Source organism: Crocuta crocuta, unplaced genomic scaffold (genome assembly GCF_008692635.1).
Source record: "Crocuta crocuta isolate KB4526 unplaced genomic scaffold, BGI_CrCroc_1.0 scaffold158, whole genome shotgun sequence".
In the NCBI taxonomy this organism is placed as follows: Eukaryota; Metazoa; Chordata; class Mammalia; order Carnivora; family Hyaenidae; genus Crocuta; species Crocuta crocuta.
The window spans coordinates 1,050,762-1,329,090 of NW_027532590.1; the positions used below are offsets into that span (position 1 = coordinate 1,050,762).

Below are 278,329 nucleotides of genomic sequence, written 5' to 3' on the forward strand. Positions count from 1 at the left end.
AGAATGAGAAAGAGGAAAAATATAGGAAAAACCTGAATGATTATTTTTAAAAGCTGTAGGTTTGTGGGAAAAGAATTTGGAAAAGGAATTTCATGCATGGTCAATCTGGGTAGGATTGAAATGGATTTATGTAAGTTTTTAAATAATGAGTTAATATTGAAAGTACACTCGTGTAAAATTAGAATTTGTTTTCTCCCTGTTAAAAGGATAATGTTTTCTGAAATACTTTGATGTGCTTTTGATAAGAGATGTAAAAAGTTTTTCTTTACCTTTAGGGTAATCTGCCTGGAAAGCAAGGATTTTAAATTTTATCAAAATAATTTCCTATATTTCATGTTGTCTTTATCCGTTTTTTGATTACTTGGGAAAACTGAATTATCTCAATATTAAAAGAGCTAAGTTTTGTTCACAGTCATGTAACCTTCCATTTGCCTTTAAAATCTTCTATTATCACTTTGGTTAAATAGATAATTAAGTATTATTTCATTCAATTTAGTCAAATGTTCAAACCTTTTGATGTTTTTGACAACTACCCAAAATCACCCAAAATCGATTTCTAAATGGGGTCTCTTTGACCTCAAACTAACATTGAGATTTCCCAGATGACCCCTGGAAAATTACAGAGAATTTGTCTCTCTACCTTGTAGAAGAGAAGTGTTAAAATTAATTAGGTTTATTTAATATATTTAATTACACTAGAAACATTGCCAACAAGAAGTAGTGTTAAGCCTTATATATTACTAACGTAGGTATTGCAGAAGTTATTTGAAGTTCATAGAGATTTACCAATTCTCTTATGGTCCAATTGTTATTAATATGCTACAAAAATAATGAAATTTCCTTATCAAATAAACTACCATCATATCTTTTATCATGGCCATTTGTTTCTTTCCCAGTGTTCTTGTCATTTGCAGATAGTTATTGTTTTTATTAGTTTTACAAAAGTGCTTCATCTTCAGAGATATATATGGGAAGGATTGTGACAAGTACTCTAGAATATAGATTTCTGATAACTATAAGATCATGCCACTGAAATGGGTGAAAATCTCTAGAACAAAAGGAAAACCAGAATTCAGGTGGAATAAGAATTAATAACATGGGACTTAATAAACTGATAAACATGATTATAGATTTTCTTAGAATTTTTCCTTGGAATATTGCTAATTCCTTAATGTGTTGTTTTTCCAGATTTAAGGAAACCTTTTTCTCTTTTCTCTTAAGCCAACTATGACTTGCAGCAATTTGGAAAGCATGCCTTTGTGCTTTGCTTTGTTTTGTTTAATGTTTATTTATTTTGAGAGAGAGCACAAGCAGGAGAGGGGCAGAGAGAGAAGAAAAGAGAGAACCCCAAACAGTCTCTATGTTCACCATGGTCCCAACACAGGGTTTGATTTCAATGACTGTGAGATCATGAACCAAAAATAAGAGTCAGATTCTTAACCAACTGAGCCACCCAGGCATCCTGGTAAGTATACCTTTGGAAATAGTATTGAAACATTTACTTTTTCTCCCTATCTGATCCTTCCAGAATTTGGAAACTTACTGACCTGCCTTATTTTCATGACAATATTATTATTTGCATAAGTTCAATAAGAATTCGTTCTACTTATAACAGGACACAATTGGAAACCAAGGCTTTAACTGGAATGTCATATTTGGAAATGTGCATACAATCAAATATAATCATAGAGTTTTAAAAAGATAAGGATGACTTTACGGAGCCTGGGTCAACACCTCTAGTATTCTAACAAATAAAAGAAATTAACCAAGAAGTCACTTGGCTAAAACAGGTTGGTACTTCTTTGGGTACCTTCTTTATTTATTCAATATCAGCTGGTTTGATTCATGGAGGCTCTGACTGAGGAGTACTCTAAGGTCTCTTAGTATTATCCTCCTAATTGTCATTATTAAGGTTGTTCTGGTATGCTGTGTTCTCTTAAGACTCAAAGATCTTACATGCATGTTTACAGCCATCAGCAAACAGTCTCATTGTGCTTGGGAGAAACAGAAACAAGGTGAACAAAAAGATGGACAGCAAGACCATTTTCTCCAATGAGGAAACAAGAATAACTTAAACCTCATGGTGACTGTGAGTAGTCCTAAGACCACTATTAATTTAGTTATTAAATTAATTGAACAACGAAGTGATTAGACTGAGGTTTCTCAACCACTATGGTGGTCAGTACAGACAAACAAAATCTAAGTCTGTAAATAACTCAAGATTAAACAATCAAAACCTAAGTGCAACCAATCACAAACAACTAACTGGTTTCTATGCTATAGCCGATTGGATAATTCTTTGCTTTTGCCCATTCTCCCCGTATAGGTCATTCCCCTTGCTCTTCTTGGTGGAGCTACCCTAACTATTCCTGGCTTCATGCTGCCCAACTAGAATTTATTTTTACTCAAATAAACTCTTCAAAAATGTTTAAAAAAATAAACTCTTCAAATTTTTATTGTGCTCCAGTTTATGTTTCAATGAAGCTTTATATATAATAGCCATAAACCGGAATCAACCCAGATACCCTTTTATGGCAGAATGGTTTAAAAAAAAACTCTGGTCCATACATTTCAGAGAAACCCACTCAGCAATAAAAAGTGCAAATACAACAATTTGAGTGCTTCTTCTGAGAATTACGCTGAGTGAAAAAAAAAGCCAATCTACAAAATGTACATAATGTATGACACCATTTATATAACATTTTTTCCACATGTTCAGGTCTTTATAAAATAATAAAAAATTGCATTTTGTTTTGTATTTATTAAAGATGCTTGTAGTTTATAAAAAATATTGCCCTGATATACACAAGAATTTCTTGATAATGGTAATTAAAAACAGGTACTCCCACCCCCCCTTGTGTCCACACCAGTATTCAGTCTAGATTGGCTTAATCTTGAAGTGTAATCCAACAAGACTGAAGACCAAACACTTCAGGTCCTGGACAAGATAATAAAATACTTGTAGGCCTTCTGGATCCTTGGATTGATTGACATCAATAAGAGAACAGATTTTTGATGTTGTGAAAGAAATGTGTTCATCTCTAATGACAGTTGCGAGCCCCTGCTGGCCTACTCGGTCAGGAGGAGGCCACAAAGCATCATCCTCTTTGGTAATTTCACTGTCATTAATTATTCTCTTCAGTTCCTCCATTACACTTTTATGTACATATGCCTCTTTTCTGATCATGACATCATCTTTGTAATTGCTGTTGTTGGCATATCTCAATTTCCCGTCCGGTCGGAACTCAAACTCTAGGAACTCGTGGCTGAACTTGCCCTTGTGACGCACGTAGTAACCCAGATAAAAGTCACTCTCCATGGCTCACAAGAAAGCTACCAAACTCTATCAGCAAACCTCACCACCGCTGTTTGCGCCCGACACACATTTTATATAACATTTTGAAATGTTCAGTTGGGGAACAGTGGGAGAGGGTGGAAGAGAAGTGGAGATGCTTATCAAAGGGCAACATGCAAGAGTTTCTGAGGCTGGAGCTGTTAAGTGTCTTGACTGGGTTAACGGAAACATGAGCCTACACATGTGATAAAATGGTAGTAAACTAAATGCCCCCCAACACACATGCACACACACACAAATGGGTACAAGCAAAACTAGAGAAGATTGATAAAATGGGTGGTTGTATCAATGTTAACATCCTGGTTGTGATATAATGCTGCAATTCAGCAAACTTATCATGGGAGGGGGGCAGTGAGAAGGATTAAATAAATAATAGAGAAACATTTGTTTTTAAAGTTTTCAAAAGTGGGGCCTGGATGGTTCAGTCGGTTAAGTGACAGACTGACTCTTTATTTCAGCTCAGGTCATGATGTTATAATTCATGATTTTTTTAAAAAAACATTTATTTATTGAAAGACAGAGAGAGAGAGCGTGATAGGGGGAGGGTCAGAGAGAGAGGGAGACACAGTATCTGAAGCAGACTCCAGGTTCTGAGCTGTCAGCACAGAGCCCGACACGGGCCTTGAACCCACAAACCACAAGATCATGACTTGAGCCAAAGTTGGACGCTTAACCAACTGAACCACCCAGGTGCACCTCATGATTCATGATTTTGTACTCTGTATTGAGCCTGCCTGGGATTCTATCTCTCTTCATCTCTCTATGCCTCTCCCCACAAAATAATAAATAAATAAATAAATATTAAGAAATAACATCTACAAAACTATTTGTTAATAAAAAATAAGTAATCCCCATAATTTTTTTGTAAATTATAACATTCACATTTAAAAAAAATTTAATGTTTATTTATTTTTTTTAGAGAGAAAGAGAGAGTGAGACAGAGCACGAGCAGGGAAGGGCAGAGAGAGAGGGGGACACACAGATTCCAAAACAGGCTCCAGGCTCTGAGCATCAGCATAGAGCCCAATGCAGGGCTCGAACCCACCAACTGTGATATCGTGACCTAAGCCGAAGCTAGATGTTTAACTGATTGACTTAGCCACCCAGGCGCCCTTAGCACTCACATTACTGAAGCTTATTCGGAATTTAAATGAATATTTATTAATGCATAAAGTTACCCTAGGGCTTTTAGCAAACATTGTTTCACTTTCAGTAAATTTTCTGCAAATGGACTTCACTATGAACTTATATAAGAAATCACTCAAATATCAGAGGGCAAAATAGCTTTACCTGTACTTTTATATTATCTATTTTTATTCACATATATATATGTGAGAAATGTATCTTATGCAATGATAAATGATTTTTGGTTACAAGATAACCAATAATGTTAACATAATTCAATGTCTTATTGAACTACTATCTGTTAAATTTGTGGGTGTTTTAGCCTAACATCTCATACCACAAAATATTTTATTCATAAGCCTTGTGATCACTGTTTCAACCGAAATTACTTAAAATAGCCAGATTTAGAAAGATTTATTTCTAAACAAAAACTTTTGAAAGATAATTCCAATCAAACAATTTGACATCAGCAAATTTCCTCACTTTGAAGAAATGTCCAAGTTAACATACTTCCAACTACAATATTTAGTATTGAACAGTGTTTGGTGTTCAATGACATTAATTCTGTGATGACTTTTTGTTTATCTCTCAATTTGTTTTTTTATAGACTTTCACAGGAACAAGGGAAGTGGTTGAATGTGGTTGTTTCAACTCCTCAATGAGGTTTTGTCTCAATAAATGCATTGATATAAAAGTCATGCAACTGAAGGAAAGCACTGAAAGATTACCAAGCAAAATATTTGATAATCTAACCAAAATAAAAAGCAATTTTGGATAGAATAAACTAATGTTTCAATTATGATATTCAATATTGCTTTGTAGAGTTATGTAATAATAGCAACTGCATTGTTTTTTCCAAATTAATGAGTGTGCTTGAATTAAAATTATAGAACATAAAAAATATATCAGATAAAACAGAAATTGCATTTTATAAACAGAATACTAATCAATAACTAGTGTTTTATTATAAATTTATAAATATTTAAAGTATAAAAATATTTAAAATATTTTGCTTTTTGAAAAAGACCCAACTTCAGAATAAAATCCACAAAATTCGCACACAAAAATGGCAAACCAATCAATAAATGAGTTATAATTTTAAAAATTAATTTCTCTGGAGTTCTTAAATTCTAAAGAATAGATGAAACTGTTAAGAAACAAAAATTAAAAACATATCAGATTCCTTTAACCTTTCATCACTATGTGTTAGGCTTGAAGTGAGATGTATATTATGTTCTAATAGGGAAAAAAGTCGTCAGAAATCCACAGAATAAAACACACTATATTTAGCAAGTCTCCAAATACACAGTGAGTGATCATTAAAGGCTGCATAATAATTACCACAACAATGATCATACTATTGAATAATAACTCTGCCTGATACAAGTTTATAGGATACATTTAAATGCTAATTTAAATGCATTTAAATTTGAAAGTAGAACCTTCCTGTTTTGGAATGAAATATTGCCTTAGCAGTTGCTCATTAGTGGAAATTTAATGAAGAGAATAGGCTTAGGCTATGATTAAATCTTTGTTTTGTACTAAGTAGTAGGGTTTAGTGTTACTACCAAAACATTGTTACATAATAGGAACACTTTTTAAGAATTATCTTAACTTCCAAATGCCTGTAAACTTGCAAAGTTCTCAGTGTTTGTCTTTATGGTTTATCAAGAATGTGAGATAACTTTCAAATATAGATCTACACAAAGATATTAACAACATTTGTACTTTTGGTATAAAAATTAAACAACTATGTAAGCATCCTCATTTTTTTATTTGTCTTTCCTACCATTTTGTACCACTTAGACATGGTGATTATAAATTGTTCTGCTAAAGTAACTGAGGTCATTATCTCTATCTATGCATATATGAGGCATTTATGAGAAAGGGTAAAATAATGGTAAACCTCAGTAGCACCGTGAGGTTTGATATAATTGTTTCCTTTATGGTAGCTTAATGAAAATTTGCTATTGCTTATGTAATAATTATGACACATTTCACAAGTTTATTTGGCAAATTTCATGCTGAGTTATATCAAATTCTATGACTTTTACCAAAATGTCATATCATTCACCTTCTGTGAAGTTGATGTGGTGATTGTGCAGTATACTTAACTGTAAAAGGAACACATTTATTTATTTTCATTTAAACATCCTTGTATGTGTTAAATAGCAAAGTTCAACTGAGTAAGTTTGAAAATAAAGTTGGCTTTATTGAATGATTAATGAATCAGGCCCCATTTCATCTAACAAATAGATGAATATGGGTGTGCAAATGTACTAAGATTTACATAAGTAATTGTGTCTAATTGAGGATATACATTATAATCAGAGAAAGTAAAAACAGGGTCCTGGATATTCTGGTTGTATAAGTTAAACTCAGTAAGAAACTTCTCAGGGGGGTCAATTGTACTTTGCAGTGACTTTGGAAATAGAAGAAATATTGATCACAGGGAGGACCAGCCAATCTCTTGCATCATGGATAGATCAGAATTTTTGATGACAAAACCAGCAACTGGAAGGTAGTCCATTTGAGCAATTGCCTAGGAAATAAGGATGAGGGCATTATCTTTCCAAGGAAATGTTAGTGTAAAGGGAAAAATAGAAGAAAGAGTTTTACATTTAATTAAACTATGAATCTAATGTCTTGGGTAGAAGCAGTCTACCTTGATGTAAGCTACTTCTCTTTCTCATCAGTTTGGTTCCGAGGTCTCCAGCTTTTGCAGAGGACTGGGTGTCAGATGGAGATTTCTTTAGCTGTAAGATATGTGCCCAAGGCTCAATGCCATCTAGTTTTACAGCAGTGACACTTGTCAGCAGCACTTAGTAAGGTCCCTTCTACTGGGGCTCAAGGACTGTTTCCAGAGTACCCAATTACTACGCTCCAGTCTGTGACTAACAGGATTCTTTGAATTGGGATCCAGGAAGCTTTATAAGAACATTTTTTTTCCATGTTTATTTAATTTTGAGAGAGGGAGAGAGAAAGAGAGAGAGAGAGAGAGAGAGGGAGAGCAAGTAGGGGAGAGGCAGAGAGAGAGGGAGACAAAATCTGAAGCAGGCTCCAGGCTCTGAGCTGCCAACACAGAGCCCAACATGGAGCTCAAACTCACGAACCACAAGATCATGACCTGAGCTGAAGTTGGGCTCTTAACCAACTTAGCCTCCAGTTGTTTCCAGAAAGGTCATTTAAACTGTTGATGATAGACTTTAGCAGAGGACATTAAAGACTCACAGTAGCTGGTCATACTAGCATGAGACACCAAAGATCAGCAGAAAGTTGTATACCAATAGACATTGTTCTACCAGTGATGATCTCATGTGGAAGGAGTTTATATTTTCCAAAGGATAAATAGTCATAAAAACCAGAGGCAGTACCTTAGGCCAAAGGAGTCCAGTAACTTCATCAAGTTTAGAGATTTTTTAAATGTTTGTTTGTTTATTTTGAGAGAGAGAGAGAGAGAGACAGACAGACAGACAGACACAGAAAGAAAATCCCAAGCAAGCTCCATGTTGTCAGCATGGAGCCCTATACAGGGCTTGAACTCATGAACTGTGAGATCATGACCTGAGTTGAAACCAAGAGTCAGATGCTTAAACGACCGAGCCACCTGGGTGCCCCAGCAAGCTCAGAAACTTTACGTTTGAAGATCCCATTAGTTCTGACCTTGTCTGATGATTGAAGGTGATAGGGACTGTGTTAATTCCAAGAAGTTTCTAAAGGTTTTGTTAAGGCTCATGTGATTTTCCCAGTAAAGTGCATACCGTAATCACTGTAGATTCTGAAAAGTATACCTCAAGTGAAACACACATTTTCTAATAGTTTCTTTGCCACTGTGAAGGCATCAGCCTTATGGCAAAGGAAAACATACACAATAGGAATATGTTGATATCCCATACTAAGTGGCAGTTAATTTAAGTCTAACTGCAGTGCTCAACCACCCTTGAGGGAGGTCTGAGATCTCCATGGACAAAACCAGATTTTGTAGGATTGTGGACCTGACTGGTAAGACATTGATAGTAGACTGTCTTAGCAGTTTTATAGAAATCTCCCCACCATTGTCTATTAATAATTTAAGTAATCTTAAATGCACTGGTAGGCAGAAGAATGCAAAAATGAAAAGATAGGATTTTCCAGAGAGCTGGGAAGAACAATGTGGCCATCTTGGATTTCCCATAATCCCAACTGTTCATCTGACTTACAATCATTCTTTGGCCATCTTAATTTATCTAATTCAGGAGCAGACTGTCACCATGTTGCAAGGACGTCAGGATGGCAAAAGTCTGACAGTAAGGGGTCATTTTTTATAGAAGAAGAATGGACTTTATCCACAACGTTTATAGATTCTATTGTTGCTGCCTCAGAATAAAAGTCACCTAGGGCATTCCCCTGACACTCAGGTCTGATCCTTTTAGTGTGAGCCTCAGTTTTGATGACAGCAATTTCAGAAGGTAAGACATTGGCAGTAAGAAGGTCATTTACCTGTCCATTTTTATTGGGGTCCAAGAGGACATAAGAAAACCCCTTTGTTTCCATAAAATCCCCAAATCATGGATGACTCCAAAGGCATACCAGCTATCAATATAGATATTAACAGTTTGTCCTTTTGACTACTGGTGTGCTCTGGTTAGGGCATGAAGCTCTGCTTGTTAGGCTAACTTAGCTTGTGAAAGTTTCTCTTTTCAAGCAGTTCATATTGGGTAGTAATAGCATAACTAGCTCAGAAATTCTTTCTTGTGTTTCATTATGACTTATCAAAAATCAGGATTAAATTCAAGTTAATTAAAGGAATGTCTTGTAAATCAAAACATGGTGTCACAAAAGGGGATGTTAGCACCTTGCAGTCATGGGGACTGCTCATGTCAGATAGAGGTAGTAACATAGCAGAATTAAGAATTTTGCTACATTTAAGATGCAGATTAGGTGGTGAAAGCAGAAGGATCTCATGGGAGGTGAGTCAGCTTGCAGAGAAATGTTGAGTCAATTCAGAGTTAGAATCTTGAACAGTGTGTGGTTTCTAAATGCCATTTCCTAAGATTAAATCCGCTGAGGCTCTACTAACTTGTAGCTGCAGTTATAGCCCTAAGACAACTGGATAGGCATGAGCAACTGAATCAAGTTTTATGCTGTAACAGGCAACAGGCCTGAGTTATTACTATGTTTGCATGGAGTCTTCCAAGGGATTGGTTATCTCTTTCATGCATAAGTAAGGGGAAAGGTTTTGAATAGTAAGGTAACCCTTGAACAGGCAGTTCTTACAAAGACTGAAGACCTGTTCACGTTCCCCAAAAAAGAGTTCAGGGACTGAAATTTTAGTAAGTTCGCAGAGTGGGGAAGTCAATGAACAAAAGATAGGAACCCATGCACTGCAAAAACTAGCCAAGCATAGAAATTCAGAAAGCTGTCACTTAGTTGTGGGTCTAGGAAAACTTTAATCCTTTTTGGATAGCTGGATTCACTCAGTGCTTAGATTATGACCTAAATAATGAACAGTGTCTAGAGATAATTGTATTTTTCCTTAGAGACTTTATGTGCCCTCTTCAACTAACTATTGCTGCTAAAAGTTGTAATCCTTTATGAATATCTCTTTGGTAACTGAGCACAGCAAGAGGTTGTCTACATATTGCAGAAAGGTCTTTTTCCAGGGAACTGGAGGGTGCTAAAATCTAGGTATGGTACTTGGAAGAAATAAGAATAGTCTTCTGTGAACCCTTGAGGTTTAACTATCCAGGTATATTGTTGATTGTTCTGAGTAAAAACAGATAGATAATGCCTGTGCAGGCTGAAGTGATGGCAAAATGGCTGAACAAAGATCCACAACAACGAACCATTGTGAGTCCAGTGGATTTTGAGACAAAGGGGGTGTTTAGGTTTTGAACAATTGGGAAATGGAGAATAACTATGTTGTTAGTCACTCTCAAGTCTTAGAGATATTGCCTTCCCTTCACTTAGGTTTCTGAACTAAGATAGGTCTATTACAGGAGCTGGTACAGAGAATGATTAGCCCCTGGGTAATTAGGTCTTGTGTTATTGGAGTGCGACCCGTGTGTAGACTCAGGTTTTAATGGATATTGAGACAATTTAGGAAGAGATTTAATCATATTTACCTGAAACTTTATGGACTCTGCAGTTTCTATTCTCCCAATGTCAGTATTAGAAGCAATCTACAGATTTTGGCCCTAACAATGACTCTAAATTCTTCACCTACAATGATTCTAAACATGGAAGATGGGACTGGGGAACAGATTGAACAATCAACTCTAAACAGATGGGGACTGCAGACTGATTCCAAACAAACGGAGAACTGCAGTAAGCAGTTTGCAACGTGGAATCTAGAGATAGAACCAAGGGCTGGGCTATCAGATCAAATGGGGAATTGTGGTCCAAACTACCAGAAATTCCCAGTGTGGAGCTAATGATTCCAGACAAATGGAGAACTAATTAGAAAGCCAAATGGATAAGGAACTCCATGCAAAGGGAGCAGAGCTCAGACCTAAGTAGAACTTTGCTACAGTCCTTGGAAATGGTGAGAGACACAGAACTCAAAAGGGAGTTTGTGGGTACCATGCTTGTGTTTCTCACTGATGCTTAATGTTGCCAGAAGTTCACTTAACATCCCAACGCGGCCACCAAATCCATTAAATAATAAAAATTCAGCCAAGAAAATTGGAAAATCTGATTGGTTTGGCTGAATGATTCGTGAATTGGTCAGCATTCCATCTAGCAAATAGAAAAGATCTCTAAAAAGCTATGAAAAAGGAAAGGTTTTTAAAGCCTGAACAAAGAAGTCATGAACAAACAAAAGGATTATTTCAGATTTAGGTAACCCACTTATGGCAGACAGAAGGGGACTAGTGGCACATTACCTCATTGGTGCTGACTAGAAGTTTCCATTCCTGAGGGTAATGTAACTACATTTCGATTGGATATTAAATCTCAGTAGGCTTAGCACAAGTGACAGCATTTAGGATCTGTTTCTTTTCTTTTCTTTTTTCTTTTTTAATATGGATGTTATTATGCACTCAGCACTATTTTACATGCATTAAAAGTATTATCTCATTTGCCTTATAATAATCTTATGAAGTAGATCTTACAATCTATATTTTATAGATAAGGAATCAGAGGTTAATTAACCTTCCGAGATCAGACATTAATCGGAGTTTAAACTGAATTAGAAACCAGGGAGACTGACTCTAGAGACCATGCCCTCTGTTTGTTGAGCTGCCTTGTAGAGCATAATGTGAAGCCACATACAGTCTGCAAACCCTACTCCCACCATTCGAGATGTGTGCACCTTACGTAGATTTGAGTCATCTCCAAAAAAATAAACAAAATGAAACAAAACAAAAAATGAACTGAAACAGAGACAGGGACCTGGAATAAACAATAAGGGAAACATTTTTGCTTTTGAAAAAATTTTAGGGGGCGCCTGGGTGGCTCATTCGATCAGGTGTCTGATTTCAGCTCAAGTCATGATCTCAAGGGTTCGAGCCCTACGGCGGGCTCTGTGCTGACAGCTAGCTCAGAGCCTGGAGCCTGTTTCAGGTTCTGTGTCTCCCTCTCTTTCTGACCCTCCCCTGTTCATGCTGCCTCTCTCTCTCTCAGAAGTAAATAAAAATTAAAAAAAAAGAAAAATTTTTAGTAACCTTTAAAATTCCCTTCCTACATTACAATTTTCAGCTTTTTGTCTGATAATTAGAGTAATAATCTACATTATATTCATGAGGATTACTTTAAATGGCCTAATTATTCAAAGGCTTTATCAAACACATATTCTAGTATATACTGTTAATTAAACAATTTCATCTCTTGTTAGTCCCAAATTTTTCCTTATTTCTCACAGAAGTTAACAAAGCTGTTTATTTTATTTGAGCTTTATAAACCCATCTATGCTTTCATAAATTATGTGTTTTGTACTGTGAATGTCTTCTCTTTCAATCACTTCCAGTTAAATTCTGCACTGGCTGCCATGGCATATATAAAATCTCATAGGAATTTTTTTCCTGAGGCAAAGCAAAACAAATTTGTATATTGTAAACATTCTTATATCTGTATTTCTGTCTAGTTGTATTCTGGAGAGGGAAAAGCACCAATGCATTCTACTTTATCATTCTCATTAAAGTAAGAAAAGTCAGTATAGAGCAAACATGTAAGACTATGAATTGGAAGTTATAAGGGACACTCCAGGGGCTCCTGGGTGACCCAGATGGTTAAGCAGTCGACTCTTGATTACAGCTCAGGTCAAGGCCTCGTGATTTGTGAAATCAAGGGCCAAACTGGGCTCTGCACTGACAGCATGGAGCCTGCTTGAGATTCTCTCTCCCTCTCTTTCTGTTCCTCCTTCACTCGCACTCACTGTCTCCCTCTTTCAAAATAAATAAGTAGAATTTTTTAAAAAAGATTATTTTAGAAGGTATAAGGGATATTCCATGTAATCCATATTTAACACTTCTGAGTTTCCAAGATACCTCAGGTATTTTACATGATGTCTGATTGATTGACCTTACCTGGAAACTCAAAATCCTTTTTGTTTTGCTATGTTTTGTATCAGCATTGCAATTTCCAAAGGTCGTTTTATTTTATATAGCATACTGACTTTCATGGACAGATAAGTGAATTTTTCTGTCATTTGGTTTATTCCTATAAATATATTAAAAAATAGCCACTTATATGGTCTAAAAGTAATGGATTATGTTTAAGGCCATCTAGTTCTCACATTAACTAGTTGTGTTACCTTGGTAAGTCACTCGAAACAGTTATTACTCCTATAATCACCAGACAAAATTTAGGGGGTAAAGTCAATGAACATAGTGAATGCTTTAAATGTTCCTTTCAGACTAGTTATTGGCTATAGAATTTTTAAAGATAAAAAATAATCTAAAAGTAAGCACAGTAAAGTCCCCACAAAGATGTATGCCCTGATCCCCAGAATGTGTGAATATGCTAGGTTGCAGAGCAAAGGAGAATTAAGGCTATTGATGGAATTAAGGTTACTAAGCAGCAGATCTTAAAATGGGGAGATTATCCTGGATTATTCATGTGGGCCCAAAGGGTCCTTAAAAACACAAGAGTAAAGAGGAAGAGAAGCAGAGAGATGGTAGTGTGAGAAGACTTATTTTAACATTACTGTAAATATGGAAGGAGGAGGCCATGTGCCAAAAAAAGTGGGCAGAATCTAGAGAATGGAAAAGGCAAAGTAAAGGAAACTTCCCAAGTCCTTCCAGAAAGGAATGCCATCACCTGCCATTAATCTTAAACCCAGTGAGATCTGTGCCGGACTTATCATCTACGAAATGTGAGATGCTAAATTTGGGTTATCATAAGCCACTAAATTTGTGGTAATCAGTTATAGCTGCAATAGAAAGCGAATACAATAATTGTTAATTTATTAAACGCATTTTATTCCCAGTCAGGAGAGAAAATCAAAGGCATTCATTTCAATGAACAGTAAATAGTACATGACCTTGCCCAAGACTGTCATCCCTCTGCTGCACTGTGTCACATTAGAGTCTGAAGGGGTCTTGATTGGACATTCGACAGAACATCTCTTTGATTCTTTGTTGAGGACCCAGTAAACAAAAGTAGTAAATACTCCACATGCCTTGTTAAGGACTTGCTAAAACAAAGGGCTTGCCACATTCATGAAACTTCTAAAGGCCCAAAGACCTGTGCATGCAAGGATATTAGAACTTTCTGCTACTAAGAGTCACAGTATTTTCTCTGGTTCAATTATTAGGTGACTTATAAGGCTGCCAGTTCCAAGTGGGGCCCAAGCAGAAAGAGGCTTGGTAGCAGGTGTAGGCTGCAGTACCAGCAGCTCTACCACTTGGGTCATATAATCGAGCAGATCCAATAATGTTGTAGAGTAGGAGTCAGCAAACTGTTTCTGAATGTGGCCAGAGTGTAAATATTTTAGGCTTTGAAAGCCATAGGGTCTCTTTTGAAACTACTAAACTCTGCTGATGCAGTGCAACTGTTCAGACCTCCCATTATAGTATAACTATTCAACTCCATACTCGTAGTGCAAATGGAGCCATAGATGATACATAAGCATATGAGTATGGTGTGTTCCCATAAAGTTTTAATTACAAAAACAAGCCCTGACTCAGATTTGGCCCACATGCTATCATATTCTGAGACTCGTTATAGGGGAAAAACAAAACAAAGCAAAACTCACATTGTGTAGCGTCCTTGGAATACCAGTAAGAGAGTCACAGCACAGAGCACTAGGGTTTTGGCGTGAGACCTTCTCATGTTCAGTAGGGATCTGTATCCCACTTGCCGTACAACTTCTGGATTGGGGCCACACTAGATAGAGACTGAGTACCTGATTGTGAAGCATCAAATGACTATGTGATTAAAACTATCCAGCATGCATTGATTATTGCTAGAGCTATTAAGTCATAAGTTCATGCCACATAGCAACAAACCACCATAAGTTGCAGAAGGTGGCATACCATGCCTTTTTGGCGCAAGAATTATCTTGAGCTGATTAGTTTGGAGGAATAACTCTGAAAAGAAACTCTGAAGAGTAGAAGTTGCCCTTTTATAAGGGAAAATTACATTTATAAAATAAATCTCCATTTTTAAAGGGGTCTCCCTGTCTGTAAGAGAAGGATGAGTCTAAATCACCTAAAGCTCTAGCCATAAGCACTTGACTTAACTGCTAACAAACCTTACCTTGTTTACTGTGCTTTTCCCTGTAACTTCCCATAACTGTTCCAAAACACACACACATCTTTATTTAGTTTAGTTGAAAATGGTATTTAGGTGGTAGCTTGAGCCATCTCAGGGAGTTGCTGTTTCCCTAGGTATCTCTTATGTATGCATGAGGTAGGTATGCATGTTAATAAATTTCTGTGGGTTTTTCCCCCTCTTGTTAACCAATCTTGTATTACAAGAGGGCTCAGCCATGAACTCAGAAGGGTAGAGGGAAAAACTGTTTTTCTTCCCCTATACTAGATATGAACTTTGAACTCTAGAGGACAAAAGAGGAATTGGAGGGGAAAAGAAGGTTAAAACAAGAATGGAATTGATTACTGCTGACTCGTTCCTTCTTTCTTTCCTTCCTTTCTTCCTTTTTTCACTTATATTTTTTATATCACTCTTCAATATTAATTAGCTAATGTCAAATGATAAAAATAAGGGAATTGAGTGATGAATTTGATGTCCTTTATTAAAGAAAAAACAATCCATGTATCGGGGGAATACTGATCCTTCAAAACAGGGGAGTACTCTTCCCAAAAATGTCTGGCCAAGAGTGAGTTTTGTAGAAGCAGCAATGCAGAAAAAGGATGACTGGGTAGAAGGCTGGGGATTTCCTTATAAGGCCGACAGGTCAATCAGAGAATAAGGAAAGAGTGTTTAGCTCAAATTGTTTGCTGGAGGTTGCATATCTGACCGTATTTAGAGCAAGGAAATCATTACAGATATTTGGCAGTTGGGGATTGGCTGGCTATATATACTGAATACCTGGTCAAGTGGAGCATTGACAAGGGCATAAATGTTATCAAAGTTTCAATTTGAAGATATAGCATCCTGGGCAGAAGGAGGACATACATTATCAGTACTATAGAGGTGTGTAAGGCAGGAGTGCAGGTCCTAACAAGAACAGAAGCAGGAAAAAGAGCAGAGAGCAAATCTTCATGGGGTCCCTTCAGTTTCCCTATCTCACTATAGTGAGTGAAACAAACATTAAGTGACATAACAGTCAAATATATATATTTTTTTAACAGTCAAATATATTATCACACATTGTCAAAAGTGCTGTGAAAGAAAATGGGAGTACAGAATTACAATGGTAGAACCACTTTATAATCAGGTTTCTCTGGGAAAGTAGCATGTAAGGAAATGTTAAGAAATGTTTTGAAAAACTAGAGAAAATCAGCAATGCAAAGATTGAAATTAAGTGTGCTCACAGAAAAAAAAAGATAAGCAGAAGAGTTCTTAAGGTTCAGAAGAGCTTGGTATGTTCAAGGAATTGAAACAAGGCTGAGATGATTAGTATGCGGGAATAGGTAAGGAATTCGAATGAGAGGGGTGCATTCTCAACTGGGGTAATAGCACCCCAAAGGAGACAAAAATTGGTTCTTGGTGGGTAGAGAGTGGGTGAATCCCACTCTTTATTTATAAAGCACAGATATACATATAGTGCACAAGCAGATAAGCAGATACAGAATATATCTAAGATGTCAAAATTTAACAGGAGGAGTGACTAGGAAAAAAACAATGTCTAAAAACGCCATTTAGGAGCCAAAAAGAAACATAAATTTGAGAATCACCAACTTAGGGTAACACTGTAAGAAATCTCAGTTTTGGTGGCTTAATGCAATAGAATTCTATTTCTCACTAATGCATCCATGTGGACCTTGCTTTCCTCCACTCAGACTGCTTTCTAAATTTTGGCTCAGACAGTCTCCAAGACCGCAGAGACCTCTCCTCAAATTCCAGGATCTTGCTACCAGATACACTGCTATGGTCTTATGTCCTATTAACTAGAAGCTAGTTAGAAGTTAGAAGAGTAACCTCAAGGCCTGCTCTGGCAGCAGTAGAAGTTACATGACTAGACGCTGATTCTGTTCTCTGAAACTAACAACTCAGAACATTGTTCTTTATGAACCTGGACTGCAGTCTGCATAGTTTTTCCTAGTTCACATTCCTGCATGGACTCAGGTAAGGGGGGTTATTAGTGTTGTACTCTCCGTGATAGCTATAGAGTTTTGGCAATCTGCTTTCTACTTTGGCAAGTTCAAGGAATAACATTTTGATAAATGTCAAAATGTTTTTATGCCATAAATTTGGTTTCTTTGTCAATAAAATCATCTGCAACTTCGGTTGGTTTTCCTTCTTGCCAGTTGGAGATACTAGGAACCATATCAGAGTCTTAGAAATACTTTTCAAATTTGGCTTTTCTTTTGGTTTTTCTCTCCCACATCTTTCACCCTCACTTAATTGAGGCTATCTTGAAGCAATCTAAAATAATAGAATTAAAAGGGGAAGCAAAACCCGTACCTTACCTTTGCTTCAGGATTGAGTCACTTGTATTAACAGAAAAATCTTACTAGGCCTTTGTTGCCTTAAATCTATTTTACTCTTATCTCTTTGTGGCTGTTAGATTTTCCCAGTCCTGCTAAAGTAAAAATTTATTTATTCCCTCTTATTTTAGCTCTCAAAATAGATAATACTTGCATGAATTTATTTCTTAGAAATCTATTATAAAGTCATAATAATAATAATAGTAATAGTAATAATGCCAACTATACTAATGCTTTTAATTTTTGGAGTCAATTTTTCCAAGAGCCACAGATCTAGTGAAATCTTGGTCCACTTTCCATATTATGGCAAGCCGTGATTTTGCTAAGTGTTTGGTATGTAATAACAGTTATCCAACAATTCTGTCCTGAAACATTTTTGTTAGTCTGTTGCTCAACCATTGAAACATTGCAAGATATGTCTATGATTCATTGCAGTAATATACATCCAGTATTATTTGTATGTTAAATAGGGTAATCATAAAGATGTGTGAAATAATAACTCAACAAAGATGAGAGGTGTCTGGATGGCTTAGTTGGTTAAGGGTCTGACTTTAGCTCATGTCATGATCTCACAGTTTGTGAGTTTGAGCCCCATATAGGGATCTGTGCAGCCTGGAGTCTGCTTCAGATTCTGTCTCCCTCTCTCTCTGCCCTTTGCTTGCTCACACTCTGTCTGTCTCAGTGTCTCTCAAAAATAAATAAAGATTAAAAAATTTTAAATACCAAAGATGAATACCTAGACAGCATATAAACTAGACCTTTGGAAATAGCATTTTCTAGGGGAAACTCAGTGATACATAGCCAAGTCCTTCATTGCTCATCAGATTTTAGAATAATGATCAGGGATCTAGCAGGGAGAAGATACCAAACTTTAAGAGAAATTTGGGGGATATGGGAATATCTTAGGCCTTGAAATTTCAGGTATAGAACTTGGCAGATGAGTAAACAGAATCCCCCACCCCCTTTTGCTGCCTACTAAGATGAACTGCCTAAGGCGCTGATTTTACCAAATATTTTCAGAAGTCCTCATGTGTATGCTGTCTGGCCACTCACATTTGTTAATCTGTCATTCTTGATCAAATTAATGCACACTTCCCATCACTATAACAAGTAAACCCCAACATTTCAGTGAGTTAGCATATTAAAAAATGTATTTCTCTCTTACCTAACAGAACAACCAGTTTTTCCTATTATGCAGTGAGCGGTCTTCCATGGAGTAATTCAGAGAAATAGCTCCTTTTGGTGTATGGTTCTGGTCGATAGAAGTGAAAAAAGGAGGGGGCACAAAACATGTATATAATTTTCTCCTTTGTGTTGGTCCCAAAGTGACATATATCACTTTGTCAAGAACTGTGAAAGGTCAGAATTTACCTTACTTGGAAGTTAACAAGTTCAACTGCTGCAAAGTTAACGAGTTCAACTGCCGCAGAAGACATGAGACTCCTCGCTCAGAAACAAAGGACAGTTTATTACTTTCCTCAACAGCAGTAGCCAGAGTATCAACATATGTTTTGTCCTCATTTCCACATGGTGACACCAAGAGGGCCAGATGGTACCTGCAAACATAATGGGTTATATTCCATAGGAGAGGAACCCTAAGTTTAGGGAACGTGAATCATTACTAATGGACAAGAAGCATGCTTGTTGTTTGCTTTGACGGAGACATTATCTTTATTGTACCAGGCAGTAAGTATACATAGTCTGCCCAGAGGGAGATATTATCTCTATGCACATATTCCTGAAGATAGTTAGGACAACATTCAGTGTTTCTGCTTGTAAGACACAGAGACATAAGAGATCCATAGACAATTTTCTCCCCAAAATATCCATCCATCCTTTTGACACCATTTGGCTTTTGATAGAGTTCCCTATTAGATTATGCTACTCCATTAGCTACTCTGAAAAATATGACAAAAGTCCTTCAATTTTCTTGTCTTTTTGAAGTTTCTGCATTAAAATTGACCCATGGCATTAATCCAGTAGGTTATGTTACCATACAGACCACTCTTGCTCTTAAGGATAAAATCTAAGGCAATCCTAGCCTGTGAGTTGATGCTGACTTGAATGCTTCCAAGGCCCAGATGGCACTGTTGCAGGATTTTTTACCTCAGTATCTGGGGTTTGTTGTCTCACCACTTGGAAGAATAAAGAGGTGGACACAAAATGAGCAGCGGGCAAAAGCTTATTAGTGTAGATTAGAAAGTAAGAATAGTAGGAAATCTCTCTTTACAGAGAAGGGACGTTCAAAAGGAATGCCCACCGACAGGCAAGAGTCCTCGTTTTATAAGGTTCTGGTTGCTCCCTTGTTCTCCCCCTCGTTCCTTCTCAGGTTCTTCCCTTATTGGCTGGATAGCTCTAGGATAACTCTGGGTTGTCCATTCCTGATCAGCTCATTTCCATTGCATGAGGGGTGGTCCATGGCCATGTGTTCCTGTGGGTCATAGGTTTTGTGGTTTAGCTAGGTATTTTGATCATCAAATTCCTGAGGGGAACCTGAAGGGGAGTACGTGGTGTCTGTTACATTCGTAAGAGGGACCTTACACCTGAGGGGGGTTTGCTGCAGTCTGACATTTCCAGCATTGTTCCAAAATATGTGTCTTTCCCCACCCAGTTTCCTCAGGTCCTAATCTTTCCTTTTGCCTATTTTATCCTATCTTTTCCTATTATAGCACCATGCCAGAGAAGTAGGCACTTATTTTTTATCACCTTTTCTAAATGGACAATTCTCATTGTAAGGACATTGACCTAATTCAGGAGGCAGTTACACTTCCAGAAAGTTCCCCTACATAAACAAGATTAGCTACATTTGGGACAAATCTCAGTAGTTGTTTTATGACTACCTGATCTAATGGCAATGTTCCCAAAAAACACTGAATTTTCCTAATAATTACCATGAAAGTATAGGTAAACATATATTTGGGTTAAAGGCACATTAATAACTTTATTAGTTATTATAGTCATAGGGCACAAATTATGGCCCTAGAATGAGAGAGTTGTTTGCAACTGTTGGGACCCCTCTCCCAGATGGGTCTACATCTTCCTGGGAGCCTGGCTAGTAGGCCCTCCAACATGGCTTCCTAGCTTGTTAATAAGCCTTAAGATTTACTATTCATTGAATAATTTAGTCTAGTCACTGATTTTGGAAGAAGTACCTGAGAGCAGTCATTCAAACCTGTCTCACTGTTCATGTCAATAGGCACATGCAGCCATCTGTCTCATGGAATGACTGAATTACAGAGCTGACAATGGGGGTTGAAAAGACATTTGTAAGTGATAACAGTTGCTTTCCATGGAAGATAGAGGAGCTAGAGCTAACCTCTGATGTTCCAATAGAATTATCAATTAGATTGATGATCAAATTGTGTTTGAGCCATTTAGTGACAAGTTGTAGACCCAGCAATCAATAAAATTAAAGATGATGGAAACTGTCTGTGAGAGAATATATTAGTCAGAGTTCTCCAAAGACCCAGACCCAGAACAGAAATGGATAAATAGGAAGAGACTTATGAGAAGTTGGCTTCTGTGAGTATGGAGGCTCAGCTGTCTTGTGATGTACCATCCACAAACTGGGAAGACCAGGAAAGCTGGGGTGTAGTTTCACTCCATGCCCCAAAGCCTAAGAACCAGGGAAAGCAATGGTGTAAGTTCCAGTTCTATATGGTGCTGATGAGAATCAGGAGCACTGATGTCTAAGAGAAGGAGACAGTAGATGTTTCAGTTCAGGCAGAGTGAGTGAACTTACTCTTTTCTACCTTTTGTTCTCCTGGCCCTCAGTGGATTGGATGATGCACACTTCCATTGGTGAGGGCAATCTTCTGCACTCAGTCTACTCATTCAAATGATAATTTCTTCCAATGACACCGTGACAGACACAACCAAAAGAATGTTTTACCAGCTATCTTTTCCCAGTCAGGTTGACACATAAAATTAACGAGCATAAAACATACAATAGGTCCTTTTTCTTCCCCATAAGAAAGACTCCTTGGGTAGTCAGAAAGATAAATATATATACACATAGTCCTTTCTTCCTCCTGCATCTGGGGGTCTAAGGTGTTTCTTCCCAAAGTACTGAGGTTTTTCTTTCTCCATCATCCCTGCATTAGGTATCTATACTATGTATCAATTTATTACACACTTAGCAGCTTAAAACAACTACCTTTTGTTATTTCACAATTTCTGTAGGTCAGGAGCCTTGACATGGCTTACTATGAGTTATTGAAAATCCTCAAGTCATTGGCAGAATTTATTTCTTTGGGCTGCCGTACTAAACTTTAGTTTCGTACTGGAGACTACCTCAACAACTAGAATCCATGTCCATTTCTTGAAACCAATGCTCCTTGCCATGTAGTAGTTTGCTTCCTCAGGACCAATTGTACACAGGTATCATAATGTACTTTGGGGAGTGGCATACCATTACCTTAGGCATATAAGGCTGTGAAGTAATCACGGGAGTAGCATCACCTTCGCTGTCATAGGTCATGCCCATAATCAGTGGAAACAGATTATATCAGGCAATGTACACCAGGAGGAAAGAATTATAGAGAGCCACCCTATGGTCTATACCCCATAGTCTCTACTTTGGTTCCCCAGTAATTAATGTTCCTAATATGTACAATATACATTCATCGCCTCCCAAGCTTCTCAAGGATGTCATTCATTCATCATGCCCAATATCCAAAATCTCATCATTTAAATAAGGTTCAGATGCAGATGAGGTTCCTGGTTGCAATGTGTTAATTGGAGTTCCTAGGGTACATTTCTTCTTCATGTGTGCACCTGCAAAACTAAAGGCACCCCATCTATACCCAGAAAACCAACATAAAATAATGAGACTAACATAAGATAAGAATTATAGATCATTATGAGCTAAAATAATTTTTCTTCTTCTCTTCTTAGTCCTTTGCTGAGACCTCATGTAATAGATTAACCAGGAGGAAAAAAAGTTTTATTATATGTATATCTCATGCATACATGAGAGATACCCAGATAAACTGAGTAACTCCCTAAAATGGTCCAACCAACCACCTTGAATATCATCTTCAGCTAAAGACAAAAGAAAAATGTTGAGGGAAGGGGAGGCAATTCAAGGGAAAGTGATTGGAGAAAATGGTAAATAAAAGTTGCTGTTAATAACTCTCTTCCATGTTCAGTTCCCTTTTTTAAAAGGGTAACTTCTACTCTCTGCTTTCAGTTTCTCCTGTGTCTGCAGTTTCTCAAAATAATCAACTCAAACTAAATCATATGTCAAAGAGGCATTTGGTGGGTAGACTACCCTTTAAAAGTCCGAGGCAGAAAGGAGGGCTAGTGAGAGGTGCAGAGGGGTTACTGGCACAGCAGATTTGAAATGCAGCTGGACAAATGTTTGGCATTTCTTGATTAGTTTTCAGGATAACCCTCCATGTCTTGCAGCTCCACTCTTTGGATTCCTCCTTTTTTATGGAAGGTAGCACACTTCTGAAGCTGAATAATTTTATCAGTCTGCTTCTTGCCAGTAGAATTTTGGAGATCCGACAACTGTCTTTTATTTTACACTCTCTCCGTCACTTTCAGTTCAATGAGCAGTGTTTTTTTTTTCTTTTTTTTTTTTTTTTGGAAATAAACTTCTCAAAAACTTTGTAGGTCTCCCTTTGATTTCAATGGGGTTAACTCCATTTGACAAAATTCACCTCTACAGATCTTTCCCAGTTAATCCTTTTCCGGTCTTGGCTTCCTGCTGTGATAGATAAGGGTCAATGCCCTTAAGCCTCCTGGAGGCCTGTGGTTTGATTAAGACGATCAATGAGGCACACCCTTAATCTCTTCAAAAGGCCCTTTGTGTGAACCAATGCTCTAACTTTGTGGTTTTTTTCCTGAAGTTTTAGCAAAAGTTCATACAGCCCGAATCCTTGGCTTTTCTCCTGAGCCACAATTTCAGAAGTGACGTCTGAACTTTTGCATCTTTTGCCCTCTTAATATGGTGAGAATTTCCAAATTCATTAAGTTCTGATTCCTTTTTGTTTAACTATTTTATCCTCAATTTCTCTCTCTCCTGCATTTTCTTATTAGCAAAGGTGACTTCTTCATTACTTTGCTTGGAAATCTTTTTAGCTAAATTAACAAGTTCATCACTTACAATTCTGCTTTCTTCTGACATCAGGACACAGTTCTGCTATGTTTTGTGCCATCATATCCATGAAGAGGTGGGAATTCTGGAGAGCCACCCTATGTCTGCTACAAGCCCCAAGCTCTTTCCAGTTAGCTATAACCACATTTTATTTTTCCTCAATCATCTTCTACTTACACACAACACTATTGTCTAGAAAATTCATATCTAAGAAGTACAAGGGAATTTTTATAAAACTTAATGAAACCCATTACATCACCAAAAAGGTCACACATGAGCATTATAGAGGAACTCAGCAAACACTGTTATCAAAAGAGTACACAATCAGGCCAGACTTGCGTTATTGCTAGGGGAAAGAGAGAAGTATCGTACCTAGAAATGGTCAAGGCATATTCCTGAATTTTCAAAATAAGTCTACCAACCTCCATCATGTTCATTCTGATCATTACCCAAGAAGCACGCAAGAGGAAGTAATGCCTTTTTGGAGATAGCTGCATTCATGAACAAATTTGCCTTTCTAAGGTATGTGGATGAGGAAAAGGTACAGGATGTAGAGTTAGAAAATATTTTGAGTCAAGTTTTGAAAAAGGTTATTCCAGTGTTCAGTAATACCAGATTCTGTGGATAGCAGGTTTCTTACAAACCTTATCTATGAGCCCATTGTTGATTCTAGTTGGTATTATCAGAAAACAGGCCCTTATCATAAATGTTTATATGAGCGAACAAAGGAATTTGAACCTCAACTGCAGTTTGTTTCTATAGTTATAATCCCAAAGAAGGATATCTTTAACCTGCCAGTTTGCAATGTTTAAAATGGCACACCAAACAGTGAGACTACTTGCAATAGTTTAGGATTTAGAAATAATATATATTAAAAAATTTACTAAAGAGTATATTGACCAGAGATATGATAAGAGCCTTTATTTCTACCTACTGAGTGGAATGACCACCAATGCTTTTGTTTCTGCATAATTAGGGCTGAGGTTGAATAGTCTAGTAATCCAGTGGATACCATTAGTGATCTAGGATTAGGCATTTAGGGAAATCTCTGTGAATTGTGGATCCCATTGAGCTAGCAATTTGCTTTAGGCTATAGAATGGGATATTATGTTTTCCCCAAAGGAACAGTTGCCACTTTTTAAATGTAAAATAGATTTCAATAAAAAAAAAAAGGTTGACTGTATTGTAGAAGATGCCATTTCTATTTAACAAGGCTTATTAGGTCCTTCCTGACTTTTTGATCACCAAGTCGGAGTTCCACCTCAAAATGAATATATAAGATAGGAGAGTCACAATGACTCCATAAATCAGGTATTTAGTTGAGTACTTGCAAGTTGGGGAGGGACAGAGAGGGAGAAAGAATCCCAAGCAGGCTCTACACAACACAGAGCACCAGTGCCCAATGCAAGGCTTGATCCCATGACTGAGATCATGACCTCCTGAGCCAAAATCAAGAGTTAGATGCTTAACCAACTGAGCCACTCACGTGCCCCAGTATTGAGTTTTGATAAAAGGACAGTAGGAAACTAATAGCTGCTTGTCAAAGGATTTGTACCTGATAGTCATGTCAGGGATGTGATGAATCTGAAACCACATGCAGCAATTCTAGGACTGTCATAACAAAGTACCAGAAACTATGTGGCTTAGAACAGTAGAAACTTATTCCCTCACAATTCTAGAGGCTAGAAGTTTGAAATCAAGATGGAGGCAGGGTTCTAAAGGCAAGAACATTTGCCTTTAAAAATTTTTTAAATGTTCATTTATTTTTGAGAGAGACAGAGAGAGAGAGAGAGAGAGTATGAGCAGGGGAGGGGCAGAGAGAGGGAGACATGGAATCTGAAGCAGGTTTCCAGGTTCTCAGCTGTCAGGACAGAGCCCGACACAGGGCTTGAACTCACTGACCGTGAGATCATGACCTGATCCAAAGTCAGATGCTCAACGAATGAGCCACCCAGATGCCTCAAGGCACATTGTTTTAATTTTAGCTGTCAGTGATTCATGGCTCAACCAAATAAATTTTAATGCTTTCAGTACACGTAAATCTCCAAATTGCAGAGCAAGGTACTCATTGCCAGCATTATTTCAGATTAGAAACTCTTTGGCTCAGTAGCCACAATTACATTGCCTATCAGGTGGGACTGTGGAGATGCCCACTCCATCTTCCTGTTAATATCTCTTCCTTTGCTCACCCAGATAAGAATAAGAGTGACCAAGGCACCATTTGTACAGTTTGTTTCAAACACATTTCTCACAACCCAGGCTCTAAACTTTCATTAACAAGCTGGGCAAGTGCTGCCATTATTTCCCCCTTCCCCCCCTCCATTCAACACTTGGGTGACAATACTACCTAGGTCGTCTTCTCATATCACTGGTATCAGAACGCTGGGCCTGTGTCCTCCCTCTTCCAAAAATCTAAGTCTCTGTCAGCATCTCATCTTCATCGCCAAAACCATCAAGAACTGTGAAGAGTTTGAGATTTTACCATAGCTTGCCAGCTAACCTGTGAAGGGGACCAGAATATGCAACCCTAAAATATGTCACTTTCACATAAGGCTTATTTTGAGCTGAAGGCAATTGAAGAACAGACACAGGAAAAGCTCTAAAAACAGAGCATATTTTTCGTAAAGGAAATTTACATTTACAAAGTAAATTTAAATTTGTAAATGAGTCTTCTCCTGTACCGAAAGAGAACAAGTCTTGTCCTGGGGTCACTTAATCATCTGAGATGACTAGATTCCTAATAGCCCAGACTCTGCACAACAAACCTTACTGAACAACTCTTGTTTACCATATGTTCTTAGTCACTTTTCATAATTTACTCCCTCCTCATGAGACTTCAACCCTCTTTTCCTTTGTCTAGCTTCTTCCTCACACTTTATTACCCTTTGGGATAGGATATAAACCATCAAATTCAGGCCACCTCCTTGAGTTATATTTCTTTGTGAACTCCCATGTGCACATAAATTATTAAATCTGTTTTTTGCTTTTGTTAATGTGTCTTTTATCATTTTGATCCAAGGGCCTCAGCCATTGAACATAGGAGGGTAGTTAGAGGTGTTTTGTTTTGTTTTGTTTTCCCTTCGCTACACCTACTTACCGCAACTTCATGAATGCTCTCAGAAAACACAAGACTCTGAAATCAGAGACAAAAGAAAATTTATTAGTTACATCAATAGGAGCAGCCAGAGTGTTGGCTTGTTTATTTTTGCCAGTTCCTAAGCCTCAAACCCTACAGGGCAATATAATGAGCTTACAAAACTAGAATTTTTGGTAATAGGCAGTAATCATACCTATCCTCTGCTTCAGAGTAAATATTATTTAAAAGAATTTTTTTAACATTTATATTTTTGAGAGAAAGACAGAGAGAGTGAGAGTAGAGGAGGGGGAGACGGAGGGAGACACAGAATCCGAAGCAGGCTCCAGGCTGTGAGCTGTCAGCACAGAGCCTGACGCAGGACTTGAATTCACTGACTGTGAGATCTTGAATTGAACTGAAGTCAGATACTTAACCAACTGAGCCACCAGACGTCCCTATTATTATTTTAGTACTAGACAGTAAGTATGTGGATCCTATGGCCCTATGCTCCACAGGTAGACACTGTCTTAATCTTCCAAGGCTATACACAAGCCCGTCATTTTCTCCAGAAGGAGACACTATTTCTATTTTCCAGGGCTATTTACTATGCAAGCATCCTTGAAAATATGCCCTAAACAAAATGTAGTCAATGCCTCTGCTCACAAGACTCACAGATATGCAAGAGAACCATGAAGAACTATCTCCTACTACATTTTTATTCACATTTTATTGACAAAAACCGGTTCCCAGGCTTCATAGTTGAGAGTAGACCTGGGAATAATAGTGTCTGGGTGAATAGTTTCCTCCTACTAATAACCTATGGATTAAAATCATAAATTCTCTTGAACAGGTAGCCTTTGCTCCTCAAATCTTATAGTCAAATTATGGATTGTAAAATGTTATATAAAAGAAAATAAAAATCAATAAAATATAGTAAGCAGATTTGGGCTTTCAAATCATTTTTCCAATGTGAAGAAATGTTCTCAAGGAACTTGGCAGGTGAAATGCTACATTCTACTCCTAACCAACTAGCTTTCATATTTTTAAGTTCAAAAAATTGTTTGCAAAATCATGACAATCAATATTCCTACCTTTATATTTCCATTTTATTAAAATATTTCATGATGTCATGTCATACACAGATTAAATTGAGATACTATTATTTAATCTTAAAACCATATGATGATAAAGAAATAACATACTACATATTATTGCAATTCCAGTATTTATTATTCAAAATAAAATTAAAATTGATACATAAAGTCATGTGAACTACCAATCATACTCTAGAACATTAGCTTTTGCTATTTTTTTTCTATTTTTGGTGATGGACTCAAATTAATCCTCAGAGCCCCTTAAAACAAATTGTGTCTGTGAATGGTTAGCCAAGACTAGCAAAACACCTACCTGAAATTGAAACTCATTAGCACCATAGTTCCTATAGCCTGACTAAAAAGCTATAGGTTGTTATAAGCATTGAATATAATTTTAAAACAGAAAGGAAAATTAAATCTTATATGACCTTAAAATATACTCAGAGGTAAGGGAATATACCATGTCTAAAGCAACAAGAAATGAGGCCATCTTTCTCCCCTCACCATTCAAAAGTGTGTAAGACTTAATTAACATTCTATACACAAAAGTCAGTGTGACGTAGGTAAGAATATTGCCTTTGGAGTCGGATAGGCATGGGGCTGAGTCAGATCTGCTCTCTACTTTCTGACCATAAACAAGTTACATAACCTGTCTCTTAAAAAAAAACAAAGCTTAACTGAGTAAATTTCAAAGATCTTATTTACTTTATTCAATGATACATGAATGAGGCAGTCTAGCTCAGAGAAAGAAGCTCCAAGGATCTGCACAAAATGTAAAACTTCTATAGGCAGAAGGGAGCAGGAACAAGGAAGTTACACTAGGGGAAAAAAAGTGGGCATTATTGCGAAGTTACTTTTCCTTAGAAAATGGCAGGCATCTACCAGGCAGATCCTCTGACTAGTGCTGACCAGGCAACTCCTGATTGACTGATCCAGTAGCAGTTTCTGATGTGGACCAGAGAGCATAAGCAACTCCATTTGGGATCTGTCATCTTGCTTTTTAACTTCTCTGAGTTGCGGTTTCCTCTTCTATATTATGAAAATAATATAGGTGACTCCCTTGTGGGTTCGTGACAGGATTACATAAGATATGTGAAATTTTAACTCGGTGCCTGGAACAGTACACACACAGTTCATGTCTGCTCTTATTTTTTACAGCTTCTCCAGTACATGTTAAGATGGTGATGCTTCCCATCATGATGTAAATGTCTTAATTTTATAATAGCTCATTTTATGCATTAAACACATTTCATATGTATTTGAAATAAGCCCTAAAAAGTAGAGCTTTCTTAACCATCTTGGAGAAAACATCTTGGAGAAAAGATTTAGTAAGTCATACAGGACATCAGTGGATTAGAGTCCCAGAATTCAAATGCAACTCTAATCTAGGGATTTCAGATGAGGATTCATGCAAAAACAAGCAAACAAACAAACAAAACCCAAAGTAAATAAACAGGCAAAAAACACTGGAAGAACATGGGAACACACTATGCACACTATATAAGTTAGCTTAGACTGCTTTAACAAAATACCATAGACCAGGTAACCTAAACAACAGACACTTACTTCTCACAATTCTGAAGGCTGGGAAGTCCAAGATCAAGGTGCTGGCAAATTCAGTTCCTGCTGAGTACCCTCTTCCTGGCTTGTAGATGGCTACCTGTTTGCTGTATCTTTACCTGTCAGAAACAGAACTCTGGTCTTCTCTTCACTAATCCTGTGTGGGGGGCCCATCCTCATGTCTTCATCTAAACCTAATTGCCTTCTAAAAACCCCACCTCCAAAACCACCACATTGTGGGTTAGGACTTCAGTATATGAATTTTGGTTGGGGGACAGGGGATGCAAACCATCCAATCCAAACATATCTTCTTGTAACTTACTGTCTCTATTTAACAAATTGTCATGAATGATTTTTCTTGTTGATAAATGTTCTCTGAAAACATGAAAAAAAATTCTGGAAAAAAGACTTGGTTCAGGGAGTAGGATAAAAATCTCAAAGTATATAGTCAAATTTGTTGTAGAGGGAGACATGGGTTGAGGCTGCATTTTAAGTGGTTTGAGGCAATTTAATTGGTTTGAAGTTTATGACCAAGTTGTTTTCACAAGGAACAGCCCTGGGAGCCAAGATCGAGGAGTTCACATAAAAAGTTTATCAAATAGGCAGAAAACCTACTGAGTACTTTAGCTATAGCACATTTTTAGGCTAAATTTATCCCAAACACAGGTTATGGGAATGGCAGACTTTTACCAGCAATGGCCCATCGAGGGACAGGAGACCCTGGCTTGACACAATGCAGTGTCCTAACTAGTTTGGGGACTGGATATGTTGAAATCTCCACTTGAGATAAGTCATCTCCAGCAGATAGCACTCTTAACTGTGAAAATGTGGTTTTTCCAGCATCCAACTCGAGGAGCAAGGCATACAGATTATGTTTTACAGTTTGTGTTTCATATTTCTCTTCAGATCCATCACTTTCTTTTGATTGAAAACAAAAAAAACCCCCATAATACTTCTTTCAGTTTGTTAAGGAAGCAGCGGTTACTGTAAATGACAGTATGTCACAATCCTCAGACTGAAACAGCTCACATATTGTGACTATGCCTATTGTCCTTAAAGATGTAGTGATACACAGTCATTTACTTATTTCTTTTCATATTATATTGCTTTCTCCTCACATTCATAATATTATGCTACTATATTTTCTCGAAAATTTTATATCATTTATATATTAATATCACACTAAAGGAAAAAGGTTTAAAGAGTCATATTTTAGAGGACAGAAAATAAATATTTAAGTATTTATTGCATATACAATTTATGAGATCTTTCTGAATAAGAGATACTACTTTATAGGCCCTCGGTTATAGATGTATAAGTTTCTTATTTTCTAGATCTAGAAGGACCTATTCTTGCAGACAGTTTTACAAGAATAAGAAATACATAATATGAATAATAACAACTGCAATATGTACCCTGTTTTATTACCCAGAGCAATACTGGGAGAGAGAAAATGGCTGAAAAATAAAGGGCATCATCTTTGGCTTTGACCCTCAAATCTCATCCTTAATTTCAGAAATACTCTATAACTACTTCTAAATTGAATTTCCTCTTGGATAGGTGTCAAGATTTAACAATACATTTTATTTCTAATGTTGATTTATAAAGATAAAATATAATTTTATTTGAAATTGGTGTAAGTGTTTGCCAGTCTCTAAGTGTTCTGAGGAGATACACAATTTTAACACAACCTAGGTGCAGGGTATAGAACTTGGATGAAACATATGGTTCAATATGAAGCCTTAAAAGTAATGCATGAACTTCAAAGAATATTGAAGTCATTGTCTATAGAGAGTATTGGTAGATCATACTGACTATATTAAAGTCATTTAAGATGGAATATCTTCTATATGCTACAAATTACAGTCAGACACAAGAAAACTCCTTATATCATTACTCACCACAGGTATTTAAGCAAAGTAAAGAAAAAAACCCAAAAAGTAAAAAGCAAGAGTAATGGCCAATATGAACCTATTCAGTATTTATTTTTGAAAGTCTGTGACCGAGCTGAGATCCCTTTCTCACAAGTATGGAAAACTGGTATACAGAACATGGGTAACCACCAACAATCTGTTGTTTAGAACAAAAGACCACAAGAGCAATGCTAAGGCTGAGTTTGGATTAGGGGCACCTAGGTGGCTAGTCGGTTAAGCGTCCGACTTTGGCTCAGGTCATGATCTCACAGTTCGTGGGTTCCAGCCCCGCGTTGGGCTCTGTGCTGACTCCAGCTCAGAGCCTGGAGACTGCTTCAGATTCTGTCTCTCTCTGACACTCCCCAGCTCACGCGGTCTCTCTCTTTCTCTCTCAGAAATAAATAAAACATTAAAAAAATTTAAAAAGGCTGAGTTTGGATTATTATAAATTTCACTTTATGCTGCAGAAAAGTTAAGAGACTCAAGTGTATCTTCTTTTCATTGGGGGAAAATTATGTAGTGTGATTGGGATATGAATATTGGAAAGGTGGGCAACAAAGATTTTCCATGATTTTTTTCCCACATTGAGCACTGAAGAACTTGTCTTTGAACTCAAATTGCATAGTAAACAATTTAACTATTCTAAACATTTACATTCTTTTTTCTAAATTTATATGATGAGAGAGAGAGAGAGAGAAACAAGTACTGTTTCAGATTATTGTATTTTCTTGAATACAGAAAATCCTTAGATCTAGGTGGTGATTTTTTTTGGTGTCTCCTAATTTCTTTCCTAGAGGAGCAAATAAGATTAGTTACTTGCAAAAGGAAACCTTTGTTTCTTAGGCTCTTTTACTCTAGCAATAAGAGAAGATAAAAAGTCCACAAAGTAAAATTTCTGTAGCACTGCATGTTCCTATTTAGTCTTCAGGAAATCCATTCTCCCGCAATTTCTTCTTGGATCATTTCCAGAGGTTCCTGGAAGTGTCAATGCTCCAAGAAGTTAGTTGTCTCCATGACTACTACATGATTTTTATCATTTTCTCTTTCTTCCTTTGCTCCCTGAATATCCCAGTTATTGCGATCCCTAAAATGTCAGCCACGCTATCAGTACCCACCAGAAACACAACTCCATCTGCTGCTACCACAGATTCAAACATCTGCCCTCATGGTTGACCTTGGTGCTCAGGTCTACATCAATTACTACCGACTGCTAATGTTGAGGACCCTACTGAGTGAGTAGGCCAGGAATACTGCCAAATATGCCATCATTGTCTCCATCAATCAGCACACATGTCGTCTCTGATTTGTGTTCTCAAATTTTTAAGATCTCACATTATAGAAAAACTTCTATCTCCCTTTTCTCTATCTCTCTGTCTGTCTCTCTCTCATCTTCTCTCACTCTCTGTACTTTCCACTGTCTTTTGTTTTTGAACAAAATTTAATGCTTTTGTTTTAGATAATACTTAAATATAAGGAAAGCTAAAATTTTAAAACTCAAAATATGTCAGCTAAGTTTTCTATACATTATCTTTACATAATGGTCCTGATTTTACTTTTCCTGTTGCCCAGGAGAAAGGAAAGACAGCCTAGAATAGGCTATGGGCCTTGTGCTGTCTTCTCAGGCCAGGTGTCAAGTAGCAGAGCAAACAATAGAAGTAAAGAAGTAAGTGTCCCTTCCCTTCCTCTCTCACTTGCTCCCCTCCCCTTTTTTGAAGCATTTCTGAATAACAAATGAAAAATTAGATTTGAATATAAAAAGTGAAATGACTACCCCAATTCAGAACTGGATTTCATTAGAGGAACCCCAGGCACAGACAGGATGTGAATTACACCTTATCTACAGCGACACTGTGACAGAAGTCAAAGTCATGCATAAAAGTCATTTCAATCATTTGCAATCCCTGAGCAAAGTCATAGCTAGCATTAACTCCTGTAAAATGTTTTGACCAGATGGTCTGTCACATGGCATCTAGTTGAGAAGGCTAGCTTCTTAAAACTTTTATTTATTTACTTTAAAATTTTAAATGTTTATTTATTTTTGAGAGAGACAGACAGAGAATGAGTGGGGGTGGAGCAGGGAAAGAGAGGGAGACACAGAATATGAAACAGGCTCCAGGTTCAGAGCTGTCAGCCTGTGTGCAGGGATCAAACTCAGACCGGTGAGATCGTGACCTAGGCAGAAGTCAGATGCTTAACAACCTGAGCCACCCAGGCATCCCAGGAAGGCTAGCTTTTAAGCTCAACTCCTCTCTGCTAAGACGGATGCCAGAAGGAAGGTCTATCGTACTGTGGCACCAATCTTTTGATGTAAAAAAGAACTACATTGAGAATAAAGTAGATCAATAGAGTGAAAAATTTTACCATACTTGTGAGGTAAATTAATATTCAACAACTTAACATTTATGTATGCTATAAAACTGTGGCAAACTATAATCTTAAACAAATAAACCAAACAGAGTTCCATGGGATATTAAATTTGAGTAAGCCCTTGAATTACTAAATCCTGAAAGCCCATAATCTGCTTGTGCATTTTATAGTTTCTTCCAGGTCACCCAGAGAAGGAGAGTTCTTGTTTCCTGGAGGATCTGAAACACCTTATAAAAAAAAAAAAGGCAAAGAAATTATGACTCAAGGGTTTTCAACCGTAATGATTGGGGTATGTTACAGACAAAGCCTCAGTTCTTCAGAATATAAAGCACTCTGTTTCTTCCACTTCTAATAGCTCATGAAGAGAAGTCACTACTAAATCGTGTTCCTACAGCATTTCCTGATAGTGGGACCATAATGTGCTTAATCGTGCTCACTGCTTACTAAACGCTTTACAGTGGTGATGAGCTTCAAGCCTCACACTTCTGGCATTCCAGTTATTGTAGGGATCTGGGTGCTCTGTAATTTGATACCAGGATGATGATACTGCCTTGGTTATTTGGGGTATTGCTGTCAACTTTTTTCTCTCTTTTAGAGAAAGACGGGACTTTTCAGATTCCATCTTCTTGTCGGCTCTTCTATTGTTGTTATATTGGGTTCAGCAACCAAAGAGTCAGAGGTAGTTCCTGTGATTCTGTTTGGGTCTTTCAAAACATGAAGAACAACTTCTTTCTGCTCTCATATCTGTGTTGCCCTGTTTCAAATGGTGTTTTCTTACAGCCCAATAATATCAAAAGTGCTTTTACTTGGCTATCACTTTGCTTTGCAGATTCAGAATTTAGGAAAATTTTCAGCTTCAGGAATACTGGACAATATGGCAAATATTTCATTGGAAAGTACACCTCTTAGGTGAGCTGCAGACACTGCTGGAGTGGGGTTTTTTGTTTGCTTGTTTGTTTGTTTTTTGGTTTTTTTGGAAAGTTAAAACTGTACATTCTTTTCTTCATCATTTTCCATACTCTTCCAGAATGAAATATTCATTTCCTCTATTATTTTTCTCTTTGTTAAAGTTCCACAGGAGGCTGTTTATACATTTTCCCTTTAGATTTCTGCCTTCTTCCAGGTGTTTCCTTTGATTCTCTGCTGTGATCTTCTTCTTTGAATTAGTTTGGGTCCCATTTGGGACTCTTCTTCCATTTATGGCTTTGTTACCAGCTTGCATTTTGGGTGCTGTCTTTTTGTGAAAATGGTACTGGGGAAGAGTCTTTTTCAACTTGGAGTCCAAAGTCTGTGCTTTTTATTGATAGCTACTGCTGCATTTATTCCCACTGATTCCATTTGCTGTTATGTTAGGGGTGCTTAGAATGACTGAATTAAAACTTCCCAAATTAGAACTTTGGCTTATGTCTTTTGATTTTTGCAGTGCACAGGATGTTTGAGGTCTAAAATAAGGTTGAGTGGATTTCTGATCTTTCCTAATGTTTAGATGTTGGTATAGCCTCCCAGAAGCACACTGGGACATGTCCAGGGTTTGGCTTGTTTTACTTTCTGCTCAGTTACTGTGTGTGACTGTAACTTAGCCTCATTTGATTTTTATATTTATCTCTTTTAATCTTTCTTTCCTTCATGTCCTTGACTACTGGTTTCTTTGATGCTTGAATCCTTCAAAGGATCTGAACATAGTGACAGGAAACTGTCTTTGGGAGTTTTTCTCCTGGTCTTGCAAGATTTGTTCCTTTAGAGAGTTGCTGTGACTTTACTGGTAGGATCCTAATTTACATTTCTCCAAAAAAATTGTTTACTAGCCGTCTTTCAGAACAGCACTATTCCCTGAACTTTTGCCCAAGACTTGTTTAGGAGCCAAACTGCTCTTGGTTTGGCTGTAAGAGTTAGTCTTTGGCTTACCTATTGTCCATAATGTAGAATTTGGTTTCCTCTCAGAGTATGGCAAGGTTTGGGGCAAATTCTTTTTGTTGCTCTTTTAGAAAGCTACCCAAGGATTCATTTTCAACATGGTTATTGTCCAAAGAGTCTGCACATTTGGCATTTCCTCGATCTGCTACCTGCTGCTTTGCAGTTTTCTTTTCTTGTATATTAAGTGACCCTATGGTTTTTCTAGAGAGTTCTCCACAAGTGAATGATCCAGCTTCATGCTGTTGTTGACTATTGCTAGAAGGCTTACAGTTTGAGTTAGAAGAAACACATCCAGAAGTCAGCCTTTTGCCCAGAAGTTTTGGTGGCTCCAACTTTGGCTTCTGGGATCCTGTGATATTATCAGGTCTGACTTGGAGTTTAGCGTGGATGGGTCTTGTAGCTTTGATAGGCAAAGAACGATGTTTGGTAACATCCCTTTTGAGTATAATAGATTTAAAAGGTGGAACATTCAGACAATTACTCTTTGCATTTAGATAAGGCTTGGTGTTTGGGCAGTTGAGTTTTCCCTTGGCTGCTTGGTACTCCTGGAGCTTTCTCTGCCTGTCGATGGCCCTGGTAGCACCAGGGCACCTCGGCAGTAGTTTTCTTTCCTGTATTTTTCACTGTCTTGTATGTGTGTCTTAGGACACAGAGATGCAGCCAGGAAGTGAAAGGGGGTATTTACCTTTTGGTAATACCAAAATACCAAAATACCTTGTCTTCAGAAAGGAAAGATAGAAAATAAGTAAGTATGTCTATAATCATTACCTATTAAGTTAAAAAAAAAGATGATGTGATAGAAAATAATAGGTATTGTGGCTGCTTTAAATATGTCAGGGAAACCTTTTGGGGATTATTTAACCTGAAAAGAAAAGTTAACCATGCAGAGCATTTAATATTCCATTTAGAGGCAAGAGCAAATTTATTTTCTTTAGGCAAGAGAGAGCTAAGTATATTAAGGAACTGAAATGAAGCAAATTTATCATTTAATTTATATGACTTGACTCTACTTTTACTCTTAATATTCACTTATACATGTACATAGACCCTATTTACATACCCTGTTTTCTTAAATGCTTTAAATATGCCTGTATTAAAATGAATACAGTTTAGGCTCAAATGAAGTCCTCTCTGTAGATGAAAATATGCAGTAGTTTAAAAGGTCCAAAGCGGTGAAAACCCCCAAAACCTAAGAACATGTTAGGCTTTTAAAAAGAAACTATAAGAAACTTGAGATTTCTTATAGTACAGCAGGTAAGAAGCTTAGAAATTGTCATTTCATTTCAACAAGAAGCAAAAAGCTAAACAAACTGAAAAATTAGTAGCTTTTCTTAGAAATCTAAGAAAGACCTAATTGATGTCACAGAGCAAACCAATGCCCCCAACTTGCGGACACCAATAAGCATATATGACGAATCACAGCTTACTTACTAGAGCAGAAGCCATGAGCAGAAATCATCACAGGGAAGGGAATCCTAAACTGTAAATGACGAATTGCTGAAGGCTCTGTGTAAGTCTGAGGATCCAGAGTCAGAGAAGGGGCCTCACACTTTTGTGAGTCTTGTCTCCTGGAACTCTACCACGTTGTCACAGTGAATAACAGAGAAAAATCCCTTTCTGCTTCGAGTAGGGAGGGGAAAAAGAACCATTTTGAAATATACCACAGCATTCAGTTCTTAATAATACCTGGCATAGGAGAAATTATTTAAGCATAGCCTAAGCTTCTGTGGGTTTTGTCAGAGTCTAAATGACCCAAGAACTCTAGCCCATTCTAGCTATCTTATATAACCTAAGGAGTGGGGGAAAAAAAGGGGGGGCACTTGTGAAGACAATAGTCCTGAGGGACAGACTCATTAAAAGACAGACCTAATCATAGAAGAACGGAATGCTTGCCTAAGCAAGCATACCTTGCCAACTATACTAAAGGCCTATTTACCATTGTTCCTTTATTGCTGCTCAATCCAACAGTATTGGATTGGAGACCTCAACACTTCTCTAACAGACTTCTCTATCAGAAATGGATAGATTTGGGGCACCTAGATGGTTCAGCCAGTTGAGTGTTCAACTCTTGATTTCAGCTCAGGTCATGATCCCAGGGTCATGGGATCCAGCCACACGCTGGGCTCCATACTGGGTATGGAGGCTGCTGAAGAGTCTCTCTCTCTCGCTCTGTCTCCTTCTGTCTTCTTCCAGCTCATTCTCTCTTTCTCTCTCTCTAAACAAAACAAAACAAAGAAATGGGTAGATTCAGCAGGGAGAAAATCAGTAAGGACATAACTAAACTCAACGCCATCACAAATCAACTGGATATATAATGTACACACATCTATAGATTACTTCATCTAACATCAGCATAGTATGTATTCTTCTCAAGTTCACATGAAGCAATCCCTAAGATAGAACAAATTCTGGGCCATAAAATACATCTTAACAAATTTAAAATGATAGAAAATAGGCAATGTCTGTTCTCATATCCCAAGGGAATTAAACTAGAAACCAATAACAAAAAGATAGCTAAATCGCCCAAATCCATGGCAATTAAACAACGTACTTTTATTTTTATTTATTTTTAAATTGTTTTTATTTTATTTTTGAGAGAGGGAGAGAGGGAGACAGAGAGAGAGAGAAACAGCGGGAGCAGGGGAGGGGCAGAGAGAGAGGAAGACACAGAATCTAAAACAGGTTCCAGACTCTGAGCTGTCAACACAGAGCCTGATGCGGGGCTCCAGCTCACAATCTGTGAGATCATGATCTGGGCTGAAGTCAGACGCTTAACCAACAGAGCCACCCAGGCACCCCAAACAACATACTTTTAAATAGCACATAGGTCAAAGAAGAAATCTCAAGAGAAATTTAAAATATTTTGAACTAAATAAAAATAAAAACACAATTTATCAAAGTTTGTGGGTGGCAGTAAAAGTAGTGCTTACAAGGAAAATGACAACGTTGGATGAATGTATTAGAAAAGAAGCAAGATCCAAAGTTAGATAGCTAAGCTTTCACTTTAGGATGGAAGAATAAATTAAATCTCAATTAAGCAAAACAAAAGCAATAATAAAAATTGGAGCAGAAATCAATGAAATTGAAACAGCAGGTGAAGGAGTATATAAACTATGTACAGTATATCCAGACAATGGAATATTTGTGAATACTAAAAAGAAATGAGCTACTAAGCCATGAAGGAACTTAAAAAAAGGCCAATCTGAAAAGGTTACAAGCTGCATGATTCTAACCATTGATATTCTAGAAAAGGCAAAACTATGGAGGCAGTAAAAAAAGCAGCAGTTGTCATAGCTTAGTCAAGGAGATAGAGATGAATAGGTAGAGCACAGAATATTTTTAGGGCAGCAAAACTATTCTGTATGATAGTGTAATAGTGGATACGTGCCCTTCTGCATTTGTCTAAACCATAGAATGTAGAAACTTAATGTAAACCCTGGACTTTGGGTGATAATAACATTCAAATGTAGTCCCACCAATTATAACAAATGTACCGAACTGAAGATGTTGATCATGGGGGAGGCCACACATGTGTAGGACCAGGGAGCATATGAGAAAGCTTTCTTTCTTCTGCTCAATTTTGCTATGAACCTGAAGCTGTTCTAAAAACTAACGCCTAGTGAATTTAAAAAATATATAACTGTAAGCATTAATAGTTGCTAGACATCAAACTAATTTAAGTAATCAAGATCAATGTATGACAACAAGTCTGAGAAACATTATGTTAATGAAAGAAATAGTCATTCAAGCCCACATATTGTATGATTCCATTTATATGAAATGTTCAGAAGAGAGCAATCCACAGAGACAGAAAGTAAATTAGCAGTTCCCAGAGGCTGGATACAGGGGGAAATGGGACATGACTGTTAATGGATTTTTTTTTCATAATTAATAAATTCTAAAATCAGATACTGATTATGGGTTCATAGATATATGGATATACTTAAAAACCACTGAAATGGGCATTTTTAAAGGATGAATTTTAATGGTACAAATGGAAATTATATCTCAAAAAAGCTGTTATTTTAAAAGTTAATAAAATATAAATATCCTCAAACATTAAAATATTGCTTTATGAGTGGATAAAATCAAATAGTAATAAGAGTTACAAATTTCTCAGATAATGGCAATGAAATTTCCAAAAAGAACTCTAAAAAAAGTCAGACTTTTTTGGAGGAATTAAAGAGCAAAGGAAGAGGTGTGAAACAAATTATAATGTTTATTTTTATAGATTAGTAACTGAAGTTAAGTAAGAATAAAGACTTTGGCCAAGTAACAAGAAGACATGTCAGTGCTAGTACCTAAATTCTGGCCAGTTACATCAGTGCTAAAAATATTTTTCTGTTCTTGAAGTTTTCTTACAATTCTGATGTCTTAGCAAATGAATATCTTTCTCACATTAAATCATATTTCTAGGACACAAATAAAAATCTATAAGGTGTTAAAAAATTCATACTTTTAAAATATTTACACTTCTAACATTTTTCCTTCAGGGCAGAAGAAAGGGAAAATGCATATTAAGTACTCCAGATAGTTAATATTTCAAAAACATTCAGAACATGACTAATAAAAATGCTTTGGAAACAAACTGAATGCTAACCATTATGATCACAGATTTGAAACTGCTACTATGAAACATTTGTTTGCATATGTGGCATTAAACCTTTGTCTCGTTTGTTTAGGGCACCTAATTCAGAAACGTCTCTTTGAATAGTATAGACTTACTATGGAAAATAGCTTCTTTATGAAAATAAACCATTCATCAGTCTGTCACTATTAAATGAAGGTAAGTCAATCTCTCTGGATAAAAATTCCATCTCACCAAAAAAGATGCTACATCAATTTGTTATTAAAAATATACATTTTGGGACACCTTGGTGGCTGAGTCTGTTAAGCATCAACTCTTGGTTTTGGCTCAGGTCATGATCTTGTTTCATGATTCAAGGCCCGCATAGGACTCTGCATTGGCAGTTCAGAGCCTGCTTGAGATTCTCTCTCTGCTCCTCTCTCACTCTCTCTCAAAATAAATAAACATTTAAAAATATATACATTTTATTTATTCATTCATTCTAACTATTCATTTAGTCTATATTCTGTGTCAGGTATTTTAGGAAGTTCTAAGGTTGTGATATAGACCAACATAAGATACCTTTAAAGGAGTTCCCAGTTCAGTTAAAGAAATAAGCCTGTAAATAGAAATTTGAAATACTTATGATAATTTTAAGGTTGACATAAGCATACAGTATAAAGGATTAATAAATCTATTGAGTGGGTAGATGAGCGTCAGTGTTGAAATAAAATTTCTCAATTAGAAAGGTAAGAGGTTCTTTTTCCAAATAAAAAATGTGTGACAATTATTAAAGCTGCAACTATTCCAGCTTTCAAGTGAAAAGCACCCCCAGTGCCTGAAAAGGTGCTCATCACAACTAATCATCAAGGAAATGCAAATCAGAACCACAATGAGATATCACCTCATACCTGTTAAATGGCTATTATAAAAAAGATAAGAAATAATAACTGTTGGCAAAGATGTGGAGGGGAGGGAACACTTACACACTGTTGGTGGAATTGTGAACTGGATTNCCTTCCCTAAGTTCATAAGGATTATGTTCAACAGAATTATTTACCATAGTCAAGTTATGAAACAGCCTAAGTGTCCATTGATGAACAAACATACAAAGAAAAAACATGTATATGAAATATTTATAAATATAAATATATATAATAGAAATAGAAATACAGGAATATTATTCAGCCATAAAAAATAGAAGGAAATCCTGCTATTTCCAATAACATGAACGGCATTTGAGGGCAAAATGCTAAGTAAAATAAGCCATACAGAGAAAGACAAATACTATATAATCTCTTTAGGAAACTGAAAACAAACAAAACAAAACTCATAGATACAGAGAATATATTGGTGGTTGCCAGGGATCAGGACAGGGCAAAATGTGAAAAGGTGGTCAGGAAGTATAAACTTCCAGTTATATAATAAATAAATCCTGTGGATGTATTGTACAGTATGGTGACTAATTTAAAAGAGAAAAAAGATCAGCAACCCCCAGTTACATCCTAACTTCTGTGCTTACGGAGAAAAAAGAAAAAATCAGTGTAGCTTCAGACAAGTAAGAGCACAAAATTATGCATAAATTTAATGAATCACATTATCCCCTAAACAAATGATGTACCATACGCAAAACAGAACATTTAAGAGTTTGGGATTCATCCTGAGATCAGGAACACGACAGGGATGTCCACTCTCACCACTGTTGTTTAACATAGTNATCATCATTTTTCTGATATTACAGTACTTTTCAACTAATTTACTAGTTAATACCTTTGAGGGAGTTAAGTGTATAGGAAAGTTCTATTATAAGACAAAAAAAAAATGAATTATTAACTGGGAAACAGCTCTATTAATCTGGAGAAAATATTCTGTAATGAAAATATGAGTAAACCCTTTGCCTGGAAGGAAATTTATGCAATTCATAAAATATCACTACAAAATAAAATATACAATATACATAATTTTATTAACATAAGTTTTTATGGGGTGCCTGGGTAGCTCAGTCTGTTATGCGTCTGACTTTGGCTCTCAGGTCATGATCTCGTGGTTTGTGGATTCAAGCCCCGCGTCAGGCTCTGTGCTGACAGTTCAGAGCCAGGAGCCTGCTTTAGATTCTCTGTCTCCCTCTATCTCTGTCCCTCCCTGCTCGTGCTATCTCTCTCTCAAAAAATGAATAAACATTAAAAAAATTTTTTAAAAGATAACTTTTTATAATATGTTTATTGTTGTTATTATTTTTTTTAATTTTAGAGAGTGCATGAACAGGGGAGAGGGGCAGAGGGAGAGAGAGAGAGAGAATCTTAAGCGGAGCTCAATCCCATAACCCTGGGGTCATGACTTGAGCCAAAATCAAGAGTCAGATGCTCAACCGACTAAGCCAGCCAGGCACCCCAACTAGAAATATGCTTATTTAAAGATACTATAGGATAACCCATAAAACAAATAAAATTTATTGTATTTTTAGCCATAAAATTTATCTCATAAATATTGTCTGTGTGATATAATGTCTTAAATTTTAAACACCAATAAATATGAAAGAACAAAATTCTGACAAAACTGTACATATAGTAAAAATGATTTTGATTGGCTGACATCAGTAATTTTTACATAATTTGAAGAAAATGAGAAAAACTCTGTGCTGACAGCTGGCAGGAAAACCTGGTCTGAAAATGTTTAATTCAGTGTTTTCTAAGACCATTTCCCAAAGAGAGTGTGCTAAGATTTCCAAGCCCTAGTAATTATGGAAAAGGATGCCAATTTTTTTCTCTACATATGTGCATATCATATATTTTTTCATATAAATGCATAAGTGTGATTATAATATTAGACATATTAGAGAAGCATTAAGTGGATTTTCTTCCATTTGTGTGTTTCCATTTCCCTCTATCCACTTAAACCTAAATATATTTATTTCATTGAAGGGTTCAAGACAGATCTCCCCCAAAATATACTGCTTTGGCATAATGATAATTTTGAGTTTAAAGCTGTTGAGACCTAGTAGATTCAGGGAAAGCTTTTCTCCCCCCCACAACTGCCTAAAAGGATTTATACAGAGGACTCACTCCAGGGAAAGAGCTCACACCATAGGTAACTCCATTATGATATGAACTGCTACATACGGCAGGCAAGTAAGGACCTAGCAAGGTCAGCTTGGTCCAAGTCCCCTCTGTCTCATGGTTTCTGAGTGCATTACTTCCCTTTTAAGACCCAGACCCCTACCTCCTTCTCCTTAGCTCAAAATGACATATATACCTCATTTTGCCTGACTGTCATTGGAATTTCCATGTTTATGTGGATTCCCACATGCTATTAAATTTTATTTTCTCCTGTTAATCTGTCTCATGTCAATTTGAGTCTTAGTTCAGCTAGAAGGACCTTGAAGAGGACAGGAATTCTTTTCTGCTGACGTTATATAAATAGACCACATGAAAGTCTTATTTCTATGAGCTTTCTAAGTGGTTTACCTCCACTTCGTTATTTTTATTTTAAGTAAACAATTTTATTCATTTTATTACATTCACAAGAACCTGCAAAGGTAGAATAATAATGGTTTGATTTCCAAAGATCATTAAACTGTAAACTTACCATTAAACTGTTTATCATTAAACTGTAAAGCTTTAACTTCTAGCATATTTTCTGTAGCATGTTTGACAATATTTATTCACCCAAATGTTCTACATATATACTTTATTTTTGAAATTTAGAAATTTTATCAAATCTTGCTGAACTCCATTAGTAATAATGTTTTGTTTCTTAAACTTGTTCATACTTGAAAAAAAACACTTTTTTTTTTGAGAGAGAGAGAGAGGGTGCAAGTAAGCAAGGGGCAGGTGAGCAAGGGACATGAGCCCAAAGCTGGGCTCATGTTTTACCTGAAGTGGGGCTTGTGCTCACCCAAAGCAGGGCTTGTGCTCACCCAGTGTGGGGCTGGAGCTCACCCAGAGTGGGGCTTGAACTCATGAACCGTGGGATCATGACCTGAGTGGAAGTCAGATACTTAATGACTGAGACACCCAGCTGCCCAATAATTGATTATGTTGGCATATTTTCTTATTAAAAGACTCTTGCCTTCTTTCATGAACTCCACTTTGTTGCAGAGAATTTTTTTCCTGTTAGGTAAGTTGTTGGATTTTTTTTTTCTAATTGTTCTTTTAGAGTTCTGCATCAGAATCTGTCTGAACGCTCATAGTATTTTTTATTTCAAATTTATTAATTACTCATTAACAAAGTATGCCTAGCTATTATTATTTCTTTTTTTATTATTTAAATTTTTTAAATGTTTATTTATTTTTGAGAGAGAGAGAGAGAGAGACAGAATGCAAGTGGGGGAGGGGCAGAGACAGGGAGACTCAGAATCTGAAGCAGGCTCCAGGCTCTGAGCTGTCAGTACAGAGACTGTCACAAGGCTCGAACCCATAGACCGTGAGATCATGACCTGAACTGAAGTTGGACGCTTAACCGACTGAGCCACCCAGGCACCCCTATTTTTTTCTTTTTAAACCTGTCTAAAGTTTAGTGAGCCTCGGAGTGCCTGGGTGGTACAGTCGGTTAAGTGTACGACTTCATCTCAGGTCATGATCTCATAGCCCACAGTCTGTGGGTTCACATCCCACGTCTGGCTCTGGGCTGACAGCTCAGAGCCTAGAGCCTGCTTTGAATTCTGTGTCTCCCTTTCTCTGCCCCTCCCCTGCTCACACGCTGTCTCTCTCTCTCTGAAAAATAAGTAAACATTAAAAAAATAAAGTTCAGTGAGTCTCATCAATCTGATAATTTCATTCTTTATTCAACTCATTAAGAGATTTCTTTATATATTTGTTACCATCTCTTAAGCTCTGTTATTTTGTTTTCTTATGGAAGTCCAATTTTTTTGTTATTTTTATTGTATCTACTCTTTGATGGCATGGTTTTCCCACCATAACTTGTGCCACTTTATATTTTCACTTTGTGCTTGGAGACATTTCTACTACTGGATCTTTTATATCCATAAGTGGGTTCACAATTTAAGCATACTAACCTTCAGTTTACCCACTGAGGTGTTTAGTTGGAAAATAATAGTTTTGTTCCAGAAAGCATTTGTGATTGTGATTCACTTGACTTCTCTTGAGACTTTTTGTTATTTGTTCAAAGTAACTTTCTGTCTCTTGCAACAACTCTGTTTTGCTGGCCTGAAATGTGTTTGTGCTGACTGGATCTTCTCTCTGGGGCTGTTAGAATCCCTTAGATGATTTGTTATTCTATTAGCCTTTAGATCTGGTGGTGGGAGTAAACAAGTGGGAGCAGTCTGGCTGGTTTTCACAGCCCTGAGCTAGTGGTTCAGGGGCAGATGGGCTGCCGGTCCCCTGCTGAGCAGCAGGATGAACACTTTGCCATTCCCAGGCCTCCAGGCATATTCCCAACTTCAAGAGCAGAGGACATAGTCCACCTTCTCCCTTGTGACTAATATCACACACATTGGACAAACTTTCGCCAATGACAAATTTTCCTTTAGGGATCTCCATGTGCCAGGTATTGTCAAGAATATGGTGATTCTATTCTAGCCCAAGGAAGAGTCCTCATCAGTTTTCTCTATCAAGATCTCCTTCAAGCCTAAAGCTTCTCCTGTTCCCATCTGTAGATTGATTTCAACAGCTAATTGACTTGGAAAAGACAGGCAGGAAAAGGTATAGGAGCCCCATGTATTCATTTGGAGGGGCTGTCACTTAAAAGGTACCACAAATGCGGGTGGGGAAAGAGCTTAACAGAAATTTATTGTCTTACAGATATGGAGGCTAGGAATCCAAAATCAAGGTGTTGCAGTTGGTTCCTTTTTTTATTTTTTTTTAACTTTTTAAAAATTTATTTCTGAGAGAGAGAGACAGCGTGAGAAGGGGAGGGGCAGAGAGAGAGGGAGACACAGAATCTGAAGCAGGCTCCAGGCTCTGTGCTGTCAGCACACAGTCCAAAGCAGGGCTTGACTCACCAACCTCGAGAGATCATGACCTGAGCCAGGGTTTGATGCTTAACTGACTGAGCCCCCCAGGCGCCCCCAGATGTCCCCTTTTTAAAAGGATACTAGTCATACTGCATTAGGACCCCTCCTAATGATTTATTTTAACTTGATCATCTCTATAAAGATTTTATCTCCAAATAAGGTCACATTCAGAGGTAATAAAGGTTAAGAATCCAAACATACCTCTTTTCAAGGGACATGATTCAACTCACAACAGCCATATTTAGGTGTCAACTGTTTACATATTTAGGTCAACTGTTTATGACACTTTATGTATATATACAGTGATACTTTACCTAGTATATCAGCGAAGCCCTTGATTGATCCTGACCCCACGTACCATAAATGTGGGCAAAGTGCAACACAAAATTCTGGAGGTGGAGAGAATAACAAAAGGACTCTAGTACAGAGGACCTGAAGGGATCATGAGAACCACAAGCACATTATCTAAGCAATCCTAGAATTTCACAGGTATGTTTCACACATTACCAGCTGAACATAAATAAGAACTTTACAAAACCTTCAAAGGTGTTTACTACTACAAAAGTTTTTAATTTTATCTATAAACCATCCTTTTGGTTAGTTATTTACATTTTCACCCGAGGGAAAGGTAAAGCATAAAATATAGCCCTTCCAATACACTAAAAAAAAGAAACAAGAAAAAACCTAACTGGTTTAAAGGAAGTCATTGTTTAAGTTTAATCACTGTATTTGAGTGTCAGGTGGGAGCTCTCTGGGAAAATAACTCCAAGGCTGAATTTCAATTAAGTTTAGAGAAAGGTATGAGGGGGAAATTGCAGAGAAAAAAAATAGCTTCAGTCTGAAGATTCAAAAGTAAAAGAATTAATGAGCAATGTTAAGTGACATTTTTTTGGTAAAGAGGATAGTTAATAACTACTTAACTAAATGGACTTTTAGAAATGTTTTAAAATATGCCACTCAAAAAACTTATTTTAATTTAAAAGGGGAGAATAGGCAATTTTTTATTGCAATTAAATACACAATGAGCTCACAAGCATCAGATTAATTGGTCTTCTCTTTAGCACTCTATAAGTTCTATATTGATCCCGTGTTCTTGGAATAATTGTTATTATTGATTAAATTTAATTTTGTCAACCTGTTGGCTCTAAAAATTTGGTCTATAATTTAATTTGAATTTCTTAGCTATACATAAAGTTAAACATTTTAAATTACATAAATGACCTATGTCTTTTTTTTTCTAATTCCTGTTCATGAAATCTTTCCATGTTTGTTTTCTAGTGAGTCATCAGTCTTTATTCTTGATTTTTTAAAGAAATATTCTGCATATACATATTTATATTATACTATATAATAATAATAATATATTATTATTAAATTTGTTAAATATTTTGCTTTCATGATCATGTAGTTTATCTTTATTTTCCACTTTACTTTTCCTCCCACACTTATTCCTCCTTTCTACATTTATGAGCATCTAGTTGTTCATTCTAACATTGAAAAGATGTATTGTAGGGGCGCCTGGGTGGCTTAGTCGGTTAAGCATCCGACTTTCGCTTGGGTCATGATCTCGCGGTTCGTGGGTTCGAGCCCCGCGTCGGGCTCTGTGCTGACTGCCAGCTCAGAGCCTGGAGCCTGTTTCAGTCTGTGACTCCCTCTCTCTCTGACCCTCCCCTGCTCACGCTGTCTCTCTCTCTCTCCTCGAAATAAATAAATAAAAAGAAAAAAAGAAAAGATGTATTGTATATTATTCATTTTCAGCCTTTATTTATGAACATATAATGATACACATTTCTAATTAATCATCAGTTTAGCTGCTTTTAATATGCATTTTTATTATTGTTAACTTTATTTTCTGATTTGCCGTGTATATTGATATATACTTATATATTTGCACCCACAAGTTTCTTAATGCATAGTTATTAATTTTAAATAGATTAAATATCAGTCATAAATGCATTCTCTGAAATGATAGCACTTGTTTAAATTAGTTGAAACCTAAAGAATACATTATTATGTTCACTTCTTATAGATGTTCAACACATGCCTAAAGAGAATGTTTAATTTGGAGAGGTAACATTGTATATTCATTACATAAAATTTGTTTACTAAATACACACTGAATGCATATNCTAAATAATATATTTATAATATTTATAATATATATAATATACACTAAATATACACATATTTTTCCATAATTCATATCCTGATTTTTTGTAAGCTTGATCTAACAGCTATTGAATAGTTTGTTAAAATACCTTTCTTGGATGCCTGGGGGGCTCAGTTGGTTAAACAGCTGACTTCAGCTCAGGTCATGATCTCATGGGTTGAGCCCTGCATTGTTGCTCTGCTATTAGTGCAGTGCCTGCTTCAGATTTCCTGTCTCACCCTCTCTCTGTCCCTTCCCTGCTCATGCTCTCTCTCTCTCTCAAAAATAAAATAAACATTTAAAAAGGGTTTTTTTTAAAAAAACCCTTTTGTTTACATTACACGTTTGAAAGCTCTATTATTAAGTGCATACATACTTAGAAGTTTCATGTCTTTCGGATGAAAATTTTTCATTATATAAAGACACTTTTTTGTGTAAATATACAGTTTTCTTCAATTTTGTTTAATATTAGCGTGGGTACACCAGCGTTTATTTATTGACTTATCTATTTATCAATCAATCTATCTACCTATTTATTTACTTATTGGCTCACAGTGACCTGATGTACTTTCTCCTCCTTTTACTTTTATCCCTCCAGATATCCTTTAGTTTACTTACAAACTGTATATTGCTATTAGTTCTTATTTTCATTTTTTAAAATTTATTTCTGAGAGAGAGAGACAACGTGAGCAGGGGAGGGTCAGAGAGAGAGGGAGACACAGAATCTGAAACAGGCTCCAGGCTCTGAGCTGGCTGTCAGCACAGAGCCCTACGCGGGGCTCGAACTCACGAACCGGGAGATCGTGACCTGGGCCGAAGTCGGACGCTTAACCGGCTGAGCCACCCAGGCGCCCCTCTTATTTTCATTTTTAAAAATAATCATTTTCTAGTGGATTTTGAGAACTTTTCTTTGACTTCAGTATTACGTAGTTGTTTTGACACCGATTTTCTCATTGACCAGACTCTACTCAGCCTCCTCTAGGCTTTTCTGACTTTTGGACTTTTGGGTTCATCGCTGTCTTGTGTAATTTTAACAAGAATTCTGCTAAGTCATTTTAATAAGAATGCCACACCCTCAATTTCTGATAGCCATTGGTAATTAATCATGTTCCTTATTCTCCACTGTACCCAAGGTCAGCTGGCCTGCCCACAGCAAGAATCCTGTTAGGTCACTTTAGCCAGAACCCTCTCCACCGCCCCCGCCCTTGCCCTTGTTTCTCCTAGTAATGTTTATCAAATGACCTGCACCCTGCTCTTTCAGTATTAATTTCTGCATGCCCAAGCTATATTCGGAGTTGAGTCTAATTTCTCTCCCCAACTGCAACATTTCATCTCAGTGGTCAGATACCTATGGCGATAGTTCCCCTTGCCTCCTTGAATAAAGCCTTTCTTACCATGCTTTCACAATTGTCATTGATTTTTTTTTTTTTAACATACTAATTAAGAAGGGTTTAGTTGTAGTTTTCTGTCTACTTGCTCTACTGGGACACTTTGCACATCTATAATGTTAGAACCATGCTTTAATCATTTTGATAAAAATTTCAGTTACTGTTTCTTCATATTTTACTTATCTCCATTTAGTTTATACCTTTCAGGGAGGAGAAGGAGAAACACAAATCCATTGTCTGCTGAAAATTATGAATCTCTTCTCCATGTCTTTAAAACTATTTTGAATATTTTTTTACTCTGTTGGCTCATATTGTATATTTTTTCAGATCTGTCTTCCAATCCACTAATTCTCTTTCGGCATATTTAATCTGCTGCTTCAACTATCCAAAGCTTTTTATCTTTCATAAGTTTTACTTCTAGATACTCCCTTGGTTATTCTTCAGATCTACCTGGCCAATTTATAGTTTCAGTCATATTTTTATTCTTTTCACATAGTCAGTGCACTTATTTTATATTTTCTAGTCATTTATTCCAACATTTATAGTCCTCTAAGTTTTTTAACTGCTTTGCTGACTCTAATTCATGGTGGCCTTTCTATTTATGTGTTTTTGTTTTTGTTTTTTTGGGGAGGTATTGGGCGTATGTTCTTTGAAACTTTATCTATGGGAATTCTTTCAAACTTGATCTTAAGATATATTCCTCCAGGGAGTATCTAGCGTTGTTTCTGCCAGATTTCTAGGACATGACAATCACAGCACAACTTAAATACATACTTGAAACTTGGCACTTATGTGGCCTTAGGTGGTATCAATTCTGGCTCAAAAACTGTGTGTAAGTTTGTTTTGGCAAATAACTCTTTACTGAGATTTTTCTGCCTCATTAAGAGCTAAAGCTGAGACAGACAAGTTTCCTTCTCAAAATCCTTTGGAATATTGAGTTTTTCCTATGGTAATAGCTTTTCCTGTGGTGGACAGTGCTTCCTATGGTTATTAATTCTTGGAATTTCTGGTTTAAAAGACATAAGGGTGCCTGGCTGGCTCAGTTGGTTAAGCGTCCAGCTTTGGCTCATGTCATGATCTATGGTGTGTGGGTTCGAATCTCTCATGGGGCCCTGTGCTGACCGCTCAGAGCCTGGAACCTGCTTTAGATTCTGTGTGTGTGCGTCTCTCTCTCTCTGCCCCTTCTCTGCTTGTGCTCTGTGTCTCTCAAAAATAAATAATTAAGCATTAAAAAAAAACCCATAAATCTTTTAGGCCTTTGTTTGAGCTATAGTCCTTGCCTCCAAGTCACTGTGTATCTGGTAAAAGCTCTAGTCCAAGAGGGATCACCTGGTTACTACTGGAATCCTTATAGCTTTAGGCTTCACTTGCTTTTTCCGTTTCCTGCTCTTTCATTGGTTTGACTGATTTCTGTGCAATCAGCTAAGCATTAAGGTTTTTTAAGCAAATATTTTCCTAGTACTTTAGGTATGTACAAAATGATATTTTTAAAGGATACCTACTCTGTCAAAAATACCAGAATAAATTGTTAAGGAAATCTTAAAGACATTTGAAAGAGTGATGGGAGCAATAACGTTCCCATAAAATTCAGATACATTTTTATCATTTTCATAAATTAGAAATTAATAATCAAAATCATAAAGGTTCATTAGCTATATAAATTTATGGATTGTACTTGTTTCTATATAGATAAATTATTAATTATAGCATATTATTACATTTTTTGGTTATTATATATGCACTCTGTTATTTAGTTAATATGTCACAATAGATAAGTTCTTAATGTTTCTTCTTACTGTGTTTCTGACAAAACTGTGCATCATTAGTTTATTATTCTACAAAGTAATAGAACTGCAATATTTAAGCTTCAAATCACAAGTGGTTAGCTATTGCCTAATAATTAAATTTTAGTAGTAGTTCACGTCCTATGGCTGACATTTTGGTTAATGAAGTAAAAAATATTATTATAGAACTAAATCAGTATAAGTATGTAGAGGGATTGCTAAACTTTCCAAGGGTTTTTTTTTTTTTCCTTCTAGCCTGGAAATTTAACAATATATATGTCAGTATTCATCATTTTCAAATTAAGTCACAGTTTTGGAGAAAATCTTTTATTGAATTTCTTATGAAGTGGTATTGTTACCCATTTTGAGAGATAAAGTACTGCTATGTACTGCAATCTGTAGTTGAATGCCATAAGCAATTTACTATATGATGAAACATATATGACATTGAGTAAGAGAATCATACTCATAAGTCCCCTCAGATCAAAAATGAAAAGAATACTGTTTAAGTTTTGGTGTTTTGCATTTTATTTGTTTGAAAGCTTATATATATATATATATATTTCAATATGTAAGAGGCCTGTGATGGAAAATCTACCCAATGAGAAAATGACCTAAGGAGTATAAGTATGAAATGGGGTTTTATTGAATTAATAGGTGGATGAAGGTATCTCCTGACATTACAACCAAGTTAGCGTATTATTAACCATCCAGAAAACTCAGCAACAATTTTTAACTTTGTGCATTATTTGACCCAGTATCTACGGCCAACTATGATTCACCTCAAACCTCTTTTTCACTACTTTCCTTCAGTCATCCCCACCCCCCTTTTTATACCAATAATATAATTCATGATATTGGAAAACCTGTTTAAACTTTTTGGACCTCAGTTTCTTTATCATTAAAACATGGATAAGATTATGTATACCTAGGGTATACATTCTGCTCTTGAGAGCAGAAATTAAGATAATATGCAAAGCATTGAATACAGTAGTTAATTACACAAATGTTATCACTCAAAAGTATTCACCCCATTGTTTTACTTCTACGCTTTTGAAGATTTTTAGCCTCCTCTTACAAAGTTTTTTTCACTATAATTTTCACATAAATTCTAAAAATTAACGGTGAATTGGTTTCAAAGCTTTGCTAAATATCCCTTATCTTATGAAAAATTTTCTAATCTTCTCATGCTTTCCATTTTAAAGTAATTCATTTGAATTCCCAGAGGATTTCTCTTTGTATCCTCCAGTACTTACATTCTATGAGGTAAAATGAATATTCATGTATATGTCTTACATATTATATAGATTGCAGTTCCTCTGAGACAAGATTTGTTTTTCATTCACATGTGTATCTCAGGAAGCACCTAAGATGATGCATATTATAAAGTCTATGTTTGTTGATAAATTGTTTGAAGAAATAATTTGGAGGTACTGTTACAAGTTGTGCCTAGCTGATACCAAAAATTCAGAGAAAGAATGAAATATTCAAAAAATTAGCTGCTTCTAATATCCTGCTACCTAGAGAAAAAGATGATAGCTTGAATATTAAAATAGTAAAAATTACAATATAGTGGATAATATTCATCTTACTTATAAGGCACTTTCAGAGTGAAATGAGGACACACATATAAACTTGAAGGTTACTTTCAGATGGCAATGGAATATATTTGGCCTAGAAAAAAAAACACTGTAATATAAATATCTTTAATAATTTTGAAGAAAGAATGGGTTAAAAGAGATTAGTAAGAATGGACTCTAGAAAAGGGAGAACCAAAGTGCAGAGGATGTTGATACATTCATTCAGCTCACTCAGCAGATACTTCCTCATCACTTCCAGTATGGCCAGACACTGTGCTAGCATAAGGATGCATATTGCTCCTCCCTTTTAAGAGTATTCCAACAAAGGCAAACATCAAATTATAATTGAATCTATGAAGGATATGAATCCTGATTTAAAGGTAAAAGGGGTATTTTTAAAAGGAAAAAAGAAAGATAGAATGAAAGAAAAAGAAAGAAAGGAAAATAAAACAAAAGAAAAGAAAGCAAGGAAAAGAAAGAAAGAAGAATTCACTCATACTGTGAATTAAAGGCTGCAAAAAGACTAGCCACAAGAAGCCCAAATGAAAAAGTGTTTAAAGTAGAGAAATCATGAGATAAAGAACAGCTTATGTTGCTGGTGCATAGTGGTGAAAAGGGAGACTAGTAAAAACAGGAAGTTGAGAGGTTTGTCAATTGAAAATCATTCAGAGCTTTGTCATCTGTAAAGAGAACTTTGGGTTTGCTCAAGCCCAGTTATTGGTCTTACGATTGTTGCACTAAATTCCTTTGGACTTTAGTCCATTGCAATGAAAAGGCATTAACGGGTTTTAGGAATAGAAGTGGAATCATCTGATGTACTAAAACAAACAAAAGAAACAAACAAAAATCCCTTAATATTCACAAGGGAGAATTAAACAAGGGGAATCAGAAAGCAAACAGGAGGAGCAATTAGGGGGCTGTTGTTGAGCTTCATGTGAGAAACTCTGTATCCTGAACAAGAAAATGGAGATAAATTATTAGATATTTCTACTACTATTCCAAAAAGAGGCATTTGACCTGCCAACATGTCATGATTATTATGATCCCTATACAAAATATAAATTCACTGGGCTCACATACTTGGTGATAATATCTACCTCTGCAATAAGATTAATTCTCCTCTATCTATTTAATTTGTACTGAACAAATGACTTTCTGATTGACTCCTAAATTAAAACTTTCTTCCAACGTTCTCAGAGTGTTAATTCAAACATGTGAATATTCTAATTATTCCAAAAAATGACATTACTTTTTGTAACTTTTTAAGCTGGCATTTGACTTATACATAAACTTTTGATGAGATGATACACAACTGAATCTGATCAACTCTCAGTAAACTATTTCTAACCCGATACTACACTGACTTCTAAAAAGTAAATATACCTTTTACTAAATTACAAATCATTTTATCAATGTGTATAAAATATCACATGTTTTAGATCATAGGTAGTAACAACTGAGCATATGATAAAAGCTTTACATTAGATTGAATTTGATTTACTTTTCTCTAGGTTAGTCAATATACACATAGTTTGAGATGACAGTGGAAATATAGTATTAAAGAAAGCTCAGTAATAGTAGACAGTTGAGCCACAGGCATCAAGTTCAAGTTTAATATTTTCAAGTTGCTAAATGTGAGGGTTTGTAACCATCGCTTAACCCTTTCAGGCTACAATTACTTCCTTTGTAGAAGGAAACTATTAAATCTGATGAAGATTAATATCATGTTCAGCTCTGAAATCCCATGTCTTATGTAATATAAAATATCATCTGTTGGTTCAAGAAAGAAATAATAAAGGCAATAAGGAGAAGGGCAGAGATTTGACGAAATCAGAATCCAACTTAATTTTATATAAATGGACAAGTCAGTTAGTCATCAGCCACAGAATGGTCATTTTTCCAAAAACATATTCATTCCCTTACCCATCCAATCAGGACTATTATTCTCAAAAGAGTAGCATTTATGAGAATAGCTGTCAAAAATATGTAGATGCATGAAATTCATTTTGACCTTATAGAAATTAAAAGCAAATAATATAAGAATCTGTAGACAAGAAGCCTTGAAAAATTAATCATGACATGTTAACTAAAAGAAAAAAAGCACTACAACCCACTCTTTGATTAGTTTCTGATTTATTTAATCAAAATTAGTCTGGTACCCAATGTACTGTAACAAATTCACAAATCTAATTCAAAAACTATATATTGTGTTTCTAATATGATTATCAATACATTCAATAATTGTTGAGCATCTACTATAGGCTAGGTTCTATACTAAATAATGGCCATTATCTTTACTTCAGTGGAAAAGTCAAACAAATAAATGAGGAGGACCATAGGTTTTCACAAATAATTTGAAAGGAATAATAATGGTTTCATGAAAAACTGTCCATATTACTGTCCTCTTACATGACATTTATACTCAAAAACTGATTGACTAGATATATATTAATTTGGTAAAGTATAATATTTATATGTTTTAATGTTAATAATAAGATGAAATAGCTAAAACTATCATCTTTTAAGCTGCCATAAAACCTAACTATCTTGAATAATATAAATACAGAAATTTAAATATTGTACATTAATTTGCTCACTTAAATACCCATTGGTTGTTTCCTTTGGACCAGAGAATGAACCTCAGAGGTAATTTAACTCAATTCCCTCAATAAATATATATTTAAAAAAATTTTTTTTAATGTTTTATTTATTTCTAGGGGAGAGAGAGAGAGACAGCGTGAGCAGGGGAGGGTCAGAGAGAGAGGGAGTCACAGACTCTGAAACAGGCTCCAGGCTCTGAGCTGGCAGTCAGCACAGAGCCCGACGCGGGGCTCGAACCCATAAACCGGGAGATCATGACCTAAGTGAAAGTCGGACGCTTAACCGACTAAGCCACCCAGGAGCCCCTCAATAAATATATTTTTAAAGATATAGTAAATAGAGATATTTTTTAAAGTAGATTAGTTTTTCCAAAGATACCAAATTAGATAGTGGAAACAAGACAAGGAATCCAGGTCTTCTTGAAATATAGTAAGTTTTGTTTCTTTTATTATGTGTGGCTTTTAAAAGAATTATTGCTATTCAAAGAATGACCTACTAAAAAGCATTTGTTCAGGGCGCCTGGGTGGCTCAGTCAGTTGGGTGTCCAACTTCCGTGCAGGTCATGATCTCACAGTCTGTGGGTTCCAGCCCTGCATCAGGCTCTGTGCTGACAGCTCAGAGCCTGGAGCCTGCTTCAGATTCTGTGTCTCTCTCTCTGCCTCTCCCTCACTTGCTCTCTGTCTCTCAAAATGAAATAAAGATATTAAAAAAAAACCCTAAAAAATAAAACAAAAGCTATATTAAAAAATAAATAAAAAGCATTTGTTCTTAGCTTTCAAAAGGTTCATTGAAAAATTGAGTTAATTAAAATTGTATGAGACTTCTTGGGTGCAAATACTCACGGGCAGAACCAGTGATATTTCTTATGAGACTTCTGGAAGTTTGTAATTTAAATCAGAAGACAAGGATGCAAAAGGAGACAAATACAGTAATAACATATAAAAATAAATTTAAAAATTCTTTATTCTCACTGAATGTAAATAAGCTAGTCTACCAAAGAATAAAAAGATCGTTTTTGTCTACCAAAGAATAAAAAGATCGTTTTTTTCACTGTGTCCTCATTTGAGAGGGTGAGAAGGTAATGACTTATACCTGTTCAGTTAAATAAAGAATTACAGGATAGTCAATATGTCAATTGCTGCTGGAATTTAATTAACAAGAAAATGTGTGAAAGAGTAAGAAGACATTCTTTGCATGTAGTTTAGTCATTGAGAAAGTTAAGTGATTAAAAAAGGGCTTTCAGAATAAATATCTAAGGGAATTTAAAGGAAAAGCTAAGACTCAAGTAGTGAAAACTTTAATCTTGGTTGATAGTAAATAAAAGCCACTATAAATAACTAATAGCATAGGTTTTAATCTTTTTTAAGTTCCATTTTGAGATACACGAATAAGCATGCACATGCACATAACATACGCGCGCACGCGCACACACACACTTTTCCTTTCTTGTCTTCCAATCCAAATCCCCATGTAAGGGGGGAGTTAGTGAGGGGGAGGACAAGAGAGGGGAGAGAAATATATATGGATGATGGAAAAATAAAAAGATGTACCATATGACCTAGTTGTCTTCTTTACTTGAATTTATGAAAAACCTGTAAGAAAAAAAATGGGTAGCATTGTGCATCTAAGTAGCCATTTCTTTAGATTTCCCACCTTCATCTTTTTAGAACCCTTATTACAACTGAAGAAAACTCAACTTGGTCAACAACGCTTCCTGGCCAGAAGAAAGCTGGCCGGGGTTATGAGAATTCTAAAAACAGCTGATTCTCCTCCTGCTGATGCTCATGAACCATATTTTCTGCTCTTCTCTAGCCTTTTCTAAGGGTTTGGGTTCACTGTTGACTCCTGCATTTCGATATGAGGTCAGAGAGATGGGGTCACATCTGAAAAGACCTTTCGTTCCTAAATTCTGCCTTTTACCGGAAGAAAATAGTCAAGGGTCTCTCCAGCGCAATTCTGCTACCTAATTCACAAAAACCGCTGACTCTCCCAATGCTTAGTCCTGAGGCTTTCTTCCCTCAACTCCCTCGTCAGAATTAAGGATCTGCACCAGTTATTCACAGCTTTTTTTTAAAGGGTAAAGTGCTAAGCACCGCCTACGGTCATGAGTGGCCTGTCACTCTGTCCCGCTGTGCGGTCGTGATTGGAGAACAGAACAGTGTCGTTTGGCTCCACCCTCGCTTCCCTTTGCCGCGCTAGCGGTGTCGGATTTTACTCAAAGGTGGAGAGTGGGATTCGGCGGGCGGCGCTTGGAGCAGGTGAGGAAGCATCCTTGTTCCGGCCGTTGCTGCTATTCTTTCTCCGTTGTCTGAGTCAGGGAAGGACAAGCATTCTTTACTGCTAGAGCTTCAGTGAACTGTTGCCCAGAACCTAGGCACTTCAGACATTTCATCCCACCCCTTATTCCGCGTTCACTGTATAAACCACCTGCACATCTGTAATCCTGTGAACCTTCCTTCTGCTCAATGTCCAGAGAAGGGGTCTAAAGAGAATTTCGAGTGTTTGAAAGAGAGGGTCTTTGCGGACTGCGGGGAGCTGTCTAAGGTGCTGAAGCTTTCCAGGCGTTCGTCTCCTGCAACACCACTCAGAGTTAGATTGCACATTTTCCGTTCCTGGCTTTCTCATCCCTCATGACTTGGATAAGATTAATTTCAGGATCGTGAAAATCTCTCCGTATCATGGCCCACGTGAGACACTTGCGGACTTTCGTTTCAGGATTTTACTTCTGGGAAGCAGCCCTGTTACTCAGGTGAGTTCACTTGTATTTAACCGTTGAAGAATTCATTTAAGCCTGTGCACTAGGTTTCAACCACTTGTTATTGATGAAGTAGAGAATGCAATTCGAAATTGACTTGTTGAAAGTATCCCTTAAATCGTATTGTTTTCTACCTAAAACTGTATAGCAGTCTATCAAGACCTCTAAAAACATGTAACTTTGCTCTATTTTCACTAAATAGTGCTTTTCAAGTAACTGGTCTCATATTTGCTGCTGAGATGACCCTAGGAAAATTTTTTCCAAATCCTGGGTTTTCTTTCTCAAATTGCTTTTGGAGTTTCATTTTTCTACGTGAAATACAAAGTCTGATTGTTACTCTCTTTTTGAAAGTTACAAAACATTTAGTATTTAGAAATAAAATAATAGTTTTTAAATGGCAAAAAAAAATCTAGAACATAAGCATTTAATGATCAGAGAAATTCTGAACATTATTGATATATCCAGAGGTTAAGTTAAATAAATAAATAACACTTAAGGCCTTGTAAGTACCATTTCTAAGGGGCTTAATTCAAGCAATACATGAAGGCAAAATCATAAATCATTAGATATGTTTTTGCCAAGAATAGTCTTTTTGGAGAAAGTGACATTACAAAAAACCTACTAAAGAATAAATATGCTTTCTGATATGTAATTTTCTTATCATGTCCAGTCATATTTGGTGGGATTAAAAAAAATTTTTTTTTTAATTTAAAAAATTTTTTAAATGTTTTATTTATTTCTAGGAGAGAGAGAGAGAGACAGCATGAGCAGGGGAGGGTCAGAGGGAGTCATAGACTGAAACAGGCTCCAGGCTCTGAGCTGGCAGTCAGCACAGAGCCCGACGCGGGGCTCGAACCCACGAACCGCGAGATCATGACCTAAGCGAAAGTCGGACGCTTAACCGACTAAGCCACCCAGGCGCCCCTAAAATTTTTTTAATAGAGACCAGTCAAAAGATCAGATAACTTAACCCCTATTCCTTTTGAAAAAGAATTAGAGTTTATTTATTTTGAGAGAGAGAGAGAGAACACGCATGAGCAAGGGAAGGGCAAAGAGAGAGTAACCCTTATTCTTAATGTAACAATACACAAGCAAGATTCTGCTCATATTGACTTTTTAACCACCAATGTAAATTTTAGTTTACTATTGTAATTACCTTAAGATTTCATTTTCATAGCTTTCAAGCTTTTCAAGAGGACTGAAATCAAATAATTGGAATAACTAAGTTATGTGTGTATTAATTTCTGTTTGAAGTATGTAAATATTGTCTTCTGGGTTGCTATGTCAGTTTTTCATCTTTGGGCAGCTTAGAAAAACATAGTGTATCTGACAAAAACTGCCTTAGAGGAAGTTATGTTATTTTGATAACATATTATCAAATATCAAATAACATAATATTTTGATATTCCTCTGTAGTAACAGGAATTGTGAAGTTTATTATAATTTTAAAATATTGTTTTGAAGTATAGGTTGAATCACTATAAACTAGGATATTTACAGTGAAAAATATTTTAATGTGACTGTAAATTTTTATAACTTCAGTTGTCACAAATTTTACATATAGTGATTAAGACAATAGTGTAGAGTTTGTATATTTACAAAAATTTCATGAACAGGGGTACAAATTCATGTTTTAAGTGAAATGGGTTATTATGCTTTAATTACTTCTTAGTATCTTTGATGGTGGCATGCATATTTTTTTCAGAGAAATCAGAATAACTTAGTTGATAGAGACTTAGATTTAGAAAGTTGAAAGTCACTAAACCATTTGATCACTAAGGTCAAATTTGTATAGTGTTAATTCACCATTTGTTATAACATATTCTTAGGTATATAATTTTCATCAGTACATCCTTTGATTTTTGTCTAGTTTTATTGAAATTCACAAAAACTTTATTTCAAATTGATGATCATAATCATAAGAATTTATCTTCATTAATATTAAATAATTGTAATTAAAAATGCTTTTCATGAATAATCCAAAAATGTAATCCCTTGAAAAATAAATACATAGTATAGAAGTTTGTGTGATATATATATTCTTTATCATCAAGTTTTTCTTTCTTCTTCTATAAATTATAGTTTTCTTTTACACTGATCTTAGATGAAAGTAACTCATCACTCTATGAAGGACTTTAATAACTTAAATTTTTTAATCATTTAAATAAAAACTTTAGGGGCACCTGAGTGGCTCAGTCGGTTAAGCGCTCTGTGCTGACAGCTCAGAGCCTGGAGCCTGTTTCACATTCTGTGTCTCCCTCTCTCTCTGCCCATCCACCTCTCATGCCCTCTCTCTCAAAACTAATAATTAATTAGTTAAAAATGTACATATATTTATTTTCAGTGATGGCCCTTAAAATTTTCTATAGTTAAAAAAAGTGAAGCTCCCTCTACTAGAAATATTTTGTAAAATAAATATCTTTAGGAAAACTATTTTTATCCACTAAGTCCATCCCTGATGTATTGAGGAAAAGGATACACATAACAGAAAAAATAAAGACAAAAAGTATTTAGTATTTATAGATATATCTTTCTAATTTAAAAATATTCTTTTGGAGCAATTTGCAGGCAAGAATTACAACTGGAAAGCATAGATATTTATAATTAACTTACTAATGTAAGCTTCTCTTCATAAGTTTTAAATATTTAAAAAAGTCTTATTGAGATGTAATATACACACAGATAAGTGCACAAATAATAAGCTTCCATGTGAAGTTTCACAAGCAACACACTCACGTGAAGAGACCATGGATCAAGAAGTAGAATTGCCCTAAAAATGAACTCTCATATGATCTGGCAGTCCCAGTTCTGGTTATTTATGTGAAAGAATTGAAGTCAGGATCTTGAAGAGATATTAGTAATTCCATGTTTATTGCAGCACTACTTATAATAGCTAAGGTGTGGAAACATCTAAATGTCCATTGACAGGTGAATGGACAAAAAAGGTGGTATATAAAATCAAGGGAATGCTATTCAGCCTTAAAAAAAGAAAGAAATTCTGTAATATGCAACAACATGGGTGGATTTTGAGGACATTATCCTTAGTGAAGTAAGCCGATTATCCTTATATAAAGATAAGTACTATGTGGGGAAAAAAATTATAATTGCCTATATCACAAAATCACTCACCCTCCCACCGCCATACCTTTCCAGGCACCACTTTGCCTGAAGATGATCAGTACCCTGACTTATACAACCATAAATATGTTTTGTTTCATTTTGTTTTGCTGTTAGACTTTATATAAATACTTATTTGAGTCAGCTTTATTTTTATAAGCATTATGTTTATGTGGTATGTGCATTTTAGTGCATGTAACAATAGTTTGTTCTCATTGCTATATAGTATTCCATTACATGAAGACATCACAATTTATCCAGTGTCCTCTGAAGGATATTTGGGTAGATTTTAGATTTTGGCTAGTGCTGCTATGAACATTCTTGAACAAGTCTTTTTCTGAATCCATGTGAATGAATGCATGTGAAAACATGCATTTTGGGGCCAGAATGGGTTGGGTCTAAGACTTGCTCTAGGAGAGTAATTGCTGGATCATAGAGTGGGCATGAGTGTGTTTAGCTTATTAGATATTGTAAACTTGACAAAGTAGTTGTACCTGTTGATAATTGTATCAATAATGTATGACAGTTTCTGTTGTTATTACTAGTACAAAATTTGTTAGGTACATATTATAAACATTTCTTGCATTTTCTTAGACTATTATTGGAGGCCCACAGATGATATATTTATCTTGGTATAATTTTTACTTTTTATTAAGTTTTGTAAAGGCAAAAACAGCAGAATAAAAATATTTGCTTCAATACAATTAAAAGTATTCATTATCAGAATATATCAGGTCTAAAAAATGTGATTTTTAATGGGAAATTATTTAAAAAGATAATTCTTTTAATTCTTTTACTTTTTATTTATTATTTTTTAAAAGATAACCCTTTTAAAAATACAAATGAAAACATTGCATAAACAAATGTGAGAAATCTGAATTTCCTAGTAGTAAAATATTTTTTTAAAGAGTTTCACACTTTGCTCAGATATTGTTGTTTTCTGAAACAATCCTTCTAGGCTTTTGGGTTCTAGTCCTCATATTAATAAAATAAGGAACAAAACAACCAGTGTTCAGCTTTCTTTGAAATGCAGATAAGTGATGATTATGAAAAGCTTGCAGAACCAATTCTAAAAAGAGGAGAACTGCCAAAAATATTTCATTTAAATTGGCTATTTTCATAAAATACAATTTTATTTTTCATATTTACAATTTGATACCAACACAACCTTGATACTTGAATAAATTATGGTACACTCTGTCAAAAACTAAATATGTGAATTTCAGACCTCATGATAATCACAAATAAAATGCTTTCTTGGTTTACTTTGAAGCCTAAGAAAAACGTTTTGGGATAGAATGTCTTGGTTTTGCTTTTGGTATGTTTTGGAGCATAGGGAAAATCCTTTTTATGGATTAGAGTCAAAATGTTGACTCTATTTTCTTGTGTAAAATATTAAAGAAAAATGTATTTGAAAGAATAAACTTTTATCATAATGATTTCCTATATGCAGGTACAGCATTAGGATTCGTAGTTTCCTAATTATGCTACATATAATATATGCTTCTTAACATTGTGTCTATAAATAATCATACATTTCCCAAGTATAGGAAGATTGTGGCCCTGTTCTCTGGTCAATGCCTTAGGCAATTTTCCCTGCAGATTCAGAAAACAACCTGTAAAATATTTCCTATGCTATATATATATTTTTTCCTCCCTTAACTACACTTATGTACTGAGGCAAGTCAATCAACAAATATGTATGTAATGTGTAATGTTCAGCAATTTAACAAGATTCCTTTATCAAATTCTTTGCACAAATTTTTGTGCTATGTACAGTTTGGCTATGGAAGGTTGGGAAACTACGTCATTTCCCATCATGGAACTTAAAGCACAGCAGGGAAGAAAGGAAAATACAAAGGGCCAAGTAACAGAAGAAAAACACAAACAGTAATGTTTTAGGAAATGTGAGGTAGGAAAGCTATCCAGAAACTTTGGAACTTGTGCTGGATCTTGTTAAGATTCTTGTTCTATGGGCAGAAATAGACATAAAAGAAATGATAATGGGCATACTTGTGTGCTTAGGGAGTGTTGATAGTCAAATTCAATAAGAAAATTTCAATTTATGGTTTACATTCATATTCTACTAGCAATGACTACTGAGCCAGCTGTAATAATAAACCTGCAGAAATATAGAGAAGGAACAGCTTCTTTGCACAATAGAATGTGGATAAAATTTAGAAGTAAATGATAATTGTAACTGAATAGTTGTCATTACAGGAATGGTGTCTTAACTTGGCACAAAATATCTCTATAAGATTGCTAATAATAATTGTAATGGTAATAACTATATAAACCAACGACACAGAGTAAACTACAAGGAGAAAAGGACAATCTCTTTCTTTTAGAATTTGAAAACCACATTTGAACTTTTCACCAAAATATGGTCTCCTTAAAGAAAGAAAATCAGGTAGAGGATTTGGATTACTGAAAGAAAAAAAGACACTGAACTTGGTCTGGTGTATTTGAGTTTGAAACACTAGCAATAGATTCTGGTATCTTGCCATCAGCTTTGGATGCAGAGATGATGCTTGAACTTCAACATTGAATTAATAGTCAAAATGCTTGAATTAACAGTCAAAATGTTATGAAGGTGATCATATTGTATGCAAAGAAGAGAGAATAGAGAAAATATTTGTATGGAATAAGGGTGAAACACTTTTAAGTTGGACACAGAGAAGTACACTGAGACCCTGAGTTAAACTGGAGGTAAGACTGATTATAACCAAGTGACAAAGTCACAACTTTATCAGTGTTATATAGTCGATCTCAAAGACCTGCTCTTATCAAGAGTATATATTTTTCTAAAACTTTTCTGTATAACCTTCCAATGCTCTAATTTCAACCAGTCTCATAATCTCACCACCATAGATGGTACATTTTACTACTTAGTTTTCTCAGGAGACCTCTAGGGAATTATTTGAGGAAGTACATCTTTTACTTTTCCTTACTTAATGAAGTATATATATAGTGGATCCTTCTTGATTCTCCCAACAAACATTCTCATACCCTTCTCAGTATTGAGAAGATACTAATGAAGATATCTTCATACTAGTTGACAGTATTTATTGAAAATAAATTCATGTGTAGGTAAATATCTATGTGGAAGAATGATATAGCTGTAGCTTTGTTTTGCTTAGGGGAATGGGTCATGAACAGAGACATTTGAAACATCTTCAGAGAACGGGTTCTGGAATGAAAGCAGGAATTCCAAAACTAGACCAACTGTCTGGCAACAAACAGAAAATGTGTGAATAGAATGAGCTATTCAGCTACAGAAGACAAAGCTATTCTAACTGCAAGCAACCACATTTTAAAGCATTTTAAGGAAACTTAAGTTTGCAATTCTCAGATGTCAGAAAAGAGAAGAACATTAAAAAAAAGACACTTTCATTATAGTACATTTCTGAAATTATTTTATAATCTCCATACTGGGGATATTTTAGGAGGAAGTATTATTAGTGCCTCTGGGACAATTTAATACACAAAAGTAGTAACTTCAGTGGTATAATTAAGAATAGCATAAAATCTAACAGTTATTAACATCCTCTAAAAATAGATATTGAATGGAATAACATTCAATGCAAACGATGAAGAATTCTCTATGAGTGCATCCAACATTTGCCATAACCAGTTAGAAATTATGGCCAAACACAGATATTTCTGATATTCTTATACAACCATCACCACTGTAGGATGATTGGGTCCACATTAAAGGTAACTGGTCTATCCAATATCTTACCTAAATCTGAGAATCTCTCAGAAATAATCTCTATCAGGGTGGTCATCATATAGACTTGAATATTCCCAGCAATAAGAATGTATTTTAACTTAGAAGGAAACTATTTATTAAATAATATTAATCAATAAAAACTAAAATGCCATTTTACTTTCTCCTGGCCACATGAACTTTTTCTCTCCTATATGTGCCTCCCAAAATATTTGTCTGTGTTTTTTGCTTCAGTGTTATGCCTTTTCTCCACTTAAAATGATCTTACTGCTCATGGAAAGTGAGCTTTTATTTGAGGCATGGTCTGAATTGACAACATTTTCTATGCAGTTGCTCCATGAATGGAGCTTGGATTCTCCAGTTTCAGAGGAGCTGTAGCATTCTACCTGACTCTCTCTATGACTTCATATAAATCTACAGAACAAGGAATCCATTCCAGGCAGTGGGTGAAGTACTGGAGAAATAGAACTTCAATTTTTAACAATATACCACTGTAGAAGGAAGAACATATAACTTCCCTTTCAAATGTGTTTCAGATTTACATGCAAGTCTTCTCTCTCCCTCTTTTAAAAAAATTTTTTAATGTTTATTTTTGAGAGAGAGACAGAGACAGAATGAGAGTGGGGGAGGAGTGGAGGGAGGGAGACACAGAATATAAAGCAGGCTCCAGGCTTTGAGCTCTCAGCACAGAGCCCAGCACGGGGCATGAACCCACAAACCATGAGATCATGACCTCAGCTGAAGTTGGACACTTAACCAACTGAGCGATCCAGGTGCCTCATTCTCCCTCTTGATTGTAAGTCCCATGAAGACAGGATTGTTTCTGATGTTTATTTTACATCTATAATATTTAATTCATTGTCATGCATGAAACAGATGCTCAAGGGGCGCCTGGGTGGCTTAGTCGGTTAATCGTCCGACTTTCGCTTAGGTCACGATCTCGCGGTTCGTGGGTTCGAGCCCCGCGTCGGGCTCTGTGCTGACTGCCAGCTCAGGGCCTGGAGCCTGTTTCAGTCTGTGACTCCCTCTCTCTTTGACCCTCCCCTGCTCACGCTGCCTCTCTCTCTCTCTCCTAGAAATAAATAAAAAACATTAAAAAAAAAAAGAAACAGATGCTCAATAAAAAGGAGGTAAGCTCTGAGATAGCATCTGCCTGTCACATCTGTCTACCTACCTATGACTTTAGATTTGAATTCTGTTTAAATCTGTATTATTACTTGGAGTGAAAAGGGGGTGTTCTTGATCTTGATCTGTGTTCAAGATCTCATAATAAGATAGAAGAGCAAACAAATCTCAGATATTACTTTCTCTGGCAACATCTAGTGGAAAAGTAATAGATTTGCTTCTCATCACCATGAGAATTTAAAATTTGTGTTGTATAATGCATTATTTCTCAACTTTTATTTTTCTATTATCGCCTTCTTAGGAGCCTTTTAAAGATATTTTTAGGCTTTTAGACTTTTTTTTTCTAATTGTCTTTATGAAATTGTAATACCACAGCACACTATATATTTGCTCATGTATAGTACATATAATTTGTGGTATATGTTATATATACACACACATATATAATATATAAATATATATACACACATGTATACATACAGACACACATGGCTTTATACATAAAAGAATATGATTTTTTCCCCAATATAAAACTTCAACTCCTACCTAGAAGGCATGGTGTAATAATGGTTGCTATTTTTTCATGATGCTGCTTAGAGTTGCATAGTTTTATCATTTTGAGTCATGACCTAGAAATAAAGCAATAGAGGAAGTATTTCCTTGTTTGGATCTTATTAGGTCTTTGTAACTTTGTAAAATGAACAAATGGCTGACATCATTTCTCCATTGACATCCTGTGAGATAAGTTGTTCCTAAAAGCATTAGAACTTTAGCATTATCTTTTTCCATAAATACATATGGCTCCCCCAAACCACTAGAATTTTATCAATAAATTTCAATCACCACTGCCCCTACTAACACCATTGTTAGATAACTTTCATAATTTCATATTAATATTATATATATATTTATTTATTTATTTATTTCTCAGGAGAGAGACTGAGAATCTTAAGAGGGCTCCAGGCTCAGCACAGGAGCCTCAAGATTCCAAGACTTGAGCTAAAATCAAGAGTCTGAGGCTCAACTGAATGAGCCACCCAGGCACCCACCATACAAATATCTTTTGAAAAGAATGTTAGAGTTATTATCACTTAATGTTTATTTATTTTTCTATGATGTAGACTCTGTTGACTTTCTTTTGTTATTGATGTTAGATAAATGAAAGAGTTCATATTTCTTTCTAAAGTTAAATTTCTAATTGTTATAAAAAAGGATATCAACAGTCAATACCTATGTTAGCTCTGTATATTCTCCAGTACAAGGGTAAGGGATATGTATAAAAATCTGAGAATATGTTACTATTAAAAATAAAAACTAGGGATGCCTTGGTGGCTCAGTCAGTTAAGCATCTGACTCTTGATTTTGGCTCAGGCCATGATCTCATGGTTTGTGAGTTCCAGCCCCACATGGGGCTCTACACTGACAGCGCAGAGCTTGCTTGGGATTCTCTGGCTCCCCCTCTCTCTGTCCCTCCCCCATGCTCTGTCTCTCTGTCTCTATCTCAAAAACAAATAAACTTTAAAAACTAAAATTAAAAACAAAAACTAATTGTCATAAAATTGTAGTAACAATTAAAATGCTACTAATAAAAAAGAAAGCTGTTATTGATGGTCAATAGTGTGACCAAATCATCAGAAAACAGTTTGTCCTGTTATTATTGTTGTTGGTATTATTTTTGTTGCTTTGGGTTCAGATTGTCCATACAGTAGTTTACCATGAGGACCTGGGAGAAGATAAATGATTTGAACCTCAATAAAATGACCATTCCATCAAATGACTGTGAGGAAAATTGAGTTCTATTTGCAGGGCTAATTTCTACTCAACTCACTTTACCTTCTCTAAGAATCTTTCTCTGATCTTTCTCAGGTCTAGAAGAGGATACCTCTTCTGTGCTCCCAAGCACCAAGCGCCTTTATTGCACACATCCCAGGGGGTAGTAATTGTCTGAATCTTACCTCTGGTTCAAACTGTGAAGTCCTTCAGGGAAGAACAATAATGTGTGTCCAGTTCTGTCTCTGGGACTTGAAAGAGTGTCTAGCACACTGAAAGTGCCCGCCCCTTTCCAGAATGAGACATCGTTTTTATTTCTAAGAGCAGATTGACAATTTCAAATAAATAACTTTGTCTTGGCATAACTAAAAATACTATGTTGATTTCTCTGCCTCTAGCACTCAGGAAGAAACCTGGTCAGCAATTTGGCACTTTGGTTTTTCTTTATTCTTAAGTTTATTTTTCTGTGGTAATACATTTACCCACTTACCTCTTATCTCTCTTTTATGGGAAATTTTTCAGAAAAAGTCATCTACAATTTTCATTTTTCTCACTACTCACTTATGCTTCACTTGTTCCTATTTGGGATCTATACCTACCTCTACTAAATAAATCAGTACCAAGCTTTCATGTTGTAATAGTTCCTTCTTTTCCAAACATTGGAAAAATGGAAATTTCATACAATAATGTTTGTATATAATAGTATATATTATATATAATAATAGTTCATATGATTATAGTTATTAAAATAATTATTAAATGTATATACAAAATGTTCATATATATGCATATATAAAATGTATATATACTATGTCTTTAAATCAATATATAACTTTTAATTATACACTTTTTATAACATCTTTGCACTGAAAAGGGAAGACATAACTAAATAAACATCCTAAATAGTAATCAAATAAGTAATGCATATTCTCAAGACATCATTCAAATTGCAATTATTTTTTTTGTTTATTTATTAATTTGAGAAAGAGTGTGTGAGCAGGAGAGGGGCGGAGAAAGAGAGGGAGACAGAGAATCCCAAGCAGGCTCTGTACTGTCAGCACAGAGCCTGACGTGGGGCTCGATTTCATGAACCGTGAGATCATGGCCTGAGCCGAAACCAAGAGTCAGATGGTTACCTGACTGAGCCACCCAGGTACCCCTAAATTTCTATTATTGTGCCTATCACAATCCTGGGATCAGAATCACTGACAATATTCCAATTCCCTAGATAAACTGAGACCATAGATATCACAGAATATTTGTTTTGAATTTTAATCTGTTCATTCACATACTTTTAATGTTTTAGGCCCACAGGACTCTATAAAAGGTGGTTGAACAATGATTTCTTTTTTACTGGCAACTATAAAAAATGTAGTCATGAACAACTACCCAAATAGTAGCAATTATAAGTATGAAGAAAAAAACCCCTCTTTTTTTGGAATGGAAAGGAGTAGAAATTCTTTATAAAAAAGAAAGGAATTTAAATGGACCATAAGCAGTTGAGAGAATTTAAGCAGGCAGAAAAGGGGGATCATTTCAGGTAGGAAAAAGCATTGTTAGCAGAGGCAACAGGCCACTTTCCATAAGAAGTGGAGGATATTGCAAACTTCACAGAAACAATTCTACCTTGGGACCCCCAAGTTTTGTTTTGTTTGTTTTGTTTTGTTTTCTTCTTTTTTAAATGCTTTTATTTATTTCTGAGAGAGAGAAACTGCAGGCAGAGGAGGGGCAGAGAGAGGGGATTATGGGGAGAGCAGGGGACGGAGGCTCTGAAGTGGGCTCCATGCTGACACTAGAGAACCTGATGTGGGGCTTGAACTCACAAACTCTGAGATCCTGACCCAAGCCATAGTCAGATGCTTAACTGACTAAGCCACCCAGGCGCCCCCCAAGTTTCCGTTTCTAATAAATCTATACTTAAGTTGTTTTAGGACTAACTTCATGGGGGAAATCTGTATGACTATCCTTGGATGTTAGAAAACATCAGCAAATGTTTATTCGATTAATGTTTTTCTATTTCTAAACAAAATGTTTCATTGTCTTCATTTGATTATGAGGAAGAAGGTATTTGAATAAGCTGTGTTATAGCCGTTTGTTCTGTTGATGTCAATATAGACATACGTTTATTAATTTGTATTATTTGAATGTGTTTATTCTGTGTATCAGAAGTCTAAGGACCAAAGCCCAATTAATTAGCATATCAAATAAAACAAAAATCCAAGAAAAGAAGAGATTTATGACCTCATAGTTTTATAAACAAATGGTTACATTCCTAACAAGTGAAAGAAGAATGATATATGTAATGAAATCTTGGCCTTCAAAACTTAAAAACAATCTATCTCTATACATTTATTTTTACTAAAACATTATAAAAACGCTCTAATATGCACTATATAATATTTTCTACCAGTTCTTAACTTATTCCTTTTTAAGAAGGGACTTAACCCTATTAAAACACTTACCCAACTTTGTATAGTATATCCCACTGCATGGTAAGAATAAATGAACCTCCTGTATCCTTAACTAGCCTCTTGTTTTATTTATTGGAAAGAATAGAGGTAGCAGAGGATTATATGGATAAAATTATTAGATATCTCCTATCTGCTTTACGTTGTTTCTTTGTAACAACCTTAAACCACTTTAAAAGATTGTGAAATCCGTTTTTTCCCTTTAATCCCTGAAATTTAGGGTATCTCTTTCTTCCTGTGAATCTTAAATAGAATGAGAACCATCAAAGACACTGACTGCTGCAGACCTCAATTGGTACCTCTTGAGACTATTGTAGAAAATTAGGTTTTATGTGTAGCCTAAATATTTAATTCTAAGAATTAACATGTGAACTTATAATTTTGCTCCACTTAAAAATGCCGGTATATATAACATTCTCTGTGTGTATATGTACCGTTATCATATATATTAACTTAAAGCAAAGATTACATTGGAAAACCTTAATTGATATGAAAAAAACAATTCAAATTCTTACAGCAAATAAAAATTCAACCTAAAATAAAAAGTAATAAAAAGATGAGATGTATACCTTCATAGGAAATAGCTAGTTTATTTTAGGTGTGTTCTAAATTAACTTTTCTTGAGTTCTATCTTCTTTGTTCATGCATTTGTGTGTACACATGAAAACAAGAAGAAATTTGGAGAATGAAGACTCAGCGTCAGGTCTCAGTCCTGTCTTTGAAGGGTTGAGTGACCTTTCTATAGACTGAGTGATTGTATTTAATACACTACTTTATAAATATAATGTGTAGAGCTTTATCCAGCTACAGAGTACAATTGTTTTGACTAAGATAGTCAGAAATGTGATAATTTCTCTTTAACAGAAAGTATGTACCTAGCATTACAGCTATAATTTCTCACTTTATTTAATATCAGTGACTTTTTCCCAAATCTATTTTTCCCCCCCTAACATCCATGTAATGGTAGAAGTGAAAGGTGTTGAGTGGTAGGAAAATAAGCAAGGGATGAACGGAGTCCTTTATTGTTGTTGTTAGTTCAGATTAGTATCATTTGTGAGTGACAGAAAGCTCACATTAATATTGGCTTAAGAAAGATTCCATTTTTCTTCTCAAAACTAAAAAAAGAAAAACAAAAACAACCCCTATGGATGTGAGCAGGCCAAGTGTGGAATGGGTGTTTACCAATCCTTCCTTCTACCTTGTTGTTTTGCCACTCCTCACATGGGGTTTCTCCTTTGGGATTCAAGATACATGCTCTGATTCCAGAGATCGTAAGTGTTTTCCAGCTATCAGAAAAGAGAAGGGGGCTTCTGTTTGAAGGCGCTCCCAAAATGTTAAAGGGTTCCCAGTCTCCCTTGCAGCTTTGTGTGTCCTTGTGACTAGCTTCTGGCCACCACGTTGTAAATAGAAGTGGTGCGTTTAACTTCTGTGAAGTGCCATCTGGGGGAGATCCAGAAGCTCCAGTTCACATTTTCCATTCTGCCTGATGGAGCTCAGTCTTTAACTGAAGCAAAAGAGAACCATTTGAGTAGCAGAGGAACATGATCAGACTGTGGTTCAGAAATATTACTAAAGAAGTAATATGGAGAACTCAGAAGAAGCTATGTTCATGATGGGGGATGCAAAACTGGCATCAAGGAAAGTAGTTTAGTTTCAAGCAGTAGCACATCCTAAAAATGGAGAGAAAGGAGCAGATGAAAAAAGTGACAAAGAGAAAAGGGTGAAAAAATAAGATCCACTAATTGGGCATGAGTAAAACAGAGAGAAGAGTCTAGGAAAATTCTCACAATCATACTTTTAGTAACTGGGTGAACGATTCTGCCGTGACACAAAGAGAACAGAAGACAAGGGGAACAGCCATGCAGAAAAGTATCCTACTTTTAGTTCCAGATCTTGATAGTGAATGTAATGCTTATAAGATATTCAGTTAATGAAACACTCCAGCATAGAAGAGGGAGTGTGAGACCTGGGAATAGATCAGACTGGAGGACTCGAATTCTGGGGCAGGACTTTTTATACTTGAGTACACATGGATATTTCATCCCACTGGAGTAGGCAAAGAGCCTGGTGACTCACAGAGTCATCAAACCTGGCTCTAGCTGCCCCAGATGCAGTCTCACATGCTGCAGGCTGAGGTGTGGCTCACACAGCACACCTGTAATCACTGGGGCATGCAGATATGGAAAAGTCCTTCCCTGCCATAACTAGGGTGTCACCACTCAAAATGTGGTCCTTTAACGAGCACAGTAACTGTCACCTGAGAGACTGTTAGACCTGCGGGGCCTGAATTCCACCCCAGACTTACCGAATCCGAATCTGCATTTTATCATATCCTCCAGATGATTCATAAGCACATTTAGGTTTGAAAAGCACTATTTTAAGAACATAATCTTTGAAGGAATGGGCAGAAGAAATACTAGAAAAAAGAAGGCAGGTATGATAAGACAAAAAGGAGAATTAGCAGAGAGCATGTTACGGAACCTAACAGATGAGTTGCAGAAATGAAAGAGTAATCAATAACATCAAATTCCATAAAAGCAAAAGGAAATATAGAAGATTATTAGTAGCCTTTTCAAGTGCATTTTTGGTACATGTGTACAAATATGATAGCCTCAGATTGAACGATGAGCTAAAGGAAAAGATAAATACAGATTCTTTTTTTTTTTTTTCCCAAGAGGCTACTAGAAGGGGAAGTACAGTGGACATAGCTGAGATAGACAATTGTTGATTCATTTGTTCAGTTGTGTTTTTGAAATGGCAGGAGATGTAAGCTTCTTTACAGCCCGGAAGAAAGATGCCAAGAGCTCAGGAAATGCTTTAGGAAGAGACAAGAGGGGGTCCAGAAGAGGAGAGACAATCACTGATAAAATGAAAAAGAAGAGTTTAAAGAGCAATAGTTGAAGGGTAGCTTTTGAACCAGAAGAGTACAAAGTCTCTCTGTGTGGCTGGACAGAAGGTTAGGATAGATGCAGAAAATGGCAAGCTGTAAGATATGGGAATTGTGATTTCATATTTCAGCAGTTGAATGCTCAATTATCTCTTTGAAGTAAGAGACAAGGTCATCAGCTGAGATAAAGATCAACAATGAAGTGAATAAGTTTAGGCTGACTTCACAGTTACAAAAGAGAATAGAACCCAGAGTCTACCTTGCCTCTGGTGCCCTGACAGGCACCCCCTTACGGCAGATGCCCTCATTCTACAGGGAGGGGAAAGAAGTCTAGAGACCGGATCATTAGTCAGACCATATTAATTTACGTGGCGAGGCCAGTGGTGGAACCTACCTCACCTAATTCAGATTAGCCGCTTTTTTCTCCCCAAAGGAACTCTGTAATTTTGGCTATTCTGAAGTAGAAAAAGCAATGATCATGTCACTCCTTAAAAGGTGAAATGTGACTCATTCAATTAGTATCATAGTAAGATTGATTTATTGATACTTTGATTAAAAATATAAGAATGAACCCCACTTTCCAATTTTTACTTTGTTCTCATGTTCTACACGTGAACATCAAGTGTGGCAACGCTGGCATACATTTTATACTCACACCTCTGAACCATTTCTTTTACATCTCTCCTGTGGCTAGCCTTTTCCTATACAGCATCGTCTCTAAGGATTTTGCTATGCTTGATTAAAGAAAACATATGCTCTCACTGCCACAGGAAATAACTTCTATAATCTAGAGGGTTTTAAAATCCTTTTGTTTCCTGGGAAACCATAAACACGTTTCCCAAAATAGCTTAGGCGTATACAAAGAAGGAAGGTGGGAAGAGGGGAGGAGGAGACCCAGGTGAGGCACGGGGAGCAGAGGAAAAGAGCATCAGAGAGGGAGTAACCTCAGCTCTGCTTGAAGTATTGCGTTGACACCAGTGATCGTTATCTTCATCTCTCTCTCTTTTTTTATTTTTAAAAAGAATATAGTTCAATAAAAGGCTTCATTAAAAAGAAAGAAAACAAAAGCCTTGACGGATAGTCAAATTTTCACTCGAGGGAAATTGAATAGCACCATACTCATTGCTATATTTACCTTTCCTTTCCACTTCCAATTATAAACTCTTTCTTGCTTTACTGTTTGATTCCTTCCTTCATTCTGTGCCAGTTCTCTCTTCTTACAGGGATGTAATGGTCAGGCAAATATGAGGCTTCCTGCACCACAGGAAGAGAAAGGTCCAATCTGCCTTCAATACGCATAAGTCAGAACACCTTCCATTGAAAGGTGACATTAACATAAACATTTGCAGTCACACAAATCAGAATATCTGGTAAAATCTGAATAAGCCTGTGCTCTGCTGATTCTGTATTATTCAGGAAAAGAAACTTAGTATGACTCCACGTTAATATTCTCTGTACATCTCTTTCAGATTCAAAGACTCTAGAGATTGGTACTTTAAAATATCATGCTTTTATGCCCTGAATCTTATTGATTTGGGGATTTACAAAAGTGTGTTTCATTAGTAGGCACTGATGCAAGCACAATGAGTTGAAAGTAGAAAGTAGAGAGCTCAGAATAAAACAATACTGTTTCTGCTATCCTGTTTCCTTTGTAGTCTCAGGTTAAAATCTCAGGTAAAAGGATAATTTCTGTATCACTCATCCCTGGCTGGTGGGATTAAGATGCTTATTTCTCATTTTTATTATATTTTTATGAATTTTTTGTACAATGAACATAGATTAAATTAAAGAATAAAATTTAATGTTTATTTTATTTTTGAGAGAGACAGAGCATGAACAGGGGAGGGGCAGAGAGAGAGGGAGACACAGAATCCAAAGCAGGCTCCAGGCTCTGAGCTGTCAGCACAGAGCCCGATGCGGGGCTCAAACCTATGAACCATGAGATCATGACCTGAAGTTGGACACTTAACTGACTGAACCACCCAGGGCCTCTAGATTAAATAAAATTTATAGTGTCTTTTAAAACAAACTTTGTGCATATTTTAAAAGTCGGAGAGGTGTCTTGCCAAATAAGATTCAGAGGAAAAACAATTCTCGATTAACATTTCCTCCATCGACTTGATTAATCACTTTCAAATTATCGCTAGAAATATGATTCTGAGACCGGTGATCCCTTGATAAGTTAAACTGGTTGAAGTATATTTGGAATGTAAGGAGCAAATTTGTCAAATTGAAATCAAACAGAACTCTAGAAGGACTCTAGAAATTGTAGGAAAGTAGTATATTAGTGCCATGAGATAAGTTCCAATAAGATGAGTTATATGACCATCTCTGCCTTTAGCCAGGCAGTTTCCAGCTTGCAGAGGAGATCTTGTCAGGTTAAGTATTACCCATCAACAATAGAAACCGATGGATGACAGAACCGAATGGCTTACAATAATTTAGTGGGGGAAGGATCATTTCCGGGTCAGGTAAGCAAAGAAAAGCAATGTAGAGAACATGACCTTTAAGCAAAAGAATTGGTAAGATTCCCTAAGGCAGGCAAACATGATCAGAGCACATTCTTGATTTTGAATGATTAGTGTTGTGACTCCTAGAGTCCCCTGACCATTTTCTGACTGAAGGAAATGTGAAGTCTACTATTCAGAGAAGAGTTCACCTTCCTAATTTGATTTTGTTGATATCCAATGTTTTCCATTAAATTTATTGTCCAAGAGCACACTATACTTCAGGGTCAGAGCCATTTCCTTGATCATTTTTCAATTCAAAAATGTAGATTTAGAGGCGATGAACTTTGCACATACTTGGTATGAATGTGGGGGGATTGGTGAGTGAACACAACTAGAATAAGAGAATTTCAAAACACACTCTGCATAGATTATAAAGGAAGAAGCCTTTTTGGATAAGTCAGAGGAAAAAATAAAGAAAATCACTTCTCAGAAGGAAGGGAGGGGCAACAGTATTTATGAAGAACATATTATTATTTGTGATTCATTTTGAGAAATTAAGTGCTATTTCATTGATTTGTGAAAGAAAAGGTAATATTGACAACATGTTTTATGTATGTTACTACAGAGGTTAAGAATGTAACTAAAACTTTTTTAGGGGTGCCTAGGTGGCTTAGCCAGTTAGGCCTCTGACTCCTGATTTCAGTTAAGGTCATGTTCTCATGGTTCATGGGAACAAGCCCATGTGTTGGGCTCTGCACTGACAGTGCCGAGCCTGCTTGGGACTCTCTCTCTCAAAGTAAATAATTATAATAATAATAAAAACATTTCAAAAAATTGTAACTAGCATTTTTCAAAGAGCTTATTATGTAACTGCTGTAATAACTGATGTGTGAATACCACAAATCTAACTTTATGATTTTGAGTTTAACCATTATAGGCACTTAATTAAATCAGTTTCAACATATTCATGTGAATTTAATTTTAGTTATTTATAATTACTTAAGTAATACATGATTATGTTTTCAGTATAAAAATCCAAATATTTCAGATAAACCAAAACTCCTCCTTGGTTACAGCTACCATCTTCTTCTGGCCTCTCTCCATTCTCTCAGTCATTCTACTCTAGAATAGATAGGTGAGTCTTTCTTTGGGGAGTTTGGAGGAAAAATTTGGACCAGCATAGCCAGAGCCTTTCTTTTCCTTTTCCACTTTGGACCTTGAGTAAGGTGTGGATGTATATGCATCATTCTCAATTCAGCATTGGGAAGCTAATATGTCCTCAGGCAACAGATACATTCTCTAATATCAGTTTTATCAGTTCTAAGATCATGTTATGATCCCAAATCATTTACCCTTTTGAAAATGTTTTTCAAATTGTTCCACGTTTGGAGGGAGAAAGGGAGAATGCTTTAGATTCCTTTGGGTCCCAAGGTCATGCTAAAATGTCATTTTGTACTTGCTATTTCTTTTATTCAATGGTATTTCTTTAAGTACTTTCCATTTCAGAACACATAGAATACCTTATTGTGCTTATGGCCATATAAGTCTAAAGTAGGATCATATCAGAGATTTTCAAAAACACATTTATAGCTACTTAGGCCATTTTACATTTTTATTAATACAACCAATTTTGTGCTAAATAATGCTTTTCATAAGGAGGATGACTTAATAATCCAAATATAGACCATGAAATTCCCCCTTAAAATGGCTATATATGCCCTGCTTCATTTGATATTGTTTATAAAAGTTAATTTTACTTATATACCTATCTTTTTTATATTGCTAAACTTAAATTTGGTTAGTTGTAATGGTACCTAGTCTCTGTTTAAATGCATATTGCCTGCCAATTTATATGCATTTCACTTCTTTTTGTTATCTGATTGCTAAGGCTAGGACCTCCAGTACGATGTTGAACAAGTGACAGCAGACATCCCTGTCATGTTTCTGACCTTGGGGGGAAACCCAGTTTTTCCCCATTGAGGACGATATTAGCTGTGGGTCTTTCATCTATGGTCTTTATGATATTGAGGTATTTGAGAAGAAGTCAAATTTGCACTCTTTGCCAATGACATGATACTCTACATGGAAAACTTGAAAGACTCCACTGAAAAACTGCTAGAACTGATACATAAATTCAGCAAAGTCACAAGACATAAAATCAACCTACAGAAATTGGTTGCATTTCTATACACTAATAATGAAGCAGCAGAAAGAGAAATCAAAAAATCAATCCCATTTACAAATTTTACCAAAAATCGTAAGATACTTAGGAATAAACCTAACAAAAGAGCTAAAAGATCTGTCTCAGGAAAAATTTGAAGAAGACACAAAGAAATGGAGAAACATTCCATGCTCAAGGATTAAAAGAACAAATATTGTAAAATGTTGATAATACTTAAAGCAATGTACATATTCATTGCAATCCATGTCAGAATAATGCCAGTGAACCAAGAATTCTAAAATTTGTATGGAACCAGAAAATAATCCAAATAGCCAAAGTAATGTTTAAAAAGGAAAACAAAACTGGAGGCATCACAATTCTGGACTTCAAGCTGTATTACAAGGCTGTAATCATCAAGACAGTATGATACTGGCACAAAACAGACACATAGATCAATGGAACAGAATAGAGAATTCAGAATGGACCCACAAATTTATGGCCAACAAATCTCCAACAAAGCAAGAAAGAGTATCCAAAGGAAAAAAGACAAGTCTCTTCAGTAAATGGTGTTGGGAAAACTGGACAGCGACATGCAGAAGAATGAACCTGGACCACATTCTCACACCATACGCAAAAATAAGTTCAAAATGAATGGAAGACCTAAATGTGAGACAGGAAACCATCAAAATCCTAGAGGAGAAAACAAGTTGCAACCTCTGTGACATGCTGCAGCATGTTGCTGCAGCAACTTCTTACTTGACATGTCTCTGGAGGCAAGGGAAATAAAAACAAAAATGAACTATTGGGACCCTGTCAAGATAAAAAGTTACTGTATAGTGAAGAAAGCAATCAACAAGACTAAAAGATAACCACAAAAATGGGAAAAGAGATTTACAAATGACATATTTGATAAAGGGTTTGTATCCAAAATCTATGAAGAGGTTATCAAGCTGAACACTGAAAAAAAAATCCAGTAAAGAAATTGGCAAAACACATGAATAGAAACTTCTCCAAAGAAGACACCCAGATGGCTAACAGACATATGAAAAGAGCCTTAACATCACTCACCATCAGAGAACTGCCAATCAAAACCACAATGAAATAACACCTCAACCCCTGTCAGAATGGTTAAAATGAAGAACTTAGGAGATACCAGATGTTGGCAAGGATGCAGAGAAAGGGGAACACTTTTGCACTGTTGGCAGAAATGCAGACTGGTGCACCCACTCTGGAAATCAGTGTGGATATCCCTCAAAAAAATTAAAAATAAAACTACCCTACGATTCAGAAATTGCACTACTAGGTATTTATCCAAAGGATACAGGAGTGCTGATTTGAAGGAGCACATGCATCTCAATGTTTACAGCAGCACTATCATCAATAGCCAGATTATGGAACAACTCAAATGTTCATCAACTGATGAATGGATAAAGAAGATGTGTTATATACAATGAAATATAACTCAGAGATCCAAAAGAATGAAATCTTGCTATTTGCTACCACATAGATGGAGCTAGAGTGTATTATACTAAATGAAATAAGTCAGTCAGGGAAAGACATATATATGATTTCACTCATATGTGGAATTTGAGAAACAAAACAGAGAATCATATCAAGAAGGGAAGGAAAAATTAGATAAAAACAGAGAGGGAGGCAAACCATATGAGATCTTCAATACAGAGTACAAACTGAGGATTGCTGGAAGGGAGGTGGGTGAGGGGATGGGCTAAATTGGTAATGGACATTAAAGAGAGCACTTGTTGGGATGAGCATTGGGTGTTATATGGGAGTGATGAATCACAGGGTTCTACTCCTGAAACCAATCCTACACTATATATTAACTAACTTGAATTTAAAGAAATACACTAAAAACAATAAAAAATTTAAAAACAAAAAAAATAAGTAGACACTGCCTGATTACTTCTGACTTTGAGTATCCTCTTTGTACTAAATATAAATCTCTATTTCTTTTTCTATGAATTGCTTATTTATATGCTTTGCTCATTCTTCCATTGGATTACCTTTTTCTAAATAATTTGTTGGAGTCCCTTATATAATTAAGATATTAAGTCTTTGTTAGCCATATACTATTTATTCTGCTTGTTTAATTTGTTATGGTGCACCTGGTCATTCATAATTTTTTCCTCTCAGTTTTATTTATGTATTTATTATTTATTGATGTATAATTAACATACAGTGTTATATCAGTGTTATATCAGTTTCAGGCGTAAAATGTAATAATTCAACATTTGTGTACATTATTCAGTGCTCATCATGATAAGTGTACTCTTTTTTAAAAGATTAGTTAAATGCTTTTATTTTGAGAGACAGAGAGGGCATGAGTGGGAGAGTGGGAGAGAGAGGGAGAGAGAATCCCAAGCACTAACAGTGCAGAGCTGGATTCAGAGCTCCATCCCACCAACTGTGGGATCATGACCTGAGCCTAAATCAAGTCAGATGCTTAACTGACTGAGCCACCAAGATGCCTCATGATAAATGTACTCTTGATCCTGTTTATCTTCTTTACCCATCTTCTCACCCATCTCATCTGACATACACCAGTTTGTTTTCTATATTTAAGAGTCTGTGGGGTGTTTTTTTTTTTTTGCTTGTTTGTTTTTTTGTCTTTTTTCTTTGTTTCTTAAATTCCACATATAAGTGAAGTCAAATGTTATTTTTCTTTTTCTGTCTGATTTGTTTCACATAGAATTATACCTTCTAGGTCTATCCACATTGTAGCAAATGACAAATTTTCATTTTTTTTTATGGCTGGGTAATAGTCCATTGTATACATATACAATATCTTCTTTATCTGTTCATTTATTGATGGACATTTGGGTTGCTCCCATATTTTGGCTATTATACATAATGATGCTGCAATAAATACAGGAGTGCATATATATCCTTGAATTAGTGTTTTTAATTTGGGAGATTAAATACTCATTAGTGGAATTACTAGATCATATGGTAATTCTATTTTTAATATTTTAAGAATCACCATACTGTTTTGGCTTCAGCAATTTGTTCTCACCAACTATGCACAAAGGTTCATTCATAAATTTTTAAATATTGATGTATTACTTCAATAATTTGCACATTAATGTCATGCTCACTGCTACAATTTCTCTGTAATTCTTTCTTAAACCCACTCAACTAGTTTTACACTGCATCATTTCCCTAAAACTGCACTTGTCAAAATCACTATTGCCATCCACCTAGTAAAATAAAATGGCTAATTCTCAGTCCTCATTTTATTTGACCAACTAGAAGCATTTAATTATTGGTCACTCCCTCCTCCTTGAAATACTCACTCTAGGTGGCTTCCAGGACACCACACTCTACCAGTTTTCCTTCTGCTCCCTAGGCTGTTCTTAACACCCATCTTTGCTGTTTTCTTCTCTCCTCCTCCGTCTCTTCTCCTTTCTGTATTACTTACTCCCTTGATGACCTGCTCTAGTCTCAAGGCCTAAACACCATCTACTTTCCAAACTTGTGCCTTAACCAATAAAAAGATGTCCTTCCTCAGACTCTAGGACATAAAACTTACTGCATACATGCTCAGCATGTTGGAAGTCAAATAGACATCTCAAACTGCACATGCCCCAAATCAATCTCATTTCTTGCCCCAAACCTAGTCTACTGACAATATTCTCCCTTTTGGTTAATATCAAATCTATTCTTACAGTTACTTAGGCCAAAAAAAAAAAACAAAAACAAAAACATGGACTCATCCTTGACCACTGTCTTTTGTCCCTCTAATATATCAGAAAATCACCTTGTCTCAAACTTCAAAACACATCCAAAATATGATCACATCTCGTTATCTCCAATATGACAGCTTGGTCTGAGCCGTCATCACCTGGTCTGTAACAATAATCTAACTAGTCTCGGTCAACCATCCTAACATCAACCCAGCGCATATTGAACAAGTTAGCCATTCACAGTGTTTCTTTATAAAAAGAAAGTCAAGCCATGCCATGTGAAATCATCAATTTCACTTGAGTAAAAGCCAAATTCCATATAAAGGCTCTTGTGTCCCTATATAAATTGGTGTTTCATCTAACCCTTTAATGTAATTTGTCACTATTATTCCAGTAATTGTGTTCTAGTTCCTTTTTGTTCTGTAAATACATCAACTCTTCTCCTGACTTAGAGCCTTTGCACTAGCTCTTCTCCCTGCTTTGAATAAATACTCTTCCCTCAGATACTCAGGTAAAACTCCCTGATTTTAATGCCTTGATAAAGTGTCACCATCTCAATGAAACTTATGCTAAATACTTCATTTAAAATTTTAACAGGCCCCCATATCTTATCACACTGGATCATCCTTTGCTGTGCTCTAAATTTCTTTAAAATAGTAGAGGAGCACCTGGGTGTCTCAGTCAGTTAAACATCTGACTCTTGGTTTTGGCTGAGGCCATGATCTCACAGTTCGAGTTCGAGCTCCACATTGGGTTCCGTGCTGTCAGTGTCTCTCTCTCCCTCTATCTCTGCCCCTCCTGTTCCCCCAACTTGTTTTCGGGATTCATTTCTCTCTCTGTCTCTCTTTCTCTCAAAAATAAATAAATAAACTTAAAAAAATAGTAAATAATTTACTAATCTGTTATATTTCTTGTTTATCACATTCCATTCTGCTAGAATGGAAACTCACTGAGATCAAGGACATTGGTTTATTTTGTTTGTTGCTGAATCCAAAACACCCATAACAATGCTTGTCATATTGTGCATTTTCAAGAAATATTTCATAAAGAAAAAGAGTGAGTATGGGTACTAAATAAATTAGTCTTTCCCTTAAGGCTCTAATTTTGTCTTGTCTATGACAATTTTTTAACAGATTTTTGTATATTTCTAATCCTTTAGATTTTTTCAAAGGAGAATTTTAATATGGATTTATAATTTGCATGTCACAGAGAGCTTTGATGCTGTCTACAGCATTTCTCAATCCCATCTTCCTCATACTTAGTTGTCTTTCAGGAGAGCAACCATTTTTTAATGTTTGTGTGTTTTTCTTATTCTGATAATTATTTCCATACATCCTTAGGTCCTCATTGTTTTACATTTTGTTTTCACTCATTTTCTAATTTCTTCTCTTGTCTTTACTTACATTAAGTGTTTCTTTAAAGACTGATGTTTTGCTTCTTATCCCTCACACTCTTAATCCGATGATTTTGTCTATGTGATATATTCCAAACCTGTCTACAATCCACAGCAAAATGGCCTTCCTAGTGTTGTCTCTTCTGATCAAAGCTGTGTTTTTTGTTTTTTTTTCAGGTTTTCTGTACAGATCTCATTTGAGGAAATCGCATTACTACTTTCTAAGTTATATCAGCTCCTTTTAGTTTTCTGTTTCTTGGTTACTCTCTCATTTTGCTGCAGTATATTCTCACTGATTCTCCCAAGAGAGTAATAATGCAGGTAGACTATTCAATTACTTATCTTGTGACTGCTTAATTACTGCTCACTTGATTCACATATTGGCTGGAATACTGGGTTGAAAATATTAAGTTAAAATAATTTTTGCCCAGAACTTTGAAGGCTTGTTCTTGATGTCTTATAACATGTACAAATGTTCATTTGTGTTTTCCTTTTTCTTTCAGAATCTTTCAGGATCTTCTCTTAATTCTTAATAGTTGCTAATTTTACAGTAACAGCTCTAGACATGGTTCTCTATTAGTTCAACCTCTTTTGAATTCCATGAGTTCATTCACTTTGAAGACACTTGTTTTTAGCCCTTCTGAAATTCTCCCTCCCGCTCCACCTACCTCTGTCTTATTTCCTCTTGTCATCTTCCAGAACTTCTAGGAATTTCTAATTTGCTGATATCTCCTTTGCTGTTGTCTTTTAGCTGCACTCTATACCTCTTTTGTCATTTGGTATTCATTTAATGGACTGTTCAAAGGAGAAGAAATAAACACTACTCAACTATTTTAAAATATTTTAATGATTTACATACTTACATTTAGAACTTTAACTTATCTGAAATTTGTTTGTATTTATGTTATGAAATAGAAGATCAAGTTTATGTTATTTGCCAAAAGATTGTTGGTTGTCACAACGTCATAGTTTGAAGTGGCTCTTACCTCTACCTCTACACTCCTCTCTCTCCTCTACACGCAGCTTATATCTCAATTCCTTAGCAAGTCTTTACTGACCATCCATCCAATATGGCCTCTATCATTTCATCATCTTGGCTATTTTCTTCTGAGAATATATAACAACTTCTAATTATCTTTATTATTTACATGTATATTTGTTTACTGTGTGTTTCTTCTATCATAACATAAACTCCTTGGCTACAGAGTTTATTGATATTTCTTCTACTGCATCCAGAGCTTTAGGTAACTGGTCTTTACTGCATATATACAACTAAATGAATAGAAGCATATGTGTTTTGTATGTATAGGTGGGTCTATATAGATAGATATATAAGTCTATATGAAAAGTATAATGTATATAGATGTACATATACATATGTATATGCACATATAGTTAATATATACATACATATGTAATATATGAAATGAAATCTTGGGGAACACATACTTTTTTGTCTTATCTTGACAATCTGCTTATTTTATTCTTCCATAAAATTTTTAAATTTTTTTGTTTAGTTTATTCTTAGATCTTAACAACTTGCTTTTGTTGTTGTTTGGCAGAATGAAACATAGTTTTGCTGAAAGGCTTATGCATGCAGCTGTTAGTGTAATGATATATTTGTATACAGCTACAGATTTAAGTTTATAATTTTAAACCTAATTACTGTAAATGCCTAAATAACAACATTAAACTCCTCAGATTAAAGAATGATTTACCAAAAATGTTTACATGGAAGAAGAACATGAACTATAAACTTAAGGAAAAGTCTTCACTGTAGTTTTCACCTAATCTTTTAAAGGAAGGTATTTTTGCTTTGAGAGGAAGTATGAAGTATCATCCAGACAAAGACTCTATGTGCTCTGCTTTCCAGAGAGACAGTGATATTCTAAATCAAATAAAGTGTACTTTGATTGCTCTCTGGAGCTACACTAAAGTTGAAAGAGTTGAATCACTGAGTTTGTCAGATAACATCATTGCGAAAACATATCCTTACTTGAACTACTGTCTTGAAGACCTCACTTCCATGAAAATGAAAAAAATAATTATTATTATATGAACTTTTTAAAGTTTATTGAGTTCTATATCAACTTATTTTAATTATCACACAGGATTTTCTTCATTTAAAAATACGATCTTTACTTTTATGGATGAGGAAACAGGGACCCAGGGTACTCAGGCTCATATTCCATTTAGAAGTATTTCCAGTTATAGGGGCACCTGGGTGGCTCAGTTGGTTAAGTGTCTGACTTCAGCTCAGGTCATGATCTTGCGGTTTGTGAGTTTGAGCTCCGTGTCAAGCTCTGTGCTGACAGCTCAGAGCCTGGAGCCTGCTTCAGATTCTGTGCCTTCCTCTCTCTCTGCCCCTTCCCTCCTCTCTCTCTCTTAAAAACAAATATTTAAAAAATTAAAAAAATATGATCTTTATCTCTCTAGTGGCATATTTCAAATACTATTTATTCACTTATTCCAAAAATATTTATTTAATATCTCCTATTTGCTAATCAGGATTCCAAGTGTCAGGAATACAGCAGTAAGCAGCAAAATCCCTGTTCTTATGAAGTTATCTTCTAGTAGAGAAAAATATCAAAATAAAGTAAAATAAATAATATTTTAGATAATGAGTTTTATAGAGAAAAGTAAAGCAGAAAGAAAAGAGGAAATGTGAAAAGGAAGATGTTTTTAGTTAAGTGATTCAATTAGACCTTTTGAGAAGGTGTCATTTAAGTGAGGGCTTGAACGTGATGAGGGAGCTATCAATGTGGCTATCCAGAGAAGATTGTTCTAGGCAGAAAGAATGGTCAGTATGATAGCCAGTAGGCTTACTAAAAATTTTCAAAGAAGCCATCCAGTAAAATATTATTGCAAATTTTTGTTTCTCAATACAGGGAACCTATCATAGTAAGTAAGTTTTCCTTGAATATTTCAAAGCATCCTCTAATTCAACAGGTCCAAAATTAAACCCATTATTATAATCCTCAAACCTAGTCCCCCTTTTCACTCTGTCTTGTGTCAGTGAATGATATGTCCATACATATATATAGTTGCTCAATCCAGAAAGCTGAGTCAACATATCATTTATCTATTCCCACATAACACATTATTCTAAATTAGTGACTCAAAACAATAAATATTTATTAGCCTCAAAGTTTCTGTAGGTCAGAAATTTGGGTTAAGTCCAGCTTAAGTTAGATCTTTTATTAGGTTACTGTCAAAGATGTTAGCCATGTCTTCAGTCCTATGAAGGCTTGACTGGGGTAAAGAATCTGATTTCAAAATGTCTCAGTCCCATAACTGACAACTGGAGAGTTCTCTTGATGGAAGCCTTCAGTTTCTCCCATGTAGTTACTTGAGTGTCTGGGAGAAAAGTGGGTGAACCAAAAGAGAACTAGATGGAAATAGCAATGTGTTTTATGATCTAATGACAGAATTCATGTGCCGTCATCAAGTTACTTGTATAGTGAATATTCAACAGGAGAAAAAAAATGGGCTGTACTCTTGGGAGGTAGGAGTGTCAAAAAAATTTGAATAAGTATTTTCAAAATCATCACAGTTATGCTTGAGATGTTCCTCTTGTTCACATTCAGTACCAAATCATCACTAAATTTTGTGGATTTTAGGGATATCTCTTGGATTCTTCTATTTTTCTCCAATCCTATTGCTATTTAAATTACTCAAGCCATCCTTGGTTCTCATCTTGACCACTGGGATTGTTTGCAAGCAGGACTTTGGACAAAAGTCCATGTATGATCTATAAGGCAATGCATGATCTGGTACCTACAACTCTCCAGCCTTATTTGTTATTAATATTGGACTCTATTCCAGATACAATAACATTCTTTCAGTCTCTTGTACTTTCCATTACACCACAAATTCTGAGATATTTCCTCTTGTATCTATCTGTCATTTCTTGTGTGAAATTCTGGACTACTATTTCAGCAGCCCTCCTTCCTAGAAGTTTTCACTGACTTTTACATAAATTGATTATACTTCTTTTTGCTGACTTTTACACGAGTTGATTATACTTCTTTTGTATTATTTAAAAGGTGGCTAGAATAATAAAACTGAAGTCAAACTACTGAGCAGGAAATGATATAAACCAAAAATTGCTTTAAATATTTACTCAGTAATTGAGTTCTGAAAGACTTAATGTTCTGAAAGAGAAGTTATTTATTATTCAAGCAATGAATGAGTGTGTCAATTAAGTCCCTTACAACTATACCTTTGCAAAGTGACTTTGAACCTCTCTAGTTCGTGTGGTTTCAACCATAATTTGAATCTATGAATCAGGATGTGTCAATCAGATCTTTTTCTTGTATGCTACTCAGTCTTATCTGAAACTTGCCTGTATTTTCTATTTGGGTAACACGGTATACTATTATAACCATCCAGGCCCCTTTTGTATAAATTAGCTTTGGTGAATTTCTCTTCATTTCACTTAAAAAATATCCCTGACCAAAAGATTCATATTATTTAATGCAAAATCCAAACACTGGCATAAGGGCTTGGCATTTTTCAAAATATATATGTAGACTGTCATTTGTTTTACTAAAGTTATCTGTGAAAAATGTGTGCCACTTTATGTATCCATTTTTATACTGGTAAAAGAATATTTTCTTGGCCCAAGGCAAAACAACTAGTTAATGACAAAACTGGAAAAAAATATAAGCCTCCTGGCTGTCAATATGGAACCTTAACCATTATACCATGATGACTTCCATTTAATTATCTTGTGCACTGAACACATAACAGAAACTATTAAGTTTATTCTAAGTAATTTTCAATGTCTCTGAAACATTTAATTAGTTTTTTTTAAATAAATAAGTCATTAAGAAACTACAAATCAGTGAGTTAATTAGCTGGGTTATGGCCTTTTATTTCTTTCTGTTGAAATAAGCTATGCCAAGTGCCAAATAAATAATGAAAAGCTATAAAGAAGTAAAGGATTACTCATGAAAATAGGCAGTTTATATAGAAGTTATAAAGAAATTTTCACAGAAGTTATAACAATTATTATAAATTTTGAGCACAATATTTTACAATATGTTTAGTAAAAATAAGTGATTTTATGATAAAGCATAAATTTTGTAGATAAAAGGATTATATAAAGATTAGAGTTAAGAAATCTCAAATGACTGCACTATCTAATCCTCCATTTCTGTTTTTACTATTGAATGGAGTCCTCCTTCTTCATCCCATCCCTTGACTATAACCTTTTATTAACCCTTCATATGCTAACATACAAACAATATGTAATTATCACTAACAACTAGCAAGCATTGAACATAGACATCATAGACCCTAAAGACACTAATTAATATAAGCACTGAATGTAGACACTGAAGTATCAGGCTTGGTTAAAAAGTCACCCGTGATATTGTAATTTACAGCTCTCCAATTCTACTATTAAGTGATGATTTTCATTATTTGATTATTTAAGTTTCCTTTGCAGATTTCTGTGTCTTCATTTTTTCCTATTTCCAAATACTTGTTCTATGATTGTCCTTAATTATTTATTAACATTATTCCTAACTTGAATAGAAGAGCAGAAGGAGAGAAAATTGGACCTTCTTTAGTATTAAACATATACTTGAAGCCTGATTACTGATAGACTTGGAGAGCTGTAGTCTGATATTTGACGTCTACATCATTATATGTAGTTAATTTGCTTCAGAAATATTTATTCAGTTGTTACTCTGAATGTTCTGGATTTCTTCTGGGTCTATTAAAACAATTGGAACAGTCATGCTTTGCTTAAATAGTAGACCCTACAAAGTAAGAGATAGACATTGATTAATTTTATTAAAATGACTATTGCAATTGTAGTAAGTGCTACTAATGAGAAACACAAATGCGGGAAATATCTTAGCAGGGTTTTACAAAATCAGAGAAAATATTTAAGGCTTCTTGACAAATGATGTTAAAACTTAGATCAGAAAGATAACTAGAAAAAAAGAAAGATAAGTAGAACTTAATTAGTTGAAGAGATGATCAATGAACATTCCAGGCAAAGGTAGATTGTACCAAAAACATTGAAGAGAACATGGTGTGAAGCAGTTGGATTACAGATCTAAATTAGAAGGTAGGGCCAAGTGGATTGATATGATATGTGAAATAAAGAGAGGACTCAAGGGTTACCAAAGATTTTCCTCCAGAGAAATGGAAAGATGCAACTGCCATTAACCAAGATTGAAAAAAATGAAAAGAGAACAAATGTGTGTGGGAAGAGAAGGAGTTTGATTTATGTTTGCTCTTATTAGAGATCTGTGTTGCCAGCAATCAGTGATTATTTTATTCTAGTTTCAGAAATTGAGATGATTCAAGCTATGCCTAGTCTCCTACTAAGGCTTCACATTTCTGGTCCATTCTTACTCTAAAGTTGTAATTCTTTGAGATCGTAAAGCAACTCATAGGAGTTCATCCTTTGGTGAGCCTAAGAATACAGTTTTTGTTTCCCTAAATCCATAAAACTTTCAGAACTTATACATAGATTGCTAACCCCTCATCTACTACTCAAATTGATTCCCACCCTTGGGAGAAATGTAGCTCTAAATATTTGGCTCCGTTCTGTGAGTTTCCTTTATCTTAGGTCACAGCCGTTATTTTCCATTGTGTTTTTAGCTCCTCAGTGCACAGATTTGTCTTAAATTTGTCTTTGTTTTCAGTGTAAAGTTCCACTTGTTTAAAATGTTGGCTAACACATTTAGTGTTTAAGTGGCTAGGCAGGAAACCTCTCTCTACCTTACTTTCTACATCTGTAATACAGAGGAGATATTATCTAACTAGCAACATTGTTACAAGAATTAAATGATGTCATGTATATGAATCCTGTGCCCCAGAGATCAGGAAGCAACTATCATATTTGTCCTACTTATTATCAATTAAAATTGCCTAAACCCCGTCAAACTGCAGATATGAGTTCAGAAATGAGATCATTTTAAAATGGTAATCATATTTGACTGGCACATTGCCCAGAGTAGCAAAAATCAAGATCCTAGTACCACGTTAATTTTTCCTGAGTCTCCAGAGGTATTCTAGAATGGTCCTTTTAGATTCCTCCAGTATGGTCTCTTTTTTAAATAATTAGTATCAACAATCAACTTAAAGCCTGCTTCACTACATGTGTCTTCATGGCAAAAAAGGATTCCTTTTCTAAGGCAGAATGCTTTCATGTGAAACACTCAAACTTCACATATCCCCAGTGTCCCAATTCTCTTTAGTTTTCATAACGAGACTGAAGCCATAAAGAAATGGAAACAACATTCATCTCTTCCATTCGGTGTTTTTGTTTCCTTTTTTTGTTTTAATGTTTATTTATTTTGGGGAGAGAAAGAGAGACAAAGTGCAAGTGGGGGAGAGGCAGAGAGAAGGGAGACACAGAATCTGAAGCAGCATCCCAGACTCTGAGCTGTCAGCACAGAGCCTCTCAGAGCCTGACACAGGACTTGAACCCATGAACTGTGAGATCATGACCTAAGCCAAAGTTGGCTGCTCAACGGACTGAGCCACTCAGGCATCCCTGTGTTTTGTTTTTCAAACAGGGGCAACAAATATCAGTTTCTTGTATTTCTAAAACTCACAAAGTTCCAAATAATAACTCTGAAAGTTTTTTTTCACAAAGAATTGTAGGCCTATAAGGCTGGTTGTGAAGCTATAAAATACAGAGGAACCTGTGATTTTCCATCATACCCCAAACCTTCTCTGCCTCAGGAATCTGAGCACTGATTTATTCACCACAAGTCACTCTTCCTTCTGCACAAATGAATTCATGAAAATAGATGCATGGAAATTTGTGGCCCCATCCATGTGCCAAGACTTGTCTCAGATCCCCTTAATGTTGCCCTTCTACATCTTTCACATTTTCTCTCAATTTTAAGGCTCATTTAGCAGAGGTAAGTAGGTATTGACAATTACACTAAACTCATCTTAAAATCATTCATATTTAATGGTGATACCTGTCCTCCAAAAGTGGATGTATTTTATTTTCTTGTCTCAATGAAGAGGTCAAAGAGGAGAGAAGAGGAGGGTAAGAGATACCTTTGTGATGAATTTTTGTTTTTAATTTCATTCTTAAGAAAATAGATTTCTGCCAGTGTCTCAGAAATTGAAGTCTTTGAACTTGTAAGTAGCATGTCTTTATAAAAACAAGAATATATAAAACACTTAACTGCAACGGATGTTCACTGATGGGAATGTATATGAGTTAACCCACAGTCTCCAAAAAGAGTTGAGAGGAAATAGTTAAGAGTAGTTAAGAATAGGTAAGAGTAAATAGAAAATAGTAAAGATAATAAATACAGTACTTAGTGCAGTAGAGAGAAGAAGAGCCAAGCCTGGGAGGCAAGCAAAATAATAGACTTGATAATAAGCAGTTTCTTGTCTAAAATCCATTCTACATTAACCTTAGATGTTTTCTCACACTGGCTCCTCCTGCCCTGAGTTTTAACAACTGAAAAAAAAAAGTCTTAAAATATGTTTGCACAGATGATGCTGATGACTGATGCTGATTTAAAAATTAGAGAAAGACTCCTGATTGGTCAAATGGAACTTCATGCTCTGTTTATTAGTATAATCTCTCTTCAATGACTACAGTTCTCTCAAGACAGTCTATTAATGTTCAAATGATGCAAGTCTCAGATATTACTGTAATTGGAAGAAAGTTCTAGGATTAATATGCCAGAGCAGGAATTGTATGTGATGGGAACTCTTTCCATCTGTATAGCCTTTACCTCTTTCAGAAAAGGAAGGTATAGATGATGTAGAAATGTTTTTCAATCAATTACTCCACATAGTTTTGTTGGCAATCATTCTTTCCGTGTCAAAATTGAAAATTTTTAGGCGCACCTGGGTGGTTCAGTCAATTAAGAATCTGGCTCTTGATTTTAGCTCAGGTCACAATCTCACAATTCATGAATTTAGCCCCATGTTGGGTTCTGTGCTGACAGTGCAGAGCCTGCTTGGGATTCTATCTCTATCTGCCTCTCTCTGTCTCTCTGTCTCTGTCTCTGTATCTCTCTCTCAAAAATAAATATTTAAAAAATTGGGAATTTTTAGAAATAAAAACAATTATCGATAAACAGTTGGATGGTTCTTGTGTCACTGAAGGAAATGTAACTAGTAAAGAAAATTGGAATGTTTCTCTGCTCAGAATTTCCCCTTTTTTTTCCTAATAGGTATCATTCTGCAAAGCTTGCTTGTGAATTCTTGTTACAAAACAGGGAGATGTTGCTTTCAGTGGTAGGAAGAAGGGAGCCAGTCATTCTCTTCACTGTAGCTTCACTTCCCAGCTCCTGCTCACTGATACTTCCCAGGGATTCTCTGTAGGCTTTAGATGGTCCCAGACAGAGTAAGCTACCAAACTGTGAATATTTTAAAAATGCAAATCTGTGTTCTATGTACTTTAGGTTCTTAGCACTGTGTTTTGCACCTAAGATGTGAGAACTCAAATTCCTTGTATTAACATTTAACAGATTTTTTAAGTGCATTTTGACACGAGAAAGGACGTTTTCATACAAAAATGCACTATAATTTTATTGTTAGTAAATCTCTCTGTTTAACAGACCTCTGAAAATCCTCTCCTTCATAAAAGCAGTGAGAAAACTGTCAAAAAATGTGACAATCAACTTTTTCAGAGCTCTGTAATTAATCAGAGATTTGCAGTAACACATGAAGTCGTTTAATTATGAAAAACAGCTGAATCTTGGTAAGAACAGCAGGATTTGTGGCTATAACTTGTCCTATTCTTATTCTCCTTTCTCGGCTCCATGGTAGCATGATAAACCAACAGTCTGCAGTAAAAACCAACAACCTGACGACTATCAGCATGGGCAGAAAGGAGTCTGAATCCCTTTCAAGCCTGTTGGAGAAATGTCATTATTTGACCTGTCTGGAGGTTCTCTGGAAGACCCCACATTCAAGACTGCTTTTATTTGACCTAACATGGAGCTCCTGTTTTATGAAAAGTCTTTTTCCTCTAGATGCTTGTCAAATACATTTAGAGACAATGTTTTAACCTCATGGGTGCTGGAGGCAGTGAGTAACAGTGGGGGTAAACAATAGAGTAACCAAAAAGCTTAAAAGAAAAGGCAACGGGATGATATGTCCCGAGGGTATCTAGAAGATCATGCATCTGTATGGGGTTGTGAGCATGCCCAGTGTCATGGACCTGGTTACATCCTTTAAAAATCCATATGCTGAAATACTAACTGCCAATATCTAAGAATGTGACTTTAATTAAAGATAAGTAAGATAAAATGAGGTCATATGGGCTCACCCTAATCTATCACTGGTGTTCTTCTAAGAAGAGGAGATTATGATTCAGACACACGGAGTGGAAGAAACAGAGAGAAGATGGCCATCTGCAAGCCATGGAGGGAGGCCTTCAAAGGAGATTAACCCTGCCCATAACTTGATCTAGGACCTCTAGCCCGCAGAACTGTGAGAAAATTAATTTCTGTTGTTTAAGGTACTTAGTCCAGGGTACCTTAAGATAGTCCTAGCAAACTAATACACAAAGAGTTGTGTGCATGTTCGGGAAAGACTTGAGAAAACCTTGAGCTCTCAACTCAGGCTGGCCGTGAGGCCCTGTTCAAATGGGAAATAAAGGCTAAGACACAGTTGTCAATTGCTAGCCTCATTGTTGAAGTGTTGTGGCCCCCAAAACACAGCACTCTCAGAAAATACTGGGAGATACACTGGTTTTAGAAATTTAAGAAAATCCCTGTCTAATTATGAGGTGACCTCTAAGCTACTCAGACAGACTTTACAGAATTAGTTTAGAAAAACCAATTAAAGACAAACAAAAATCCCAGCAACAATAAGAAACCTTATGGAGGAGAGATGAGATGATTTATAGAGTTACTGTCTTATATTATCTAAAATGTCCAGTTTTCAGCAAAAACATTATGAGTCATTCAAAGGAAAAAAAAGTGTGGCCCATGTGCAGGGGAAAAAAGGCAATCAATAGAATCTGCTCTAAGAAAGCAAAGAGAGTGGAATTACTGGACAAAGACTTTAAATCAGCTATTTTAAATACAATAATAAAAACTAAAGGAAACCATGTTTAAAGAACTAAAAACAAAACATATGACAATAATATCTCCATGAATACAAAATATACCAATAAAGAGATAGAAATTATAGAAAAGAACAAAAGAGTAATTCTGGTGTTGGGAAGTGGAATAACTTAATGAAAAACTCACTGGAAAATAACCTGCTAGTTTTCTCTGACCACTATAACAAATAACACAACAAGAGTAACTTACTCTTCCATAGTTCTGGAGGCCAGAAGTCTGAAGTCTGTTCACTGGGCCCAAAACAAGGTGTGAGTAGGACCAAGTGTCCTCCACAGGCTCTAGGGGAAAATCTGCTTCTTCCTTTTTGTAGCTTCTATTGAGGGCTGGCATTCCTTGTCTGTGGCTACATCACTGTAGTCTCTGCCTGCATGGTCACATTGCGTTCCTGTTTCTGTCTATAATCAAATATGCTTCTGCCTCTCTCTTATAAAGATACACATCATTGCATGTAGGGATGATTTGCATAATCTAGAATAATCTCCCCCATGCAGCGCAAAATGTGATGATTATCATTTTAGCATACATAGTGTTCTATTTTGTTTTTTAAAGGTGAGGGGCATTGTATTATTGGTCCAGATCCAGGTAAGTCAGTGTATTTGTTGGTAGGAGAATGTAGAAGTTTATTTTCTGATAACGGAAGGGATGATTTTGCAAAAGAAATACAGGGAATGGTTTAGAAGCAGCAATCTGTAGTTATGAGAACCCTGGCTATGCCTTCCTGCCCTATGTTCTTGGGCCGTGGAAAATGAGCAAATGCTGCTTAAGAGGACAGGTGAAAGTTACTTAAAACCAGATGGTAGAGAAAGTTCTAGAGTTATTGAGAACATAGTGGATCTTTACGATATTATGATTATTACTATTACTATAACATTAGAATAAACTTTCCAGAGATTATGGTGACAGAGAGTTCAACTGACCAGTAATAATCAGAGATGAAGGGTCATAAAGTAATATGGAGCCAAAAGGATAGAGATAGGAGAAGCTTCTGCTCATGGAAAAAGCACGAAAGACAGAGAGAGAGAGCCACTGGGCAGATAAGTGACTTTGAATGTCCAGAACTACATAGAACCTTTAGAACTGTGCAGTAGTTCATGGATGCCATTAACGGTGATCTTACACGTTCAGAAATGTCACTGTCACATTATGATTGATATTGGATTTTAAAATTGTGCCTATGTCTGTGGTAGACAATTTCACAGTGATGGCTGTAAGACCCATTTTCACTACTTATTAAAAACTCTGGCAGGAGGAACTTGATACTGCTGAGATCAAGCTGTGACCACAAAGGTTCAGGGGTTGGTGATGCTCTGAGATGAGTGACAGAGCCGGGAGGATATGAAGACTGACAATCTCTGGGAAGTAACATCAGCTTAAAGATATCAGTTTCAAACACATGTGTGCTCAGGAAGTCTGTTTCACTTCCCTGAGCAAAGCGCCGCCAATGAAAAGAATCATTTGATCTTAGCAAGCAGGCCCAGACCTTACGTGGACCAACGAGGTAAATGAGGAGCTGGATGGGGTGCAGTGACACGTGTGGGCATCTAGGATGAGAGCTGCATAAAACAAACAAACATTCAAATGAAAAAGAGTGCAGTGGCTCTTTACTTTTCCCAGACACACGTTCTCATTGTATAATGCCAGGTGCACTGACCACATTTATGGTAATTTCTCAATCTTAGTGCACAGATTTTAGATCTGAACAAAATGTACTGTAGATGAATGACACAAGATGAAAGCAGAATGAATTTAACTGAGGATGTTACTAATATAGGAAGCATCTAATTGAAAAAAAGAGAACATCATTGTTTAGTCTGTAGGACAGAAGTTTTATTACCATTGAGAAGAAGTTACAAAACTTGAAAGGTGATGTTTATCCCCTCAGTAAAAGCAAAGAGAATTGTATTTCACAACTGAACTTTCATTTTTTTTCTTATCCTGAATCACTAAGCTTACTTTTAACTAAAAATTCCAATTAGAAGTCAAGTTTGGGTAAATACAAATTTTGAAAGTCTAATAATTTGGGAGTGGCTTTGTTTCCAGACTTAAAATAATGTCACCTCTGACCTTTGGGCTGAACACTTGTGAAACCGTATAAATACTTGACTGTAGATCTATCTGTCTATAGGTCTATAGATCTATAAAGACCTATCTGTCATTACAATAATATTTGCCATATAGTAAATAATATATAGAATATATACTACTTAAAACATATAAAAGTTTTTCTTTTTGTTTTAAAAGGTAATTTTTGCTTACCATTTTTAAAAAATATTTTTATTTATTTCTAGGGAGAGAGAGAGAGAGAGAGAGCGTGAGCAGGGGAGGGTCAGAGAGAGAAGGAGATACAGACTCTGAAATAGGCTCCAGGCTCTGAGCTGGCAGTCAGCACAGAGCCCGACGCGGGGCTAGAACCCACGAACCGCGAGATCATGACCTAAGCGAAAGTCGGACGCTCAACCAACTAAGCCACCCAGGCGCCCCTACCATTTTTTAATTCTCTATTTATAGTGACAATCGTTAGGAAGACTTTTTGTTGTCATTTTCTGTAAAATCTGAATGTTCTTCTCATTTATAGCTTGGTCGCAACAAAGGAAACAGACAGTGCAAGATCTCGAAGTGCTCCAATGTCACCTTCGGACTTTCTGGATAAATTAATGGGGAGGACATCAGGGTATGATGCCAGAATCAGACCCAATTTTAAAGGTAATTATCTACTTACCATTATATATGAAATGTGTTTTGAATATTATTAAACAAGATAAATTTTCAGATTGATTCCACAAAAATTCTAATGCTTATTTCCAGTAATCTTCCAAGTACTGTATTATGCAAAGATATGTTTTGAAAGAAAAAAAATCTATTCTTATGTTAGTAGTTCTCAGAATTAGTCTTCTTTGAACCAATAGTGTTTGCTCTTCTTTCCTTGTTATGATGCTTATTGTCATGATGATTCATTTTAGGAAACTACATATATATATGTATATGTATATACATATGTATATTTTTTACATATATATTTTTACATACATATATTTACACACACACACACGTATATATTCTACTCACTGGACTAGAAGCTTCTTTAAAGGTGGCAATAAACCATATTTTAAATTCCCCACAGCAAGACTCTTTTATATGTGGAGAATCAAACAGTTGTTGAATTTATGTACTGGGAAAAGAGTCTGGATAACTAAAAGCCACTGATAACATTTCAAAAATTATTCCTTCGACCAAATGTTTTGCTTAAATGTAAAGGAAAGAGTGTAATTGTCAGTTTAAGAAAGCCCTCTTTTATTCTTTTGTTTAATATACTGAAAAGCAGCATACTTATACGTGTTGTATGTAGATTGCCCAGAACCACAATATGTCCTAGGATAAAAGATTAGAAAGCTACTTCCATGTCTGTATATATTTAATATCTCTTGAATAATATTCTAGTCAGTAAAGAAAATAATCCAAATAATAAGAATACATACCTTTTCCATGAGACTCAGTTAAGCTATTTTTATCCTTAAAGGTGAAAAGAAATACAGTGTAGTCTAAATCATTATTTTTTTTCCTGAATTTGTTCTTATGGGAGAAAAAAGAAGAATTGCTTAGCAGTGGTTTAAGAATTATTTAGAGAGGACAATAAATATGAAGAATGGGTAGTAGGAGAAAAAAAAGGTGTAAATTTGTTGATAATTTGTAAGTAAAAAAACTATGAATTGCTTCAATTTCAAAATAATTTTCACATTTAAATTGTAGATTGCATTTCTTGATTTAAGCATTTTGGCCATAAATATTTTTAACTGTACAAGAAGAAAACACTAAATGTAAAGCCATGAGAAAATAGTACAGCTTAAGAGATATCAGATACAAATGAAACAAGAGATTTCAACATTATGAGGATCTTTTACAAATTGAGGAACAGCAGTATCCCTGACATTAGGTTGAGAACTAACTTTGAATTGACCTTTAAATATATGCAGTTGTCATATTAATAAACAGCAAGAAACATAATTAGCAATTAGTGGATTCATTATGATTATTCTATTCAATGATTCACAGCATTGCTTTGTTTTCACTGAAAACTAAGGAGAAAAATATATTCTATTTTTAAATATCTGTGAACACTTTAAAACTCACATAAACAGACAGCGGAGGTCTTAATAAAAATATAGGTAAGTTACTAACCACACAAATAGTGGTCCCAGTGCCTTTGCTGCTTTCTTGGAAAGTTTCCTTCATTTTATCATTTCAACCATTTAACCAACAAAGGAAATTTTAAACCATCTTCAGTGTGATTAATATTACTATTTACATGTGAGACCAGGAAAGGACTGGAAAGATTTGATCTTGCTTTAAAAACACAGTGATTTTTTTAAAAATAAAAATACATTTCTAAAAACTAGGTGATAATCAAAAACAGTTTAGAGGTGAGGAGATTTTTTTTAATGTTTATTTACTTATTTTTGAGAGAGAGAAAGAGAACAAGCAAGCAGGAGAGGGGCAGAGAGAAAAAGAGACAGAGAATTGGATTATTTTGTACTCTAAATATCAGAAAAACAAGTGGACGCTCATTTGATTACCATAATGTTAGTTTATTAAAACCGATAACTTAATGGATTCGTTCTCAGCGAACACTCTTGATTTTCCAGTCAAATATTGTTGTCTCTGGGGAACGCTCACAGCTTCCTCCCTGAATTCAGCACATTCAACAGTTTCCTTTTGTTGAATAAAATAACATCAAAATCCTTTGACTACCGTTTTGTTGCCCAATACTGAAATATAAATGAAATACATTTAAATATTTTTGAGGTATGAAGGTCCTAACAAACTAAATACAAGACTTACCAGAAGATGATGAGATCAGCCCCTCTTGTCAGGTACCCAGACACCTACCAGTCCTCTAAGAAAATAACTTCATCAGACAGAAGTCAGAAGGCGAAGAAACTGTTCTGGTAATATTTAACTCAGTTTTTCTGTGTAGTATGTCACAAGACTACAACTACAATGTGCCACCCTTCCCCCCATGACCCTGCCATATTGATTTTTTTCCCCTTTGTCTATTTTTTTATTTTTATTTTACTTTTTTTTTCATTTATTTCTAGGAGAGAGAGAGAGAGAGAGAGACAGCGTGAGCAGGGGAGGGTCAGAGAGAGAGGGAGTCACAGACTCTGAAACAGGCTCCAGGCTCTGAGCTGGCAGTCAGCACAGAGCCCGACGCGGGGCTCGAACCCACGAACCGCGAGATCATGACCTAAGCGAAAGTCGGACGCTTAACCGACTAAACCACCCAGGCGCCCCAGACCTTTTGTTATTTTTTTAAAAAGGATTTACTTGGCTAATCAAATAAACTAACTTATAGTATTTAGTATATATACTCTGCCTCTCAGTTTGCCAAAGACAAGGAATTAATACGGTAAGATTTTCGGGACCTGAGCATCAATAACGTGATATGTGATACTCCACTAGTCTTTTTTTTTTTTTTCAAATAGGTAAGCAAAATTAAATATTTTTTTTTAAAGTAAAGGGATGGGATTTTGCCAAAGCAGATGTAATAATGTATTACAATAACTTGAATGATTTCGTCCCCACATCTTCATAGATTAAAATGTTAAGAAAATAAATCTAGAAATTAATTTAGTGATTTGGATAATCACTCAGACAATAGGCAAGTGTTTTCAAAATACAAAAGCCTTGGAAAATAAACCTCTCAGGGGTTTACAAATTTTGTAAGAGAAAAACAAAATCTTTTATTGACTTCAGACAATTTACAGAGAATAAATAAGAATGTTCAACCTCATTAGCAATCACTTCAGTGAAAATTATAATAACAACGTGATAGTATTTTCACCTTTCAAAATATAAACATTTAAAAATAATATGAATTATTCCAGGTTAAATGCATTATTAGGAAATTTATTTCTGGAATACTGATTTCAAATTTGTGATTGTTTTCATGGGTACATATACCCATGTCAAAAGGGAATTTATCTTTTGGGTCATAGTGGAGAACAACTATTTAAAAATATAAAACACTTTTGTTAAAATGTTACTTTGATTTTATTCTTTCATATACTGCTAAAATAAAAAAATATAGATATAGACATTTTTCTGTAATGTAAATTACAGTATGTTTGTATTTTCCTCTAAAAAATGCCTACACCTTTAGAAAATCTGACCTGTTAAGATTAAGTGTTTTAAATATGTTATTAAAACATACCACACAAAAGTAGGAATAAATAATTTTCTGAAAACACTTTAAATTGGTACCGAGCACAGATAGGACAGTCTCTTCTATCAAAAATTATCTTAGTAATTAAATTAAATATAACTATTGGCTACCTAAAATAATAAATGTTGAAAGAAATTAAAATATTCAAATGCCCGACTCACCAATATTCTTTCTTTTTCACTAATTAACCAACTGTTCTTCCCCCCTCCAGAATATTCATAACTTACTTAAACTTGTATAAGAATCATGTTTCTCAAAAAAAAATCTCTTTGCCTTTAGGATAATTTGAGTATGAAAACAACTTCAAATCTCTATTATATCTTACTTCTGTTAAATACAATGATTTCTTTTTTTTTAAATATTTTTATTTATTTCTAGGAGAGAGAGAGAGAGACGGCGTGAGCAGGGGAGGGTCAGAGAGAGAGGGAGTCACAGACTGAAACAGGCTCCAGGCTCTGAGCTGGCAGTCAGCACAGAGCCCGACGCGGGGCCCGAACCCACGAAACGCGAGATCATGACCTAAGTGAAAGTCGGACGCTTAACCGACTAAGCCACCCAGGCACCCCACAATGATTTCTTTTTAAAAAAATTTTTAAACATTTATCTATTTTTGAGAGACAGAGAGAGACAGGGTATGAGTGAGCAGGGGAGGAGCAGAGAGAGAGAGGGTGACAGAATCTGAAGCAGTCTCCAGGATCCGAGCTGTCAGCACAGAGCCCTATGTGGGGCTTGAACCCACAGACGGTGAGATCATTACCTGAGCTGAAGTCGGACACTTAACTGAGCCTCCCAGGTGCCCCTGATTTGTTGAGCAATTAAATAAAGAATACACGAAATAACAACAACTGGGTTTGGAAATGATCTGAGTCTGCTAAAACAAATTCACAAATAAAGCTCCACATGTCATTGAACTTGTTGACCCTTCAACAGAAATTAGAGTTTTGCATAAATCATGCTTTCAAAAATGTGGCCTTAGAAGACAGAGATGATATGTATAGGAACTATTGCTTCCATTTTAAAAAAACAAAAATGGTAGGCAGACCACACTACGTCTTTCCTGGAATTTGAAATCCTTTCTCTAGATCTGTTCCTGTCTAGGGAAAAGTAGAAACGAAAGACGCGCAGTGACAGGAAGCATTGCCCTCCAGCCTGAACCACACAGTCCCCAGAGCCAGTCATGTTACTGGCTTGGATGGCCAGACAACTAACTTATGCAAAGCCCCCCAAATCCTTGTATCCAGCAGTTTCTTGAATTCATATTTATATCCAACCCTTTTTTTAGTTTCCAAGGTTTCTTTTTTTTAAAATTTTATTTCTATCTCTTTCCACATATGTAAAGATACAATAAAACACTTCTTCGTTTTCAGAACAGGAGTAAGTTAAAAATACACTTTCTGATCATCTTTTTTTGTTTGTTTAATTTCTAGACTCTTTAAAGAGCGGTTTTAGGTTTACAGAAAAATTGATTGGAAAGTACAGAGAATTCTCACATATCCTCTCCATCCCCCACAATTTCCCCTATTATTTACCTCTTGTATTAGTGTGATACATTAGTTAGAACTGATAAATTAATATTGATTAACTACTGAATAACTATTCATCAACAGTTAATGATGTATTATTATTATGAACTAAAGTCATTGTTTACATTAGGGTTCACTCTTGATGTACATTTTGTGGCTTTTGACAAATGAGTAACCCACATGTAACCATCATGTCTGTATCACATAGAAGAATTTCACTCTCCTCAAAGTCCCCTGTGCTTCAGCTGTGAATGTCACTCTCTCCCTCTCCACCCAAATCTCTGGCAACCACCGATCTTTTTCTGTCTGTTGAGTTTTGTTTTTTCCAGAAAGTCATCTAGGTGGAATGCTATATGTGAAGACTTTGGAGACTGATGATATGCTTTTAAAGATCCTCCATGTCTTTTTGTGGTTTGATAGCTCATTTCTTTTTATCATTGAATACATGATAATCTCTTGTTTATACATTTGACATTGAAGTAACTTTAGACAATTATCAAGTTACAGAATTCTAGCTGAAAAGTTTGTTAGATATTGTTCCAGTGCCTACTGACATTTAGTATTATTTAGTATTGCTCACTTACATATAGCCTATTTTTTCTAACTATGCATATTTTTTTTTAAAAAAAGGATGGCTTATGCTAGCATAGTTTTGTGTTATTCTCCAAAACAACGCTCTCTGTTAAAAAAAATTCTGATTTTTTGTCATCTGTGTCTAACATACTCCCACTCATACGCTTTACCCTTTTGTCTTTTTTCCTTTATATTTAAGGACTATTCAGATTTATTCCATAAAAGACTCTTTGATATTTTACATGGTATCATTTGATGTTTATATATTTGAGACAGAGACAGGCAGATAGACAGACAGAGACAGAGAGACAGAGAAGGGCAGAGAGAGAGGGAGACAGAATCGCAAGTAGGCTCCATGCTGTGAGTGCAGAGCCTGATGCAGGACTTGATCCCACAAACCATGAGATGATGACCTGAGCCTAACTCAAGAGTTGGATGTTTAACCAACCGAGTCATCCAGGTGCCCCTCACATGGTGTCATTTGGAATGTTTGGGAAGATTTTAATTCTGTGCTTGTATTTTGGTGTCTTCACAGTCACTTTTATCCTAAACCATTTTCCTTGAATGTGAAGTCATGGAAGTTGTGTTACAGGTTGCTAGGCAGGTGCTATTTTGTATGTTTAGCTGTTTTGTATATGACGAGAGTAAAGAACAGATACCTGAACTTGGTAAAAATTCAATTGTCTAAAAATATTAGTGATGGGAAGCAGCCCTTCCTTGTCTCAACAATCTTTGTTCACAGCTATACTTCTTTGAGGCAAACCCTCCAAAGGTAAAATTGGTTACTTCAGTAGGTACCTGTCTGATTGGTGTCCAGGCCTCTTACAAAGAAAGCAGTAGAAGATTCCTTGACACTAACTAGACCTCTAATTTAGTGCCTCAATTTGTATTCTACCTCTTCTGTTTTCCTTTTCTGCCTGATGATTTCTCTTTTCTTCCTGCAGGAAAAATTATGTTTGTTCATCTTGTTCACTCTTTAAGCTGCTAGTTACCTTATATGTGATCAAAACACTCTGTAGTTCAGGAGAGATTAAGTTGATTTGGGTGCTGATACAGGTTTTGCCTGGTGTGTGTGTGTGTGTGTTATAAGGAGGTGGTTTTCTGCTATTTCTCTCACTAGACAGGGAAATCTGACAGAGACATTCTTGCACTGAACAGAATTGTGCTTTAGATGATTGTTGAGTGTTGATGAAGCTTTGGTCTGAGGTCCCCCTGATGCCAAAATACAGACAGCTATAGTTTTAAAGTACTGTCAGGAACTGTTTTCTCTGATCATCTTTTTGGTTTTTTTAAACTTTTTGCAAAGAGTTAGAAGTTGAATAAATTCTGGCAATCTAATGCACAGCCTTGTGGTTACACCTAATACTGTATTATATATTTAAAAGTTGTTAAGTGGTTAGATCAATAATGTTCTCACCACAAAAAAGAAATAGTAATTATGTGACATGATGGAGATGGAAGCTAAATGCTACAGTGGTAATTATATTGCAATATGTACGTGTATCAAATCAACACAGTATGCACGATGAACAATGTGTTATGTCAATCATATCTCAATAAAGCTGGAAAATTAAGCAATTTCAGAAAGTCAGCATTGATTCACAGAACAATATTATTTCCAATCACCTTAGTGAACTATGTTAGAAAATATATTTTTTTCCATGCCTTCAAGAATTTCTTAGAGATAAACCCCAGGCCATTCCTGCTCTGTAGAAAAATGGATGGGAGGAGCGCCTGGGTGGCTCAGTCGGTTAAGCGTCCGAATTTGGCTCAGGTCATGATCTCACGGTTCATGGCTTCGAGCCCCGCGTCTGGCTCTGTGCTGACAGCCAGTGCAGAGCCTGGAGCCTGTGTTCGGATTCTGTATCTCCCTGTTTATGACCCTCCCCTGCTCATGCTATCTCTCTCTGACTCTCAAAAAAAAAAAAAAAAAAAAAAAAAAAANAGTTTATTTATTTAGTTTTGAAGCAAGAGGCAGAGATAAAGGGAGACTGAGTCCCAAGCAGACTCCACGCTGTCAGACACAGGGCTTGATCTCAGGAACCATAAGATCATTATCTGAGCTGAAAGCAAAAGTTGGACGCTTAACTGACTGAGCTACCCAGGTGCCCCTGGATGGGAAGCAGAGAATTTCTGAGACAGGTTCCCATGGCCTCTCTCTCTGCAGACCCCTTTTAAATACCTTCTTCCTTTCATTCAGAGGATGACCCCACGCTCTGTTTCTCCCTGGGTAGCTCGCCCTTCTCCACTCAGTCCTAACCTGCATTTCTTTCAGGCTTTGCTCCATCAACCATTTTCTTCTGCCTTCTGTATTTTAGGTTATTAAACTAATTATGACTTTCCTCTCATTCTCTTTGGTGTGATATGTTTAGTATCATTTTTATTTGATAACATCATTTTAGGTCCTCAGAGAGAAAGAAAACTATGTTCAATTTTCCATCTTGAAACAGAAGCATCCAGGAGTCATTTGCAACCAGAAGCCAGTTTAACAGATGAAAAAGCAATTGAATAGCAAATAAATGTATATCCAAAGACAATAAAATATTATTTCACTAGACCATTTTACCAGCTTTTTCTAGGGTTTACTTATTTCTTTTGACCCTATTGTTTGCACCCCAGCTGGTCTTTCAAAACACTGAAGTGTAATTTGGATCCAGGCAGAAAGTATTCTCTTAGCAATCACTCAATGACATATTCCTCCTAAACATTTATCACATATTTGTTGGGGGCTTTTTGTTTTGCTTTGTTCTATTTCCAATGGTTACTTTCTTTATTTAGAAATAACATTGTTTGTCTTCACAATGTCTTTGTGGTTTCTGTCTTTTCATCTGTAATATTTTCCTATATTAATCCCTTTCTCCCACATCACAAATCTAGGTTTCAAAAGGTCTATTCTGCTATAACACATTCTATCCCCAGGATGGCATCTGTACCTGAAACTCATTTCCTGCCTGTTTTTTTTTTTTTCCAGGCAAAGTATTAGCATCTTCCTTACCCATTTAAAGTATTTCTATTCATCCAGGCATTACTGTCCTTGAATAAAATTCAATTGTTTTTTTGAAAAAGTATATTTTCTACTTGCATTTTTACATAATACAAGGTCATTTTAGCAAGAAAAATCTCTTTAATAATAAATCTTTCCAAAACTATAAATGTTCACCTGAAATGCTCACANGTATATTTTCTACTTGCATTTTTACATAATACAAGAGAAAAATCTCTTTAATAATAAATCTTTCCAAAACTATAAATGTTCACCTGAAATGCTCACAAATTTACATTGGTATGCTCTATATCTTATGTTGCCTTTGATTTTTAGTTTTTAATGTGTTTTTCTGTAGTAATTTTTCTTTTTTTCTTTTTAAAAATCTCAAGTTAAAAGAAGATTTACAAGTATAGCACAAAACTCCTTTTTCCTGAACCACTTGAAAGTAAGTTGTTGACCTGATGCCCCAGTACTCGAGAATATCATACAAATAAGAACATTCTCTTAAACAACCACAATCTGACCATTGAAACAAGAAAATTAACATGAATATATTGTTACCATCTAATTCGTGGACCCCCATTCAAATTCTACCAATTACCTGAATAATGGCTTCATAGCAAAAAGATCCAGTTTAGAATCATGTCTTGCATTTAGTGGTCATTTTTCCTTGTTTTATACAATTTGAACCAGAACTTCATTCTTTCAATGACTGTCATGATCATGACATTTAAAAAACACATTATTATTTCTTTATTTAACAGACTGTACTTCAGTTTGCATCAGTAATTTTCTTCGTGTTTCAATTTAGGTAATGCATCTTAATAAAAATGTCAGAGAAGTCATACTTTGTCCTGATTGCATGTTATCAGATGGTGGACCATGTTAATTTTTGCCTTCACTGTTAATGCTCACTTTGATTAATTGATTAAGTTGGTGTATTCCAGTATCTATCTATCTATCTACACATATTTACATATATACAGGTATATACATACACACATGTATATTCATATACTTATTAATTTACATCTCTATCTTCACTTCTCTTGAAAAGCATGATTCACACTGATATCTCTGATGCCATTGGTTTATTCTAGCTTCTGAGTTTCCATATTTTAACTTCCTCGTCTGACGGTAAGAAATCTGCCTCCACACCAGCTCCAGATACCCCACTGTAGGAACATCCTGCTCACTCACTCTGGCTACAACATCCCAGTTTGCTGTGGATCCCTTCTTCCCAGGTGTGCTTCTCATCCTATCTAGCTTATCCACCCTTCCCATAGCCATCCCGACATGGACGCCTATCTGGTATTGGCTGAGGGAATGGCTTTAAGACATTTTCAGAAATAAAACAGAAGGAAGGGAACAGGGAGAAGAAACTGGATCCTGTTTTTTTGCCATTTCAAAATTTTTTTCAAGTATCTAACAAATGATTTAACATCTGGATTTAAAATCCTCACATTTACTTTTATCAACCAAAAAATAACATTTTTCCTAGTGACCTGACTACATGTATATGTGTGACATATACATACATATATACATGCATATAAATGTAAATACAAAAATTTTCTGAGATTTAGTATTTCAACTGCATTCTGTATCTTTAAAAAGGGTGAGGTTTTAATGCAACATTACATTAACAATTTTTTGGAATCATCTTCATGAACACTTGGGCTGCTTTTTGTTTTTTCTTTGTTTGTTTGCTTGAGATTTGCCTTGTGAACAATTTTTCCCTAGTATGAATAGCAATAATGTAATTGCCCAGGGTCTGCAATGTACTTTGCCACTTTGCCTTTATCCATCTCTGAATTTAAAAGGCATATTCTATTTCTTTGAGGCACATCTAAAAGAAAACATGTTGCTGAAAACATCTGCAACTACTGCTGCTTGCTTTTTAGGCCAACAGTGGCTAATGTAATGAACAATTTAAAGGCACAATTTGCCATATGGATGCTATAGCAATTATTTGCTCTGTTGCTAAACATAGCAGTGTACTAGATGGATTTAACAGCTTTTGCACTGGCACAGAAAAGTAGCAGATTGGCCAAGGACTGCTAAACAGGTGCTCTCTGTAATGGCACTAGAATATTTACAATCTTCTCTGAGCTTCATTCTCTACAAAATTTTTGAATATACCTATCAATGGCTACAGTAGAAAGATTACTCTAAGACTGCTGCTCTGATCTGCCACAGACCAGAAGCTTAAAGTATAGAATACGGTGCTTCATAAACATTATGGTACTGCATCCATTTCATTCTTTGTAATCCATCTACACTGATACTGCCTAGATCAGGGCCATTCTACCTCCCAACTGGACTGTAACAATAAACTGCTGTTTTCTCTGTCTCAATGCTTTGGCCACCCACTCAGCTACCCCCTGTGTTGTGTTGGTTCACTACACAACCATGATGAGAAATCTGTCATGGCTGCATCATATCCATAAAGTAAATTTCAAATACCTTTGGATCTCATCAAAGAAATTCCATGATAGCCCAGGACTGTGCTTAAAAACAATGACTCTTATTCTCAAGTTATTGTATACTTCTAACATGATTTTTCAATTTTTTTAAAATAAAATCTTATAGGAGCTCCTGAGTGGCTCAGTTGGTTAAGCTTCTGATTCTTGGTTTCGGCTCAGGTAATGATCTCATGGTTTGTGGGATAGAGCCCTGTGTCAGGCTCTGCACTGACGGTGCAGGGCCTTCCTGGGATTCTCTCTCTCTTCCTCTCTCTCTGCCCCTCCTCTGATCACACACTCTCTCTGCCTTAAAATAAATAAACCTTAAAATAAAATATAATTATATATAATAACATATTATACACACACACACACACACACACAAAATATACACAAATATTTGAATGTCTGCTCTATTTTTGAAATTTGGAATTAAGGTTTAGTGCTTAAACTCATTGGCCTTTCTTCCTGCCGAAGAAGAGAATACACACGTAAGTAGTCAAATGGGAACAACATAGCACTCATGTGTGTTCTAATCATCAGACAAAGAGCACATCTGATAACCAGGGGAATAAATGCTAATGCTTAGGCCTCAGATCGCTGGGATTTACTTTCCTACCGCATGGAATTTAAACTTTGAAACCAGTCTGACTTTCTGTCTTTAGGAGGAGCTTTCTGTGTGTGATTAGAGTCATGTTGAAGAGGCCAGGGCTGAAGTCTGTTTCATATAATATTAAACATCATGTTCCTAAGTAGAAGTGAAAGCTTCAATTAGTCACTCCTCCTTCTCCGTTGGTTTTCTGTGGAAACATGTTATTTTCCTTATTTCACTCACGGACCTTAATATGTGACCCTCTGGTAAACTCCGGATGCCAGTGCCACAATTTAGGGAGAAAACATGTACTTCAGGGGATTCCTCCTAGCACAGTATTTACTACCAAGTTCTTTCAGAACCTTCCTGGATTCATTAGGACTTGCTATAAATCATAAGTGACACAGAAATGCAACTGAACAGATACCACTAACTTCAGGCCACCGAAGCCTATGCTGAATTTTCACCTTTGTTCTATTTTTTGGCACTACTATCCAAAATTATATGGAAAATAATTAAATTTATATGATGAAATTAAAAAACACATAATAAAGAATGCCTCACTTTTTATTCAATGCTCAATGAGAAATTAAGTGAAAGGCCCCCCCAAAAAAGACCCTCCTTCTTGCTAGATTAAAATGAAAGGAATCACCACCACCACCCACCCTCCCCCTACTTGATGTTTTATTTATTCCAATTTCAGCCAAAGAGTTCACAGTCAGATGGAGCCGACAATCTTATAGTGGCAGCTGTTTCCCCTACATGGATGTACTTCCATCAGCATTTTATTGGAAGATGAATTAACCCAATACCAATGCTCTGTGTTTTCCATCTTCCAAAGGTGGTGAGTCAACAGAGCCCAAGAGAGTTTATTCCAGGCTAAACAATATTCCCCAGATTCATATTACCATTAACAGCAAAAGAAAATAACACAGTTTCAGCATTCTTCAGAAAACAGAGAATAACCTAGAAAATATGAAAGATTGGTCTTTTCAATATTCCAGATACTCTGTGTACCTAGTTGAGAGTTCAATACCTTAGACTTACATAAGCCAAAAAAAAAAAAAGACCTAACAGCTAATTGTGACTTCATGTTTCTCTTGAGATGGCATAAAATATTCATGAAGTAAAAGCTTCGTGCTTTCTCCTCTCTCACATAGTGACATATAAGACATCCTTATCATCTTACAAATTTGTAAATGTTTAGAAATAACAAAGAAATATTAAAAAGAACTTTCCACTAGTAGCCAAATAATTATCACACCTCCGGAATTCAGGATTTTCATAGGGTTTTCTGCTTAAAAAATTTTTTTTTATTTTGGAGAGAGAGTGCATGAACAGGTGAGAGAGGCAGAGAGAGAGAGAGAGAGAATATCTTTTTATTTATTTATTTATTTTTTTACAAATAGTTTATTGTCAAATTTGTTTCCACATAACACTCAGTGCTCATCCCCACAAGTGTCCTCCTCCATGCCCATCCTCCCCTCCCCCCCACATCCATCAGTCCTCAGTTTTTGTCAGCATTCAAGAGTCGAGAGAGAGAATATCTTAAGCAGACTCTGGGGCTCAATCCCACGACTCTGGGATCATGACCTGAGACAAAATTAATAGTTGGTCTCTCAATCAACTGGGCCACCCAGGCGCCCCAAAGTTTTCTTGTTCATAAATATCCATCCTTCATATTTAAAACAATTTACCTTCTCTATCTGTTTAATTTTATGTTCTATGCATCTTGGTGCTCAGTAGGCTTTGGGCTCTTTCCAACTGCACAGCATCTATTTGTTTCATTAGCATTGTTGACCAAACTTAAAATAGGCAACTCTTGTGAATATTAATGGCCTTGAATTTTCAAGGCCTTCTAAGTCCTGACTCCCCTCTCTCTATTTCTTCACCTCCAGACATATTTCAGGTTATTTTTAGCCCTGCTATATTAGTGGGCACAGATGTCTCCTTGTCTGGAATTCCTGAGTGGTTTCCAGCAGCACTGCACATCTGAATCATCTGGGGAGCTTTTAAAAATATCAATGCTCAGTCGCATGCCATAACATGATGGTAAAAATCAGGCATCCATCTTTTTAAAGATCCTCATAATGGCTTCACTGTGCATAGGATCCAATGGCCTATGGACTGTGGACTTCATTTTTGAATAATTTTGTTGTTTTTTTTCCCTCTACTTTCCCCCAGCAGGACAAATGGCTATCATAAAATGAGTAGAAACACAAAGATGAGAATTGTGCACCAGAAATCAAGAAAATGGGAATTAAAACCACAAATGATTTTAAACTATTCTGACTAGAAAAGTGTTTTTATTTTTATTTATTTATTTATTTTTATTTTTATTTATTTATTTATTTAATATTGGTACAAAGAACTTCCTTTTTATCTTTACAAAGGATCAAGAATCTGAATGGCTTTGGACTTTTTACCAGCAGTGCAAGAAAATAAAAATAATAGAGAAATGTCTTTAAAATTCAGAAAAAAATTTCTAACCTAAAGTTTTCTACCAAATTTAAATGTTAATTAAAAGGACATTTAAGGGGTGCCTGGGTAGCTCAGTCAGTTACACTTCCGACTTTGGTTTAGGTCATGATCTTATATATAGTCTGTGAGTTCAGGCCCCATGTTGGGCTCTGTGCTGACAGCTTAGAGCCTGGAGCCTGCTTGGGATTCTTCTGTCTCTCTCTCTTTCTCTCTCTGCCCCTCTTCCACTCACGCTCTGTCTCTATCTCTCTCAAAAATAAACATTAAAAAAATAAAATAAATAAATAAAATCAAAGGACATTAACAAATGGTGAACAAGTGAATTCTCAAAAGCTTCACATCCTTATGTACCATTTCTCAAAAAATTACTGAAGGATTTATTCCATTAAAATGAAAGGATAAGCCAAGTAAAAAGAAAGTAGAGGGGCCATGAAAGGAGCTCCCACAAAAGAGAGATGGAAGTAATGCCTAGAATAATGATCATGGAAGATCATAAGATGACTGCTACCCTCCAGAGCAAAAAATCTGATTTTGGAATAAATCCAAAGGAAGAAAAAGCTAATAAAATATTTGATGCGTCTGACATTGATACATAATTCAGACACTTTACGGGTCGCCTGGGTAGTTTAGTCGGCTGAGCGTCCAACTTCAGCTCAGGTCATGATCTCACGGTTGGTGGGTTCGAGCGGCGCTCGGCTCTGTGCTGACAGTTCACAGCCTGGAGCCTGCTTCGAATTCTGTGTCTCCGTGTCTCTCTGCCCCTCCCCCACGCATACTATGTTTCTCTCTGTCTCAGTAATAAATAAACATTAAAAAAGAAAAAGAAAAAGAATTCAGACATTTTAGAACTTGTGGGTAGTTTAATGATACATGGAGGAAACTATGAGCAGTACATAAAGCATTTATCAACCTCAAGAAAATGTTTACCCGGAAAGAAAAGTCATCATAATTTATTGCATGGCTTAGTTGGAAGCAATATTTACCTTGTCATAATGTAAGAAGTGGATACTGATCTACCACCAACGACAATGTAACCATATCTTTGTGCTGGGAGGATATATACAAAGGTTTCTGTCAGGAGAGGTGGTGATAATGATTTAAAGAAAGCTAAATAAATCCTCATCTGCCGTGGGTATCAGAACATATGCCTAAAATGGGAGCATTAAAAGTAGCAAAATAAGCTCATTATTTAGAGAAAATTAGGTAAATCCCCAGAGACTCTATTAAATAAGTTGAAGTGATTATCTCTAGTGATGAGGGCATAGAAGTATAAGGCAAAGGGCAGGCATCTTAGATAAGGCTTATATATTAGTTTTTGTGTGTGGCATTATCTGACTATTAGGTAGAGTTTATCTCCGAGTTATTTTAACCCCTACCACATAATATTTCAGTGCTGTTGCTTTACACATCTATCAGTCTAATAACAAAGTCTGTAGCCAGATAATGGAATGCTTTGGATGTAATGTTATGTGAAGATCATGGAGCAACTTGATATGATGGGGAAAAAATGATTCCTAGAATCAGACCAGTGGTGCAAATTCTAACTATGCTATTCATTAGCGTCTTATGTATCCTCTCAGAGCTTTAATTCCCTGTTTGATAAATGGTGTAATATTACCCACTTGCAGTGTTATATGGATTAAGTGGTATCTATGAATCAGCGCACACCTGGTAACAAGAAGTACTCAACAATTTATGAGAGCTTATTCCTTCTGCCCAGCTAGATGATAATCTCATTGTGTCTTCTTCAATTTGGTGTACACAATTTTTAAATATTTAGTAAAGGAATGGATAAGTGGATCTCATAAAAACAAAAATTACTGATTTTTATGATGAATGCTAAATGCGCTCATAGGGGACTTCTGGAATGGCAGAGTGATGTTCTTTATAAATTCACTCCTCCAAAAAAAGCAATAAAAATATTGGAAAAATTGTCAAAATTAACTTTCAGAAGCTCTGAAGAGCTTGCAACACACTAAGGAATGTGTATTCAAGTAAAACTAATAGGTTTCTCTAAAAAAAAGAGGGCATTTAAGTATGGCTACCCTCCTGAGCAACCATAGAAGCTTACAATCCAGAGCCTAGCAGGTAACGAAGTCCATCCCCAGAGCTATATTATTTTTATCTGGACTACTCCCTAGAAAGTACCACTCAGAGGGCTTATCATTATTTGGCTTTGACTGGGAACTCCCTCAGTGGGAAAATCCTATACTAGGGCCTTTGTTAAAAATGATCACAAAAGTGGCACCTGGCTGACTCTTGATTTTGGCTGAGGTCGTTAACTCAGGGTCCTTAGAGATGGAATCTCACTCTGCCCTCCTCGGCCCCCGCCCTTGTCGCCTCCCTGTTCACTCACTCTGGCATGCTCTCTTGCACATGCGCTCTCAGAAGAAAGAAAAGAAAAGAAAAGAAGGAGAAAGAAAAAGAAAAGAAAGACGGAAAGAAAGAAAAGCAAAGAAAAGCAAAGAAAGAAAGAAGATGATCACAAGAAACTGTTTAACACTGCACTTGCCTAACACTGTGATACCAGATGGGCAAATAGCCTGAACAAAAATTTTAACAAAAGATCTGAGGAATGAGATGCTCATAGAAGGCTTTGAAAAGTTCTGATGTCCTCTTGTAGATCTAGAGGGTAAACACATGTATAAGGCTGTGTGCAGCCCAGGAAAGACTTAGAAGGTCTCAACCTCTCGCCTCTGGCTAACCTCAAATCCTGTGCAAGCAAGGAAGTGAAAGTAAAGACATGAACTTTAAAGGCATGCCCCCAAACAAACTTGAAGTCCTCTTGCAAAGGGTGGAAGACTTACCAGTTCAAGGCATCACTAGCTGACCACTAAGCTCACTGAGCAGAATCCTCAGTGACTGCTCACTATGGGAAAACACAAACTTTATTAGTCCAGGGAAGTCACTAAATAACAAACAATGATAAGAAGCACCAGCAACAACCAACTATGGGTTGCAGGTGGGAGGTCTGGTTTCCAGGGTTGCCACATTGTATTATAGAATGTATCCAATTTTTAACAACAAAAAAATATGTAACATGAAAAGAAACAGAAAAATAGGGCCCATGCATGGAGAAAAAAAATCCATAGAAACAGCCTGAAGGGGCCCCAGTGTTGGACTTAACAAATCAGACACTTACAAAGCCATTAGAGATAACTGAGACCAAGTGAGATTAATGACATATAATGGCCAGCCTCAGTGTTCAAAGGAGACTCTGAAGTTGTGATTTTCTTTTCTTTTTTTATGTTTTTAAAAAAATTTTTTTATTATTGAGATAGAAACAGAGTGTGAATGGGGGAGGGGCAGAGAGAGAGAGAGGGAGACACAGAATCCAAAACAGGCTCCAGACTCTGAGCTAGCTGTTAGCACAGAGCCCAATGCAGGACTCGAACCCACAAACCGTGAGATCATGACCTGAGCCAAAGTCAGACGCTCAACCGACTGAGCCACCTGAGCAGACTGAGCCACTGAGCCCTGAAGTTGTAATTTTCGATTCTGATGATTTCACAGAGTGATTGCCTTCAATTTTAAGCATCTGTGTGTATACAAATGTAAAATACATATGTTCCTTTTTAAAAAAGCTGATAATGAAAAACATGGAATTATTTTAAGATATTTTAGTTAAGTATCTAAATAGTCTTCATGTTTTAATCTCTTTTTCAGGCCCTCCTGTTAATGTCACATGCAACATATTCATAAACAGCTTTGGCTCTATAGCGGAGACGACCATGGTAGGCATGTTTACTTTGTAACAAGTTTCACACTGGAGTATCTTGTAATTACATTAATGGCACATTTTCTGCTAGTGTTATATAATTTCAAGCCAAGATTAATATAATAATATTTAAAAAATTAAAATTAATGGTACAATTAAACTGGGATCAACTGCAGGCAATAACGTTACATTTAGAGATGGTATATTTAAAAAATTAAACAAAAAGTTTTCCTACTTTGGTAATTAAATATTAAATCACAAGTTAAAACTAATTTTTTTCATATAAATCATTTCTTTTCAATGCTCTTTATTAACCAGAGATGAACATAGGAGTAAATAATCTCATGTTCAATTATTCTGTGTAGTTAAAATGTGCTTATAATATTAAGTTTTTTATTTGGTTACTTTTCCAAATGAATATGATTTTGTTCAAACATTATAAATGTTTTATGAATTCTGTTTATGTCTTAATTTATGGAAACTCTTTGAACAGAGACTTCATTACTATGTAGTTGAAAACATTTGATATAATGAAGTTATTATTTCATTGATCATAACAGTGATCATAACAGTCCAAATTTATTCTGATTTGAATTTTAGAACTTTCTTTAAAGATTGTGTTGTATCTCTACCTTACACTGAAGCCTTTATTGTGCACATTAGCTAAAATAAAATGCAGAGACAGACTTCTGAGCCACTCAATATCTGTAAAATTGTCTAGCAGGCAACTTTTTTTCTAATTGAAACTATGTATGGTGGTTCTTAAATCACCTAGAATTCTAATCCATTCCTAAATTTAGCAGGTATAATTTGCATTAATTTTCAAAGTTGATTTTAGCTAAAATAGGATGTAAAAACTTAAAGATTTATTAGCTTCTAAAACCATTTTTAAGTAAGTGGAGAACTATGCTTATTTATGTGTCTCAGAATGACTCGATAGCAAATTTCCTAAGAAAAAAATCTAATACGCAAATTATCGTGGGTGGATATAGAGGTATGTGTGTGTGGAGAGGATCTATCTCAACAGGAAGAGACTTTACTTAGGCATCTTTTTCCCCCCATGTGTATGCAATATTTAGTCATTTAGTGGCATCTCTGTGTTTTTATCAAACTCAATATAATATAAGTACAATAAAAGCATCAGTGAAGAGGAACTGGCATTATTTGGGCATTATAGAGACTTATCTTGACTACAGCATATAAACTAACGTGAATGTGTGTGTGTGTATAAACACAGAGAAAATGAGTATAATTTGCTTGCATAAACACAGTGTGGTTCTGGTGCAATTCTGACTCTAAAATGAGTATGATCCCGTTTTAGGCTTTGACATATTCTGGATTCTCATTGAATATCTCGTCCTGGTTTATATCCTCCATTTGTACTACTGGGGAGAAAAAATTTTCCTCTACTCTTCAAGATTCTTTTGAATGGTTTAAGAATTAAATCAACATGAGACAATTAACCGGAGAAAATCAAATTTAATACCACACATATGAGGAATTTCCATAAACATAAGGGGTTTCAAAGACAGCCAGGCAAAGTGAGGTATATATGTCATCCTGAACTAAGGAGAAGGTGGTAGAGGTCTGGGACTTCAAAGGGAAGGTCAGCAATTCACAGCAAGGTGAAACAGAGTAGATGTTTTGTAAACAAGTGTTTGCTGGGACACTCAGAAACAATGGGACATTGAGAGGACTTTAATCCAATGGGCCTTGCTAGGTTTCTACCTATTTACCAGACTTAGTTCGTATTTTAACGATAGCTATCTATGGTGCTAGCTCCCTTCCTGGAACAGGTCCTCTGTCTCAAGTCTTTTAGGCAGTTAGCAAAAAGAGAAACTTCTTGAGCCCTCTGGGTTTTTTAAACTACTTTTTAAAATTTATTTGGGGGTGGAGAGGAGGGGCAGAGTGAGGGAGAGAGAGAATCCCAAGCAGGCTCCATACTGTCAGCACAGAGCCTGATGCTGGTGGGGGTTGATCCCTTGAAGTGTGAGATGATGACCTGACCTGAGATCTAGAGCTGGGTGCTTAACTGACTGAGTCACCCAGGCCTTCCATTGAGTCTTCTGTTTCTTAAAAATAATCAACTTAAAATAATCCGTATGCCAAAGAAACACATTTTGGGGTGAAAATTTTTTTTTCTCTACAGTACATTCCAAAATGTATTTAAAGATGAAGGAATCTCTACTGGCTTTTTTCTGCTTAGACTTTCCAAATTGTATTCCTAGCCCTGGCAACTATTTCATTTTAATAGCTGCTATACATACTGTACAATCTCAAAAGTCTAAAACTATGTTTATACTTTCTCTTTTGCAAGATTGCTTCCACAAAATACTTTCAGCAGCAATAGTTGGAGAGATTTACAGCCTTACTTATCTTTGTGGGATGGAGGAAGAGACTTGGAAAAAAGAGAAGACATGGCCAGATTTCCTTCTCATTAAACTTGAAAGATTGTCAGGTTCCTGAAGGTCTTTGCTTTTTATAGCATAACTCATCAGTCTGCCGTAAATGGTTATAGCACACAATCGACAGGGTGACGACACCAGCTAAATTTTTCATCTTTAATAATTTTAGACTTCCTTTATAAAATAATATTACATAAAAAGCTTGCAGAATATTATAAATACGCTCCTGCAGTGACTCTTACTCAGTTTTATTCCCCATCTGTAACATAGAAATCCTTTCCATTCCCACATATTCCATCATAATGTATTTTTAAAATTTGTTTTAATGTTTATTTTTGAGAGAGAGAGAGAGAGACAAAGCATGAGCAGAAGAGGGATAGAGAGAGAGAGGGAGACACAGAACTGAAGCAGGCTGCAGGCTCTGAGCTGTCAGCACAGAGCCTGACTCGGGGCTCAAACCCACAAACCATGAGATCATGACCTGAGCTGAAGTTAGATGCCCAAACAACAGAGCCGCCTAGGCGCCCTATCATAATGTATTTTTTAAAATCATTTTTAGCATCTATCCCTTTCCTCTTCAGGGTCACAAGCAGCATCAATAAACATTAATCAAACACCTCAGAGATTAAGTATTATAAAATTTACTATATCCACTTTGAAATCTTTCTTTTTAGTCTTTTAAACTTTTAGGAAACTTTTTTTTTAGTCTTCTAAACTTTTAAACAGGTGATATTATTTCTATTTATATAATCAGATTCAATATTTGTAAAGTTTTTAATGGTATCAGATGGAAGAGCTGCAACATGGTGTCCATATACATAAGAATGAAGAAAATTAAAACTTATTATTATATTTAATATCTTAAGATTCATCAAATATTTTCCTACCTTAATTAAGTTGATGTGTTTTATTCATATTTTCTACTATCATAGCTCTGCAACTAAACTTGGTCCCATTATTTTATTTACTGTAATATTATTTAAATTAATTTATTCTTACAGGAGCATTTATGTATTTTAGAAATACTTACAATCTTTATATTATTATAGTTTACTTTTGTTTCAATAATACAAATAGCCTAATTCAACTAATACAATGTATTAAAATTGAGAGGATGGAATTTCAAATGACCTGCAATCACTAATAAATATCATTGCATCTGAGATCTCATACCTAAAATAAAACAAAATAATTCTCCCAATCTGTGTATCTCTGCTTAACAAAGACTTTAACTGTCTTCAGTGTCTGTTTACTGATCAAATATATTAAGCTCCCTCTGCTGGTCTAGTTTCTCACAATTGTATCTCTCCCCATTTAAAATTAATCTTTAGTCCCATTTGTGGTAATTATTTGATTCTTGAGAAAATAGTTCTAGTAGAAATTCCACATATTTATCCATTTTTTTGGAAAATTAAGTTAATTTAAAATTTCAACGTATTTTGCGTCTTCTTCTTGTACCAGATTTGTTTTTTTTAATACTTATGTGCATTTTTCCAAGAACATAAGCTCAAATTTATTTTTAATGGTGAAACTCCTCCTTTCCCAATGTGGATTTATCTAATCAACTTAATGTTGTTCTGACTACTGTCACTTGAGTACAATTTTATTGTTCTTGACATATAGTCATCAACTTTTTTTCTAGAGATAATTGTGGAAATTTGAAACTTCCTTACTTCACTCACATTTGGGTCCTGTGTCATGTATAAAGAGATTCTCTAAAGGTGTGTTCAGCCTCCATTAGTCCAAGTTCACATTCTTCTTAAGTATGCAAAGATTTATCAACTATTGGAAACCACAGTTTGTAAAAAGTTTAAATTAAAGATAAAGTTGGTTTACCATTATTAGAGTCATTCTTCTTCCCCTTTCGTAACATGGCCTTGGTAAGGAAAGTGTGTCTCTCTTGCCTTCTAAACTCAGGGTGACAAAAGTTGCTCATGATTGTTTTTATTGCTTCTGTGAGGGGAAGCTTAAGATCACCAGATTGATTTGAATCCTAAGTAAAACATAAACTCTTGCAAACCTGTGATGAGTTCTGTATAGGGCTTATATGTCAGGTTGAAAGCATTTGTAAGTTGGGCTTAAAAAAAAAATCATAGATGAATGTAGTAATTTGGGTGTGTATGTATAGCAGTGTCTCAAACTGAATACATTGGCTTAACCTATCTTCAGAAAAACAGATGGCTCTCCATCCTGTTACACATATGTTCTCAGAGAGTTAGAGAACTGCTCGGCTATGTGCCTTAAGTCAATATTTACTCATTGAACCATTACTTTTCACTAGTGCTAATAGAATAAATTATTTTTACAAAATAAAAACAAAAAAAGTTAGATATTTTGGTATAAGAGTCTTTCAGGGGTTTGTATACAGAGAGGTATGGTGGCATTGGGTGAGAATACCTAAGGGTCTGTTGTGATCTCACAGAATTGTCCAACTGCACATTTTCTCAACTTTTTACAGAAATGATGGATTCATATTTTAGTTGCAACAAAAGTCACACATATGTAGACGCTATGTTGAATCACCAGATCATTAGAATTTCAAAAGAAGTCTAAGCCAGTATGGCATAAAAATTTTTATAGTGTCCACTTATAGATTCTTTTTTATTTATTTAATTTTAGTTTTTTTAAAGTAGGTTTGGGGCGCCTGGGTGGTTCAGTTGGTTGAGCATCCGACTTCAGCTCAGGTCATGATCTCTCGGTTTCTGGGCTAGAGCCCCGCGTCAGGCTCTGTGCTGACTGCCAGCTCAGAGCCTGGAGCCTGTTTCGGATTCTGTGTCTCCCTCTTTCTCTGACCTTCCCCTGCTCACGCTGTCTCTCTCTCTCTCCCTGTGTCTCTCTGTATCAGAAATAAATAAAACATTAAAAAATAAAATAAAGTAGGTTCCACTCCCAGTGTGACAGACCTGAGCTGAGATCAAGAGTTACACACTTCACTAACTAGCCACTCAGGGGCCCCTCCATTTACAGATTCCTAATGGAAAACCCTACACATTCTTTTTATCTAAGTGTATTTTTATCAAGGTTTTTTATCAAATAAAATTAGTAATTTTAGAAATTTCAGAAATAAGTAGAATTCATTTTCTATCATCTTAAGAAATTAAACATTAAAAATAAATCAAAACTGAGCAAATACTTCCCTACCTTTCCAAAAGACACTTCATTTCTGAATTTGATATGAAGATATAAAATTCCATTCTACATGTATGAAAGCATGAACAAAATGGCCATATTGTAGTATCCAGATAGAGTTTGGGTTTTGTTTTGTTTTTTTTGTTTTTTTTTTTGCTTCAAATTCATGTTTTTTGAGATAAGCCTTAGACTATTTCATTCATTTTTATTTCAGGAACTATTCTATGTTGTATTTATTCATTCTACATTTGCTGGACATTTTGATTGCTTTAATGTTTTCACTACTACAAAAACTCTGCATTGAAAATTGTTGTACATTATCTTCTTCTTTTTTTTTTTATTTATTTCTAGGAGAGAGAGAGAGAGAGAGAGACAGTGCGAGCAGGGGAGAGTCAGAGAGAGAGGGAGTCACAGACTGAAACAGGCTCCAGGCTCTGAGCTGGCAGTCAGCACAGAGCCCGACGCGGGGCTTGAACCCACAAACCGCGAGATCATGACCTAAGGGAAAGTCGGACGCTTAACCGACTAAGCCACCCAGGCGCCCCATGTTGTACATTATCTTCTAACATGCATAGGCAAAATATTCCGTCGGGTATATATCCAGAGTGGAAGTATTTGGCTCAAGGTTATATTACCTACTTCCTTCATTAATAGTGTGTTTATGCATTTTCCTTGGATGTTATTCATTCATTTATTCATTCATTTATGCCATTCTGGTATCTTGTGCAAATTGCACTGGTTCACAACTCCTGTACAATGATAAATAAAATGGATGAAGAATGACCACCTTTGTCTTTTTTTCTGATATCAGTGAGAAATAATGCAATATTTTGCAGTTAGAAATGCTATAACTGCAGATTTCTCCTAAATGTTCTTTATCAGACTGAGGAAGTTTTCTTCCATTACTTCTATACTGAGTTGTTTTTTTTTAAATCATGAATAGGCATTCAATTTTATTGAATGCTGTCAGCATTCATTGAAATGATTGACTTTTCTCTTCATTCTGTTAGTATTATGGATTATATTCAAGTCAATCAAAAATATACTGATTTTCAAGTACAAAATGTTTTGCAGTTCTGGGATAACTCCCATATGATCAAAATTGATTAGTCTTTTTATATATTGCTGGTTTAAATTATAGTCTTTGGTTTGGGATTTTTGCTGCTGTGTTCATTTTGGGTATTGAACTGTAATTTTCTTTTCTTATATTGTCAAGAGCAGTGTGTGGTATAAGTTTTATGCTAGCTTCAAAAATTAGTTAGGAAATATTCTTTCTTCCTCTCCTCTGTAAAATAGTTTCTGTAAAACTGTCATTATTTCTTCCATAAGTATTTGGTAAAATTTACTAGTAATGCCATCCATGCTGGTCATTTTACTTGGGGAAAGATTAAATTTACAGATTCCATTCTTGAACAGATAGAGGACTTTTCATTCTTTCTACATTTTGCAAAAGTTGTTTTTAAGAAATTTGCCCATTTCATTAAAAATTTCAAATTATTGACATAAACTTATTTATGGTACAATATCATTTCATCTGAGGTATCTTTTTAATGTCTTCACTTTCATTCCTTTTGTTAATAATTTTGTTTTAGCCCCTTTTTTCTGAATTAGTTTACATATGGATTTACTTTTGTCTGCTAGGAATTTTTGCTGCTTTCTGATCATTACTATAATTAATGTTAATCTTTTAAAAATGATAATAGTCAATTTTTATCTCTCCATTAGTTCTTTCTGTAAAATTTATTACACTAAATATTCTGTACTGATTTTCTCTATCAGAGTTTCTACCTCTTTATATTTCAGTGCCACACATTCCTTATATTTAAGAATTGTCACTGGTAAATAAATCATTGGAAATCCGTAAAAATCCCAAATAAACTGTAATTTTATATCAATCCATTTTAGATTTCTTCACAGCAAATAACTCAATGACTTACATAAGGCAATTCATTTGCACACTATAATATGGTAAGTTTTTCTTACACTACTTTATTTGGCTTTTAGGATGGCATTTAACTGCATGTACTGATTTGACAAATAGACTTCATTGACATCCTATTATTTTATTCAATTTAGGTTTTTTAAAAAAATTTAACAGTTATTCATTTTTGAGAGACAGAGAGACAGAGTGTGAGTGCATAAGGGGCAGAACGAAAGGGGGGCACAGAAACCGTAGCAGGTTCCAGGCTTAAGCTATCGGCATAAAGCCGGAGATGGGGCTCGAACCCATGAACAGTGAGTGAGATCATGACCTGAACCAAAGTCTGACGCTTAACCGACAAGCCACCCAGGCACCCCTTATTCAATTTTTAAGTGCTTTTTATCTTTGTAATATTTTATTTAAATCCGTAGACATGTATTTAGAATTAAAAGAAATTTAACGTTTATTTTTGAAGGAGAGAGACACAGAGGATGAGTAGGGGAGGGGCAAAGAGAGAGGGAGACACAGAATCCGCAGCAGGCTCTAGGCTCTGAGCTGTCAGAGCTGGATGAAGGACTGGAACACACGAAATGTGAGATCATGACCTGAACGGAAGTCATTCGCTTAACTGACTGACACAGGCGCTCCGAGAACTTTTGATTATAGGCTCCATAGAGCAGCAGTACACTCTGCAATATTCATTATTATATCATTAACAGCTAAGATAATTCTTAGCACAGAGTAGATCTTAATTATATGTTATTGAATATATGTATACATGTATTCTGACCAACAAAGAGTATCTTTTCCAAAAAGAAAACTTCACTATTGTATCCTTGTCACAGTGTTTTAGGTGTTTAGTTCTTGTTTTGCTTCCCACTATGGTCTAGTTTTGCAGTTCTGAGTCTTGGTCACTGTTTAAAATTTTTTTTAATGTTTTATTTTATTTTTTGAGAGAATGCAAGTGGGGGAGGGACACAGACTGTGGGACAGAGGATCTGAATAGGGCTCTGTGCTGACAGCAGTGAGCCCAATGTAGGGCTTGAAGTTATAAACCGTGAAATCATGACCTAAACCAAAGTCAGACACTCAACCGACTGAGTGACTCAGGTGACGCTTGGTCACTATTTTAAATTGGTGCTACAATCTCTTAAATATGAGCTTAGAAACTAATTGTACAATCAAGTAACTGCTAATATTGCTCAAATGAATATGGATTTTTTATTAAAAACTTTCCTTGTAATTTTATCGTTTCTCAAAAAGTGTCTGCTTTCTCAGCTGTATTGATAGAAGCTCATTAAAACACTAAAATTTTGTATGGAGACTTTTCTGTGACAAGAAATTAGAACTCCTATTTTATAGTGCTTACGGCAATCAAAGAATAATGTTTAAAATCTAAATTACTAAGATGTGATTATTTTAGGGATCAACTAGGTTTAGCAGTAACTTTTTATGACAATTGGAAGGAAATGTGTGTAATCTGAGGGAAAGTCCATTTTTTTCTGTCTTTTTATAAACTTTTCCAAAAATGAGTCTTTGGTCCTTAGTATCTATTGTCAATGACTTAAGTTCTTGTAAGGGTTCACTTTATGAGTTTCATATAGTGTTAATGACTATTCTTGTATAATTCATGTTTCTAGATTTAATAATGTTAATGTAGCATATGACTAGATGGGCCCTATTCCATTTCCTTTTAGGAAAGCCTGAATGCATCCTGCTATCCATTTAACATTAAGATCACGTCTGTTAACATCTTATCCTCACCATCTTATTATTCTTAGTCTGAGTAATGGGTAAAGCCTAACCAAATATAGCAATGGCATTGGTCTGAACGATTTTTAATTTCAAGCATGAGTAACCAGTGAGTGGCAGCATGAATGTGTTCTGAATATCATTTATAAGCATGCACCAGAAATAGGATATATTTATGGGAAGGGTTGCAGAAAGATAAGTGTGCATGAAGGTTACACATCCTGGTGACCCCATCAGAAACCCAAATAAATCTCTGCCCGGTGCAGCCATCCACAAGACCATCCTCATAGTCACTGTGTCTCAAAAAGAGACTGTTTGTATAGCCTATTCGCACAGGTGAAGATTCTTATCAAGAACATCACAAATGATACAATTGCTTAATTGTGCTGTGATGGTATTGAAACAAATGTGATATTTTAAAAGCCTATTTCCAATTCTCTGGGGAAAAGGGCCAAATAGAAATTCATAACAGCAAGAAAGCTTTAAGTGGAGAAGGGAGTTGTCAAGCACATACTTCTGCAATTTCTCTCTCTTATCGGACCATGTATTTTTGTAGAATTTCCTGTTACTCTGGCTAAACAGGCTGAAAGCTTAATTGTATTTTGTTTATGCATTTGAAATATTTGGATTAAGACAAAATGAGTGAGATTATAAGGGTGCCTGTAGTGTCACTTAACTCTCCTCTCTGCCTACTAACACTAATTTATAATGGAAAGTTACTATTATCTGCATGTGTCCTCGCTAGAGGAAGATGTTGTATAGAATTCACTGGTACCAGATCAATTAAGCACTTGTTGGCCGCCTAACATGGCATAGAAATGATCTGATTCTCATGAACAATTCATAGCAATGGTATTCATCTTCAAGGTATTTATTATCATACACCTTTTTCTAAGAGAATTTGATTTTCTAAAAGAATGCACTCCAAAATGTCATTTCAACTGCTATAAAGGTAAAATGGGCAGCAAGATAGGGAATTGTGTTCTCTAAGATGATTGGCACTAGTCATAATTTGTTACTTAGTCATGAATTTAGCATGTCAATTAGTGTTAAGTGCTTGGCAATCAATTTAAATTGCAAATACCTCTTCAGCTGTGATGCTGAGTCTCTGACAGATGAATGAGTTAAAGTTAGTGCTGACACTCTCTAGGTCAGTTAGATGATGTTTCCATTGCTGCGATGAAACCAGCAGCCTATCTATCTATTAACAAGCCAACTATGCTTCACATGGGCTCAAATGAGCCAGATGACGGGGAACTGGGGCTGGGCCACAAATGCCCTGTCAAATAGTAACAGATGCAGGCAAATAGTTAAGCAGTTCATGTTTTTTCCAAGAGTCAGTTAGAAAATGGAAAATTCCTACTTAACAAAGATGTGTGTGTGTGTGTGTGTGTGTGTATCAAATGAGTTTTAATACTTCAGGACTTGGTTTTAAAAATATAAGGAAAATAATTTTGTTCTCAATCTCATCAGGAAGATGCAATAACAAACTATTTGTTCCATGGGAGAGCATGAAGATACATAGATGTATTCCGAGCACATGCATATTACTATGATCTGCATTATCTTTTAAAAATGCTCCTTAGTAGTTTCTTGGAATATTGCCAACACTATAGACACTAGCTAAAGTGTAAGGCAAATAATCCTTTCATAAAGTTATATTAGGAGGTTTCATGAACACAAATGAGCTTATAACATATATCAACATTGAGTAGATAAACTGCAAATATTTACAGATGAGTCCTGGGCAACCTTCATCTGTGATACCCATTCAATTTATCTGTAGATGATATTGAAGTCTTATTTTTCCTTTCAGGGCAAACTTGGGAGTGTTTTCCTCTCCATTAAGTCTTCCAGCCCTGCTGAAACTCTTCTTTCTACAGATTTTTGAAATTACTGAGGAATTCCTCTCTACTTTTCCCTATCTGAACTCTTATCTCCCTCTCTCCAACATGAACTTGCCTTCATCCCTTAATGGTGTTAGGCACCAATGTTTCACTTACTTCCAGGAAGCCTCTGGCCTGGTGCATGAGTCTCCCCTGGAGGTGGTAAGAGAACAGCTGATCTCTCTCTGTGCTAATGGAACGATATTTAACCCCCTTCTTTGGTGGAAGTCAATTCGTTTTAGGTTGTTCTTGCACTGATTTTCTCTTTTCTAAAACCATTTTTAAAATCTGTGTCAGGTCTTCCTGTGGCTTCTGCTCGCTGAATCTTTTGATGATCATTTAATTTTAATATACCTTGTATTATATGCATGTTGTGTACACATACTAGGAAACAGCCACTAAAATGGTTAAAAATTCTGATTCTAAGTATATTTCACTCTCTATCATACTTTAACTTGCTATAAAGATAATTGCCATTCCTCACCCATGTGCTATAAAATTAAATATGATTAATCAAAATTTGACAGCAGATCCAAAAAGAAACGAGTAAGCTCGGCTTCACTCTTATTCTTTAGTTTCCTGTAAGCCAATGTTTCTCCACCATTTTTCCCCATTATGCCTCTCTAATGAGCTTTTTTAGACATCGTTTTCCCTAATTACCCTCTCTATAAAATTTTAGCATTTCAGATTTCCCATGTATCTGTTTATATACTCTATGTATATCTCTGACTTGCTTGTAAAAGATATAATTTTTTTTTCACTTACCAAGAACCAATTTTTACTCCCTTGGGAAGAATATTGTTGTTGTTAAGAATGTATACTCCAAAGTGTACTTGTATTTATAGGTGTACTCATGAGTACACTTGTCCAAAGTTAATATTTTTCTCATTGTTATTCGGTAGCATATGGAACTGCAGGAGAAAGTGGGACAAAAACACAGTGAATTCCGAGGGGAAAGGAGTACATTTTTTTGCCCCTGGCTATTTGCAAAACTAATAATGCATATGGACTGGAGGCCAAACCATAGTCTCTCTCTCTTGTTTATGTGTTAACTTCTTCTGTTTTAGATGTTATTTTTCAAACTTCATATGTGTGCCTGCACACACACACACACACACACACACACACTCACATCCCTAGACTAATTGCATGATTTATTTTCTATGTTGGACATACAGGCCATATTTGTTTCCTTTCCTTTTCTTTTTTTTTTAATTAAAAACATTAATGTTTATTTTTGAGAGAGAAAGAGAGAGTGTGTGAGTGGGGGAGGTTAGAGACAGAGGGAGACACAGAATCTGAAGCAGACTTCAGGCTCTGAACTGTCTGTACAGAGTTCGTGGCTTGAACCCATGAACTGAGAGATCAGAACCTGAGCTGAAGTCGGACACTTAACCAACTGAGCCACCCAGGTGCCCCTAAAATTTTTTTTAAATGTTTACTTTTTTTTGAGAAAGAGACAGAGCATGAGCAGGGAATGGGCAGAAAGAGAGGGAGACTCAGAATTTGAAGCAGGCTCTAGGCTCTGAGCCGTCAGCACAGAGCCCAACATGGGGCTCGAGCTCATAAGCTGTGAGATCAGACCCTGAGCCAAAGTCGGACGCTTAACTGACTGAACAACCCAGGTGCCCCTCCTTTTCTACTTCTGTGATATTTATGTTTTGCTTACACTCATATAACCACTGTTGTATCCTAGCTTTCACTATTTAATAAAATTGATATTGAAATATTTCCAACATAGTTCATTCCTCAAGCCTGTTCCAGTGGCAACAAATCTTTGCGAGATATGCATAGTATATATGCTATTTACTGGCATGGTTAAGCTAGAAGAAAGTTTTATAAAGGTATAGTTTACTCAAATATAGAAGAAGAAACTGTGACTTCGATCTCTGAGGGGAAAGTTCTTCATGAGATATTTTTAAAAATTGCCTGAAAATTTCCCCAAGAATTCAAGATCAAACCCCCACCATTAGTTGAGCTTCCAACAGAGAGGTGCCCAGAACCCAGATATCAAGCCTCTACCCTGCTCTTCCTCACACCCCCATTAACTGGGATGTGTCTTGTGTAATCTTTTCAGAATCTTGCTGCTGATTCTGGATGCCATGTTTCACATTCCATGTATTTTCACACACAACACTTGAAGTAAATTGTTCTGGGGCATGCTTTCTTCACCCATGACCCTTCTCCCACTTCCCTCCCTCCCTAATTTGTCCACTGTCCCATTTGGAATCTCTGTTTCTTAGTTGACAAACTTAACTCTTCCCACTCTTACCTTTTCCTGCCCCTGCCACAATCCACCCCCACACATACCCTTTATGACGAAGAATATCTTCATTGTCTTGGTATCACTGAGGGAGGACTCTTTCTACTACTTCTGCAATCCTTGAAAAAGTCTCCCATAAACCATGAACTTAGATCAGGAAGTCTTCTCCCCTTTTTCATTCCACTTCTAGATACTTCTTCAATCCTGCTTTGAAGCTGCTATCTTTGACTATCCACATGCCTCCCCTGCTTCGATTCATCATGTGCCAAAGTTGTGGTTACTCTACTCATTCATCTACAACTTGATCCAGAGCCTCCTCCATCTGCCTTAATTTGAAGTGGGTGCAAGATCCAGCACCTTCATCCCCACAACCTGCTCACCTTTAATAAACATCTTTTTCACTTTAGTTCAATCATCCACCTCCATGGATATACCTGAGATTTGGTCAAAACATGAAATCTGCTCCAAAGGCTGATCAAATTCAAACATCTTAACCTCTGATGTTAATTTCAAATCTCTTTCTCTCTCCAGTCTTTCAGCATTGAATTGCATAAAAACAAAACACACTCTAGTTATTTTATATGGAAATGGATATGGTTCAAAGATTAAAATACTTACAAAAACGTTAGAAGGATTGGTAGAGGCAGCTATACGTTGAAACTGCCAAAACTAGCAGTTTCATGGTTACTTGATGAATAGGTAAAAAAAAAAAAAAAAAAGAGGCATCATACTCAAAAGTGGCGTATGTTGCTACCATAATTCAAAGAAGTCTAGTGAGTATTGTTTCTCTTTCTTGATGACAGGGAAGCAACTTGCTCTGCATGTTTAAAGAGATATCAGGACATGCTCTAATTCCTTGATGCCCTGAAACTTTGTTGAAGGTTCTTTGGGTTTATCTTTTATTCTCTGGCTCTTATAATGCTATCTGTTATTTTCTCCCACTCACCTCTTCTAGCAGCATGATATCTTCAATATTGTAGACCAATGGGATGTCTTGTGATGCTGGATTGTCAGCGGTCTCATGAACTTAATTATGGCAACTGGGCTGCAAAGTTGGATCTATTCCATCTTTGCAAAACAGCAAAGATATTTCTACGACATAAAAGTCAATGCTTCTGATGTTCTTTGCTCAAGAATTTAGAAGAAATGTATTTAGCATATCAGTTAGAAACCAGGTGCCGATGACTCTATTGGTTTGCTCTAACATAGAGATTATACATATGGAAACAACAGCTATAACGAAAGTAATCAGCTGAATAAAGTTAGGAAGATCAATGAGCATTCCCCAAGATTCAAGTGTCTTCTGCACAGGCCAAAAAGGAAAGTTAAGTAGGGATGTTAAAGGAATCATATCCCACCATCATAGACGTCTTGGAAGGAGTCATTCATTTTTTTTGGCTCCTCCAGGAATCCAATACTGCTCTTCACTAATTATATTGGCAAGAAAAGTGCTTTCGAGAATTCCATGATGGTATTCCCACTTCATAATTCTTACTCCACAGGCTAAAGAGATTATATGAGAATTCTGTAGTTGATGACTTTATATATACCCAGACATTCACTTAGGAAATGAAAAAATAGAAGAGAATGTCTTCATAGAACTACTGGAATCAATGTGATATAAATTCTCATCCAAATTTCATTATTATCTGGCTCTCTCATAACCTGCCACTCTGACCAGTTGACAATAGTAGTATTTTGTATGTCTAGGAACTGGAATTAATTCAGAATGATGGACCGTGGTCTCAGAAACATTGCTCTTCATAGTTTGTGTTCCTCAGCATGTGGTAAAAATTAATTGCTGCCGGTCCCTGTAGGAAGAATCAGGACATGTGTTTGTGATGTTCTTCTCTAAAGGAGCTTGAGTCTGTGAACTCACTCATGTTTTTTAATTAAATGAAGTTTTGTGTCTGTCCTGGTAACTCAAGTAAATCCTGTTTGTCAGCCCTAGGGTTCCTTTGATGGCTCAGAACAAGTAGAATCTTCCTTAATGAACCATCTATATATTTGAAGCCTATGAATCAACCATCTACAATCTGATTCACATGTCCTGAATACCCACTCTAATTCTACTCCAGTTATGTAATCATGTCTACTTTGCCCCTGGGGTTAAGTAAGTATCTGTCATTTGGGGTTAAGTATCTGTCATTCTGACAACTGTCATTTACTACTGAAATCTAGAAACAGGTATCAGTGGCAATATGTCCAGCTTAAGAGGACAGCTATCACAGTCCTGTTTCAAAATGCTGTTCCTTCACTCACCAATGTATGTTTCAAAGCACTGATAAATGCACCTCCCTCAGAGTACATAGTTGTGAATTAATGAATTAGTCGCATACTTAAAATTGTTTCTATGCTCTTATTTCCCTAAGTCTTTGAGTATCTTCTTCTATAATTGACTAACAGATGTATAGTATATCAACTTTATTAGCACAGGTCACTGCTGTTTCCAGCTTACCATTAACCAAAGGAGAAAACAATTGAAACCACTTAGAGCTCTCTAACATACTGAATCCAGAATCTCTGTAGATGCATCCATATCAATAAATTTAATCAGTTCTAAAATTTTATTTCAACACTCCATTGTCTGGTACTCTCAGGATCTATTACCCTGTGTAAATGCTTATGCACATATAAATTAGAAACACCTGGCAATTCCTTGGGGTGTAAAACTTCTCTTCCCGAGATTGACTATACTTGGCTCCCTGGCTGCTTTCAGGGATCTAATGCTTGGTACAGGTGTGGGGCAATGACGGTTGCCAGAGTTGAGTACAATGAGAATAGGCATGCCCCTTGTCACTCTGGGTAGGAGGACCTGCTTCCACAAACATGGGGACAGTGGAGTTTTGTTGTTCCGGATACTTGGAATCTTCCAAACACTCCCAATTTTAACCATTATCTAACAGTTTACGTTTCACACTTTCCACTCAAGGTCCTAACATTCATCTGCATCACCCTGCAATAGAGTGAATAGAATATGATCTCTGGTTCAGTAAACTACAGATTCATCCTTTGCATCTCGTTTTCAGCCATAGAATCTCTTACCCATAAAGATATAGACGATAAGAAAGATACTCTTAGAGGAAAATAATGAAAAAAGTTTCTGGCTATTCAGCCAGCCATCACCTAAGAATTTAAATTTCTGAACTGGATATTTTTTTCTTCTCCAAACTCCCAATTAGAAGCAGACTCATTACTCATTTCTTGACTCCTTCATGCCTATGGCATATTTTGCTAAGGCCTTTAGCACTTGGCCTGCTACCTAGTGTATGAAAATCATACATCTCATTTTGGATGGTCATGAGTAAAATTTTTAGTTAATTTTACCACTGCTTTCCATGTACTACTGGTGTCCCCTCCTTATAGGAATTGAAATATGCATGTCCTTCAAATACAAATGGGCCTACTGAACAGTCCATGGTTTCCATTCTGGCAACTCACCCCTGGTGACAAATACTAATCCAGTTGGTGTTCAATGACTGTAACAGAAACTGCCTCATAAAAAAAAAAAAAAAAGGACTTAACACTGGGAATTAGATATGCATAAAATTACTGGAAAGCTGAAGAAGAAGAATTACACTACAGATTTGGCTTGTCAGTAAAGCTGCCCCCTCCCTGATTCAGGAAGGGGGGTCCAGGATAAAACTGCTGAAACGTAGGAATCAGGAAACCATCACAGCAACTGGGCCGCCATGAAGTACTGGATCTGTGCTATTTACTGAATATGCCATATTTATTCCTTCAACAAGCATGAAACTAGTGACAAGAAATGGGAACTCCTGTCTCTGCCGCAGAAAAACTCAACACTACTATAACTCCAGAAACTTAGAACAAACAAGATTGTGGCAATGTCGTGAAGGGCATCTGAATGGTGAAATGTAAACCACATCAAGACTTTAAGTCTTAAATACTGAGAACAAACTGAGGGTTGATGGAGGCAGGGGAGAGGGGAAAATGAGTGATGGGCATAGAGGAGGGCACCTGTTGGGATGAGCACTGGGTGTTGTATGGAAACCAACTTGACAATAAACTATAAAAAAAAAAGACTATAAAGGGAATTAAAACAATATCATAGTTGGAATTTTTGATTTTGGGACAAAACCAAACTTAACAAAAAACAAGTATTGTTATATATATATATAGTTAGATCTTGAAATTACTGAAAAAAAATAATTTTTCAGTAATATTGGGGTAACTTCAATTCACTTTGATTCCATTAAGTTTCTAGCAATGTGTAATTATTATCTAATTTGTAATATTTCCTTACAAATTGAGGAGGGGACCAAAGAGGTAAACATGATTGTAATACAGAGTGGTGAGCGTAATAATGTTGGTGTATAAGAGACCCTGTTGAAAAGAAAGATACAAAGTTTTTGAGTCATCTTGGGTAATTCCAGAGAAAATATTTAAAAATGTATTTAATGAGGGGCGTCTGGGTGGCTTAGTCAGTTAAGTGTCTGACTTTGGCAAAGGTCATGATCTCATGGCTCATGAGTTCGAGCTCCACATTAGGCTCTGTGCTGAACAGCTCAGAGCCTGGAGCCTGTTACGGATTCTGTGTCTCCCTCCCTCTCTGCTCCTCCCCGCCTCATGCTCTGTCCCTTAAAAACGGAATAAATGTTAAAATTGTTTTTAAAAAAAGACTGCTAGCTTTAGGTGAAATAAGAAATACTGTATGATCTTACTTGTGTGTAGAATCTAAAAGGAAAAAGTTGAATTCACTGAAGTCGGGAGTAGAATGGTGGTTAACAGGGGTAGACATTTGCAGAATATTGGAAGATATTGGTCAAAGGGCACAAAGTTGGTTATATAGGATGAATAAGTGTAGAGATCTCATGTACAGCATGATGACTATAGTTAATAATTCTGTATTGAACACTGGATATATGCTAAGAGAGCAGATTTTAGATCCTCTCATCACACATGCAAAAAAGTAACTGTGTGAGGAGATATGTGAATTGGCTCAACTGTAGTAATCATTTTTCTATATGTATGTATATTGGATCATCATGTTGTACACTTTAAATACATATAATATATATTTTCTTTTCAAAGAACAAACCACACTGAGAAAAACCAGAATATTTGATGACTAATAATAGGACACATCACAGCAGAGGCCATGGTATATATAGTTTGGTTACAATTATGTAAAATATAAATTCTGAATGTAACCCACATGGACCTAAATTCTTCAAATTTAAGTCTTCATTCTTTCTGTGAGTTCGCATGTCATTCCAAGGTGCTGTCACTTTTAAGACACGCTATTGTTTTCACAACAATGTTTTGACTGAAAATTATAGAAACACTGATTTCCATGCAAATGTCTATTTTATGTAACATCTAAATTTCAGATATGATGAAATGTGTTTTTTTAAATGCCCTACGCATCTATGAGATGGTTTGGCATGCCTCTCACTTCTAGAACTGCGATAAGGTGTCACCTTACCAGAAACAAATAAATAATTGAAATCAGCCAGGATTTGGGTTGGGAGACCCAAAATATAATGCAAACAGTAACAATTAAACTTCACTATGACTTTACTGTGAATAAACCTGGCAGATTCCTCCTTAACGATATAGTCAAGCCTAACATCACCAATAATAAGACATGTCAACATCAAATGTCACTGTTATGTTGCAATGAGAAGGGAAGAGTATCTTTTCTGTAATCATCTTGTTAAAAATGAGTAATACTAATCTAATTGTGAGAAAACATCAGACAAACTCAAATTGAGGGGAATTTTACAAAATATCTGGCTTCAAAAGCATCAAGGACATGAAAGACAAAAAAGACTGAGCGGTTGTCACAGATTGGAAGAGAATGTGGACAGCTAAATACAATCTGAGATTTTGGATTGGATCTTGGGCCAGAAAAAGTGAGAAAAGGTCATTAGAACATTTCACTAAATTCATAGCCGGTAGACAGGCTGATAGCATTCTATCAATGTTAATTTTCTGGTTTCAACAACTATGCTATTGTTATATAAGATATTACATTAGGGGAAGGTGGGTGAAAAGTTTACAGAAACAATCTGTACTATTTGTGCAACCTTTCTGTAAATCTAAAATTAGAATGGAGGAAATACCTTATTTCTGGATTTTCCAAAGCAATACATTTAGGTGCACAGCACATACGGAACTTCATACAATGGAATAGGTTGTTCTTTCTTGTTGCTGTGAAATGGGAAGCGTAAAGCAAAACAAAACAGCCAGCAGAATGGGACTTCAATAATCTGGTATCGCTCTCCAATGGCATCATCCCTTCCCTTCAACTCTGCTCCTTAGGATACAAACTGGGTTTCACAAGGATCAGGGTATCTTAGAAAAAGGATGATATACTGGTACAGCCCCTCTGGAAAACAGTGTGGAGGTTCCTCAGGAAACTAACAATAGAACTCCCCTAGGACCCAGCAATAGCACTGCTAGGAATTTACCCAAGGGATACAGAAATGCTGATGCATAGGAGCACATGTACCCCAATGTTCATAGCAGCACTCTCCACAATAGCTAAAACATGGAAAGAGCCTAAGTGTCCATCAACAGATGAATGGATCAAGAAGATGTGGTTTATCTATACCATGGAATACTACATGGCAATGAGAAACAATGAAATCTGGCCATGTGTAGCAACATGGATGGACCTTGAGGGTGTTATGCTGAGCGAAATAAGTCAGGCAGAGAAGGACAAATATCATATGTTTGCACGTATAGGAGGATTAGGAGGAACTTGACGGAGGAACAAGGGGGAGAAGAAGGGCGGAAATGGTGGGGGAAAGGGAGAGAGGCAAACCATGAGAGACTCTTGAATGCTGACAAAAACTGAGGACTGATGGATGTGGGGGGAGGGGTGATGGGCATGGAGGAGGACACTTGTGGGGATGAGCACTGAGTGTTATGTGGAAACTAATTTGACAATAAACTATTAAAAAAAAAGAAAAAAAAAGAAAAAAAAAGAAAAAGGATGATATATTCATAGAAATTCTCTTCTAGTAATTTTTGTCCTTCTGGGAAAAGTGATAAAATGCCAGAAGACAAGCTCTAAGAGCTGTCATTTGTCTGCTGTGATCATGGAGACTTTATAATTGCAAATGACTTAACACTACAAATCTGAATTTTTGTCTACCTTCCTTTTACTCTCAAGCAGAAAGGAAAAAGCAAATATTCCAAACAAAAGAGGGAGATTATTTTACCTTCTTGAATTTCTGTATGAGTTTAGCAGTATCTTGCCTTATAAAAGCCTATTGGCTATTAGATTCAGAATGCAATATATTTTTGTAATCCCCTTTCTTTTCTGAGGCTTCTATATCTCATTACTTCAAGGGCTAAATTATTTGCCCTCGGCAATTTTCAGTACTATAGCTATTGTGAAATGTGTTATAAAACTTAATTCATTCTGACCAATTCAATACTTGAAGCAAGATTTGGGGCTCTTATTCTTCAAATCATATTTCTCAAAATAGCTCATACTTAAAACATTGGACAATAGACCCTCTTAGACCCAAATGATTTGGATACGCTCCTGATTAATATGCCTGCAAATATCGAACCATTGATTCAATTTTGGGCCTTTTGGCTTCTTACCAAAGAACATTTGTTAAAACTGGAAGATATTTTCTTCCTAGTTCCCTCTTTTAAAAACACAATTTTTGATTTATGTTTTGTCACACTTTTAAAAAAAAGCTTACTCTTACAAAAAACGATGCTAGGGAATTTCTAGCTAATGACAATTATGCTGTACACCGAGAAAAGGACTGTATTACTTATTTGGATTCAAAGCTAAGTGAACTCAGAGATGATCAAATAACCTCTTTATGAATTTTTAGTTCTGTTGTTCATAGTCTGCATCATAAAATGGTATCATTCTTCTAGTTTTAAAGTAATACTCACCTGATTCAAACACAGAATACCCTTGTTCATGCTCTTTTTAGTTTCTTTCCCTACATATCACCTAATAGTAAATTATTTGTGATTTTTGAGGATATATGTAGAAACAAGAAGTCTCTGTTCTTAAAATACTTTATGTGATCCTTCTCCTAGTGAGAAAAGTGTCTAGTCAGAAGGAAGAAAAATTATCAAGTTATCATTTTCTAAAGGATGTGTGACTAATTTATAATTTTTCTTTAAGAATATTTAAAAATCATTTCAGTACTGAGAAAATTCTATGACTTGCAGCAGTAATATCTCTAGGAGACATGCGTATTGGAAAAAATACAGGTCACCTTTCCTCATGAGCCAACTTCTGGGCTTTTACATCCATTGCCCTACTGCCTCGTGGTAAATTATTTGCAAGGATCTCCTCCCATACCTCTTTGCACACCTCTTTGATATGTGACTATTTTATTTCCCCTCTCTTTGAACCTGGGCTGGTTTTGTTACTTGCTTTAATAAAAAAAAAATAAAAAATAAAAAAATAAAAAACAAACAAAAAAAATGGTGTGGTAAAAGTGATACTATACAATTTGCTGAGCCTAAACCTTGAGAGGCATTGTAGCTTCTGCGTTTACCCCCTGGGAACCCCAGGACTGACATGTAAAGACTTTGCTAGCCCAATAGACAATAAAAACCCACGTGATGCAGAACCAAGTAACCAAGCTAACAATTAGCAAGTAAATGTTAGGCATATGATGGAGGCATCTTAGATCATTCCACCCCAATAAACCAACCAAAGGACTAGAGTTGCTTTAGTGATCATAGGCAAACCCAACAGGGGAACTCTCCCCCATCCCGGCTGATCTTAGCTTATTTTGCAGATGCCCAGAATTGTGAGCAAATAAAATTGATTTTTTATGGCACTAACTTTTGGGTGGCTTGCTACATAACAAAAGAGAATTGATTCAATATTTGACCCCTGAATGCAGTTATTTGCACTACTTTTACCTTCAGAATGGAAGCTATATGTACCTATAAATTACAATAGACCCTATGAGTGTTTAGGTGTTTGGGCTACTGGCTTTATAAGGATCATTATAATATAATGAGCTTGGTACTATGCTTCAGGTTAAGGTGACCGTATAGTTTCTCCTCCAAATAGGAAACATTTGAGACTGAAAGAAGGAACTAAGATATAATTTAATTTTTTAAAATTATTTATTTCCTAACAAATTAGTTTTCTTATATTGAGAATTTACAAAATATTTAATTAAACCTATTTCAACTAATAAAATTCATTACAAAACAATAAAATAATGAATGTTCATATCTATTTGTATGTATGTATTTAAACAAAAAATCAAATGTTTTAATGTAATTTATCTGACTATTAAATATAACAGAGGCAGAATAACTGTCTTGGCAAATAGTCATCTTTCTTAGTCAGTTCCTTAGATGTAATTCTAATATTACGTCACTGATGTTTTTCTGGAAGATGAGTTCTTGTTATGTTTTTGTCACTTTCAGTTTTTTTTTAAATTTTTAATGTTTTATGTATTTCTGAGAGAGAGAGAGAGAGAGAGACAGTGTGAGCAGGGGAGGGTCAGAGAGAGAGGGAGACACGGAATCCAAAACAGGCTCCAGGCTCTGAGCTAGCTGTCAGCACAGAGCCCACGTGGGCTGGAACCTTGAACCAAAGTCAGATGCTTAACTGATTGAGCCACCCAGGCGCCCCATATCACTTTCAGTTTTAAGATTCTTTTTTTTTTCATAAAATTACCTGAAATCTTTTTCAAATTGAATTTTATGACTACTAAATTAAAAGTATTGAGGCCTTCAAATGACTCATAGTAGAACATAGTATTTTTCATTGATAAAATATTTGCTCTCTACAGTACTTGGTAAAGTGAGAAAAAAATTCTGCTAAATGAAAGAAATTCCCAACTGTAATTTATTTGAATTGAAACACATAAATATTACAGCCCAAATATACTCAGATGAAGTACTTGTATTGATATAATGCCTATATTTCAGAAGTAATTTCACAACACAACTTGTCTGTATTTATAATGTATTCAATTATTTCCCCAAGTTAAGAAACTGTAAAAAAACATAAGTATGCTTAATTTTATCCCATTTAATATAATAATAACTTTTTCAAATAAATGAAATAATTATGTACATCTAACAAAACATATGCTGGATCTATGGGCTGAAAACTATTAAATGCTGATAAAAGAAATCAAAGAGAGGAATAGATGTGCATAGTTTATAAATTGGAAAATTCAACAAATGGCCTAGATGTCATTTCTCTTAAAACTGATCTATAGTTTTAATGAAATTTCAATGAAAGCACTAGTAGGAAATTTTTTCAGGTGTAGATAAGCTAACTCTCAAATCAATAAAGAAAGGAAATCAAATTAAAATGCCAGAGCAATTATGAAAAGAATGGGCCTAGTTAGAGGACTTGCATCACCCAATATTAAAACTTACTATAAAGTGATATTATTCAAGACAATCAGGTATTAGTGAAGGCCAAACTCATTGATCAATGGCAGAGAATAGAGTCTAGAAATACACACATACATCATCAAGTGAGTTTTGAAAAAGTTGTACAGGCAATTCAATAGAAAAATATGGCCTTTTCAACTAATGGTTTTGGAGCAATTTATCAACCATACAAATGAAAAAATTATTTCCAACACATACATCATATAAAAATTAATCTACAATGGATCCTAATCCTAAATATAAAACCTAAAATTTTAAAACTTTCAGAAGAGAGCAAAAACATAAGAAAAATTTTAATGCCCTTAGATTAGGCAAAGAGTTCTTAGAAATAAAACCAAAGCACAAACTATAAAATAAGTTGATAAAGTGAACTTTATCATAATTAAAAACTTCTATGAAACATGCTATTAATAGAAGGAGAAGAAAACCTATATGCTGTGGGAGAAAATATTTGCAATTCTCATATCTGTCAGAGGACAGGTATCTAGAGTATATAAAGAATTCTTAAGGGGCGCCTGTGTGGCTCAGTTAGTTAAGCGTCCAACTTCGGCTCAGGTCATGATCTCATGGTTCGTGGGTTTGAGCTCTGCGTCACGCTCTGTGCTGACAGCTAGCTCAGAGCCTAGAGCTTGTTTTGGATTCTGTGTCTCCCTCTCTCTCTGATCCTCCCCTGTTCATGCTGTCTTTCTCTCTCTCAGAAAAAAAAAATTCTTGAAACAGTAAGAAAAAAATTTTAATGAGCAAATGATTCATACAGACACTTCACTAAATATATATATTTATATACATATAAATTGCAAATATGCTCACAAAAATCTGTTCAACATCATTAGTCATTAGCAAAATTCAAATCAAAACCACAATGAATTATTACTTCATACATATAAAAAAGCTAAAATTCAATTAAAATAAAGTCTGAGCATAGCAAGCACTGGTAAGGATATAGAAGCAACTGAAAATCTCATATATTGTTGGTGAGAGTGGAAGTTGTACAGCCAATCTAGAAAACAATTTGTTATTTTTTTCAGATGTAAACATGCACTTAGTATATGAACCAGTAATCCTACTCTTAGGTAGGATTTAAGAGAAACAAGAACCTGTGTTCACTTAAAAACCTATGTACAAATAAAGAAGAATTTTCTATAATCACAAAATACTGGATCAGAGAGCAAATAAACACTGTGGTTTGTCAATACAATGGAATTCTACTTGGCAATTGAAAGGAATAAGCTGAAAGGAATAAATCGTACAATAACTTAAATAAAAGAGCGAGACTCCAAAAGTTAAATATTGTATGATTCCGTTTATATAACATTCTAAAAAAGGCAAAGTGACAGAGATGAAGAATTGATCATTGTTTTTAAAGGGATAGGTGTGGAAATGGCTTAAGTATCAAGAGCAGCACAAGGGAATATTGGCGGGTCAGGGATCTGCTTTGTATCCTGATAATCTGCACAGCTCTGTGCACTTGTTAGGACTTTATTTGTAAGATCTCTCTGAATAAAAAAAAAATTTTAAAGGGACCTACATGTGGCTCCTCTAGCACGGCTTATCAGGGGTATCTAACTACATATAGTAGGTAGCTGGCTTGCCCCAGAGTTTCAAGAGGAAGAGTAAAATATTGCAAGTCTTCTTGGCCATCTTGAATCTGACACAATCTTCCTCCTAGTGACCATTATTCACATTCTTCCCACATGCAAAATAGGGACACCCCTTTCTAAAAACCCCAGCTTCTTTACCCCATTATGACCTTCTCTTAAGGTTGGGATCTTGCCATCTAAAAAAGGTCCAAGTGTAAATTGGGCTCCCCAGGGGGCCATCTTGATTATGCTTCCTCTTCATCAAAAGATCAAGAGGATTTGAGAAGTAATCCATTCTATACAGTCGACATGCAAAAGTGCTGCAAGAACAGGTAACTGCAGTAGACACTCTCGTTCAAAGATGGGGAGAGCTGGGGGGTACCACCCACCCTGTAGTCACTGGTTCATAGCAGTTTTAAAGGCTAAGCAAGCACTTCCCTCCAGTTACACGATTAGAGCCCAGGCCTATTCCCTGCAAATGATTCTTTGTGTATCTTGACTTCACTATTTGGTCTCTCAGTTTTGTCTTCTGAGTAATCTTTACTTTTGTATAAAAAAATGGACTGGGGCACCTAGGTGGCTCAGTCAGTTAAGCATCCGACTTCGGCTCAGGTCATGATCCCATAGCTTGTGGGTTCGAGTCCCCCCGCATTGGGATCTCTACTGACAGCTCAGACCCTGGAGCTTACTTCAGATTCTGTGTCTCCCTCTTTCTGCCTCCTTCCCCGCTCATACTCTGTCTCTCTCTCCTTCAAAAATAAATAAATATTAAAAAAAAATTGAAAACATGGACAATGTTTGCTGTCAAATAGACTTTTCAATCTATATCCTGCTTGTAGAAATTTGAGGTTTTTTTTNGCAAGGGAGGGGCAAAGAGAGAGGGAGAAACAGATCCCAAGCAGGATCCAGGGACTGAGCTATCAGCACAGAACTCACTGTGGGGCTTGAACCCATGAACTGTGAGATCATGACCTGAGTTGAAGTCAGACACTTAACCAACTGGGAGCCCCAAGTGCCCCAAAGTGTGAGAATTTCTTAAGCTGTCTGCATTTTGAACTGTTCTTATCCATTTTAATAGAAGCTGATAGTAGTTCTATTTATTGAATTCTCTTACCATTTATGTGAGCTTCCTATCTTTCCCTACTTTGGACTGGGAACCAAGATTCTGTGGGATCATGTTCTTAAGATTCTTGGAAACTTTGTAATCTTGCTCAGAAAATCTATGAGGCAACTTTTCAATCTTCTGAAGAATATGAACAAGGGTTTCACAGCCTCACTCTTGAGAAGATCATTACTCTGAGCCCATAAAAAAGTGAAGTAACATTTTTGAGATTTTTCCAGGAAATCTCTTTAGCCAAATTCAATAGTTTAGTAGTTGGATTTTCTATTTTCCACATTACTAAGATGATAGTAGTTCGATTTTTTCCTCCATCTTCTGATAACAATTTCTTCCTCATCTTTCCAGCCACCACAAAGGTCTCCAAAGCCCTTCAAACTCCTGCCTGTTATCTGGTCTCAAAGTCAGTTGGAGTATTTTCTTACTGCAACTTTTATTTCTGGTTACTTAATTTCATTTCAGATATTTGCTGTATACCAAACCACCCCAAAACTTGGTGGCTTAGAGGGGCAAACATTTTATTATATTTCATAATTTCATAGGTTAGAGATTTTGGATATCCTCCTGGGCTTTTCTCACATAGTTTTGCTGGAAATCACCCAGTGAGTTTTGCTTGGTGGATGGACATAGTACCTAGGAGAAAATAATCTGCCATCATAAAAGACTCTTTGCTTTTGAGATGGTATCATTTGTACTAAGCACTATATTGTGTATCATGCAGTGAGAGCTCAAGGCCTGAGTGAACATGAGAGAGATCTCAGTTTTTGTTCTTGTTTTGTATAATGACATTGGTAAGGACACTTATTTTACTCCATTAGTTTTCATAAGTTGAAGTAACTTCCCTGTCATGAAAGTACTCGAGTATAAATAGGAAGCTAATTTCACAGAGAAAACAATGTATCAATAGATTCAGAAATAGGCCAAAACATAACTATAATGTGGAAATAAAATAATCATATTTAAGTATTTCTAAAAGTGTTAGCATCTGTTTTATGCTAAACCCACTCTAGGATTTGCATTTGATAGAATATGGATGTCCTCATGTTTATAAATTAAAAAAAAAACCCACGTTTTCAGGTTGCCAAATATTTTGTGAAAACTCATGGAAATGGGCAACTTTTGACTATGATAATACCCTACACTTGAATATTTTTGAATACATAAGCATAAACATAAATATCTAGAAATAAAGAAATATTAAAATGTGTGGTGCTGTCTACCAAAGAAACAAAATATCTGAATATTGATTACATTTTTTCTTATAATTCTGTATTTGGTGAGTTCATATGTACTATTAAGTAATTGCTTTCAGAGAAAATTTTGTATTTTTTAAAGTGATTTCATGTAAAAAAACAAATATTCCATCTGTTATGTTAAAGAGGTATCCTAAACGAGGCTGCTGTTACTGAAACCCAAGGTCGGCTACCAGTCACTCAGAAAACCAATACTCAAGAGATGAGTTTAGATTAGAAAGGAACATGAGCTTTATTCAGGGGGCCGGCCACCTGAGGAGAAGGCAGACTCTTGTCCAAAGGCCAACTCTGTGGTTTTTCTGCCTTGCCCAAGGGTTTTTGAAAGAGTTTAGGGGAGTTGATCAGTGAAGAAAGTGCACTAGTCCGTAATATTTCTTTTTATTAATTTTTATTTAAATTCCATTTAGTTAACATGTAGTGTAATATTAGTTTCAAGTGTACAATTCAGTGATTCAACACTTTCATACAACACCTGGTGCTCATTACAAAGGCATTTAATCCCCATCACCTATTTAACCCATTCCCCCACCCATTTCCTCTATGGTAATTATCAGATTGTTCTTTATAATTAAAAGTCTTTTTTGGTTTGCATCTCTCTTTTTTCCCCATATAATTGTTTGCTCTGTTTCTTAAATTCTACAAATAAGTGGGGCGCCTGGGTGGCTTAGTCGGTTAAGCGTCCGACTTTCGCTTAGGTCATGATCTCGCGGTTCGAGCCCCGCATCGGGCTCTGTGCTGACTGCCAGCTCAGAGCCTGGAGCCTGTTTCAGTCTGTGACTCCCTCTCTCTCTGACCCTCCCCTGCTCACACTGTCTCTCTCTTTCTCTCTCCTAGAAATAAATAAAACATTAAAAAAAAATTAAAAAAAAATTCTACAAATAAGTGAACTCAAATGGTATTTGTCTTTCTCTGACTAACCTATTTCACTTAACATAATACTCTCTATCTCCATCCACATCATTGCAAATGGCAAGGTTTCATTCTCTTTTAATGGCTGAGTAATATATATATATATATATATATACATACCACATCTGTTTATCCATTCATCATCAATGGACATTTGGGCTCTTTACATAATTTTCTATTGTAGATCATAACATGTTGTTTAACCTTCATGTATTGTGGCCTTTTCAGAAAGTTTTTCTTGTGGTTGACTTCAAGTTTCACAGCATTGTGGTCAGAAAGTATGCATTAAAAATGCAGTTTTTACTTGTCAAGGCCTGATGTGTAACCTAGTATGTTACCTATTCTGGAAAATGTCCCATGTGCACTTGAAAAGAATGTGTATTCTGCTGCTTTAAGATGCAATGTTTTGAATATGTCTGTTAGGTCCATCTGGTCCAGGATATCATTCAAGGCCATTGTTTCCTTACTGACTTTTTGTTTAGATAATCTGTCCATTGATGTAAGAGGGATGTTAAAGTCTCCTACTATTATTATATTATTATCAATTAGTTCCTTTGTGTTTGTAATGAATTGTTTTATATATTTGGGTCTTTCATGTTGGGTGCATAAATAGCAACAATTGTTAGATCTTCTGATTGGATTGTCCCCTTTATTATGATGACACTTATCACAGAGATAAGAGTTAAAAAAGAATGAAAATGAAAGTAATGAAAATGAAAGTAATGAAAAATGGAATAACTGATATTGGAAACTGGCTTCATGCAATGAATACAAAGTTGAAAGAATCAGAGGAATGGATAAGTGATATAGAAGACAAAATAATGGAAAATAATGAAGCTGAACAAGAGAAAGAAAGAATTATGAAACATCAGAATAGATTTAGGGAACTCATTAACTCTATTCAACATAATAAAATTTGTATTATAAGCATCAAAGAAGAAGAGAGAGAAAACGGCAGAAAATTTATTTGAGGAAATCATGACTGAAAACTTCTCTAATCTGGGGAAGGAAACAAGCATCCATATGCAGGAGGCACAGAGAACTCCCGTCAAAATCAAGAAAAGCAGGCCAGCACCAAGAAATACTGTAATTAAATTTGCAAAATAACAATAAACAAAAAAATCTTAAAAGCAGCAAAAGAAGTCCTTACTTTACAAGGGAAGACCCATAAGGCTAGCTGCAGATTTCTCAACAGAAACTGATAAGCCAGAAGAGAGTGGTATGATATATTCAAAGTGCTCAATGGGAAGAGTCCTTAGCCAAGAATACTCTATCCAGCAAGTCCATCATTCAGAGTAGAAGGAGAGATAAAGAGTTTCCCAGACAAACAAAAACTAAAGGGTGTCAAGACCACTAAATCAGTCCTGAAAGAAATGTTAAATGGGATTCTTTGAGTGGAAAGGAAAGACCAAAGTGACAAAGACAAGAAAGGGAGCAGAAAATAATGACAAAACAAAAAATAAAATGGCACTAAAAACAAACCTCTCAATAATCATTCTGAATGAAAGTAGACTAAACAGTCCAGTCAAAAGACATAGGATATCATAGTGGATGAACAACAACAACAGTAATGACAGCAACAACAACAAAAACAAGAAACATGTATACACTGTGTACAATACGACAAACACACACATTTTAGACTGAAAGACACCAGCAGACTGAAAGTGAGGGAATGGAGAAACATTTATCATACAAAATGTTAAGATAGCTTTCAAAAGCATTGATAACCTGGAATTTTAAAGTTTTGCCAAGTGAAATAACAAATTGGTTTGAATTCTTGGATACCTAGGACTTTTCCAAATGAGAAAGAATACTAGAGCATTCATTACTGAACATTGTCCATATTGGCTTCTTATTTCAGAGAAACAGAGGATATTTGGGTGTCTGGGTAAACATGCTTTGTGCTTTATTAAAAGATTATACTGTGTAAAAGTTCATGTTTCTAGGAATTATGAAATGCATTCATGAATCTCTGATCTAAAGAATTAGGTGTAACAGTTCACAATTGGCTACTACTTAATTTTCAATGTAGACTAAGGTTTCTAAGAGTTAAAATTCTGCTGAATATGTAATAGAACCTGATGAAAATGATAAGGAAAGCAACTCTGTATGTAAGAAAGTGGGAGATGTGTAAAAAAGGCAGAAGAAAAGAGAATACCTTGTTGTTGAGGCAAAAGAAAGTAATTTTGTCCTAAAATGAGACTGGCTATTTGGAGAGAGAAGTTTTAGGACAAAATCTGAATGAAAAAGAAAGTTGGAGAAGGTTTGAGAAGGGGGAAGCTTTGGAAAATAATTTTGTGTCTGGTCAGGACTGACTCAGATAGAAATGAATGGATTGTAAAGCTACAAGTGGTATAAAATTGAAATTCTGCTTTGCTCTCTATTAAAAAGACAAAGTTTTCTTGGGTTGTTGACTTTCACTCGATAAGAAATTGTAAACAAAGTTGGTTGTTGTTGGCCCACAGAACCAAAGTTTCTATGCTTTGTCTTTATTAAGTCTTTGATTACACAAGGGAACTAAAACTCCTCAATATTACAGGAGCCAAGTTTTGCTAACAATTGTGTAACTTTATGTAGAATCGCTTATTGCCACCTTAACATACACATAATTAAATATTAGGCTCTTCAATGATCTGGAATCCTAGTTCAGCATGCACTTTAAAACTTTCTGATGTTTTTAACAGACATCCCAAGATTGGAATTCTAAATGAAGTCTTTTTGATTAATGAAGCTCGTTTATTTGGTATGTCCAGTTACTTGGGAAGTACTGTCAAACAAATGATGGTAAACCTTCATTTGGTGGTATTATTATATGGGTATTGTATGCGTAAATTCTCTATCTGTTCTAGAAAATATATATATTCCTGAAGCTGTAGCCTTTCGTATAGAATCATCTCTTGACACTCTAATCATTGAAATGATGGGTGTCACAGAAATAACCAGATTTCCTTGTCAACTGCACTATAACTAACTCTCATCATATCTTTAACCATGTCCATTTTTTATTATTTGTCATTTACAGTTATTACTCTGATGCTCTTGAAAAAAAAATGCATTATATCAAGGAGACTCATGAAAAGGACTTTTGACCAATACAGATTTCTGATCTTTAAGATCATAAAACAAATCTGGGTAAGAATTTCCAGAAATAATGAAAAAGCTTCCTTTAAACGTACAAGAATTAGTAACATGGGACTGAATGAATGGAGGAAGATGACTATGATTTTTGTGCTGGAAACCACATTCCCCCACTCTGTAAAGTCTCCCACTCCAAAATCCCTGGATCATCCCTGATCAGCAAGAAGTAGCCACAGGAGATGAACTTTTGTCACTAATCCCATAGATAGGGAATGATGAACTTAATGGTGAGATATTAAAGCCACCTCTGCCCCCTCTGGCCAATCTCAACCTTAGCAGTCATCCTTAGCCCATGAGATTGGTTAACTAACATTTCTTTCTTTGTATATCTGTAGATTGTGCATTGTTTCCTAGAAAGAGAAGAACACTTCTGCACATCACAAAACAAGAAACAGACCCCTTCGGACGACACCTTTGCACAACCTCTAAGTGCTGAGATCATATTTAATGTGGATAACTCTAAAACATTTCTATTTTAATTAAACCAACACACTTAAACAAATACTTCATACCAGGGTCCACTAAAAATCAAGCAGTTCATTTCCCATGGTCAACTTTTTACCCAGAGCTCCTCATGGGAAATCTAAAGTGGATGGTTTAAGTATAAGGGAGCTGCTAGACCCCTTCATGTTCTTTTGGGAGATGCTTCAGTTTGAACCTCTTAAGGAGGCAGTCTCACAGCTTCACGTGCTTTTCACTCCTTGACTGAGAAGGTAGGGGAATCAAGAGTCAATGGCGCCTGAGGTACTGTGTGCGGATGGTATGCCAGCCAAGCCCGCGGTGACACAGAAACAGGAGGAGGATGCAAAACAGAGGCTCAAGGGTGCCACCAGCTCTCTTCCCCTGCCTGTCCCTCCGGCACAACACGTTTTGTGTTTTGTTTTCTGATTGCTTTTCAGTCCTCTGCACCATTTATTGAAAATATACCTTAAGAGACTTTCTTTTGGAGCACAAGGTGTAAAAAAGTTCAGAAAGAACACAGAGGAAACAAAACCATGACTGAGTAGCATATCTGTTGGCATTTCCCCCCAAAGTTGGGGGGCTTTATGGACTGAACCAAATGGCTTCCTACTTTCTGGGTCCTCCCCAAAGTCAGAGTCCACTGACTAACCCAAACGGCTCCCTAGACAAGCTGAGAGAGCCAAACCAGCACCCTCTATTTGGAGGCAACTCAATGGTAGGAAGAAATACAAGAGAGCCATTTTGTGGCCATCTTTCTTCTGAGCTTAACCTACATGGCAAGGTGGTATTACAATAAAAGTTATCTTCTTTGTAGCCATAGGGTCCTGTCAATACTCCTTCCACTTATTCAAGATTCAGCCCAGTGGGCTACTTTGTGGCAGAGAGATGGGTCTTCCTATTCCACGCAAACTTAACACAATGCAAACCCCCCACCGTTTCCACCTTCCCCCCCACCTCACACATACATGCCCAAACAGAGGTGCTCCAAATTCCAAATGCAGTGACCATTATTCAATTCCCTTTTAGTTTTTCCCGAAAGCCACACCTTCCTAATGGGAAAAGCATGGAGGGCAAAACAAAAACACACACACAGTTGCTTCACAAATGGGAAACCTATGTCAGCGCGCACTCTGAAGGATTTATTTAGTCCACAGTTTGGCCAGTTGCCCCCAATGCACCTTTCCTTCCTGCTCAAACCAAAAGGTGGACAATTAGCAGGAAGTTTTCCTGAGACAGATTCCTGCAGGGACAGATCCCTCAGATTCCTTCCCTGAGACCAGCTAGCCCCTAAGCTGCTAACCTCCTGTGTGCCACCCAACTTATTAGCCAGGGCCACATTCAGATTCCACAGGAACTGGATGCCACAGCGACCAGCATTGGCCCCTGGCTTTCTTGACAAAATGTGTTACCGAAACCCATCTTTGGCTGCCCATTGCTCAAAAGCCAATATTCAAGAGATCAGTTTTGACTGGAAAGGAGTAAGAGCTTCTTTCAGGAGGCTGGCCACCCAGGGAGAGGACAGACTCTTATCTAGAGGCTAGAGGCTAACTCTGATGTTTCTGCCTGGCCCAGGGGTTTCTAAAAGAGTTTAGGGCAGTTAATCAGTAAAGGGAGCACAGTGGTCCCTAAGCATTTCTTGATTACATGCAGGCTCCATTGGTGCCTTCTACAGATGTTATCTCTGTGCTGGGAGGTTGTGCAAGAGAATTGTCTAAGGGGTCTGATTCCTGTTTCATGATGTGCAGACGTGCTCTGTTCTTTCTAGGAAAGAATGCAGGTGTACAGATATACGAGAAAAAGTTGGTTAATCAATCCTGCAGCTAAGGGTGATTACTAAAACTTAAAAACCTATATGTTGGCCAGAGGGGCAGAGGCCACTTTACTGCAATATTCAATAATTGTTTCTAAAAGAAGTTAATTCTTCTATAGCTCTAAAGTGCAGTTAATAGCCTCCATACAGCTTTCGACCTATCCTCAAATCGACAAATAGCTAGGTAGGAATTATGTGTATTGCTCAGAAGGAAATCACCCCAAATAAAATCTAACTTCATTTTGAACACATAATGTATAACTCATGAACTCTTCTCTAAAATTAACTTTGTTTAATATTTGTCCTCTATCATTTCATAGAAAATCATATACAATATAAGCCCTCATGAATTCAAAGATTCCCAGAAGACAAAGAGGTTTTCAGAAAAAGCGTTGCGTTTGTAAATATCAATTAAAATGTAAAATTGTGATAACACGGCTCAATGTTAAAATAACTTGAAAATACTGAAAGTATGTATTGAAATAATTGATTGAAACAACCAATTATCTGACTGAGGACAAATGTAAAAACAAACACACAAAAACAATAATCCTTTGCCAATAATATCTACTTTTTTGGTTTTGTTTTAGTTTTTGTTTTATTCAATCATGTCTTGACCTAAAACTAATATTGCTAAGTACCGAGAGTTCATTAAAATTGTGAAGGGAAGTGGGGGCATGATCCCAAAAGAATAGATTGAATTTGAAAAGTATGTAAGTGTACAACTAAAAATCTAAATATATTGAAATTGAAAACACTTAAATGACTGCTTAATAGGCACAGGGACCTGGAAACTAGATAGTGTTGATAGATACAAAATATTACGAATATACTAAATGTGTCTAAAGATAAATATTGTATGTATGCATTTGACTACTATTTATTTAAATAGGAATTTTATTTTTTAATGTTTATTTTGAGAGAGAGAGAGAGTGTGTGTGTGTGAGCAAGGGAGCGAGGGAGGGACAGAGAGAGGGAGAGAAATAATCCTAAGCAGGCTCCACACTGTCAGCGCAGAGCCCAATGTGGGGCTCGATTGCATGGACCCTGAGATTATGACCTGAGCCAAGGACAAGAGCCACCCAGGTGCCCCGACCACAGTTTAAATTAGAGAAAGAAAACACATATAATAAAACATAACACGGTTTACATCAAACATTTATGGAAACATATTAGTTAAAAGATCCTCAAATAAAGTATTTCATGGCACTATTATCCACCTCTTAGTGTGAAGTATGTCTCAGCTATCCCCAGAAAAGTTTTCTTCCTGTTAGTGAGTTGGAATTTTCTGTTTGATTGGAAGAGCTTTTATATTGTTGACTGACGGTAGGATGTTCTGAAGACCAAATCATAGTTGATTTTCCAAAAGACTTTTATCTTTTTATGATTCAAGTCATATGTTCCAGTAGGAAGAGTTATTTAATGGAAGTTCCAAAAATGAATAACAATAAGCAGATCGGTGACCATAAGTCATTAAACATGCAAATTGCAAAGTAGTAAGCGCTATGTGTAAACCATTATGTTCATTTGAACACACAAATTATGAGGTTAACATTAAGTAGAAATAAAAGCAGACAGGTAAGCACATCTATTTTGTATGTAAATTTTGATAGAAATTTGGGGTCATGAATGACAGTAGTAGTGACAGAATTTCCATGTCTTTGTTGCCTAAACCAGGAGAAACATACAAACTTCCTCTTCCTGTTTGGTATAATACTAAATGGAGTTAACTGAAGTTTAGACACTGAAATTTAGATTTGGGCAGAAATATGAGGCAGGAAGGTTGTGCCAGTTTGGGTTTTTGGCTTTGCATTTATGTATGTATGTATGTATGTATGTATGTATGTATGTATGTATTTAAAGGTTTTTTGGCACAGATTGATATTAGCAGAGAATGCATCCTACCTGGCTGTGAGAAGGTTGAGGTTGAATGCCTGGGCATACAATTTGCAGGCAAAGGGGAATTCAGTAGGAATGGAAGTGAGCACTGGAAGCAGATGGGAGTCACTAGTTAAATGGGATCTCATGGAGCACTGCAAAGAACGCATTAAGACAGAGAATAACTTGTTACCTTACAATCAAAGAAGAATATAAATTACCAGTTTTCACTGAAAGGAAACATTCCATACTGGAAGTATTGACTCTGTCCAGATCTTTACCTCTAAAGCCAGACATGTTCAAACTGAATGAACTATATTAATTGGAAAAAATCTTTATCATCTTCTGCAAGAACGTTCGCATGGACTAAGTTTACCTCCCCCAGAAATTATTACCTTGGAGTGTACACTCAGGTAGTGGAATACAGCTCTTTGCCAGTGGTTTCATTTTTAATATTGCTATTGTCTGAATGTGGTGTCCTCTCCCAAATTTGTATATTGAAATACTAACCCCACCAAAGGTAGTAGGCAGGACTTGGAGAAATGTGTAAGTCATGAGGGAATCTTCATGAATGGGATTTGTGATTTTACACAGAGATGCTACAGGGCTCCTGGCCCCACCATGTGAAGATACAACAAGAAGTTTACAACCTGGAAGAGGACCCTCACTCCCCATACTGGCACCCTGGTTTTAGACTTCTAGTTCCCAGAACTGTGAAAAATAAGTTATTGTTGTGTATAAGCCACTCAATCTATGATATTTTGTTATAGCAGCTTGAACAGACTGAGACAAACCAGAGTTTACTGAATGAAAGTGTTATTGAATCGACTCAACACACCTGTTCTGACCCATCCTGTTAAATTATAATAACTAATATTCCCTTTACATACTGTCATTGTAAGAGAAAACCTCTCAAATTCTGAAAAAAAAATAGGGGTTGATTTTGTTTATATTGTCCACATATTTTTGAGAGTCTACTTGGGAATTCTTGGGAATTCTTAATTTTATGCTTCCAGGATTGGTACGTGATTAGGTTTGCTAAAAACATGTTTTCATAATTCTAAAACATTCTACCCTTTTCTAAAGGATAATTAAGCATATGGATAATGAAGAAGTCAAGGGGAGATTTTAAATAGCCTTTCTGGGACTCTAAGTAGTTCTTACAAAATGTTTTTTTCCCCCTCCTGGTTTAGTAACTGACAATGGAAAAGCACTTTCCCAATGGACCATTGTTTTAGAATCAGTGGCCCCAAATGACCACCCTCCCTGCAGTGGGCTTTATAGAGCAGATGGTACACACAACATGGGGAATGTTATGGAGATGACATTAGCAGCAACTTTTCTACCATTGAGTATTAGCGTTCCTACACTTTGTGATGCATGGAAACCTTCGTTGTACAGTACTTCAGAGTTAGAAAATCTTATAAAATGAAACACAAGACATTTGTTAGGGAGTTTGCTCTTTGTCCTTACTTCTTTGAGAAAGGAAAATTATTTTCTGATCATTTTGAAATTAACCAGGGTCTCTCATGAGAACTTCTGAAACTGGAAGAATTCTGAGGTTTTTTCCATTTGCATATGAATTCAGTGATTTTTGCCTTAAATGTTCTATCTTCTAAAGTGATTGGCAAAAAATTCTATTCTAGAAATTCCTTTAAAACATGAGAATGATAATGTATGCAAATCAAAAACATATATGTATCAGGATTTTTTTTTATTACTACTGTAACAAAATGTTACCAAATTAGTGTATTAGCAGCACAAATGCATTCTCCCACAGTTCTGGAGCTCAGAAGTCTAAAATAGGTTTTACTGAGCAAAAAGCAAGGGGCCTGCAGGGCTATGTTCCTTTGAGGAACTCTGGGAGTGAATCCATTTCCTTTCTTTCTATGCTTCTAAGGGCTTCTCTTCCTTTTTGGCTCAAGGCCCTCTTTATTGTAACCCAACTCAATCCTATATCACATTGCTCTGTTTCACTTATAAGGATACTTGTAATTACATTGGGCCCACCTGGATAATCCCATTTCTAGGTTCTTAATCACACCTGCAAAATCTCTTTCTCTAAATAAGAGTGCCCATTTCACAGGTTCTGGGGATTATGACGCACACATCTTTGAGCCATCACCCCACCCAGCGCAACATCATATAAGATCTGCAATAAGAAGATGCTAATAATATGTGGGGAAAATTATAAAATATATTACAAAAAGTATATCAAAGGCAAAACGCTGCAATGTATAGTGTATTTCCTATAAATAAACAGACAGTTCCAATGAGCATTTCCAATGATTCAGTTCATATTCAGATATCAATATTTTGGTATAAAATTACATAAATAATATATGTAAGTAACAAAGTATAATTTAATATAGCAAAAATAATTGAAACTACCACCTAACTTCAGAACTAAAACATGACCAATATTAAACATGCCTGTGTAGACCACCCCAATCCCATTCGCCTAATATCTCCCTAGGATAACCGCTATCATGAATTTTGTGTTTGTAAGTCTTTTGGTTGCCCTTACAATTTTGATGATAGATAGTGAGATAGATAGATAGATACATAGATAGATAGATAGATAGATACATACATACATACATAGATACATAAAGAGAGAGGGATTGCCTGGTTTTGAATTTTACCAAAATAAGGCCTTAACATATTTTTGACATTTCCTTTGTTTTCACTAAAAATTTAACACTGCTAAGACTCATTCTCTTTATTGCATAGTAGTATCAACTCAATTCACTGTTACGTAATATCTAATTTTGTTGCTGTATCATAATTTATTATTATCCATTTTCCTGCCAATGCATATTTGGATTGATTATCAGTTTTGTTTTGTTTTGTTTTTTACTATAGCTAACAGCACTACTATAAATATTTTTGTGTTATGTCTCCTACTGCACATGTGCAAGAGTTTAAGATTTATACTTAGAACTTAAATATTGATATCTTGAGTATTCATATATTTAATTTACTGTACAATGTGATTTTTCCCACCTTTTTCTACTTTCAACAGTAGTGTATATAGTATTGTTTTGCTCTATATTCTTGCCAAATACTGATATCATCAAACATAATGTCTTAATTTTGCATTTCTTTGCTTACCAATGAGTTTGAGCAACTTTTCACAGATTTCTTAGACATTTGTGATCTTTGCTCAGTGAATTGTGTCTACTTTTGATTACTTTTCTACTCAGTTTTTTGTCTTTTCTCAACGGTTAATATAGGATCTTTAATAGTTTGGCAATAGCCAGGTGTCAGTTATATCTGTGTGGCAAATATCTTCTTCCAGTGTGGTTTGGCTTTTCATTATCCTTAAGTGGTCTTTTAATGAACAGAATTCCTTAATTTGGAGGGGATCCTGGGTGGCTCAGTTGGTTAAGTATCTGACTCTTGATTTAATCGTAGGTCATGATCTCACAGTTTGTGAATTCAAGCCCCACCTTGGTCTCTGTGCTGACAGTGAGGAGCCTGTTTGGCATTCTCTCTCTCCCTCCTTCCCTCTTTCAAAAATAAATAAACATTAAAAAATCTTAAAAAAAGAATTTCTTAATTTTGACATCATAGAATTGATTAAACTTTATGAGCAGTACTATTGGGCTTCTTAAAGGATCTACCCTACCTCAAGGCTAGATTAGTCTGCCGTGTGTGTTTTCTTTCTATTTTTAACCTATCTTATTCGAATTTTTAATTCATCCAAACTTGCTTTATTGAATCCTATTGTTGGGAAAGAATTTAACCTTTTTGTCTTATGCAGAACCATTTAGTAAGTCCCTGCGGGCACCACTAATCTGCAACTCTACTTTCTTCGTATATCACGTGATAGTTGTTTTTAGACTCCTCATTTGGTCCCATTGGTCAGTTTATCTTTGAACCAACCATAATGTTTTATAGGTATTAATCATTTTAAATACTTCCTACAGTGAGTCTTTCTACTCTTTTCTTCTTCTGTAAGAATGCCTTGGCTATTCTGGACCTTTGGCAGTATTTTATACAAATGATAAAATTAGCTCATCAATTGTAAATGATAGTAAATTAAATTAAATAGTAAATTAAATTTAAGTATTTATTTACTTAAGTTTTCAAGAAATTAGAAGATGTTCCAGGTAAAAGTTTTTCACATTTTTAAACATTTATTTCTATATATCTTATGTAATCAGTCACAGCACGTGATACTGTTTTTTTAATATTTCAGTTCATTTCAACCCCATAAGTTATGCATTCATAGCAATTTTTTATATAGAAGAAGTCTAATCAAATTTATATCAAAGTTTTCTAATTTCTTGTTCCTCATTTCTGTTTGTATTTCAGAACAGCATTCTGTTTTTTTAAAATTCTGTCCTTCTGAAGTGCATTAATTAAAAGTCTACTTTATAAATGTTTAAGAGAAAACTGTGGTTTTCTTTAATGAATTTCTTTCACTTTCAATTTTGAAAGATAATTACTAAATACACCAATAAAATTAACTATAATATTCTCTTAATATTTTGAATATGTTAACCCACTGTATTCTAGGTTTCATTATTGATGCAGAGTCCACCACCAGTCTAGGTATTTTCCAATAAAAGTGATTATATACATACTGTATACATATTATATAATTCATTCTACCACAACCATTTTTGAACACTTATCACCCCAAAAGAAACCAAGTACACTTCAGTGGTCACTCTTCACCTCTCCCCAACTGCTATTCAACTTTCTGTCTCCACAGATTTGTCTAATGTAGACATTTTATATACATGGAATCCTACAATACATGTTTATTTATTTATTTTTTGTGACTGGATTTTTTAGTGTATTATTTGCAAGATTCTTCCATGTTGCATCATGTATCAGTACTCCATTTATTTTGATGAATGTTTAAATAAAATGTGCTGGAGCACTAGCATGGCTCAGTCGGTTGAGTGTCTGACTTCGGCTCAGGTCATGGGTCCGTGAGTTTGAACCCTGCATTGGGCTCTGTGCTGACAGCTCAGCCTGGAGCCTGCTTCAGATTCTGTGTCTCCCTCTCTCTGCCCCTCCCCTGCTCGTGCTCTTGTCTCTGTCTCTCTCTCAAAAAATAAATAAACATTAAAAATTTTTGAAATAGAATGTGCTATTCCATACAAGGGAATTGTTTGGCAATAGAGAGGTGATTGTTTTAAACATATTTGCTTTGCTTTTGATATTCTACAGTTTTAATATAATATCTTCACATGGACTTCCTTTTGTTTACCTTTATTGGTACGTTTGACTTGCATTAGTTTCTTTTGTTTGTGCTGTGAAATTCTTTATTCAGATGTTTCTTACATGCATGCTTTAACACATGCATTAAATTAACTCTTTAATTTCAACAATTATATTTTTATTTTATGATTATTTTACTTTGTGATTTTTCAAACATTCCTGGTTATTATTAGCTTCTAGTCCTGAATTAACCTTTTATTTCCTTAAATATATGTTACATGTTTATTTCATATTTTGATAGGCTATTTCCATTAAAGTTTATCTGCTCATGTCTCCTTTCTTTTGTCTGTTGTAAATTACTGCTGTTGCTATAGACACATTTGTTTGAACTTAATCTGTGATATACTTCAGGATCTAATGGATTAATTCTCAGTCACTGGTTCAGGTTTTCCATCTTGTGGTGGCAAATGACTCAGTTTCCCAATCTAGACATTTGGATTTACTTACCATCACTACTTTTACTGTAGCTTCAGCTCATTCTTATTTTGCTACCATTTTTATCTTTGAAGAATCCCCTTATTTTCTTGAGAACAGTAAATTTTTTTAATGTTTTATTTATTTCTAGGAGAGAGAGAGAGCGACAGCGTGAGCAGGGAAGGGTCAGAGAGAGAGGGAGTCACAGACTGAAACAGGTTCCAGGTTCTGAGCTGGCAGTCAGCACAGAGCCCGACGCTGGGCTCGAACCCACGAACCGCGAGATCATGACCTAAGCGAAAGTCGGACGCTTAACGGGCTAAGCCACCCAGATGCCCCGAGGACAGTAAATTTTTTTAAAAGTGTATGTATTTTTTCCTTTATTCAGAAAATAATCTACACCAGGAGGACCCCTCCATATGTCCAATCTACCATTATGTTGGAAGCACAAGTCCTTTATTAATATGTTTTTCATCTATATCTGCATCTATACCTGTATTTCTTGCACATCAAGTCTTTTTTCTTTCACATTCTTTATTATATTTTAATTAGAAACATTTTTTTACATTTATTTATTATTGAGAGAGTGAGACAGAGCACAAGCCGGGTAGGGGCAGAGAGAGAAGGAGACAAAATCTGAGGCAGGCTTCAGGCTCCAAGTAAGCATTCAGCAAAGAGCCCAACTCAGGGCTTGAACTCACAAACCATGAGATCATGACCTGAACCAAAGTCCATCACTTAACTGACTGAGCCACCCAGGTGCCTCTATTTTTTTAAATAAAATAATACCAGGTAAAAATCAGTAAAGCTTTTATTTTCACAATAGATTTCTTCCATAACCCCTGATTTGATTCATGTTGTCTTCCTTTCCCTTTCCTTTAGACTGTTCACCTCCAGGTGACAGGCACCATGCATAATCCAACTTTATAACCCTCCTCATATTGCTTACTACATAGAAGTTGCTCAATTAGTATCAAGTGAAAAAAATAAATTATGATATTAAAATTCGGCAACTTCTTATGTTAATCATTCAAAATTACAGTGATTACTGAATTTTGTAATACAGGATACATTTTATTATGTTTTCAATGTTTGTCTAGCTGATTTTTTTTTCACTTTGAGGACCAAGCCCAATTTGATTTTCCTCAGGAAATCTTCCCTGATCCTTCCACCTTGGTCCCTATTCCTTATGCTTCCATAGCTGCAGTGGATGCCTCCCACAGAGCACTTATAATGTGGAAAGCTAATTGTCTGTTTACAATGTATCTTGCACAAGATAATGATAGCAGAGATCATCTTTCAATATTGTGTCATCAGCAATATGTGATAAGCATTTGCTGAATGAATGTAAATAAATTTGAGAATAACATTGGTCTCTTAATATATTTTTAATGTTTATTTATTTATTTTGAGAGAGAAAGAGAGAGACAGAGAGAGAGAGAAAGCTTGAGAACAGGAGAGGAGCAGAGAGAGAGGGAGAAAGAAAGGATCCCAAGCAGGCCCCACACTGTCAGGGCAGATCCTGATGCAGGGCTCCAACTCATGAACTGTGATTTCATGACTTGAGCCAAAATCAATGACTGAGCCACCCAGGCACCCCTTTAATATTTTTTAATTTGAATACATTTTGTTGAATTTTTAGTAAAAATAAATCATCCATCTTAATTTTTCAACATAGACATGTTCAAATATATGCATGTGCCATTAAGTATACACATTTTACTTTTACAGAAAATCATTGAATAATAATACTTGTGGCAAAACTTACATCAAGTTACACATTGCGTAGCTTTCAAATAAATTTCTAATAATTTAGTAAGGTTAAATACTAGTCCCAAATAATAGCATTAAGAGCATCATCAACCAATTTTAAACACAGTAATAGAAACTGAATTCTTTAACTTGGAAAAAGTGTCTTTTCAAAAGATTAATTAGTATCCTAAATGTTGAATTTGTGAAACCACTTTGATTAAATCATGTTTTAAATAAGAAAGGCAATAACAGTTTCCACTATAGTCATCATTTTAGATGAAAATGTTTATAATCATTGGAAAGCATCCAAGTTGTTTTTTAAAAAATCCTCTACTTGGCAATAATATTTATTTTTGTGCTATTTTGCAATCAGTATTTTCAAAGTAACATTTTAAAAGAGTATTTTTAAAGAAATGTCTTCTGAAAATATGCCTAGCATATTCATTTCTCACAATGCTTTATAGTCAGGGCACCTGGGTGGCTCAGTCAGTTGAGTGTCTGACTTCAGTTCAGGTCATGATCTCATGGTTCATGGGTTGAAGCCCTTTGCTGGGCTCTGTGCTGACAGCGTGGAGCCTCCTTAGGATTACTCTCTCTCTCTCTCTCTCTCTCTTTTTCTCTCCATCTCCCTGACTCATGCTTTCTCCCTCTCAAAATAAATAAATAAACCTAAACAATTTTTAAACTCCTAAATTCTTATTCAAATTTATTGAGATATTAAACAAAAATATGTTGTAGTAAGTAAATCAACCCATTTAAAGTTTTTGTAAATTGCATGATTCCATGTGAGTTAGACCCTAATTAGTCACATGAAAAATTATTTGTATAAGAAAAATGCATCAACAAAACAAATGAGCAAAAGGAGGAAAAAAGAGAGAGACAAACCAGTTAACTATAGAGAACAAACTGATGGTTATCAGGCGGGAGGTGGGTACGGAGATGGGCTAAATAGGTGATGAGGATTAAGGAATGCACTAGTGATGAGCACTGGCTGCTGTATGGAAGTGTTGAATCACTAGATTCTACACCTGAAATGAATATTACAGTGTATGTTAACCAACTGGAAATTGAATAAAAACTGAAAAAAATGCATTATATAGTTGTTGGAATGATGATTAAGAAGAATGCTAGATAATGCGAAAAATTTATTAAATGAAAATGAAAGATGCAAAAACACATGTGCAATATAATTTCAACTATGTGAAAAGAAAAGAAAGGAAACAAACACACCTAGATATCAACAGTGACAGCATCACTAAGACCCATTTCCTTTATTCTGTAACAACACAGTTGAAAAGCACTTACATCACCAGTATAGAAATGTGGATGCTAGTCCGACAGAGGCAGAGTGTGTGTACAGATGTGTATGGGGGGCAGGGCAGAGGAGGAGAGAGGGAGACAAACACTGAGACAAAGAAACAGAGAAGAGAGAAGAGGAAAGGGCAGAGATAAGTAAGAAGATGAGGGGGAAAAGGAGAAATTGGGGGAGGGGTGCTGGATTGGAAATGGCCTGAAAACACTAGGGAGCTTTAAACTTAATCATAGACCAGAGGGAAGGGAGTGCTTAACAATTTTAATTAACATTAGATGATTATTTTTCTCTATTTTTTTCTAACTGGTCATTTTAGTTAGTTTCTAGCAATCCTATACTCCCTTATGCAATCAAAGATGAATATTATGTTCTATGTCATTTTAGGTGATACACTGGGCTGTGAGTTTTACTAAATTTGGTCTTTCCCCAAGATGCTTATTATGGAGAAATGACAACCTGGCACCTGTTAGATTTAATTGGATGACATGTAGGTATAGGACTTGTGATTTCTTGTCAGTGAGCATGTTGATCAGTAATCCCCCAATTTCATTATGAGACAAACAATCAAATATAAACCACATAAACCCAGAATCTTTGCAATCATGACTGATACTCTATCATGTGGGCAACATATTCTTGAAAGCCCTGAAACCAGAATGTATGGGCCTGGATTACAGTTCTGTCACCTGTTGGCTCAGTAATCGTGTTGAAGTTACTTAGCTTATCTTTATCCCATAGTCCACATCTGTAAAACTAGGCAAATAATAACACCTACCTCAAAGATTTGCATGAGGATAGTTGGAATAATCCACAAAGCACCTAGTAGAACATCAGGCACAAAGTGAAATGTAAGCAGCTATATTTGACTTTAGGGAAAAAGGCCTTATAACACAAATTATAGAGGCGGGGGAAGAGGGGCAATTAAATACAGGCAGGACATACAAATATACATAAATGTTGCAATGCAAACGTTAATACAAAAACTTACTGATAAGCTTATCATAAGAGTTTGAAAATTGTCCGTAAGATACTAGTCATCAAGTTCAACATGACAAGCATCTCTCCTGAATGCCTATTGTTTCAAAAACTAATTTATAAACAGAACACATAACCACATTTCTATTTAATATGAATTCTAATTTAGAGGATCTAAAAGCTAATAAGTGTGGTCCTAATACTTGTGTGGATCAATCCAGTGCTCAAAGATGCCATCAGGGGAAGTACTGTTATAACCATCCCTATTTTATGGAAGAAAAAACAAGACATGAGATTAGAAAGCTGTTCACTGGAAGACCCAAGGTTTGATCCCAAGAAGACTTAGTTCTGGGTCTAGTATATGAAACATTACAATATTTGCTTATTTGAATTATTATTTTTTGTACCTCGTAATGGAACAATTTCAAATATCAGGCCTATTATTTACTATGTGACATATACATGAAATTTAAGTACATTTGAATGGATACTTACTTTCAAAGCCAAACATGATATATAACTTTGTCAACAAGATATTTTCTTACAAAATTAAAGTTTTTAATGTGTATCAATCTTTTCTAATAATAATAATAAATTTTGACTCCTGAAATATCAAAATTAGTCTTTCTCATTTACAAAATAAATGGCTGTATTTCATCACTGTTACTGTATAATGTTAATAACATACTCCTGTAGTATAGCATATGCTTACAAATCACTTATTTACTATGTAAGACGATGAAAAAATAAAATTAACTTCTGGAGGGTTTCCTGCAAAAGGAGTGTGTAGCGAAAAGAATCATTAAATGTCACTGTCCCAAAATTTGGTAATTCCATGTAAAAGTCAACTCATTTGCCTTATAAGATTTATGAATGAGTTCAATACATATCTAGATTTTAGAAATGTGAGGTACAAATATTTATTTCATTATCAATATATATTATCTCATTTTTATTGTTTTTTTTTAATTTACTCACATATAACTTTCCTACGTTTTCACTGTTATAGAAGCATGCCCAAGTGAACAGAGGAACTTCTGTTAATAAAACAATCTTTCTTTCATGTATAGCCAAGGAATGATAACACACTTCGAAGCTGGCTTTAGTAGGTCTACTTAAAATTTTTTTTGCATGTGCTGCATACACATCCATTATCTCTGTTTTGCAAAACTGTGTCTTCCTTTATTGCATGCTCTTTTAGTACAGGCAAGTTCTTTCAAATTGAGTTATGAGAACTTCTCTTGGTGGCGCTATTTGATGTCATTTTATTTACCTTTGCACATTTTCACAAATGATCAAGACCCACATATAATATAAATGGTTGCCTAGTGTAAATGGGATACATTGGCTATAAGGAATTAGCTTTAAAAATTTGTTTTTAAAATGCTGAATTTGGTTGTTTCATAGGGAAGCTTCCCAGCACGATATTCACTTGCAGACAGGTCAAAACTCAGACTGTGAGAACCATTAAAAGCTAAGTTTCTAGGTCATTAGGAGATAGTCATTTTTGAGTTTTCCATTGGATCCTGGCCCTGACCAAAGACTCAAAACGTGTTAGTAAACAAAGATATTTCTGGTTATTCACAGAAAGAGCACAATGCATGTAGGATATCATTTGGCCTTGGTGACAGGTGACAATTGGTTTCTGTCTTGTATGATTTAGAAACAGAAATTGAAGGTTGCTTGATGTCCTTTTTTTAGTTCAGTCTTGGAGCAAAAAGTGTTCCGGGAAGATCTGAGGTTGTGTCTATAAAGTTTATCACGAAACTAACAGTGTAGGATAAGGAGAGTCAACTAAATCTTATTACATACACTACAGCTCAAAAGTACTTTTATTTTAGCTTCACGGTGGGAACATTTGCAGAGTGGTCTCGATTATATATACATATATAATTGTAAGATTCAGTCCCAAGGAAATTCTTTAGTTGTCAGTTATTTTTCCGGGCAGGCATCATTATAACTAGGGTTGCTTTCATCTTCTATGGTTCAGAGAGAGGGAAATTATTCCTTTGGTGGTAGTTAGGGCTGAAGCACAGACTTCAGAACAGCAGGGCATGCAAGAGCTGGCCGCCAACCGTGGAGCTCTGCTTCTCGGCGTTCCAAACTCTCGGCAAAGAGAGGGTGACTTCTCTTTGGCTCGTAGAAGCTTGTTCATATATCCCCATTTACACGTTCTGCAGATCCTTGTGGCTGGTGAGATTTCCACATTATCGCGAACTTTGTGGTAAAAAGCTGAAGTGAACTCTGTTCCATTGTCACTTTGGAAGACACATGGGGCCACCTAGCAAGCAGGAAAAAAAAAAAAGATCTGGTATGTAACCTCAGTTACAGTTAGAGGATAAGGGCCTCGGTGTGCAAATAATGATCAAGGGAACATATAGATTTATAACATTCACTACTCTGAATTTGACCTCCCTGTGAGAGAAAGCAATCTACCAGGCCTGATATTATGGAAACATTCTTTGTGATTGCTTGGTTACATATTCTGATACCTGGTAATTTGGTATTCACGGAATAAAAATATAGATGAAAACTGGTGTTCTGTTTCTCTGAACATCTCTAGCCTTGGTTATTTTCCATAGAAATAAAACCTTCCTAAAATGTTCACTTTATTCACGCTTATAATGAAATATACATGTTTAATTTATTTGCTCAGTTCAAAAATCTAAAATGTATTTGCTCATTTCAGAAGTAATAGGTGATGCTTATATCTATATACTGGCTATCAATCTTTGTCATTCGATATATTAGTCCAGAAATTGTGAGCAAGAATTTGATTGAAGTCAATGACCCTTCCCCCCACCTTTTTTGTTAATGTTTATTTATTTTTGAGAGAGACAGAGCATGAGTCAGAGAGGGGCAGAGAGAGAGACACACACAAATCTGAAGCAGGCTCGAGGGTACGAGCTGACAGCACAGAGACCAACGCAAGGCTCAAACTCACAAACCCTGAGATCATGACCTGAACCAAAGTCAGATGATCAACCAACTGAGCCATCCAGGCATCCCTGACTCTTCTGCTTTTGAACTTAACTATGAGTAGACTGCTTGGGAAAACTCTTTAGCCAAATCTTCTTAAAGGATTACTGGCAGTACTGTTCTTCTCTATTATTCTTTTATTATTTCAAAATCACCTTTCATTTTCCCCAAATCGCCTGTTTCATGGAACTCACTGCTATATTAAACATGAGGAAATGTGTCTTCATTGTGAAGAAGTATATAAGATAGCTTTTTTTATAAGACATTTTTATAAGATAGCTTTCAAGAAAATTTCACTATATACATTCTGGATGCTATTGGATATCTACTAAAAGAAATGGTTCTAGAAAATAAACACAAAGCTGAAAGTATTTTACTTCAAGTGTCTAATAGCTAGCTAACATTTTATTCTGACAAACCAAGACAGTTAAATTTGAGTGGAATGGCAAAATATAGGCATAATAAAATTGTACTCTTCTGTGGCCTTTTCTTTAGAGACATATAGATCACTAAAAACATGGGTAAAACCTTGTAACTTAAATAACTCTTGTCAGTAGTGATGAGTGAGAATTGTGGGATATGAGAGCTCACAAGGATGTCAGTGGTTTTTACTAAAATTCAGAGGATTCCAAAGAATAACACATAAGATTCTAAAGTTCTTAAAGCAGGGTTTTTTTTCCTTTCTCTCTTTTATTATAGGATTACAGAGTCAATATCTTCCTTCGTCAGAAATGGAACGATCCTCGCCTTGCATATAGTGAATATCCTGATGATTCTTTAGACCTAGACCCTTCCATGCTGGACTCCATTTGGAAACCTGATTTGTTCTTTGCCAATGAAAAGGGTGCTAACTTTCATGAAGTGACTACAGACAATAAATTGTTAAGAATTTTCAAGAATGGAAACGTTCTTTACTCCATAAGGTGAGTTATAGACTTAAATTCCTGATTTCAGTGAAATACAGTTATTGTTTTAATTTTTTTAAATGAGTGTTTTGAGATTTTTGAGTGGGGTATCATTGTTCTGCTTGAGTTCCTCTATTACACCATTTCCCAGGTATGTCTAATCATCAGTTATAGACCCAAGTTCCATATCTAGGAACTGAGTAATTCTTGAATAATCTACATTTTTAACAGCCATTTAATATCAGCCAGACTGGTGGTTAGTTTAAAGGCAAATTGAATGGTAGATGATTTAGACATTGTGATTATATTTCTGTGAATGTATACTTCCTTTAAGTATTTATAAGTGAAGGAATTTTGGATTTACTTGTTTGGGATTCATTTTCCATAAATTATTTTTCAGGTATTTGTATTATTTTTTAACATCCTTGGGCTTCTCTGGTCATTTTTTGGAAAAGATCTGATTTACATTTTATTTATTATGCATTTCTCAGAAAACTATGTAGCTTTTAAAAACTAATAGCAACTCATAACAATAATTAATACCAAAACATAAACACTCATATTAAAATTTCTTGACTGCTGAACTTTAGATCTCATTCAACTTTGTCTCTTAAACATCAAATAAGTTTAAAGTCAATAAATAGCAACTTGAAAGGATATATGGGGTGATTTGTGAAGCACCTGAGAAATATTCTAAAATAAATAATTATCATAAAACTTCCATAATTATTTTATTTATTTAGTTTATGGGTAGATTATGGATATTTCATTGTTTATATCAACTCTCATTGGAATTGGAAAATGGTGCCATTCATTATAGATTGCTTACATTCTTTCTTCTATTTTTTTAAATTTTTTAATGTTTATTTATTTTTGAGAGACAGAGAGACAGATTATGAGTAGGGGAGGGGCAGAAAGAGAGGGAGACACAGAATCCGAAGCAGGCTCCAGGCTCTGAGCTGTCACAGAGCCTGATGGGGGGCTAGAACCCACAAACCATGAGAACATGATATGAGCTGAAGTCAGATGCTTAACTGATTGAGCCACTCAGACGCCCCTAGATTGCTTTCATTCTTGTAATATTTCGGGGAATGTTAGGGAATGATTCTGAATTGCATCTTTTGTCCTTCAGTGTGAGTTCAGACGAAACAGATGATGTCTCTCGGCTCCTAGTTTTGGTTTGTTATACCCTGGCTCACATAAACAAACTTCATTTTTTGTGACTTGTTTTCAGAACTCTCACAGGACTTTAAAATCTTCAAATAGCTAATAGCTTCTTTATTAGGAAAAGTCATGCTATTTGTCACTCAATTTACAAATGGAACATCTGGGATATTTCATGAGAGATCTGGCTTTCCTGCTTGTTTAAAGAATGTCCCAGCAGATCTGGCTTATTGAACTTATCCATAAATGAACAGATCCATTTATCTATACTTCCTACTAAAACAAAAAAAGTGAACTGAATAAGGGATAAAAATGGCATTAACACACAGGAGGATGAAAGTAACTGGAAAGAAAACTGATGGATGAGTGATGATGACCTATTTTAGGAAGCTTCAAAATGAATGCACTTGTGAAAACTGATGTAACAGAGCTGAAATCTAAGCTAAGAGGGGGAGCCCTAAAGGAAGAAAATAATATCCTCAGACTTTTAGAAGTGTATGATAGTTCGGACTTCAGAAAGTAAGAGCTAGAAAAGAAATAAAAGGACAAGAATTGATTTAAACTTTGTAGAAAGAAGACTGAGATTTCTGTTCCTGATTTTTTCACCCATGTCCATCAGACTAGGAGTTGCCTTCTTGCCTTCTGAAACGGGCAGAAAGGACAGAACATCTTGGGGCGGTTGTACCAAGAGCTTCAGGAGTAGGGACCTTCTCAAGTATGGGTGGCATCTATCATGTATGAAGAATGTATGAAGAAAATAGAGATTACCTGAGGTTTGCACGCTGTATGGTGAAACTCTTGTTTTCCTTAAAATGCTGAAAGCCAGGTCTAAACTTTAATTGAGCAGTAGCAGTCAGAAGAATACACCTCTGGAAAAAGATCTATAGATGCTGACAATTGGAGAACCACAAAGAAAAACTCTGTGCAGCCATGTTTTATCTGACAATTAAAACCATTACTCAATGAACCATCTGCAACCAACTGAGTTCCAAATAGTTTTTACTGCCTCATTCTTAAATAAAATCAGATAAAGGGGAACATTCTATAATATTAACAATAACCAAAAAAAGGAAAGAAGCGGAGGCTGGAAGAAACATGCAGAGAAAAATAAGAGAAAAGAGGAGAAAGTTAAAGAAAGAGAAAAGGATTGACTCAAGAGAAAAAGCAGACAGCAGAAGAGACCATTAAAACAGTAATCTCCGGATAGATGAGACAATTGCATGCATGAAGTAAGATCTTTCTAGGAAAGGAATTAATAGGAGTCAGTCAGAGCATAACAGGAGCAAATAGTAAACCAAAGTTTTTTCACTTTGGCTAAGAGACTCAGTAGAGTATTTGGAAGATGAAGTGAAGTCTCCCAAGAAGTTATATCATGATATAATGAAGTAGAAGGGAAAGAATATGAACATCAGAGCATCAGTACAGAGGTTTAATATTTGATTAGAAAGAAAGAATGGAAGAAAATAGAGGTTTCCATGAAAAAAAGGAATTGATAGATTAACAGCTATATTAACCATTGAGAGGGACTTCGTAGCTCTGATAGGAAGTGTATTGAATTTGTAGCTCTGATAGGGAATTTGTTGACTATTAAGATGAGACAATTATTAGTACTAGAGAAAATAAAATACTACACAAGAGTTATAATTAAGCAAACTACTATGCTTAACCATGAAGAGTAATAACATATTCATAACATGTAAGCACTGAATATTAATTTAACCATAAATATTTATGTAACTAAATTTTGAATATTATGGGAGAGGTAAGTACATGGAGTGTGGTATAAAAGAAAATTTTTCCTTATAAGAAATAGACAATTTTACAAATTAAAAAAATCAAACATAGTATAATTGCAACTTGGATATACGATTATAAATCTTAGTGAAGTATCTAAAGAAAGGCTGCCTCTGAGAAGCTAGAACTGAACCAGGGGTAGGATGGGTAGGAAAAAAATAAAACTGTTTTTATGCTTTCTATACTCTTTGAACTTTTTAAATGATATCAGTGACTTATATTAATAATTTTTAAATGGAAGTACTTTTCAAGTGAGGGCTTTAGAGCCAGAAACATGACCCTTTGTCAACGTTGGGATTCGGTTTTACTTTACTTATAAAATTAGCCTTTTACTTATTTTATGGATACTGACAGAAGACACAAGACTCAGAGTCAGAGATAAAAGGATGTATTACTTACTGTAGGCAAGTAGCACAAACATCATTGAACTTGCCTAAGTTCTCCATTGCCCTCAAATGTCATTGGGACGATGAACCAGGCCCTGATGGATAGGACCCGCCCTGTGTGTCTGTGACACAGCTGTGGGACGCTAAGTTTGGGGAATCCACTGCCTTTACAGCAAGCTGGAAGCAAGTCTCCTCTTTGTCTAAAGGAACAGCATCGTCTCATCTCTCAAAATGAGCAGCTGAATAAACAACCCTGAGAACTGGCTCAGGTAAAAGAATAGCCAGGGCTAGTGACTTGGCACACACCCAGCAAGACAGGCACCAAGACACAAGAGGCCCAAGGAAGCCTGTCTCTCTCAAGCCAGGTCCCGGCTCTATGGTTCACCAGCTGTGATGGGAGGCAAGTCTCTACTTGAAAGACTCATTTTTTGTATATGCATGATAATGAACATACTGATCACCTTGAGCCTGAAATAATGTATGTAAAGCACCTAACAGAGTGCCTGGCATACAATAGACACTGAAGTTATTTTTATTTTTATCTTCCTCAAAAAAATAACCCATCCCAAACATGCAAGTTCTGTAAATGAGCACTGTATGGACACTTGCAAGTTATTAATCTAAGTCTCCATTTTGTCACTTGTGTAATAGGGATAACAAAATCCTCACAAGATAATGGAAGCACATGAGAGGCAGCTTAATGTTATCTACTGCTTACTTTACTAATACATACGCATTCGTCTTTATTGCTTATATTACAGGAGTGTTATTGCATTAAAAATCAAATAACAGGAAGAAGTTTTGTATCAAAAATGCATGCACAGTGGCTTGCCAAAGATCGTAGCACAATTTCAACTTTTATTTAAACCAAATATAATCACTTTTTCTTTGAAATCAGTTGAGAAAAGAATTAAGGTTTCCTTATATAATATGTATTTTTTGAACATTAATTTTTAATAGAAAAGGCAAATTTATCAACAGAGGCTCTGTTTAGGATGCTGTTTATTCAAGGGTAATCAATTGACAATACCATAAAATAGCCGTTGTAAGGAGAATTTTGCATGTGTGTGATTATGCATATTTCTCTGAAGAGATCCTTAGCTTACATCAGCTTCCTGAAGCAACCATCAATAATACTGAGATTCCACTGGTGATGGGTTGATAATCATCAACTTTATAATCATATTTAAAATCAAATGACAACAAACTCCAGATTAGAACACTATAACAATCTCCCTTCCAGTGCTCCAACAATCCAATTTCTCCTGAAAGTTTTTGATCTCTATAAAATCATAAGAGAATACCAAAACACTCAAGTAAATATATAAAATCAATGGGGGAGTTCCTTATACTTTCTAAAGTTTAATTATATATATCTGACTTTGTTAAAATTAAATTTTTTTTTTTTTAATGCCTAGGAGAGAGAGAGAGAGACAGCATGAGCAGGGGAGGGTCAGAGAGAGAGGGAGTCACACACTCTGAAACAGGCTCCAGGCTCTGAGCTGGCAGTCAGCACAGAGCCCGACTCGGGGCCACGAACAGCGAGATCATGACCTAAGCGAAAGTCGGACGCTTAACCGACTAAGCCACCCAGGCGCCCCACATATATCTGATTTTTTTGGAAGAATCATTTCTGTATCTTTTACTTTATTTTTTTAATGTTTATTTATTTATTTTTGAGAGAGAGAGAGACAGAGACAGAGAGAGAGAGAGGGAGAGAGTACAAGCAGGGAAGAGGCAGAGAGAGAGAGACACAGAATCTAACTGTGGCTCAGGCTCTGGGCTCTGAATTGTCAGCATAGAACCTGACATGGGACTCAAACCCGCAAATTATGAGATCATGACCTGAGTTGAAGTCAGACTCTCTNCGACTAAGCCACCCAGGCGCCCCACATATATCTGATTTTTTTGGAAGAATCATTTCTGTATCTTTTACTTTATTTTTTTAATGTTTATTTATTTATTTTTGAGAGAGAGAGAGACAGAGACAGAGAGAGAGAGAGNGAGCCACCCTGGTGCCCCTGTTACCTTTTACTTTAAATATGATATAATAATTAATACTGACTGAAAAAATTTCTTGCATTATATAAATATAAAATTTGAAAAATTGTATTAATTAGAGAACCTATTTTCATGAAAAATGTTTCAATGACTTTAAAAGGCAATGTACTTAGAGGTTAAGGTTCTAAGAAGTACTTAGACCTAGACTCCCAGAGTTGCAAATTCAGCTCTACGATTTCTTCCTTGTAATGTCAGGTGAGTAGGCTGGTTAGTTTCCTCATCCCTAAAATAAAGGTAATACAGTTTATCTGTCTTATAAACTTGTAGTAAGGAATAAATGAGTTGAGAAATAATGTAAAGTATTTAAAATTGGACAGCAACATGTGGAAGAATGAACCTGGACCACTTTCTTAACACCATACACAAAAATAAACTCAAAATGGATAAAAGACCTAAATGTGAGATAGGAAACCATCACAACCCTAGAGGAAAAAACAGGCAACAACCTCTTTCACCGCAGCCATAGCAAATTCTTCCTCCACATGTCCCTGAAGGCAAGGAAAACAAAAGCAAAAATGAGCTATTGGGACCTCATCAAGATAAAAAGCTTCTGCTCTGCAAAGGAAACAGTCAACAAAACTGAAAGGCATCCAACAGAATGGGAGAAGACATTTGCAAATAACATATCAAATAATGGGTTAGTATCCAAAATCTATAAAAAACTTACCAAACTCAACACCCAATAAACAAACAATCCAGTGAAGAAATAAGCAGCCAGCATGAATAGACACTTCTCCAAAGAAGACATCCAGATGGGCAACAGACACATGACAAGATCATTCATCATCAAGGCAATATGAATCAAAACCACAATGAGATACCACCTCACACTGGTCAGAGTGGCTGACATTAACAACTCAGGAAACAATAGATGTTGGCAAGAATGTGGAGAAATGGGAACCTTCTTGCACTGTTGGTAAGAATGCAAACCAGTTCAGCTGCTCTGGAAAATGGTGTGGAGGTTCCTCAAAAAATTAAAAATAGAACTACCCTACGGCCCAGAAATAGCACTTCTAGGAATTTATCCAAGGGATATAGGAATGCTGATTCAAAGGTGCACATGTACCCCAATGTTTATAGCAACACTTTCAACAATAGCCAAATCATGAAAAGAGCCCAAATGTCCATCAACTGATGAATGGATAAAGAAGATGTGGTTTATATACAATGGAATACTACTTGGCAGTCAGAAAGAATGAAACCTGCATTTGCGACACCATGGATGGAACTGGAGGGTATTATGCTAAGTGAAATAAATCACTCAGAGAAAGACAGATATCATGTTTTCACTCATATGTAGAATTTGAGACACTTAACAGAAGACCATGGGGGAAGGGAAGGAGGAAAAGTAGTTTCAAACAAAGAGGGAGGCAAAGTATTAGATTCTTAAATACAGAGAACAAATTGAGGGTTGATGTGGGGGCAGAGGAGAGTAGAAAATGAGTGATGGTCATTGAGGAGGGCACTTGTTGCAATGAGCACTGGATGTAGTATGTAAGCAATGAATCATGGGAATCTACCCCCAAAACAAAGAACATACTGTATACACTGCGTGCTAGCTAACTTGACAATAAATTATATTTAAAAAACAAAGTAACATAGAAACTGAAAACAAAGATATGTTCAAAGAAAACCAATTAATAAAAATCATACCCCTAAGATAAAATAAAATAAGATAAAATAAAATAAAAGTGTCTACTATATAGTAAGTACAATAGGTATATTACCTTTTGTGATATTATAGATAAAATTGAAAAATTGATAATCAAGAGGTGATTATTCTTAGAACATTAAATTTAGAAATATTAGGAACTAATAAAAATACTTATCAGTATGGGGCACCTGACTGAACTCAGTCAGTTAAGTGTCCAACTTCAACTCAGGTCATGACCTGAGGTTCATGGGTTTGAGCCCTGCATCAGGCTCTGTGTTGACAGCTCGGAGCCTGGAGCCTGCTTCAGATTCTGTGTCTCCCCCTCCCTCTGACCCTCCCCTGTTCATACTCTGTCTCTCTCTCAAAAAATAAATAAACATTAGAAATTAAAAGATACTTATCGGTTTCATAAAGAGCCAAAAATGGAATAAAAAAAGATGTGTTTTTTTTTTATATACTTACAATCTGAGATAGACACCATGCTCTATGCAATACTTTTTCAAACATGGACACTCCCTCAATTCTAACCAGGTCAGCTGTTTGTCATAGATTATAGTCATCTTTTTTAACATTACTACTTCACTAAGCCAAGACTTTTTAAGAGAAAATAAAAAACACCATATCCTGTTTATGCATCTTGTCTCAGAAAGAGAACCCAGTGTCCTCTCTTACACAAGAAGATATTCATTTCCAAAACAGTAGAATGTGATTAATTGCCTTTTGATTTAGTTTTCTTTTGATGTGGTCAGAACATATCTTTAATTTATATGTAATATTTTGATGAAGAAATTCAGAATCACACCCACCAAGCTGACATGTATTTTTTTTCCATATGTTGTTAAAGAGGTAATTGTACAATACTTTAAACAAAAGAAAGAATCTCAATAAACAGATGTTTTTCAAGATATGATTTATGACAGAAGTTCTACAAACAGTGTTTTTCTTTGCCAAATAATTCCTTTCAAGCCCTTCTTTTTAAAAGAATTATGTAATGTCTCTCATTTTATGCCAAAAAAATAGCCAGGATATGAATTTGACATCACATGCATGGTGAGAGCTTGGAAAAGATTCTGAGAATGCTATTCACTCTCATACAAAAGGTCACAGAATTAATCCTCCCAGCCAGCATTTGAAACTGGCTGTCCACAGAGCCAGGGAAGTTTGGAAAATTAATGTGCGTGTGTTCAAAATATACTTGTGCATACACTTCTAATAAACCCTATCACAAGACAGAGAACATCTTGTCCACCTGATTTTACAAGTGCCTTTTCAGGAGAGAACTTTGTAGATCTACAAGATCATACTTACAGGACCGCTTAACCTTGCTGAGCCAGTAGAAAATAGCCTTTGAAGAATGAAATGTATGAATTATTTTAGTGTGTTACAGACTCTGACTTGAAGGAATCGTCAAATGATCCTCCTGGAGTTCTAAAACATTCAACATCTTCACATGGCTGTCCATTTATACCACTCAAATTATGTTAATTGGATCTCACCAAGAGTATTCACTGTAGAACATGGGTTTTGTAACGTTATGTCTATGGTCTACATGAAAATGCCGTTTTGGAGAATGTGGTTGCATTTAGTAGCGCTGACGATTATTTTTTGTTAAGCTTAAAGAGGCTTTACGCGTGATTTAATTCAGCCATCTTTGTGCCCATCATATATAATTCCAGGGAAGCATAGATGGGGCAGTCTGGAGGCAGTAGAATATATTAGCAATCCTTAATAACTAATACCTGTTGAGTGCTTACTATGTGTCACGATACTTGCCTAAGCCTTGTACATGTATTAGCTCATGTATTACTCTCAAAGTTTCTCCAGAGCAAAAACTATTCCGCCTGAAGTGCTCACTGAGATGCTGAATTTCAATGGGAAAACTGTAAATAAAGGGGCTGGCTAGAGAGTCCTCAGACAAGAACTGTATTTGAATAAACTTGGGTTTGTTTCTTCTTCTCTGGCCCAAGAACTATAAATACTGAGTAATCCTTTAAGATTATTTTTGTAATTGGGGTGCCTGGGTGGCTTAGTTGGTTAAACATCAGACTTCAGCTCAGGTCATGATCTCATCATTTGTGAGTTCAAACCCTGTGTCAGGCTCTCTACTGACAGCTCAGAGCCTGAAGTCTTTTTCAGATTCTGTGTCACAAATATATATATATATTTGTGAGTGATGAATTATCTGGAATGCCAACATACAAATACTTTCTGGAAGGGGAAATAAGGGCAGAATGCTGGTATGTGCCATCCAGGTCAACTCACTTTGTGTGAAACCAAATCAGAAGTTTGTTTTGGTGAGCATAGGATCATGTCACACATATTCTAGAGGGCTATGTCTTGACTCTGGTAAGAGCTAGAGAAATCTCCTAGTCCTATGGCAGAAGACTCTTAACACCTAGAATTTTCAAGTCCTCCAGATTCAGAGGGGTTTTTTTCTTTTGTTTTTTTTTTTCCTCTGATATTACAGCTGCATGTTCATCAATGTTACAAAGATGACTGAAAGTTGTCACCCAGGATTGCTTCTCTACACCGTGTTTTTCCAATTCCCGGATATACTTGCCTCCTCAAATATACTGTACAGGAGATCTTGGGAACTGTGCCTTCTGGCATTTTGGTATTAATTTTATAGAACCCACTCTCAAATATCTTTTTCAGGGTCTTTATGGAAATATAGACCTTTAGTAGACTTCTACAGCCCTCTGTAAAGGAATAAATGAATGAGCAAAATAAATAAATGTGATTGGATGTTTAAATAAATGTTTTAAACCCTCCCTGAAAGGCAGATTTACAGATAAAGATACAGCTGTTCTATAGTAAATAACATGCCCAAGAGGGGGCAAATTTTATTTGGTTAGTTGTTGGTAACCAACAGGATGGTAATACGATATCATAAATTATTTTTAAAAATAATTACTTTGAACTTTTTCAGATTGACATTAACACTTTCTTGTCCAATGGATCTCAAGAATTTTCCAATGGACGTGCAAACATGTATAATGCAACTAGAAAGTTGTAAGTATGAACAACTTACTTTTTCTGAGCTCTTTAAAAAGTTTAGCAGATATCAATTTTAATGGATTATGTATTTATAATTTTGTAATTGTTTTTGTCGGATATTTACTCAACAGGCATGTTATCTTTCACAACGTACTAAAAGTGATGTCTATCATCGCATGTAGTTTATACCATTATAAACAAATTGAGGACCTAGGAATAACATTTTTAGGCTTGAAAAGCAGGTATATATCCTTATACAAATTATCAAAGGTAAAAAATATAATAACCATCAAAGACAAGCCACCATTTTTTATTGAGTGCTTGCCATAGGCCAAGCATTTTGCGTATGTTATTTTCAATACTCACAAAAAAGATATTGCTGTCCCCATGTTTCCACAAGCTAAAATGGTCATTTTGAGCACTTGAGTATTGTGTTCCAATTTATGGAGGTGGTGGCAGCAGGCCATCTGGTTCCCAAGCTTATGCTTACTTTGAAACATTTTGCCACCACTCAGCTCATATTTATTCAGAATAAACTCGGCTGGGTATGTAATACATGTTATCTCAGAAGAAGGAAAACTTCTCACACCTTATCAGAGATTTATCCAAGCTTGCAATCACTCCTTTAAATTTCATCTTTCAAAGTGGATCCATGAATATCACAGATTAATGTTAACACATAAACATTTCAAGTCTTTCTGTTTCTCTGAACTTCTTTGTAGAATCTGCCCAAACTTAGGGGCACCTGGGTGGCTCAGCTGGTTAAGCCTCCGACTGTTGGTTTCAGCTCATGTCATGATCTCACAGTTTATGAGTTCAAGCCCCACATTAGGCTCTGCACTGATGGCATGGAGCCTGCCTGGAATTCTCTCTCCCTCTCTCTCTGCGCCTCCTCTGCTCTCTCTGTTTCTAAAAATAAATACACTTTAAAAAAATCAACCCAAAATTAATTGGTTTTCAATGTTCAATCCCATAAAAAAGGAATCATGGTGCAATCTTTTTCATGTGGTACTGTGTCATATCAGGGAAAAAAAGTTTGACATATTCCTTGAGGAGGATTTGAAGGTGAGTCTCCAGATTTGCAGGCCTCAGAGGCAAAGCTTGTAATGTGGTAGATTTGTCACTAGATGGCAAGCCTACTTCATGGGGTAATGTTGGCCATGCCTCTGCTCAGTTTCTCTTAAAGCAAGAAAGTGGAAATCTCTCTTTCTCTGATCATAACTCCTTGTTAAATTTAAATGCATTACTTTTATAAATTGTTCCTACATATTAAACATTCACACCAATAAAGTTAGTTGGGGCACTATTTAGAAATCTAAATGGGGAGGGGCAACAAAAGATTCCCAGCAGTAGAGCAGTGGATACCATGAAGGCATTGTGAGGACAGGCTGATTCTGTATCGTGGTTGCAAACAAAATTTGGTACATAAAAAGGTATCAAGAAAAAAATCATATGCAAAATACCTAAGACAAATGACTCCCTTAATGACTAAACCGGACGTTATCTGATGAAGTTTGAGGTGATGGAGGATCATGGGGTCCAGAGCCAATGGCCAAGAAAGAATTATTGAAGACATCTTTGGTGCAAAAAAGGTGATTTTATTAAAGCTGGGGACAGGACCCATGGGCAGGAAGAGCTGCATGGGGTCCTGATGAGTAACTCATTATATACCTTCATGTTGGGAGAGGTTGGGGATAGAGGAAGTCTTTAAGGAATTTTGAAGCAAAGTTTCCAGGACCTGGAGGGTCTAGCTGTTGCTAGGGAAACACTATTCACTACCACTTAATACAACATCAGTCATGAGACCCTTTAGATGTATATCAGGGGCCATAAACTTGGAGTATGATTCTCAGCATATATCTTGGGACAGTTGAGATAAAGGAAGTTGACTTAAGGATTCTCCAGGTTGGGTTATTGTTAAGCGAAGGAAGGTTCTCTTTTGCCCCCAGCAAAGTGTCATCCTTGAGGCAGCTGAGCTCCTAGAGGGAGGTCACTCTGCCAGACTTGTCAATGGGCTATAGGCAGTAAGAGAATTTAATTTTCTGTTTGCCTTAGTTTCCCACATGACCGTGACAAGCACTTTGACCCCTTTCCTTTGTTCTTGGGAAGCCAGGAGTGTTTGAAGAATAGCACATCTGGGGTCGGGGTGAGGGTGCTAGTTAGTGCTTTACCCCTCAGCCTGCCTCATGCTCATCATTATGCAATAGGCAGGAGGAGCAGTTCAAGCAAGATTTAGGAGTAAGAAAATGATTTGTTCAATATTATGCTCTTCATGCTCTTAAAAATTCTCCCAGTCAAATGAACCAATGTTATTTAAGAAGGTTTCATAGGGAGCCTGGTGGCTCAGTTGGTAGAATGTCCATCTTCGGATCAGGTCATAATCTTGCGGTTCATGAGTTCGAGCGCCACGTTGGGCTAGCTGTTGTCAGCACAGAGCCTGCTTCAGATTCTCTGTCTCCCTCTCTCTCTGCCTCTTCCACACTACTGCTGCCTCTCTCTCAAAAATAAATAAACATTAAAAAAAATGTTTTCATAATATTTCTAAAAAGGAGAAGAAAGAAAGTAGGGATGAAGGGGAATGGTGTGGAAGGTAGAAACAACAGAGGATGATACTCTAGGGAGTCAAAATTTTATCTTTACCCTCTTATCCTTTTTCAGTAAGGCTTGAGAGCTAAACAGACATAGCACAGATTAACAGGAGAAAAGGATACAAATTTTTTTAAATGTAAGTTCTATGCAATGTGGGATTCCTCAGAATGAAATGAACTCTCTGAGAAATGGCAGGTTAAACAAGGAGAGACCATTGTGAAAACGTAACCAAACTCTGCGGGGGGAGCTCAAAGAAGATAAGAATGATTTTAACAAGGTCTGTACAGAATTCTCTTGGCTTTGATTCCCCACTGAAGAATGTTTCTTTTTTTTTTCTGGTATAGGGAACACATCTTTCACATGAGAGTTTTTATCTCCTGTTTTCAAGGGGGGAAAGGAGGGGGGCATTTACAGTGTCTTTCTGGCATCTGCTATTTTTCAAGTGTCTTTAGCTCAAAATAATCCTTGTGCTAACGTGGCATCTTTGGGGATAGCAGTGGTCTGCCACCCTTCATTTACTTCCACACAAAATGGACGAGAGGCTCTGGGAGCAGATGAGCTCAGAGCTTAGGTAAATGGAATCCTAGTGGAAATATTAACAGAGAAAGAAAGGTAAGATGAGAAGTAAATGTGGAAGGGAATATTAACAAATCCATCTTCATATATTTGAGGCTTGGGGAATGTAGGTATAGAAAGCCAAAAAGGAGGAATTAGAACTGGGGACACACTATTCAAAACCATGTAGAAAGTGGTTCAAACAGTTAAGATAACATTTCTGAAGAGAGAATAGAGAGAGGGAAACAAAAAAGAAAAGACCCGTTAGAAACGCCTATGTTTAGAGGTTGTTGGAAGGACGTCCAGTCAAGAGATGGTCCTAGATAGCAAATTAAAATCATTATCATTCAATCTCAAATAAACTGCTGAGATCTGTTTAATGCATCAAACGCTACCAAAAAAAAAATTAAGGCAATTGAAAAAAGTGCCACTGTTATTTATGACAAAGACAACTGTGGTTAGAATGGTGAGGGTCAAATCTGGATTCTGAGTTTTCGTTTGGTTTTGTTTTTTAAGGGCACAATGAGAAAGTGGGAGCGGTGAGTAAAAATCTATGACTCTGGAAATGTTAGTTACTAAAGAAAGATGGGAAAGAGTACGGTGCCTGAGGGATAACTGGGTCCCTGGAACCTCTTTTTTAGAGTAAGGAAAGCATACTGGGCTATTTTGCAGAACAAAAAAACTGAACAATAAGATCTTTCATTGTTTCTGCCTTTCCCAGAACATTTCCAAATCAATCAAAAACTCAACTTGGGAAAACAGAGCCTCTTGCCTCCTCCCTTTTGTTTCGGATTTCCTTTATCAGGAATGACTAGGTTGCTTCACATGTCATTAAACACTTCCTGCTCTCTTATTAAAAATTAATCACGCTCACAGCAGAGATACTGTTCATTGAACTTCTTTAGCAAATGCTAAGAAAATCTTGGCAAAGTAGAAGCTACTGAAGTCAAATTCTTCAAGATAGATTTCGTGAACTCTTTTAGAGCAATCACTCTTTTTTTTTTTTAAATAACTGTTTAAAGTGACAAGTTAATCTGCTGGAAAGCAAGAACTATAAGGAACCTAGTGTCTTTTATTGATTGAATTCTGGCTGCAAAAGAGAAAAAGAAAACAAATTGGGATGAGAACCATAGGAAACAAGCAAAAAGACACATAATTTAAAGGCAAAGGTGTGTGTGTGTGTAGTTTTGTTTTAATAATCTTGGAATTAGTTTTGTATGGTGTCAGCTACTGTGGTAGCTCCAGTGTGATTTTATCTGTCTTTTTATCTATCTATCTATCTATCTATCTATCTATCTATCTATCTATCTATTTTTCTGTTGGTTCCAGAAGTAGAATTTAGTGATTCATCATTTACATGTAACACCTAGTGCTCGACACAAGTACACTCCTTAATACCTATCACCCATTTAGTAAAGATAAAGGCTTTAATGGTCTGTAATGCCCCACCTTTCTTAAATTCAATGAATGTCCAATAATGTCTGCCATCGGTCAAGACGGTTCGGTGGGACCAGAGGAATGTTCATTCAACTAAGTGTTAATTGGGAAATATCTATCAAATATCTAATATATTCCACAAGACACAACATACATAAAGCACAAAAGCCCCTGTTCTTAAGGACCTGGAGGACCAGTTGAAGTGTTCTTCCTGCAAATGACAAGTACATGTTCATGGATACTGTTAGCACTAAAGGAAAAGTGACGAAGGGAAGAACAGTGATAAAAGTGAGTAAACAACTCAGAGAAGTATATTTTGTCTAAACTAGCAATGACCTCACACCCCTTAAATAGTATATTCGTGACTTGGACTTAAAACCCTGGGTGACACACAATTCCTAGTATTCAGAGAAGCAAGTTACTGGGAAGAGGTAGGCAGGAGGGGCCTAGGGAAGAAAAGTCTTATGATAAAAACTGATGAGGAAAAAAAAAGTCTGAGCTAAGGATAGCATGAGAATAAAAAGGAAATAAATAACTTTCAAGCCAGAACTAAAAAAAAAAAAATCTGATTCATTAGCTAGAAAATGGGAAAGGAGAAAAATAAAAGAAATGAAAATATAATATAGAGGAAGCACAGAAAGAGAGCAAAAATAGCTTTCAATACCACCATCATTAAAGTAAATGCTAAAGTTAAATTCACATAGCGAAACAGAGATCCTCAAACTAAATGTTAACAAATACTAAGACTCAACAATATGTTGTCAACTAAACGCTTTTTAAACACATTATGCAAAAAAATTCAGGAGAAAAGACAGAAAAATGCATATCAAGAAATGTTTCTTTCTTAAAAAAATTTTTTTAATGTTTTTATTTATTTCTGAGAGAGACGACAGTGTGAGCAGGGGAGGGTCAAAGAGAGAAGGGAGACACAGAATCTGAAGCAGGCTCTAGGCTCTGAGCTGTCAGCACAGAGCCCGATGTGGGGCTCGAACCCATGATCTGTGAGATCATGACCTGAGCTGGTCAGATGCTTAGCAGGCTGAGCCACCCAGGTGCCCCAAGAAATTTTTCTTAAAATATATTCCAGGATAATAATTTTAATATCAGAAAAAAATAATTATAGAAAAAAATTATAAGACACAAATGCTCGAGTAACATGTTGATAAAGAAACAATATATAAATAAGCTGTAATAATTATAAAAACATCTTCCATATGACTTCTGAATGTATAAAAATGCAGCCAAACTACAATTAAAAAAATAGACAAATCAGTAATTTACTTGAAAATACAGGTATAAATATTGAAACAAAAATAAGTTAAAAGTAGGTAAAGAGAAACTCACAGTTTGTTTTAGCATACAAGAACTTTTACAAAAAAATGTTACAATTACAGAAGTCACAAAGGAAGATTTAATCAATTCTTAAAAATGTACACATGATGGAATGTGATCTCTCACTAAAATGCAGTATGACTAACTACAAGATGAAGTTGCCATAAATTACTATATATTAACATGAATTATTACATACTAGTATACAAAGGTACATCTGGAAACCAACAGCATATAATAAGTGACTCTGTTTAAAGAAGAAATAAAGGAGAACTCCGTACTAACACTCATGGAGCTAAGCCCTTTATTCAAGAAGATGAAAAAAGAATAAAAGAGCATTCAAAGAATCCCATGAAAACCTAAAACTGGTATTTTGAAATGTTTAAGAGCTTAGACACACCCTTGGAGAAACTCTTCAAAGAAAAAAGAAATTAGGTTGCATATAAGAGATACAGAGTGAAGAGAAGAAAATAATTGTAGGTATACTAGATTGGAAACAATAAAAGAAAATTCTGAGCACTCCATCTTTTCCAGTCATATCTAGTGATCTGACATTAGAAAAGAGCCTTAGGCAAAAGCTGTATTTGAAAAAAGAAATCCATACACGGCAGATAGCTAATTTCATCATAAATTAATGAGAAATTCAAAGACCTGAGACAATAATGAGAAAAACAGAACATTTTGAAGACTTTTTCAATGATTTGCATAAGAATTCAGCATAAAGATGGTTCTCTCAAGTTTCCTTTTAATCACAAGGATTAAATGTTGCTTCAGTTGCATGAAGTAGAAAAGAGTAGTTGACTCATGGAGAAAGTAGTACAGAAGCTGACTTCTGCTTAAATATGATGTGTTTCTTGTAAAAATACATACTTGGCCAGAAATTTATTTTAGATTACTGCCCGTTTTGGAATACAGCCTGAATAAGAAATGGTTGTGGAAATACAGACAAATAAGGTTGGCAATATTGCTTGGAGACATGAAGATAAAGGAAATTTCTGAAGGTAGTCTTAAAAATAAAGAGCAAAAGGGGCACCTGGGTGGCTCAGTGGGTTCATGATCTTGCAGTTCTCGGTTCAGGCCCCACATCAGGCTCTCTGCAGTCAGCCTGGAGCCCACTTCAGATCCTGGGTCCCACCCCCTCTTTCCCCCACTGTTTGTGCACCCTCTCTCAAAAATAAACATGAAAGAAAGAAAGAAAGAAAGAAAGAAAGAAAGAAAGAAAGAAAGAAAGAAAGAAAGAAAGAAAGAAAAGAAAGAACGCAAAAAAGAGGAAAAGATAATATCATCGGGTTTAAGGAAAACTGGGGGACAATCCGAAAGAGTAAAACAGAGAAAGAGATTGAAAACTCTTCGTAACATTTTAACATGTGTTTCCTGGAGATTGTTTTTCAATCTATTCATGGAGTGTACATTCATCTAGCACTTGCGCTGAACTTCAAGAAAAAATAGAAAACCAAAATTACTTTTTTCCCGATATTTAACTACAAATAGAAATGTATTAGCTGCAATTGAAAAGGTGTTTATCATAGTGATTCATTCTACTGCCATTTAAAATCAAAGCGAACTAACTACAGTAAAACTGAACTTTACCCTCTGATTAACCTAGAAAGTGAAACCTCCTTACTGAGAACTCCTCTGAAGTCAAAGGAAAGAATAGGGCCGCAGGTACACAGGCTCACTTCGTTTTATTTTGCTTTTGCTTTAGCGCCCTTTGCAGACATTGCGCTCTTTTTACAAATGGAAGGCTTGTGACAGCCTGCGTTGGCCAAGTCCATCAGCACCAATTTCCAACAGCATTTGCTCACTTTGGGTCCTGGATCCTATTTTGATAATTCTCACAATATTTCAAGCTTTTTCATTATTATATTTTTTACAATGATCTGTGATCAGTGATCTTGGATGTTACTAGCATAATTGTTTGGGGGCTCCATGAAACGCACCTATATAAGACATCGAGCTCAACCAATAAATGCTTGAGTTCTGACTGCCCGACTGACCAGCCATCATCCCATCTCTCTCCTTTCCCTTGGGCCTCGTTATGCTCTGAGACCTATATTGAAATTAGGCCAGTTTATAACTCTACAATGGCCTTTAAGTGTTCGGATGAAAGAAAAATTCACAAATTACTTACTTACTTACTTAATTAATTTATTTTTGTTAAAGTGTATTTGTTTTGAGAGAGAGAAAAGAGAGAATCCCAAGCAGGTTCTGTACTCAAACTCAAGAACCATGAGATCATGACCTGAGTTGAAATCACAAGTGGGACACTTAACTGACTGAGTCATGGCAGGTGCCCCCACATAACTCTCACTTTAAATCAAAGCTAGAAATGATTAAGCTTATGAGGAAGGGAAGGCATGTCAAAAGCTGAGATTAGCTGAAAAGTAGGCATCTTGTGCCAGTTAGCCAAGTTGTGAATAACAAGAAGAAAATTGGAAGGAATTTAAGAGTGCTATTCCAGTGAACACAAAGGATAAGAAGCCAAAAAGCCTTATCGCTGATGTGGAGAACATTTGAATGGTCTGGATAAAAGATCAAAACAGCTACCACATTCCTTTAACCTAAAAGGTGTTCCAGAGGAAAGCCCTAACTCTTCAATTCTGTGAAGTCTTGGAGAGGTGAGGAAGCTAAGACAGAAAAGTTTGAAGCTAGCAGAGTTTGGTTCAGGAAGTTTAAGGAAGAAAGCTATTTCTATAACATTAAAGTGCAAAGTCAAGGAGCAAGAGCTGATGTAGAAGCTGCAAAAATTATCTAGATGATCTAGCTCAGATAATTCATGAAGGTAGCTACACTAAATAATAAATTTTCTGTGTAGATGAAACAGCCATTTATTGGAAGAAGATGCCACCTAAGATTTTCATAACTAAAAAGAAGTTAGTGCCAGGCTTCAAAGCTTCAAAAGACAGGCTGACTCTCTTTCTTGTTAGGGTCAAAGGCAGCTGGTGACTCTAAGTTGAAGTTGATGCTCATTGGCCACTCCAAAAATCCAAGAACCCTTACAAATTGTGCTAAATCTACTCTACCTATGCTCTAAATGGAACAACAAAGCCTGGATGACAGCACATCTGTCTACATCATGGTTTACTGAGTATTTTAAACCCACTGTTGAGAACTACTGCTCAGAAAAAAAGATTTCTTTCAAAATAGGACTGCTTATTGACAATGCACCTGGTCACCCAAGAGCTCAAATGGAGATGGATGATACGGATAGTGTTGTTTTCAAGTCTGCGAACATGACATCCATTCTGCAGCCCGTAGATCCAGGAGTAATTATGATTTTCAAGTCTTATTATTTAGTAAATACGTTTTGTAAGGCTCTAGCTGCCATACACTGTGATTCTCTGATGGATCTAGGCAAAGTAAGTTAAAAACCTAGAAAGGATTTACCATTCTAGATGCCATTAAGAACATTCGTGATTCATGGGAAGAGGTGAAAATATGAACATGAACAGGAGTTTGAAGAAGTTGATGCCAAGTCTCATGGAGGATTTTGAAGGGCTCAAGACCTCAGAGAGGGAAGTCTCTGCAGAAGGGGTAGAAACAGCAAGAAAACTAGAATCAGAAGTGGAGTCTGAAGATGGGACTGAAGCTGCAAGCTCATGATCCAACTTGAACAGGTAAAGAACTCTTTCTTATGGATGAATGTAGACAGTGGTTTCCAGAGATGAAATCTACTCTTGGTGAAGATGCTGTAAAGATTGTTGAAATGACAACAAAGGACTGAGAGTCTTACATAAATTTAGCCAATAAAGCAGCAGGAGGGTTTGAGAGGATTGACTCCAGTTTTTTACTTTTTTAAGTTTATTTGTTTATTTTTGAAAGAGGGAGGGAGAGAGAGACAGATAGAGAGAGAGAGAGAGAGAGAGAGAGCACACAAGTTCAGGAAGAGGCAGAGCACGAGGAAGACAGAAAATCCCAAGCAGGCTCTGTGCAGTCAGTGCAGAGCCTGATTCGGTGCTCAGTCTCACAACTGTGAGATCATGAATTGAGTTGACATTAAGTCAGATGCTAAACCGACTGAGCCCCCCAGGCACCCCTCCAGTTTTGAAAGAAGTTCTGCTCTGGGTAAAATGCTATGCAATTGCATCATGTGCCACAGAGAAATCATTGGTGAAAATAAGAGTCAGCCAATGCTGCAAACTTCATTGGTGCTTTATTTTAAGAAATTGCCTCAGCCACCCTAATCCCCGGCAGCCGCCACCCTGACCAGTCAGCAGCCATTAGCGTGAAGGCAAGACCTTGCACCAGAAAAAAGCTATGACTCACTGAAAGCTCAGATGATGGTTAGCATTTTTTACTAATCAAATATTTTAAAATTAAGATATGTACATTGGGTTTTTTTTAGACTTAAAGCTATTGCCCTCTTAATAGACTATAGTACAGTGTAAACATAATTTTTATATGCACTGGGAAACCAAAAAATGATTTGACTCACTTTATTGCAATATTTGCTCTATCGCAGTGGTCTGGAGCTGAACCAGTAATGTATCTCTAAGGATGCCTGTGGGTTCCAAGTTCAACCATTACCTTTATTGAATCTAAAGGCCTGCCCCATAGTATGTTTGTTTCTCAAATCTCAACCGAGTTTTACCTGATTGCTTTTTTAGAGAGCCAGAAGTTCAATATAGTGTTATTCCTCTGGTCTACAACATCCTCATTCACCCTCATGAGAGAATTCTTGAAAAAAGACTTGCTTGCTTTGGGGTGTATTAGTTTCATTAGTTTTATTTATATTTCTTTTTTTCTTCAAATTTTTTGTTTAACATTTATTTATTTTTGAGCGAGACACAGAGTGCAAGTGGAGGAAGGGCAGAGAGAGGGAGACACAGAATCTGAAGCAGGTTCCAGGCTGAGCTGTCAGCACAGAGCCCAATGCAGGGCTCGAATCCACAAACGGTGAAATCAGAACTGAGCCAAAGTCAGATATTTAACTGACTAAGACACTCACGTGCCCCAATTTATCTTTATTTCTAATACTCATTTTTCTTTTTTTTTTTTTTTTACTGTCAAGTTCAGTCAGAAAATACTGGACAATTACCATGGCAATTCGCATCTCCAAAATTCATACCAGTAGAGAGCTAATGAAATAGTAGTAAACAATATTAACATATACATATATGGCTATGAAGAGAATTCTCAATGAAACCCTACTTTTCATTAAAAGTTTTATTTAATTTTAGAAATAGTGAGTGATTTGAGCTCCATTATGTGTTGTTGCTGGTAATACGTGAGATTGAGTGACATTTCTAGTGATGATAAATTAAATATTAAAGTGATCACTAGCCTTCCTTCTCAGGATTAGATTGTATTAGTTTACTGAAGATCAGGATCCACTGTATGATCCTTTCTTTATCTTTTAATTTATTTTTTTAATGTTTATTTATCTTTGAGAGAGAGAGACAGAGCAGGGAAGGAGCAAGAGAGAGGGAGACACAGAATCTGAAGCAGGCTCCAGGCTCTGAGCTGTCACCAGAGAGCCCGACATGAAGCTTGAACTTACAAACCACAAGATCATTGCATGAGCCAGTCAGATGCTTAACCAACTGAGCCACCCAGGCACCCCTGTTCCTTCCTTTCTTTCTTTTTTTTTAATTGGCTGTATGAAGTAAAACATAAAGCTATATCTTCAAAAGACAAATTTTATTGACATCACAGTTTTATTTATAAATGCATTTTGTTTGTTCGCTTCACAAATAGCTAATCTATAAGGGAAGGAAACACGGCCATATTATGCCTTAGACTGTGCCACTCAAGGATTGACAGTATAAATTGATGTGCAGGAATATGGAGTGAGAAAAAATGAAAAATTTAATTTTCAGCCTTTGATTTATACCATAAAGAAAATTTCTAAATTGACAATTTTTTTCCTCAGGTGAAGAAAAGGATGGAGGATGTTTTTAATCTTGGTAGAATATTAAGCAATAATTTCCTAGACTCATAATAAAGCTTCATTATTTATAAAAAGCCAAAGATGACATGGTGTATATAAACTATCACTATATCATAAAAGATCTAATTCCTTATTTCATATCTAACGAGGAATTTTGGTAACAAAACAGGAAAACCTCACCAATGTGAGAAAGCTAAAGAAATTTTAATTATTCAGGTTAGAAGAGAAAATACAAGGAAATAATTCAGGGAGGAAAGGACTCTTTTCCACAAAGAACAGCCTAAATCCCTAAAATTATATGAAAAGATATTCTTAAGGTCAACTTAAAAAAAATTACTGACACAAATTTTAAGAAACTTTCAAAATATGCTTTAATGGGGTTTTTGGATAGAAATATCTAAAGACAGATGGGAGGTTTTTGCTCTTTACTTTGCAGATTCATTTCAAAACCACATCTGATGTGACTCAGATTGGTTACTCTGGAATTTATGCCAACACTATTTAAGGAGTTTGGTGAAGATTTTTCACAATTATTTCCTAATAATCTCTACTGTTTTCAAGCTCTTTCATAATTTAAAACAGTGCAGATATTCTTCAAAATAATACTACGCCTTTTGCCTGGCTAGTTAGAGATACAGATGGTTCTTGTTTTGCTGAGTACTTACTACTAAAGTCTATGCAGTTACAATGTCAGTTAGAAAGCAAGTTTTCCTGAGACAAAAATATTCACTAAGGAACTAGCCACTTATAAAATTACTCCCCGCCTTAAACACTATTGCATCTTACTTAACACCATGACTGTTCTGTCCCACTCTGTCCTCATCTTTCTAATTGGACTTTTTGCTGATTATCAGATATTTTAAACGTATGACAGTAGAACGAAAACATAGTGTAGTTATAAGTCTTACAAAAAGATGTTATCATAGTGGTCGTATTATCTTTTACATATATTATCTGATTTCATCCTAAATGCAACTTAATGAGATAGGTTTTATCATTTTTTATCATAAAAATCAGCTAATGAAGGTTTAGAAAGGTAAAGTGACTTCCCCACAGTGGACAGAGCAATCTTCTGTGAATTAATAGCTCACAAATTTATAACAAGCATTCGTCCTTTTTAAATCTAGCTCTAGTAACAAAGTACTAGTAGAGTGATTGTTATAGGTTAGTTACACCAGGGAGTTTTAGAGGAAGTGTGATTACTAAGGTAATTTAGCAGGCCTATACTTAAAGGAAACCACATATAACAACCTGGTTAATGGTAAGATTATTCAAATTAAATGCACAAAGTATAAATAAAAATGTTTTAGTTAAATACATTTTGACATAGCAGTTGTTTCTTGTCAAGTCAATAAAATTTCTTGAGTAATATTCCTCCTGGCAATAATCAGCAAACATATGCCAAGTGTGAGCATTTTCTTCCTTTTGTGTTTTAAATTCCAGTCCCTGCTTAAGGGTATCTGCATTTGCAAGCTGTGTCAAACTGAGAAATCTCAGTCTCAATCCTTCCTTTATTTGACTGAAAAAGCAGGCCCAAAAGTGATTCTAGATCACTTAATGTTGAATGTGACTCTATGGTTTATTTATAATTCTCAAACTGATTTCAATTAACTATATTGTCAGTCATATTTTCCCTTTGAATAAGTATTTCTTTTACATACTACTATAAGATATTAAACAATATTCTCTTTCTTTTTCTTCTGTAGTCTTTTGAACTGTTTTTTCAATTACCAAAGGTCATTTGATTTTTTTTTTAAATGATAACATAATACTTGTGAATGATGTCTTCAAAATCAGCATGTTTATACTGGGAAATTTGAACAATTGAGACTGAAAAGCAAAAATATGTTTTAGCCTCAACTCACAATCCTTATTACTAGTGTTAACCACTTTTTTCTCCTGACCCTTTTTCTTTTACTTGTGTGTGTGTGTGTGTGTGTGTGTGTGTGTGTGTACACACATGGGCTATGGGTATGGTTACAAATGTTCCATGAACATGTAATATAGCTGAGAATCTCAATTTCTAACTGATCTACCATGAGGTTTACAACAAAGTAGCTTCCATATCTTATTATTTGAGGGAACAAAAAATTTTAGAACAAAGCCTGAAGGCTGAGTAAATGAAGATAAGAACTGGTTGGAAGGTATGCTTGAAATGTTGTATCTGGGCAACAAAGAAAAACATCAAAGTATCATGATGCCAAGAGAACTGAATTTTACCAGCCTCAGATTTTGTTGGACATGAAGGTACAACCCTCAGAGCCACAGTAAAACATCCTAAAGTGGAGGGTAGAAAGGACCCGTGAAATGACATCAGTTCAAGGGGTCTTCCACTCATTTCTTCTCAATGCCACCAGGGTGCCTAAGCTCCTCCCTATTATCAGGGTAACCTATAACTTATTAAAATGGAGACACTTAAAAAATTAAAAGAAAGGCACCGAGATATTTAAATTATTATATTTTATAATATCTATTTATTAACTGACAGGTTTTTAAAAATACTAATGGGTAAANTCTCAAAATAATAATAATAATAATAATAATAAAAGTATATGCTTTCTAAAGAAATATATGCACATATATTAAAGAAAATCAAAGTAATTTGGTTCCTCTTTAAAATTACAATTTTGGTATTAAATTTGAAATCATTAACACTATCAGTCGACCCTGCTATATAATATAATGTTTTTAATGAGCAAATAGTTCTGGTAGCTACAACACTTGATCATTTCAGAGCTTGATTTTATGTATTTTATATTGATAGAACTATGTAAGCCATATATTTTTATAGATGTTGTCTTTGTCTTGAATGAGGAGTTTTTATAAAGAAATATGTTTTTTAGGACAAAACTCAGTCTAATTAATTGTTTCTACTTAGGAATCTTTTTAAATTTTTTTGTCTAATTTAGATGCTGGGATATATCTTTTCTTAATTCCATTTCCATTTCAATATAAGCTATCCAATTAAAAACAAGCAGTCTATCAATATAGAATGTTTTCCATTCCAAAACACAGTCATCACATTCCAATAAATAAATATTGCATGTCATTTAAGATTTTATTATTTCTTCCTTTATATTGTAGGTATTAATCTCAAGGTGTTCCTGTGTAGAAACTTCATGTTTATAATTACTATTTCTAAAAGCTTCAAAATCCAAAATTTGAGTGTTCCATTCATAAAATAATTTGATTAAACATTTCCAATTGATCTTAAACAACTGCAACAAAAATTCAGAGAATTTATTTGCCAAAGGTTCAATATGATTGCAGAACATATACGTTGATTTACAAAACACTTCTTCAAATATTCATACTTAAAAATTTAACCCATAGCAAGCAGTAAATAGAGAAAGCATGTTTGCCATAATGAAATGTAATTTTTAATTCAACATTGGGTTTGTCAGATACAAAGAAATATAGTTCAGGTACTCTCTTTCAATAAAAATGTCATAAATGTTAATGACTATGGCTACTCTTTCATTGATAGAGTGTAAGAGTTTATGGACATAAAATAAATCATATATGCATCATAACTAATTCCAAGAACACTGCAGCTCCGCAGATTTTTAGGTAATGCTGTGCTCACCACAAGTGCAACTAACACATCTTACCATACAACACTATTACAATACCATTGACCGTATTCACTATGCTGTGCCTTTCATCCCTGTGACTCACTGGCTTTTTTACAACTATGGTGAATTCCAACAGAGATTTTATTCAGCTCTCTCACAAGCAAGTGACACTTATTTTCAATGTTGAACTTTTTAAGTGAATTTAAGAGAGACTTCTCAGTAGAATTTACAATGGCAGTACATAGTTCACTTTCGACAAATGTAATTCCAAAAGCTTTACTTTGATTACAGAATTAGATTTAAAACTTAATTTAAAATTAATTTAACCAATTTTCTCTTTAAAGTAGGAAATGATACTGAAACAAGCCTAATATCATTTCATTGCTTGAAAATTTCCCGTCGTGCACTTTTCCAGGAAAAATTTAAATTAAAAAAGAGTGAAATTACTTCAGGAAAGCGAAAGTTTGATCTAAATAAAAACTCAGTTTTTATAATGCAATATGTAAATGTTTCCCCTGCAATTAATTGCACATACCAAATGATCATCTTTGGGCAGTATTCTTGAACAGACTGTATCTTTTGAAGTAGGTGCCGATGAATTTTCAGCTGTGTTCTTGCGGCTTTTATGTGGACAGAGCTTTCGTGAATGTTAGATATAGACAATGTTTTATTTACGTTTCACATTCATCATCAACTTTCTTGTAAAATGGAAATTTCATGCTTAATTTTTCAATCAATATTGAGCTTTCATTTCCTTTAGCCCTTTCTGCTAGAAGGATTTATTGCGAAATGTAAGAATGTTGCCAAACAATGAAATAAATAAATGCTTGTAGGTTTCAAAGCACTCAGCATGTTTTCTATTTGGTCCAGAGCAGCACTGCTCCACTGCTCAGCTTTCGCTTACAATTTTTTTGTAACTTATATCCATGACACTTGGATACTTTAACTGACCCTTACAAACGTCACAGGTTTGTATACCAAGTGGGCAGCAGAGGGGGAAAGTTACACACTTCGGGCCCCACTGAGATCAGGAGTCAGCAGCCTCCGAAAGGGAGATGCCAGTTTCTTTGGGAAAGAAAGAAATAATAATGCTTCTTATGGGAAGGATTAGATAAAGACAGATGGACATTCCTGATGTTTGCTGTTGTACAAATTTAATCTAATGTGAAACTATTAAAATAGTCTCATACTCATATGCCATGGGAGAATGTAGAAGTAAAATTGAAGATCTGTCAAAGCAACAATGATGTATTTTAAAACAATGATTAATAATACCTAATCTAAAAATTAAAAATCTTGAGTCTCATGGGTGGTTCAGTCAGTTTAAGTGTCTGACTCTTGATTTTTGTCTCGGTCATGATCTCAGAATTGTGTGATCAAGTCTTCCACACTCAGTCTGGAGTGCTTAAGATTTTCTCTCTCCCTCTGCCCCTCTACCCCAACACACACTCTCTCTCCCTCTAAAATAAATAAATGAAAATGAAAAATGAAAAGTGAAAAATCTAGAACAAGTGTTAAGCCAGAGAGAATATGAGGAAAGTGAGTACTGTAGGCGAACCAAGATGTATAATTTTAAAATCATCATCTATAAGTCATCTATAAAATATATATAAAATCTATAAAATCATCATCTATAAGTAGGTGACTCTCAAACCTTAATCTTAGATCTTGACCTCATTTTCAGTACATAGGTGAATGAGTTCAACTATTTTCAACATGTAAGTCAATCTACAGACTTATGACAGCCAACACCTGCATCTTCTGCTGGCATCTTAACCTCAAGGTAACCCAAAATAAATTCATCATATACAAATATACACACACAGGGGCACCTGGATGGCTCAGTCGGTTGAGCATCCAAATCTTGATATTGGCTCAGATCATTAACCCTGGGATAGTATGATCAAGTCCCATGTGGGGCTCTGCTCTGAGCATGGAATCTGCTTGAGATTCTCTCTCTCTCCCTCTGAACCTCTCTCCCCCTGACATGCTCTCTCTCTAAAATAAACACACACACACACACACACACACACACACACACCTTCCTCCTTCCTCCTTCTATTTCTAAGTTCAAGCTTCAAAGTACTGATATATACCATATACCATTTTAGGTACTGAAAAATATGCCAGTGACTAAAATGAATAATTTCAGCTTGTATGATGTTTCAGTTCTTGGAGGCTAGGTAGAAAAATACCTAAGAACTTGATGCATATGTACAATGTCAAGTAAAGCTGAGTTCTGTGGGAAAAGTGAACAGAGAAAAAATTGTGCAGACTGATTGGAGGAAAACTATTTTATAAGATGGTCAGAGAAGGCTACTCTAATGACATGAAATATAAGGTAAAGGGGCATAGCTACCTATCAGTTACTTAGACCTGAAACTTTGACGTTTCTTTAACTTATTATTTTTTCCGAAATATATATTTAATTCACCCCCAATTTTGACAAAACAAGCTACTGAAATATTACCTCTGACTTCTATTCCTTAGGGACCATCGGGAAAGAATGAGAGTGTTTTTTCTTTGCCATCTCAAGAATGCAAATGACTTTTTAAAAATTTATTATATTGTGGTAAGAACACTTAGCATGAGATCAGCCCTCTTAAATTTTTAAGTATACATTATTGTTGAGTGTAGGTGCAATGCTGCATAGCAGGTTTCTAGAACTTACTCAGTTTGCTTGACTATAACTTCATGCCAGTGGATTAGTAATTCTCATCCCTCCCTCCCCCAGTTCCTGACAACTATTTCTATTTCATTTGATTCCATTGACTTGACTCTTTTGTATACATCATATAAGTGAAATCTTGCAGTATTTGTTATTCTGTGACTAGCCTATTTCACTTAGCATAATATCCTCAAGGTTTATCTAAGTTGTAGCAAAAATTAAAAATAGGACCGCTATATGATCCAGTAAGTCTACTTCTAGGTGTTTTCCAAAAGCATTAAAATCACGATCTCAAAAAAATACTAGCACCACTATATTTATTGCAGTGTTAGTCACAACAGCCAAGACGTAGAAATAATCTAAATATCCATCGAGAGATGAATGGATAAAAAAGCACAGTATATACATAGAATGAAGTACTACTCCATCCTTTAAAAAAAACAAAGATGACTGGGTGGTTCGGTGGTTTAAGCTTTCAACTTTTGATTTCGGTTCAGGTCATTATCTCATGGTTTGTGAGCTTGAGCCTCACATCAGGCTCTGTGCTGACACTGTGGAGCCGGCTTGGATTCTCTCTCTCCCTCTCTTTCTGTCTCTCTCTGCCCCTCCCCTACTACTCTCTCTCTTGAAATAAATAAAAATAAACTTAAAAAAAGAAATTCTTTAATATGCAAAAAAATCTTTAGTTCCTGAGATAGTAGCTTCTTAAAAGTTAGTTGCAATGTGAAATTGGAGAGCATATCAACAAACTCTTCATACTCTTGTACATTAAAATCCATTTGTCTCTCTTGCACTTTGAGTGGATATTCTGATTATGCATAATTTTTAACATCATCTGTCAGTCATTTGGAAAATGTTAGTTTGAAGAGTTATTTAGATCTTCCAAACACTGATGCATGTCACTATACAGTATAAAAAGTTCACTTTTGTTAATATCACCATTAAGTTCATCAAAAAATCTTTATATATCAGGTAACCAATTGTTCCAAAATTCCAATTTTGACTTGAAAGTTCAGAATCTATCATTGATTACAAATACTCTCAGTTATTTCCCACAGTATGATAGACTCATTCCCTTTATTTTTGAAAAAAAATGGTTTGCCGTAAATAATAATTATAGTTTACCAGAATTTTTTTTTAGGTAAAAATGATGTTTTACACACACACACACACACACACACACACACACACACACACACACACACACATTACTGGTTTAACTTGCCAATCAGTCACTCCAGTGCCCTTCCTTAAAAGAACCATTATAAGGGGCGCCTGGGTGGCTTAGTCGGTTAAGCGTCCGACTTTCGCTTAGGTCATGATCTCGCGGTTCGTGGGTTCGAGCCCCGCGTCGGGCTCTGTGCTGACTGCCAGCTCAGAGCCTGGAGCCTGTTTCAGTCTGTGGCTCCCTCTCTCTCTGACCCTCCCCTGCTCACGCTATCTCTGTCTCTCTCCTAGAAATAAATAAAAAAAAAATATTAAAAGAAAAAAAAGAACCATTATAAAACAGTATGTAGCTGAAGTACTTTATATGTACTTAACATTTTAACACACAGAATATTAAAAGGTTTTCCAGAAGAGTCAAAATATCATAAAATGATAATTGGTACTGCTTCATCAAGGATCATAGACACTTTATTATTTTTTTTTAATGTTTTATTTATTTCTAGGAGAGAGAGAAAGACAGCGTGAGCAGGGGAGGGTCAGAGAGAGGGAGTCACAGACTGAAACAGGCTCCAGGCTCTGAGCTGGCAGTCAGCACAGAGCCAACGCGGGGCTCGAACCCACGAACCGCAAGATCATGACCTAAGCCAAAGTCAGACGCTTAAACGACTAAACCACCCAGGCACCCCGATCGTAGACACTTTAAAACTGGCATTGTTAGTCCTGCACTACAGGGCATCGCATTAAGAATACAATAAACACACATGCAGTTTGTTGCCATTGTCTTTAATTATGCGAAAGCACTAGAAGTTTTACCCTCCATTGTTTCTTCACCATCTCAGCAAATGTCAACACAATGAAAAAGGCAAATGTCTTCTCAAGATTATGAAAGAAGTTTGGGCCTTGAGAAACTCATAAATGGATCTCGCTAATGTTCCTACAGCCTAATTTCTGTCACGTCACTCCTCTGCCCAAAAGATTCTAATTGTTCGTCATTGCCCACAGGGAATTTTAAAAATCAAAGCTTTCAACCTGGAAGTTAAAATTCACACAATCTTACATTAATTTATCTTTTCATTCCACATTGCCTTCATGCAAACTGGCTCTAGACAAACGAAGCTATATTTCTATTTCTATTATACACCCTGGGAGTTGGCAGTTTCTCGCAACTAATTATACTGTTCTCAGTGCCTGAGTGCCTTACCTTTTTTCACATTCTTTGTATGAAGCCACTTCTTTTTTTCAAGGTCCAAATGAAATGAGGCCTACGTGGATATCATAGATCCCCCTTCTGAATGTACTTGGCACTCTGCTTTTCCCGTGCCATTTATGTTCTACCCTGTGCAACACCTCACCATTCCTTCAGCCTAGCAGGGTGTCTGACACCCAGTCGGTACTCAGTAAATACTTGGACTTTCGGTTGCATTGAACCATTTGTTTCCATGTTTCACTGCAGCTACCATTGAAGATTGTTGGCTGAAATTAGGGTTAATGTCTCTGTTCCCTGAATAGAGTTTTTCTTCTTGAGAGTTTACTATGATACAAGGCAATTCACCTTACCGCCCTGATCTCATTAGCCAATCCTGTTGTCCTTAACATTCTCAGGCATAGCCCTGGAGGGTCCCATATCTGTCCTGAAACCAGAATTCAGACATGCCCCTTCACTCCAGGTGACTTTACAACATCTACCAAATAGTTCTTGCTCCATAAGGAGCCATCGCACTGATGATACTGTGCTAGAACTTCAACATCAGACCCCTGGAAAGTCTAGAGACATCCTGTCTCGAATCACTGATGCTCTCACTACTACTATCCCCACCACCAGTGGAATAGATTCTGCTGGATACGCCCAAGGCTCAGGTGGGTGCAGATGAGCCTCTGACTCCAGATTCTGCTCCTTCTGAAAGGTTCTTTTCCAGGTACGGTGGGAGATGGGAAAGTGATCAGTTCCCCTCCATACATGTTGCTCTGTCCAGCCAAATCATGCCAACTGTTCTTAATCACTCAACAACTTATTCCCTACAACACTAGCTCATTTCCAGGATAACTTGTTTGGGACAGTTTCCCTTGCTTGCTGCTTCATGGATCTAGAGCTTCTGCTTCATTTATCTGCCCACTTGACTTAGTTCAGAAGCCAGATCCTATGTCCTCTCTCTACCTCCACGGTAGTAGTCTTCCTACATAAGCTCCATTCCCTTTTTGTCTTTAAGTGTACAACTCAACAGCTTCTCATTCCGGGGTGGGGGGAGATAAAATCCTTCTTTTCTTAGATACCACTCCTATATAAATATGAATTTTTCATTTACTAAAAGATGCTGACTTATTACAAAATGTATTAGTTAATTCTGTCCTGAATTCACTGAGAGTATGTGCAAGAGTTTCCTCCCCCACAAACGCTTCCACATAGATTTTCTTTGTACTCTGATGTTCTCTGAAGAACTGGTATTTCTATTTAAAATATCATTTTGTTCATTTTGGGGTTTGGAATGTAGAAGCGAATGCCATCAACTAAAACAGTTAATGATTAAAACAAGAAAGATATAAGGCTGTGGCACCTGGGTGCCTCAGTCCGTTGAGCGTCCAACTCTTGATCTTGGCTCAGGTCATGATCTCATGGTTCATGAGTTCAAGCCCCACATCGGGCTCTGCACTGACAATGTTCAGAGCCTGCCTGTAATTCTCTTTCTCCCTTTCTCTCTGTCCCTAGTCATTTCGTGTTCCCTCTAACTTGCTCTTTCTCAAACTAAATAAATGAACTAATAAACTTTAAAAGAAAGAGAGAGAGAGAGAAAGGGAGAGAGAGAGGGAGAGAAAGAAAGAAAGAAAAAGAGAAAGAAAGAAGGAAAAAAAAGTAAGAAAGAAAGGTAGAAGCCTTGATATTTTCCCCCACAGATATTATAGTTTAGGCATTTTCCTAATCAGTAACACTTTTGGTTTTTGTTGCAAGAGTCCTGAGGAATTTGAGAGGTAAGGGGGTATCTAATGGAGTGGAACCAAAATGAACTGTTGAACTAATTCATTCGGTAACTGCCCATTGTTTCCAAGGAAACAATGTGTATGCATGTCCTTTGAAGTTTCTATAAGCCATGTCATGCTTTTTATTAACCTACTATGTTTTCTTGCATTATTTGATGAATATTCTATGAAAATAGACTTCAACAGACTTTGGTCAGATGGCTCTGCCCCGTCTATTGATCCCTCTGGTCTTCCCACTCCATGTGAAATGTAAAAGATTTTTTTTTTAAATTTTATTTCTTTGCCCCTTTATGCTATGAATATGTTTATTATGTTTCACCTAGTTGGATACACTATGAACGATCTCATTTTTGAATGGCAAGATGAGGCACCTGTACAAGTGGCCGAAGGACTCACTTTGCCCCAGTTCCTGCTGAAAGAAGAGAAAGATTTACGATACTGCACTAAACATTACAACACAGGTAGGGCTTAAGCACTCTTTGTTATGCTTGTGACTTCTGGTTTTATGATGCTCGGTATTTCTTAATTATAGTGGTATATTAATTATTTTAACTATTTATAGCTCAGTGCGTTTCATGGTCACAGCAGAAAGCAAACGCATATGAAATTGATGAATGTTTCAACTCAATGCATGTTGTTACATAAGTGATTTGTATAGGATCAAAGAAATGTTTGGTATTCAGTTATACTTATTTTTTCTTTTGCAAAAAGCTCATAGTTACGTATAAATGATATTTAAAAAAAAGTTCCTTTAATTTCTATGTGAGCAATAAAATGTACTCTGTAGCTCTTTTTGGACAATATACATTGTGTTTTTGATGACAAAATGAAAGAATATTTTTTAAGGCTTCATTTGCCTAAATTTCTCTTTTGGCTACAGTTTCATGTATTTCAAGTTACTGTTACTTAAGCACCCACTACTCACACTGACACAGTAGCGTTTTGCTTTTGAGGATACATATAAGATACTGTCTTTTCTTTAACATAAATTTTTTAAAATGTTTATTTTTGAGAGAAAGCATGGGGGGGAGAGGGGCAGAGAGAGGGATAGACAGAGACAGAGACACAAAATCTGAAGCAGGCTCCAGGCTCTGAGCTGTCAGCACAGAGCCGACACAGGGCTGGAACTCATGAAGCACATCATGACCTGAGCTGAAGTTGGATCCTCAACTGACTGAGCCACCCAGGTGCCCCAAGATATTGTTTTTAACACCAAGGAATGACAGACTTACTGTGATATTTGCACATTCATGAGATCTGTTCTCTTCTCTCAATCAGCCCGGACTATTCTCATAATATTTATTCTTGCTGCCTAAACTCTTCCTACAAATTCTGTTAAACCACCCACAAATGAGTCATCACTTCAGTGTAGTTAGTCCATAGCCTCCCACTGGCATCAGCTGCTGCTCTTATTATTTCCTTACAGTAACTGTGATTCCTCTTTGGGTCATCATTTGCCGGTACTATGACCTGACCTTTCACTCTACAAGGTCTTTAATCTCTTTTATCTCTTTAATCAATTCACAGTACCTGGTGAAAAAGTCGCTGCTATTTTCTTAAACCAAAGATGAGGATGATATTTAATTTAATGGGGAGTTCAAGGTTGACATCTCAACACACAGATAAAGAGCAAGCAGGTCAATACCAGTGTCCTTGATCAACTCTCCAGGGGCAGTTACAGTGATAAGCAGATTTCAGAGAGATGCTAAGAAGCATCTAGAGTTAAAGTTGGAGGATGTCGGAGGCCGGCTTCGACAGGTCCAGGGGTCCCTGAAGGATGGACGGTGTCGGCAAGAGAGAGTGAGAGAGCCCTGAGATTCTGTCTGATCTCCAGGCAGGCATCTCTGCCCTGTCAGTTTTGGTGTCTTTATTTAAAGATTCGAGAACAACATGAGATCAGAAAAAGGAATTTTTACAATGGGAAGCCTTTTGTGAATTACCTCAATCATAGTGAGGTTGAATTTTACAACTAAGGAAATAACAGGATGTTCTTAATGAAAAATAGGATGACACATATATGTTAAGTCGTAAATAGTTAGGCTAGGAATTATTCTGTTTGGCTCTCAAGAGGATGAATGTTTTTGAACTGGTTAGTTTGTGGAAACCTATTTGATGCTGAATGTGTGAACACCACGGGGGCCCTAAATGTGTTAGCCTTTTGCTTTTGGGTTATGTGTTAGCTACTCTTTTCTATCCTCATCCCAGCCACTTGTAAGGGAAGATGTTTGCAGAAGGTATGCCTTGGGGAAGGGACTGCCATACATCACCAGTTAGAAGAAGCTGTAAGTGTTAAGTTCTACCCCTGTTTGTTCCTAAACTCTAAATTAGACTCTTTGTCTTGGGGCCAGGCTCAATTGTCTTTGATATGCAAGGCCGATAGGAAGAGGCTTTTGACAATCACCCACAGAGCTCTCATCTAAAATCTCTTTTGTAAAGGCAGGAATATGCTTTTCCTTATGTGGTATCTGTGTTCGGAATATGGGTCTGATATGGAATATTGTGAGGCCTGGTCAATACCAGCAGGCTTATTTCCAACATGAGCCAGTAGTAGCAGAAGGAGATACCAGTTTTCATTTCTCACAACAGGAGCTGTGCAAACACTGCCATTTCCTTGCTGTGACTGCCATCAGAGAGGCCAGTGCGGCTCCCAGCAGGCAGACTAGCTTCTTAGGGCTGCTGTAACAAAGTGCCACAAACTTGGTTTCTCTCCAGACCCTCTTCTACCTCTCCCCCGTCCTCTATAATTTGGCCACAGTGGCTTCTTTTCTTACGTACACCCACTGATTCCTGCTTTGGGGCCTTTGTATTTGCTTTTCTTTCTGTACATGGTCTTCTCTGCATACATTTATTCTTCTATACATACATTCTTCTACACACTCTTTCCCCAAATTGTCCCAAACTGAATACTCTCACATACTTCAGGACCGCTCAAATGACTCCATAACAAGCATATGTTAAATGCTCAAATTCCCCCTTCCACTTACTGCTTTCACTGCCTAAAATTTTGTCTTTAATTTATATGCTCACTTATGTATTGTTTCCTTTACTACAAAAAGTTTTTAAAGCCAAGGATTATATATGGTCAATTTCTGTGTTTCTGGAGTCTGCTAAAGTATGTAGAAACTCAACAAGTATTTGTTGAGAAAAATAAATAAAAAGTGAGTTTGAACATGGAGAATTTGTCTGTACATGTGAGAATATTACAACCTTCCCCCTTAAAGGGGCAGATCTACCCCTTTAGCTCTGCATCGGCAAGCAGGCTTTTTTCCCCTCCAGTTGTGTGGAGACATAATTGACATAAAATAATAGGAGAATCAGCGAACAACGTGATGCTTTAATGTCTGTATACACGGTGAAAGGATTCCCCCTATTAAGTTAGTTAACACATCCATCACTTCACATACTCACCTTTGTGTATGTGAAAATATTTACGTTCTATTCTCTTAGCAAGTTGCAATTATACAGTACACTGTTACCAACTCTAGTCGCCATGTTATCTAGATCCTCAGACCTTGTTCATCTTGTAACAAAGAAATTTTTTTTAAACAACTCTATTGAGGGGCTTCTGGGTGGCTTTCGGTTGGTTAAGCACCCAACTCCTGATTTCAGATCAGATAATGATCTCACTGTTCATGAGACAGAGCCCCAGGGGCTCTGCACTGACAGCATGGAGTCTGCTTGGGGTTCTCTCTCTCCCCTTTCTTTGCCGCACCCCCACCCGCACTTTCACATTCTCTCTCCTCTCTCTAAATAAATAAATAAACATTAAAAAATACAACTCTTTTGAGATAGAATTTAGGTACAATAAAGTTCACTTGTTTAAGGAACACAGCTCAATGATTTTTAGTATATTTACAGGGGTGTGCAACGATCACTGTAATATTAGAACATTTTATCACCTAAAAAAAATAAACCTCATATCCATTAGCAGTCCTTCCATCCAGCAGCCTTAGGCAATCATTAGTCAGCTTTCTGCCTCTATAGCTTTATATTTTCTGGATGTGTTATGTAAATGGAATCATATGTGCTCTTTGTCATAGTCTTCTTTAGCTTAGAAGAATCTTTTTGAGATTCATCCCCGTGGTAGCATATTTCCATATTCATTCCTTTTTATTCCCAAATAGTGCTCTATTGTATAGATATCTCTCATTTTTTAAAATTCATTCACCAGTTGATAGACATTTGGAATATTTCCCACTATGGGCCACTTATGAACTCTATTCATATTCATATTTTGAATATGGGCCATATTCATATTTTGGGGTGGATCCATATCAATCTTTTGAGTATATAACCAGGAGTGGAAAGCTGGATCATATGGTAAATTTATTTTTAACATTTTAAAAACTGCCCATCTATTTTTCAAAGTATTCACACCATTTTACAATCCTTGCAGCAACAAATAAAGATTCTAGTTTCTCCGCATCCTAACCAACCCTTCTTACTGTTCATCTCTTTTATTATAGCCATTTTAGTGGATGAAGCAATATCTTCTTGTGGCTTTGATTTACATTACTTTAATGAGCAATGATGAGTATCTTTGCATGCGCTTTTGTTTTTTAAATGTTTATTAATTTTTGGGAGAGAGAGTGTGGGCAGAGAGGGAGACAGAGGATCCAAAGCAGGCTCTGTGCTATCATCTCAGAACCCTACGTGGGGCTTGGACTCAGGAAACATGAGATTGTAACCTGAGCTGAAGTCAATGGACTGAGCCATCCGGGGTCCCCTTTTCATGTGTTTAATCATACTTGCATATCTTCTTTGGAAAAAGATGTTTATTTGACTTTCTTACCCATTTCCTCATTTAGTTATTTCTAAATGAGGTATTTTGGTACTTATTTACATATGCTTTTTCCGCTGTGGTAGGTTGTCTTCTCACTTTCTTAATTGTGTCAGCTTTAAGCACAAAACCTTTTAATTTTGAGGAAGCCAAATTTATAACCTTTTTCCTTTTATTACTTGTGATTTTGGTATCATATTAAAAAGATTATTGCTTACCCCCAAGGTCGTAGAGATTTACCCCTATGCCTTTTTCTAAGAATTTTGTAGTTTTAGCATTTGCACATAGGTCTATGATCCATTTTGAATAGCATGAGATGAGGTAGATGTTCATTCTTTTGCATGTGAACACAAAGTTCTCCCTGCACATCTATTGAAAAGACTGATATTTCACTACAGAATAGCCTTAGTCCTTTGTTGAAAGTCAGTTGACCATAAATGATATTTCTGGACTTCCAGTTCTGTTCCATTGATCTGCATATCTAAATTTATGACATGACCATGTTTTGCAGTTATTGTAGATTTGTAGTAAGTCTTGAAATGGGAAAATGTGAGTCCTCCAAACTTGTTCTTATTCCCCTTGAAGGCTGTATTGGTTATTCTAGGTCCCTTGCATTTCCGTAATAATTTTACGATCAGCTTGTAAATTTCTGCATAAAAGCTAGTTGATATCTTGAGAGAGATTGCAATGAATTCGTAGAAAAATATGGAAGTATTTTGATCTAGTCATATTTAATGTTTTAATTAATGACTACAGAATGACTTGCCATTTGTTCCAATTTTTTAAAATTTTGTTCAACTATGTTTTGTATTTTTTTAGTGTAGAAGCCTTGCACTTATTTCATTACATTTATTTATTGTTTTTATGTGGTTCCATTATAAATGAAATTGTTTTTTTAATTTGATATTTTAATCTTTATTGCTAGTGTAGAGAAGCACAACTGATTTTTGTCTGCTGATAGTATATCTTCTAGCTTTGCTGAACTCAGAAGTTCAACTAGAATTTTAGTGAATTCCCTATGATTTTCCATAGGCAAGGTAATGTCTTCTACTTATAGAGATAGTTTTACTACTTCCTTTTCAATCTAAATGCTTTTTACTTAATTGTTGGCCTAATTATCATGGCTAGAGCCTCTCACTACAAAGTTTAATAGATGTGGCAAGAGAAGGGACTCTGGCCTTGTTCCAGAATCTGGTAGGAAAGCAGTCAGGTGTTCACGATTAAGCATGGTATTAACTATAAGTTTTTCATAGACACCTTTTATCAGGTTGAGGAAATTTCCTTCTGTATCTAGTTTAAGTGTGTTTGTTATGAAAGACGGTTGGATTTTTGACAAAATTTTACTTCTATTGAGACGACCATATAGTTTTGGGTTTTGTTCTAAAATATAGTGTATTATATTCACTTTAGGGCTAAGCCAAACTATCTTGCATTCCATGATAAATTCTAATTTATTACAGTGTATAGCTCTTTTCATATGTTGCTAGATTCAGTTTGCTAGTATTTTTCTGGTTTTCTTGTATTTATAGTCATAAGAGATATTGGCTATATGCATTGTCTTCCTGTGATGTCTTTATCTGGTTTTTCTATCAGGGTAATACTCAGCTCACTCAATGAATTAACAAGTATTCCCTGCCATCTATTTCCTGCAAGGGTTTATGCAGGATTGTTATTAATTTGTCTTTAAATGGTTAACAGAATTCACCAGTGAAGTTTCCTGGTCTTCAGTTTTCCCTTGTGTGAAGTTTTACAATGCCTGATTCAAGATCTTTACTTTTTATAGGTCTATTCAGGTATCTATTTCCTCTTGAGTCAGTTTCAGTAATATGTGTCATTCTATACATTTGTACGTTTTACCTAAGACATTCCACTCATTGGTATACAGTTATTCATAGTATTTTTTATAACCCTTTGTTTCTCCAAGTAGCAATGTTCTCTTTCACACCCAATTTTAATAACTTGATTCTCTTTTTCACTTGATCCATCTCAGCCAGGACACTTTCAATTGCAAATTACAGATAACCCAAATAAAAAGCTCAACTCTCATAAAATAGTCAACCTTGTGCCCATTTTTATATTGGATTACTTGTCTTTTTATCATTGAATTATAATAATTCTTTAAATGTCTCTAGTTCTTTTGAAGGAAAGTTGAGATTAGAATGCATTTTTTTTCTTTGTAACTAGAAAATGAATCAATGAATCAAAATACATTTTGAATCACTTACAGGAAATAAAATTTAACTCTGAAAAGTAAAGTAATTAAACAACTCATAATAAAATAAAATTACTGTCAAAATATAAATATGCTTAAAGAAGCTCCAGTCTTGTTTTACTAGCACTACCATGTCAGAATTTGTTGGTTTTTTAATTTATTTTTAAAAAATGTTTATTTACTTTTGAGAGAGAGAGAGACAGAGCGAGAGCAGGGGAGAGGCAGAGAGAGGGAGACACAGAATCTGAAGCAGGCTCCAGGCTCTGAGCTGTCAGCACAGAGCCCAACACAGGGCTCAAACTCACAAACTGCAAGATCATGACCTGAGCCAAAGACCAACGCTCAACCTGCTGAGCCACCCAGGTGCCCCTTTCAGAATTTGTATAACGTGTTCATTTTTTTCTCTAGAAGCACACATACACATATATACATAAATACCATTATTTTTCTTCCTAGTGAGAGTTACAAAATCACTCTTTATAAGGCACAATGAAAGAAAAATCTTTGAGAATTACATGGATCTTAGAGAATGCATTCAAAATACCCAAATGTCAGTATTTATTATCAATTGTGTCATGAGATTACTTGGATTGTTAATAGTAATAACATGAAAATGTTTCCGTTATTCTTACCGTATTTCATTTCATTATTTCATTATTTTATATTTTAAAATAACCTTAAAAATACAAAGTTATTTTTGTTAAGTTCAAGAATTTCTAGGCATTCTGTAGGAAGATGATAAATTGATAAAAGGATCAAAGATATCTTGCATGTATGTTTCTGATCACTAAACACTTAAGAGTGGAATCTAACTTTCCCAGAGTTTCTGAAACTTTCTTAGGAATTTTAAGCTCTGAAATCCCATCCCTTCATCTAGAGGCTGTCCCATGCATCATGGAAGCACCTGGGGCAAGGCACAACTCTAGAAATTTTGCACCTAAACTTCTCTAAGAACACACTAGTACTTTTCTTGGAATGTGCTCCTTGATTCTCATTCACAGCTGGATCAGAGAATGTCACTTAAAAAAAGATCAGCATGTTAACTCACTGACCTTAATAAAACCAAGAATTTGGTTATTCAGATAAACAGTTATTTTAAGGAGAGATAACACGGTAATAGTGGTAAGGACTATAGCCTGAGAATAAGCAGAACTAACAACAAAATAGTTAACTAAGACATAAATTATTCCTCTATTAATTACTTACCATAATAGAGACACGGGTCATAAATATATAGAACAAAAATATATCAGGTTACTTTAGTTTGTTTTTAAATTATGTTCAAACTTAGCGATGGACAATAACATGTTTTGCTCAGTTTTGCATTAATAGTTTCCATTAATGCATAATTTACATAAATTACATTAAAGGAAATATTCATCTTCAATTGAATTTATCCTTTAGCACTTACTTTTTTTTTTTACGTTTTATTTATTTTTGAGAGAGACAGACACACAGCATGAGTGGGGGAGAGAGGGAGAGACACAGAATGGGACAGAGAGAGAGGGAGACACAGAATCCAAAGTAGGCTCCAGGCTCCAAGAGGTCGGCACAAAGCCTGTTGTGGGACTCAAACTCACGAACTGTGAGATCATCACCTGAGCCAAAGTCAGCTGCTTAACCAACTGTGCCACCAAGGTGCCCCAGCACTTACCTTAAAGTAAATGTAAAGGCCCTGGACCAAATAGCACCTAGCTCCAAATAAGTACCAAAAAGTACCAGACACAATCAAATATTTTTTTGTCTGTCTCAGAAACAATTGCTAGAATCAAGTAAAATAATAGATGTTTGAATACTTTCAAGTAGGAAGTGCTAATTAAATGTGAAGTAATAAGATTACAAACTATTGCCTGGAAAGTATACCCTCATGTTGCTTTCAGATGCTCACAGAAAAAGAAGAAAACTATTTCTCAGAAACTAATTTGCATATATGACTTAGTATCCCTTCTCACTGTCATGGAAAATTTTAGGACAAAATATGAAAAACAAATGTGACATTTGATACCATAAAAGACCTATTTTTACCAACTGCTGCATTTATTTTACAACCAACCAGGCAAATTTACATGCATAGAAGTGCGATTCCATCTTGAACGACAAATGGGATACTATCTGATCCAGATGTACATTCCCAGTCTCCTGATCGTGATTCTATCCTGGGTTTCTTTCTGGATCAATATGGATGCTGCTCCAGCCAGGGTAGCCTTGGGAATAACTACTGTGCTGACTATGACCACACAGAGTTCAGGATCACGAGCATCCTTACCAAAGGTAAGTCTGCTAAATGGACCTATACATACATTTCGACAAATATTTATAGATATAAACATAGTTTTACATTAGAAAATTCAGATACATATAGTTGCCATGCTTTTGTCATTTCCTTTTCAATAACATGTAGTATTCATTATTAGTTTTTAAAGTAATGTATAACTGAGGCAAAAAAAATTGTAAAGCACAGAAATAGATGGAGAAAAATTTCTGTAAACCAATGCTATCTTGTCTTCACAGTTGTGTCATGATTCCCAGTTATTTAAATATCAATAACACTCATATATTATGGAATTTTCTATAGATTTTTAAACATTTAGGGATCTATAAAACATGTGTGTAAGTTAAACCTATATAGTAACTTTACATGGTGGCCCAGTACTCCTTTGTATGGATGTGCTATAGTAATATACTTACTATAAGCGCTGATGCAATAATGAACATTTATATGATGAACGTTATATTCCTGAATATATATGTGTGTGTGGTGTGTATATATATACATAACTGTATATCCATATATATGTAGTTTTACATATATTTTGCACTTTCCTTTAGTATAAATTCTTAGAACTGGAATCACTGTACTGATAGCTGTATGTATTGCCAAATGTGTCTCCAGAAATATTTACAGCAGTCACTCCCACAAGTATTATATGAGGGTGCCCATAGTGCCGTAGGTAGCATTTATTATTTTTGTGGGTTTTTTTCTCTTCTGGGTTTTAAGTTGCCATAGGCTAATATAAAGGAAAGCTTATCTAATATGATTTTAGTCCATGCTGAGCATCCAGAATTAAAATAAACTGTTCTCTCTCTGAAGGTGGTAGAACAACCCAATATTTCCTTTTACAACATATGCTGAAATAAAACATAGGAAGCTCTTTTAATCCATTTAACAAAATAGCAATAGAAAATTATTTTCCTCTCCTAAATGACTTCTAAGAAAAATTTCTAGTATCTAAATTAAGGAATCCTGTCTAGCTTCCAACAAGCTTCACTATCATTTTCATTATGATGATATAGATGTAATAGAATTATAGTAACTTTTCTTGTGCATTTGATGCTATCTACCTCCAATGCCAAGCAAATTATAAATCTACTGTCACGGCTTCCTTGACTCTTACCGAATCACATTGTATGATTCAATTTATTAGACTAAAATGCCTAAATAAATAAAAGCTGATGGCAGGACATTTTATCACTAAAACGTTACTTCATATAGGAAGAACTTGACATTTAACAATGCTCACTCTGCTTAGATAAAGTTTAATGGTTGTCTTTTGAAGTAAAGTCTACTTTTATTGACAGTTAATTGAATTTTCAAAATGGTCCATATCAACCAGTGCTTTGTAAAATAGTGTTCAGATGAAAATTAGAAGTCTGCTTATAAGATTAAATTAATAAGTCTCAGTGCTTATTTGTGTATGTATAAATGTTTCAAGGGCTCTGAGTAATAGTTGAAATCCTACAGTCAATTTGTAAAGGAAATTGCCAGTTTACTCATTGATTTTCTTCATGAGCTAAACAGAAGTGAAAGCTCACTCATTCTGTAAGTTATCAACTAGAAAGAAGAGAACAAAATGCTCCATTTCAGAGTGCAACAGCTTCTATGAGGCACAGTATTAAGACATTTGAATACAGAGGTTAAGGCAGGATTGGGAGAGCACAAAGTTCTGAGCGGAAGAAGGAGAAATGAAGAAAGTAACCAATATTAAAAAAAAAAACAAAGAATGGAGACAAAACGTTTTTTTTTTTTAAGGAAATAAATCTTGGGATGTCTTTATACTTTTTTAACATATAAGAAAGATTTTTTTTTAAGTCATTAATTTCACTATGATCTCAGGGAAGGAATAAATTTTCAATCATGAGTTCAATTACATTCATAAATGTATACAAAGCCTCTACATCTCTTAGCTCATAGAGACAATGACCATGGGAAATGTGATAACAGATTTAATTCCAACCCACAAAAAATTAATTGATTAGCAAAGTGATATCTTAAGAGAAAATTACCATATCATTTGAGGCTTCATGATAGTTAAGGAATGGGAGGTTGAACATATTGCTATTATTTTTCTAAATTTTATTCATTTATTTTGAGAGAGAAAAAAGCACATGTGAAGAACAGAGAGAGAAAGTCCCAAGCAGGCTCCATACTATCAGTGTGGAGTCCGATGTCTGACTTGAATTCATGAACCGTGAGATCATGACCTGAGCCATAATCAAGAGTCAGATGCTTAACCGACTGAGCCCAGAACATATTCAGTTATGTATATTAGAATTCAGGGAGGGACACACTGATGATCCAGGATAAACAACCAGAATTAAACTATTAGAAAAGATCATCCCGATTCTTTGGTTTTGGGATGCTGGAAAGGCAAGAGGTGAGGGCACACATTTGCCTTTGAGAACAGATGACTAAATCATATACCTTCAGGTCTGCTATATTGTCAACCTCACAAAAGAACCCTTAAGGTGCCTGAAAATCTTACCACTGGCATGTCCACCATTCTCCTACTGACAAACTCTAGACAGTAGGAAAACGAAATTAAATTCAGGAAACCAATAGAAGATTATCAGACAGAGGGGAAGAAACAATAAATCATTAATTTATGATAATTGCTTGGTGTTTTGTCCAGGCTGTGTGCCAGTATATCTACTGCAGGATACGAAGGAGCTTGGAAATCAATCAAGTAAGACTCAGGGTAGAAAACTGTAAAGTCTCAAAGGATGTACCTTAGCCAGCACCTTGAGAACTGCAGAGCTGAGAAGATTCCTCTCTGTTATTTCGTGTTGCATTGCCCTCTCTACAGGGCCTTAATAAATCAAACATGTAATAGCCCAAAGCAAAAAGACTCCTGTGATTCATTTCTTGGAGGGTGGAACTATGTGGCATTTCTGCAGTGCCGGCATTAGGTGACCAGAAGAGGGTGATAATACAGTCTATTGCCAGCAATTTTTATTTTTTTTATTTTTTTATTTTTTACAAATAGTTTATTGTCAAGTTGGTTTCCATATAACACCCAGTGCTCATCCCCACAAGTGCCCTCCTCCATGCCCATCTCCTCCCTCCCCCCCCACATCCATCAGTCCTCAGTTTGTTTCTCAGCATTCAAGAGTCTCTCATGGTTTTCCTCTCTCCCTTTCCCCCACCATTTCCTCCCTTCTTCTCCCCCATGGTCCTTAGTTAAGTTCCTCCTAATCCTCCTATACGTGCAAACATATGATATTTGTCCTTCTCTGCCTGACTTATTTCTCTAAGCATAACACCCTCAAGGTCCATCCATGTTGCCAGCAATTTTTAAAAGTTGTATGACTTTAGGGACACTCTTGAACACTGTGTGCTCGGAGCAGAACAAGTGAGAGAGAAAAATGGTGCTGAACATGGAGTCACATCATGGAGGGTCTCATAAACATTAGTAGAGATCAGGTTTATTTTTAGCAGATTTTGCGAGGATTTTAATGAAAGGAGTAGTATTCTGACTTTTACTTGAAGATCAGATAGAAAGGATAGAAGTCGAAGCAGAGAAACTGCCAAACAAACTATTGTAGTCTAGAGCAGGTGATGGTCTGGCTAAATTGGTAGCAGTAGAAGTGGAGAGTAGTGGATGTATTTAGAAAGAGGTAGGTGTTTTAAAGAAAATGTATTTGGAAGTGAAATAGACAGGATTTGCATATGAACTGGACCTTGAGGAGTGAGGAAAAGGCAGGAGTCAAGAGTGGCATTTGGGTAACTGGGCAAACAGTGGTAATAGTTAGCTGATGAGGAAGTTTGGGGGAGGTAACTGATCTATGGTTGAACATGTTCATTTGAGATGTTTATAAGACAGCCACATGGAATTATCAAAAAGTCAGAACTTCCAAAGTTCTGACAGGGGGCACTCAGGTCTCAGACTTCAGCGAGTAAACCTATAGATGGATAAGACAGCAAAATAGAGATGATTTTTCCTAAGAAAGAAAGAACACTCAGAAAGAAGGGGAAAAGGTGTATTTGTGGTTGGCCCTCCTCCATTTGGAAATGAACCTGAATATTCAGATTCAGGCTTCTTTTTGTTTTCTTTTCCCAGGGACATTGCCCCACCCTCCTCTCTCTCTCTCTCTCTCTCTCTCTCTCTCTCTCTCTCTCTTTCTCTCTCTCTCTCTCTCACACACACACACAGAATAGATTAGACTTCTGAATTAAAGACAAGACCCACTCACCTTTAAACTTTACTCCGAAACTCTTTGAGTTCTCAACACTTTGTGAGTTTTTTTAGATGTGGAAAAGCAATCTTCCCCGGAAGACTTAGGTTTAATCAGAGGTGAAAGAGAAGATAGTATTAATCATTTAATTATTTTTGAGTATATATTTAATCTATACTAACAGCTAGTTAAAATCTTGACACTGAGGGAATTATAGTTTTTATTAAATATAGAGATGGCTCAGGATAGAGAAAATTGGTAGAAGGGACAAAATATCATTTTAATTTGGAAACTACGAATTCTAGCAAGAATCTGCACTGGGGAACTCTGGGAAGATCTCAGCTATACAGCATATGACATACACTTTACCCTTTCTTTCCTGCTTCCAAAGATCAGTTATTTTCTCTTGGAATCCTACTCCCATCCCTTTTTCATTCTCTTTCACTGGAACCAGCGAAGGTCCAGCTTTGTTGCATGTTTTGTTTTATATCACATGCAGAGGTACACAAAATTGCCATGTACACCCTAGATTAGTTTTTTTAAAATGAGTTTCAACCTTATTGTCATAACAGAGATATTTGAAGATAACATGTCAAACAGATAGATGTGTGTGCCTGCACACCCCTCCCCTCCCCTCCACACACACCCAGACACAAGCTTGGCAGAGGCCAGAGAATCTCTAGACTCCAAGTTCATCCAAACCCTAGCTCTTAAACAATATAGTCTTAGGGCCCAAACTATTTCTGTATAGTTATGTTGCAGTTATTTTGTATAACTACCAATCCCCAAGTCTCAATGGTTTGCCACATGTATCCTTGCTCACGGCCTGTGAGTTGCCTGTAACTCTCTTCCGGGTGTGTCTGAGTTTGGCTGACTTGGGTGGGCTTGGATCTAAGCTGTGGAGTAGGTTCTGCTCCCTGTGTCTCCCCATTTTGGGGCTGTAGGTAAGGGTAGCATCCTCTTTTCACGGAAGAGTATAGGAAAGAAGGAAGGCAGGCAGAGACTTGCAATGCTTTTGCCCAGAACTGACACACAGTGACTTCTGCTCTCATGTTTTAAGTCATACCTAGTCTTGTAGCCAAAGGCAAGTCAAGGGGGTGGGGGAGTGGACTCCACCCAGAGGATAGCCTTGAACAGGAAAGGAGAAAAAAAGGATTATCAATAAATACCCTTCTCTGCCTTAGGGACAATGATTGGTTAAAACTTTCTGTCTCTTTTCCTAGACCTGACTCTGCCATATTAGTAAATACTCAAGAAAACAAGAGGAGAAAATGGGATGGAGAGAGGAAAGAGTGAGGAATTCCTGGAAGATTCTATGTGAATTTCCCCCTCTCTGCCCTCACCACTATGGCCATCTCATTTGGAGCAGAGCTACTAAATGATAGAAAATAAGAAACACTTGAAATTTCAAAGGTGGATTGTTAATTAAATATTTCCCAGAAGCTCAGAAGCCTGTAGCCTTTGAAAATCTCAAATTCTGGACTAAAAGTTGTTTATCTTAGAAGTAAATTTTTGAGAGAACAAAAGATCCTTTATAGTTCTATCCTCAGAGCCTAAGTCAGTATAGGATATGTGTTTACTGAGTAAATATCATGCAGGTGTTTAAAGACAAGAACTTTTAAACATTTACTTAGTACTCAGTCTAAACTTGAAAAACAAGAGAGTTTGTCATTTTTATCATGTCTTTCTAAAGAGACTGTAAAAATTCAAGTGAATTACTCTTGTGTATAATCATATTTTTCCACCTGAGAATCACCAAGTTACTGAAAAAATTAAATATTGAAAGTATCTACCTTACGGTGTAATAAAAATATTGGTTTTAGAAGATATAACAAATATAGCTTTTATATTAAGTTTTTACTCTTCCTAAAAACATAATTTGTAGAAGTGATTACAAATGCTAGAAAATGTCAATTGAACTATTATATTTTTATTTGGATACCATAGTTGTGTGGGCACAGAAAGAGCTGTATGTGAGATTACACTGAAAAGACAGGGATGGAGAAAAAACTAGAGGATTTATACTCTCTATTGGGTTCTTATCTAATTAGTTTTCATTCTTCTAAAAAAAAAAATGAAGTTTTAAAGGAGAGTAAGTTTCTTGGGTACCAGGGTGGATCAGTCAGTTAAGTGTCTGACTCTTGACTTCAGCTCATGTCGTGATCTCTCGTAGGATTGAGCCCTATATCTGGTTCTGTGCTGAAAGCAGGGAGCCTGCTTGGGATTCTCTTTCTTCCTTTCTCTCTTCCCCTCCTCTGCTGTGCTTCTCACTCTCTCTCAATTAATAAACTTAAGAAAAAGCAAATAAAGGACAGTAAGTTGTAAATGCTAGTAATAATATAAATGAGGGAGAGGGGACTGTGTGGTAATCCCATTAATACAGCAATAACTATTACTGTCAGTAATGTTTTGGTCTTCACCATTTAAGTGCAACATACCAATATTTGTTCAAAATATGGTTAAGTAAAATTACTTCAGTCAAGTTCAGTACAGATATAGCTCAAGTAGGTTTATTTTTAATGTATGAATGTAGAAAATTGTAACAATTATGTTTACTTATTTATGTATTTTTAAACATTTTTAAAGTTTATTTATTTATTTTTGAGAGAAAGAGATGGAGAGAGTGAGCAGGGGAGGGGCAGAAAGGGAGGGAGAGAGAGGATCCCAAGCCTGCTTCACACTGTCAGCAGCATGGAGCCTGATGTGAGGCTCAGACTCTCGAACCGCGAGAATCATGACCTGAGCCAAAACCAAGAGTTGGATGCCTAACTGACTGAGCCACCCAGACACCCTATTAGCAATTATATTTAAGATATAATACCGTATCTGATGCAAGCAATACATTTATGTTTTTAAATGTATCAAGTATACTAATAATTTGGTTTCATATTACATTCACCTAGGGAAAAGAGAAAAAAATTTCAAAAAGCATAGAAAATAAAAGAATCATTTCTTCATGTCTTTTTTTGTTAAAAATCACAGAATATAATGCATGTGTATATCATCCAGTTTCATTAATGTTTTATGTATTATCTATACACAAATAATTCCTAAACATAGGGTAGATCCTATAATAAGAAGGATAGAAATTGATAGATATCCCTGGTTCTACATTTAATCTTAGAATCATATTTACTTGGTTAACATAAATTTACATTTTCTTGGCTTATTAGGTCTCCCTAAGCTGAAAAGTATCAAGTATCAAGCATGTCTTCTGATAGGTGACATAGAGGCAGAGCCACTGCATAAATTTTTAAATCTGATGGCACAGTTATGAAAAAGCATATAGTCAAGTGGCAAAGTTTAAATGTAAAAAATGATAAAATACAATGGCTTTGGCATCGAACTAAATTTAAAAGAAAAACAAATGTATGCCACTTACATGTCTTAATAACTCCCTTTTCCACATTCACGTATATCCTAGAATCATACCACAAGCCTTCCAGACAGATAAAAATGGATGTAAAACTCCCTCTCAACAGTGGAATAAAGAACATGGTCCCCAAATCAGTGTGGTTAAGCAACTAACAAGTTTTCTGTCTTTATATAATTCCTGTTTGAAGTTGTAAATGAAGATCTTAGACCTCAGAGAAAAAGGGATTAGGAAGGTATATGGTTAAACCAAAGATAATATTACAGAAATACAGAGCCTCCAGTACAAAAATACAGAGGGGAAAGAAGTCACAGGTATAATTCGACCTTAATTGAGCAGTTAAAAGAGATAATATATTAAGAAATGCCGGTAACTAGCAGCATGCATCTAGCAAGCATTTCCACTGATATCTAGATTTTACAGTTTCATTTAAATGTTAAACATAACAACCTTACCCTGCAGAAGCGATGAGAAAAACTCCCATAACCGAAGCAGAAGTCAGAGATAACTAGATGACCTTCCAAAATCCCTTTGCCTTTTTGATTGTACTTTTCTTATCTGGTGACTGAAGGGATTGGCCAACTCCATTACTTAGGAAATAATGCAACCCTGCCATATCATGATTTCATTTCTTAAAATAAAAACCTTTATTTAGAAAAGAAATGCTGTGTTTGAAGCATCGTTCATTTTCTAAGGGTTCTGAGGGTCATAATCAGTATGAATGCAGCATCAGTTTGACTGGGCTGTTGGGAGTAGCTTGTCAGGATGATAAATGGCAAAGTTCACAGAATCTTGTGCTGTTCGATTCACTGCCTAGTGCTCCAAGAAGACAGTCTTCCAGATAGTTTCTTCAAGTTTTTCAATATCTACTTCATACTCCTTTAACCCCTTTTTCTAAAACAGTGTTTAGGGGTGCCTGGGTGGCTTAGTCGGTTAAGCGTCCGACTTCCGCTCAGGTCATGATCTCGCTGTTCATGGGTTCGAGCCTCGCGTCGGGCCCTGTGCTGACTGCCAGCTCAGAGCCTGGAGCCTGTTTCAGTCTGTGACTCCCTCTCTCTCTGACTCTCCCCTGCTCACGCTGTCTCTCTCTCTCTCTCTCTCCTAGAAATAAATAAAAACATTAAAAAAAATTTTTTTTAAATAGTGTTTATTCTTTTCCTTTGTTCTTATCCCTGTCTCTCTTTCACCTTAGCTCTTAAAAGAAGCTCAAAATGATTTTGAGACTAATGTTTTGTCCTATAAAAGTTACAAAAGGCAAAGTTCTTATGCAGGCTTTACACCAGGGAGAAATGTGGGATCAAATATACCACAATCTGGACTTCACAAAACCAAGATTAAGGAATAAATTTCCCAGGAAAAAAGCCGTGACACAGGCAGGAAATCTTTCAGCGTATCTCAGAAAAAAAGCACTTAGCTGTATGCTTGAGTCATCTATCCATTCCCCGGGCCAGAACGGTTTGTCACAGTTTACTTGACAATTCTGAGGAACTGGGAGTATCTACCAGGAGTGACTGCCATTAAAGGCAGAAACATCACCCCAAGGAAAGGAATATTTTAACTAATCAAAAGCAATACTCTGTGATGTTTTGCTCTCCCTCTTTCTCAAAAAAAGCAAACCTAGATTGGGAAGAGAATTGACAAAATATTCACCCTCAAGTGTTTGCTAGAAAATCTACTTTCCCTTCCCTTCCCTTCCCTGGAGTTCCAAGCATGTAGTATTATATGAGATTTTGTGACTCCAGCTCCTGGTTCTGGTTTAATCAATTTCTTATTCTTTATTTTTAATAGTTTATTCTCAAGTTGGTTTCCATACAACACCCAGTGCTCATCCCCATAAGTGCCCTCCACTATGCCCATTACTTCCCCCTCCCCCCTCAATTTCTTATTCTTAAATTTAAGTTGTGTGGCTTGTAAACACATTTTAAAATTCTGTTTCCAGAAACTAGTGACTAATAGTAGTCTGGGTTATAATTTATAATTTAATAACTATAATCTACTATAAATAAGTAGTCTGGGTTCTAGTCTAATAAATATTCACCACGAACGCATTGCCATCTGTGAGCTCTAGTCTAAGGTTATCTGTCCCGGGTGCAATCCTTTCTGCCACCTTGACGTGGGGTGAAGTAAGGCATGTATCTTGGCAGTCTTCCTGACTACACCATTCGGTGCCATACTTGTAATACAACTCACCCAATGAACTCGTAAAGGAATGTGTTCTAAAATTGCTGCTACTTAATAATCTTACAAAAAGCTAGGGTAAAAATAACTATTTTTATGAAGGGTTGTCTGAAATGTATGCAACTCAATTATTCTTCTGAATCCAAGAACGCAAAATCAAATGGCTTCAGAGGGCATAGGCACAATAAGTTAACCACAAAGCATTCTGGTATAGTAAAGAAGGAGTATTCCAGACAGAAATAAGAGGGATGAAATGCTGCTGAGGCAGGATGAAGTTTGTCAATTGCTTTCAGATTCCGAAACATAAAAGAAGGGAAGTATAGTTAGAGCATAATAAGCAGGTAAAGAAGTGGCATAAGATGGTACATATCAATCCTTAGAGGCCTTCACTGACCATCCCCATCTAACATAGCTCTCTTCACCCTGCCCTTCTCTTCCCAGTACCCCATTGTGGTTTCTCTGTTGCACTTCTTTTAAATTATCTCTGTTTTTATTGTCTGATTTCCCCAAATTGAATGTAATTTCCATTAAAGATAGATTTCATTTATCTCATTCATCTCTGTAACTACATTATAAGAACCAAACTTGGGCACATCAGTGTTGTTCAATAAATGTTGAGTGAAAAAAAAAGATTGAATGCATGTGACAATACAAGTAAGGTAGGGGATCAATAGTGAAGGACTTGGCCTAAAACAGATTTGAGACTTTAAACTAATTGAAATTCCATGAAGAGTTTTAAGTGGAAGAAGACATGGATTTGAATGTAAAAATAAATTCTTATTGTTATATCAAGGATAGAGTTGAGGGACTGAAGAACAGATTATTGTGGTTGAGATCAATGGGATGGCAGTAGGAAGGACAGAAAATGATAAATTTCAGAAATAGAAAAAAGTATAATTAACAGGGCTGGGTCTTTGATATGAGAAAACAGTGTCAATAGCGAACAGCTCATGTGGATACGAACAACTTTCGAGTATAGCTTTTTAATGAGGAAGAAGAGGCAGTTGGGCTTGTTTGCTGTTTGGTAGAGTCTGGTAGCGATTCATAGCTTTTTTGTTGTTGTTCTTATTTGTTTTTATGTTTTATTTGAGAGAGAGAGCAGGGGGCAGGGGCAGATGGAGAGAGAAGAAGAGAATCTTAAGCAGGCGTCACGTTCAGTGTGGAGTCCAACGTAGGGTTCAGTCCCACGACCCTGGGATCATGACCTGAACAAAAATCAAGAGTCATATACTCAACTGACTGAGCCACCCAGGTGCTCCATAGCTTTTATTTTGAGTCAGAGTAAATTTGAGGTCCATGAAACATCCAAAAGGTAAGAAACCTGGCTAGAGAGTAGTCTAGTCAGCAAAGCAAGATTTGGGGTCCATGAGCACAGAGGAGGAATTGAATCCATGGTAATGGATAAGGCTGACTAGTGAGAAACTTCAAAGTTAGAATAGAAGAGTGGCTGGACTGTAACCCTGAGGAGTTCAGGACGAGGAGGAAGGGCCCCCAAAGCAGAGTGCGGTAGAGCAGAGGGAGAGAAACCTGAAGAACATGGGTCATGGGAGTCCTGGGAAGAGTGGGTTCCAAGAAGGAAGCAATCTTCATACGGTGGCTTTGAAGTACAGGTCTCCAGGACAAAGGTCCTCCTGACCAGTACATTTAATTAGTAAATGTTTAGGTTTTATTTTGTCATACTTTCCTGGTCAAGGGTTAATACTGAGGAGAAACTGTTGCTTAAAGTTGAATCACGGTTCCAACAGCACATTGGACGTTGGGACTGTTGACAAGGTGGTTCCGAGGAAGGAACCACCTCTGGATTGGAGTAAGACCGCCCCAAGGGGCAGCAACCAGTAGAGGCTAGAAAGAAGGTGATAATTCTGAATCACATGGGCTGTGTTGTATATCATGAGTATATCGTGTGCATGTTGGAGTAAGAACTGCTGTCAATATTTTAGTTACTAGCCCTGGAGTTCCACACTCCCCAGCTGCTGAGTTTGCTGTACTCAGAAGAGCGATGGGCATGGAAGAGGAAAAAAGAGTTGAAATTGGCAAAGGAGGTCAGAGAAGAGGATGAGAAAAGTAAGCCCTGAAGGCTCAACACTTGGGAGCTGTTCACAATGAGCAGAACCCTGGCAGGCACAAGTGATGTTTACATACCTCTGTTGTCATTGCAAATATTCATTGGATTAATACGGAAATTAAATTTCTGATTCATCTCTGGTTCACGTCATTATAAATTCAGGTTGTTAAAGAATGAGCACATAGTTTATGAGTCATCGTCTTCCAGGAGTGGTGTAGCTTGAGACAGCATTTTTGAAATCTGTATTATATCTTCCAGGACAGTATGTATTTGAGGGCCGCCAAAGATTTCTGACAAATTGGAGAACTCATGAGGTTTAAATCTATATTCCATAAACAATTGGACACTTAGTACAGCACTGGAATAAAATGAGTATGTTCCTGTCTTTGCCTAGAAGTCACACTTAAGATAGAGGAGGAGATGTCGAGGGCCCCCTTGTTGGCATATTTCATATGTAGGTTGACACCATTGTAAGTGTTAAGAAATGAACTCTTTTGTTAATTATTTAATGTTTTATTTATCTTTGAGAGAGAGAGAGACAGACAGACAGACAGACAGACACAGTGTGAGCGGGGGACAGACAGAGAGAGAAGGAGATGCAAAATCCAAAGACAGGTTCCAGGCTCTGAGCTGTCAGCACAGGGCCTGACACGGGGTTTGAACCCACGAACCATGAGATTGTGACCTGAGCCGAAGTCGGATGCTTAATGGACTGAGCCACCCAGGCACCCCCAAAATGATCTCTTTTAAAAGATAATTATTCCATCCCAAGATATTAACAAAAACATCACTTCAGAAAGTGAATCTCCACATGAATCATCATCTGCGATTCATTTTTCCCTTATATTTTAACATTATGCACCTTTGTTTATCTGTCTACTTATTCAGCAACACAACTATGTGCACACAGGACAAACATGATCGTGGTGGTGAACAACTCAAAGATGACATCTTCCTGGAGAGATTCTGAAGAGAAAGAGAACAAAAATAGGCAATTACAGTGCAGAGTGTTCAGTTAGGCACAAATATGTCGGATTCTGGACGAGACTTGGGTGAAGTCTAGCCCGAGACCTAAAGGGCCAACTGAGAAGGGTAGGAGGGAAGTTTTTCTCCACTGTATTATTGACAGCTCTCCCCATCAGAGACTACCCCCCACTGTTAAAGTACAACCTAAATTTGATCAAGATTTCCAAAAGTTGACATTTGACAAAAATAACATCACTAGATATGAGGAATGAAGAAAGAAAAAGATACAGAATATACAGACAGCATAGACATTGTCAAAATTTTAAGGTGTAAGATATTGATCCCTAAGATACATTGAGTTCCGGTAGTTAGTGGGCTTTTGCTTACATCTAGTCTATATTTCTGCTTTCTTGGATCCACATCTTCTTAGGGAAGGGATATCTGTTTCTATCAGGGGGGAAGCAAAGTTCTAGATAAATATCCATTTTCCAGGAAGAATGTTAAAAAAAATGACTTCACATAAATATCTTTCATTCTAAATCTCATTCCTGGCAAATGAGAGAATGTTTTTTCCCACATCTAATTGACATGTCTGAGGTATATAACAAAATGAATTGTCTCATGCTTATGGCACAAAAAATGATTTTACTGATACTGCTTTCACGATAAAACACTGTGCGTAATACAGACACATATTCGATAAGATATGAAAACTTACAGAAAAATTTCATCCTTAAGCAACTGACATATACAGCAATATCTGTTCAATTACATCCTCAAATCACTGCCCCATTAAGCTGAAAGAAAAATTAAAGCAGTTTCTTAAAGGTTATTGACTTGTTCCCTCTGAAGGTTTTTGGTCTGTTAGAAGCTGTTTCTAGGAAATAGGGACATACTTCTTCCTTTTTATTTTCCTTTGTTTCACTTCTTTTTGTGTTTTTTTCCTATTAAAATAGTAGTAATTTTTAAAGTTCTCTGTTCTTTTCTTCTCATTTTCCTTTCTTGATATCTCTTTCTTACCTTCGAGGTGGCAGAAGACAGAAAGACCCTGTGGAGCTAAGGGTCAAAGTCAGCAAGGCTGAATGGGGTGGGCAAGACCAGAGTCCATGGGTCAAGGACACGGTCATGACCAAGGCAGCCAGTGGGGACTTCAGGTGTGAGACCAGAGCCAGTAAAGCATCTGGGATTAATGGGGCTCAGGCTGGAGGTGGCCAACAGAACTAAGATCTTAGTCACATACAAGGAGACTTTTCAAATATATGTTAAAAATAATGAGAGACAAGCTTGTCACTGTCCAAAAAAGTGTCACTTCAGTGAAAAGAGTGAAAGCTAAAGAGAGCCCTGTCATATTGAAGTGGAATTAGAGATGCCAATGTGAATTCATATTTTAACTATAGATAGATAAATGACATATACAGAGATAGATGATAGACAGATATGTTACATTTTTGTTACATTTATAATCATAATATATTACATTGTTATATATACATTATAATATATTAATTATACATAAATTATGTAATTATATTATATATACATTAGTGATATGTATCAAATATATTAGTTATGCATGTATGTGTGTATATTTATGTATATCATTCCTAACTCTGCCTGCTAAGAAGGCCTATTAGTAGTTATACCCGGGAAGCAGTGAGCATACCCAGTGCCCCGATCCTTGGTTTCTAAAAGTCATTCTTTGGTAAAAAAAAAAAAGGATTCTTGAAGAAATAACTCAATCAAATACTGGAACAAGAAATCATAGATGAGTCTGGAAAGTGAGAAAGCACTCAAATCATGATGAAGACTTGCAAAAAGGATGCATAGCCTAACTTCTAGGGGCTCCCAACCCAATCTGTATAATGTGAGCATCAAAATAATGATGTTAATGCATGATAACGCATTGAACAAAATCATTATTTGTCTATACTGATAAAAATAATGTGGGAAACAGAAACTTCCCTTACTGTAGAATGCTAACTAATAAAAGTAAAATCCACATGTGGGAATCATCATTGTGATAATTGATTCAGATAAAAATCCTTAATGTCTAATGGATGAAATTTAATGAGTAAGAACATATTTATTTACTCAAGAGAAATTGGTAACTTTATAGTAGAGAGACGTAGTAGACAGCGCCTTAACCAACTGATGAACATTGACTGCTTTCTGATATGGTACACTTGAAGAACAGAGCATCACTGTTCCTATTAAAATCCCATAACCTGAGTATAAAGTGAGGAAACATCAGATAAGCCAAAAGTGGAGACACTCAAAAAACATCTGGTCTGCACTTATCCAAAATATCAAGGTCACAGAAGGCAAAAAAAAAAAAAGACTGACCAAAATGTTCCACACTGAAGCCTAAAGAGATCTGATGCCAAGGGGCAATATATAATTCTAAATGAAATCTGGACTGGAAGGAAAAATGTTTTTCTGCTAGAAAGGGCATTATTGGGACAATTGCTGAAATGAGAATGGGTTTTCGGATTTGATAGTAGTGTTTTATTAACATCAATCTGATTTTGAGGGTGTACTAGAGTTATGTAGGGGGAGGTTGCCCTTTTCTTTTAGAAAATACACCTAAGTATTCTAAGGTAATGAGGCATCATGTATGCAAATTATGCTCAAAGAAAATGCCATAAATGATAAAGAGGGAGAGAGAGAGAGAGAGAGGGAAATATATTTGACATTTGGTCAAATATTAACAACTGGAGAACTTGGGAGATTTTTGTTTGTTTTGTTTTTATGTTTTTTACTGTTCCTGCAACATGTTTGTTAATGTTAAAATTATTTCAAAGTAAAAAAAAAATGAAGAAAACATGGGACTAACAGGTAAATGGCACTATCTATATTTTAGTGTTACTTTATACTTCTTTCAAGCATTATTCCATACTACACTAAGGTAAAATGACATTTCCAACTTATTTTGTCTTTATCATATGTTTGGTCTTGTGCCTCAGTTGAACAAACTTTAGCAAAATATACATACCTTTTAATGTATGACTAATATATAGACTTGCAAAATTAATTTCTAGAAAATGTTTATTAAGTTCAAGAAGTATTGGTCTTATTACTTTCTTTTTCAAAATGATATAAAGAGTACAATTTAGAATCAGACATTCAGTTTTGTGCTCAACTTGTGCAACAGTACAAGCCAACTTGCTCACTCTCTGTTTCTCTCTCGGTCAGGTTTCCTATGTCAAAGCTATTGACATTTGGATGGCAGTATGCCTCCTTTTTGTGTTTTCAGCACTTCTGGAATACGCAGCTGTAAATTTTGTATCTAGACAACACAAAGAACTTCTGAGATTTCGGCGAAAGAGAAAGAATAAGGTAGGTGATTAAATGCGTTGGGTTCACTGGGATACCAATTTTCACTGGAAAGTAAATTTGTTACATTTAATACAGTGGCACAGAGAGGAAATGGAGGCTGAGGACCAAATTACATGAATATTCTTTTGGTTTTGTATAATTGAAACTGACATTGTCAAAAAAAGCTTCAGGAAGAAAATGGTGACCCCTCGGTCTAAGTTACACAGCATATCTCGTGACTTGAGAACTTTATCAACTTCTTTCTAATGTATTTCCTGGGAACAACACCATTTTTTGCTTCTATTAACAAAATATATCATTTCTTACTTGCATCGTGGGGGTCTTAGTGATGGTCATACTTAACATGTCATCAAATATAACTATTAAAGTTGTTCCTTTTATCAAACTCATTCCTTTGTTTCCATAAACCATTATCTATTTATTAATGCTATGATGTTCCTGTAAAACTATGTGACCTCTTGTTTATGCATACTTTCATGTTTTTAAGTTATTTATTCTGAAGCTCTATGGGAAACAATAGAAGGTGCTATTTTTGCCTGGTTACACCTGTTAAATGAAACCTAAAAGAAATTGTATTTAGAGCATCATTAGGAGACCACAGGAAGTTGTAGAAGTAATCTCATAATTGAATTTGGTTGTGCAGAATGGGGTTGTTCCCCTCTAATAAGACTTGTAATGTCATCTCTCTTTATGTGCACATACGTTCAATCAAACCCCTTTGCTTTTCTGTAAGGGAAAGTTTCTATTGACCAGCATATCCATGAGTTTACTTCTTTTAATGTGAATGTGCCAAGTGACATTTAAAAGCAAATGGACTCATACACAATAGAGAAATGTCAAGGTTGTATGCACAGGAGAAACTGTGTCTAGAATCCAATATATTGGAATATTTAAGTCAAAACATGCTCAAATCTTCAACAGAGTAGTTTGGTTCATATAGTGTGCAATTTTAAGGATGTTGAAAGGATTCAAGTTTTATAAGGATTCCTTATCGTTTTTGAACTATTTGCTGCAATTTATATATTCGTAAAATTTTTAAAGCCCTCAGCCCATGATTTCTCAGTACTGAACAGTAAACATATTCTAACATACTAGTGTATTCAGTCGTGTCTAACTGACTCTCCAAAATCATAATAAATACCCAATTTACAATAGCATGGAAGGAACATCAGGATTGTGATTATCTGAGCAATACATTGGACAAAAGCAGTGCTTGAGCTTATATTGGTTCAAGTTGTTATGGAAATAAAAGCACATTATTTGTATATTGAAACACATTTGGATGGGGAGATGAACTTTATCTCCTTCTCCCCCTCACTGCCCTATGGACTGGTGTCCTTGTACCTTTCTCATTCCTTTTCTGCCTCTTTCCTCTCCTTTCTTCCTCCTACTGCCCACTTGTTCTCCTTTCTCTCATGATACTTGGCACTGGCTGAAACACTATCACAGGACAAAAAACTCTCTGTCATAAGGGTAAAGCTTCTGTTTTTTTTCTTTCTTTTTAAATGACCGATAAAGACCATTTTTCCTTCTAATATTAATACAAAGTAAAGCAATACTTATTTCCTCTTCTCGTTTTGGTTTGCTGTTTTGCCTTTTCTCTACTTCTTTCCCATTTCTCTACTTCTCTCCTCCTTTCTATATAATTTAAATGTATCAGCCAGAGGGGTGCCTGGGTGGCTCTGTCTGTTAAGCATCCGACTTGGGCTCAGGTCATGATCTCATGGTTCCTGAGTTTGAGCCCTGCCCTGCATCAAACTCTGTGCTGACAGCTCAGAGCCTGGAGCCTGCTTCAGATCCTGTGTCTCCTTCTCTCTACCCCTCCCCCTGCTCGCACTCTGTCTCTCTCTCTCTTTCTCAAAAATAAATAAACTTTTACAAAAATATAATAAAATACATCAGCCAGATGCTGAGAAGTATGAGGTACGTGGTGTCCAAATGAGGGGTATGAGTTCAGACATTTTCCACACCTACCACACATCCAACAGCAATAGTATCCAATGGGTAATATAATAGACTGTATTGTAAGTCTAGATGTTCAATTCTGGTTCCTCCTTAAAAAGAATTATCCTACCAAAGTGACTCTTTAATTTTACTACGTATAAGAATATCAGGATACATACTGTAGCCCGTTATTCTTTAGTTCACAGAAAGATAGCAAGATTAATTTTTCTAGTGAGTGTTTCTCTAGGAAAACATGGAAATACACAAATAGTAATATCTGATTATTTTCTAACAACTAGTTGAAACATACAGGGAGCAAATAATGTAACTGAGATTTAGTGCAGGAAAAAAAATAGCTTTTTTAAAGTTCATTTCATACTTTGGGGGTTTCATAGCTTGCATATGTGAAAATTGACTGTGTATGTGAAAATGATATATGCAATGAAAACCAATTGTGCAATTATATTTACTCATATATGACTTGATTCTCTGGTTTCTCAATCCCTCTCGGTCCACTTTACCTTCCCACAGACAGAAGCTTTTGCATTGGAGAAGTTTTACCGTTTCTCAGACACGGTAAATTCACTTTCTTAACTCTAAGTAGAGGAATGTGGTTATCGGTAAAAAAGCAGACAGCATATTCTGCACCCAGGCAGTGTTTGGTGGGGAACCATAGCCCCTTGCATATTTAAATCCAAACAACCACCATCCCCCTTCAGTTATGGATATTCTCTTTCTCAAATTCCCTCACTCAGTAAAAAGTGAGTGTCTTCCCTCACTCAGTAAAAAAATACTTAAATATCATCCTTCATCTTATCAGCTGAGTTATTGGATGGGTCAAAATGATTTTTAAATATATGTTAAACAGAAATAACACACATAATCTTCTAATAGTCTCCAAGAAGGAAGTAATCCTTTGCTTGAGAAAATTCATTTCAAAAATTAAAGGAAAATTTATTTGTACAAATAAGTTCTAAATGCAGCCTTTCTGGTCAGAAAATAGAGACCTAAAAATAAGGCAAAAGTAAAATGCTTTGTCCAACATATGTATCTTTAGAATCTATTTTTAATGTTAAGATTCTTAATAATAAATAGATGATCTTAGTTTTGATAGCAGCATCCCTTGAAATATTTGATGAAAAAGAGATCACAAGGTCACATGTCCAAGTATAATAGCTAAACAGTTAGAAAGGTGGTCTATACTAGACCATATTAGTTGTTTGTCTTGGCCGCCTGTAATATAACATGCAGTGATTGAATTTAAACATGCCCAAGCCAAGACTTTAGGCTGGGGAATCATAAACAGTCCAGACCATGAAATTAAAATTTCTGGAATAAAGTTCATTTAAAAATACCTCCCCAGATGATTCTGCTGCACCTCTTGGTTAAGAATAGATGTAGTGTTAGATAAACAAATAGGAAACATGTTATATTCATCTAATTGAAGGATTTGCAATGTCCTAGCAGGAATCTAGAGCCAGTATTATTTTAAAGCACTTACTAAATTTTCTTATAACATGTAATCATTCAGCTAATTTTTCTACTAAAATTGCATATTTGCTCCCAACATAGCTAGCCACATCTCCTTTACTTTTTCATCCCTGAAAAAAATTTCATTTCATCCAATTACTTGTACTTAATTATCTTAACTATAAATTTAAAAAAATTAATTACATTGTATTTGCTTAACACAAATAGTAGCCTCTTTGGGAGACAATATATTTAACTTCCTAGCAGTTAATGCCTATAAGAACTGTAGTATAAAAAGTATATATTTAATTAAATATTGCTTTACAAAACAATGCAAAAAGAACTCTGATGAAAAATTAGGTTTACCTCAGCAACCATCAATAAATACTTCTTTTTAAAAAAGAAACAAAATGCTAATGCAAATACATTCATTAGAAATTATATGACTTCCATTTGCTTTATAATATTCTGATCATTGTGCAAATTTGGAGGTGATCATTTTGACTTTTTGAAAACTATTTTCTCAACCTGACAAGACTTTGAATTTATCATTTAAAAAAAAACTGTGTATCTTGCTTGGAGACAGTCTGAGCAATTGAAATCTTTAAATCAGCATAATCTAAATGAGACTAAACATTGACCTAATGCCCTTTATTTTCATGAGTACCTGTTTACACAGTTTTCCCAAGCACTCTGAATTGGCAGAATAGGCAAAGTAAATAAAACAGCCTCAATATAAAAAGTTTGTCACAGCAGGAGGCCTTACAGTAATGTAAATATTATTCCTAAAAAACCTTTAACTTGGTTCAGAATTGGCTTAGCATTGTGTGGAATCTCTCATATCTTACTTTTTCTCTATTAAGGTAGGAGCGAGTGAATCTTTGGTCTCTTATGAAAGAATACAAGTTTGCTCTTATATCCAAATTTCCCCACCCCACACTGTCATAGCCTGCTGTGTGCTGAGTGCCCACTGCGCCTTGTCATAGATGCTTACCCCCAGTGCTGTATATGTGTGGGTGTATGCATGACCTGAAAGTGTTTTGGTTAGAAGTTCCTCTTTCCACATGTGATATCATTACTTCCGTCCTGCAGGGTTATAAAGGAGTGCCCAAAGTGTTTCTAAATATATGTTATTTGTTGAGAGAAACGGATGAAATGGGGTTGCTTTAATGTATTTCTCATAGCTTCTTCTGCATCACGCTGTAATGATGCAGTGGTTTGCTGAGAGAAAACATATTCACACTATATTCTAGTACCTCTGTCTTCCTGCTTGTTACTGTATGTCCATTGTTATTTATATACTCAAATAAAATAAAAATGGGCCATTAGTTCTAGATTTGAGAAATAAAGGCCAAATTTATATTTTGCTAAGCACGAAGGTTACCGTGGGGGATGGGCTAAATGAGCGATGGGCATTAAGGAGGGTGCTTGTTGTGATGACCACAGGGTGTTATATGCACATGATGAATCACTAAATTATAATTCTGAAAGCAGTATAATACTATATTAACTAACTAGAATTTAAATAAAAATTTGAAAAAATATATCATTGACTGCATTTTGACTATCTGTACAAAAGCTTGTAATTATTTTATTGACATGTGTTTATATGCTGTCTTACTTCAAAAATAACTCAAAGTAACTTCTGGGAATAACAAATAATTGTTTTCTGCCCTGCACAGCTTTTCAGCATTATAGTCTTAAGACACACACACACACACACACACACACACACACACACACACACACATGCACACAGGTACATATATAGATATACAGACAGATATGGATCTATCTATTTCTATATCTATATCTATACAATATTTTGAAAGGATGAGGTTCCACAGACAGCTGAAAGCAATGTGGTACCCATATATACTAAATTATTTAATAAAATTTCCATTTAGCTCAGTTTATGCTCAGACTGTAGTCTGGAGTATAAGATATTCTTTGAGTAGGAAAATATTTCTTACAAATTTCTTTGATACATGCCTGAGGGAAAGTAGTTTCCCAATCATTTCAAACTGAATTACATTTGAGTGACTCTGATGGGGGCGGGGTTCAAAATGTCATCCTCTCAGGTAAGCCGAAAATGGTTAGAAATTAAGGATTTCCTGCAAACAAATATTTAGAGTTTGTGCGAAACACTGCTAAATCTTGGAGCTATATTCTCACTGAACTATCTATTTAGGAAAATAGCATTCAATAAAATAATGTAACCTCTACTTAACCTAATTTCATGTGCATTATAGTGACTTCCATCTCAAAGTTAACTAAAGCACATATACTGCCTTTTACATATGTTGTCTATCATAATATCTTATCTTATGTCACCCCTTAATTCCAAGTTGGCACTGAATGAATCTACCATATTGTGCTAGAAACAGATACAAGGGTATTTAAAAGAATTATTTCCTTGATTTTTCTCAATCTTCTAATATGTATCTATTCCATCTTTGTGTTATTTTATCTTAACATTCATCTGTTTAAGCTTACATTTTACCATTTAATAATTTCCAAACCATTTCTGAATCTAAATTCAATATACAAACATAAACTTGGCCAATTCATAACTAATGCACATCATCAGTAATAAAGACAAAGTTCTCATGAGAACTAGATTTTAAATAATTTTATATTGCCAATTGACTTGCACCTATAATGCATTTTTAACCTCATGTATAATTGTATTTTTTTAAGCTTTCCATTTTAAAATAATAGGGCAATGTATACAAATGTATTAAACTGACATTTATTTTGGAAAAAGAATTTTTAATTCATTCATATAATTCATCTTACCTCAGAATTTTCTAAGTGATGGAGATTTCTCCCCCCAAAAAATAAGCCACTGTTATGTTTATTGCTAATTTTTTTTCCCAAAATCCACACACTATGAAATTCTGCAAGTGGAAATTAATAGCAATTCACTTTTCCTTGTTTTGTTACTTTCCTATTTGGCAATTAGCAGCTACAGAAAATTGTTGAAACAAAGACCTTTGGCATAATTATTTACCATCTTGATTGTATATAAAACACCCAAAGTCACCTACCAGAGGAGAAACATTATATAATAATGTAGTTAAAGCTGTTGTGCCTCACAGCAGTTTACATAACAAATCACCATTCATGGTGTCGTATTTTACTACCATTCATATTTTACTACATAACTAATGCAGGTCATCGGTAAAAAAAGCAGGCTTCATGCCTCACCACTCCCACACCCCAAAATAAGATGTTGGTCATTTCTGAGGACTAGGAAGAAGATAGAAAATAAATTCTTATCTTACATGCATGTTAATATATATATTTTATATGATAGAGATGAGGTCATTGAACTGAATGACTGCCTTTGCCCTTGGATTTTTTTAATAGTTTATTTATTTATATTGGGATAGAGACAGGCAGAAAGAGGGAGAGAGAGAATCCAAGCAGGCTCTGCACTATCAGCACAGAGCCTGACATGGGGTCCAGATTCACAAACTGTGAGATCATGACCTGAGCTGAAACCAAGAGCTGGGTGCTTAACAGACTGAGCCACCCAGGTGCCCTACATTTGGATTTTCTGTTTTCAGTATTTCTAGTTACACTATGCATGTTATATGAGTCAGTCTTTGGCATAGCTCTCTAATAAAATGAAAATGTATGTAGCATGTTTCACAGTGTGGTCCTGATGCATAATTACTGAAACATTTTTCTCACTTTCAAACTTAGCAAAAACAGGTTCTACTGTAGAAAGAATTGCACACTAACTAAATGAGTTTTTACATTCTTCATTGCCACCCTTCTAACTTGCTTACCGCATAGTAAGTGGGTTTACTCGTGAGTCAATTAAGGTCTGTCCTCAATTTTACTTTTTAAATCAGCCATGTTCTTTTGCTCTTTTTTAGTTCATTCTATTTAATTTTTATAATTGCCTATATTTTGAGCCAATTTTAAATATTGGCTAAGACATAGTGTTTGAGTCAGAAGTTTTAGATGTTGGTCTGAACACTTTACCTGTGTGGGCTTCAGTCTACTAGAATCTCAAGCTGAAGATATCTCCAGAAAATTGAATTATTTCAAAGAAATATTTGAGTACCACTTGGAATAAAGAATATTACTGCGCATCGGCATTTTAAGTCAGATTTTAAATTTGGACCATCTAATATTTTTGTGATTAAAAGAATATATTTGGAAATGACTTCCTATAGCACACACACATTTTTATAATGCAAATGCACAATTTATTGTCATGTTTCTAGAACGTCAGTTCTCCTCAACACCTTGTTTTTATTGCCATTACTAGGAAATAAGTATTTGAACAAGATGTTTTCATGAGGGAAATGTTTTTATTGGAATTCATAGTGTTTCTATTTCTCCAACTCCACAATTAATAAGAAATATGATGTTCGTGAAACTATATTCCAGATGCTTTTGAAAATAATAATGTGCTCTACCATGCCATTACACATAATTATGCAGAGTCCATTGCCCAGGATATGCTTAGGCCTGTAGTAGATTTAAAAATGGTTAGGGGCGCCTGAGTGGCTCAGTCGGTTAAGCATCTGACTTCAGCTCAGGTCATGATCTTACAGTTCATGGGTTCGAGGCCCACTTCAGGCTCTGTGCTGACAGCTAGCTCAGAGCCTGGATCCTGTTTCGGATTCTGTGTCTCCCTCTCTCTCTGACCCTCCCCTGCTCACACTGTCAATCTCTCTCTCAGAAAAAAAAAAAACACATTAAAAATGGATAAAGATATAGATCAAATAAATAGCCTTACGTATAGCCTTACCTAGAAGCAGCCTTACATAAAACAGAAATTATTAAAAAATGAAATAATAGTTAAACACTAACACAAAAGTCACCCCAGAGTATGTGTTCATAAACTGTTATTTAAAATGTAAATTTGAGTGGAGTTCAAAAGATGTTTCTTCACTGTAAATTCAAGCCTACTTGCATAGACACATTGTGCCTCTTGGAAACGTTTATAGAACTTGATGTGCATTCTGATCACCTAGAAAACTTGCTGGGAATGCAGATTCCTGGGACAACATAAAGGCTGATGGGTGCTAATCTCCACAATTGCCATTCAGAAACCTTGACCTCCGCATCCCTCCCAGTGATTCCAAGACAGGTGTTTTGTGGACCGCAGTGTGGAGAAACATTGCCCTCCCCTAGGCTGTCATTATTTCATGCACATAGGATGATGGTGCTTTTACAGGTTGTTGCCAAATTTTATGAGGGATAGATGCTACATAAAGATGATTAAGTTTAAATTGTTCAAACGTTTTATTTTTTCTATGAAAACTGACATCTAAGGGTCAAGTAGCTTTGTTCCTTATGGCACCATAGCCCTGATTACAGGCTTGAGAAAGCAGTAATGGCTACGAGATAGGAATAAGCTTTAGTCTCATGTCATTTACTTAACTTTTAGAAGAATAAAAGGCAGGAGAAACAGCAGATTCTGTTGTTGAAAGTATCTTCAACTAATTGGAAGCCCTCACAGGACTCAAGCACTCAACATGTTTTATCTCCTAACCCACAGAGAGCATGGGTGTCTTCCTAGTTTAAAGACATAGATATTATCTATTAATATTATCTAATATAAATATGATCTAATAATAAATCATAAGTATCAATGATCCCATCAGAAAATGCACTCGTGGACCCAAAACCATTATATCAGGCATGTAATATATATCTGATATATTATCTCAGAACCATTATAACACAAAAGAAATATCTGTAGGTGGGAATGACAAAATTGTGTCACAGCATGGTTCCCAACCCCCGACACTTTGACCACAGAAACTAGAAACCTTGTTAAAGGCATGCTTTGTTACTGTCACTCATACTCAAGTGATCTACACACTCATCCTGTGAACAAGCCAGCTTCTTATGTCCTTGCTGTCCTGTCTTTAGTAATAAGTGTTTTAATTCCTCATTCCAGTTTCTAATTAAATGCCTTCACTATGTTGCACTCTTGGGCCATTTTGTACACTGGTCGTGTTGCAATGTGTTCTTTTGTCCAATGAGATCTATTTCAGGAACCTAAACTGATATAAAAATGTTTTGTTCCAAGCCATTAATAGTATTTTCAGTTGTGGCTTCTGTTATGGTATAAAAGAAGTCCAAGATGGACTGTCTATTTCTGCCCAAATACACAGGATCTTCCAGGAGCTATAGTCAAAGACCTTAGTATTCCATCGGCCAGCAATGTGTTAGCACTTATCCTCAAGAGATTTAATTCAAAGGCAATTTTAAAGCAATATTTTCTTTCATTAATATTCAGGTCAAGCTCTCACTATATCAATGTCACAACAGAGGAATATGTCACAATTCTGTCCTTTGCTGTATGGCCTGGACACCATCATGGCAACATCCATGGCCAGCCCAAGACATCTGTTTTGGCATTCTGTTCTCCTTTGGAGCTAGCAACCAGGAAAAGATTACTTGACTTAATTTAATTCTACCCTGGAATTTTTATAAGGAATTTCGTCTCCCACCCTGGGACGTTCTTCACTGTTCATTTAACCTTGGCCATTTGCCTGGCCATAAGGCAACGCCACTGGCTAGGGCCAAGAGCTTTGAATATCCAGATATTGCTCTGAGAGCAAGAACCAGTTCTTCTGATATACTGCCACATACACTGGTTCTCAAGTCAGCCCATTTTGTGGACCTACCTTGCTTTCTTCAACTACAGTTATTTATTTGACTGCAGGTGTGGTTTGACTCCTGACCTTCTATGTAAAAGTTCTGTTGGTGAACGAGGTGACCTGCTTTGTCTCAGTGGGAAGAGAATCATGAGGTTAATCCCACTCTGATAGCTCTTGCTGGAGGTTCTGTCTCTGGTCCATTGTCAAATAAGCTACCTTTTCATGTATATGAAGTACTTCTCCTGAGTAGTTCTCCTTAGCCTATTCCTAAACCGACCATTTTCATTTTATTAGGGTACTTAGATTGAAATTCTGACCTTGCCCATCATAGCACGATAGGTATTGAAAGCCTAAATAAAAACTGAAACCTTTGGGTTTCTTCAGTTTGGGGACTGCTTCTACCAGAGCACAACAGAATATCAGTAGTTGTCATTCAAATAGATTGGAGAGTTTTCCAATCTAGAACTCTGGCAGCCATGTTACAGTACCACTGCTGAGCCTTCTCCAGAAATTCCAGTCTGCATGTGTTTTCATAGCAGTTACCTCTAGAGCCGACAGATTTTAAGGCCTCAGAGAGGGAACTTGGGCTGCTTGTTGCCTGCCTCAGACCTGTCAAAGTTCGTTCACCCCTGTTCCTCTCTCAAATTCATTCTGTCTTCTAGTCACTGTATACAACATGGTCAACGGGAATCAAAATGTATCTGCCAAATTACAAATAGTGTTACAAGCTGTATTTTTCATAGCAAGATGCAGACTAGATAATAGTTTGTCTTTTATTGTTTATAAATCATTTCTTATGGTTTACTCTGATTATTTCCGGAAACTGGTCGAATGGGGCTTGGTCCTGAAGTTTAGTGGGTCAGTTAGCCACCTTTACCTAGTCACATGTACCACTAGTTACGAAATCCTCCCTTGACTTTCTCCCCAGAGAGGGAAACCACCATTTATCATTAACCAACTTCCTTTTGACAGTGACCTGGACCAAACTGTTTCAAACCAGCTTGTGATAATAAGCTGGAGATTTCACATTTCCTTAACTTGGTCTATGTCACATGAGGACACACAGTGTCAGACTTTTTCCTTTATATAAACTTAAAAAGGAAAGCCCTAGTCCAGTCTATTAAGCACACCAGTGCCTTGTGACACCTGGCTGATGGTGGAGCACCAGACTCTTCATCTGGGAGTTGTGAGTTTAAGCCCCACACTGGGTGTAGAGATTACTTAAAGATAAAATCTTAAAAAAAAAAAAAAAAAGGCTACCAGCCTCCATTGTCCTTCTAAAAGTCTTCAGATTTTACCATTTATCATGATAGAAGCTGTTGGGGGACTTCTTCAGGGACCCCAAGTAGTCAGCAGTCAGACCATAGGATATATTTAGTGTTATCATAGGCCAGATAGAGCTAGTCTAGAGAAAATGAATTAAAGACTTAGCACCCCTCCTTCCACTATTTCCTTAATCAGAACTAAGAGTTTCATTTACCCACCTAGAATCTTTTTCTAAATGTTTATTTATTTTTGAGAGATAGAGTGAGCTGGGGAGGGGGAGAGAGAGAGAGAGAGAATGAGAGAGACAGAGGGAGAGAGAGAGAGGATTCACAGTGGGCTCTGCACTGAGATCAGAGACCAAATGCAGGGATCAAACTCAGGAACAATGAAATCCTGACCTGAGCTAAAATGAGATGCTTAACCCACTGAGCCATCCAGGCGCCCCCTAACGTCTTAGAATCTTGTATTGTTTAATCATTACCACAGAGGAAGCTTTAGGCAATTCTAAGAGCTTCCCATTTAGTACATCCAACTGTAACAACTGGGCTAGGGAACAACTGCCTGAGATTAAGTTAAAGCCAGAAATGGCAAGACCCTTCATTCATGTGTCATGTCTTTTCCACTCACACATTTAGCCAAAGGTGATACCATCCACTGGATATTCCACTCAGAGCTGTGCAAGGAGAGCCCAGCCTTCAAACCAGTCTTCTTTGTTTCAACTGCCTTCATGGATGGAGAAAATTCAGCAGCCCATATCAGTGCCTTTTGTTTCCATTCCCCACTGGCATCAATGATTTATCTTCTGAGATGAAAGCAGCATATTTACCAGGGTTCCTTAAAGGAAGCAGCTGCCGGAACTAGAACAGATTTCCTTCCTCCCAGCTGGCAATAATGTGCCGGGAAATCTTTCATAGGACTCCTTTCAATTTTCATTCTGTGTCTTAAAAGCCACCTAAAGGGAGCTAATAGATTTACCTCTGGCCATGATCTTTCTTCTGAACAGCCCAGAATTTTTTTCCCATCAGCGAAACCCAGCATGGAAGCTATAAAAGCAAATGTACCCACGAATCATGTATATCCTCCTGCCTTTCCAGAAGGAGAAGTATGTGGGGAACCCATGCCTGGAGGACTCCCCTAATCATAGTGTCCATCAGAGTTTAGGTCAGAGAATGTGGTTTGCCTAGGCTCATTTTATTTATCACATGGCCAGCCCAGGTTTGCTACTTCCCTTAATGTAACGACTTCTGCTGTTCAATTTCACAGCAGTGAGAGAGCCAGGAAGCTGGTCCTCAACGTAGAGTCACACCACCCCAGGCTTTACCTGCTCCAAAAGAGTCATTGATTACATGCCTGCCAGTAGCTGCAACAAGTGAGAAGTCAGCATTCACAGCTAACATCGTTTTTCATGCTGCAGCATATACATATAATATATATAACATATATAGTATATATATTTTATATATTATATATGTGCATATGTCAATCCTAGAAAGCATAGACTTCACAGATATCAGCTGGTACTTCACAGTAAAGAGACCCAACTTCTTTATGTTATAAATGCTTCATCCAAAATGGTAGCTACAAGCCACATGTGTCTTGAAGCCTGCTTTGGATTCTGTGTCTCCCTCTGTCTCTGCCCTTCTGCTGCTCACACTGTCTCTCTGTCTCTCAAAAATAAACAAACATTGAAAAAAATTTTTAAAAGAAATATAGAGTCTGAGCCCCGGTGTATTAAAAAAATATATATTTTTATATAACCTGATTTAATATAGCCTGATTTCAAGGACTTAGCATGAAATAAAGAATGTAGAAGATCTCCTTTTTACTTTGAGTAAATATTTAAATTATATTTAGGACATATTAAGTTAAAGAAAATGTAATACTGAAATTAATTTCATCTGTTTCTTTTAACCCATTAAAATGGCAGATAATGTAAAATTTAAAATGAAAATTATACACATGGTATTCATGTGTGGCTCATGGTATATTTCCATTAGACAGGGTTACCCAATACTTGCTAGTTTCCAGTGTTGTTTGTCTAAGGCTGCAAAGAAGTGACATCACAGATTAAATGCAATGTTCTTCCAAGTGCCAAGTGGACTTACATTTTCATCTGGAGCACAGGCCACGAAACTGCTTGCTTTACTTGCTCTAATTTCTCTTTCCACCAAGTAGTTTCAGTTTTACAGATAATCAACTAAATCAGAGACAAGAAAATTGTATTTTGAGCCATTTTCCCCTCGGTTTTATCGCCCTGGTCTCCTTCAGTTTTATCTCATTAAGCACCTGTCTGCCAAATCAATAAAGGATCATTCTGTGTCATCCACATTACAATAGTAAGATTTACCCCCAGTTATTTTCCATGAAACTGGCTCTCTCAAACCCAGGGTGGATCAGTATCACATTCTTATCAAATCCCCTCCCTGCACTTGGGGCCATATTGAGTCTGAAAGAATCTGAAAGCTCGGTGAGCTTCAGTGGCCAACGCTGAAATGCAGGGTTAAATTTGTCAATCAGACCCTCCAGACATACTGGGCTTCACTCAGTCCTACAGGAGCATGTGAGGCAGGCGGCACATCAGCGGTAGCATTTCTTCATCTCATCAGGAGGCAGGGCAGTTACTCATGAACATGGCTGCTTTGAGCCTCATCCACAGGTGCATGTAGACGCATTGCCACATGCGTCAGAGCATATGTTATCACATCGACACAGAGAAGCCACAGCCCTTAGTTCTTACCAAACTTGTATACATTCTGGTCACGTAGCCCAAAGGCCACCACACAGCACCCCTTGTGCAGTGAATGTAGCAAACTCCACCTTCCCCCTTTAGTGAGCTCTATTGTTTTCAAGGAAATGATGCTGAAAGGATCATAAGTCATTCATCAGTCCAGGCCTGAGGTTAACCCTCTCCTCACAGTTAGTGGAAAGATACCATGGAAAATTATGTGGTTGTTCACATTATCACAATATCTTAAATCTTAAAAAGATTGTCTCTGTTTTGAGATGAGTAACTGAAAGGGGGGGGGTCTCTAAGGGTTTGAACATAGTAAGTTCTTCCAAATGGATGGTTAGAAAGGTAGTCAATGGAGGTGGTTAAAGACACAGAGTTCTGGTTATAAGATAAATAAGTATTAGGAAAGTAATATACAACATGATGACTATAGTTAACATTGCTGCAAGATCTATAGAAAAGTTGTTAAGTGAGTAGATCCTAAGAGTTTTCATCACAGGGAGAAATTTTTTTTTTTTGTATCTATATGAGATGATGGACACTAACTAAAACTATTATGATAATCGTTTTGTCACACATGTAAATCAAACCATTAAGCCATACACCTTAAACTTATACAGTAATATATGTCAATTGTTTCTTAGTAAAACTAGGGGGTGGGTAGTGAGTGGATTCTACTTTACTAAAAACAGTAGCTAGAATCCTAAAATTCTAGCATTTTTATAACCCATCTCTTAATTAGCTCAACTAATATGTCAGCTCCTCATTGGAAGTGCTCATTGAGAAATTATCTTTTGTCCTATTTTGAGATGGATTTTTTTTCCGATACATGGGCTGATACAGGTTAAAAGGCTGTTTTAAATATACTTCAGCATTCAGCTGATTTGCACACACAAGTTGTACACGTTATTCAAATGAACAACACTTTTTTTCTGAAATGCAAACGCCAGCATGATTTCCTAAATTATGAGGAACCTATGTTAGCACTTATATAGGAACAGCTTAATTTCTTGTATATCCACTTTTTTCTGGGACATAGAAAATTTAAGGCAAATAATAATTTAGCTTTAAAATTTCCATGGAAAGTAAAAAAAAAAAAATCCAGTATAAATGAACAGCTTTTTGTTAAAAAAAATTTTTTTTTTAACATTTTTATTTATTATTGAAAGACAGAGCAAGACAGACCATGAGCATAGGAGGAGCAGACACAGAATCTGAAGGAGGTTCCAGGCTCTGAGCTGTCAGCACAGAGCCCAACGCGAGGCTTGAACTCACAAACCCATGAAATCATGACTGGGGCCAAAGTCAGATGCTTAACCGACTGGGCCACCCAGGTGCTCCTGAACAGCCTTTTAAAAGAGTATTGAAAATTCAATTTCCAATTTTTATAAGATTACAACAGTATTGAAGTGTAATTAGGATCATTGGCTTTTACTTCAGACCTTCAGACTCCCATTTCCTCAAATTTAATTGCTAATACGTTTTACATTTAAGCTATTTCTGAAGAATTATTTGCTTTTGTTTTTCATGTGAAATTGCTTTACTCCATAATATAAAAATTATTTTATACATTATTACATGAACTTTGATCATCTTCCCATGTTTAGAATCCATTTTAATTTCCATTTTTCAGTTTCATATTTTGTAATAAACTTTTCATTCAGCCTCTACTTGCACAGACCCCAAATAATTTTTCAAGAGTTTGAGCCAATTATTTTTGTCTTCTATATTATCATTAAAAATTACTTTCATAAAAGGAGAGCTTTGACAACTTTAAAACAACTTTAGAAAGTGTCCTCTTATAAACTTTCAGTTTTAGTAGCAAAAAAACCCAATTTTTGACTGTAATTGACAGTCATCTGTTACATTATAAATAAATAAATTGAACTAACTTAAGTTATTGCTTAATGAATTTCATGATAAGCTCTAAATACCATTTTCGTATAATGAACACATTTTCATTTATCATATTTTTATTAAGTAAATTTTGGGTTTTTTTCGTGTATGTATATGGAGAATTCTTTAATTTGCAACATTTAAGAGAAAGGCAATGATATCTTTTCAGAACATGAAATAAACCTCTGCCAAATTTCATTCATAATTTCAACTCTATCCATGTACTTGAAAAGTAATTGCATATAAACTAGAATATATGACTATGTTATAGTCTTCCAGATGGGTTAGTGTAAAACACAGAAGTAACATTAAGTGAGAATAATAAAACCCAATCAGAGTTCTTCAGCTAGAGAGTATTTCCAGTGAAGTCACATAAAAATCATAGGAAATAAACATTAAAGTCTGCCTCTATGTAAAAGAAAAATCCAGTCAATGATCTTGATATTTTCCCCTTTGGCATCATATTATTTATCTATATTATGTAAAAACAAAACCATAATATATGAACATATGTAATGTAAGATCCCAGTAGATTCTTTTTCTTGCTCAATTTATTTATATATTGTAGCAATATGTAGATAATGCCAGAATGCTTAGTTTTTCCAATAAAACATATTATTTGAGAGCTTCATATTTCTTAATAGACACATTTATATGATGCAGTGGGATAAATCAGTAAAACTTGAATGGGAAACAAAGCAACTCAATCTTTATGTACCTGTTACATTTATCATGATATAGTTTACATTATGAGTCTGAAATGCCTGTTATACGTGCTCTGTTCCATGACTAAAGTGTTGTCTTATGTTTTTCTTCTGACAGGATGATGAGGTAAGGGAAAGTCGATTCAGCTTCACAGCCTATGGAATGGGACCATGTCTGCAAGCAAAAGATAGTGTGACCCCAAAGGGCCCAAACCATCCTGTCCAGGTAATGCCGAAAAGCCCTGATGAAATGAGGAAGGTCTTTATCGACAGAGCCAAGAAGATTGACACCATCTCGCGAGCTTGTTTCCCATTAGCCTTTTTGATCTTTAACATTTTCTACTGGGTTATCTATAAGATTCTTAGGCATGAGGATATTCATCAGCAACAAGATTAAGCCTCTGGGGCATGCAAATGCAAACGATCTGTTCGAAGGAAAGTGTCTCTGCCATGGGCGTGTGTATATGTGTGTGTGGTGTACAACAATGACCATCAAATTAAAATGGAATATGGGAAGGTATTATTACGATTCGCACAGCAAAGTCACAAGGTTTATTAAGAGTCCTTTAATGGATACAAAAATATATACTATGGAGATTCTATTTCATATTAATTTAAGGTTATCTGTCCTTTCACAGTATATCATGTAAGTGGACATATTATTGCCAACGTGTTTGTATTGTTATTTAATATCACATAACAGTACACGTGAAAACTACTTTGGAATTCCTTGCTTTTCAGTTCAATGACATTAAATCTTACGAAAGTAAATTTTGCACAATTAACTTTACAAATGGAAAAAGGGGGGAATATTGAAGACTGTAAAAATCTGTACCTTAAGGCTTTAAAATACTTTCTTATTCTATAGTTACAAAACAAAATAATCAGTTAATTCAGTAGAAAACTCACCCAGTAAGAGGATTGCGCATACAAATACTATTGGGCCAACTTATGTAATACCAAAAAAAAAAAAATCATCAAATTATAAATTTGAAATTAAAGAGTTTTGTTATTTACATACTAAATTTAATTGTTTAGAATATAAAATTTGAAGATGGAAATACTGAAAATAACATTACCATTTTTAAATAAGTGTTATAGCTGTGAATTTTGAATTATTGCCAAATATGGAAAAACACAGGCCAGCACCCTTGTTTTGTTAGTTTTTTAATAGCTGCTTAATTGTACGTAATTATGTTTAATGTTTTGATATAAATGAACAAAGCTCAGTAAGATTTTTATATTTTAGCTTAGATGAGACTTTACAATTTAATGGGATTATAGTATTTAAATTTTGATAAAAATGAACTTAGTTAAAACAAAAATGGATTTATGAAAGATTTTTTAAATAAGAACAGTTTTCCCATCAAAGTTACATGGGTCCAAACTCTTAGCTCCAAATGTAAGAAGGGAAGATTTTAATTCTAAATTGTATAAATAGGTCATTTCTATAAAGTGAGGATTGGTTGTTTTTATATTTCTAATTATTTCAATATATATGGCATTTACTAGATGTGAATAATTTTAAATACAATTTTTACTTAAAATTTATCAGCAACCCATGGAATTATTTCAGTTACAATGGGGCATTAACTCATTTCATGCAGTGTAATTAAGTACAAATTTCTGATAGAGTTCTTGGTTAAATTGAACCAGACTCTGATTCTTTTTCACTTTTGCTATTTTTCTGCATTATTTTTATCATTATTGTTGTATTTTTTAAAAAGCTCTAGAATTCTCTTTAGACATGTTTAATTATTGGTCAGACTTGCTAAATAGAAACTCAATATGCCAAAAGGTTGACAGAGAAAAGTTTAAACATTAAGAAAACAATTAACTCAGCTTTAAGAGAAAAAAATAAGCCGGCCTTTGAATCCAATCGTATTATTTTCTGAACCTTAGCCACTCTCAAACTAAAAGCAAGAACTGCCATTTAAAGCTAAAAATTTCTCAATGCTATTGAACTTTGGTATATCCAGTTATGGTTTTTAAAAATAACTCTTGAAAAAATAATGTATGCTCAGCAATTTTTGCTTGTGAAGGACCAAATTGCCCTCCTTTATAAGTAATTTAAAGTACTATTGGGAGAAAAAAAAAAACTCTTTAGCATTAAATGCAACTGTCACAGCTGAAAGAAATTGTTACTGTTATTCTGAAGACTGTGCACCGGAAAGTAAAACACAGTCTTCTTTATTTGGTGTATATGAATTAAAACCATGGAAATATATTCTTGTACTAAAGATAGATTAGAACACAACATTGTTTGGGTTCCCTGAGGATAAGTTAGGTGGTTTGAAGGTATGATAAACTACATTGTCTCAATATGTCTCTGAAATACTTGAATATATTTTTCTGTACTTTACACATCCTATTTCAAAAGGTCTCCATCATTGCTTAAATTAAGTGAATTCTGCCGGAAACAAAAAGAACTATGTAATGCACCTACTTCCCCTCCCCTACCCCTAGAATTCACAGATATCACTTATTTTCTTATTTGAAAATATTAAAACATGTTTCTTTTATGCCTGAAACTTGGAATGTAAAAATACTATCCACATGACAATTTGTCGTCAGGGGCACTGATATGGTAGAAATCTCTGGGTTTGCTTGTATGTATATATTTATCGTTGTCATACTATCCTAAGAAAATACTCACAGTCATGACTCATATGGCAACCATGACAATATTTGGATGACTCAATTCAAAAGGTTTAAAAAAATGTGTCCCCTCTAACGAATACTTGTAGGTCATTTTAAACTGGAAGACACCCTGCAATTAGCATCTCAAGGTAGTAGTTGCCACAGTAAACCCTGTGTCAAACCTGAGTATTTCAAATTAAACCATCCAGAAAGCTATTGTGAGAAAATTAAAATGTGCCCATATATATTAATGACCCACAGACAGGTTGGAATTCTAATATGGTATTTGAAGTATTTGGAAACGGTCACATTAAAAAGTTTGTAACTTCTGTACATGCAGTTGGTTGCAATTTTTCTTATTGTTATGTATTTCAACCATTGAAGTGTATGGTTCAATAGTATATGAATTTTTAAGAAACCTTGTACCTTACATAGCACATATTCCGTATGCCATACTTCTTCCTTTCCCAAACAGTAGAATTGAAGTTCAACTCTAGGGGAGATCTGGAGCTTTCTTTACCACTTAAAATAGATTCCAGAAAGACAGTGTAGAAGCAAGAAAGCCAAGGATTTTCAAAATTTCTCTAACCTCTCCTCATGTTTCTCCATGGCAGTTACTCACCTGCAGAGCCTATTCCACTCCTGGTTGTTATGACAACTGGGGTGCCTGGGTGGCTCAGTCGGTTGAGCATCTGACCCTTGATTTCAGCCCAAGTCATGATCTTACAGTTTGTGGGATCAAGCCCTGCATCAGGCTCTGAGCTAAGAGCACAGAGACTGCTTGGGATTGTCTCTCTCCCTCTATCTCTGCCTCTCCCACATCTATTCTCTCTCTCTCTCTCTCTCTCTCCAAAAATATAAAAGTAAACTTAAAAAAGAGAGAGATTGTTATGGCTACTTATTCTATAATCAATTCCTATTCTATGGACATAGTCTAATAACATTTACCTTAATTTCAAAATATAAGTGTTTTTAAATCTATATATCCTTAAAATATGAATACATTGGGTTTATGAATTCCCAGGATCTTATTGAAGATAATGGGAATTTTAGAAAGAAAATATGAAAAAATAAGCCAACCTGTTTAACAGAAGAGAGAAATTTGTTAATTACTTTAGCACTCCAAGATGTTGTGATTTTCAGAGAAAGATAGGTATATCTTCCATACTATACATCCATATATAAAAATATACTTATGTGTACTTAACATGATATACCTCAACCTCAACCTAGTAGTCACTTCAGAGGACTGAATATTGGCAGTTAAATTTTCCTTTCATCTATAAAGTACACACTCCATGAAATGTACTTGAGGGAATATGGGAATTGCCAATATTAAAAGTAGAAAATACTCTCAGTATTAAAAGTAGGCAATTGGAAATACTGAAATTCATAGATGTCTCTAGCAACCATTAGAGCATTCTAAAAAGGAACCTTCTAGATTGAAAATGTGCCGTCCTAGACCAATTAATCATTAACAATCTTTGAGGTCCTGTCTCTTAATCCAAGACAGATTTCATGTACTTTGCAAGATAGGTAATAGCAAAACCTCTCAAAATGTATCAGTATATACTATCTGCATTTCTCATATAATTGATGCTGAACTAGTAAAGAAAACAAGTCATTCCATGCATATGGCATAAATTTACATTTAGTCTATCAGTATTCACTATATCAGTCATCAGTATTCAGTATGCTGACCAGGTAAGGACTATAAAATTCATGAGATTGGTTAAAATATGTTAAAAGAATACATTTGGTTTCCACCACAGGGATTTGCATTTTAACAATCTAGCCAACACAAATATAATCAATAGAAATTAACCTATAACCTAATAGTTATCTTAGTTCACTGAGATTAGTCAAGAATTGTCTAGTGATTCCGAGAATATGTTTTGCATCTTTATATTAAGAAGCTTGTCTTTTGAATTATCCTCACCTATTACACACACTATTATGATAACTATCTTTTCTAGTTAATTTGGGTATTCAGTTTTGGAACCAGATCATTTTATTGCCATGCTTGGCTTCTGGACTGTTACTTGCTGCTATAGAGTTATAGAAACAGCACAACCAGTTCTGACAGACTATTGCTGTCTTCATGTTCATTTCAGAGAATAATTTAGTTACAATGACTGTACAATTTCTTAAGTGACAAGTATTAAAATTTTAAGATGTCTTTAACTGTATCCCAATTGCCTAATCTGCAATTTTAAGCAAAATGAAAGATACAGTTTTTCAAATAGTTTTTACAAGACCACTTTCTTTAACTGAACTTATCTAATAATGGGCAGTGGAAAGGTATGACTTGAAGATTAGAATTCTATAAAAGATTATAATTTTGAACATAATGACCACTGAGTCTTGTTTTCCACAAAACCTTCATAGTTTCTTACTACATCCTCTATTTTGGCCATGATGTCATTCATAGCAGTGTAGGATTAATCATGTCCATCTCAATGATCAACAAATAATCTTTAATCACTAGTTTCCATGACATCTAGATTGTAGACCTTAAAGTGTATCAATTCATCGACTTTGACATTTCAAAAAGATGCTAAAAATAAGAAGAATGACTGCTTGTGACTATGAGACCATCTGGTATTTTTAATACAGTATTTTAGAAAAAAACGGTGTACATGGACACACAAGTTCCCTCTTTATTGAATGAACTATCCATTATACCATTGTACTTTTATTCCTTTCTAAGAAATATCTTCCTCGGCAGATACATAGGCTTTTATTTTCTTGTTCAGGTACTATAAGGAGTGATAAAATATAACAGTCCCATTTTATTCTCATTGCTATATAAAGTCTTCATGAATAAATAAGCAATGTACACTACAAATTGTATTAATTTAATTTTTATCCCAGCCCCCATTCCTCTTTAGAAACATACTGATATTAAGAAGTGAACTTCCATAGGGAGACAACTGTTATTTTAATTACTTTTAAAAAAAGTAGTGATGCTTATTTTTCCATTACAAAGATGCTTAGAATCCATGGTCCATAAAATATAACTCCCTAGGATTTGAAACTAACAAGGGCAGGGAAAATATTTTGGAGAAGCTTCTCCCAGAAATCAGAACAAAAGAAAGAGATATCTTGAACCAGCAGCAATGATACTCTTCCTCATTTTTTTTCTTCTACACTTTCCATCTTCATGCTGCCTTATCTCCTTCCTTTTCCATCTCTTCTGCACAAATGCGCTCAGACACATGTTTGCCCATACATACACTCTTATAGATCGTTAATGGAATAATTCCTTCAAATAGGAAATGTAAAAAAAGTCAACTTTTCTGGACAGAGGCCAAAAATTTTACGATGTGTTTTCAATATGAATGATTTCTGGTGGGAAATATGAGCAGCGTAGTATTTGATTTGGCCATCTCGTAATTATGTAAGCAGATTATTTTGCCTCAACAACACATGAACAGAGCTATATGGGTCAAAATCTTCTCTAACTACTAACAATAGAATTCTAAAACACCACTTAGACTGTCTTTGAAGAATGACTAAATATTTTTCAAGCTATCCTTCTAAAAAACAGTCAGTAATAAACAGTAAGACTGGGATTTCATAATGTCTTAACAGGCATTTTACTCAGAATTTTCTGTGGTTCACACATAAGCAAAGTAAAAGGAAAATTTTAGAGGCGGTAGAATACTATTTTAAGAAATAATGATTCTGATCCCTGGCTGTACATCAGAATCCCTTATTTTGTTTTTAAAAATATATACAGGCTGATCTTCAACACAGCAGATTATAATTCAATCACTGATTAAATAAATATTCATCAGGCACCTTCTGTGTATCTGCCATTGTTCTAAGTGCTGAATTCAGTATATTTGTATAAGACATGAAATATCTATATTATTGGCAAAGTTCCACAAGTGAGAACAATTGATATGAACACACCTACACCAATTTTTTAAATAAGATTTGATTTACACTTGACATTTTCATAATTTTTTCTTTCTTTAACTTCATTTTAGTTCTCTTCCATCTACATTCATAGAATTAAACAATAAACTTTTGAGGGGTTTCAGTTCACACTCCCTCCCAAAGTCAGAATCTTCACCATTACCCTCCTGATACAACATTATCCAAATTCTTCTTCTAAAATTCTTAAGTAATAGGTAGCTCATTACTCTGAAGTCAGCCTGTTCCATTGTGACACAGATTTAATGAAAAAAAAAAAAAAACCAACAACCTTATCTTTGTTAAGAAATGGCATTTACTTGATAAATTCCAAATAAGTCTACTCCATTTCCTTGAGACAGTGCATCTTTTATTTGTCATATCTTTTGATATGTTCAGGTTCAGTGCCATTTTCTCTATCCCTTATGACTAGCTTTAGTCTCATTTAAGCCATTTGTAGATGCACCTTATGTGTTAAACAATGATGAGATGTCTTCCGGTTTATAAAATAATGAATTTTGACATTAATTGTCTATATAGATAACTAGAAAATGACACAAATTTCTATGGAAATTATCTGCAGTAATTTTAAATGTCTTCCTAGAACACAGCAATAATTTTAATTTAAGTACCTAAAAATATATATGATGATATGAAGATACTATATAAAACCCTACAAAGTAATATGAATTAGAAAAACTATTAGCCAAATGTAAATCATATTTTTAGAGTAAAGCTATAAGAAAAATATAACGAATAAAGTGGTTTTATTTTAATAGTTGGCTTCCCTCTGAGGAAGCTTTAGCAAGGGTGCCTTCAGGCAGCCCCACCAGCACACACATGATCCAGCCTGGCTTGTTAATGTGAACAAAGAGAAAAGGAGCTGCAGGTTAGAGGCCAGGAAAGGATTTGGATGTAAGACTGTGTATAAACATGCTTGAATAATTTTGCACTTCTTCACTTTCATCTCTCTGAATTATGCAACAGCCATTCCTTAACTCCTCAAATTTATATTTTAGTGTATGACAGATGCTAATACTGGGGGTGGGGGGACAGAGTGAAGTAGTCCATCATTTTATGAATATTATATAATATGCTGTGGAAAACAAAAGAAAAAGAAAATGTGCCACGAATTTTCAATGTGCCATCTTAATATCACAGTGACTTTATTGTTAGTGAGCCAAAATGTTTAAAAGACTGCCAAAAAAAAGGTATTGATATTTTATGGTGTTAACTATTTTTCTGTACATTTAAAACATGTCTTCCTGAGTCTGATGTCTGTCCGTCTTCCTGTCCAGATGATGTCATATTTTTTCAGGAAACTATGCTGAAAGTATATTTACAAATGTATGCATGATTTTATCAACTTGTTTCTCATGATATAGTCTTTAGTTCATTTCTGTAACTAACAAACTCTCTAACCAGAGTCATTATCTCATGTACAGTATATGGTATTTATCATGTACCTGTAGATAATTTGATCAAAACAATAAAAATTAACACTTTTCAAGAATGTGGATACCTTTTTCTGTCCCATTTTTACAAGGATCACATTTTATCAAAGGGCCACAGTGTTATCTGACAAACAGACTAGATTTCTGTTCTGATGGAAACGATCACATCTAGGCCACAAACTCAGTGATATAGTATTCAGAGAAGCTTTACTATATGCACTCCATTAAAGAAAAAGTATGATAGGGGCACCTGGGTTCAGTTGGTTAAGTGTCTGACTGCAGCTCAGGTCATGATCTTATGGTTCGTGTGCTCGAGCCCCGCATCGGGTTCTGTGCAGGCAACTCAGAGCCTGGAGCCTGTTTCAGATTCTGTGTCTCCCTCGCTCTCTGCCCTTCCCCTGCTCATGCTCTGTCTCTCTCTGTTTCAAAAATAAATAAAAACTATAAAAAATATTTTTAAAAGTATGATAAGTGAAACAATGAATGGAGCTTTTTTACTCAGGATAGATGAGAGATATGTTACTATTTAGAAAAATGATTTGACATTATCATATTTATATTTTTTGCTTATTTAAGAGCCTTTTCCTTAAAATCTGTTTATTGAATAAACAACTTTTACCTCACTTGCTCATAAAGATCCTTTAAGAATGGAACACTGGTGTTTTTTTAATTTTTTTTTTAGTCTGGAATGTTTTTCTTCTACATAAGAAGACTGGAGTTTAGTGATAATATAATATTACAGAAATAAGAGAAAAATTAATGTATGAGAAACCTGGGAAAATATTACAGTATGGTATGTGATAACCAGTCTCTCATCTGGGGAGCGTCTATAATTTATACGTAACAATATTTTATAGAATTTCATACATTTGTTAGCTTGCACAAGGTTCAGAAAAATTGATAGATTGAAAATTCCTTGCTAAATTGACATTATGATTTTCTTTGATGACTTTGCCTTCACTATTTGAATTGTACTTGAATAATTCATATAAGGTCAGCAGATTCTTGACTAAAATGCTTCTATAGAATCAGGAAAGCTCATCAGTAAGTATAAGTGCTAGAAGTATGTATATGTGATAAATGCTTAAACAAAATGTATATGAATAAGCATAATGTGACTATAGTTTATTGGTAAACTATGATATTTAAAAATCAATGTGGACTAACATGATTTAAAATATTTTCATTATTGGGGCACCCGGGTGGCTCAGGTGGTTAAGTGTCTGACTCTTGGTTTAGGCTTTAGGTCATGATCCCAAGGTCATGGGATCAAGCCCTGTGTAGAGCTCTGCAATGACAGCACGGAGCCTGCTTAGGATCTTAGGATTGTCTCTCTCTCCATCTTTCTCTGCCCACTTCCTCATTCATGCGCTCTCTCTCTCCCTCTCTCAAAATAAATGAAATTTTAAAAATTTAAATATTTTCATTATACCCACTATTTTCAATACTCTAAATTGGTTGTTTTTCTCTAGGTAATTTATCACAATTTACGCTTGCTGATAGTTTCTTTCTTCCTTGAGAAACTTATTTTCTAAATATATATATTTTTGTAATTTTGTTAAAGTGTACATTTTCATTTACCCATTCTTGGAAATCTTAAATTGAAATAATGCCATCATTATTATATTTAGTATACTATATATTTAATATATATTTAGTATAATAAATAGTAATATACTAGTAATATATTAAATATATCTACTATATACTAAATATATTTAGTATACTAAATATATATTAGTAAATATATATGCTATATAGTATACTATAGTATTCTATGAATATCAGATATTTTGTTTCTCTGTTTCCTTATTTTTGACTCCATATGTTGTCATATCAAGTTATCGCATTAGATGCTGTCACACAACAGTGGACTGCTCTAAGAATTTTACTCTGGGGACATCTGTGTGGCACAGTCAGTTGAGCACCGACTCTTGATTTCAGTTCATGTCATGATCTCATGGTTTGTGCGTTTGAGCCCCACATCGAGCTCTTTGCTGACAGCATGGAGCCTGCTTCAGGTTCGTTCCCTCCTTCTCTCTGCCCCTCCCAGCTTGCTTTCTCTCTCACTCTCTTAATAAATAAAACTTAAAGAAAAAAAATTCACATGGTTGACTGGAAGCTGTGCTGGGAAGGAAGGCTCACTCACGGTCCATTGAGAAAGGACTTGTCTGAAAACGTCTCCAAACCATGAACACTAGATACAAATCAAAGGATATGTTGACATGTGTAACCTACAAATGGCTCTTGCTCTCCCAAACAGGTCTCTGTTTTCAAGTCATCTGTATAATTTATTATTCATTCAATTTTTGATTTGATGTCAGATTCCATTTTTCTTCTGAAAAAAAAAAACTTTTCTAAATGATTGGTACAGAAATAATTGCACTTATGGATTTATAGAATCTTTTTTGAGACAATTACTTTTCCCAAAAAAGTACTCTTACAGATTGACCTTGCTTGAAATATTTACTCATTGAAAGGTCAGTCTTTCTATTGTAATGTTGTATTTCCTTAGTAGCTAATCAAAAAAAATTGATACGAAATGTAGATAGGAAACAAAGTGAATTTATGCAAATTTCTAAAATATTTAAAGCAGAGTAGAAAATCCAAAAACACGGATTTATTTTTTAATTGTCAGAAAGTAGTTGAAATGGACTACTAAATCCCTTGAAATAAATATAGTTTGAATCTTATATATTGTTATTTAATAAATACTAGGATGGACACTGTAATTCTACCTGCTGATAATATCATTATCTCTGGCTGCTTCCTTTGTTCTTCTAATCATCATCAACAGATCTTTTTGAGTCTTTACTGATTAGGCCAGTAAAAACTTCAAGGGGTGGCAAACAGGAAAGCTTCTTCCAAGTTCAGGAGCACAGCAAGGAAGGAAATAACATCTGCAGGAACCATGTGTCGTGGACAAGAGGTTTATTTTACATATACTTTATCCTATTTCTAGGTAATCAATAATCTTTAAATAAGACTCCATCTTTCCTAAAATTATGGAATTTAACTTCATGTGTTGCATATAGTAAATTAATATATGTTTCCAATTCCAGCTATTTGTTTTTTCCCCTTGAGTGAAAAAGAAGAACAATGAGAAATAGGGATTGTATATTCTTTGTAATTCACTTTGTACATTCTTTGTAATTCACTTTGAATCTAAAAAATCAGAATCCATTTAGACACTGAATTGATTATGTTTAAGCATTGTTTTCCTACTGTTTGTGAAAATTAACTAATGAAACTTTTTTCATTTCATATGTTATTTTATATCATAAAGAAATACATGTAGGTAAACTATGTTCATATGACTTATTTAAGCCTAATGGACAATATAATTTAGTTTCTAGAAGGAAATTTTATACATTAATATTAATGTTATAGTATTTAACATTATGAACATTTTTTAAAATTTTTAAAAATGTTTTATTTATTTCTGAGAGAGAGAGGGACAGTGTGAACAGGGAGGGGCAGAGAGAGAGGGAGACACAGAATCTGAAGCAGCCTCCAGGCTCTGAGCTGACTGTCAGCACAGAGCCCGACGCAGGGCTCAAACCCACGAACTATGAGATCATGAACTGAGCTGAAGCCGGACGCTTAACCGACTGAGCCACTCAGGTGCCCCACATATCTTTTATTAACATTGGTGTGAGATCATGACCTGAGATCAAGAGTTGGACGCTTAACTGACTGAGATACCCAGGCGCCCTTAAATGTGTATATGTTTTAATATGTGTAATATATTATATTCTTAAGCAATAAAATCTGACAAGCTCACATGGCATTATTAGCATGTTTAAATCCTTAACTGATCAAAAAGTTTGACACTTATGACTTGAAAATATAATTACAGAATATAAAAAGTAATATGGAATTGTCTATTTTAATATCATTATTATGTTATTTCCTGAGTGAGATGGCCCAATCCCTTTTAGTATCTTAAGTAAGTATTACAGCTACTAACTCTACCTACCAAAATGTTTTCACAAAATAAATCACAAGCAGTTACATGCTATGCCCTGCATACCTTAATTTTGAAAAAGTCCCCCAAATTGTCTAAAGAACAATTATTCATACTCATAATTGGAGTTTTTAAAACTACCTATAAATTAAAATTTTGGATCACATTCATAAGGCATCTAAGGCTATCATATTTTTGCAGATTACACATTCTTTTCTTATAAATGTAAACCACTCTGGGCCTAAACCACAAGATGGCTCCCTCTCATTGGTTTGGGAATTATAAATGTCATTTAAAATGATGAGGCTAATTCCACTAATGATCGAGGGCAAGATTTTGGCATAAGACGTATATTACGGTAAAAATTATACAAGTCAGTGTAATTCTGCTGTTTAACACCTTTCTTTATTAAATAGAGTTTTGAGGGATAACCTACTCAACCTCATTATTTTACAAGTGATGAAATGGAGCCTAAAGATATAAGTCAATTGTGTGCAATGTTACTAATCCCAATAACTATTGAAGCCAGAGCTACTACTACCCTCTCAGATGATCCTTGTTTTTGATCTTCAAATTAAGGTAAGAGGGCCCTGGTTTGCTGGGATCAGAAGCTACAAGATATATATTCACATTCTCCTGGATTGAAAACTTTAAAGTTTGAGAAACCTATGTCATGAAAGAAATGTAAAGTTAAAATGATTATAAAATATGAAACAGGAATAGAAAAGTTTGGTGTTATGGAAGAAAATCTGCTAGAAGTACCATTTTTTTTTTTAAAAATAGTTTATTGTCAAGTTGGTTTCCATATAACACCCAGTGCTCATCCCCACAAGTGCCCATCTCCGTGCCCATTCCCCACTTCCCCCCTATCCATCAGTCCTCAGTTTTTGTCAGCCTTCAAGAGTCTCTCATGGTTTGCCTCTCCCCCTATCCCCCGCTATTTCCCCCCTTTCTTCTCCCCCGTGGTCCTCCGTTAAGTTCCTCCTAATCCTCCTATACGTGCAAACATATGATATNTTCCATTTTGTCTGTATGCATAGTTTCTTTGATGTCCCTTATGTGTTTTTCAAGCCCAGCTATTAATTTTATGATTATTAATCTAAAATCTTGTTCATTTATGCCGCTTATATCTGTTTTGAGCAGTTCATTCATTAGCTGTCAATTCTTCTGGGAGTTTCTTTGGGGGAAAGCTTTTTCGTTTCATCATTTTAGTCAGTTTTCTGGCTCTTGTTAGTTTTAAAGACCTGTTAGGCTCTCTACACCTGTGAGCGATGCTGTATCCAGGAAGACTCTTTGACTGTCCAGGGCCTATCCTTTCAGAGAGTGTTTTTTGAATGGTATCTCTTGATCTCTCTTGTTGAGACCTTGGTTATTTTGTTTTCCAACTCGTAGTGATATTTGGGCCTTTCCACCATGTGTACTTTGGCTTCTTTCTTGAGGTAGCCCTGGAGAGGAAAACAGGCTGACAAACACACAGGGAGCAGGGGCACACAAACGCACAGACAAATCCGACTAACATGCAAACCGAGAGGGACAGCGAAAAAGTTAAGGAAAAGATGGAGGATGTAGGGCGAATAATAGAAAATTAAAAAATACATGAAAAGGTCAAAAGGAAGGAAAAAAGGAAAAAAGATGAATACCAATGGACAAAGAACGGTTTATAGCATATAACCGGATTTCCCAGCTATAATTAAATAGCTGGATGTATGCAGTGCTGGTTGAAGAGCATAGAGACAGAGAGAGAAGACTGGGGGGGGGGAGGCATGAAGCAAAATTGGAAATAGAATGAACAGGCAGAAGGGATAAAAAGCTTTTTTCAAAGAGTTAAAGGGTGGAGTATGGTTGGTTAGGTGAGAGAAGGATGCTGGTGTTTTCCAGAGAAACGATATAGTCTAATTACTCCTGAGAGAAAGAGATGAAAAGGTCGGGAGGTGTAGAATTTACATCTACAGAATGGACTAAATTTGATTGTTTAAGCACGTCGGTGACCAGAGGTAATCAGGTCAGTGTTCTGTGGAAAAAAAAAGAAAAGAAAAAAAAAGAAAACAAAAACAAAAAAAGGGAAAAGGGAGGAGGGCAGCTCTCAAGCAGGGATGGGCGTGCTGTGATCCAATGCATCAGGCAGGAGTTCTGCCTTGGTGGTTGTAGGGAGGAGAGTGGTGGCGCTCCTCCTCGCTTTTATAGGTGTGTGAACTCCCTGGGCCAGGGGCTCAGCCAAAGTTTGTTGTGCTTTTCAACCCAGGNTCGGTGACCAGAGGTAATCAGGTCAGTGTTCTGTGGAAAAAAAAAGAAAAGAAAAAAAAAGAAAACAAAAACAAAAAAAGGGAAAAGGGAGGAGGGCAGCTCTCAAGCAGGGATGGGCGTGCTGTGATCCAATGCATCAGGCAGGAGTTCTGCCTTGGTGGTTGTAGGGAGGAGAGTGGTGGCGCTCCTCCTCGCTTTTATAGGTGTGTGAACTCCCTGGGCCAGGGGCTCAGCCAAAGTTTGTTGTGCTTTTCAACCCAGGCCAGTCCCAGCCTCCAAATCCCAGGACAAGCACCTGCTGAAATTGCCTCAGGCCATCCCCTGGCAACCCCTCAGGGCAATTCCAAGCTTCCTGGCTAGCTCTGGGGGTGGAGCCAGAAGCCGCTGCTCCCTTGTCCTCTGGGTCGGGCTGGGGGGCCTGGGCGGGGCGGGGGGCTTTGTCTGCAGACGCACTGAGCCCGCTGGAGTGAGAAAATCAAGTTCCCTCTGTGTCTCGTCACCCAAAACACGAACTCGCAGTCAAATCTGCCAGTTTTTGGCGGTTTCCTTTCCCTCTAGAGCTCCAGCCAGCCAGGAGCGCGGACCTCGGTGCCTGCGCGTGGCTACTCCAGGGGTCCAAGACCCCAGGAGGGCAATGGCGGTCGGTACGCAGCCTCTCCCAGCAAGCCAGGAGCCAGCACAAAGAAGCAAACCGGGAGCGCAGCCCCTCCGGGGCGAGTTGAAGCGTGGTGTGGGGGGTTGCTGGTGCGCAGGTATTTTGTGAGCAAGGTCTTTCTACGCCCCGAGCAGAGGTTTTTCTGTCTCGGACTCTCTTTTTCCCCTCTCACTCCCCACAGAGGGGGGTCACCCATTCCCTCCAGTCTCCAGTCCAGGCCCGATTTTATCTTCCCCAGTTCGCACGCATGTTAGAAGGCTTTCTCAGTGGAATCTGCATCCTTTTTCTCCCAATCTCTTGGGTTTGGTACGGTTTCCTATGGCTTCAGGTCTTTTCCGTGTGATGCATGGGTGCGAGTGCAGGTACGGAGCTCCCTACTTCTCCGCCATCTTCGACTCGAGAAAACTTATTTCTAACAGTTTGGGCTCGGAAGAGGAGTATCTTTTGTGCCCTAGAAGTACCATTTGAAGTACCATTTTGTTTCCCAATTTCATTCCAATTTCAATAAGGGTTCTTGATGGAAATGTTTAACCTTTTCTGGGAACCATGAAGTCTCACTTGAGCTAATTTAAGAAGCATAAATATAGGGTAGCTACTACAGAGGGCTTGTATTAATTTTGAACTCAAGAAAACATAGGGTGCCTGGGTCGCTGGCTCAGTCAGTTGAAAGACAGATTCTTGATTTCAGCTCAGAATCCCAGCATGGAGCCTGCTTGGGATTCTCTCTCTCTCTCTCTCTCTCTCTCTCTCTGTCTGTCTCTTTGTCCCATTGCTCTCTCCTGCTTGCACATGCACATGTGCACGTACTGTCTGTCTCTGAAAAAAATGATTCTCTCTCTCCTGCCGCACCCTCCTCCAGAAAAAAAAACAATAATTAATTAAGGAAAGAAAGAAAAGAAGAAGAAAACATGTGCAGAGAATCTCATCACCATTTACATCCAAGTATTAAGTTCATGTTCCTTTCCTCTGTCCTTCATATTATGTCTACTTACTCCTCCCCACCGGACTGGATGCCAAAAGGCTGGGAAGGCCGTGCAGCAATGGCTTTATAAGAAAGGAAAGAAGAAGAGAGGAAGAAAATTCTTACTTAGTTTCTCCATCATCCAAGCGTTGAAACACTGACATAAGTGGCTTAATTTCTTGACTGAGTTACTGGACATCAAAACTGTAGACGACATGGCCCCAGAGTGCCAAATATTTAAGAAAAAAATCATCAAAAAAAATAAGAGACGGAAAATAATCCATGGGAAATTAAAATATGCTGTCAAGTTGATCAAGTTTTAGTTTAACCATATGTCCTGAAGTTCGCCTATTTCAATATAGATTTAAAATCTATCCCTTCCATGTAGCAAGTCTTAATTGTATTGTTTAAGTCATAAAAGCAATGTTTTGTAACATTAGATATTTCCTTTCACTATTTCCCTCTGGCTTTCAGTATATGGATATTTCATTTTGATTTCAACTTCTATTTATTTTTTTAACTGTTCATCAAAATCTTTAATAGCAAAAATTTCAATACAGAAAATATCTAGCAACGGAAACATATAACATTGTAAACCTTGTTTAGATGTTCTCTTCAGGCAAAGCACAAGTACACAATCAAAATATATTGCTAAAATAATTAAAAATTTAAAAAAAGGAATGCTACCATGCTTTCTCTCTCCACTCCTTTTCTCTCTCTCTCTGCCTCTATTGCCTTCGTATTACTTTTCTGTTATTTCCTTTCTCTTCTGTCTTCTCCAAGGTCAAAATACATATGTTTCCAAGTTAAATACATATATGTTTCCTAATTAGTGCCTTATGTCATTAAAAAGCCAAGGAATTTCCAATTAATTCAAATTTAATGAACTTGCAGCTTCTATTCAGAGAAAGAAATGCTTCAAATTGTCACCGTGTTTTTCATCAAATTTAAGTAATTATGTATATTCCACAAAATAAAATTTGTTTTTATTCTTAGTGAAATAACACTATCCAGCATTGGGATAATCTGAATACTGTTATTATAGCATTTATTTACAACCACAATGTCATAGTCATGTGGCTATAGTGTAAAAAGAGAATGCAAATTGCTACTTCCAGCTGTTTCTTAACATCACCATTTTCTAGCTCTTTTAGTCATTTGCATAAATTCACCTCAATGATGTCATTTGCATGAATTCACAAGTTCTCAATAAAATGAAATTGAATAATAGTGAAGCTAAGGGAATACACAATTTAAAAAATATAATGTTTATTTTTATTTATTTATTTATTTATTTTTAATGTTTTATTTATTTCTAGGAGAGAGAGAGACAGCGTGAGCAGGGGAGGGTCAGAGAGAGAGGGAGTCACAGACTGAAACAGGCTCCAGGCTCCGAGCTGGCAGTCAGCACAGAGCCCGACGCGGGGCTCGAACCCACGAACCGCGAGATCATGACCCAAGCGAAAGTCGGACGCTTAACCGACTAAGCCACCCAGGCGCCCCGAGTTTATTTTTATTTTTGAGAGGAGACAGAGTATGAGTGAAGGAGAGGCAGAGAAAGGGAGACACAAAATCTGAAGCAGGCTCCAGGCTCTGAGCTTTCAAGACAGGGCTCAAACTCACAACTGTGAGATCACGACCTGAGCTGAAGTCAGTTGGTTAACCGACTGAGCCACCCAGGCGCCCCAAGGAAATAAACAATTTTATATTTTTGGTTGTTTTGGTTTTGTTTTGTTTTTTATTTAAATTCCAGTTGGTTAACATACAGTGTTAAATAGTTTTGGGTGTACAATATGGTGATTCAACACTTCCATACATCACTCAGGCTCATCACAGCAAGTGCCCTCCTTAATCCTGGTCACCTGCTTCATCCATCCCCCCATCCACCTCTTCTCTGATAACCATCAGTTTGTTCCCAGTAGTTAAAGCTCTGTTTCTTGGTTTGTCTCTTTCTTATATTTTTATGTTTGATCCTTTGTCTTGTTTCTTAAATTCTACATATGAGTGAGATCATATGGTATTTGCCTTTCTGACTGACTTATTTCACTTAACATTGTACTCTCTAACTCCACCCATGTCACTTCAAATGGCAGGATTTCATTCTTCTTTACGGCTGAGTAACATTCCATAATATATATTATATATTCTTTATCGTGTGATATATATGAATATACATACACACACACACACACACACAAAATGGAATATTACTCAATTTCTATTTAACAATAAAAATAGAAATATGTTAATTAGACATCAAAAACTTTTATGTCAAAAAACTTTTATGCATGAAAATTTTTAAATATATTTTTTAATATTTATTTATTTTAGAGAGAGAGAGAGAGTATGAGCAGGGGAAGAGCAGAGAGAGATGGAGACACAGAATCCAAAGCAGGTTCCAGGCTCTGAGCTATCAGCACAAAGCCCATTGTGGCTCCCAAATTCATGAACCATGAGATCATGACCTGAGCCGAAGTCAGACACTCAATGGACTGAACCACCAGGCGCCCCTCTCATGCATGANTCTCACTCAAGGAAAAATAAAATATATTATAAATTATAAATAAAATATATTATAAATTTATTTTTATATAAAATATATTCTAAATATATTTTTAAAATAATAAATATGTTATTTTTATAATAAAACATATTATAAATTGTTTTACATGGTAAAATTATAATTTAGGAGGAAAAAGTATCAAACATCACCCCTTCTATCAGAATAATTGAAATACACAGGAATTGCCATCTGCCCTCAAACTCATGCTGAGTCTGCTAAAATTTTATTTAAAGAAACATATATTAGAGAAAGTGAACATGAAATTTTTTGAATTGAACTAATGTTTAAAAGTTCTTTGGAGGCCTTTGTGCTCTTCATTATTCACCCTTACATCTTTCTTTAAGTAAATGTTTATTCTTCAATAAATTTATGATATTTTTATTGCTTATTTGGTGTAGAGTATAAAACTTGAAACTATGAATTTACTTTCAGCCTCTGTATACTTATTAATAATAAAATGTTCCTATAATATTTATACAGTTTATAAACTCTGCCTCGTGGCCATTTTCAAAAACAGAGAAGCAAGCACATAAATCAAACAACAGTCATGGTTGAAACAAATCCCAAGGGTTTTTCAATAAATAAAATAATTCTTATAGGATTCTGGCAATTAGAAACTATTACAATAAGATCAAGGAGAGTTTAATTTAAATGTTCCAAGATAAATTTGTTATCTTCTTGTGCCTCCTTTAAATTCATACCTGCCCTATGTCATCTTCAGATTTTAGAATTCAGGGGAGATTAATTTGGTTCAGGGTCTTTTCTCAATATGTATGACACTAAATGAGGCAATGGGGCATGTGAAAGTAATCTAAACGTTGAGGGTGATCTTGCAGTCATTCAGTTACCTCTGAGCCAGATTAATTTTCTCTGGTAATTTGTGGGAAAAAATCAGGAGTGAAAAAAGAGGGCTCAAGGCCCCAAATACATGCATTCTCCTTTGTTATAAATGCTGAAAGTCATAGCCTTCTACTTAGTATTAGTCCTTTTCAGTCACCGAGACCTTTCCCTAAAACTTAGGTCATTCCAAACCATGAATAAGCTGTTCCTCTTAAAGAGCAAGACTGTTAGTTTACACAATCTCTCTCCCTTCTTTTTTTCATGTTTATTTATTATTTTTGAGAGACTGAGAAAGTGTGGGTGGAGAAGAGGCAAAGAGAGAGGGAGATAGAATTCAAAGCAGGCTCCAGGTTCCCAGCTGTCAGCACAGAGCCTGATGCAGGGCTCCAAACCACAAACCGTGAGATCTTAACTTGAGCCAAAGTTGGACACTTAACAGACTGAACCACCCAGGTGCCCCTACACAATCTCCCTCTTGATGGAGTTAGACATTCAGTAATAAGGGTCAGGATCAATAGAAAACTCACATGTTCCCTTTAATTCATCATATATACTACATGACTATAATTCTTCTGTTTACATGTTTGTACTAGAACTACATTGTTCAGAGTAGTATTATTTTTGTAACCTCAACAACAGGCACTTACCTAGGAAGTGATCAATTAATACATGGTTGTTTTACCAAGTATTGCAACACAGAAAATGACCAAATGTTGGTTATTGTAGAAATTGAGGCATATGGTGATTTGTCAGTATGTTCATAACCTAGTTTCCTTTGAAAATTCTTTTATAAGATTAAATATGAATATTTTGACTCGATATAAGCACCAGTCCAACCTATGGCATATTTATTTGCTTCATGAAATGTCCCTCTGTATTAAACAGGGTTAACGTACCTTTTCAAAATAGATAATGCATTTTGGGGCACCAGATACCTCTCACATTCAGGATTCATGACTCCATTCATTGAAGTTGGGAAGTTGAGACTAGAAAAGAATCTGGATGGTAAGATAATAGTAAATTTTTGTAGTCAACGCTTAATGCGCTTAAAAAGATTACTTAGAAATATAAAATGGTATGTTATCTGTCCCAGGAAATGATATTATTATAAGCCAAATTTTAATATCTATTCTGTTCATCACATAGTTCTCAGAATTATCAACATTCAAATTTACAGTCATCATGATTATTTCGTATGAAGCAGTTTAAATATTGCTACCATCACAAGAGCAGAACTTTTTGGTTTGGTTTTCTTCAAATTTCCTCCAACCCTATGACTCAATATTTTTTGAACTGGTAACACTATTTCTTTCTCTTTTTGTAAATGTTTTTTTTATTAATTCCTGAGAGACAGCATGAGCAGGGGAGGGTCAGAGAGAGAGGGAGATACAGAATCTGAAACAGGCCCCAGTCTCTGAGTTAGCTGTCAGCACAGAGCCCGATGCTGGGGTGGAAACCAGGAACCATGAGATCATGACCTGAGCCGAAATCAGACGCTTAACCGACTGAGCCACCCAGGCATCCCTGGTAAAACTATTTCTAATCAATGTTACCCTCTATTTTTTGCGTTCTCACTGACAAGAGAACCAGAAGAGTTTTCTCCCAGACAATTCTGCTTAGTTCTATGTGAGGCTATAATGTATTTATAGCAAGGATGGAAGCTGTCGGCAGCCCTCTGCAAAATGGGCTCAGCACACACACAAACCACAGGGACATGTGGAAAAGCAAGTAAGTGAGAGATTTCCTAACATTTGCATTATGTTTCCTTGGCAACAGGTTCATACCTCAGGGAATATATTTGAAAGCCTCCTGCAGCATCTCGAACACTTTAATCCTTTTGCACTAGGGAATGTCAGTGAGACATATTCACCTGTGAATTTTAGCAAATGCTGCTCCAGTGGCGTTATTGGGTAAATATAAAAAAAATCTGTGGTAAATTTGGGGTCTTGATGAATTACATCAAAATTCAAAATGTTGAGACATAAATGAGAAGATGGATCATATTCAATATATGCTTGCTGGTAATCTAGTGTGAATGTAATACCTTGTATTTGGTGTCTACCACTGTTAATAAATTGAGGCAGAGTAAAGGTCAACTGGATCTTGTGTATGAATTTAAGTATCCATTATTTTCAACTATATTGCACAATTCCACATAATAAAACAGCCTGAAGAAAAGGTGTAAAGTAAAGGAAAAAGGAAGAAAGAGAAAAATAAAATGTACCTAAACCAATAGAGCTTTACCATGTCATAAAGGTGAGGATAATGCAGAGAACTTTCTCAATGGTATTATATAACAAACAACGTAAGTCATCTTTCAGAAGAATTACTGTAGTACCTGGAGGCTAATTGTGTTATGTCAGTTCACCTCTGTGACTCAGAGCTTATGGCATATAAAAGATATGTTAATATGTACGTCCCTCTGAGAAGTACTGTGATTCAACATGATGTTACTGTATATGATAGCATGTGTTTCATGAATGATTGATGGTTCTGGGAAGATTTCAAGGAGGAACCATCATTGCCTTCTGATATAAGTGGTGACCAACATCACCAGTAGCATTATCACTTCATCATCCCATAATGTGTATCGTCCCTTAGCTGGAGATGCTTGTGATGATTTATATCAAAGACTGAATAGAAACCCTGTCCTCAAGAAAGATACACTTAACTAGGAGATGCAGGATGAGGACCAGATTAGAAGGATCATGTCCGTATAAGTGTAATTATTCACAACACAAAGGGAATTCTGTCCAAGTGTTTTAAAAGGCAGCTTAGCACAATGGTTAAGAATGCGAATGCTGGAGGCAGACTACCTGAGTTAACAACTTGGTCACACCGTCTGCTAGACGTAGATGGTACTAGTAGCATCTATTTTAGGCAAAAATTTTGTGTCTTTTTGCCTTCATTTCATCTTCTGTAAAATTCAGATACTTTCAGAATTGTCATGAAAAATTAATGAATTGATATTTGTAAAAAAAAAAAAGCTTTTAAATAATGCCCATGACATGAAATAGGAACAGGATTTTTATTAGACTTTTTCATAATGCAAGGAACAAAGTCACATTTGTGTTAAATCAGGCAATAAAGGCTTATTATTCAGATATGGAGAAAATTACAAAAATAATCTTGGTCACTGGAATATAAACTCCATAAAGGTGGGAGCTCTCCTGTTTATTACCAAATTCCCCACTTAGAATATGCATTTGGCACATGGGAACTTGATAATTATTCATGGAATGAATAGCACTACAAAGCCAATCTTCCTAGACATTGGAAAGTTATTCAAAATATATGTCAAAACACTAGCAACTACTTTTCATATGCACAGAACAGGCATATACTGCTTCCTACTCTCCACGGTTCATGATTTCATGGTTGTGGCATCCTCAAACATACAGTCTTTACTTCAGCTGCCTCTGTGAACAACAGCTGAGTCTTTTCTAGCCTTTTCTCTAAGTCTAATGGCTTCTGCAGACTTGTCATTCCTCGATACTGTCTTTCAGCTCTGCTCCCATTATCAGCTGCTATCCCCCTCTAGATCCCCTAGTCAAACCCACAGGGCAAAGATTTAATAGATTCAGCCAGTCACATTCCAAGCAAGTCTGTTTCTATTGGGCAGAATTTTATAGTTAGGTTACCTTTTGATCTGTTAGCCACTCTATGAGTGGTCCTGATTTGGTTTATGTAACCCATACTGGTTTTATTAGCTGCGATGAGAGTCATCTAGTATAGAGATAGTCCAGGTACAACATGCAGTGTGTGAGAAAATATCAAGAAGACTGTAATAACACCCATTAGACCTATGTAACTAGCAAAAAAATCTACTTGTCCTATCCAAGCAAATTCATAAAACATTACCATCTCATTTGGGAAAAGGGAAAGCCCTCAAGGACACTGAATAATAATAATGTCATTGTTGAGATGCAACCACTTACATGTAAAGGAATCATTTAGAAATACTTCAACCATCAGGACTTAACCCACTATTCACCAGTTATGCCACCAAATTAAAATGGGACTAGGTCAAAACTTGTGGAAAGAACATTAGACGTCAAAGGTTACCTGTGCCTCCGCTAATCCAGTCTTGAATATATGAAGATCCTTGAAACAGAGCCATTGCAGAACACAAAGTTGTATTCCTGTGGAACACAAACTAAGTCCCACACATGGCATGTATTCGTCTATTAAAACTCCTCCTCCGGGCCCCAGGGGGGCTCAGTCAGTTAAGTGTCTGACTTCAGCTCACGTCATGATCTTATGGTTCATGGGTTTGAACCCTGTATCTGGCTCTGTGCTGGCAGCTTGGAGTCTGCAGCCTGCCTCAAATTCTGTCTCTCTCTCTGCCCCTCCCTTGCTCTTGCTCTGTCTCTCCCTCTCTTTCTCAAAAATAAATGAATATTAAAAACAAATTTAAAACTCCTCCTATGATCATTTAAATATAGCACTTCTATTTTATTTTGCACATGCACAGTAACTAAATTATTTAACTAAACATCACATTTTTAATTTACTAAAACAAAACAGGTCATCCTAAGTCAAAACTACCTGTAGTATCATTGCTATAGTATACCTGAAGTTCAATTTTTTTCTCTAACTTCTTCAATTATAACCTGACTCAAGTCTTTTTGGTTCATACTTCTTTAGTACAATGATCAGCACAAGAAAAACATTTTTTATTGTACCTTGGATGCTTCTTACTTGAGCAGAGCAGTTCTAATATGAGAAAAGAAAATATGTCTATGTTCTAACAGCTAATATGGCAATTTTAAGGCATAGAAGAGGGGCACCTGGGTGGCTTGGTCGGTTGAGCAACCAACATTGGCTCAAGTCATGATCTCACAGTTTGTGAGTTTGAGCCCCTGCTGTCTGCACAGAGCCCACTTCAGACCTTCGCTTCCCCTCTCTGTCTCTCCCACACTCACACTCTCACGCTCAAAAATAAGTAAAACATTAAAAATTTTTTTAATAAAAGTCCCCTCTCTCTCTGTCCCTCTCCTACTCCTGCTGGTGCTCTCTCTCTCAAAAGGAAATAAAGCATAAAAACTGTTTTTAAAAATAAAGGCATAGAAAAAATTCCCACATAACCTTTCTGTTGCCTTAATATACCTTCTCACCAAACTGTTTCCTTGTCTTTATCTGTGCTTGGCCATTCCTCTCTTCTCCAACTACAATTTTCTAGGCCTCTCATTTTTCTTTCATCTTACTAGATATTCGAACAATGTAATATATTTAAAATATATAATATCAATAAAGGCCCCAGCAGGCAAAACAAAAGTGTATCTTATGATGATTTGATATAAAGTACACATTGTGAAAAAATTTCCATAATCAAGTTAAATAGCACGTCTATCACATCACATATTTTCCTTTAAAAAAACACATTCTTAAGAATAAATTGCAGAAATGGTAAAAGATACATACTGTATTAATTGGTGCTTAATGAAAGTTGAAGACATAAAGCTCTAATTTTTATAACATCTTTGAGATGTCATTCACATATCATAATTAAAGTGTAGAATTCAGTGGTTTTTAACATAGTCACAATTAAGTAACCATCATCACTAATTCCAGAACATCCTCTCACCCTGAAAAGAAACTCCCCACCCATTATTACTTACTCCCCCATTTCCTCTATCCCCCTCCTACCCAGTGGCAAGCACTGATCTATGTTCTGTCTTGTGAATTTGCCTATTCTGAACACTTCACATAAATTAAATTCAACAGTATGTGGCCTTTTGCATCTGTTTTTTTCCACTTAGCATAGTGTTTTCAAAATTCGTCCATGTTGTAGCATCAGTCAACATTTTACTCCTTTTTTACAGCAGAATAATATCTCATTATATGATTATAACAGATCTTGTTGATTTCTGTGAGAGCATTTGGAAATATAACAAACAGAATTGCCGAGATCACATTGCATAGAGCATCCTTCTGGGAAAGAATAGATAAGGAAAAATGCCATCTATAAGCAAACATGGTTCAACTGTTCAGGCTAATGTGGTTAATCGCTTCAGTTTTACAGGACTCTAAAAGTAGCAACTCAAAATCTGATTTAACTGAACACTGATCTCAGAAAAGCATTCAATATGAGTATAAAGTGTTCGAATGTAAAATCCTTAATAATAGTTGCTTCTTCATCTCCTCATCATTTTGAAAATGATGTTATTTTGTTTTCCTTGTTAAACAGTCTTTTAGTTGAGAAGAAGACAATGTAAGATATTGTAGATCACACATTGTTCTCAACTATAAAATGGAAACAATTCAGGAATTATACTCTTCAGATTCTTTGGGATTTAGTCATATCTGCATTATTAGTCAAATTATAAGATTGTAATATATTAAACTATTTTAAAACATATTTACTGTATCCTGGAGATGTCCTAGACATTGTCCATGATATAAATATATTCACTGCTACTTGATTTGATCATTCTAAGGCAATAACATATGATTGTCATGTATTAGAATTATTCCATAATTTACTAAGCATATACTCTATAGATATGACATAGTTAACCTGCAGTCAACCTATATGCTTGGAGAGTGGGCGTTCTTTTTTAAAACTGAATAGTAACATAAAAACCTGCTTAATTTGAGTACCAGTATAGAAAATTTTTTGAAGACTTGGTACTTTACTTTTCTGCTGTAATTCGTATAATCTGGAAAGAGTATAAACTGAAGTTATCTGAAAAGATGAAAATGTAAATGCCAAAAGGCAATCATTCTATATACAACTTTTATTATATAGAAATACAGATACAGAAGTATATAGGGAGTAAACATAAATTCTTAATTTGCATTTCTTCTTGAATCTTCAATCAGTAGAGTAAATCCATGTATGTCCCATTAATTAAGGCTTCTTATTACTTCAATTTGGTTAATTTAGGTTTTACATTATGTTAATATTTTTAATTTAGGTTAATGTATTTATAAGCTTTATAATTTAAGTTTTTGGATTGGATTTTTCAATTTGTTTTTAATCTCTTTGCCCTTTCTTACCTTGCTACTCATAATATGACAACTACAAAGATTTTTTTTCTGTGCAAAATATGTTTCATGTAACTGCTTAGGACAAAGCCCAAAATCAGAAAATGCAGAATAAATAAATGATGGAAGAGTCTAAGTATATTGGACATTGAATGAAAAAATAAAAGTTGGCATAAAAACAGCATGTTAAAGGCAACTAAGAAAACATATGCCTGACACTAAAGGACTACAGAATCAGAAAAAAATAAATGCAACAGCATAAATTAATATAAGGATTTCATCACCGTTATTGTTCTCAGGTGGATATTTCATGAAGAGCCACAAGAGTTGAACTCAAGAAACACAACCAGCAGCTCCAATCAAATAAAAAAATGCCTTGTCCACTTGAAAGCCTAGTAATTTTTCAGTAAATAGGAAAGGTGATAAAATTTGCCATTCTACTGGGTTAAAAAACTACTTTGGGGTGCGGGGGGGGAATTCAGAGACCTATTCTACCTAAATTCTTATAAGAATCCTTGGTTTTGAAGAAACTCCTTTTATTGTAATAGAGTACTTTCAAAATAGCACTATTTGGCACTCCAAATTAGCCAAACTGAATTCACCAGTGATGTGCTGATCTAAGCCTGGAAAACTTACTGAATCCTTAAGAATAATAGCTTTTTTGATATTCATTGGATAATTTACATTGAGAGGAATTGGATGCTCTCCCGGACACAAAACAATATCACTGCCATATTGATTTTATGTGATTTACTCATTTATTGCAATGGCAACGATCCTCTTCAAGTCAAATACTTTAGGATATTTGTTATGAATCAATACATTGTCATCTATATCATGCTTATATCCATTTTAAACTTCACTCATTCCATCTTATCTCTCAAAGGCAACCTTATAACTGCAGAAACTAGTGGACACTTATATCCCTTGATTTTCCTGGACCCCTTATTGTAGCTATGTTCAATTTAGATCTCTTTTCATCTCACACTGCATGTAATTGTCAGACAATTCCATCTAAACAAAAAGCTTCAACTCTCACTCATGTGTGAGAATTCTCAAATCAAAGTCAACAACCCAGTTCACTGACCTAGGTTATAAAGTTTTATTTTTCCATCTGTATGCCCCATAGAAGCATTAAACTCATTTCTAATGCCAGACTTAGCATAACCCAAACCATAATTTCTTTGTAGTCTCTTTCTCTCAGAAGTATCACTAGAGTGTGCCATATGTTTTCAAGTTACTGGAACTTCTCTCTCTGACCATTCACTTTTTGATTTAGTTGGTCATTATTCTTGATACCATCTTTCTGTTCCCTTTGCCATTGTTATCGTTCAGATATTAATCTTTCCTCATATGAAATTCAAAACATTTCCATACTTCAGGTTCTAGTCACTCCTCAATCAGTCCAAAAGGTTAGTTCTAAACCTTCAATCAGGTCACAATCAGACTTCAATCAGGTCACATCACCACTGAAAATTCTCTAGTGGAATTCTGTTGTTGACAAAGGACTAAGAAATGCTTTGATGGTCTGGAAGTCATGTGATCCCAGTCTTGTCTCTCATGTGTGACCCACAAATATCTTTTTCTCCAACTATATTGAATTACTTACAAATTTCTAAACATTACCATATTTCAGAGAGAACTTTATATGTGGCATTCTCTCTAATACACATGGTTAATACCATGTTATTATGTTTACAACACTCAGTTCTCCTGGGGGAAATATTATCAAATAGATTATAGAAACATTCTGAAGAGAGTAAACCCAAGCNTTATACCATTGTTTTTCTTTTGTCTTTTCTTTTTTCTTTTAGGGAGAGAAAGAGTACAAGTGGGGGAGCAGCAGAGAGAGAGAGAGAATCTTAGCAGGATCCACAATTCAGGTCTTAGTCCCATGACGCTGAGATCATGACCTGAGCCAAAACCAAGAATCGGATTCTCAAACAACTGAACCACCCAGGTGCCCCTCATTGTTTTCCTTGACTGTCTTTTCAGACTTACTGAGTTGCCTGATATCAATATATTTTTTAATTTGTATATACCTATGATTAACACCTCAACTAATGATTAGTAATACTAAATAAATTACTTTTGAATAAATAAAATAGGAAGCATATTAGAGGCATAGTAGGCCTTCAGGAGTTGCAGAAGTGTAATACAAAATGCCAATCTTAACCTTCTGATAATCAGTGTTATATACATACATAATAAAATTTATATATAAAATATATACAATTCCTTCTTTGATTTGATTCAGCACTTAAAAGCATTAAACAGGCTACAAATATGCAAATGACTTTTTATTTACCTTTCTGGCAGAATGGAGACCAAAGTTAAAGAGAATACAGTAACAGAATAAATTATAAAACCAATCTCTCAGTGATCGTATCTCCACAACACCCAACCTCTTTTGGTGTAATTCCATTTTACGTTCATTAGGTATTTTGTTGCCATTTGGACATGCCCAATGGGGTGTAAGCCTCCAGAAGCTCATTGCTTTAAGCACGCTGACAAATGATTGTGAAATTACTTGTGATCCTGTTTGAAATTTAAAGTAGGAACATATTGTACCAAGTTGAGAAAGTCTTAAGTAAACAATGACTTTGATGAACACCTTAGAGGAACTTATGACATGCTCTTATTTTCAATATTTACAAATAAATGTGTATGTTCAGTGCCATAACGTTCCATGTGACTTTTTTGTTTTGGGGTTTTTTTGGTCTTTTTTTTTTTGAGACAAGAACGTTTTCTTTCATAAAAACCATGATATACTGAATGAACATTAAGCTGCATGATAAAAAAAATTTTTTTAAATAACAACAACACCCCTTTTATTACATTTCCAATATTACAAAGAGAGACCAAAAGATTGAAACTAGAGACACTTGAGAGAATGATTAAGTTCTTAAATGATTAAGAACTCGGGTGCAGAAGTTCATCAAGCTTGGTGCAGCTCTGAGTTATATTTCTAATGTGGTAGCTCTGTCAGTAACCATTGCACCTCGGTTTCCTCAGCTCTAAAAAAGGGATGGTAGGGGTGTCTGGGTGGCTCAGACGGTTGAGCATCTGACTTTGGCTCAGGTTGTGATCTCACGGTTTGTAGACTCAAGCCCCGCATCGGGCTCTGTGCTGACAGCTCAGAGCCTGGAGCCTGCTTAGGATTCTGTGTCTCCCTCTCTCCCTGCCCCATCCCTGCTCATGCTCTGTCTCTCTTTATATCAAAAATAAAATTTTAAATAAATAAATAAATAAATAAAATAAGGATAGTAAGAGGAACCTTTTCAGGAATCATGAAGCATAAATGAGACCCTGCACATACTGAGTTTAGTCTGGTGTCCAAACAATAGTGTTCTTTATGTTTTTGCTTGTGTTTGTGTAGCACCAATAAAGCCCATACATGTACAAAGCACAGCTGGAAAGATAAATTTTTTATTCAAAAAATTAGCTTATTTCTTTATTCTTTCTAAAAATGTTTCCTGGGGCCTATCCTGTGCCCTCACCTGTGTTAAGGATTATTGAATATTGGAGGACAACAAGGCAGTTAGTGCCCCCAGGTGGTTGATGATGAATGGAGGCCACAGGCCACGAGCAGTTAGCTTGCACTACAACTGTAGGGCCCTTGAGGACAGGGACCATACATTTTGATTTAATACATTATCTGCCATAGACTATACACACCAAAAATATCTGTTGAGAGAAGAAAGGGAAAAGGAGATAGGGATGAAAGGAATGAGAGGGCAAGGCTATGAGAGGAACTATTGAAGAAGATGTAAAGAAACTGTATTAAAAATGAATGAACATTTCACATAGTCCCCCTGGAGAGAAAAGACGATATTTGAAAGTGAGTTTTAAATGATGAGGTGAGTGGTGCCTGGGTGGCTCGGTTGGTTGAGTGTCCAACTCTTGATATCAGCTCAGGTCATGATCTCATGGCTGAGCCCCACATTGGGCTTACGGCTGCTTCTCAGAACCTCAGAACCTGCTTCAAATCCTCTGTCCCCCTCTTACATGCACTCAAAAATAAATAAAACATTTTTTAAAAAGATAAAAGTTGAAGTGAAGAAATACAAGAAAATTATTCCGGGTCAAGGAATATATGTAATGTTGAAAAATCATAAAATAACATCAACAATCTGAGGAAGTTGCTGGAATGGAGTGAGGGTTCATGGAGAGGAAGAAGAGTGATGGGTGGTGGCAAGTCAGGCTTGAAAGACGGTGTTGCTGCAAAATTGTGAAAATCTGGTCGTCAAGCTTGGTGACAAGAAGCTTTTCTTTCAAATAAAGGGAATCAAGAAAAATTTGTTATTAGAAGAATACCGTAACTTGTTTTAGTTTAAGAAAGATATTCAGGGCTTATTTGTGATGTATAGATGACCTAGAAAGAGTGGTGACACAGAGGCCACTTAAGAGGGAATTTCACAAATTAAAGCAAATTGTGATCAGCTGGACTGGATTTGGATAAACCAATACAAGAACCAAAGATTTGTGGAGGCATAGACTCCCTTAGGCACTTTCTCCCTCATTCCACCTCAGAGACTATGCATACTACTTGACATCTTCGGGCTACCCATTGCAGGGTTTGAAAAATTCACCCAACCCTGTCCCATGATCCAGGAAGTGAGTCATCACTCAGTCAAAACTTACAGGCTGAAACCAGCATCTAAGGTCAGGATGAACAGGAAATCAACACCTGGATAAACATGAGAACAAAAGAAAATAAGAAAACCAAGTAATTGGAAAGCAGGCAAAGGTATGAATGGATAAGAATAAACTAGGAGAAAATGTGAAATGAGAACTGGTCCCTGGGAGGTATGTCAAACAGGTAGACATGCAGTATCTAAGTGGATAGATAGAAATAAAGGGAAAAGTAAATAAATAAAAAAGAAAAATAGGAAATCCACAAAATTTGGAAAAGCAAATAAACATATAGCACCAATATTAAGATCCTAATGACTGAGATGGCTGGTTACTTCAGTCTCGCTTGATTTCTGCTGGAGTGAGAGTCTATCTCCTCCATGGTTCTTATGCACACACCCACACTTAAACACCCCCTTTACCGTACACACACCCCACTATGGCTTACATATAACAGGAAGTAATAAAACAACAAAACTTGTTCCAAGAAATAGACTGGAACACCTTAACTTGCCTCTCTTATTGTTTCCTTTGTCTTGTAATTTCTGGCTTTGAACATAGGCTTTCAATAACATTTGCTTCTCTGGCTCTTTCAATCTAGCTATCTTTTGCCTTGCTGGGCTTTGACATCCATGAAGTTTTCCCAGAAAAATGAATTCATGTAGCCCCCCACTGAGCTCGGACTTCCATCCCGCTTCTAATATCTTCACTGGGAGAGTTCTAGAAAGGCAAATCTAAGTTGTGCATCTGGGAGCAGGACTGTGAGAGTCCCTGGCTCAGGTGAAAGGAGTGTACCTGCCAAAACGAAAGCTTCCATCAAACACACCTTGACAACTCAGACTGTCCCTGCTGTGTAGGATAAAGTGCACTTGTTTCTTCTTCTTCTTTTTTTTTTTTTTACTTGGCATATTTTAGACTACTTTACATATAAACCAATGTCTTTAATGATGAACCCATCTAATATATTGAGCTATAATAACTCTAGAAAATATGTTATAAGCCAGTTGAAAGGAATGATTTTAAGATGGCAGAAAACATGAAGTTCAATTCTCAGTGTTGCCTGCTTCCCCAACTACCAATGACATGAACAGGACCTGCCGTGGGCAATGACATCTTATGAGAAAATGGCTCCAACTATTTTTTTTCTTTTGTCTTTACTCAGTATGACCTCTGCAATATGATATTTATAGAACTGAAAACAAAAACCAAATTACTAACCTAAAGACGGAAGTATTTTCCAGGAATGCCTACATATACTATACTTGTCAAATGCAATTTAGTATGAGGGGTGGCTTCTAAGGGATTCCAGATACCTCTATGATGGTTGACATGAATTCTGCCTAAAAAAGATATTCTACACCAAAAGGCAATTGAAATAATAATTATTACTTTTAATTCTTACTATTGCAAAATATTGTGCCAGCTTTCAAAAATACATTATCTTGGAGCACCTGGGTGGCTCAGTCAGTTAAGCATTCGACTCTTGATTTCAGTTCATGTCATGATCTCACAGTTCGTGGCCTCCATCCCCGAGTCAGACCCTGCACTGACAGCATGGAGCCTGCTTGGGATTCTCTCTCTCTTCCCCTGCCCTGCTCACACTCACAGTCCCTCTCTCTCTCAAAAGTAGATAAACATTTAAAAAATCACATTATCTCATTTAATCTTCCTAAGACACCATAAGGTAGGTATTAGACTACAGGTTTACAGATAAGAAAATGAAAGCTTTTTGTTTTTGTTTTTGTTTTTTTTTTAATGTTTTATTTAAGAGAGGGAGCAGGGAGGGGCAGAGAAGGAGGGAGATACAGAATCCAAAGCAGGCTCCAGGCTCTGAGCTGTCAGCACAGAGCCCGATGCGGGGCTCAAACTCATGCTCTGTGAGATCATGACTTGAGCTGAAGTCAGATGCTTAACTGACTGAGCCACCCAGTCACCCCTAGAAAAATTAAAGCTTTTAAAGGAACTAAGTAAAATGCCTAAGATAACATAGCAAGGAGATACGGGAAAATACACTAATAATCATATGTGTAAAAGGCAAAGTATAGAAATGAAAAAAAGTATCTTTGAAATGATGCATATATATCAGCCTAATTTTTCATTCCTTTAAATTCATGGTGAGATTAATAGATCTGCTGGGCGGTAAGCAGGGATCTAAGTGACAACAGACTTTTTAAAAGAAGAAGAAAAAGCCAATGACCAACTTTTTCTTGCCAATTTTTCTCAAAAAAAAGAGGACAATAATATTGAGTATCATCATCTCTATTAAATATTAGAATGTTATTTTTTATAATTATGGATTTCTGATATTTACAGTTAAGCTTATTTGCTCCCTCTAAAATGTTTCTTTTTAGTGTTTGTTTGTTTTTGAGAGAGAGACAGAGCACAAGTGGGGGAGGGGCAGAGAGAGAGGGAGACACAAAATCTGAAGCAGACTCCAGGATCTGAGCTGTCTGTCAGCACAGAGCCTGATGCGGGGCTTTAACTGACAAACAAACCACAAGACCATGACCTGAGTTGAAGTCAGATGCTTAACTGACTGAGCCACTCAGGTGCTCCTAAGCTTATTTATTCTTTTTAACAAAATATTGAATTCTTCCCCTGAGGCACACATCATCCTATACCCTGAAGATGCAACAGTAAATAAGGAAGCTAGTGTCCCTTCTGTCATGGAGCTTACATTCTAGTTCAGGAAACACACATAAATGAAATAATTTCCAATCAGGATCAATGATACAAAGGTTACAAAGGGCTTATATAGAGAATAAAAGGATTGTGGGGTGGGGGGAAGGGTATCGGAAGAGATGATCTTGGAGCAAGGTTAGTGGACTTCAGATGATATGGTCCATCCAGGCTGCATCTCAATGATTTGTGAACTATTTGTTCTCAGCACTGAGAAATTGGGAACAGACTGTTGGCCAAGTTGCCTACTCCACCTACCATGGGGGAGGGGGGGTGATGGTTCCTATCCCTCATAGCTGTGGGTTGTTTAAGGATGAGCATATAACTGGTGTGACGACAGCCAGGGTCTGATACTTTAACAAGGAAGAAGTTCCCATTCTGGTAGAGCTGTTAAGTTTTCAAAAAGTGGGCTCTGTCACATTTTTAACTTAGAGGGAATTTGTCTAAGAACCGAAACAGAGAGAGAGCGAGAGCGAGAGAGAGAGAGAGAGAGGAGAGAGAGAGCAAGGGAGAGCTTAATACCAAACCCAGTTGTGACTAAAGCCACAATCCACCCCTGCACATTTCAGCTTGGGGCCAATAAATTATCCCTAAATTGCTTAAGTTAGTTTGTCATTGGTTCTTATACCATTATTCATGAAGGATTCATGAATTATTCACAGGAAAGATTTAAGCTTTGGCATGAATGATGTGAAGGAAACAGTTGTGAAGAATATGGAGAAAATAGCATCATAGGCAAGGAAAATGGTATGTGAAAATTCCTAAGGTAGGAAATAAGTCTGTAGCTTGTTCTAGAAACTAATAGTTTAATCAACCCAGTAAGAGAAGATAACACAATGCCTACTATCATGGATACAAATCAACATTTTACTGGAGTTCCTTGCCAATAAAAGAAGGAAGTAATAAAAATAAAGGGGAGCAGGGTAAGAAAGGAGGAGACATTTGTCTTATAGAAAATTCAAAATACACACACACACACACACACACACACACTCTGTTAGAACAAATAAGAGAGTTCTTCAGGAATGGTGGGGGAAAGAGCAATATGAAAAGTGAGTGGTGTTTTTACACACCAACAATAATCTACTAGAAAATATAATCATATAAAAATATTGTACTTGTGATAAAATCATATAGTGTTTTTTTGAACAAAATTAATAAGAGACAAGCAAAACTACTATATAAAAAAACTGCAAAATATTACAGATGGACATAAATAAAATTTAGACAAATGAAGAAAGTTTAACATTATATATATTTCACTTTCTCCTCAAATTTATAAGTCTAATACAAATGCAATCAAAATATCCAGAGAATTTTTTTAAAGGGATGCATTTTTAAAACTTTATTTATTTATTTTGAGAGATACAGAGGCAGCATGAGTAAGGGAAGAGCAGAGAGAGAGAGAGAATCCCAAGCAGACTGTGGAGCTTGAACCCACAAACCCATGAGATCATGACCTGAGCCGACATCAAGAGTCAGTTGCTTAACCAACTGAGCCACCCAGGTGCCCCTTCAGGAAATTTTTTATGCAGCTGCTGAAGGGAAAGCAAAACTTAACTCTATGCAACTAGGGTCTATGACTAGGCCTGAGAATTAAGTTGACATAAGACAGATTAACAGGAGAAAAGCATACAGATATTTATATGTATTGGGAACCTCCATGGGAAAATGAAGATCCAAAGAAGTAACAAGACCCAAATAGTTCTTTGGTAGACTGAATGGAGTGGCATAAAAAGTAACTAAAATTGTATAGGGAGATTAAAAGAAGATCAGAGTTATTTTAACAAGGTCTATCTGTACAGATTTTTCTGGCCTCAATTCCCTGTGAAAGAATGTTTTATTTCTCCTGATACAGAGAAAGCATCTTTCATATGAGAGCTTTATCTCCTGCTTTGAGGGAGAAAGGGAGAAATCAGAAGTATTCCTTTTGGGTGGCTCAGTTGGCTAAGCTTCCAACTCTAGGTTTTGGCTCAGGTCATGATCTCATGATTTTGTGAGCTTGAGCCCCATATAGGGCTCTGTGCTGATGGTGCAGGGCCTTCTTTGGATTCTCTCTCTCTTCCTCTCTCTCTCTCTGTCCGTTCCCTGCGGGTGCTGTCTCTGTCTCTCACAAAATAAATAAATAAACTTTAAAAAAATTTTAAAATATACCTTTTGTATCTGGTGTTTGTCAAGTGCCTTTGGATCAAAATAATGTTTGTGCTAAATAGTATAGTTTGGGATGGCATATTTTCCCACCCTTAAGTCCATAAGTGAATTCTAAAATTCATTTGGAAAAATACAAACCCCAAAACACCCATGACAATTATGAAATCTAGGTAAGCCAATCAAGTCAGAGAGTTCTTTTCTGGTATCTTGCTCAACGAGGATCTATGACTAGGGGCATCAGAATGTCCCAGAGGCTTGTGGATAATGCAGAATTTCACGTTCTGTCTCAGACCTACAGAATCAGAATCTAAATCTTAACAAAAGGTAGGGAGGTAGTATGTATTCAAATTAAGGTCTTCAAAGCAATAATCAGTGTATCTTTTATCTATAGATCTAACCTTTTGGACTCTTGGATTGTAAATTGGGGCTTGGGTTATGTGAGTTGTTTCACTTTCATTCTGTATGATTTGCTTAATATGGTCAAGATCTAATTTATATTTTCTAGCTAGTTTCTATATAAACTCACAAGAAATACCATCCAAATTAGCAATGTATGTCTTACATTCTACCATACTGAAGGAACACCATACTATCTAATTATTCTCTCCTAGAAGTTATTTCTCAGATGAAATATAGAGAAACACATGAGGCATTAATTACTCATTAAAATGAATAAAGCCATAAGTTAAAAAAGACACTAAAATATTCAGGGATATTAGTGGATACCTTCTAATTCTTCTGCTGTAACATACTTCTTTTCCTTCTTTGCTCTATTTAATGTTCCCTTTTGTGTGTGTGTGTTTGGCTTTCTTGCTCTACTTTATGGCAGCAGCACCAAACTTTTACTGGTTTTCAAGTTTTCCCTGACAAAATTCCACCCCGCCGTTCCCTGTGAACTTTCATTTCTGTTATCAAAAGATCAAGATTCTGAGGCATTGCTTTGTTCCTTCCAGCATCAGAGCATGGCATTATTTGTACAGTGGTATAAATGTACCTTTTCTCCTTTGCTTTTCCTTTTATCCACCTCATCTTTCTACTACCAAATGCATGCTTTTGCCTCGAGATGGTCTAGGATTGCTAATATAGAATGTAAAGAATCAATATTCAATTTTGATATAGAAAATAAGATTTTTAAGACTATAATAAGCCTATAGGTTTCAATAAAAAGCTTTACCAAAATGGTTTCCTAAATAATATACTAATGCCCAGTATCTGGTCAAATTGACAGGTAAGATTCCAAACAGCTAAGGATATGTAAAAGCCATGATATGATATAAGGGAAATTCTTGTCATAAGGGAAGAGGAAAAAATGAATTCCTCCCTCTCTCAGGGAAGCATGGACTTCGGGGAGGCAGAGAGCTAGGGAGAGGCACCGGGCGAAATCCATGTCCTTGTGGGATGGATGCAATGAGAACCATTTTGGGTCCTATTCTTGATATAAAATTCTGAGTGAGGTACTGTCATCTATTGTGTGGGGTGACTCAGCATTTGCATACGGCTTCTGTAATACTGAAGTTATGGCATAGAGAAACCAAGAGAGAATAAAAAGGTTAGTTCTATGTGGCCTTTGATTTCCATGTGGTATAAAAGGAATCCAGGAAGAAGCAGATGGATTGAGAGCCAAGGGGCACCACTGAGAAATTAGAAGACTCACAGTGGTGAATGGTTAAGTGACCTTGCAAGGCAGTCTGTGAGGTCCCAATGCCACAGTGAGGAGTGTGGATAATATCTTGAACATGATGGGAAACCACTAAATAACTTTTCAGCAGAGTATGTTGTTACAATTTGATCCTGTTATTCAAGTTTTCCAGCTCCATGTTGACACTGCGCAGTCCACATGCTGTGCTTTGGTCATTCTTAACAAGTTTTGAATTTGCTGTCCCCTTCATGCCACCTTATATTTGTATGTCTCCCATTCCCTGAAAATTCATCCCTTTTCTCCACTAGCCGGGCATTCCTCTTCTGGAGGCTCTGCTCAGTCACCACCTCCTCCCAGGCGTCTGCCGTGACAAAACCACACCCAGTCGGCCTCCCCAACCTGAGGACTCCATTGTTCTCATCTGGGTTTCCCTAATCCCTGCGTTGTAATTGCATGTGTTTTTGTCTGCCTGCCCTGGGCTGATCTCCCTGAAAGGCAGAAGCTCTCTTTCATCTCTAAGCATCTAATATAATGCCTGGCACTCAATAATGACTTCTTGAAGGAAGAATTTAAAAAGCACACAGGTAGGTAAGCAGGCCCAGTTAATTGTAACTGCCTGGAAAATCAGAATAGAGTTCTCTTGGGAGGTGAAGGTGGAGGCTTAGAATTCTTTATTATTGTGTTTTAAACCTTTTATAAAATTTTTTCACGTTTATTTATTTTTGAGAGACAGCATGAGTGGGGGAGGGGCAGAGACAGAATTAGAGAGAGAGAGAGAGAGAGAGAGAGAGAGAGAATCCAAGCAAGCTCCAGCCTCTGAGCTGTCAGCTGGGAGATCATGACTTGAGTTGAAGTCGGACACTGAACAGACTGAACCACCCAGGTGCCCCAATTTTTAATCCTTTTTAATAGCATAAAATTCAAGGTTCCTCAATATCTATTTTTTATTTAAAACTATGTTATATCATTCATGGTGAAGTTAATAGAGCTACATAAATGTCCAAGAATAAGTGAGTATCTTCTCAAAAATAGTTACTTTTGGTTGTGTTCAGTGTAATGCAGGTATCTGCCTTACTTGGTGGGGGGGAAGCTTCAGTTTCTTCTCATTGCTGAGAACTCTGGTAAATTTCATCCATTTTCACAGTTGAAAATACATTTTGCTGACTTAAGCCTCTCAGCTGTAGTTGGATCTCTAGAAATCTATTTGATAAGAAGGGCTTTTTCTCGTAAGTTTAGAGATTTCTTTCACATGGCTTCTCTTTCTTGTAATTCTATGCTTCTTTTTTTTCCAAAGAAAATATAGAAAAAATCAGGGAGATAATAACTGCATATTCAAAATATTTTATCTAAGTTTGTCTTCCTTGCTAATTAGTTTTCAATTAACCATCTCAATCTCCTTATCAGAGATGTTTAATACTAGTTTTGAACATTTATTAATCTTTGTAACTTTTGCAATTTCCCCTAAGACAGAGGTTCTAGAATTTATTTCAGTGTCTGATGAAAATTATAGACCAGAGCACAAAAGAAATATAAAGAGATATATATAGACATACCCACAGATATAGATAGATAGATAGATTTTTAGAGATAAGAAGACATTTATATACAATTTTGAAAGGTCAGTTAACAAGATTTATTTATTTATTTTCATTTTTTAAATGCTTATTTATTTTTGAGACAGAGCATGAGAGAGGGAAGGGCAGAGAGAGAGGGAGACACAGAATCTGAAGCAGGGTACAGGCTCCGAAGCTGTCAGCACAGAGCCCGATGTGGGGCTTGAACTCACAAACTGTGAGATCATGACCTGAGCAAAGTCGGACACTTAACTGACTGAGCCACCCAGACACTTCAACAAGATTTATTTTTAAAGACACTCTGCCCTTTTTTCTAAGTATTTAAACAGGTGTTTGATATTTTAAAAGTTTTCAAATATAGTCTTACATTAACTTCCTTACAGAATAATTGATATTTGTGCTAAGTGCCAGAAGATACATATATACTCTGTTATAATAAAACATCTAACCATCATTCTTTCTTGGAGATTTTTATTGTACTTGTATTAAAACTACAATTTAAGTGTCAAAATATTGCTCTGATTTGGATTTATGTAGAGGTAACTGGGGGAAATGGAGACATTAATTGGACCATATAGTAAGAGTTTTCCAAATACAGCTCTGTGTGTATTACAATCTATTTAAAATGATAGAGATTAATTTTGCCTATTTTATTAAAAATTAGAGAATGATTCCACTTTATTGTTAAGCAAATTTAAAGCAATATTGATTGGCTCTTTAATTTTCTGCAAATATATAGAAACATAATAACAAGTATTGGTGAGGATGTGGAGAAAAGGGAATCCTTATGCCCCATTGGTAGAAATGCAAATTGGTGCAACCTTTTTGGAAAACAGTATAGATGTTCCTTACAAAATTAAGAATAGAAAAACCATATGATCCAGTAATTACACTGCTGGGTATTTACCCCCCCCCCCCCCCCCCAATAAAAAC

General features: G+C 35.9%; 1 protein-coding gene and 2 pseudogenes across 2 annotated transcripts; 1 reads left to right on the forward strand and 2 right to left on the reverse strand.

Annotated features, from left to right (window-relative positions):
- Positions 1-2,870: 2,870 nt before the first annotated feature.
- LOC144244390 (protein mago nashi homolog pseudogene) lies at positions 2,871-3,319 on the reverse strand (annotated as a pseudogene).
- An 18,846-nt stretch (positions 3,320-22,165) lies between these two features.
- Positions 22,166-36,984, reverse strand: LOC144244362 (cytoskeleton-associated protein 2-like; annotated as a pseudogene).
- Positions 36,985-58,208: 21,224 nt separating this feature from the next.
- Positions 58,209-238,880, forward strand: GLRA3 (glycine receptor alpha 3). Of its 2 annotated transcripts, XM_077779663.1 has the most exons (10): positions 58,209-58,327; positions 96,786-96,913; positions 114,717-114,784; positions 164,027-164,250; positions 174,221-174,303; positions 196,798-196,935; positions 205,523-205,737; positions 221,694-221,837; positions 224,313-224,357; positions 238,602-238,880. In XM_077779663.1, exons 1-10 carry the CDS (start codon positions 58,257-58,259, stop codon positions 238,878-238,880), a joined length of 1,395 nt encoding a protein of 464 aa, XP_077635789.1. In that variant the 5' UTR covers positions 58,209-58,256. The 2 variants fall into 2 exon arrangements, with proteins under 2 accessions (XP_077635789.1, XP_077635790.1); XM_077779664.1 differs by lacking the exon at positions 224,313-224,357 and having other exon boundaries at positions 58,257-58,327.
- Positions 238,881-278,329: the final 39,449 nt, after the last annotated feature.

Coding starts and splice junctions, on each gene's coding strand:
- GLRA3 (XM_077779663.1), top strand. CDS start 58,257: ATGGCCCACGTGAGACACTTGCGGACTTTCGTTTCAGGATTTTACTTC. Junction 114,785..164,026: donor CTATAGCGGAGACGACCATG/GTAGGCATGTTT, acceptor CTTTTATTATAG/GATTACAGAGTCAATATCTT. Junction 221,838..224,312: donor GGCGAAAGAGAAAGAATAAG/GTAGGTGATTAA, acceptor ACCTTCCCACAG/ACAGAAGCTTTTGCATTGGA.